We start from the raw sequence: 259316 nt of genomic DNA, 5'->3' as shown, positions 1-259316 counted from the left end.
CTGACAGCCAGCAGATTCCGTGAAATATGCCATGTTCGTGTGGGGAGTTGTCTGCCAAGGCTTTGGCAACCCCGCATTCTGAGAGGAACTCCTCAGACAGCTGCTATGAGAAGAGGGTTGGATCTGGAACCTGAGATACTGAGGCAATATTCTGATTTTTGTGATGTCTCTCTGAAACAATGCGGGGTCATCATCCACCCTGATTCACCTCACCTTGCAGCCAGCCCGGATGCTAAAGTCTTCTGCCCAACAGAAGCACCACCATTTGGTCTTGCTGAGGTTAAGAGTTGCGATGTTGAAAATGTTACCCAAGTTAAACACCTGATCACAGTTAAAGGCCAGGCCTGCCTTAAGAAGAGCCACAAATACTACTATCAGGTTCAAGGCCAACTCGCCTTAAGCGGACTTCAGTGGTGTGACTTCATTACAGATACCCGCACTGACTTCACAGTTGAGAGAATCTTTAGGGATGAGGAGATTATCCACTCAATGCGACAGAAGCTTGATCATTTCTATTATAACATCTACATGGATGTCTTCTTAAGTTATAAAACATAAGGCAGAATTTTATGTGTAAATAGTGTTAAGGTAAATGTGGAAGGTGAACCTTTGACATTTTTTTCTTTAACTGCAAATTAACTTGTCATATACTGTATATCTCCTATGTACTGAAACACACATTTTGAAAAGGATTGTGATGTAAATGTCGACATGTTTTTCTTTAACTGCAAATGAACTTAATTGTGTTATATACTGTATATCTATGTATTGAAATACAAATTTTGAAAAGGATTGCGATGTTGTAAATGCTCTTACCAAAATCAAAAAGGATTGGAAGCAGTTGCTTGCAAACATATATTTAATAGTTCCATCAGTGCCATGACACATAAGCACATAACATGGTTAATAGTTGGATATTTTTACAATATATCACATTAGGGTTCATTAATAGCTATGAAAAAGTTATTACCCTTAACAAAAACATACAGTATAACATTAGATCAATTAAATTACCAACAAAGTTAATTCATATTTACATTTTTTTGTACATACAATACAGTAATATAAAAGTACTTCTATTTACAGCCCATCTAGCTTACTCAGGAAATATACAACTTCCAGTTGACAAAAACATCAGACTGGTTTGTCTCCTTTAATGTCAAGAGGTCCCTGATAGTTCGACATGAGGCAGCAGATGGCCCACAGCTGATTCACTGAACCCACTGTGGAAAGAGGAACAAGCCCATCCCAGATATGGTACTCCTTCACCCTCCGTATGGCCCTCTCGACTAAAATCCTCAGCCGGGCGATGGCCTGGGTCTTAAGAGTGTCCTCCCTGCTGAGCTGAGGGAGATTTTACGGGAAGATACGGGAATTTCTGTTTGTTGTTTGAACAAAATGGTACACTGCAATAGCATCTTCTCGAAGATTGTGCCATGCTTCGGTGTTGGATGGGATACTGTTGCGATACAGACACCGGGAGAAAAGAAACAGCTAAATTAACATTCAGCTTTGACCAGGAATCAATATTTATCTAGCTATCATGCACAACAGTATTTGAATAGGTGAGTTACTATACATTCATGAATAAACTAACTGCCTAACAAAGGGTTAGATAGCTAGCTAAGTAAACTTGTTACATTACAGCCAGGCAGCAATGTAACGCTACCTTTTAACGTTATCGGTATCTGGTACTAAGTTGTTGTTAGCTAACGTTAGCCCACTTTTAAGTAACTAAGGCAGTGAACAATTATGAATTAACAATAACGTTAGCAAGTTACAAACCATTGCATATACGTAAACATTATTACTCTTAACTTTACTAATTTAACTTAAACGTACCTCAGAAGAGAAGTCTCAGGTTACGGGCGAACGGAAGTGAAGTTAACCTGCTACGCGGAAAGGCGGAAGTTACATGACGTCATCGTGAAAAGGGCCTATTGAGAGCATTGGAGCTATTTGGTATGTCTCTTGTAGTTCTTCAATATACCACACGAGGGTAATATATGCACATAGCACGTGTATTGGTGGGCAATGGATGAGTCCTGGAGCTGTTTTTCAAATGTCTCAGAGTAGGAGTGTTGATCTAGTATAAGGATCCCCCTGTCCATTTAATCTTATTCATAATGATCTGAAATCCAGAACTGATCCTAGATCAGCACTCCTGCTCTGAGATGTTTCATACAGTGGGGAGAACAAGTATTTGAAACACTGCCGATTTAGCAGGTTTCCCTACTTACAAAGCATGTAGAGGTCTGTAATTTTTATCATAGGTACACTTCAACTGTGAGAGATGGAATCTAAAACAAAAATCCAGAAAATCACATTGTATGATTTTTAAGTAATTAATTTGCATTTTATTGCATGACATAAGTATTTGATCACCTACCAACCAGTAAGAATTCTGTCTCTCACAGATCTGTTAGTTTTTCTTTAAGAAGCCCTCCTGTTCTCCACTCATTACCTGTATTAACTGCACCTGTTTGAACTCGTTACCTGTATAAAAGACACCTGTCCACACACTCAATCAAACAGACTCCAACCTCTCCACAATGGCTCCACAATAAAATTGTAGACCTGCACAAGGCTGGGATGGGCTACAGGACAATAGGCAAGCAGCTTGGTGAGAAGGCAACAACTGTTGGCGCAATTATTAGAAAATGGAAGAAGTTCAAGATGACGGTCAATCATCCTCGGTCTGGGGCTCCATGCAAGATCTCACCTCGTGGGGCATCAATGATCATGAGGAAGGTGAGGGATCAGCCCAGAACTACACGGCAGGACCTGGTTAATGACCTGAAGAGAGCTGGGACCACAGTCTCAAAGAAAACCATTAGTAACACATTACGCCGTCATGGATTAAAATCCTGCAGCGCACGCAAGGTCCCCCTGCTCAAGCCAGCGCATGTCCAGGCCCGTCTGAAGTTTGCCAATGACCATCTGGATGATCCAGAGGAGGAATGGGAGAAGGTCATGTGGTCTGATGAGACAAAAATATAGCTTTTTGGTCTAAACTCCACTCGCCGTGTTTGGAGGAAGAAGAAGGATGAGTACAACCCCAAGAACACCATCCCAACCGTGAAGTATGGAGGTGGAAACATCATTCTTTGGGGATGCTTTTCTGCAAAGGGGACAGGACGACTGCACCGTATTGAGGGGAGGATGGATGGGGCCATGTATCGCGAGATCTTGGCCAACAACCTCCTTCCCTCAGTAAGAGCATTGAAGATGGGTCGTGGCTGGGTCTTCCAGCATGACAACGACCCGAAACACACAGCCAGGGCAACTAAGGAGTGGCTCCATAAGAAGCATCTCAAGGTCCTGGAGTGGCCTAGCCAGTCTCCAGACCTGAACCCAATAGAAAATCTTTGGAGGAAGCTGAAAGTCCGTATTGCCCAGCGACAGCCCCGAAACCTGAAGGATCTGGAGAAGGTCTGTATGGAGGAGTGGGCCAAAATCCCTGCTGCAGTGTGTGGAAACCTGGTCAAGACCTACAGGAAACGTATGATCTCTGTAATTGCAAACAAAGGTTTCTGTACCAAATATTATGTTCTGCTTTTCTGATGTATCAAATACTTATGTCATGCAATAAAATGCAAATTAATTACTTAAAAATCATACAATGTGATTTTCTGGATTTTTGTTTTAGATTCCGTCTCTCGCAGTTGAAATGTACCTATGATAAAAATTACAGACCTCTACATGCTTTGTAAGTACGAAAACCTGCAAAATCGGCAGTGTATCAAATACTTGTTCTCCCCACTGTATATAGGCTGCAGTCTAAACCAGGGTTTCCAAAACTCGGTCCTGGGGCCCCACCCTGGGTGCATGTTTTGGTTTTTGACCTAGCACTACACAGCTGATTCAAATAACCAACTCATCATCAAGCTTAGATTATTTGAATCAGCTGTGTAGTGGGCAAAAACTAAAACGTGCACCCAGATGGGGCCCCACCACCGAGTTTGGGAGATCCTGGTCTAAATTGTAAAATAAACCCCATTGAACTTGATGAATAGGGTGATCATAAAACTAATAACACATCTTGATTTTACCATTCAAAATCCAAACACAATCCAGGCAAATTACTTCAGCACTGAGAAAGGAATCATCTTTAACTTTCAGTGTTCAGGGAGATGCTGTGTCTATTTACTGAGGGGTAACTATGGGCATCTGTCTCTGCCATTTGTCATAACTGTGTCCAACTCAACCAAGGCAAGCTCAAGGCAGCTGGGACCATAGTCACCAAGAAAACAATTGGTAACACACTACGCCGTGAAGGACTGAAATCCTGCAGCACCCGCAAGGTCCCCCTGCTCAAGAAAGCACATATACATGCCCGTCTGAAGTTTGCCAATGAACATCTGAATGATTCAGAGGAGAACTGGGTGAAAGTGTTGTGGTCAGATGAGACCAAAATGGAGCTCTTTGGCATCAACTCAACTCGCCGTGTTTGGAGGAGGAGGAATGCTGCCTATGACCCCAAGGACACCATCCCCACCGTCAAACATGGAGGTAGAAACATTATGCTTTGGGGGTGTTTTTCTGCTAAGGGGACAGGACAACTTCACCGCATCAAAGGGACGATGGACAGGGCCATGTACCGTCAAATCTTGGGTGAGAACCTCCTTCCCTCAGCCAGGGCATTGAAAATGGGTCGTGGATGGGTATTCCAGCATGACAATGACCCAAAGCACACGGCCAAGGCAACAAAGGAGTGGCTCAAGAAGAAGCACATTAAGGTCCTGGAGTGGCCTAGCCAGTCTCCAGACCTTAATCCCATAGAAAATCTGTGGAGGGAGCTGAAGGTTTGAGTTGCCAAACGTCAGCCTCGAAACCTTAATGATTTGGAGAAGATCTGCAAAGAGGAGTGGGACAAAATCCCTCCTGAGATGTGTGCAAACCTGGTGGCCAACTACAAGAAACATCTGACCTCTGTGATTGCCAACAAGGGTTTTGCCACCAAGTACTAAGTAATGTTTTGCAAATCAAAATACAAATCAATTTATAACATTTTTGACATGCATTTTTCTGGATTTTTTTGTTGTTATTCTGTCTGTCACTGTTCAAATAAACCTACCATTAAAATTATAGACTGATCATGTCTTTGTCAGTGGGCAAACGTACAAAATCAGCAGGGGATCAAATACTTTTTTCCCTCACTGTAGACCAAACTGACATAAATAGGCTATACAGACAGTTAAGACGTATTACTTAGGCTATAGACTGCGCAAACTGGAGACCTGGGGTAGATTATTGTGACGACAATGGAATAATTTGATTATCAGTTCAGTGCATGTGAGTTAACTCATAATGAATTGCCTTGATGAGGTGTGAATGTAGCTGATGTTATTCGTTCTGCTGTGGCTTGAATTAACAGACAGTGCGCAATATTGAAAACCAACAGAATCACCTAAAGGGCATACATACAGTTGAAGTCGGAAGTTTACATACACTTAGGTTGGAGTCATTAAAACTCGTTTTTCAACCACTCCACAAATTTCTTGTTAACAAACTATAGTTTTGGCAAGTCGGTTAGGACATCTACTTTGTGCATGACACAAGTAATTTTTCCAACAATTGTTTACAGACAGATTATTTCACTTATAATTCACACTATCACAATTCCAGTGGGTCAGAAGTTGACATACACTAAGTTGACTGTGCCTTTAAACAGCTTGGAAAATTCCAGAAAATTATTGTATGGCTTTAGAAGCTTCTGATAGGCTAATTGACATCATTTGAGTCAATTGGAGGTGTACATGTGGATGTACTTCAAGGCCTACCTTCAAACTCAGTGCCTCTTTGCTTGACATCATGGGAAAATCTAAAGAAATCAGCCAAGACCTCAGAAAAAAATGGTAGACCTCCACAAGTCTGGTTCATCCTTGGGAGCAATTTCCAAACGCCTGAAGGTACCACGTTCATCTGTACAAACAATAGTACGCAAGTATAAACACCATGGGACCACGCAGCCGTCATACTGCTCAGGAAGGAGATGCGTTCTGTCTCCTAGAGATGAACGTACTTTGGTGCGAAAAATGCAAATCAATCCCAGAACAACAGCAAAGGACCTTGTGAAGATGCTGGAGGAAACAGGTACAAAAGTATCTATATCCACAGTAAAACGAGTCCTATATCGACATAACCTGAAAGGCCGCTCAGCAAGGAAGAAGCCACTGCTCCAAAACCACCATAAAAAAGCCAGACTACGGTTTGCAACTGCACATGGGGATAAAGATCATACCTTTTGGAGAAATGTCCTCTGGTCTGATGAAACAAAAATAGAACTGTTTGGCCATAATGACCATCGTTATGTTTGGAGGAAAAAGGGGGTGGCTTGCAAGCCGAAGAACATCATCCCAACCGTGAAGCACGCGGGTGGCAGCATAAGGCCATGGTGGTGCTTTGCTGCAGGAGGGACTGGTGCACTTCACATCATGAGGAAGGAAAATGATGTGGATATATTGAAGCAACATCTCAAGACATCAGTCAGGAAGTTAAAGCTTGGTCGCAAATGGGTCTTGCAAATGGACAATGACCCCAAGCATACTTCCAAAGTTGTGGCAAAATGGCTTAAGGACAACAAAGTCAAGGTATTGGAGTGGCCATTACAAAGCCCTGACCTCAATCCTATAGAAAATGTGTGGACAGAACTGAAAAAGCATGTGCGAGCAAGGAGGCCTACAAACCTGACTCAGTTACACCAGCTCTGTCAGGAGGAATGGGCCAAAATTCACCCAACTTATTGTGGGAAGCTTGTGGAAGGCTACACAAAACGTTTGACCCAAGTTAAACAATTTAAAAGGCAATGCTACCAAATACTAATTGAGTGTATGTAAACTTCTGACCCACTGGGAATGTGATGAAATAAATAAAAGAAATAAATCATTCTCTCTACTATTATTCTGACATTTCACATTCTTAAAATAAAGTGGTGATCCTAACTGACCTAAGACAGGGGATTTTTACTAGGATTAAATGTTAGGAATTGTGAAAAATTGAGTTTAAATGTATTTGGCTAAGGTGTATGTAAACTTCTGACTTCAACTGTAAGTGTTAAACACGTGCCATATAATGCAATGTTGTGCAGGCGGTACAGACCGTTGTGAAAACAACCAACGGTCTCCAAAAGCTAATTCAATATTTTGCTGGCGAGTCAGTGACCCTTCAGACCCAGTGGCTTACCGAGACTCCCTCGAGAATACGCATAAATAGTGTGTGCCACTGCTAGTAGATAAACAGAACAAGCTTGAATGTTTTCTCCTTCACTGACTGGCCGACACCCCCTCCTCCCCGTTTCTCTCTCTCCAGACTCCGAGAACACCGCAGTCACGCTCTCGGCTCTGCTGGCCAGTCTGAATAGCTGCTGTAACCCGTGGATCTACATGATCTTCAGCGGCCAGCTCCTCTCTGACATGGTCCACTGTCTGCCGTGCTGTCGGAGGCATCAGGACTCGAACAGCAGCATCCGCCGCACCACACTCCTGACCCGGGTACCACCCCCGGCCCTACCCCGGCAGAGCTCTGAGCAAAGCTCTTGCAAAGATTACAACGACCACTCCCACAGGAACTGTCAATCAATCCCAGTGGTGTCTTAACCGAGCGCTGACACTGTCCATATGGTTCCTTTTACGCGCCACACCCCAGCGACGACAGCTATCGTAAGTTTAGGGGGAGGGTTAGTGGAAACAATGTGAACAGATTCAATGCGTCTTTCTCTCCTTGAGCTTGTGTTTCTGCTCAGAGAGGCATTCAACACACATCAATCAGTCAGTGGAAATGTGGTAGGCTATAATTCGGTTATCCTGTCTCTTCTTGCTAAATGTGAACTGACACATTCAGGAGGCATCTAAAACCCAGACAGTGCTAATATTTATGCCCTTACAGGCTCTTATGGGCCCAGACTCATGCAGTGATGTGCCAAAGGTTCCAGAATTGTTGCCATTGACGGTCATTCCAAATGAATCAAGAGGTCAGGCCTGTCAGTATGTGTTGTTCAATATCTCATCATATGCCTAATGAGTCAAATAAACTCAGCAAAAAAAGAAACGTCCTCTCACTGTCAACTGTGTTTATTTTCAGCAAACTTAACATGTGTAAATATTTGTATGAACATAAGATTCAACAACTGAGACATAAACTGAACAAGTTCCAGAGACATGTGACTAACAGAAATAGAATAATGTGTCCCTGAACAAAGGGTCGGTCAAAATCAAAAGTAACAGTCAGTATCTGGTGTGGCCACCAGCTGCATTAAGTACTGCAGTGCATCTCCTACTCATGGACTGCACCAGATTTGCCAGTTCTTGCTGTGAGATGTTACCCCACTCTTCCACCAAGGCATCTGCAAGTTCCCGGACATTTCTGGGGGAAATGGCCCTAGCCCTCACCCTCCGATCCAACAGGTCCCAGGTGTGCTCAATGGGATAGAGATCCGGGCTCTTCGCTGGCCATGGCAGAACACTGATGTCTGGTGAGGACCTGCCTTACAACAGGCCTACAAGCCCTCAGTCCAGCCTCTCTCAGCCTATTGCGGACAGTCTGAGCACTGATGGAGGGATTGTGCGTTCCTGGTGTAACTTGGGCAGTTGTTGTTGCCATCCTGTACCTGTCCCGTAGGTGTGATGTTCGGATGTACCGATCCTTTGCAGGTGTTGTTACACGTGGTCTGCCACTGCAAGGATGATCAGCTGTCGTCCTGTCTCCCTGTAGCGCTGTCTTAGGCGTCTCACAGTACGGACATTGCGATTTATTGCCCTGGCCACATCTACAGTCCTCATGCCTCCTTGTAGCATGCCTAAGGCACGTTCACACAGATGAGCAGGGACCCTGGGCATCTTTCTTTTGGTGTTTTTCAGTAGTCAGTAGAAAGGCCTCTTTAGTGTCCTAAATTTTCATAACTGTGACCTTAATTGCCTACCGTCTGTAAGCTGTTAGTGTCTTAACGACCGTTCCACAGGTGCATTTTCATTAATTGTTTATGGTTTATTGAACAAGCATGGGAAACAGTGTTTAAACCCTTTACAATTAAGATCTGTGAAGTTATTTAGATTTTTAAGAATTATCTTTGAAAGACAGGGTCCTGAAAAAGATACGTTTCTTTTTTTGCTGAGTTTATATGGTAAATGCACTTTTTATGCACTGTGACTTGATGATTGTTTGGTTATGTTTAGGTTTACAGTACATTGTCCCTTTTAAATGGTTATAAAATGTTTATAAAAGGTTTAATAAGAAAACAATGTATTGGCACACACCACTCTTCTCTCTCCCATCATCACTCTACCCCAGTGGACAGCTCTCTCCCCCTCTCCCCATCAAGCCCTTCACTCCATCTTTGTGAAGTATGGTGTTGTTTCCTTCATTGACTCTCCATCATCCCTTAGGGGTTTTCAGTCTGTGAGAGATGATAAGTCAGTTCATTGTTGAGTATTCTGTGGGGAGTGTCAAGGCGGGAGACTGGCCCCTGGTTTCCATTCCATTTGAAATACATTCCATTCTAAATACATTTCGATAAAAGCCATGCATCGACGTTTGATGTTGTTGTAAACATATATGACATATTTGAAATGCACAGTGTATACCAAAACAAATATCACTATTTGCCATCTCAATGTGACCTCTCATATGGTGTCTGAGATTGTAGGACATTATGCTGTAAATATATGGGATATATAATGCGATCCGGCATGGGACTGTATGTTTTCATATGTCACGAGCTCCACACCTAAACCTAGAGTTACACCAGTTATTCTAAACACGTACATACACAGAGAGTTTCCTTTCATAACGGATGTTCATATTATTAGACTTAGTTTACATATCAAGTACATATTTAACAGAGAGGGAGAGAGAGAGTGTGTGTGTATGCTTGTGTGACATTAGGAGAAGATACAAACCATACACAGCCATGTTATAGAACCAGGCTGACTATGTATTGATTTCAGATACAGTGCACTCTGCTTATAGTGAATGCAGTTGTAGTGATAGTGATGAAGTTGTCCTGCTCAGATGTCATCACTATAATGAGAGTGGACTATACTCTCTACCCTTATCTCTTGCGGAATGGAGGACAGGTCAGCTGGGGCTCAGCGGGCACCATTAAACCCAACCCAGTCCTTTCCTCATCCCAAGCCACAGCCACATGCGGTGTTACAACACGTTACTCCTCTCAGTTAACACTTGGATCACAAGGCTCCCCCACAGGATCCCTCCCATCTGGATGCAGTATGCTGGGTTTGGGATGCCATCCCTCTAATTTCCGGTGAGGAGTGAGAGATTTCCACAAGCTCATCCTGATCTGGCTGAAATGAGAGTTCGGATCAAACCGTAATCACAACCTAATAACAGATAAGATAAGATAGGCAGGGGAGGCGGGACTAGGGGTACGGTCATATAGCACAGCCTATCAGTGCTGAGGGTGGTGCTCTAAAAGTTCTAAAAGGCCCTGAAGTCATCTAGCACCGAGTAGTTCCCAAGGTGAAGGCCACACACACTCACAGTATGCAGGGGTTCCAAACTTTTTCACTGAGGGGAACATCCAGCGCCGTCTATTTCTTGGGTTAAAAGCACTGTTCATGAGACAAACCGTTCACACCCCTCTTATTGGTGGTTAAGGTTTTGCAGGTTTAAAGCTTCTTTCCTGCAATTTTACACATTTTGTCATGGGGTGCGGAGAACATTTAGCAGTTTTAAAGCTCATTTTCTTGCAATTCTATACATTATGCCATGTCTAATGTGTATTCATGTGATATTTGAGTGACTCATATTACAACAAAATCTATGGGCTAAAAACCTAGCTAAAAAACATTAGCTGACATGTGCTAGTTGATCTAGACAAGTTATAAATAGCTCTCTAAGGTATGCAATGACTAACATGACAAGAGGAACTGATGAGGCGCTACCCAATTTCAAAATTGCACCTTCTGCATTCTACTATTACAACTTTCAAGCGTAAGTTGAAAGCCGGACTGAGTTCCCCAAAAAATGAAATATAATAATAAAATAATCACCCCCCCATATCCAAATTCAGTCAGAAGTTGTGTGATGGGTGGGGTGTGGTAGGGTCGGGGGCAAGGATGCAGAGGGGGCTCTCATTTCCCCTGGGGTGATCTGATTAGTTTGGCCAGGGATGCACTATGCTTCACTGAGTTCTCCCTGTCCTTATGTTGCCCTGTGCCCTCAGGTGTGTGTGTGTGTAAGACTGTGTGTGTCTGCCTACTTCCTTTCTAGGGTCAAGTTCACATTCCCAAAATGTGCTGCTGTGTCTGTGTTTCCTAAAAACACACACACACGAGCCAGGGCTGCAGGTAGGCTAGCGGTTAGAGCATTGAGCCAGAAACCGAAAGGTTGCTTTTTTTTAATGTGAAAAATCTGTCTGTGCCCTTGAGCAAGACACCTAAACCTAATTTCTCCAGGGTTGCTGTTGATAATGGCAGACCCTGGCCGTGATCACACTGTACGAGGGTGTCTCAGGGAATTGGGATATCCAAAAACCACATTTCCAATTCACACATGCATATAATACACACTTGTGAAATAGGACCAATATAAGCACCAACCAAATTATTATTGTTATTGATGTTATCAGGATATGGGGACTGTAGGTGCCAAAGGGAGGAGGGGGTCTGTTCTTTGGTCTTGGGGAACTGCAGGGAGACTTGGGTGTATCTCAGGGACTGATGGGAAACAGCTGAGTGGGGTAAAGAAGAAGGGTATACTGACCTACTTTACCACAATGACACAACACTCCAATGATGATTATCATCACTTACATATCAAATTCTGTCCAGCATCTACATAAAGGCTATTCCATGCCCCCTGCCGTCTCTGAAGTTAAACATGACCCCCATTGCACTATATAGGCAACATGCACTGATACAAACTCTAGATCTGGCTGACACCAACAGAGCTATTGGTAATGCAGAGCCAGAGATTCCCAGTCAGAAAGGGCAATGCTGCAGGGGTCAGAGGTCAATAAACGGATACTTTAAAAATACTGAAGTCTTTCAGAGAGACAGGTTGAGCCAGTTATGAGACCACATGTAGAGAGAGATAGATAGAGAGGAGAGAAAGAGACAAAAATAGAGATAAGAAGAGAGCGACTGTGTAGTGTCCTGCATAGTGAATGGATAGGCATAGAATAAGAACTCTGTGTTTGACATTGATTGACCACTCTGATGACGTCATTATTATCTTGTATCTCTCGAGCTTGACTTTCACTAAACTTATTGAAACGGCACTCCTGTGTCCTGCTTGGTTATTTTGTGTTGTAAAAGTTAAATCAACAAACGAGAGAGAGAGAGAAGGGCAGAAGTCAGCTAAGCTGGCAGCTGGAGTTAGATAAACGGCATTAGCACTTGGATTGGAACCCGTGCTATGGTCAGACGACATGAAAATAGAGGCCTTTTGTCACGCACACCAGTGGTGGGTTTGACGTTGAAAAACAGAAGCATATGCAGAAAAGTGTCTCATACGTACTGTAAAATATGGTGTTTGATGTTATGGGGATTTTTTACTTCCACTGGTCCTGGGGCATCAACGGCATCATGAACTTGACCAAGTACCAGGACATTTTAGACAAAAAACCTAGTTGCCTCTGCCAGGAGGCTGACACTTGGCCTAAAGTGGATCTTCAAGCAAGACCATTACCCCAAGCACTAATAAAAATCCACAATGAAATGGTTAATTGACTTCAACCCCATTTGAAAACCTGTGGTTTGAATTGAAGAGGGCAGTCAATAAGAGCAGACAAAGGATATCAAGGATCTGGAAAGATTCTGTATGGAGGAAAGGTCTAAACATCCCTCCCAACGTGTTCTCCAATCTCATAAAACATTTTAGCAAAAGTCTCAGCGTCATTATCCTCACAAGGGGAGGGTACTAGAGTATTGAAAACAGGGGTGCCAATCATTATGACCTCTATCTTTTTTTTAGATTTTTTGGTATTACTTGTTAAACTAAATTTATTTCTCTGAGCAATTGTATTAGTATAAAATAATTATCAAAATTTGAGCTCAGTATTTGTTTTATTCATTTATACAGATTTTTTGCTTATCTTTATGAAGATTTTGTTGTGTTACAAAGTGGGATTGAAATGGATTTCATTGTCATTTTTGGTCAACGATCTACACAAAATACTCATGTCAAAGTGGAAGACAAATTCTAACATATAATATATTTTTTGATTAGATAAGTATTCATCCCCTGAGACAATACAAGCAGTGATTACAGCTATGAGTCTTTTTGGGTAAGTCTGTAAGAGCTTTGCACAGCTGGATTGTACAATATTTGCCCATTATTCTTTAAAAAAGTATTCAAGCGCTGTCAAGTTGGTTGTTGATCATTGCTAGAAAGCTATTTTAAAGTCTTGCCGTAGATTTCCAAGCCGATTTTAAGTCAAAACTGTAACTAGGCTACTCAGGAACATTCAGTGTCGTCTTGGTAAACAACTCCAGTGTAGATTTGGCCTTGTGTTTGAGGTCATTATTCTGCTGAAAGGTGAATTTGTCTCCCAGTGTCTGTTGGAATGAAGACTGAACCAAGTTTTCCTCTAGGATTTTGCCTGTGCTTAGCTCTATTCCGTTTCTTTTTATCCTAAAAAACTCCCTTGTCTTTGCCAATGACAAGCATACACATAACATGATGCAGCCACCACCATGCTTGAAAATATGAAGAGTGGTACTCAGTGATGTGTTGGATTTGCCCCAAACATAACACTTTATATTTCAGTTTTACTTAAGTGCCTTGTTGCAAACAGGATGCATGTTTTGGAATATTTTATTCTGTACAGGCTTCCCTCTTTTCACTCTGTCATTTACATTAGTATTGTGGAGTAACTACAATGTTGTTGATCCATCCACAGTTCTCTCATATCACGACCATTAAACTCTGTAATGGTTTTTAAAATTGAAATTCCTGTGCAGTTTCCTTCCTCTCCGGCAATTGAGTTAGGAAGCACACCTGTATCTTTTGTAGTGATTGGGTGTATTAATACACCATCTAAAGCCTAATTAATAACTTCACTTACAGCATACCCCAGGTACACCTTATCTAACTTACTAACCCTGTTAATATCACATCAGCCTCCTATAATAAGGGGAGAGCAAAGAGTAACAGTTATGCATGAAGATCTTTAACACAGACAAAGACGCAGTGGATCCGTTGCACAGACGCACGTGCGGCTTAGAGAGATCTAGATTAGTGATATTAGTGAGCTGTTATTACGGGGGTGTACTTGTTATTACAGGGCTATATATTACATATTAGTGATACGAGTTTAAAGGTAGTCTTATAGGGTATATGAAGGAAGGAAGATTTAGTGAAATCTTAGATAACAGAAATTACTTATGACGTATTTAGTAAAGTATTTTCTGCCTTATAAACATGGAGCTTTTGGCAGGAGAGCACACAGTATAGCGGAGATTGGGTAAGAGTCTCACGTGTGGTAGACATATTGCAGAGTGTAAGTGCGGCGCGAGCGAGACGTTTTCATCTATTCTCATCTTCAACAATAACTCAAGAAACCTATTCTGACAGATACCTCATAGAACATTGGATTATAGAGTTGAGATCAAACACATTCTCATCTTCAACAATAACCTATTTATCCTGTACCAAGGACATACATATCATCTAATTATTGAGAGCTGATAGAATTACCAACAACCTGTACAACCTATTACAATGGTACAAAGGACAGATGCTTTCTGATGGAGAGATGGAGAGATGTAATCTGATCAGACCAGTGACGAATCAGACTGATTGCTTCCTGTGTGGGTGTCAATCACCATCAGATGAGGCTGCCAATGAGGCATCATCATAGGGGTTTCCTCTCACCCGTTCACTAATGAACTTCAACTCAGAGGGTCCTGGAAGGATACAGGCCATCTCCGAAGAATTACATCATGTAAAATCCAAGAAGAGAACCTGTCACCCTGGGAGGGACTGTTGTCTTATTTCCCAGGGCAGGTGAAGTCAGTGGGACAACTTTCAGTCAGATACTAGCATGCCTGTCTCTGCTCCATGTAAAGTGAGAACACCTACAGCAATGTTATTTACCAGCACATACTGTACTGCAGGGTCCCCCAACTGGTAACCCCCAATGTAATTTCTATCTAGTTGATGATCCCTGCTGTACTGATCTTTTTGAAATATGATCTTTAAACCACCTCCAGAAGGTGGGGGGCGGTGGCTGATTGTTCTTAGCTCCCTCTGTCAGAGCAGAGGAAACCTGCTACTGCCTCGATAAGGGATGTACAGTGTCTTGCAAAAGTATTCATCCCCCTTGGCGTTTTTCCTATTTTGTTGCATTACAACCTGTAATTTAAATGGATTTTTATTTGGATTTCATGTAACGGACATCACAAAATACTCCAAATTGGTGAAGAGAAATGAAAAAAAATCTTTTAAAAAAATAACGGAAAAGTATTGCATATGTATTCACCCCCTTTGCTATGAAGCCCCTAAATAAGATCTGGTGCAACCAATTACCTTCAGAAGTCACATAATTAGTTAAATAAAGTCCACCTGTGTGCAGTCTAAGTGTCACATGATGTGTCACATGATCTCAGTATATATACACCTGTTCTGAAAGGCCTAACAGCAGCACAACAGTTTCACAGCACCCTCTGGTGGTTATTTAGAATGGACACAAAAGGTTGAATTGGAGATTCAGTAATCTTTTTCATAATATAGTTTTATTCACACAACACCCCTCCCCCAGAATTCCTTTAAACACATTCTAGACATAAAATACATATAAAGTTACATATAGAAAACGAAATAAAAAAAGTACCCAACATAATGGGAGATTCGGTTATATCGGACCTTACCAACTGCATGAAGCCAAAAGAGACAAACTTGCTCAGCTCTTGTATGCAAATAAATTGTCACCGACTATGTTATTAACGCTCCAATAAGTAGGCTAGGTTGTTACTATGAAATAGCAATGCTTTCAACTTTTGTCCTATTATGAATGGAAAAGAGATGTAATCCGAGTATAGACACCAAGGCCAATGGCCCACCTTAGAATACCTTGTGAATCCACGAGAGACCAGCGATCATGCAATCACCACTTCAGCCTCAAACTGAACTGTCAAACCAACGCATTCTCATCCCTTGGCATCTAAACCTGACAACTGGACATCGTTCCTTCCGCTTCAAACATCCGAAGCGGAATGTGCCTGTGCCCACAACCCCATTTTGATATTTAAAAAAATGTGCAACCCCACATGTAACACGTTTTATCTAATCAACGGCACAATGTTGACTTTTTAAATTTGGGCTATGACTGTCTATTACAAATCAGTCTGACAGTATTTTTGACAGTATTTCAATCCAAAGACAGTATGGTTTGAAGTGACTAAAATGAATCAGAAAGGTATTGGGAAATTCAGAAGATCATCAGGCAATAATGTTGTATGATCTTCTGTGTAGAAAAGAACATCATCATTGATGTTCTGTTTCCCCCAGTCTGATTTTGTGCCTGGTCTTGTCCACTCAGTTCTAACAGCTTGTGGTTATAGTAGAGGGAAACAGTATGTATTAGACTTACTGAACAAAAATATAAACTCAACATGGAAAGTGTTGGTCCTATGTTTCATGAGCTGAAATAAAAGATCCCAGAACTGTGCCATATGAACAAAAAGCGTATTTCTCTCAAATGTGTTTACATCCATGTTAGTGAGTATTTATCCTTTGCCAAGATGATTTGCCACAACCACGTGTAACTACGCCAGCCCAGGACCTCCACATCCAGCTTCTTTACCGGCAGGATCGTATGAGACCAGCCACCCGGACAGCTGATGAAACTGAGGAGTATTAATGTCAGTAATAAAGCCCTTTTGTGGGGGAAAAACTCATTCTGATTGGCTGGGCCTGGCTCCCCAGTGGGTAGGCCTGCACCCCTGCCCAGTCATGTGAAAACCGTAGATTAGGGCCTAATTTATTTATTTCAATTGACTTATTTCCTTATATGAACTCTAACGCAGTAGAATCGTTGAAATTGTTGCATTTACAATTGTATTCAGTATACATACGTTCCTGAGAGTTATCTTTCAGTGATGGGGGTCATAGTATTTCATAGGTTAAACCATTCAAAAGATTGAGACCAGGATGCAACATTTGGCTCTTAGACTAGACGTAATATAGTAAATGTAAATCCGGGACAATGAAATGAGTATGATATGTGACATTTGCTATGGTTACATAAGACATTCCGTGAAGGTCTCAAGCATTTGGTTGGTGTATGAATGAACCATCTATCTGTCTATACAGTACCAGTCAAAAGTTTGGACACCTACACATTCAAGGGTTTTTCTTTGTTTACTATTTTCTACATTGTAGAATAATAGTGAAGACATCAAAACGATGAAATAACACATAGCGAATCATGTTGTAAGCAAAAAAGTGTTAAAACAAATCTAAATATTGTGATGACCTGACTAGATCATAAAAGAACAACTGTCCAGACAGAGGAATGAGTTTACGAATGGACGGTTTATTAAACCAACTTTACACAGGCTACTGTTTGGCCGTAGCCCACGCCAAATAAATGAAAGATAACCCACAAGCCAATCGTGACCTTCTCTTGTGAAGCCCAGACGTAAAAAAGAGAGAGAACAAAGGCTAAACCTGGTCTTAACTTCCAATGCTCCATCCCCCTGCCCAACCCCCCTCCACGCCACTCCGCCAACCGCCAGGATGCCCGGCATCAGAACATTACAGGCATTCCCGTGATTGGCAGATAGCAGGTTGATTGACATGTCGGACCCCGCGAACACTGGGTACTGGTAGGTACAACACAACCATCTACTAGCCTAACACATAACACACAGCTGTCTGTGCGGGTCGCTACACAGCCCCCCACCACAAAGTCCCTCGTCCCCGAGGGAACAAACAAAGTCTCTGAAGCGACCCGGAGGTCTCCTTTGCCTGCGTGGCTGTGATGGCCGCAGAGTGCCCCTCTGGGAACCAGGGGATGAAGGCAAGGACATGGGGGACAAGGAAGCGGGAACGGGTAATACAGTCCGTGGCTCTGGGGAACCACGCGGTGACACAGGGGGAGTGGGCTGTCTGGAGCCTTGTCTGCGGCACCTGGGGGTGGGTGCCTGGAGAATGTCATTGCCAGAGAGGGGAATTGTGGGGGTTCCTGGGGTTTGGGGAGAAGAGGCCCCTCTATATGGGGCTAACCTGTCCCGGTGCAGTGTCACCTTTCTCCCCCTGGGAGGAAGCTGCACCCGGTAAACAACCTCCCCTACCCTCTCCAGGACACTGCAGGGTCCCACCCAGTGACTGTCCAACTTGGGGCATCTGCCTTTTTTCCTTAGCGGGCTGTAGACCCAGACCAGCTCCCCAGCCACAAAGTGCCTTCCCCGGGTGTGCACGTCATAGTTCCTCTTCTGCCTCACACCTGCATTCAGCAGCTGCTCTCTGGCGAAGGTGTGGGCTGTCTCCAGGCGGTCCTGGAGTCTCCGGGCATACTCCGGCCCCGGGGAAACATGAGGGCTATCCAGGGGCCGACCAAACGCCATCTCCGCAGGGGTACGGATCTCTCCCCCAGCATGAGGAGGGCAGGCGTGCAGGAGGTGGAGTCTTGGACAGCGGAGCGGCATGCCATGAGGACCATAGGCAGGTGCTTGTCCCAGTCACGCTGGTGTTTGGAAGAGACGATGGCCAGCTGCTGTCCAAGCGTTTTTGTTGAAGCGCTCCACAAGGCCATCACTTTGAGGATGGAGAGGAGTAGTGCGGGTCTTGTGCATACCCAGCCTCTCACACATGGTGGCGAACACACGGGACTCAAAGTTTCTGCCTTGGTCGCTGTGGATGGACTCTGCAGCTCCAAACCTGCTGAACATTCCCGCTGTCAGGCGTCGACGATGGTCTCTGCCTCCTGGTCAGGCAGAGCATAGGCCTCGGGCCATTTTGTGAAATAGTCCATGGCCGTGAGCACCCAGCGGTTTCCACTGTCTGTGGTGGGGAACGGCCCAACTACATCCACTCCCACCCTCTCCATGGGAGCCCCCACTGGGAACTGTTGGAGCTGAGCATGAGAGCGGCCTGGGGGCCCTTTCTCGCTGTGCAGTTGTCACAGCGGCGGCAAAAGTCTTCCACATCCCTCTTGTGCTGCCCCCCAGTAAAAGCCCTGACGGAGGCGGCGCAGTGTTTTTGTGACCCCAAAGTGTCCAGTCCCCACCCCCCCATGAGTACTCTGGAGCATAGCCTCCCGCAATGCTTTTGGGACCACCACCTGCCACCTCTCCTCCCCCGTAGCTGACTCCTTCCATGCCCGCTGTAACACGCCATCAGCCAGCCGCAGTCGCTCAAACTTTGACCACAACCCTTTGGTCGCGAGTGAGAGCGCTGTCACCTCTTCCCATGGTGGTCTCACCTGCGCCTCTACCCACTGTAGCACTGGCTGTAGGTCTGTGTCCCGTCCCTGCTGCTGCCCCCATTCAGCCACGTCGACAGTCTGCAGCTCACAGCAGACAGGCCCGCTCGCCCGACACACTGTGGCACAGACCCCCTCCTCTGCACACAGCTCTCTCTCCCGTCCCTCTCTCCGTTCACAGTGGCGGCAGCCGTCTGCAGTACAGGGCCGACGGGACATGGCGTCGGCGTTGGAGTGGCGTGCCCCTGCCCTGTGCACCACCGTGAAGTCATACGGCTGAAGCTCCTCCAACCAGCGTGCCACCTGCCCCTCTGGCTCTCTGAAAGACATGAGCCACTGGAGAGCAGAGTGGTCAGTCCTTACAGTAAAGGGCAGACCACCCAGGTAGTACTTGAAGTGTTTGACGGAAGCCACAACAGCCAAGAGCTCCCGCCGGGTGACACAGTAGCGGCGCTCATGTTTGTCAAATGTTTTGCTGAAGTACGCCACCGCTCTCTCCCCCTCTGGCCCCACCTGGGCCAGCACCCCACCCATGCCCACATTGCTCGCGTCTGTGTCCAGGATAAAGGGCAATGTGAGGTCAGGGGGGGCGAGCACGGGGGCCTCGATCAGTGCACATTTGAGGGTGTTGAACGCCTCCTCACACTCCACTGTCCAAGTGAAAGCCTTGTCCTTCGGCAGCAGGCGGTTCAGTGGAGCAGCAACGCTTGAGAAGCCCCGTACAAACCTCCTGTAGTACGAGGCCAGGCCCAGGAAGCTCTTCAGCTGACGCTGGTCGGTGGGGGTGGGCCAGTCTCTGACAGCCGCTACCTTGTCCTCCATGGTGCTGAGCCCCTCCTTCCCCACTCGGTGGCCCAAGAAGGACACCTCTCTCCTCATGAAGTGGCACTTCTCGGGGTGGAGCTTCAGACCTGCGGCAGCCACCCTCTCCAGCACACACCGTAGCGCCCCCAGGGCTGACTGGAAGGAGCTGCCATGGGCCAGGATGTCATCGAGGTATACCAAACACTGCTGTCGGGGGATGCCATCCAGCACCCTGTCCATCAAACGCTCAAAAGTAGCTGGAGCGTTGCACAGGCCAAAGCACAGGACCTTGAACAGCCAGTGTCCTCTGTTAGTGGAGAACGCAGTTTTGGCTCTGGCCTCTGGGGAGAGGGGCACCTGCCAGTAGCCACTGCGGAGGTCTAGTGAGGAGAACCAGGAGGACCCCCTAACCAGGTCCAGCGACTCATCGATACGTGGTATGAGTCCTTCCTGGTTACCTCATTCAGCCGCCTGTAGTCCGCACAGAACCTCAGCTTGCCACCCTTCTTCGGAACCATGACGACTGGCGCCGCCCAGGGGCTGTCTGAGGGCTCAATGAAGTCTGCCCGCTGCATCTCCAACACAGCCTTGTCTGCCGCCTCCTGGCGTGCCAGCGGGATACGGCGGGGACACATCTTGATAGGTCGAGCATCACCTGTGTCGATCTCATGCTGCACCAGATGAGTCTGACCCACCTCTTCCTCACTCAGTGCAAAGCTGTCTCTGAATTCAAACAGCAACTGCCTCAACCGTTCCTGCTGCTCGGGGTCAAGACCAACACAGTTCCTCCCCCATATCTCCCTCACTGCAGACAGTGTCCTCTCCCCTCCCATCTGGGGTAGCTGGGCTGGGGGGGCGCGGCCCGGGCTCACAGAGGACTGTGTCGTGGAGGTAGCTGGGGGAATGTAACGCAACGCCGTAGGTGACAGGGGGGCTGGGGAAAAGTCACACCCAGATGTGGGGGAGGGGGGCAGCCATGAGTCTCTGCTGCTTTAACTGTTGGAGTAAAGGGTTTGTTGGGTTGAGTGAATGTGACATTAGGGGGCCATGGTGACCTCCGGCCCTCCCTGGAAGCTCAGTGTGCCCCTATTTAGGTCTAACTGGCAGCCTGTGCTCCTAAGAAAGTCCAACCCCAGGATACAAGGGTCCTGCACAGCCGCCACCCACACAGGATGACGCACAGTCCTGCCCCCTACTGTCAGAGTCATTATTCCCTTCCCTTTCATGGGTGCCAGCTCACCTGTGACTGTGCGGAGCTGCACAGTTGTAGGCTCACACTGAGTCCAACCTGGCACAATATCTGGCCTCACCAGGGTTACTGTGGACCCAGTGTCCACCAGGGCGGAGCAGGGCACCCCCTCCACAGTGACAGGGACATGACAAAAGTCCCCAACACAGGTCCGGCCCACCACAACAACAGGCTCCATCCGCTTGCCCTCGTCTGCTTCTGGGGGAAGTGGAGCCTTGCTTCCCCGTCTGTGCCGGTGGGCTCCTCCTGAAGAAGATGGTGGTTGGGATAGAAAGCCAGGGGTCCGCACTACCCGGTCTATGCGGACCCCGAGCCGTTCCCCTGAGCTCTGGGGGACATGGGGCAATCTCGGCGCAGATGGCCTGGCTGGCCACAACCCCAGCAGACCCTGGGACCAGGGCGTGTGTTTCGTGCCGCCTGTAGCGACACAGCACGAATGAGTTCTGTCATTTCAGCCACCCATGCAGGCTTTTCCGGCTCCGGGCTGCTCTGCCCCCCAGCTCGCACAGAGGGTCTGTCTCCCTGCACCCCCACCAAAGCCCCAGCTGAAGCCCCAGCCCACACCAGCTCCCTCTCCAAAGCCATCTCCAAGGCTACCTGCAATGACTCAGGATGAGCCAGCTGGGTCTGTATGCGCAGCTCCGTAGGATAGCACGCTCTGCACAGAGGGGGGCATGTGAGCATATGCCCGCCGAGAGAGGCTCTCAATGTCATTAGCTAGCACCCGTAGAGGCTCTCCAGGCTGCCTGCGTCTATTACTCAGTTCGGAGCGCAGTAGCCCGGGCTGTACACACTGTCCATAGCGCCTCCTCAGTGCTCCCACTAAAGCACCATAATCACGTCTGTCCTCGGGGCTAATCAATATCAAACAGGCCAGAGCTTCATCCGTGAGGCATAAAGCCAACTGCAGTGCCCTATCTTCATCCGACCATCCCCTAAAATGAGCTAACAGTTCAAACTGAGCATGAAAAGCTTCCCAATCCGCCTTACCGGAATACTTCGGGGTTTTAACGGATACGGACGCAGCCGGGAACTGGGCGCCGCCATGTTTGTTTACATCCTGAGCCCCAGATTCCTCGTCCCGCCGCGTCGACGTCACCCCTTCGGTCCGCCCACCAGAATCCGCGCGAAACACAGTCGACGAAGCACTCATGCCCGCTTCAGCCGCCATCACTCTAACGTCCTCCCTCAAGCGGCCTCTGGGCTCCGATGCCCTGGCGATCTCCTCAGCCAGAACCCCCGACGTCCATGCACACGCACCTCCTTGGCCATAATCGTCCCCTACCTCCACCTTCACTTTCGGATTCCCTCGAAGCATCTTCAACCCCCCGTTCTCACCTACGGTAGCTAGCCACAGAAGTCAGCTAGCTAGCTGGCTAACTTTTATCAACGTTTTTACTTCTGACACCAATGTGATGACCTGACTAGATCATAAAAGAACAACTGTCCAGACAGAAGATTGAGTTTACGAATGGACGGTTTATTAAACCAACTTTACACAGGCTACTGTTTGGCCGTAGCCCACGCCAAATAAATGAAAGATAACCCACAAGCCAATCGTGACCTTCTCTTGTGAAGCCCAGACGTAAAAAAGAGAGAGAACAAAGGCTAAACCTGGTCTTAACTTCCAATGCTCCATCCCCCTGCCCAACCCCCCTCCACGCCACTCCGCCAACCGCCAGGATGCCCGGCATCAGAACATTCCAGGCATTCCCGTGATTGGCAGATAGCAGGTTGATTGACATGTCGGACCCCGCGAACACTGGGTACTGGTAGGTACAACACAACCATCTACTAGCCTAACACATAACACACAGCTGTCTGTGCGGGTCGCTACAATATATTTGATATTCTTCAAAGTAGCCACCCTTTGCCTTGATGACAGCTTTGCACACCCTGGAATGAGTTGGTGTGTCCAAACTTTTGACGGGTACTATATATATATATATATATATATATATATATATATATTAGTGCATTCGGAAAGTATTCAGACCCCTTGACTTTTCCCACATTTTGTTACGTTACAGCCTTTATTCTAAAATTGATTAAATATTTTTTTCTCATCAATCTACACACAATACCCCATAATGGCAAAGTGAAAACAGGTTTTTAGAAATTTTTGCAAATGTATTAAAAATAAAAAACCTTTACATTAGTATTCAGACCCATTGCTACGAGACTCGAAATTGAGCTCAGGTGCATCCTGTTTCCATTGATCATTCTTGAGATGTTTCTACAACTTGATTGGAGTCCACCTAAGGTAAATTCAAATGATCGAACATGATTTGGAAAGGCACACACCTGTCTATATAAGGTCCCACAGTTAACAGTGCATGTCAGAGCAAAAACCAAGCCATAAGGTTGAAGGAATTGTCTGTAGAGCTCCGAGACAGGATTGTGTCAAGGCACAGATCTGGGGAAAGGTACCAACATATTTCTGCAGCATTGAAGGTCCCCAAGAACACAGTGGCCTCCATCATTATTAAATGGAAGAACTTTGGAAGTACCAATATACTTTTCCTAGCGTTGGCCGCCTGGCCAAACTGAGCAATCGGGGGAGAAGGGCCTTGGTCAGGAAGGTGACCAAGAACCCAATGGTCACTCTGGCAGAGCTCCAGAGTTCCTCTATGGAGATGGAAGAACCTTCCAGAAGGACAACAATCTCTGCAGCACTCCACCAAGCAGGCCTTTATGGTAGAGTGGCCAGACGGAAGCCACTCCTCAGTAAAATACATGATAGCCCACTTGGAGTTTGCCAAAAGGCACCTAAAGGACTCTGACCATGACAAACAAGATTCTCTGGTCTGATGAAACCAACATTGAACTCTTTGGTCTGAATGCCAAGCGTCACTCCTGGAGGAAACCTGGCACCATCCCTACTGTGAAGCATTGTGGTGGAAGCATCATGCTGTGGGGATGTTTTTCAGCGGCAGGGACTGGGAGACTAGTCAGGCTGGAGGGAAAGATGAACGGAGCAAAGTACAGAGAGATCCTTGATGAAAACCTGCTCCAGAGCACTCAGAACCTCAGACTGGGGCGAAGGTTCACTTTCCAACAGGACAATGACCCTAAGCACACAGCCAAGACAACGCAGGAGTGGCTTCGGGGCAATTCTCTGAATGTCCCTGAGTGGCCCACCAGAGCCTGGACTTGAACCCGATCGAACATCTCTGGAGAGACCTGAAAATAGCTGTGCAGCAATGCTCCCTGTCCAACCTAACAGAGATTGAGAGGATCTGCAGAAAAGAATGGGAGAAACTCCAAATACAGGTGTGCCAACCTTGTAGCACCATACCCAAGAAGACTTGAGGCTGTAATTGCTGCCAAAGGTCCTTCAACAAAGTACTGAGCAAAGGGTCTGAAACTTATGTAAATGTGATATTGCAGTTGTTGGTTTTTTATATAAATTTGCTAACATTTCTAAAAACCTATTTTTGCTTTGTCATTATGGGGTATTGTGTGTAGATTGATGAGGGGGAAAAAACAATTGAATCCATTTTAAAATAAGGCTGTAACATAACAAAATGTGGAAAAAAGTCAAGGGGTCTGAATACTTTCTGAATGAACTGTATGGTTACATTTTACATTTTAGTAATTTAGCAGATGCTCTTATCCAGAGCGACTTACAGTTAGTGAGTGCATTATTTATTTTTTCATACTGGTCCCCCGTGGGAAACGAACCCACAACCCTGGTGTTGCAAACGCCATGCTCTACCAACTGAGCTACACGGGACAACTACTACTGTGGATGGGTGGGCATATAATTTGAATGTCTAGCAACCCAAAGGTTGTGAGTTTGAATATCATCACAGACAACTTAGCATTTTAGCAACTTTTCAACTACTTACTACTTTTTAGCTACTTTACAACTACTTAGCATGTTAGCTAATCCTTCCCCTAACCCTAACTCCTAACGTAACTCTAACCTAGCTAACATTAGCCAGCTAGCTAAGGTTAGCCACCTACAGTTGAAGTCGGAAGTTTACATACACCTTAGCCAAATACATTTAAACTCAGTTTTTCACAACTCCTGACATTTAATCCTAGTAAAAATTCCCTGTTTTAGGTCAGTTAGGATCACCACTTTATTTTAAGAATGTGAAATGTCAGAATAATAGTAGAGAGATTGATTTATTTAAGCTTTTATTTATTTCATCACATTCCTAGTGGGTCAGAAGTTTACATACACTTAATTAGTATTTAGTAGCATTGCCTTTAAATTGTTTAACTTGGGTCAAACGTTTCAGGTAGCCTTCCACAAGCTTCCCACAATAAGTTGGGTGAATTCTGGCCCATTCCTCCTGACAGAGCTGGTGTAACTGAGTCAGGTTTGTAGGCATCCTTGCTCGCACACACTTTTTCAGTTCGGCCCACAAATGTTCTATAGGATTGAGGTCAGGGCTTTGTGATGGCCACTCCAATACCTTGACTTTGTTGTCCTTAAGCCATTTTGCCACAACTTTGGAAGTATGCTTAGGGTCATTGTCCATTTGGAAGACCCATTTGCAACAAAGTTTTAACTTCCTAACTGATGTCTTGAGATGTTGCTTCAATATATCCACATAATTTTCCTTCCTCATGATGCCATCTATTTTGTGAAGTGCACCAGTCCCTCCTGCAGCAAAGCACCCCCACAGCATGATGCTGCCACCCCCATGCTTCACGGTTGGGATGGTGTTCTTTGGCTAGCAAGCCCCCCCTTTTTCCTCCTAACATAACGATGGTCATTATGGCCAAACAGTTCTATTTTTGTTTCATCAGACCAGAGGACATTTCTCCAAAAAGTATGATCTTTGTCCCTATGTGCAGTTGCAAACCGTAGTCTGGCTTTTCTATGGCGGTTTTGGAGCAATGGCTTCTTCCTTGCTGAGCGGCCTTTCAGGTTATGTCGATATAGGACTCGTGTTACTGTGGATATAGATACTTTGTAATTGTTTCCTCCAGCATCTTCACAAGGTCCTTTGCTGTTGTTCTGGGATTGATTTGCACTTTTCGCACCAAAATACGTTAATCTCTAGTAGACAGAACGCATCTATTTCCTGAGCGGTATGACGGCTGCGTGGTCCCATGGTGTTTATACTTGCGTATTATTGTTTGTACAGATGAACGTGGTACCTTCATGCGTTTTGAAATTGCTCCCAAGGTAGAACCAGACTCGTGGAGGTCTACAATTTTTCTTCTGAGGTCTTGGCTGATTTCTTTAGATTTTCCCATGATGTCAAGCAAAAGAGGCACTGAGTTTGAAGGTAGGCCTTGAAATACATCCACAGGTACACCTCCAATTGACTCAAATGATATCAATTAGCCTATCAGAAGCTTCTAAAGCCATACAATAATTTTCTGGAATTTTCCAAGCTGTTTAAAGGCACAGTCAACTTAGTGTATGTAAACTTCTGACCCACTGGAATTGTGATACAGTGAATTATAAACAATTGTAAACAATTGTAAACAATTGTTGGAAAAATGACTTGTATCATGCACAAAGTAGATGTCCTAACTGACTTGCCAAAACTATAGTTTGTTAACAAGAAATGTGTGGATTGGTTGAAAGACGAGTTTTAATGACTCCAACCTAAGCGTATGTAAACTTCCGACTTCAACTGTATCTAGAATTCATAACATATCATACATTTTGCAAATTCGTAACATATTGTATGTTTATTAACATATCATACTAAATGCAGTGTTTCGGATTTATGTACAGAATAATGCGAAATTCTCTGAGATATCAGCCAGCCCATCTAGCAGCTAACGGAGGTTACTGATGTAACCTTGGTTCTATGAACCAAGCGCAAATTCTCTCTCTGTCACGGTTCAGACAGACGACAAGAGGACCACAATTGCGTCACACCAGAAAGTTTATTAAAACTTAAGGGAGAAGGGAAGTAGGGAGTGAGTGAAGGCTCCAGGGGTTATCCCGTCCAATGTGCTGGGTCTGTGCCCCCCCCCAGTGGCAGCGGTGCGTCCGATGACGCCGGTGGTTGGTGGTCCAGAAGTCCTGGGGGGGGAGGAAACACAGACACAACGGGGCGGATGAAACAAGGCAGAAGTACAGTTCAAGGGAAATCCAAATACGTTGTAGCAAGGCAGAAGGCTGGTCAGAGTTACCGGGGTCGAAGAGTAGTCAGGAGTCGTAATGGCAGAAAGCAGGTCTGGTTTTCCTGGGGCAGAAGAGTATCCAAGAATCAGGCAGGTCCGGGGTCACAAAACAAGGGTGAGCCAGAAGCGTGAGCACACAGGTTCCGGGGTGTGAGCTTTGCAGACGATCTGACAAAGGAGAGCTGAGAGACGGGACTTTAAATACTGGGAGAGGTTAGTGGGTAATGCAGCGCAGCTGGCAGAGTAATTAGAGCCGAGCAGAGCAGGGACAGGTGGAGCTCGTTAGGCTGAGTAGAGAGAGAGAGATGAGCAGAGTGGAAGATAGTGGAAACACATTAAGGTGGTAACCCGGTGGAGTGAGAGGGCTCATGACAGAACCCCCCAAGGGACGGCCCCAGAAGTCCCAAGAGCAACACCACGCCGGGCGGGAGGAGGGGAGCCGGAGGAGGGCTAGAACTCCTCCGAACGGTCCGAGCGAACGCCCTCATCCTCGGAGGAAGCCGGAGGGCCGTGGTCGGGAGATGGGACAGGTCCCGAGACAGGATCAGGCACAGGACAGGAAGCCGAGCGGGCAGGACGGTTAGGGATCCCTCTGGGGCGGCCCCTACGGATTGCAGGTTGATCAGGATGCCGTTGGTGGAAGGCGGTGATGAGAGTCCTATCCACAATCCGACTAGCTGGCACCCAGGTCCTTTCCTCAGGTCCATAGCCCTCCCAGTCAATGAGGTACTGGAGACCCCCTACCCCCTCCGTCTGGACCGAAGCAGGCGGCGGACGGTGTAAACCAGACCACCATCGACGAGCCGTGGAGGAGGAGGACAAGGCGCAGCAGGGACCAGCGGACTCTCATGAATGGGCTTAATCTTAGACACATGGAAAGTGGGGTGCACCCTCATGGAATTAGGCAGTTGGAGCCGGACAGCAGTTGGGCTAATCACTCTTATGATAGGGAATGGGCCAATGAACCGAGGTGCCAACTTCTGCGACTCCACCCTGAGTGGCAGGTTCCTTGACGACAACCACACCCTTTGACCAACATGGTAGGTGGGAGCAGGGATTCTCCGACGGTTGGCCCCGGTAGTGTAGCTGGCAACGGATCTGAGAAGTGTGGCTCGGGCCTGTGACCAGGTGCGGCGACATCGACGGGCAAACGCAAGTGCAGATGGGCAAGTAACCTCCCCTTCCTGACTGGCAAATAGAGGAGGCTGGTATCCATAAACACATTGGAAAGGGGACATACCGATGGCAGAGCAGGTCAGAGAATTGTGTGCGTACTCCACCCATGTCAATTGCTGCGACCAGGAGTGGGGGTTGCGTGAAGTCATGCAACGCAGTGCCTTCTCGAGCTCCTGATTTGCCCGCTCTGACTGCCCATTGGATTGGGGATGGAATCCGGAAGTCAGACTGACTGTGGCTCCCAGCAGGTGACAGAACTCCTTCCAAAAAGCGGAGGAGAATTGTGGACCACGGTCAGAAACTACATCCTTTGGCAGTCCGTGGATCCGGAAGACGTGTTCCAGGACCACCTGGGCGGTCTCCTTGGCGGTTGGGAGCTTGGGGAGGGGAATGAAGTGTGCCATCTTGCTGAATCGGTCAACTATGGTGAGAATGACGGTCTTGCCCCTTGAAGGGGGCAGCCCCGTGACAAAGTCAAGGGCGATGTGAGACCAGGGACGTCTGGGCACAGGCAGGGGCTGCAGCAATCCGGCTGGGGGCTGGCAGGACGACTTGTGTTGGTTGCAGATGGGGCAGGCTTGGACGAATTCCCGTACATCCTTTCTCAGAGCGGGCCACCAGAACCTCTGGGCGAGCAGGTTGTAAGTGCGGGTGGAGCCAGGGTGACAAGCTAGGCGGGAGTCATGTCCCCACTGAACGACCTGGGACCTTAGGTTTTCGGGGACAAAAGGCGGTCAGCTGGGCAAGTGCTGGGACCGGGCTGGTTACGGAGAGCTTCCAGCACCTGTTCCTCAACAGCCCAGGTCAGAGCTGCTACGATGCAGGGACTTGGCAGAATCGACACAGGATCCTTGGAGGGGTTGTCATCCTTCTGGAATTGACGGGAGAGGGCGTCTGGCTTGGTGTTGCGTGATCCAGGCCGGTATGACAGAGTGAAATTAAACCTGGTGAAGAACAGGGCCCAGCGGGACTGCCTGGAGTTCAACCGTTTGGCCGTGCGGATGTACTCCAAGTTCTTATGATCGGTCCAAACGAGAAATGGAATGGTGGACCCCTCCAGCCAGTGACGCCACTCCTCCAAGGCAAGCTTCACAGCCAGCAGCTCTCGGTTCCCTATGTCGTAATTGCACTCAGAGGGGGGACAACCGACGTGAGAAAAAGGCACAGGGATGGAGCTTCCTATCCTCCGCAGCCCACTGAGAAATCACAGCACCAACTCCCACATCCGAGGCGTCCACCTCCACAATGAATTGCCGGTCCACGTCAGGCATCTGGAGGATGGGAGCGGAGGTGAACCTTACCTTGAGGGTACTGAAGGCCTTGTCGGCTGCTGGGGTCCAGGTGAAGGGTTGCTTGGTGCTGGTTAGAGCAGTGAGAGGGGCAGCAACGGTACTGTAGTTCCGGATAAACTTTCTATAGAAGTTAGCAAACCCCAGAAACTGTTGCAGCTTCTTTCTGTTCTCCGGAACTGGCCATGACGTGACTGCTGATACTTTGGCAGGATCCATTTGGATACTTCCCTCTGCCACTATGTACCCCAGGAAGGCCACTGTCTTGACGTGAAACTCACACTTCTCTGCCTTGGCGTAGAGGGAATTCTCCAGAAGACGATGAAGGACTTGCTGGACATGGCGGGTGTGTTCAGACAGGTTTCTGGAGTAGATTAAGATGTCATCCAGGTAAACGAAGACAAACTTGTTTAACATGTCCCGCAGTACATCATTCACTAGAGCCTGGAACACAGCAGGAGCATTGGTGAGGCCAAAAGGCATAACCAGATACTCGTAGTGGCCTGTTGGTGTATTGAATGCGGTCTTCCATTCATCTCCCCTCCCGGATCCGCACTAGGTGGTAAGCGTTTCTGAGATCCAACTTGGTAAAAACAGTGGCTCCCTGGAGCAACTCAAAAGCAGAGGTGAGCAGAGGGAGAGGGTAACGGTTTTTCACTGTGATGTCGTTGAGTCCCCTGTAGTCGATGCAGGGGCGAAGAGATCCGTCCCTCTTCCCCACAAAGAAGAAGCCAGCACCAGCCGGAGATGAAGATGAACGGATCAATCCTGTGGACAGAGAGTCATTGATGTAGTCCTCCATGGACCTTCTTTCAGGAGCAGACAACGAATAAAGACGGCCCCTTGGAGGAGCTGTTCCAGGGAGGAGGTCGATGGCACAGTCGTACGGTCGGTGAGGAGGCAGAGATGTGGCTCTTGCTTTGTTAAACACTTCTCTGAGACCATGGTAGCATTCTGGGACATGGGAGAGGTCAGGGGCGGAGTTAGTAGGTACTGGCCGAGGGGGTAGTGCGGCAGCAAGCAGGCAGGTTCGGTGGCAGTCCTCTCCCCACTCCCTGATCACCCCGGTCACCCAGTCGAGCTGAGGGTTGTGCCGGCGGAGCCATGGGTAACCCAGGATGAGGGGTTGGCCTGGAGAGGGGAGCAGGTGAAACTGGATAGTTTCTTGATGGTTTCCGGACAGACCCATCAAGACCGGGGCCGTGACATGAGTGACCGATCCGAGTAAGTGTCCGTCCAGTGCCCGGGCAGGAATAGGAGGTGTCAAACGGAGGTTCTCCAGTCCCAGTTGGCGTGCCAGCTTGATGTCCATTATGTTGGCTTCGGCGCCAGAATCCACCAGAGCAGCCAGGGTGTGAGTAGAGTCAGAGAGGCGGAGGTGAACTTGCAGCAAGGGTTTGCGGTCGGAGGACTGGATGGTCATTGAGCTCAACCGGACTCCCCCTATGCCCGGTGAGCTTCGGCTTTTAAAGGGCAGGTTACCACACGATGTCCATCACCTCCACAATAGAGGCAGAGGTTTGAGGTGAAGCGGCGCTGGCGCTCTGCAGGAGTGAGAGAGGCTCGCCCAATCTCCATAGGCTCCGACTGATCAAGCTGACTTGGGTGAGTGGCAGTAGCTGACAGGAGCCCAGTCGGATCTCTCCGAATGCCGGTAGTTGGTGGACCTTGGCGCCCCCTCTCACGACGACGGGTCTGTATCCTTCTGTCGATCCGGACAGTCAGTGCGATGGCTTCATCAAGAGTGGAAGGCAGTTCATGGGAGACCAACTCGTCCTTGATATAGTCAGCCAAGCTATGGAAGAACGCGTCCCACCAACGATGGTGTGTTCCAAGAACTTCGTCTTGCCAGGGTTCGGAAGTCGATGGAATGGTCTGCGACTGTACGTCTGCCTTGTCGAATACTGAACAGTTCACGAGACGCCTCTGCGGTTGGTGAATCCAGGTCAAACACCTTCAGCATCTCCTCAGCAAACAGGTCGAAGGTTGCACATGCGGGGGTTTGACGTTCGAACTCTGCTGTTCCCCAGAGTCGAGCTCGGCCCGTCAGGTGAGTGATGGCATACCCGACCCTAGCCCCCTCCGTGGCGAAGGTCCTTGGCTGCAAGGAGAACTGAAGTCGGCAGCTAGTCAGGAATGGCCGGACCTGGGTAGAATCGCCGTTGAACCGCTCGGGGTTTCCAATCTTGGGTTCCGGGGCAGCGGCTGAAATGACCGGGGCAGGTGACTCGGAGGCAGGGCTGGTGGGCAGACTGGCTGGGGTAAGGTTGGTGAGGAGTTGAATGATCCTGGCGAGTTGTTGTTGCTGCTGCTGGGACTGCTGCTGGTGCTGCTGGAACTGCTGATGCTGTTGGTGGCCGACCTGAAGCAGAGAGGTGATGTCGCCGCTCATGCGGCCTAGCTCTCTCTCAGTGTGTTCCAGGCGTAGCATGGCGGTGGGTTGCTCAGGTTCTTCGGTTTCCATGTCGGGGGAAGTGTGCGCTGAGTCCATGATGGTCAGATCGTACTGTCACGGTTCAGACAGACGACAAGAGGACCACAATTGCGTCACACCAGAAAGTTTATTAAAACTTAAGGGAGAAGGGAAGTAGGGAGTGAGTGAAGGCTCCAGGGGTTATCCCGTCCAATGTGCTGGGTCTGTGCCCCCCCAGTGGCAGCGGTGCGTCCGATGACGCCGGTGGTTGGTGGTCCAGAAGTCCTGGGGGAGGAAACACAGACACAACGGGGCGGATGAAACAAGGCAGAAGTACAGTTCAAGGGAAATCCAAATACGTTGTAGCAAGGCAGAAGGCTGGTCAGAGTTACCGGGGTCGAAGAGTAGTCAGGAGTCGTAATGGCAGAAAGCAGGTCTGGTTTTCCTGGGGCAGAAGAGTATCCAAGAATCAGGCAGGTCCGGGGTCACAAAACAAGGGTGAGCCAGAAGCGTGAGCACACAGGTTCCGGGTGTGAGCTTTGCAGACGATCTGACAAAGGAGAGCTGAGAGACGGGACTTTAAATACTGGGAGAGGTTAGTGGGTAATGCAGCGCAGCTGGCAGAGTAATTAGAGCCGAGCAGAGCAGGGACAGGTGGAGCTCGTTAGGCTGAGTAGAGAGAGAGAGATGAGCAGAGTGGAAGATAGTGGAAACACATTAAGGTGGTAACCCGGTGGAGTGAGAGGGCTCATGACACTCTCGGACCCCATTTTCAAATTAGGTGACCGCAACCCCTAGTTTGGGAAATGCTTTAAACAGAATGGTAAGGGCTCTAAACAAAGACCTGGGGACATGTTTTCCCACGCTGCACATCCAGATCCAGTGTCGATGAAACCAGTAGCCTGCTGACTCTTATAATAAGCTAGGAGATTGGTATATATACCAGCACATATATATGGTATATTTACATTTACATTTTAGTCATTTAGCAGATGCTCTAAATCATTTTTTCTTGATGTAGCTAGCACTAAATCATTACTTTTTCCATTACTGCCTTATCAGTGCATGACTTGAGTAGGAGCTCATCGGGGCCGTGTACCAGCACCTCAAATGTTCTAGGCCTATTGCTTGAGCTCCTGTTCCTTTTATAGAATATTCCTCAAAAGTATTGTGGAGTTCCTGCACCTAAATATAAACAGTACCGGCACCCAAAATTAGTACCGGAACCTATTTCAGTCCAAGTCAAGCACTGTGCCTTATTTAATAATATTTTGCATTTTCCAACTTACTGTATCTGTGTGGGCTTCCTATGAAAGATATTAAGCTAGCATAGCTAGATATAGGTAGGAGGAAACATTATCAAGCTAGCTAACGTTAGCTAGTTGAGCTAGTTGCATTGACTGTATTGAAATGAGCTAGCTAGGTAGCTAGCGAGCTATATCCAAATTACTTTAATAAGAGCATTATTTCCCTCCTATTCAATAGCTAACAGTTTGAGTGATTTGGAAGGGTTGGAGAAGGAATTGCAGAGACTGATGGGCTACTTGAGAGACTGTGGGCTGAATATGTTATGTAACTATTTTATCTCATTAAAGACAATCTGGTGTCTGGGAAATCTGTTTAATGGCCATTGCTATTCTTGATATACCCATTGATTCCTGAAGAATATAATTTATAAATAAATGCCTCATGAGCTTAGCACAACAGTCTTACCCTGTCATAACCCAAATATATGGTTTCCATTGTTTACAAACAATAATGCAAATGAACAATGTACAGCTTCCAAATGTGGATGTCAGACTGTCAATCCTTGCATTTTGCGTTAGAGCACTGTCATTACATTTCATCACCAGCCCCATCCCTTAGACTTGTTTTACAACTATTACTATGTAGTTTCTATAGTAGCAATGGAATTCGCTCCAGTACATGGCCTATCCCATTACTGAATTAGCAGCCAACCTTTCCAAACAGATATCACTACAGTGATGATATTATAGTGGCGATAATACTTTTTTAAATGTTTGCCTCATATGACTTACTTGACTTTTGATTAAGTGTTTAGAGAAAGAAGGACCAAAGGAGAAAAATCCCTCAATCTCCTGTCACAACTGTCCATTGGAAAAAGAGGGACAGCAAAGGCGAACTAGTCTGTATTTTTGTTGTTCATTGTATAAATAGTGATTGTTGAAAGACATATTGTGATTGTAAATGTATTTCAGCACTCACACCTGCCAGAGCCAGAAGCCATGACGGTGAAGATGACACCAAGATTTCAGCATGCATGTATTTGTATCTCTTTTGTATCTCTTTTGACACCCTTATCACACCCCATGACAGACTTTGGTTGCGTTCCAGGCTGACAACATTTCAGGGACTTTGCATTACATCAACCCATTTAAGCTTAATATCCTTGTCATCTATCGCCCTCCAGGTTCCCTTGGAGAGTTCATCAATGAGCTTGACGCCTTGATAAGTTCCTTCCCTGAGGATGGCTCACCCCTCACAGTTTTGGGGGATTTCAACCTCCCTATGTCCACATTTGACTCATTTCTCTCTGCCTCCTTCTTTCCACTCCTCTCCTCTTTTGACCTCACCCTCTCACCGTCCCCCCCTACTCACAAGGCAGGCAATACGCTTGACCTCATCTTCACTAGATGCTGCTCCTCTACTAATCTCACTGCAACTCCCCTCCATGTCTCCGACCACTACTTTGTTTCCTTTTCTCTCTCACTCTCCTCCCACACTACTCACTCTGCCCCTACACAGATGGTAATGCGCCGCCGCAACCTTCGCTCTCTCTCTCCCACTACTCTCTCCTCTTCCATCCTATCATCTCTTCCCTCTGCTCAATCCTTCTCCCTCCAATCTCCTGATTCTGCCTCCTCAACCCTCCTCTCCTCCCTTTCTGCATCCTTTGACTCTCTGTGTCCCCTATCCTCCCGGCCGGCTCGGTCCTCCCCTCCAGCTCCGTGGCTTGATGACTCATTGCGAGCTCACAGAACAGAGCTCCGGGCAGCGGAGCGGAAATGGAAGAAAACTAAACTCCCTGCCGACCTGGCATCTTTTCACTCCCTCCTCTCTACATTTTCTTCATCTGTTTCTGCTGCTAAGGCCACCTTCTACCACTCTAAATTCCAAGCATCTGCCTCTAACCCTAGGAAGCTCTTTGCCACATTTTCCTCCCTCCTGAATCCTCTCCCCCCCTCCTCTCTCTCTGTGGATGACTTCGTCAACCACTTTGAAAAGAAGGTTGACGACATCCGATCCTCGTTTGTTAAGTCTAATGACACTGCTGGTCCTGCTCACACTGCCCTACCCTATGCTTTGACTTCTTTCTCCCCTCTCTCTCCAGATAAAATCCTGCGACTTGTGACTGCAGGCCGCCCAACAACCTGCCCGCTTGACCCCATCCCCTCCTCCCTTCTCCAGACCATCTCCGGTGACCTTCTCCCCTACCTCACCTCGCTGATCAACTCATCCTTGACCGCTGGCCATGTCCCTTCCGTCTTCAAGAGAGCGAGAGTTACTCCCCTTCTCAAAAAACCAACACTCGACCCCACTGATGTCAACAACTACAGACCAGTATCCCTTCTTTCTTTTCTTTCCAAAACTATTGAGCGTGCCGTCTTTAGCCAACTCTCTTGCTATCTCTCTCAGAATGACCTTCTTGATCCAAACCAATCAGGTTTCAGGACTGGTCATTCAACTGAGACTGCTCTTCTCTGTGTCACGGAGACTCTCCGCACTGCTAAAGCTAACTCTCTCTCCTCTGCTCTTGTCCTTCTAGACCTGTCTGCTGCCTTTGATACTGTGAACCTTCAGACCCTCCTCTCCACCCTCTCCGAGATGGGCATCTCCGGCGCGGCTCACTCCTGGATTGCGTCCTACCTGACCGGTCGCTCCTACCAAGTGGCGTGGCGGGAAGCTGTCTCCGCACCACGTGCTCTCACCACTGGTGTCCCCCAGGGATCGGTTCTGGGCCCTCTCCTTTTCTCCCTATACACCAAGTCACTTGGCTCTGTCATATCCTCACATGGCCTTTCCTATCATTGCTACGCTGACGATACACAACTAATCTTCTCCTTTCCCCCTTCTGATAACCAGGTGGCGAATCGCATCTCTGCATGTCTGGCAGACATATCAGTATGGATGACGGATCACCACCTCAAGCTGAACCCTGGCAAGACGGAGCTGCTCTTCCTCCCGGGGAAGGACTGCCCGTTCCATGATCTCGCCATCACGGTTGACAACTCCGCTGTGTCCTCCTCCCAGAGTGCGAAGAGCCTAGGCGTGACCCTGGACAACACCCTGTCGTTCTCCGCCAACATCAAGGCAGTGACCCGCTCCTGCAGGTTCATGCTCTACAACATTCGGAGAGTGCGACCCTGCCTTACACAGGAAGCGGCGCAGGTCCTGGTCCAGGCACTTGTCATCTCCCGTCTGGACTACTGCAACTCGCTGTTGGCTGGGCTCCCTGCCTGTGCCATTAAACCCCTACAACTCATCCAGAATGCCGCAGCCCGTCTGGTGTTCAACCTTCCCAAGTTCTCTCACGTCACCCCCCTCCTCCGCACACTCCACTGGCTTCCAGTTGAAGCTCGCATCCGCTACAAGACCATGGTGCTTGCCTATGGAGCAGTGAGGGGAACGGCACCTCTGTACCTTCAGGCTCTGATCAGTCCCTACACCCAAACGAGGACATTGCGTTCATCCACCTCTGGCCTGCTGGCTCCCTTCCTCTGCAGAAGCATAGCTCCCGCTCAGCCCAGTCAAAACTGTTCGCTGCTCTGGCACCCCAATGGTGGAACAAGCTCCCCTCACGACGCCAGGACAGCGGAGTCACTCACCACCTTCCGGAGACATTTGAAACCCCACCTCTTTAAGGAATACCTGGGATAGGATAAAGTATTCCTTCTAACCCCCCAAATTGTAAAGTGGTTATCCCACTGGCTATAGGGTGAACGCACCAATTTGTGAGTCGCTCTGGCTAAGAGCGTCTGCTAAATGACGTTAATGTGCCCTTGAGCAAGGCACTTAACCCTAATTGCTCCTGTAAGTCGCTCTGGTTAAGAGCGTCTGCTAAATGACTAAAATGTAAAATGTAAATGTAAATCAACCAATGGACTTGTGTGCCACATCATCGACTGCAGTCAGGCATCAGACTACTAAATCATATGATGTGGTTAGCTGATATGTTAAATACCTATCCAGATGTTGTTGGATCCATAAGGTCATTTTAGAGGGAGTCCAGTAAGTTCTATTAATTATATTATACTGAACCATTTGTGTTTTAGACTCTCTGCACGTTTTAAAACAGTTTTTCCGCTCCTTCTTCCATTCAATTTCTTGCATATTCATCTTCAAATCTTTACCCCATTTCTCTCTTAAGGGAAGGTGTAGTCTCCTTGTCTTTTTGTTTAAGAATGTATACACCCTAGATGGTTTTTTGAATGGACATCCTTTATGAAACTTTCCAATTTGTTAAAATCATGTTTAAATGTAATAGTTCTATCTACTGACTTAACTGCCTGTACAATCTGAATTATTCTAAAATGGTTGGTAAAGCTGGTCTTATTCTTTAGTTCATTCAGTTCCATAATTGTACAATCTTTATACAAATCAAACATGGTCCAAACTCCCATCTGTAGCAAATCTCTCCACAATACCGGTCTGTGATTTATGTGGATTGCTCCAGATGGTTGCTTGAAAGGAGGTACATAAGGAGACTGCACGTTTTATTTCCAACAATTTTAAGAACATTCCAAGAAGCAGATATTGTGGGATGGTCTTTCAGATATTCAGGTAGTATTCCGTATGCTATCAATCTAAGTAGCATGGGGGTGGGACATTTCTTCTTCAATTGCTAAGCAAGAACCGAAGCAAGAGGTGGGTTCTAGAGCCGCCCCTTTTGTGACGAAAAAACGACATCGCAACACTGAACTACGCTCCGTCTGCCCTGTTTTCGTGTTCTGTGTAGACACCTAGAGATTAATTAAATTTTTCTATTATTACGTGGAGGACTTTTATTTTGAACATTACCAAAATTCAGAGACCCGGAAGTACTTTTTTTTGTGTTGCTATTGCTGATTGGACACTGATTAAGCGGGTCCTCTTACTAAACAGTGCAAAGCACCTTCATTGTGTGGATTTCATCGACTTTTGGACCGCTGCATCGTAGCCTACAGTCTGTTGCTGTTATTCATTTATGAACCGGTTAAGTAACTGTACTTTGACAATCTCAACACTATATATTGTGTTCAGTCTTGCCGCCGTTATGAAGGTCAATCATACATAGGCCTACAGTTCACCGCTGTGGGTTTCGAATTGCTGTAACTGAGCAGTGCCGCACGGACTTTGTACTTTCCTGCCCGAGTAAACTTGTCTGCTCGCACCTTGATCAGGTAGCTACCGAAAGTGGTAGGCTAAACGAAGCGGTAGCCTATGTCAGCATGTCTATGACAGAATTGTTGACACTGAATAACTCTGAGTAAGTAAATTGGATACGAAGTTTGAAGCGAATGTGACTATTAGCCTATTTGTTCTGTCGCACATTAAAGCCAGGACAAATGGAATGTCAATCCCACTATCTTTACCAATGTTCGGTTGTTTCTGTCATGTCTTTTTCTACAGGTCTTCGTCCACCATGGTTGGGACTTTCCCGCTTCTAGAAGTGCAGCCCACGCGGGGGCTCGTGGATGAGAAGATCCAGGTTGTTGTGAGGAACTTACCTCCGGCGCTCTCGGTGACACTACATTCCCTTCATTGCTCCGAGGATAAGGACTTTTGGGAGGCGTTCGGCCATTACATTAGCGACGGCCAAGGCACGGTGACGGGTAAGGTTTGTGACCGCTGACCGGGTTTATAGACGGGGTTCTTGAATGTAGCCTTGGCCTAACTTCTGTATGAAATCCCATAAGAACTCTGTGGAATTCAATTACACTTGTCCCGGTTGTCGCCATTAAGATCAGTGTCCCTGCGCTCTGAAACCTGAGATGCAGGCCAATGTTTTTGCCTGCTAGTTTGCCTTCTATTGCTATCAAGTTACAACAATATCGCTGTACAACACAGACAACTCATTCTTCAGTGGGGTTTATCAGCTGTTGGCATCCAACGTTATAACACAGACAACCTTGAGTAAATGAAACCAAAATAGATGTTGTTGAAACAAACATGGTTGTTGTAAAGGTCATGCAGTGGACATGTAGTTGCAAGCAGTGTTGCCAACTCCTCAGTAAGGAAAGTAGCTATTGGCTGTCCTAAAAATTTGCATAATTGGCCATGTGCATGTAATTGTGATGGATGCTGTAGGAAAGAGGAATAACGTCGTGGGAGAGACAAAAAAGTGAGTAAAAAAACACCCTACATTTGCATCCCGCCCTGAATGTAAGCCAGGGCGGGATCAGCCAGCTGCGGCTTCCCGTATGCGCGATTCATTTGCAGTCTGGACGTGGAGGGGTGAACATCTCCTGCTCTGACTGCAGCTGGGAGGGACTGCTACGTGAGGACTGGGCTGCCTGTGAGTGCTTTGGGACGTGGGTGGGGCCCACGGCAACACCCGTTGCTCGTTGAGAAGAGTAAGAACGATACGTGCTTTCACGTCAGAGTCTCCAATAACACCAGAAAAAGTCGCTAGATTTGTCAATGTCGCTTTTTTGAAAATGTCTCGCTAGAGGAGTCTGAAAACTCGCTAAATATAGCGACAAATTCGCTAAGTTGGCAACACTGGTCGCAAGAAGGTCAATTTTTATACCCATAATGCAACACACTTTGAAAGGCGTGACCAACGTTGGTCAACATCTTGACAAACTTGATCCACTCGAACATGCCCAAGCATATTAATGCCAAGTTCAAAACAACTGGGAAATTGGAAGTCTCCGACTTTCGACTTCAGTATGTTTAAGACAACTGGGACGAGCTCCGATTAGGAAAAATTGTTTTAAACGGTAATCTAACTCAGAATTCCAAGTCGGGAACTCTGGCCTCTTTCTAGAGCTCCGACTTTCCTACCTGAAAATCACTGACATCATGATTTGACCGCATTTTTTTCCAGAGGTCCCGGTTGTTTTGAAAGCACCATTCAGTGCGTTCAAGACAACTGAGAACTCTGAAAAAACGAGCTCTGACTAGGAAAAATATTTTTGAATGGTCATCCAACTGCGAAGTCCAAGTCAGGAACTCAGGCCTCTTTCTCTTTCTACTATTTTTGTTGTTTTTGCAGTTGCTAAGGATGCCAGTCTTGGAGGAACATATGAAGGCACGGAGCCCATGGGTCTACTATGGAGCATGCAGCCTGTTCCAGGGAGTCGGACAGGCCTCAGGTAACACACCTATGGAATTAAATATTGGCGGTCAATTTTACATAGGAAAAACACATAATTTAGGGTGACCAGGACCGGCTGGTCAAGTCAAATAAACTCTCTCTCTTTCTCAGGATAAGAAAGATGGATGTCCTCACTCCTAGTGTGGTACACATCTCTGTGTACAGTGGGCACATGACTGAGGGCTTCAGCAAGCAGTCTCCCCTAGCGACCGTTGTCACAGAACGATGGTACATGGCACCGGGTGTGTGCAGAATTGACATCAGGGAACATGGGGTTCGAGGGACCCTCTTTTTACCCCCAGGTCCTGGACCCTTCCCTGGGGTGTTGGATATGTGGGGAGGAGGTGGGGGGCTGGTGGAGTACCGCGCCAGCCTCCTTGCGTCACATGGTTTTGTTTCCATGGCGCTAGAGTACCTTTCCCATGACAAGAACAGAACCTCAGACATCGACTTAAAAACCTACTTTGAGGTGATTCTCATACTGTGTGTGCCCGTGCAACCTGCGTACGTGTGTGTGTGTGTGTGCCTACACGCTTGTGCATATCTTAATGTTCAGAAATGGCCCTGAGAGGGCAGACTCCTCTCCTGTGACCATTTATCCAGACTCACTGTTATATTACATCACATTGCATCCATATACCTCACATTGCATCCGCTACATTGCGTCCTACATTGTATTCTTATCACTTGAACTTGAGCTCTATCTCTGTTGTGTAGAAAGCATTCAGGATTGTGCAGGAGCACCCCCTGGTGATGAAGGACAGAGTTGCTCTATTTGGTCTCTCCTTCGGAGTGTCAGTCACCCTCACCTTGGCAGCCTACTCCAAAGTCATCAGCGTGAGTCTCCCTCACACTCTCCTCTTCTTCCTCCAGATTGGAGCTTTGTCTGTATAGTGTGAATTCAGATTCAGAAAGCTTTATTGTCCCAACACTGACCATGTGTATAAGCTTATGAGTTTGTTTAGTGTGTAAACAATAAATACTGTGTGTATTCCAGCCCAGATGCTGTGTGTGTATCAGCGGGAGTCACGTCCACCCGGTCAACAAGTCAATCCACGAAGTGTTTACGAAGATAAACGAGTGAGTGACAACCACCATGTGTGAATGAAAAATAAACCCAGATCTGTTCAAAGTGAAGCTGTAAAGTACTGTGATTATGAAGCTTGTGACATGCATTCCAAATGAAGAAATATAATAAAATATAATTATTTTATTGCCAGGGACGGATATAAGACCCAATTTGATGAAGAGGGCCGTGTGGTCTGGAGAGACATCATTCTGCCTATCCCAACCGACCCTGGAGAGAAAGTGGATGTAAGTCAACACACACACAAACACACACAGTGGGTTTGTTTACTCATTGCTGAGTCTTCTGACAGATTGGGAGGATAAAGTGTCCATTGCTGTTGGTCGTCGGGGAGGATGATCAGAACTGGGCGACAGTGGAATCTGCAGAGGACGTGAGTACAAACACGATTAAAATCTTCTTATGAAATCAATAATTGTCATTGATGCTGAATGTGACCTCTGACCTGCAGATGGCCCAGATGATGCGTGCAGCGGGTAATGAGCACCTACTGACCATTCTAAAATACCCTGATGCTGGACACCTCATTGAGCCGCCCTACACACCCCACTTCAGAGCCAGCAACTTCATAGTGCCTCAAACACGACAGAAAGGTACTGTACACACACACACGGCTCACACCTATAGTATACACATCTGAACTAAGATATATGTATAACCAATTCTTTACTCGCAAAGTAACTAATGATTGTGTGTGTGTGTTGCAGTGATCATGTTGTGGGGAGGGTACCCAAAGCCGCACGCCGTTGCTCAAGAAGACTCCTGGGAAAAGAGCCTTGGCTTTCTACGGCAACACCTGTACCCCAGCCATGACTCTGGCCCTAAGGCCAAGCTGTGATGTCACACCCGAGTAGCCTCCAGGACCGAGTATGATTGACTAAGCTATAACTTTATGTACTATTTTATATGTTAATGTATTTAATTTGTGACAAGACTGAATGCTTGAATGAGAAAGTCGTCCGACCAGTGGACACAGCTGTAGAATATAAATTGATGGCTGATGGTGAGTGTCCACAGTAGTGGGTCAGAGTCTCTCATTCACTGTACTGTAGGAGTTTCAAGCTGCCAATAGTATTAACACCTGTGCCTATAACCTAACTGCCATAGTACACAGATGACTGATTATATTTTTTGATTAATGAGGAAATAATAGGAAATGTATTGTCTATGATGTTTATAATAAATCAGGAAGAATATGAACAATATCTGTTGTTATTGAGAGCATTAGAGCTACTTGGTATGTCTCTTGTAGTTCTTCAATATACCACACGAGGGTGATGTATGCACATAGCACGTGTAGTGGTGGGCAATGGATGAGTCCTGGGGCTGTTTTTCAAATGTCTCAGAGTAGGAGTGTTAATCTAGTATAAGGATCCCCCTGTCCATTTAATCTTATTCATAATGATCTGAAATCCAGAACTGATCCTAGATCAGCACTCCTGGTCTGAGATGTTTCATACAGTGGGGAGAACAAGTATTTGATACACTGCCGATTTTGCAGGTTTCCCTACTTACAAAGCATGTAGAGGTCTGTAATTTTTATCATAGGTACACTTCAACTGTGAGAGACGGAATCTAAAACAAAAATCCAGAAAATCACATTGTATGATTTTTAAGTAATTAATTTGCATTTTATTGCATGACATAAGTATTTGATCACCTACCAACCAGTAAGAATTCCGTCTCTCACAGATCTGTTAGTTTTTCTTTAAGAAGCCCTCCTGTTCTCCACTCATTACCTGTATTAACTGCACCTGTTTGAACTCGTTACCTGTATAAAAGACACCTGTCCACACACTCCAACCTCTCCACAATGGCCAAGACCAGAGAGCCGTGTAAGGACATCGGGGATAAAATTGTAGACCTGCACAAGGCTGGGATGGGCTACAGGACAATAGGCAAGCAGCTTGGTGAGAAGGCAACAACTGTTTGCGCAATTATTAGAAAATGGAAGAAGTTCAAGATGACGGTCAATCACCCTCGGTCTGGGGCTCCATGCAAGATCTCACCTCGTGGGGCATCAATGATCATGAGGAAGGTGAGGGATCAGCCCAGAACTACACGGCAGGACCTGGTTAATAACCTGAAGAGAGCTGGGACCACAGTCTCAAAGAAAACCATTAGTAACACATTACGCCGTCATGGATTAAAATCCTGCAGCGCACGCAAGGTCCCCCTGCTCAAGCCAGCGCATGTCCAGGCCCGTCTGAAGTTTGCCAATGACCATCTGGATGATCCAGAGGAGGAATGGGAGAAGGTCATGTGGTCTGATGAGACAAAAATATAGCTTTTTGGTCTAAACTCCACTCGCTGTGTTTGGAGGAAGAAGAAGGATGAGTACAACCCCAAGAACACCATCCCAACCGTGAAGTATGGAGGTGGAAACATCATTCTTTGAGGATGCTTTTCTGCAAAGGCGACAGGACGACTGCACCGTATTGAGGGGAGGATGGATGGGGCCATGTATCGCGAGCTCTTGGCCAACAACCTCCTTCCCTCAGTAAGAGCATTGAAGATGGGTCGTGGCTGGGTCTTCCAGCATGACAACGACCCGAAACACACAGCCAGGGCAACTAAGGAGTGGCTCCATAAGAAGCATCTCAAGGTCCTGGAGTGGCCTAGCCAGTCTCCAGACCTGAACTCAATAGAAAATCTTTGGAGGAAGCTGAAAGTCCGTATTGCCCAGCGACAGCCCCGAAACCTGAAGGATCTGGAGAAGGTCTGTATGGAGGAGTGGGCCAAAATCCCTGCTGCAGTGTGTGCAAACCTGGTCAAGACCTACAGGAAACGTATGATCTCTGTAATTGCAAACAAAGGTTTCTGTACCAATTATTATGTTCTGCTTTTCTGATGTATCAAATACTAATGTCATGCAATAAAATGCAAATGAATTACTTAAAAATCATACAATGTGATTTTCTGGATTTTTGTTTTAGATTCCGTCTCTCACAGTTGAAGTGTACCTATGATAAAAATTACAGACCTCTACATGCTTTGTAAGTAGGAAAACCTGCAAATACTTGTTCTCCCCACTGTATATAGGCTGCAGTCTAAACCAGGGTTTCCAAAACTTGGTCCTGGGGCCCCACCCTGGGTGCATGTTTTGGTTTTTGACCTAGCACTACACAGCTGATTCAAATAACCAACTCATCATCAAGTTTAGATTATTTGAATCAGCTGTGTAGTGGGCAAAAACTAAAACGTGCACCCAGATGGGGCCCCACCACCGAGTTTGGGAGATCCTGGTCTAAATTGTAAAATAAACCCCATTGAACTTGATGAATAGGGTGATCATAAAACTAATAAACACATCTTGATATTACCATTCAAAATCCAAACACAATCCAGGCAAATTACTTCAGCACTGAGAAAGGAATCATCTTTAACTTTCAGTGTTCAGGGAGATGCTGTGTCTATTTACTGAGGGGTAACTATGGGCATCTGTCTCTGCCGTTTGTCATAACTGTGTCCAACTCAACCACAGGCATGTCCAGAGTTTAGCCCAATAAGGGATTGAATCTGCCAGAATATGATTTTTCACCCATCTCTCCATCTGTGCCCACCTGCTAAATAAACACTCCACTACAAGCACAGAAAATGACAGATGATGTGAAGTTCTATGTTTGACATTGTAAAGTACCCAACTCTGGTAATGTACCCAACTCTCCTTCTGAGGTCAGTCAGAAGAACAGGGAAGTTGACAGTGTAAAACATGGCAGGTTGTGTATGTGCAGCTGTGCATTCCAGAGCTACACATGTCTGTCTGACCTACAGACCGACTGACATGTTCTTATGATCTCAGTAGCCTAAGCATACTGACCACAACTTTGATTTGACAACACACCTAGAGCAGTCTATTGACTTTTAGCACTAGATTAAAAGTAAAGTAATTTACTTATATGATTTAATCAAAGAAAGGCTGAATCTGGTGCGCCAAGGGGGCGCGCTTATCTTCGTTAGCACGCTGCGCTGCATACCCAGCCAGGAGGGTTGGGACACGCTAGCAAGTGGGATGCATAGCTGGGGGTTCGCCACGACCTCCTAGAACAGAGTTAGAGACCACTCTTTCACACACACAGACACACTCACGCACACAACTGCTTCAGGACTTGCTGACAACAACCCGAGGGATAATTATCAATGTTTCACACTCGAAAATGTTGATATTACACATCGCATCACTTTTGAGTAAGTATTGTTTTTACATGGAACTGTTTCGTTTTATAGTGAATTTCCTACTGCGCATGTAGCTTTTCTCAATGCCTTTTGAGGAGTAGCATAAAGCAAAGTATTGACTTAAGAGGAAAAGAAAAACCTAAAGAGATCCAATAGAGGATTTTATTTTCGGTTGCCAACAAAGTTTCATTCCAGTGTTACTTTTCACTCTCACTTATCCAGGACCATGGGGACATTTAATGAGGAACATATGTAAGCCATTATTTAAAATGTGTTCAACAGCTTATACATGTCAGATGCTTCAGTCCACTATGCTTGTCTAAATATGTTTTGGGCACATTCTTTTCAACTAGCTATCGTTTACAGAAGCTGTTTTGTACAGTCAATAACTGTTTCCCACAGTCGATGTTGTTCCCAAACATAACAGCCTGTTTTCATAAACAGTCCCCCCACAGGGATCGATTGGAAAGCGAGTCCATGTGATTTCAATTAAATTAACCAGAGATAAGCCTATCTTGTGACCGTTATGTTTTTATACACTCCCGGGTGGCGCAGTGGTCTAAGGCACTGCATCTCAGTGCTTGAGGCGTCACTACAGACTCCCTGGTTCGATTCCAGGCTGTATCACAACCGGCCATGATTGAGAGTCCCATAGGGCGGCGCACAATTGGCCCAGAGTCGTCTGGGTTTGGCCTGGGTAGGCGTCATTATAAATAAGAATTTGATCTTAACTGACTTGCCTAGTTAAATAAAGGTTAAAAAAAAACAATACAAATACCCAGTGATGAATTAGACTAAAGGGAGACTGTGATAGCAATGGAGAGACACGCCTCATAAGTCGAAAATGTTTGTACAGATTTTTAACTGTGGGATAACGATTAGTTCTATTGCATAATACTTGCATGGGGAGTTATATTCCAGACATGTTTTGCGCGCCCGTGTGCCATGATACCCTAAACTCACCGCTGTTTCTGTCCCGCAGCCCTTGGGTGGCGCTCCTTTGCACAGCTGCCGGAGTTTGGGGATGTGTGCACTGAGGGGAGCTGCTACCCCGCCACCGGGGACCTTCTGATCGGCCGCGCGCACCAGCTCACCGCCTCTTCCACTTGCGGCATTGAGAAGCCTGAGCGCTTTTGCATCGTTGGTCACCTGGAGGTAAGACACCTCACACCTGGGGCACAGATAGGTGCACTACACCTAGACAGGGCCGGCTGTGGGCATAAGGCGAGATAAGCGGTCACTTAGGGCTCCCAGCCGCTAGGGGCCCCGACATAAGCAGTGTCTTATTTATGAACTCAGTCGGGGTCTCAATAGCTTTGTAAGGGTTGTAGAGTTGTATGGTTGTTTAAGGTTCCAAAAATATGTCATTTTCTTAACCCATCTAGTGACCATCTGACCACTTTTTTATTAACCGAGTCACTGGTATTCATCCCCTTTGCCGTTTTTCCTATTTTGTTGCATTACAACCTGTAATTTAAATGGATTTTTATTTGGATTTCATGTAATGGACATACACAAAATAGTCCAAATTGGTGAAGTAAAATGGAAAAAAATGGGGAAATAAATACAGGAAAAGTGGTGAGTACATATGTATTCACCCCCTTTGCTATGAAGCCCCTAAATAAGATCTGGTGCAACCAATTACCTTCAGAAGTCACATAATTAGTTAAATAGAGTCCACCTGTGTGCAATCTAAGTGTGACATGATCTGTCACATGTATATAAACACCTGTTCTGAAAGGCCCCAGAGTCTGCAACACCACTAAGCAAGGGGCACCACCAAGCAAGCGGCACCATGAAGACCAAGGAGCTCTTCAAACAGGTCAGGGACAAAGTTGTGGAGAAGTACAGATCAGTGATGGGTTATAAAAAAAAATCAGAAACTTTGAACATCCCACGGAGCACCATTAAATCCATTATTAAAAAATGGAAAGAATATGGCACCACAACAAACCTGCCAAGAGAGGGCCGCCCACCAAAACTCACGGACCAGGCAAGGAGGGAATTAATCAGAGAGGCAACAAAGATAACCATGAAGGAGCTGCAAGAGATTGGAGTATCTGTCCATAGGACCACTTTAAGCTGTACACTCCACAGAGCTGGGCTTTACAGAAGAGTGGCCAGAAAAAAGCCATTGCTTAAAGAAAAAAATAAGCAAACACGTTTGGTGTTCGCCAAAAAGGCATGTGGGAGACTCCCCAAACATATGGAAGAAGGTACTCTGGACAGATGAGACTAAAATTGAGCTTTTTGGCCATCAAGGAAAACACTATGTCTGGCACAAACCCAACACCTCTCATCACCCCGAGAACACCATCCCCAAATCAAATCAAATCAAATGTTATTGGCCACATGCGCCGAATACAATAGGTGCAGACATTACAGTGAAATGCTTACTTACAGCCCTTAACCAACAGTGCATTTATTTTTAATAAAAAAGTAAAATAAAACAACAACAAAAAAGTGTTGAGAAAAAAAGAGCAGAAGTAAAATAAAATAACAGTAGGGAGGCTATATATACAGGGGGTTACCGGTGCAGAGTCAATGTGCGGGGGCACCGGCTAGTTGAGGTAGTTGAAGTAATATGTACATGTGGGTAGAGTTAAATGACTATGCATAAATAATTAACAGAGTAGCAGCAGCGTAAAAAGATGGGGTGGGGGTGGGTGGGGGGGGGCAGTGCAAATAGTCCGGGTAGCCATGTTTAGCTGTTCAGGAGTCTTATGGCTTGGGGGTAGAAGCTGTTGAGAAGTCTTTTGGACCTAGACTTGGCACTCCGGTACCGCTTGCCGTGCGGTAGCAGAGAGAACAGTCTATGACTAGGGTGGCTGGAGTCTTTGACAATATTGAGGGCCTTCCTCTGACACCGCCTGGTATAGAGGTCCTGGATGGCAGGAAGCTTGGCCCCAGTGATGTACTGGGCCGTACGCACTACCCTCTGTAGTGCCTTGCGGTCGGAGGCCGAGCAGTTGCCATACCAGGCGGTGATGCAACCAGTCAGGATGCGCTCGATGGTGCAGCTGTAGAAGTTTTTGAGGATCTGAGGACCCATGCCAGATCTTTTCAGTCTCCTGAGGGGGAATAGGTTTTGTCGTGGCCTCTTCACGACTGTCTTGGTGTGTTTGGACCATGATAGTTCGTTGGTGATGTGGACACCAAGGAACTTGAAGCTCTCAACCTGTTCCACTACAGCACCGTCGATGAGAATGGGGGCGTGATCAGTCCTCTTTTTTTTCCTGTAGTCCACAATCATCTCCTTTGTCTTGGTCACGTTGAGGGAGAGGTTGTTATCCTGGCACCACAAGGCCAGGTCTCTGACCTCCTCCCTATAGGCTGTCTCATCGTTGTCGGTGATCAGGCCTACCACTGTTGTGTTGTCGGCAAACTTAATGATGGTGTTGGAGTCGTGCCTGGCCATGCAGTCATGGGTGAACAGGGAGTACAGGAGGGGACTGAGCACGCACCCCTGAGGGGCCACCGTGTTGAGGATCAGTGTGGCAGATGTGTTGTTACCTACCCTTACCACCTGGGGGTGGCCCGTCAGGAAGTCCAGGATCCAGTTGCAGAGGTGTTTAGTCCCAGGATCCTTAGCTTAGTGATGAGCTTTGAGGGCACAATGGTGTTGAATGCTGAGCTGTAGTCAATGAATAGCATTCTCACGTAGGTGTTTCTCTTGTCCAGGTGGGAAAGGGCAGTGTGGAATGCAATAGAGATTGCATCATCTGTGGATCTGTTGGGGCGGTATGCAAATTGGAGTGGGTCTAGGGTTTCTGGGATAATGGTGTTGATGTCAGCCATGACTAGCCTTTCAAAGCACTTCATGGCTACAGATGTCAGTGCTACGGGTCGGTAGTCATTTAGGCAGGTTATCTTAGTTTCCTTGGGCACGGGGTGGTCTGCTTGAAACATGTTGGTATTACAGACTCAGTCAGGGACATGTTGAAAATGTCAGTGAAGACACTTGCCAGCTGGTCAGCACAAGCTCGGAGTACACATCCTGGTAATCCATCTGGCCCTGCAGCCTTGTGAATGTTGACCTGCTTAAAAGTCTTACTCACATTGGCTACGGAGAGCGTGATCATATAGTCATCCGGAACAGCTGGTGCTCTCATGCATGCTTCAGTGTTGCTTGCCTCGAAGCGAGCATAGAAGTGGTTTAGCTCGTCTGGAAGTCTTGTGTCACTGGGCAGCTTGTGGCTGTGCTTCCCTTTGTAGTCTGTAATAGTTTTCAAGCCCTGCCACATCCGACGAGCGTCAGAGCCGGTGTAGTACGATTCAATCTTAGTCCTGTATTGACTCTTTGCCTGTTTGATGGTTCGTCAGAGGGCATAGCTGGATTTCTTATAAGCGTCCGGGTTAGAGTCCCGCTCCTTGAAAGCGGCAGCTCTACCCTTTAGCTCAGTGCGGATGTTGCCTGTAATCCATGGCTTCTGGTTGGGGTAGGTACGTACGGTCACTGTGGGGATGATATCATCGATGCACTTATTGATGAAGCCAGTGACTGATGTGGTGTACTCCTCAATGCTATCTGAAGAATCCCGGAACATGTTCCAGTCTGTGCTAGCAAAACAGTCCTGTAGCTTAGCATCTGCGTCATCTGACCACTTTTATATTAACCGAGTTACTGGTGCTTCCTGCTTTAGTTTTTGCTTATAAGCAGGAATCAGGAGGATAGAGTTATGGTCAGATTTGCCAAATGGAGAGCGAGGAAGAGCTTTGTATGCGTCTCTGTGTATGGAGTAAAGGTGGTCTAGAGTTTTTTTTCCTCTGGTTGCACATTTAACATGCTGGTAGAAATGAGGTAGAACGGATTTAAGTTTCCCTGCATTAAAGTCCCTGGCCACTAGGAGCGCTGCCTCTGGATGAGCGTTTTCCTGTTCACTTATGGTCTTATACAGCTCATTCAGTGCAATCTTATTGCCAGCATTGGTTTGTGGTGGAGACTTCCTTAGTATTTGATTTTGTGCACCAGCTGTTGTTTACAAATATACACAGACCGCCACCCCTTGTCTTACCGGAGTCAGTCGTTCTATCCTGCCGATGTAGCGTATAGCCCGCTAGCTGTATGTTGTCCATGTCGTCGTTCAGCCACGACTCGGTGAAACATAAGATATTACAGTTTTTAATGTCCCGTTGGTAGGATAACCGTAATCTTAGGTCATCCAATTTATTCTCAAATGATTGAACATTGGCTAATAGGATTGATGGAAGAGGCAGTTTACTCGCTCGCTGTCGGATCCTTACAAGGCACCACGACCTACGTCCACGATATCTCCGTCTCTTTCTCATGCGAATGACGGGGATTTGGGCCTTGTCGGGTGTCTGTAGGATATCCTTCGCGTCCAACTTGTTGAATAAAAATGATTTGTCCAATACGAGGTGAGTAATCACTGTCCTGATATCCAGAAGCTCTTTTTGGTTATAAGAGACGATGGCAGAAACATTATGTACAGAATAAATTACAAATAACGCGGAAAAACACACATAATAGTACAATTGGTTAGAAGGCTGTAAAACGGCAGCCATCTTCTCCGGCGCCATTTCTATGAATTGACAGTGAAGCATGGTGGTGGCAGCATCATGCTGTGGGGATGTTTTTCAACGGCAGGGACTGGGAAACTGGTCAGAATTGAAGGAATGATGGATGGCGCTAAATGCAGGGAAATTCTTGAGGGAAACCTGTTTCAGTCTTCCAAAGATTTGAGACTGGGACGGAGGTTTACCTTCCAGCAGGACAATGACCCTAAGCATACTGCTAAAGCAACAATTGAGTGGTTTAAGGGGAAACATTTAAATGTATTGGAATGGCCTGGTCAAAGCCCAGACCTCAATCCAATTGAGAATCTGTGGTATGACTTAAAGATTGCTGTACACCAGTGGAACCCATCCAACTTGAAGGAGCTGGAGTAGTTTTGCCTTGAAGAATGGGCAAAAATCACAGTGGGCCAAGCTTATAGAGACATACCCCAAGAGACTTGCAGCTGTAATTGCTGCAAAAGGTGGCTCTACAAAGTATTGACTTTGGGGGAGTGAATAGTTATGCACACTCAAGTTTTCTGTTTTTTTGTCTTATTTCTTGTTTGTTAAAAAAAATATATATATATATTTTGCATCTTCAAAGTGGTAGGCATGTTGTGCAAATCAAATGATACAAACCCCCAAAAAATCCATTTTAATTCCAAGTTGTAAGGCAACAAAATAGGAAAAATGCCAAGGGGGTGAATATTTTCGCAAGCCACTGTAACTACAGTGTTATTTATCCATCCTCAGTTTTCTCCTATTACAGCCATTAAACTCTGTAACTGTTTTAAAGTCACCATTGACCCCATGGTGAAATCCTTGAGCGGTCTCCATCCTCTCTGGCAACTGAGTTAGGAAGGACGTCTGTATCTTTGTAGTGACTGAGTGTATTGATACACCATCCAAAGTGTAATTAGTAACTTCACCATGCTCAAAGGGATATTCAGTGTTCGCTTTTTTATATTTTTACCCATCTACCAGTAGGTGCTCTTTTTTGCGGGGCATTGGAAAACCTCCCTGGTCTTTGTGGTTGAATCTGTATTTGAATTTCACTGCTCGACTGAGGGACCTTACAGATAATGAGGTAGTCATTCAAAAATCATGTTAAACACTATTATTGCAAACAGAGTCCATGCAACTTATTATGTGACTTGTTAAGCAAATGTTTACTCCTGAACTTATTTAGACTTGCCATAACAAAGGGGTTGATTACTTATTGATTTCAGACATTTCAGCTTTTAATTTTTCATTCATTTGTAAAAATGTATAAAAACATAATGTGAAAAGAGTCAAGGGGTGTGAATACTTTCTGAAGGTATATAAGTTGTTTGTCATAAAATATGGTGTCTCTAGCTCTATCGATCTTTGAGTAATAAAAAAAAAGAAAACAGTTTTACTTTCATCCCGGTTCTCCCCAAATCATGGGTGATTTTACCGACCACGCATGAAGGACCGTGCCCAATTGATTATGTTAGTCACTCTCACAGATATCATATTAACATGGCAAAATGTGTAGAATTTCTAGAAATTAGCTTTAAAACTGCTAAAATGTCTCCAATCCATGGCAAAATGGGTAAAATTGCATGAAATTTGTTATAGGATGTCACATTATTCTCTCTGCCCCCATGGCAAAATGTGTAGAATTGCAGAAAACTTGAGTTTAAAACTGCAACAATTTCTCTACGCCCCATGGCAAAATGTGTACTGCAGGAAATTAACTTTATTAAAACTTCAATTTTTTCTCCACGCCGTCAAGAGGGGGGGCCATTAAAATGTTTTGCCCAATTCTTGCTTAGGGGCCCCAAAAGGCCTTGCACCTAGAAGTAACACATGGGGCACAGATGGGTATTATACCCACCCTGGAGGCAAGCCCCAGGGGGTTCAGATAGATAATGGGACACGATATGACCATTAGATTTGCAGCTAATAGAGCTGGGCCACATATGATCGAAACACTCACTGGTCCACTGTAGTTCAGTTGGTAGAGCATGGCGCTTGCAACGCAAGGATGATGGGTTCGATTCCCTGGATAGGACCACCCATACGTAAAACTGTATGACTGTAAGTCACTTTGGATAAAAGCATCTGCTTAATGGTTTTTATTATTATTATTATTATTATTATTATTATTATTATTATATTACACCTGACCAGCAGGTATATGATATAACACTTCATTGTGTTGCAAAAAATAGTGTTGTAATGTAATGGTGTAGTACAGTACAGTGTAATGTTTGAGCAATTTGAGTGTATGAGAGAGACTATGGTATTGTGCTGTGTGGGAGTCTTGGCATTTCCCTCCACAATAAGTACTGTGTGCCACACAATCACCACCCTGTGTGCTTATCATGGGGTGGTGAGGAAGGGAGAGGGTGATCGGGGGTATTCCGTTATTCCAGAATCCCCTCGGGGGTGAACGGCTACAGAATGTGTCCATGTGAAGGGGGTGGTTATCTACCATTGGGCTGTGGGATGATTAACGAAACATTGGAACATTCTAGTCATCATAATGAGGAGGAGAACGGGGGATGAGGACAAGAGCCCCCCTGAGGGTCTAGTGCAAAGAATTCTGGGAGCAGACTTTGCCTACAGGGGAGGGGGAGTTGGACCACTTAGCGGTTACAACTGGTCACATTTCAACACAGTTAAAACTTGTGTGTGCAGATAGATTGGACAGCAACCGCTTGGATGAAATTAGAAGGTTGTGAAAGTCACACTGTGAGGTTGTGAAATCTTCACTCACACACTTGTTGGGAAGATACAGTGCAGAGAGTAGGGTGTGTGTGTGTGTGTGTAAGACTGAATTCAGAATCTGTGTGTGTACGCCAAACATCTGGAGAGCAGACAAACCTTCTGCTGCTAAGAGGGGCAGTGAACCTAAAGGGTAGAATAAACTATGATTTACACTACAGGATATACACACTCAGGCACAGACAGACACACACACACACACACACACAGACGGTGATGACATACTGAGTGGTAGCGTATGGACTCTTGCGCTATAATCAGAGGTGAATGATCATGTTCTTCACAGTACTGAGACATTCTCTCTCTCTCCTCCCTCTCTCTCTGTAGGAGGAGAAGAAGTGTTTTGTGTGTGACTCCAGGGAGATGTATGATGAGAGGATGAACCACACCACCAGCCACAGCATCGAAAACTTGGTCACCACCTTCGCCCCCAACCGCCTCAAGACCTGGTGGCAGTCTGAGAATGGTGAGAATGTGTGAGTGGGTGTCTGTTTTTGGTTTTAGTAGTAAAACAAGGAACATTCAGACAAGTGGGGACATTTCGCCGGAAAAACACAAGGAAAAAGGCTATTTTAGGCTTAGGGGTTAGGTTTAGGGTTAGGGTTACAATTAGGGTTAGGGTATGGACATCACATGTTGAACACGGAACGAGGGCGGAACGAGGGAGAGCTCGGTTTGTTGTTTTGAAAGTTTTGAAAGTCTCTGAAAAAGTGTTCTATTGAAAAAGTTTGGTTACTAGCTACCTTTTGAATTTGGATCCCGCGACGCTGGTAGCCTCAGTTGCTGGGACCACTATATCTGTCCAGGGATCCAGCCAACCAAAAGTTTGAAGAGCTGCTTGGCATAGCAAGATTTCCTTGACAGCTTGAACACAGCCTGCGATGCGGTTAGCCCTTGTGGCTAGGACTGAGGATTGTCCCGGGCCTGAGGCTGTCTAAATCCCTGGTGTTTGTTGCTGTTTAAATCTGCCCTGCGACCGGCCCTGTCTGAAACTGCATGGAGTACCAGCGTTTGCCTACATTACTATCATGGCATCCAAAGCCAAAGGTGGGAGTAATGGAGAGGACAGTGTTTCTCTATCACAGGTGAATGATATTTTAAATGAACAAAAATGATTTTACAAGCAGTTGTTACAACAACAGGAAAATAGCTTCAAGAGCTTTTTCCAGATACTGATGGACTCAACTAACGAAAGAATGGATGATCTGACCAGAGAGGTCCAGAACTGTAAGAACAATTTGCAGTTCTCCCAGGGAGAGGTGTATGTCCTGAAAGAGACTTGCAGCAAGATGACAACAAACTGTAAGTCCTCTCGAGATGAATCATTATTAACAATGACTGGGAAAACAGACTATTTATGGGGACAATCCAGGAGGAATACCATTGTTGTGGATGGCATACCAGAGTCTTCACAAGAGAACTGGATCGAGTCTGAGGAGAAAGTATGAAAAATTATCACTGAAAAGCTACAGATTTATCATACGGAGATTGAGGTGGAGTACGCCCACAGGTCTGGAAAACATGTAACTTTAAACGTTTGTAATCAGCCCAGGTGACAGACCCAGGCTGATAGTGGTCAAGTTCCTGAGGTTTAAGGACAAGATGGCTGTTCTGCAGAGAGCCAAGAACTTGAGAGGAACCAACATATTCCTCAAAGAGGACTTCTCTGAACCTGTGCGCCAGAGGCGGAAATAACTTATCCCAGCTATGAAAGCTGCCATACAGCATGGGAACATTGCTTACATCAACTACAACAGGCTCATTGTCCTCCCTCCCTCCCAAAAGCTTGGGAGGAATGAGAGAGCCAAGCTTCAGAGCCAGTAGCTTCAGCCCAACATCACACACACACATACAGTATCAGTCAAAAGTTTGGACACACCTACTCATTCCAGGTTTTTATTTGTACTATTTTCTACATTGTAGAATAATAGTGAAGACATCAAAACTATGAAATAACACATATGGAATCATGTAGTAACCAAGAAAGTGTTAAACAAATCTAAATATTTTATATTTGAGATTCTTCAAATAGCCACCCTTTGCCTTGATGACAGCTTTGCACGCTCTTGGCATTCTCTCAACCAGCTTCACCTGGAATGCTTTTCCAACAGTCTTAAAGGAGTTCCCACATATGCTGAGCACTTGTTGGCTGCTTTTCCTTCACTCTGCCGTCTGACTCATCCTGAACCATCTCAATTGGGTTGAGGTTGGGGGATTGTGGAGGCCAGGTCATCTGATGCAGCACTCCATCACTCTCCTTCTGTCAAGGCGTGCTGTAGGTGCAGTGGCGGAATCAAATGCAGGACGCAGACGGATAATCCAATAAACTTGTATTGAGCCGAAACACGGCAAACGGACAACACTTGCCCGAAGGCGAAATACGCACGAAGGCGAAATGGAAACAAACAGCGCACAAACATGTGCGAAACTCCAGCGCAGTGGAGAGAAGCTCAACCGAGCGAAAACACGTCTGACACAAAACAATAATACACAACACCTGACACACACAACGGGAACTAAATAGGACACTAATGACACTAACTGAAAACAGGTGTGACAACACTCAGACAAAAGCAAACGAACATGAAACATACAACGGTGGCAGCTAGTACTCCGGAGACAACGAACGCCGAAGCCTGCCCGAACAAGGGAGAGAGGCAGCCTCGGCCGAAACCGTGACAGTACCCCCCCCTTGACGCGCGGCTCCAGACGTGCGCTGACTCCGGCCTCGGGAGCGACCCGGAGGACGCGGAGCCGGGCGCGTCGGGTGCTCACGATGGAATTCCGTCAGGAGAGACGGGTCCAAAATGTCTCCCCTCGGCACCCAGCACCGCTCCTCCGGACCGTACCCCTCCCACTCCACTAGATACTGGAGACCCCCCATCCGACGTCTCGAATCCAAGATGGACCTCACGGAGTACGCCGGTGCCCCCTCGATGTCCAATGGGGGCGGAGGAGTCTCCCCTGATCTCACTGTCTTGGAGTGGGCCAGCTACCACCGGCCTGAGAAGGGACACATGGAACGAGGGGGTTAATACTTTTATATTCAACAGGTAGCTGTAATTTATAACACACCTCGTTCAACCTTCCCAGGACTTTAAATGGCCCTACAAACCGCCGACCCAGTTTCCGACAGGGCAGGCGGAGGGGCAGGTTCCTGGTAGAGAGCCAGACTCGATCACCAGGTGCGTACACCGGTCCCTCACTGCGGTGGAGATCAGCGCTCGCCTTATGACGTCGGAGGGCCCGCTGCAGGTGGACGTGTGCAGCGTTCCATGTCTCCTCCGAGCGCCTCGCCCACTCATCCACCGCAGGAGCCTCGATCTGGCTCTGCTGCCAGGGTGCCAGAACCGGCTGGTAACCTAACACACATTGGAAAGGGGTTAGGTTAGTGGAGGAATGGCGTAGGGGAATTCTGGGCCATTTCGGCCCAGGGAACGTACCTTGCCCACTCCTCCGGCCGGTCCTGGCAGTATGTTCTAAGAAACCTGCCCACATCCTGGTTTACACGTTCCACCTGCCCATTACTCTCCGGGTGGTAACCCGAGGTGAGGCTCACCGAGACCCCCAACCGCTCCATAAAGGCCCTCCAGACTCTGGAGGTAAATTGGGGACCCCGATCAGACACAATATCCTCGGGTACCCCGTAGTGCCGGAACACATGGGTGAATAGGGCTTCGGCAGTTTGCAGGGCGGTAGGAAGGCCCGGCATGGGGAGCAAACGACAGGCCTTAGAAAACCGGTCCACAACGACCAGTATAGTGGTATTCCCCTGTGACGGAGGAAGGTCAGTAAGGAAATCCACCGAGAGGTGGGACCATGGTCGTTGTGGCACGGGCAGGGGTAGTAACTTACCCCTAGGCAGATGTCTAGGCGCCTTACACTGGGCGCACACCGAGCAGGAGGAAACATAAACCCTCACATCCCTTGCCAACGTGGGCCACCAGTACTTGGCACTAAGACAGTGCACTGTCCGGCCGATACCCGGATGTCCAGAGGAGGGTGACGTGTGAGCCCAATAGATCAATCGATCCCCGAACCTCGAGCGGAACGTACTTCCGACCCTCCGGGCACTGTGGTGGACTAGGGTCGGTGCGTAACGCCCGCTCGAGTTCAGCATCGACCTCCCACACTACCGGTGCCACCAGACACGACTCCGGCAGTATGGGGAGTGGGCTCCACGGACCTCTCCTCCGTGTCATACCGCCGAGACAGCGCATCTGCCTTACCATTCTGTGACCCAGGGATGTACGTGATCTTAAAAGTAAACCTGGTCAAGAACATATTCCATCTTGCCTGGCGAGGGTTCAGCCTCCTCGCCGCCCGGATGTACTCCAGGTTACGGTGGTCCGTCAAAATGAGGAAAGGGTGTTGAGCCCCCTCAAGCCAGTGCCTCCACACCTTTAGAGCCTGTACCACGGCTAACAGCTCCCTGTCCCCTACGTCATAGTTACGCTCCGCCGGACTGAGCTTCTTAGAATAAAAAGCACAGGGGCGGAGTTTAGGTGGCGCGCCAGACCGTTGTGAAAGCACGGCTCCTAGACCGGCCTCTGACGCGTCCACCTCTACCTGGAACGGCAAAGAGGGATCCGGATGCGCCAGCACCGGGGCCGAGGTAAACAGGTCCTTCAGCCTCCCAAACGCCCTGTCCGCCTCGGCCGACCACTGCAGACGCACCGGACCCCTTCAAAAGAGACGTGATGGGAGCTGCCACCTGTCCAAAACCCCGGATAAACCTCCGGTAGTAATTCGCAAACCCCAAAAACTGCTGCACCTCCTTCACAGTGGTTGGTGTTTGCCAATTACGCACGGCCCGACACCCGGTCTACCTCCATCTTCACCCCTGACGCAGACAACTGATACCCCAAAAAGGGAGACCGACTCCTGGAAAAACAGACACTTCTCTGCCTTCACATACAGGTCGTGCTCCACCAGCCTCCGCAACACTCTACGCACCAGGGCCACATGCTCGACACGGGTAGGCGAGTACACGAGAATGTCATCAATGTACACAACCACCCCTGCCCCTGCATGTCCCTGAAGATCTCATCCACGAATGATTGGAAAACTGACGGAGCGTTCATCAACCCGTATGGCATGACCAGATACTCGTAATGGCCCGAGGTGGTACTAAAGGCTGTCTTCCATTCATCGCCCTCCCTGATGCGCACCAAGTTGTACGCGCTCCTGAGATCTAATTTAGTGAAGAAACGCGCCCCATGCAACGACTCAGTCATGGTCGCAATCAGCGGGAGTGGATAACTGTACTTCACCGTAATCTGATTGAGACCACGGTAATCGATGCACGGGCGCAAACCACCATCCTTTTTCTTCACAAAAAGAAACTCGAGGACGCAGGGGAAGTGGAAGGCCGTATGTATCCTTGTCTCAGAGATTCGTCTATGTAAGTCTCCATAGCTTTCTTCTCCTCTTGAGACAGAGGATACACATGGCTCCGTGGGAGCGCAGCTCCTGCCTGGAGGTCTATCGCACAATCTCCCTGCCTATGGGGCGGCAACTGCGTCGCCCTCGCCTTACTAAACGCAATAGCCAAATCCCCATACTCAGGGGGAACGTGCAATGCGGGCACCTGGTTTGGACTCTCCACCGAGGTAGCCCCTACGGAAACGCCCAAACATCTACCCACACACTGAGCAGACCACTCCATCAGAGCCCTCTCCTGCCACGAAATGGATGGGTTATGGGTACTCAACCAGGGCATGCCCAGCACCACCGGATACGCAGGAGAGTCAATCAGGAATAGCTGAATCATCTCCTGATGACCCCCCTGCGCACACATCCTAAGTGGCGCCGTGACCTCCCTGATCAAGCCCGTACCCAACGGACGGCTATCTAGGGCATGAACGGGAAAGGGACATCAACAGGAAGAAGGGGAATCCCTAACGCTAAACAAAACTTTTTATCAATAAAATTCCCAGCCGCGCCTGAATCTACCAGCGCCTTATGCTGGGAATGAGGTGCTACCTGTGGAAAACGCACAGGCATACAAAAATGTGCAACAGAGAGCTCTGGGTGAGTGGGGCGCCTACTCACCTGGAGGGAATCCCCAGTGCGGGACCTGTCGTCCTCTCCCCTAGGAGGCCATCCCCAGCACCTAGCCGCGGTGTGTCCTCCCCGACCACAGTTGGTGCAAGGGATGGACCCCCTAGTAAGCCGACCCCTCCTCTCTCTAGCGCCAGCGCCCCCGAGCTCCATGGGGCACGGCTCGGAAGCGCTGGAGGGTGGAATGGACGGCCCCCCTCGGAACGCCCGCGGGTAGCTAGCAGGTTATCCAGCCTGATGGACATGTCGACCAACTGGTCGAACGTGAGGCTGGTGTCCCTACAGGCCAGCTCCCGACGGACGTCCTCTCGTAGACTACACCTGTAGTGATCGACGAGGGCCCGATCATTCCACCCTGCATCTGCCGCTAGAGTACGGAATTCGAGGGCGAACTCCTGAGCACTCCTCCTCCCCTGCCGGAGAAATACCAGACGCTCCCCCGCCGCTTTCCCCTCCGGGGGATGGTCAAACACCGCCTTGAAGCGGCAGGAGAACTCGTTGTACGTGATGGTGTCCGCGTCGATCCTCCTCCACTCCGCGTTGGCCCATTCCAACGCCTTCCCGGACAGGCAGGAGATCAGGGCGGACACGCTCTCATGTCCCGAGGGCGCCGGATGCACGGTGGCCAGGTACAGCTCCACCTGGAGAAGGAAACCCTGGCACCCGGCCGCGGTCCCCTCGTAAGCCCTCGGGAGCGAGAGTCGGACTCCTCGGGGTTCTGGTGCGGGACTAGGCTGACTGGCCGATGGTGCTGGCACGGAGGGTGGCGGTGGAGGCGTCCCCCAGCCTCGGATGGTGGTGATCACCTCCTGCAGTGCGGTCCCCATCTGCAGGATCTGGTCCCCTTGCTCCCGGACCCTGTCCTCCAGAGTCGCCTGGGCTGCTGCGGCTCCTGCTGATTCCATAGGTGGTGTATTATTCTGTCAAGGCGTGCATTCTGTCAAGGCGTGCTGTAGGTGCAGTGGCGGAATCAAATGCAGGACGCAGACGGATAATCCAATAAACTTGTATTGAGCCGAAACACGGCAAACGGACAACACTTGCCCGAAGGCGAAATACGCACGAAGGCGAAATGGAAACAAACAGCGCACAAACATGTGCGAAACTCCAGCGCAGTGGAGAGAAGCTCAACCGAGCGAAAACACGTCTGACACAAAACAATAATACACAACACCTGACACACACAACGGGAACTAAATAGGACACTAATGACACTAACTGAAAACAGGTGTGACAACACTCAGACAAAAGCAAACGAACATGAAACATACAACGGTGGCAGCTAGTACTCCGGAGACAACGAACGCCGAAGCCTGCCCGAACAAGGGAGAGAGGCAGCCTCGGCCGAAACCGTGACACCTTCTTGGTAAAATAGCCCTTACACAGCCTGGAGATGTGTTGGGTCATTGTCCTGTTGAAAAACAAATGATAGTCCCACTAAGCCCAAACCATATGGGATGGCGTTGTCACGCCCTGGCTCTGGGGACTCTTGTATGTTGAGCCAGGGTGTTAGTTTCTTTGTGTAGTGTCTATGTTTCGTTTTCTATGTTCACGATCTAGTTTAAGTGTTTCTATGTTGGCCGGGGTGGTTCCCAATTAGAGACAGCTGTGTCTTGTTGTCTCTGATTGGGAACCATACTTAGGCAGCCTGTTGTGCACTTGTCTTTTGTGGGATCTTGTTCCGTGTTGGTTTGTGTTGTTAACCGAGGACTTCACGTTTCGTTTGGTTGTTTTGTATTTTGTATCGTGTTGCCAGTACACTATTAAAAAGATGTACGCATATCACGCTGCGCCTTGGTCCAATCATTATGACAAACGTGACAGGCGTATCGCTGCAGAATGCTGTGGTAGCCATGCTGGTTAAGTGTGCCTTGAATTCTAAATAAATCACAGAAACTGTTGAGCGTGAAAAACCCAGCAAGGCTTTAAAATCCTTCTTTAACCTGTCTCCAACCCTTCATCTACACTGATTGAAGTGGATTTAACAAGTGACATCAATAAGGGATCATAGCCTTCACCTGGATTCACATAGTCAGTCTATGTCATGGAAAGAGCTCGCAATGTTCCTAATGTTTTGTACACTCAGTGTATGTAGCCTTAGAAATAAGATTCATGCAATCAATAACTTGCTAACATCGGATAACATTCATATACTGGCCATCTCTGAAACTCACTTAGATAATTTCTTAGATGATACAGCAGTAGCAATATAGGCTTATACTGTAACTATGGAAAAGACGGAATGCCTATGGGGGAGGTGTTGCTGTATACTTTATGTTCAGAGCCATATTCCGGTAAAGCTTAGTGAAGATCTCATGTCAAATGTTCTGGAGTGTTGTGGTTGCATGTTCACCTGCCTCATCTAAAACCTCTTCTTTTGGGGTGCCGCTATAGGCCACTAAGTGCTAACAGTCAGTATTTGGATAATAGGTGTGTGTTATGCTTTATAATGTGTGTGATGTTAACAGAGAGGTCTCTTTTCTGGGTGACCAGAACATTGGCTGGTTAGCAACTAGCTGTCCTCTCAAGAGGAAGCTTCTAACTGTGACTAATGCCTGTAATATGACCCGGGTTATCGCTCAACCAACTGGAGTGCATACCAATAGTGTTGGATCTGTGACATCCAAAGCAATATCAGTTTCCATTGGCTGTAGTGATCATAACATTGTGGCAATAACAAGGAAAACCAACGTGCCAAAGGTTGGGCCTAAAGTAATTTATAAGAGATCATACAAAGTCGTTGACATACTGTAAATTGATAAATGTTGTGACTAAACTTCACAAAAAGAAGAAATGATATCACCAACCAAAGATAATTGACATAAAATTCAATGGAAAAATACTTTGGAGTACCTTAAATTATTTCATGGGCAGAAACCCAATACATCTCCATTGTTCATTGAAGTTGATGGGTAATTTATAACAAAACCTTTCGATATTGACAATCATTTCAATGACTATTTCACTAGTAAAGTGGAAAAACTCAGAAGTGAAATGACAACATTGAACAGTGAACCATCATATTTTTGTATAAAAGATCTAATAATGAAAGAGAAGGATTGCTTTTTTGAATTTGGTCAAGTTATTGTGGGAGAGGTGGAAAAACTGTTGTTATCCATCAATAATGATAAGCCACCAGGTATAGACAAGCTTGATGGGAAATGACTGAGAATGGTAGCAGACTATGTCTGCAAAAAAGCTTAGTTAAATTGTTTCCAGTAGCATAGTTACAGTCACCAACGCTCTGGATAACATGAAAATAGCCTAACCAGCTCTGCTAGGGCGAGTAAAATGGTCAGACTGAGGTGTTCTCTCATTTGTGTCTGGTAGTAGCTAGCAAGCTAGCCAACATTAACCAGTTAGCTTCGGTGCTTGACTGCCGTTGTGAGGTCAGAACGTTCGGCTCAACCCTACTCCTCGGCCAGTGTCCAGTGTGCGCTCTGAACGCTCCAAGAGCGAAACACTCAGAATTTACGAACGGACAATCTGACAACACTCTGAATTTACGAACGCCCAGAGCGCACTCTGAGCGCGCTTTGGCACTCCAGATTGAATTTACGAACACACTATATTGCCACCCCATTTGCTATATCTTTAACTAAAGACTAAAGGGAGTGTGTGTGTCAACAGGCGTGGAAGGAAGCTAAAGTAATTCCACTGCCTAAAAATAGTAAAGCACCTTTGCTGGCTCTAACAGCCTCCCAGTCAGTTTGCTGCCTGTTCTTAGTAAACTGATGGAGAGGATTTTGTTTGACGAAATACAATGCTATTTTTCAGAGAACAAGTTAACTACTAACTTTCAGCATGCATATAGAGAAGGGCACTCAACTTGCACTGCACTGACTCAGATGACTGATGATTGGTTAGTTGGAACTGTATTGTTAGATTTCAGTGCAGCCTTTGATGTTATTGATCATAAATAGTTACTGAAAAAACTTTACATCACCTGCCTTCACATTAATAACACAAGTTATTTATCCAATAGAACCCAGAGAGTGTTCTTCGATAGAATCTTCTCTAACATCAGATATGTACAGTGCAGTGCCCCTCAGGGCAGTTGCCTTGGGCCGTTACTCTTCTCTGTTTTTACAATTGATTTGCCACTGGTCTTACACGAAGCTAGAATGACTAAGTATGCGGATGATTCCACACTTTACATGACAGCACCCAAAGCCAGTGAGGTCACTGAAGCTCTAAATAAGGAGTTACAGTCAATATCAGAATGGGTGACTAATAATAAACTGGTCTTAAATACATCTAAAACTAAAAGCATTGTATTTGATTCAAAACATTCTCTAAGACCTAAACCTCAATTGGAGTTGTACATAAAGGCTGTGACTATTGAGCAAGTTGAGGAAGCTAAACTCCTAGGTATAACATTGGATGGTCAATTATCATGGTCAAGTCATATTGACAACGTTGTTGTGAAGATGGGGAGGGGTATGTCTGTTATAAAAAGATGTTCTGCGTTTTTGACACAAATCAACTGTACTAGTTGTTCAGGCTCTGGTCTTGTCCCGTCTTGATTACTGTCCAGTAATATGGTCAAGTGCAGCAAAGAAAGACCTAGCAAAGCTGCAGCTGGATCAAAACAAAGCAGCACACCTTGCCCTTAACTGAACATACAGAACTAACATCAACAACATGCATGGCAGTCTTTCCTGGTTCATGGTTGACGAGAGATTAACTGCTTCTCTTCTAGTTTTTATAAGAAATATTACTGTGACGAAAATGCCAGATTGTCTGCATAATCAAATAACATTCAGCTCAGACACCCATACATACCCTACAAGACATGCCACCAGGGGTCTCTTCACTGTCCCCAAGTCCAAAACAAATTGACGGCAATGCATAGTTTTATACAGAGCCATGATCGCATGGAACTCCCTTCCATCTCCAATTACTCAAGCAAACAGCAAAATGATCTTTAAAAAATTTATTAAACAACAACTCATGGAACTGCAGGGACTATGAGGGGACAAACACACACACACACACAGACACACTCTAACACACACATCATTTTTGTTGTATTGTTTGTATTATTTCTTTGTTGTTTTGTTTGTATATCATTGTGTGACTGTCCTCGTCTATCAGTGTATCAGTGTTTTGTTACTTGTCATGTTTTGTGTTTTTTGTGAACCCCAGGAAGAGTAACTGCTGCTTCTGCAAAAGCTAATGGGAATCAAAATAAACAAATAGGGTTAGGGTTAGGTTAAGGTTTAGGGTTATGTTTAGGGTTAGGAAAATAGGATTTTGAATGGGAATCAATTGTTTGGTCCCCACAAGGATAGTAAAACAAACATGTGTGCACATGTGTGTGTGTCATGGTGAAGTCCAGCTGTGCGAGAATGGTCAGTGTGTGAGAGTGTGCTAAATGTGTTCTCATGGGAACAGGGGGCGGTACGGTTAGTAGAGCAGATCACAGAGCAACACAGCTCAGCCAATCAGAGCAGGCTTCAGGGCAGAGGACATACAGGTATGCTCAAGTGAACAGGTGTTAGACACAGCTGTATATCAACACTGCCAACACGACATGACCGCATTGTTCCCTGTAATACACACACGCACACACATTCCCTCGCATACATACTTGCAACTGGACAACATAATAAGAGACTGAGGTATTCTTGTCTGAGAGCATGGGAACTGGACTGGCTTTCCCACATACACACACACACAATTGTAACACTATCACAGACTCACATAGCCCATGCACAGACGAACACACACACTCACACTCAGTGGGTTTGTTTATTAATGGGGAGGATAAAGTGTCCATTGTTGTTGAGTCATGGAAGGAACCGCAGCCAGATGCCCAGATGGTCCGGCAATACCAGGGAGGACGAAACACAGAAAAGCAGGGGTTGGGATTTCCTTATCCCACTGCATTAGTTCATATGAGGTCCCACTACGCACATGTTACCACGGCAACGGATCAATTAGTCACATGGATGTGGCTGAAAGACCAATTGACATGGTCAAATTGACACGGCCAATCATCCCATTTCCTGTGTGTGTGTGTTAGCAGAGATTTTGGCAGACTCACTAATGTGTAAAGCAGGATATGTCTATAATGGGATGTCTGTCTCAGTGTGTGTTGTGTGTTTGTTTCCCTGTGCTGCAGGTGTGGAGAATGTGACCATTCAACTGAACCTGGAAGCTGAGTTCCACTTCACACATCTCATCATGACCTTTAAGGTGGCCACACATACACACACACACACACACACACACACACTCACAGCTGTGTTCGAGGTATGTGGAAAATCGCCCTAGTCTCTTGAGATGGATGGGAGAGAGGGCTGCTGTAAAACACTATACTCAGTACTGCTGGCATCAGTATTGAGTCTCTCCAGCTGCCTTTAGAACCCTCAATGTATCTCTGTTTCTGTCTCTGGTCTGGACTCTCCTCTCTCTTTCATTCTTGTTCTCATTCTCTCTCTTTCTTTCTTTCTGTGTTATAATATTAGGACCCAGAGTTTTCCCTGGTCGGGTCACGTGGTCAAGAAACTATTCCTTTATATTTGTTGAATTTCTGTGTTACGAATTAGAATGATCTCTTTGATTGATAGACGTTCCGTCCGGCCACCATGGTGATCGAGCGTTCCATGGATTTTGGAAAGAAGTGGCAAGTGTACCGTTACTATAGCTACGACTGTGAGTCCGCCTTCCCTGGGATATCCGTGGGACCATTGGTCAAAGTGGACGACGTCATCTGTGACTCCCGCTACTCTGACATAGAGCCATCCACAGAGGGAGAGGTGTGCATCTGTGTGGCCTTTGAGCTTTTGCAATGGAGGGGGTAGAATATGTGGCTCCAGAATGCTTCAGAGTTAATCTCTCATTGGTTTATAACCTAGTTAACTTTTATTTTTACAATCCTTCTCTCCATCCCCCTCTCCCCCTCTCTATCAGGTGATATTCAGGGTGCTGGACCCAGCGTTTGAGATTGAAGACCCTTACAGTCCCAGGATACAGAGTAAGTGCTGTAACTACAGTACAACACCAGGCCAGAGGTGGCATATCTCATTAGCTAAATACGATCCAGTTAGTACTGCAACAAACCATTCTGACTAGTGGCAGTAGTCAAGGCAACACAGCAGGGCAGGGGTTAGAGGTCAGGTTATCCGGGTACCTCTTATGGAATTTCACATGTAGAAGCTACACACACACATACACACACACACACACACACACACACACACACACCCCTCAGCTTGTGGACTGAGACAGTAGCCAGACTCACACTCTCTCGCGCACACACACACACACACAAACTTTAGGGCCTCATTCATACCCAAACTCGCCCATACTCACACACACACACTTACACAGAGGGCCCCTCATGTTAAGTATGTAGTGAATGTGTGTGTAGGGTGTATGGAGCCTTCAGAAGGAGGATCCCACATCTTTAGGGTCAGAGGTCGTAGAGACGAGCTTGGAGAAGATCCAGAACCTAATATAAAGACACAGTAACCTATAGAAACATTCCTATAACGTACCACTGCTGTTTTAGATGGGCCATTACATTAGAATGGTAATACGTGTGCATTTATCCTGATTATTTGTGTATGTGTCTCCATATGTGTGTGTAGACATGCTGAAGATCACTAACCTGCGTGTCCAGTTTACTAAGCTCCACACACTGGGTGACAACCTGCTGGACTCCAGAGACGAGGTCACAGAGAAATACTACTACTCCCTCTTTGACATGGTCGTCCGCGGCAACTGCTTCTGCTACGGACATGCTTCTAAATGTGCCCCTGTAGATGGGATACATGTAAGCACAGAGGGCATGGTGAGTGAAACATAGACGCACACACACGCGATACATCATACACACACAACATACACACATTCTCCTAACAGGTTGTGTGACCGTTAAGAGGGAAATGGCTCAAGTAGTAGTTTTTCTCAAGTATTTGGTACTAGCGCCTCTAACACTAGTGTTTCTCTCTCTCGCTCTCTCTGTGTGTGTTTGTGTGTGTTTATGTGTGTTTGTTTGTGTGTGTGTATCCAGGTCCATGGTCACTGTATGTGTAACCACAACACAGAAGGTCTGAACTGTGAGCACTGTAAGGACTTCTACAATGACCTGCCCTGGAGGCCTGCAGAGGGACGCAACACCAATGCCTGCAAGAGTGAGATACTTACACACACACACACACACACTGATCACACTGTGCCAGATATATCAGACAATATGGGGGTGTTGTGGTGGTTGATGGAATCCATATATGTTGACACTCGTTGATTTTGATACATGTATTTGTGTAGTTTTACTTGAGCTAAAGCAACCACAAGGCTCCCACTCTCTCTCCGTTTGTGGGTGTTGTTTTGAGACTAACTTCAGGGCCTTATTCAAAGAACCTTGCAGAGGGATGTACAGAAGAGGATCTGTACAGTATGTTCTATACAGCATATTTCTATCAGGACCACGCCATGGTCATAGAAGGAGACATGCCACCCTGATCTGATAGAGGCAACATCCATAATAACTTTCAAATACAGTGCTTTTACTCCACCACAGTATTGAAAGCTGCAGCAGCTGCACTTTATATAGAATTTTCTTTTGAACTGCATTTATTTGTCTTGACACATGAACTACCATTTACCATTCTCTCTAATGGACATAAACATTCAGTAACCTTCATTGTAAATGTACATAATATCCTGGCCTGATACCCTGGCCTTCAGGCAGTTTTCCTTTCTATCTATTGCATCATATTTCATAGGCTGTTTGAAAATATGATGCAATAGATAAGCTGTTAGGCTATGGTTAAACCCAGCACTCAGAGAAACAAAACACGACTAAGGGAGTGGAAGAAACAAAAATGCTTTTAATAAAAGTTCAATTTGTCCTAGTCCAAAAAACAACTGAAGAAAAGGAACAGAGTGGGCTAGTCGGCTCCGGAGGAAGGAGAGGCTGAGGCAGGCAGGCAGGCAGGCAGGCAGGAAGGTTGGGAGGTATGTCTGAACTGAAGACAAAACAAACGACAGGTTAAGGAGAGTAAAGAGCCAGGCTGAAGACGAAGACAATTTAACTCTACTGGTGAGCCAAGTTACCGCTCTAGTAAGAACAACGATCTGGCGCCGGTGGAGAGCCATGCCCAGGAATTAGTAGTGCAGGTTGATGAGAGAATAGGATGCAGCTGCGTAGGCAGGAATCACTGGAAACAACCCGCAGCTGCACAGGAGAGGCAGATCCTGAGCACGCCCCCCGATCCACTCCAGACACACACCGGCAGACGCACCAACATAATGGGGACAAACACACATACAGATACAACAGACAAAGAGGGGACAAAACAAGGAGGAAGGGAAACAGAAAAGGGAGAGACAAGCTGCCCACATAACAGTACCCCCCCTCAATGGTCGCCACCTGGCGACCCACCAGGCCTGTCAGGGTTGTCGTGATGGAAGTCCGTGATCAGCTGAGGATCCAACACAAAACGCTTAGGGACCCAAGACCTCTCCTCAGGTCCATAACCTTCCCAATCGACTAGGTATTGGAGACCCCTACCCCGCCTCAGAGAGTCCAGGAGCCTACTGACGGTGTAGGCCGGATGGTCGTCAATGAGGCGAACAGGTGGAGGTGGATCTGCCGGCGGACACAAAAGGCTGGAGGACACAGGTTTCAGTTGGGAGACGTGGAAAGTAGGGTGTATCTTCATGGCTGAAGGCAACTTCAAACGAACCGCAGCGGGGTTAACGATGGACTCCCAGGGTGATCAGCAAAACGGGAGGTGTGAATCCACTGCAACACCTGAGACCGGACCGTCTCGGGAACAAAGAGTAGGTTGGGAGGTCCATCACCCGGTCCCGGGTCCGTGGCAAGTGCAGTCTTCACAAGAGACTCGATCTCCCACTGTACTGCCGCCACGACGCATGAGGAAGGTAGGACTGCCTCAGGCTCGCTGGTCTCCGAAGGGTCAGCAAACTGGCGGGACAAAGCATCTGGTTTAACATTTCTTGACCCCGGTCTGTATGTTAGAATAAAGTTAAACCTACTAAAAAACAGGGCCCATCTGGCTTGGCGTGAGTTGAGTCTCTTAGTGGCTTGGATGTAAGCCAAGTTTTTGTGGTCTGTCCAGACCACAAACGGCAGTTCAGCTCCATCCAGCCAGTGCCGCCATTCTTCCAGTGCTAGCTTGACTGCCAGCAGTTCCCGGTTTCCAACGTCGTAATTCCGTTCTGTGGGTGACAATTTTTGGAGAAAAAAGCACAGGGGTGAAGCTTTTGGTCAGTGGGGGAGCGCTGGGAGAGGACTGCTCCCACACCTGAGTCAGACGCGTCCACCTCCACAATAAACTGCAGAGAGGTATTGGGGTGTATCAACACGGGGGAGGTGGAAAACAGTTCCTTCAAAACCCCTACCGCCTGCTCCGCCTCAGGGGACCACAGAAAAGGGACTTTTGGGGATGTGAGTCTAGTAAGGGGTGCCACCACTTTACTAAAACCCTCAATGAATCTACGGTAGAAGTTAGCAAAGCCCAAAAATTGTTGAAGTTGCTTACGGGTGGTGGGTGTGGGCCATTCCGTCACTGCCCGGATCTTCTCGGGGTCCGCCTTCACCTGCCCGCTCTCAAAGATGAAACCAAGGAACGATGTAGACTGTTTGTGGAACTCACTTTTCTGCTTTGACGTACAGCTTATTCTCCAAGAGCCGTTGAAGGACTTGACGGACGTGTGACTCATGCTCCTCGGGTGACTTGGAAAAAACAATAATATCATCCAGGTATACAAAGACAAAACGGTTCAAAAAATCCCTAAGAACATCGTTCACCATGGCTTGGAATACAGCAGGGGCGTTTGAGAGCCCAAAGGGCATGACCAAATACTCAAAATGCCCCAGTGGAGTGTTGAAAGCGGTTTTCCACTCATCTCCCTTTCGGATTCTGACAAGGTGATAAGCGTTCCTGAGGTCGAGCTTGGAGAAAACTGTGGCGCCATGCAGAGGTTCAAAAGCTGAGTTGATGAGTGGAAGGGGATACTTGTTTTTAACAGTTATGTTGTTTAAACCCCTGAAATCGATACAGGGCGTAACGACTTGTCTTTCTTTTCAACAAAAAGAAACCAGCACCCAAAGGAGACGACGAGGGACGGATTATGCCCGAGGCCAGAGAATCACCAATATACTGCTCCATTGCCTCTCTTTCCGGTCGGGACAGATTGTATAAGCGACTAGAGGGCAAGGGAGCACCAGGAAGCAGTTCAATAGGGCAATCATAAGGCCTATGTGGTGGTAGAGACAGAGCCTTGTCCTTACTGAAAACCTCAGCTAAGTCATGGTATTCTTTGGGGACAGATGACAGATCGGGAGGAGCTGAGGGATGAGTTGGGTTACACTTAGTGGGGGGAACCGCTGACCTAAGGCACTCTGAATGGCAGTTAGTGCTCCAACTGAGAATGGTGTGACGTGTCCAATCAATTTGTGGGTTGTGAAGAGCCAACCAGGGGAAGCCAAGGATTAGGGGGGTAGCTGAGCCAGACCTAACTCTTAACTGAATGCTTTCACCATGATTGCCTGAAATCACTAGGGAAACGGGGGTGGTTTGATGAGTTATCTCCGCGAGGAGGCGCCCATCAAGGGCTGTGACTCGAATGGGGGTAGGTAGTGGCTCCACGGGGATACGAGCTTGTGTAACGAACTGGTGGCTAATAAAGTTGTCTTCTGCACCTGAGTCTATGAGAGCTGAGAGTGGCAGGGAATGACTCTGGAAACGTAAGGTTACAGGTACTTATAATCGGGGAATGATGGGTTCAGGATCGAACTCTCGGCTCGCAAGTAGACCCACCTTTACGAGCGAGCCTTGTCTTTTGGTCGCTTAGGGCATGTAGCCAGAATGTGTGTGGCGTCTCCACAGTCAGGCACTCACCCGCCTGGAGGCGCCGTTACCGCTCTGCTGGAGGTAGTCGAGCTCGACCCACTTGCATTGGTTCCTCCTCTGTGCTCGGGATGGGATCAGGAACAAGAAGCTGCCGGCTCCGGGGAGGCGAGACTCGAGTGGTTGAAGGCTGGGGAACTCGTCCTCCTAGATGTGGCCGACCGCCTCTCTCCCGACGCCTCTCCCGCAACCGGTTGTCTAGCTTAATGGACAGGGAAACGAGAGAAAGTAAATCATGTGGCTCGTCACGAGCAGCCAGTTCATCCTTAATGGCTTCATTCAAACCGTTTAGAAATGCTCCTTGAAGTGCCACATTGTTCCACTTGGAGTCCGCTGCCCAAGTCCAGAACTCAATAGAGTACTCAGCCACACTGTTAGAACCCTGCCTCAAATTAAAAAGTCTCTTGGAGGAATTACCCACATGGTCAGGATGGTCAAAAACAGTCTTCAATTTAGCAGAAAAATCAGCAAAAGTCAATCCAGTCAAAGTTTGATTTGAGCACACAGCCTCAGCCCAAACCAGAGCTCTCCCTCTTAACAGCCCCAGAACATAATGTACCTTAGAGGAATCAGTAGAAAACGACAGTGGTCTCTGCCGAAAAATCAAGTCACACTGAAGCAAAAATCCCAGGCACTTGTCCAATTCACCATTGAACGGTTCAGGCGACGTGACAGGGGGTTCCCGATGGAACGAAGCCTGCATAATGTCAGAGGAAACAACTTGGGGTGCATCAAACTGGGGGTCAGAGAGAGATGGAGAACTGATAACAGACAATTTAGAGACTTGTGTTGTTAACTGAGTCACCTGGTTCAGCAGTTGATGATTATTTTCCAAAAGAGTCCGAATCAATTGGTCATGCTGTCCTAGCAACGTTCCTTGAGCCTGGATAGCTTGTTGGAAGCTGTCTTTGTTTGCCCCGTGCTGTTTCTCTGTTGGGTCCAGGGCCAGATCGTTCTGTTAGGCTATGGTTAAACCCAGCACTCAGAGAAACAAAACACGACTAAGGGAGTGGAAGAAACAAAAATGCTTTTAATAAAAGTTCAATTTGTCCTAGTCCAAAAAACAACTGAAGAAAAGGAACAGAGTGGGCTAGTCGGCTCCGGAGGAAGGAGAGGCTGAGGCAGGCAGGCAGGCAGGCAGGCAGGAAGGAAGGTTGGGAGGTATGTCTGAACTGAAGACAAAACAAACGACAGGTTAAGGAGAGTAAAGAGCCAGGCTGAAGACAAAGACAATTTAACTCTACTGGTGAGCCAAGTTACCGCTCTAGTAAGAACAACGATCTGGCGCCGGTGGAGAGCCATGCCCAGGAATTAGTAGTGCAGGTTGATGAGAGAATAGGATGCAGCTGCGTAGGCAGGAATCACTGGAAACAACCCGCAGCTGCACAGGAGAGGCAGATCCTGAGCACGCCCCCTGATCCACTCCAGACACACACCGGCAGACGCACCAACATAATGGGGACAAACACACATACAGATACAACAGACAAAGAGGGGACAAAACAAGGAGGAAGGGAAACAGAAAAGGGAGAGACAAGCTGCCCACATAACATAAGCAGCAGGTGATGGCTTTATCAATGGGTCATCTAGAGCCGGGTTTCCCAAACTCAGGTTCATATTTTGGTTTCTGCCCTAGCACTACACAGCTCATCATAAAACAAATGAAAATTATAAATATACTCTAAAAATTAAGATTTAAAACATTAGAAAAAAATTAATTGTAAAGTGGTTGTCCCACTGGCTATCATAAGGTGAATGCACCAATTTGTAAGTCGCTCTGGATAAGAGCGTCTGCTAAATGACGTAAATGTAATGTAAATGTATATATACATAGTCTGGATCATTCTGTTCCAGATATATAAAAAATATTCAACATCATTCCGTCCTGTTGGTAGTCTTTTGAAGTGCAAAATATGTTTAAACAAAATATTCTCTATTTTTCTCTCTCTCTTTCGGCCCCCCTCGCCCTTCTCCATCTCTCTAACTCTCTCTCTGTCTCTCTCTCCTTCTCCCAGTGTGCGAGTGTAACTACCACTCCAGGTCATGTCACTTTGACATGGCTGTGTATCTGTCTACGGGGAACGTGAGTGGAGGAGTGTGTAATGAGTGTCAACACAACACCATGGGGCGTCAGTGTGAGCAGTGCAGACCCTTCTACTACCAGCACCCCGAAAGACACTTGAGAGACCCCAACATCTGTGAACGTACGTCAACATCTGTCTGTGACCTACGACAAGGGCCAGGAGTTTGCTGGCCTCACCGATGACCTCAGACCTGTCAAGTTTCAACTCTCAACTCTCCCTTTGATCTCTGTCTCTGAACTTAACAGTCTGAATTTACTGTTGGAGTCTCTGTTCTCTCTCGCTCCTTCACCTGTCTCCCTCTCCAATACCCTCCCCAAACTCTTTCTGTTTCTTTCTCCTTCAACTCCCTCTCACCCATCCTGTCCCCCTACATTCCTTCTATGTCTTTTTCTCTCACTCACCTCCCTCCCTCTCTCCCTCTGTCTGTAGCGTGTAGCTGTGACCCGGCGGGCTCCCTGCAGGGTGGGGTGTGTGACGGCAGGACAGACGTGTCTGCTGGTCTGATAGCAGGACAGTGTCGCTGTAAGGCCAGTGTGGAGGGAGAGCGCTGCGACCACTGTAGACAGGGACACTACGGCCTGGGACAGGGACCAAACGGCTGCCTGCGTGAGTCTAATACACACACTAACACACACACACGCACACACTCACACACTCCTATCTTCTTGTCTCTCATTGTTTATTTGATATGTGTGTGTGTTTTTGGCAGAGTGTACCTGTAACCCCCTGGGTACGCTGCCTGGGGGAAGCCCATGTGACATGGACACAGGAAACTGCTTCTGCAAACGCCTTGTCACCGGCAGGAACTGTGACCAGTGTCTGGTGAGGGACTTATCGACCACATCACTGTGTGTCTGCAGTGTGTGTGTGTGTTTATTTATAACTCTGTTCTTTCTTTCCTGCAGCCGCAACACTGGGGGCTGAGTAATGACATGGACGGCTGCAGACCATGTGACTGCGACCAGGGCGGAGCCGTTAACAATGAGTATGTTTTAACCAATCACATCATGTCTCTACTCATATGATCTAATCACAGCACAACTACTCTTCCTAATTCCACCCCGCCCAAAATGCATTGTTGCAGAATGTATTTGTAGGTATTGGATATTTACTAACAATCAGTTTTCCTCATTCTGTTGCTCTCCCTATTTATCTCTCTCCCCTCTATTGTCCCCCCTGTCTGTCCCTCTTCCTCCCCCTCTCTCGCCCTCCATCTCTAGTTGTTCTCCAATATCAGGCCAGTGTCAGTGTAGAGGACACATGTATGGGAGGCGTTGTGACCAGGTGGAGTCAGGATTCTACTTCATCGCCCTGGACCACTACACCTATGAGGCTGAGGACGCCAAGCACGGCCCTGTGAGTGTGTGTGTTGACCTCTCGCTTTCAATCTCTCTGTCTCTGTCTTTCTAAATCTGTCATATCTCTCTTTCTCTCTCCCTCCCTCCCTCTCAGGGTGTGACAGTGGTTCCCAGGCCCTATCCTCTGGACCGTAGTCCTACCTGGACAGGGGCAGGGTTTGTCAATGTACCTGAGGGAGCCCACCTGGAGTTCCACATCAACAACATACCTGACTCCATGGACTACGACATGCTGATCCGCTATGAACCACAGGTAAAACACACACACACACACACACACACACAAACACACACACACACACGGACATATACACACACACGTATATGAACATGCAAACACACACACATACACACATACTAACACACAGTTTTCTCTACTGTCTGCAACGTGTGATATTGTGTGTCTGATGTGTGGTGCATGTGTTGCTGTAGTTCCCGGAGCAGTGGGAGCAGGTGGAGATCAGAGTGATACGTCCTTACTCAAAGAGAGTGGGACAGCCAGTCAGTCCATGTGAAAACACGCTACCAGGAGGAGATCAGCAGTCGGTGTCTCTTCCTCCAGGATCCAGGTAGGTACCCAAGTGACACACATCTCCTAGTCCCTACAATACACCCCTACCTCCACCTTCATACACCAACTTTACACACACAAACACACACCCACACACCACCTCTACCGTTCCAACCATACACCTTACTCTCCTCTGTGTGTGTGTCAGACATGTGGTGCTCCCGAGGCCTGTGTGTCTGGAGAAGGGGCTGAACTACACAGTGCGTCTCAGTCTGCGTCTCTACTCCTCTCTCAGTGACGTCCAAAGCCCCTACACACTCATCGACTCCGTAAGTAACAGTTACAAACCACGCTCCATACATTCTGATAAACTGTAGTTTCCAGTAACAGACACAGACACACACGAGTCAGTATGGAAAACATCCCTACAGTAGTCATGATATTGTCAATGTAGTGTGGAATAACAGACTTGTAGTATCTCTAAGACAAGCCCTCTGTCTTTATATATCTCTTCCTTACTCCCCTCCTCCCCTCTCTCTCCCTCTAGTTGGTGCTGATTCCGCGGGTGCGTGAGCTAGAGTTGTTTGAGGGTTCTCAGGGTGAGGGGGCATGGGATACGTTCCAGAGGTACCGCTGTCTGGAGAGCAGCCAGAGCGTCATCAAGAGCCCCATGACAGACATCTGTAAAGACTACATCTTCAGCGTGTCTGCCCTGCTACACCAGGGGGCTATGGGTAGGAGATTGGGCTGGGGGGACTGTGTGTGTGTGTAGGGTTCGGTGGAGGGGGGGGAGGGGGTTGTCTGTATGTTTGTGTGTGTGTGAGTGCATGTTTATCATTAGTAAACAATCATTTTCTTCCTGAAGCATTCCTTGTACTCATACAGCAACAACAACAACAGCAACAATAACTCACATTGCTGCATTCCTCTCTCTCTCTCCCACATCTTCCCTCCTCCCTCTTCTCCTCTCCTCTCCCCCCTTTCTCCCTTCTTCTCTGTAGCGTGCCAGTGTGATTCCCAGGGCTCTCTCAGTGCGGTGTGCGACCCCAGTGGCGGGCAGTGCCAGTGTCGGCCCAATGTGGCGAGCAGGAACTGTGACCGCTGTGCCCCCGCCACCTTCCTGTTCAGCCCCTCAGGATGCAGGCGTGAGTGACAGACAAGCATGGGGTCAGGGGTTAGAGGTTAAAGATCAGGGGGAGAGTTATGTTAAGACTTGGGTTGAGATTCCGACTTCAAAAGTGTGGTATTTTAAATCCCTTTCTCACTATTTCTCCCCCCCTATCTTCTTCCTCTTTTTCCCCTCTCTTCCACCCCTCCTTCCCCTCTCCCTCTCCCTATTACTCCCTCCCACCCCTCCCTCCCCTCCCTCCCCTCCCTCCTCTCTCCCCAGCCTGTGAGTGTAGTCCTATGGGCTCTGTGAACGCTTTCTGCCACGAGGCCACAGGTCAGTGTGAGTGTGTACCAGGGGCGTCGGGGCGTCAGTGTGCCCACTGCCTGCCAGGCTACTGGGGCTTCCCTCAATGCCAGGCCTGCCAGTGCAACGGCAACAGCGACTACTGCCACCCTCAGACTGGGGAGTGCCAGGGCTGCCGAGCCTTCACCACCGGGCACATGTGTGAAAGGTACTGTGTGAAATTATACCATATACCATATTAAAATATTAGCTAGCTAATAAACAGTCATTAAAACTCGTTTTTCAACCACTCCACAAATTACTTGTTAACAAACTATAGTTTTGGCAAGTCGGTTAGGACATCTACTTTGTGCATGACACAAGTAATTATTCCAACAATTGTTTACAGACAGATTATTTCACTTATAATTCACTGTATCACAATTCCAGTGGGTCAGAAGTTTACATACACTAAGTTGACTGTGCCTTTAAACAGCTTAGAAGATTCCAGGAAATGATGTCATGGCTTTAGAAGACTCTGATAGGCTAATTGACATCATTTGAATCAATTGGAGGTGTACCTGTGGATGTATTTAAAGGCCTACCTTCAAACTCAGTGCCTCTTTGCAAAATAAATCAGCCAAGACCTCAGAAAAAAAATTGTAGACCTCCACAAGTCTGGTTCATCCTTGGGAGCAATTTCCAAACGCCTGAAGGTACCATGTTCATCTGTACAAACAATAGTACGCAACTATAAACACCATGGGACCGCGTAGCCATCATACCGCTCAGGAAGGAGACGCGTTCTGTCTCCTAGAGGTGACCGTACTTTGGTGCGAAAAGTGCAAATCAATCCCAGAACAACAGCAAAGGACCTTGTGAAGATGCTGGAGGAAACAGGTACAAAAGTATCTATATCCACAGTAAAACGAGACCTATATCGACATAACCTGAAAGGCCGCTCAGCAAGGAAGAAGCCACTGCTCCAAAACCGCGATAAAAAAGCCAGACTACGGTTTGCAACTGCACATGGGGACAAAGATCGTACTTTTTGGAGAAATGTCCTCTGGTCTGATTAAACAAAAATCTAACTGTTTGGCCATAATGACCATCGTTATGTTTGGAGGAAAAAGGGGATGCTTGCAAGCCGAAGAACACCATCCCAACTGTGAAGCACGGGGGTGGCAGCATCATGCTGTGGGGGTGTTGTCTCCTGAGTGGCGCAGTGGTCTAAGGCACTGCATCGCAGTGCTATCTGTGCCACTAGATCCTGGTTCGAATCCAGGCTCTGTCGCAGCCGGCCGTGACCGGGAGACTCATGGGCGGCGCACAATTGGCCCAGCGTCGTCCAGGGTAGGGGAGGGAATGGCCGGCAGGGATGTAGCTCAGTTGATAGAGCATGGCGTTTGCAACGCCAGGGTTGTGGGTTCGATTCCCACGGGGGGCCAGTATAAAAAAAATATGTATTCACTAACTGTAAGTCGCTCTGGATAAGAGCTTCTGCTAAATGACTAAAATGTAAATGTAAATGTAAAATGTGTTTTGCTGCAGAAGGGACTGGTGCACTTCACAAAATAGATGGCATCATGAGGAAGGAAAATTATGTGGATATATTGAAGCAACATCTCAAGGCCTACAAACCTGACTCAGTTACACCAGCTCTGTCAGGAGGAATGGGCCAAAATTCACCCAACTTATTGTGGGGAGCTTGTGGAAGGCTACCTAAAACGTTTGACCCAAGTTAAACAATTTAAAGGCAATGCTACCAAATACTAATTGAGTGTATGTAAACTTCTGACCCACTGGGAATGTGATGAAAGAAATAAAAGCTGAAATAAATAATTATTATTCTGACTATTATTCTGACATTTCACATTCTTAAAATAAAGTGGTGATCCTAACTGACCTAAGACAGGGAATTTTTACTAGGATTAAATGTCAGGAATTGTGAAAAACTGAGTTTAAATGTATTTGGTTAAGGTGTATGTAAACTTCTGACTTCAACTGTGCCACACACCAAACCACAGTGTAGGGCACAACTGCATATTTCACTCTTATCAGTACCAAGCGTGTTTGTGTGTGTGTATGGGAGTGTTTTCCGTACCTCTTGTCATGTCTTATCCCGTGCCTACAGGTGTCTGGATGGTTACCATGGCGACCCAGTGTTGGGTTTGGGGGGTCACTGCCGCCCCTGCATGTGTCCCGACGGGCCGGGGAGCGGACGCCAGTACGCAGACGGCTGCTACCAGTCCGCTAACAACTACCAGCTGGTCTGTATCTGCAGCCCCGGATACAGAGGTTAGATACACACATATGCACACTTACAGACATGCACACTTACACACTTACACCCACCCACACACACACACATACCGCACACACACACACACATATGCATGCGCACATGCACACACACACCACGTCACACATTGTTCTCCCAGTCCTAGTACACATTTCCACTGTAATTACAGCGCTAGCAGAATCCCCTCTGCTCTTGGTCATAATGGGCAGGTAGTAACTACAGGGACAGTGAGTGTGTGAGAAACCCCACAGATACCTCTCTCACTGGAACAGGAGGCCAGTCCACTGCCTGTAACTGTTTACGACTGTTTACGATTGTTCTACAACTGTTTTATGAGTGTTTACAACTATGCCATGACTGCTCTATACTAAACACTGCAGCCTATGGACAGTTCTACTTCCTTACAGATCTATAACTGTAGGTGTGTGTGTGTGTGTGTGTGTGTCTGTGTGTGTAAACAGTTCTGAATTCACCTTTCCTTCTCTTCCGTAGGAGCCAGGTGTGACGAGTGTGCCCCAGGTCACTATGGTAACCCCCAGGTGCCCAGCGGGCACTGTCTGCCCTGCCAGTGTAACGACAACATCGACCAGCTGGACCCGGGGTCCTGCGACGCTCGCACGGGCGTCTGCCTCAAATGCCTGCACAATACCGAGGGCTATGGCTGCCAGCGCTGCATGCTGGGTTACTACGGCAACGCCGCCACCCAGAGCTGCAGTAGTGAGTACAATTAGACAGTGTGTGTATATGTACAGTCGTGGTCAAAAGTTTTGAGAATGACACAAGTATTGGTCTTCATAAAGTTTGCTGCTTCAGTGTTTTTATATATTTTTGTCAGATGTTACTATGGTATACTGAAATATAATTACAAGCATTCCATAAGTGTCAAAGGCTTTTATTGACAATTACATTAAGTTTATGCAAAGAGTCAATATCCGCCCTGGCATGCTGTCAATTAAACTTCTGGGCCACATCCAGATGGCAGCCCATTCTTGCATAATCAATGCTTGGAGTTTGTCAGAATTTGTGGGTTTTTGTTTGTACACCCGCCTCTTGAGGATCGACCACAAGTTCTCAATGGGATTAAGGTCTGGGGAGTTTCCTGGCCATGGACCCAAAATGTTGATGTTTTGTTCCCCGAGCCACTTAGTTATCACTTTTGCCTTATGGCAAGGTGCTCCATCATGCTGGAAAAGACATTGTTCGTCACCAAACTGTTCTTGGATGGTTGGGAGAAGTTGCTCTCGGAGGATGTGTTGGTACCATTCTTTATTCATGGCTGTGTTCTTACGCAGATTTGTGAGTGAGCCCACTCCCTTGGCTGAGAAGCAACCCCACACATGAATGGTCTCAGGATGCTTTACTGTTGGCATGACACAGGACTGATGGTAGCGCTCACCTTTTCTTCTCCGGACAAGCTTTTTTCCAGATGCCCCAAACAATCGGAAAGGGGATTCATCAGAGAAAATGACTTTACCCCAGTCCTCAGCAGTCCAATCCCTGTACCTTTTGCAGAATATCAGTCTGTCCCTGATGTTTTTCCTGGAGAGAAGTGGCTTCCTCGCTGCCCTTCTTGACACCAGGCCATCCTCCAAAAGTATTCGCCTCACTGTGCGTGCAGATGCACTCACACCTGCCTGCTGCCATTCCTGAGCAAGCTCTGCACTGGTGGTGCCCCGATCCCGCAGCTGAATGAACTTTAGGAGACGGTCCTGGTGCTTGCTGGACTTTCTTGGGCGCCCTGAAGCCTTCTTCACAACAATTGAACCTCTCTCCTTGAAGTTCTTGATGATCCGATAAATGGTTGATTTAGGTGCAATCTTACTAGCAGCAATATCCTTGCCTGTGAAGCCCTTTTGTGCAAAGCAATGACGACGGCACATGTTTCCTTGCAGGTAACCATGGTTAACAGAGGAAAAACAATGATTTCAAGCACCATCCTCCTTTTAAAGCTTCCAGTCTGTTATTCTAACTCAATCAGCATGACAGAGTGATCTCCAGCCTTGTCCTCGTCAACACTCTCACCTGTGTTAACGAGAGAATCACTAACATGATGTCAGCTGGTCCTTTAGTGGCAGGGCTGAAATGCAGTGGAAATGTTTTTTGGGGATTAAGTTCATTTTCATGGCAAAGAGGGACAATTCATCTGATCACTCTTCCTAACATTCTGGAGTATATGCAAATTGCCATCATAAAAACTGAGGCAGCAGACTTTGTGAAAATTAATATTTGTGTCATTTTCCAAACTTTTGACCACGACTGTAGTGTGTGTGTGTTAGTGTGTGTGTGTGTGTAACTGTCTTTCTCTCTCTCTCTATAGGGTGTATGTGTTATTCAGTGGGCACGACGTCGGAGGCGTGTCCATCCCCGGGGGAGTGTCACTGTGACCTGCAGACTGGCCAGTGTCCCTGCCGGCCTAACGTGATTGGCCAGAATTGCGACCGCTGTGCCCCTGATACGTTCAACATAGGAAGCGGAAAGGGCTGCCAGACCTGTGACTGTGACCCAACCCACTCCTTTGGGACATCGTGCAACGAGGTGAGGGCCACAACTGACCACACCCTTACCCCATCCTTCCAAAACAAACCCCACACCCCATGTTGTCACCCAACCCATCTACACACAGAAAATTGGCCAGTGTTACCTAGTGTTGATTTTCAGTGTAATTCTTTTTTTGTTGATTCAGGAGTTAAATGAACTCTGTAAGTGTTAAATTAACACTCAGTGGTGTAAAAGAACCCCAGTGTTGGTGTAAGTAACCAGAGTTGAACCAAAACCACACCCATCATTATCATTGTGACGAGTTCTGAGTATACAAAGAGGCAGGACGCAGACGCAGGAATGAACAAGGTCAAGGTTTACTTAAACAAAGACAAAGACAAATAACAAAGATCGAGGACACGAAGCTAAACAATCACACACAACATAATAAGGAACAGTCCAGGGCTAAATAGGGGTGGTGATGAGATGATGAGGTGCAGGTGCGCTGGAAGTGATTAGGGTGCGTTTGGTTTCCATTCCGGTGTTGCCGAGGTGGTGCGCTCAGACCGGTGGCTCAGTAGACCGGCGAATCAGAGCGCCGGAGGGGAGCAACGGGAGGAGACGTGACAATCATGTTTCTCAGCATGCTCTATTGCAGGTTGATTTTTAGAATTGTTTGTTTCAATATCTATGTTTTTGCATGTGAATTGATTAATTAATATTATGCTACACAAATATAAAAAACATACATTTTTCTAACCTAATCCAATCTGTTACTTGGATTTATTGCACCCGTTACTGAAAAGGTCAGGGATCATCAACTACATTTAGCCGCGGGACGATTTTCTCTTAAGCGGATGGTCAAGGGGCCCGAACATAATTTGTAGACTGCAAGGTAGGTGCTGTGGGATTATTTAAGATACTCTTTGAAGATGTAGGGTTTCAGATGTTTTCAGAAGATGGGCAGGGACTCTGCTGTCCTATATTCAGGGGGAAGCTGGTTCCACCATTGGGATGCCAGGACAGAGAAGAGCTGGGCTGAGCGGGAGCTTCCCTCCCGTAGGGATGGGAGGGCCAAGAGACTAGAGGTGGCAGAATGGAGTACTCGGGTTGGGGTGTAGGGTTTGAGCATAGCCTGAAGGTAGGGAGGGGCAGTGTCACGGTTTCGGCCGAGGCGGCCCCTCCTCCTTGTTCGGGCAGGCTTCGGCGGTCGTCGTCTCCGGAGTACTAGCTGCCACCGTTCGCTGTTTCATGTTTGATTGGTTTTGTCTGTTTGTCACACCTGTTTAGTGTTTAGTCTCATTAGGCACCCTATTTAGTTCCTTGTGTTAGTTTAGGTGTTGTGTGTAATTGTTTGACTGTCGTGTGGTAGTTTTGGTCCGCTGTATTTTGTTCTCTCTTTATTTCGTTTGATTTAGAGAGTCCTGCACTTTGTGCACACTTACTTTGTTCAGTTTAGTGTGCGTTTATTTCGCCTGTGGCCTGTGGCCGTTGTTGGCGTGTTTCTACGGACTTCACTAAAGACCTTTGGATTTATATCTCTGTGTCCTGCGTGTGATTCCACATCCCACTACACTCCACTCTTGACAGAATTACACACCATCTCATGGAATCAGCAGGAGCACCCACACCCACCGACATCATGGAGGAGCGCTTTCGTGGTCAAGAAGATCGGATCAACCAAATCGGGCACGCCCTGGACCGGGTGATGAACATTCTCCATCGATGGGAGATCAGCGATGTACCCACACCTCCACCTACCGCACCATCACCATCGGTCAGCCCGCCCGTCCAACAACCGGAACCCAGTGGGATTCGGCTCTCGCTCCCGAGGGCGTACGACGGCACCGCTGCCGGGTGTCAGGGGTTCCTGTTACAAGTGGAACTCTACCTTGCCACCGTACACCCGGCGCCCTCGGGACACGAGAGTGTTTCCGCCCTCATCTCCTGTCTCACCGGCAAGGCGTTGGAGTGGGCCAACGCCGAATGGAGGAGAATAGACGCCGCCACTATCACCTATGCAGAGTTCTCCCGCCGCTTCCGTGCGGTCTTCGACCATCCACCGGAGGGAAGGCGGCGGGGAGCGTCTATTCTACCTCCGGCAGGGGATGAGGAGCGCTCAAGAGTTTGCGCTGGAGTTCCGGACTCTAGCGGCAGATGCAGGGTGGAATGAGCGGGCCCTCATAGACCACTTTCGTTGCAGCCTCCGGGAGGACGTCCGCAGAGAGTTGGCGTGCAGGGATACTACACTCTCATTTGACCAGTTGGTGGACATGGCCATTCGGCTGGACACCCTGCTCGCTACCCGCAGACATCCCAGGTGGGGGTCGCCCATTCCACCCTCCAGCGCCTCCGAGCCGAGCCCGATGGAGCTCGGAGGTGCTGGCGCTAGAGGGGGAAGAAGAAGGAGCCCGAGGAGCCCCCTGCACCAACTGTGGCCGTGGAGGGCACACCGCGGCTAGGTGCTGGGGAGGGTCCCCTGGTGGGGGAGACGGCAGGTCACACATTGGGGAGTCCTCCCAGGTGAGTAGGCGCCCCACTTACCCAGAGCTTTCTGTTGTACACATAACTATACCTGTTTGTTTTCCACAGGTTGCACCTCGTTCCCAGCATAAGGCACTAGTAGATTCAGGCGCAGCTGGGAATTTTGTAGATCGTAAATTCTGTGTTGAGTTAGGGATTCCCCTCCTTCCGGTTGATAATCCTTTCCCTGTACATGCCCTAGATAGTCGTCCGTTAGGATCTGGGTTGATTAGGGAGGTCACTGCGCCACTTAGGATGAAGACGCAGGGGGGTCATGAGGAGACGATTCAACTCTATCTGATCGACTCTCCTGCGTATCCGGTGGTGCTGGGGCTTCCCTGGTTGATTACCCATGATCCTACGATTTCGTGGCGAGAGAAGGCTCTTAAAGGGTGGTCTGCTCAGTGTGAGGGGCTATGTCTGGGTGTTTCCGTAGGGGCGACCTCGGTGGAGAGTCCGAACCAGATGCCAGCACTGCACATTCCACCTGAGTATGAGGATTTGGCACTCGTGTTTAGCAAGGCAAGAGCGGCACGGTTGCCGCCTCATAGACAGGGGGATTGTGCGATAGACCTCCAGGCAGGAGCTGCGCTCCCGCGAGCCATGTGTATCCTTTGTCACAGGAGGAGAAGAGGGCAATGGAGACGTACATTGCCGAGTCTCTGAGACAGGGATACATACGGCCCTCCACTTCTCCCCGCGTCCTCAAGCTTCTTTTTTGTGAAGAAAAAGGATGGAGGTTTGCGTCCGTGTATTGATTACCGCGGTCTCAATCAGGTGACTGTGAAATATAGTTATCCACTCCCGCTGATTGCGACCATGACGGAGTCCTTACACGGGCACGGTTCTTCACAAAATTGGACCTCAGGAGCGCATATAACTTGAGTGCGCATTAGAGAGGGCGATGAGTGGAAGACAGCATTTAGTACTACCTCCGGTCATTACGAGTATCTCGTCATGCCATACGGGTTAAGGAATGCTCCATCAGTCTTCCAATCTTTTGTAGATGAGATTTTCCGGGACATGCAGGCGCAGGGAGTGGTGGTGTACATAGACGATATTCTGGTGTACAGTTCTACTCGGGCCGAGCATGTAGCCCTGGTGCGCAGGGTATTGAGGAGATTGTTGGAGCATGACCTGTATGTCAAAGCCGAGAAATGTCTGTTCTTTCAGGAGTCAGTCTCTTTTTTGGGTTATCAGTTGTCTGCGTCAGGGGTGAGAATGGAGGTTGACCGTGTGTCGGCCGTGCGTAATTGGCAAACCCCAACTACGGTTAAAGAGGTGCAGCAGTTCTTGGGTTTTGCGAATTACTACCGAAGGTTTATCCGGGGTTTTGGACAGGTGGCAGCTCCCATAACGTCCCTTCTGAAGGGGGGTCCTGTGCGCTTGCGATGGTCAGCTGAGGCGGACAGGGCTTTTGGGAGACTGAAGGACCTGTTTACCTCGGCTCCAGTGCTGGCGCACCCGGATCCCACTTTACCATTCCAAGTAGAGGTAGACGCGTCTGAAGCCGGTATCGGGGCTGTTCTTTCACAACGGTCCGGCACACCACCTAAACTCCGCCCCTGTGCTTTTTATTCTAAGAAGCTCAGTCCGGCGGAGCGGAATTATGACGTAGGGGACAGGGAGCTGTTAGCCGTAGTACAGGCCCTAAAGGTGTGGAGGCATTGGCTTGAGGGGCTCAACACCCTTTTCTCATTCTGACTGACCACCGTAACCTGGAATACATTCGGGCAGCTATGAGACTGAATCCTCGCCAGGCTCGATGGACTATGTTTCTCGCCCGGTTTGTGTTTAAGATCACTTACATCCCTGGGTCCCAGAACGGGAAGGCAGATGCCCTGTCTCGGCGGTATGACACAGAGGAGAGGTGCGTGGAACCCACTCCCATACTACCTGAGTCTTGTCTGGTTGCACCGGTGGTATGGGAGGTCGATGCGGAGATCGAGCGGGCATTACGCACCGACCCTAGCCCTCCACAGTGTCCGGTGGGTCGGACGTACGTCCCGCTCGAGGTCCGGGGATCGGCTTATTTATTGGGCTCACACGTCACCCTCCTCTGGACATCCAGGTATTGGCCGGACAGTGCACTGCCTTAGTACAAAGTACTGGTGGCCAACGTTAGCCAGGGATGTGAGGATTTATGTCTCCTCCTGCTCAGTGTGTGCCCAGTGTAAGGCGCCCAGACACTTGCCCAGGGGTAAATTACAGCCCCTGCCCGTTCCACAACGACCCTGGTCTCACCTCTCGGTGGATTTTGTTACCGACCTTCCCTCCTCACAGGGGAATACCACCATCCTGGTCGTTGTGGATCGGTTCTCGAAGGCCTGTCGTCTCCTTCCCATGCCGGGTCTTCCTACTGCCCTACAGACCGCTGAGGCTCTATTTACTCACGTCTTCCGGCATTACGGGGTACCCGAGGATATAGTGTCTGATCGAGGCCCCCAGTTTACCTCCAGAGTCTGGAGAGCGTTTATGGAACGGTTGGGGGTTTCGGTGAGCCTTACCTCGGGTTACCACCCGGAGAGTAATGGGCAGGTCGAACGTGTCAACCAGGATGTGGGTAGGTTTCTGAGGTCATATTGTCAGGGCCGGCCGGAGGAGTGGGCGAGATGTGCCCTGGGCCGAGATGGCACAGAACTCTTTCCGCCACTCCTCCACTAAACTAACCCCTTTCCAGTGTGTGTTAGGGTACCAGCCGGTTCTGGCACCTTGGCATGAGAGCCAGATCGAGGCCCCTGCTGTGGATGAGTGGGTGCGGCGCTCGGAGGAGACGTGGAACGCTGCACACGTCCATCTGCAGCGAGCCATCCGTCGACAGAAGACGAGCGCCGACCTCCACCGCAGTGAGGGGCTAGTGTACGCACCTGGAGATCGAGTCTGGCTCTCAACCAGAAACCTGCCCCTCCGCCTGCCCTGCCGGAAGCTGGGTCGGCGGTTTGTGGGGCCTTTTAAAGTCCTGAGGAGATTGAACGAGGTGTGTTACAGGTTACAACTGCCCATTGATTACAAAAATATTAACCCCTCGTTCCATGTGTCTCTCCTCAGGCCGGTGGTAGCTGGTCCACTCCAGGACTTTGAGATAGAAGAGACTCCTCCGCCCCCGTTGGACATCGAGGGGGCTCCGGCGTACACTGTTCGGGCCATCCTGGATTCGAGACGCCGGATGGGGGGTCTCCAATATCTCGTGGAGTGGGAAGGGTACGGCCCGGAGGAGCGGTGCTGGGTGCCGAGGAGGGACATCCTGGACCCGTCCCTTCTGACCGAATTCCATCGTGGTCATCCTACGCGCCCTGCTCCGCGTCCTCCTGGTCGTCCCCGAGGCCGGGGGCGGCGCACGGCTGGAGCCGCGCGTCAAGGGGGGGGTACTGTCACGGTTTCGGCCGAGGCGGCCCCTCCTCCTTGTTCGGGCAGGCTTCGGCGGTCGTCGTCTCCGGAGTACTAGCTGCCACCGTTCGCTGTTTCATGTTTGATTGGTTTTGTCTGTTTGTCACACCTGTTTAGTGTTTAGTCTCATTAGGCACCCTATTTAGTTCCTTGTGTTAGTTTAGGTGTTGTGTGTAATTGTTTGACTGTCGTGTGGTAGTTTTGGTCCGCTGTATTTTGTTCTCTCTTTATTTCGTTTGATTTAGAGAGTCCTGCACTTTGTGCACACTTACTTTGTTCAGTTTAGTGTGCGTTTATTTCGCCTGTGGCCTGTGGCCGTTGTTGGCGTGTTTCTACGGACTTCACTAAAGACCTTTGGATTTATATCTCTGTATCCTGCGTGTGATTCCACATCCCACTACACTCCACTCTTGACAGGCAGTTCCTCTTGCTGCTCCGTAGGCAAGCACCATGGTCTTGTAGTGGATGCGAGCTTCGACTGGAAGCCAGTGGAGTGTGCAGAGGAGTGGGGTGACATGGGAGAACTTGGGAAGGTGTTCAATCAGGCGGGATGCGGCGTTCTGGATAAGTTGCAGCGGTTTGATGGCACATGTAACTAGGGCTTGGGCTGAGAGTTTTCCTGATTAGAAAACACACAATTTTCCTGGTTGGGAAAAACTAGCTGTCAGCAGGAGTGATGTGTTTACTGGCTGAGTTCCATAGAGGAAGGAAGGCTCAGAATACACTTTGGGGTTACTAAACACACATTCCACTCAGTGACAGAGAGAGAAACTCCATCAACCATTTATGGGCTAAGATCAGGAGAGAGCTAGACCCAATAGTAATTCATTATTATTTTGTAATACAGACATGTTTTTTTATTGTGCTGCAGACACCCTGGACCGTATTCACAAATCGTTTCAGAATAGGAGTGCTGATATAGGATCAGATTTACTTTTTAGATCATACTGAATAAGATTATATGAACAGAGGGATCTGATCCTAGATCAGCACTCCTACTCTGAGACTCTGTATACAATACAGGCCACTGTCCGTTGTACAGTGTGTAGCAAGGAGACCCTCCTCTAACCTAGAGATGGTACACTGAGTCTACAAAACATTATGAACACCTGCTCTTTCCAAGACATAGGCTGACCATGTGAATCCAGGTGAAAGCTATGATCCCTTATTGATGTCACTTGTTAAATCCACGTCAATCAGTGTAGATGAATGGGAGGAGACAGGTTAAAGAAGGATTTTTAAGCCTTGAGACAATTGAGACATGGATTGTGTATGTGTGCCATTCAGAGGGTGAATGGGCAAGACAAAAGATTTAAGTGCCTTTGAACAGGGTGTGGTAGTAGGTGCCAGGCGCTCCGGGTTTGTGCCAAGAACTGCAATGCTGCTGGGTTTTTCACACTCAACCGTTTCCTGTGTGTATCAAGAATGGTCCACCAAACAAAGGACATCCAGCCAACTTGACAAAACTGTGGGAAGAATTGGAGTCAACATGGGCCAGCATCCCTGTGGAACGCTTTCAATACCTTGTAGAGTCCATGCCCGACGATTTGAGGCTGTTCTGATATTAGGAAGGTGTTCTTAATGTTTTGTACACTCAGTGTATATTGCATGTTCATAATGCTGACGTGTTGTGTTGTCTTGTATTGTCCTGTGTTGTGTGTTTTCTAGCTGTCGGGGCAGTGCTCATGCAGGCCAGGTTTCGGGGGAAGAAAATGCAACGAGTGCCGAGATATGTTCTGGGGAGATCCTGAGGTCAAATGTCAAGGTAAGTAACTCTCTGGCTGGGATTATGAGTAGCAGCAGAAAGTACAAAGTACGTGTGTTGATTTGTTCCCATGACTGCCTTAACTTGTGTGCATCATGAAGCTGAAACATGTGCAACAGGGTATCTAAGTGCGTCATTGTTTCCTCTCCAAGTGGGTCTCTCTCTGAATTTACTGGGGTCTGGAGAAACACTCTTAGAGAGGGGTTCTGTGTGTTTTGTCTATGAGAGTTTGAGTAAACAGTCTCTCATGGTCTCGTTCTCATGACCGGTGGTTCCCCTGAGTGACTGGGCTGGAAGCTGGGTTATATATTGTTCTTAGCGTTACAGAGTTTTCTCACAGTTTGTGTGTGTGTGTGTGTGTGTGTGTGTGGATGTCTCTGGAGATGCTAAAGTGGCTTTCATGCTTCCGTGTTGTTTTAACATTGTGTGTTTGCATGTGTCTGTCTCTGTGTGTTTGTTTGTGTGTGTGTGTGTGTGTGTGTGTGTGTGTGCGTACATATGTCTGTCCTTGTGTCAGTGTGTGCATGTGTGTTAGTTGGCTCGAAGTTACTCCTTCCTGTCTACATCTCTACATGGTTTATTGTCTGCTGAACAACTGACTGACAAACAGGCAAGTTTCCATCAATCACTGCATCTGGAGAAATGTACACTACCGGTCAAAAGCTTTAGAACACCTACTCATTCAAGGGTTTTTCTTTATTTTTACTATTTTCTACATTGTAGAATAATAATGAAGATATCAAAACGATGAAATAACACATATGGAATCATGTAGTAACCAAAAAAGTGTTAAACAAATCAATATACAGTGGGGGGAAAAAGTATTTAGTCAGCCACCAATTGTGCAAGTTCTCCCACTTAAAAAGATGAGAGAGGCCTGTAATTTTCATCATAGATACACGTCAACTATGACAGACAAAATGAGAAGAAAAAAAATCCAGAAAATCACATTGTAGGATTTTTAATGAATTTATTTGCAAATTATGGTGGAAAATAAGTATTTGGTCAATAACAAAAGTTTCTCAATACTTTGTTATATACCCTTTGTTGGCAATGACACAGGTCAAACGTTTTCTGTAAGGCTTCACAAGGTTTTCACACACTGTTGCTGGTATTTTGGCCCATTCCTCCATGCAGATCTCCTCTAGAGCAGTGATGTTTTGGGGCTGTCGCTGGGCAACACGGACTTTCAACTCCCCTCCAAAGATTTTCTATGGGGTTGAGATCTGGAGACTGGCTAGGCCACTCCAGGACCTTGAAATGCTTCTTACGAAGCCACTCCTTCGTTGCCCGGGCGGTGTGTTTGGGATCATTGTCATGCTGAAAGACCCAGCCACGTTTCATCTTCAATGCCCTTGCTGATGGAAGGAGGTTTTCACTCAAAATCTCATGATACATGGCCCCATTCATTCTTTCCTTTACACGGATCAGTCGTCCTGGTCCCTTTGCAGAAAAAACAGCCCCAAAGCATGATGTTTCCACCCCCCATGCTTCACAGTAGGTATGGTGTTCTTTGGATGCAACTCAGCATTCTTTGTCCTCCAAACACGACGAGTTGAGTTTTTACCAAAAAGTTTCATCTGACCATATGACATTCTCCCAATCCTCTTCTGGATCATCCAAATGCACTCTAGCAAACTTCAGACGGGCCTGGACATGTACTGGCTTAAGCAGGGGGACACGTCTGGCACTGCAGGATTTGAGTCCCTGGCGGTGTAGTGTGTTACTGATGGTAGGCTTTGTTACTTTGGTCCCAGCTCTCTGCATGTCATTCACTAGGTCCCCCTGTGTGGTTCTGGGATTTTTGCTCACCGTTCTTGTGATCATTTTGACCCCACGGGGTGAGATCTTGCGTGGAGCCCCAGATCGAGGGAGATTATCAGTGGTTTTGTATGTCTTCCATTTCCTAATAATTGTTCCCACAGTTGATTTCTTCAAACCAAGCTGCTTACCTATTGCAGATTCAGTCTTCCCAGCCTGGTGCAGGTCTACAATTTGGTTTCTGGTGTCCTTTGACAGCTCTTTGGTCTTGGCCATAGTGGAGTTTGGAGTGTGACTGTTTGAGGTTGTGGACAGGTGTCTTTTATACTGATAACAAGTTCAAACAGGTGCCATTAATACAGGTAACGAGTGGAGGACAGAGGAGCCTCTTAAAGAAGAAGTTACAGGTCTGTGAGAGCCAGAAATCTTGCTTGTTTGTAGGTGACCAAATACTTATTTTCCACCATAATTTGCAAATAAATTCATTAAAAATCCTACAATGTGATTTTCTGGATTCTTTTTTCTCAATTTGTCTGTCAGAGTTGACGTGTACCTATGATGAAAACTACAGGCCTCTCTCATCTTTTTAAGTGGGAGAACTTGCACAATTGGTGGCTGACTAAATACTTTTTTCCCCCACTGTATATTTTATATTTGAGATTCTTCAAATAGCCACCCTTTGCCTTGATGACAGCTTTGCACACTCTTGGCATTCTCTCAACCAGCTTCATGAGGTAGTCACCTGGAATGCATTTCAATTAACAAGTGTGCCTTCTTAAAAGTTAATTTGTGGAATTTCTTTCCTTCTTAATGCGTTTGAGCCAATCAGTTGTGTTGTGACGAGGTAGGGGGGTATACAGAAGATAGCCCTATTTGGTAAAAGACCAAGTCCATATTATGGCAAGAACAGCAAAGAGAAACGTCATCAAGGCAAAGGGTGGCTATTTGACTTACTACATGATTCCATATGTGTTATTTCATAGTTTCGATGTCTTCGATTTATTCTACAATGTAGAAAATAGTAAAAATAAAGAAAATCCCTTGAATGAGTAGGTGTTCTACAACTTTTGACCGGTAGTGTATACCTCATGTATACGTGAAGTTTGCACACCCTCAGAGAGACAGTGAAAGAGAGAGAGAGAGGAGAGAGGAGAGAGGGAGGGGAGAGATTTTGAGAGTGAAATTCTGGAAATAACTCCTTGGTTCATGTGAGAAATAGGGCCAGATGTTCCAGAAATCAGAGGCATCCTGTCTTCGTCATGGTCTTATTCCTGTGGCTCAGGAATTCCTGCTGCATTCCCAAACTGCCTGTAAAGTTAGTCGCTGTCCTCACCCTATCAGCGCTCTGTGTGTATACTGTATGCATGTGTGTGTATGTGTATGAGCGTGTGTGTGTGTTGAAAGAGAGAGAGTAAGAGAGAGAGAAAGAGAGAAATTGTTGATGATTGACACCATGGCTGGGTTAAGAGGATCATGTCACGGTCTGATTTAAGAGGTATGAGGTTAAAGTGACAGGCTTGACAACAACGTATGTGTGTGTGTGGTATGAATTAAGATGTCACGGTCATTGGCACAAGCACAACCCGACCACATGTGTGTGTGATTGTGATTATGGTGTTACCTGTTCATGACCGCCTTTGTGTATAGTGGTGGGGTCACTCATCTTACTGTCAGCAGTTCATGTCATGTTTAGGTTCACTACCGTATCAGTAGTGTGTGGTTGTGTTGACAGTGTAACAGTAGGTATCAGTAGTGTGTGGTTGTGTTGACAGTGTAACAGTAGGTATCAGTAGTGTGTGGTTGTGTTGACAGTGTAACAGTAGGTATCAGTAGTGTGTGGTTGTGTTGACAGTGTAACAGTAGGTATCAGTAGTGTGTGGTTGTGTTGACAGTGTAACAGTAGGTATCAGTAGTGTGTGGTTGTGTTGACAGTGTAACAGTAGCGGTTGCAGTCCTAAGCCTGAGCACTCTGGGTTATGGTGACCATAAAAGCAGGGTGTTTGTGTGTTTGTGTGTGTGTGTGTGTGTTTTGTGTGTGTGTGTGTGTGTGAGCTGTTCTCAGATAAAAAGGACTAACTGAGAATGACTACCCTGGCAGCCGTTGCGGGTGATTAACTCCAATAGGAATTACACATCACTTTGCAAGCCAGCATAATGTGACTTGCAGGCTGTAAAACAAGAGCTTCAGACCACTGTGTTAGGGTGTAACTAGGCCCTCAAAGAAAGGCTTTACGATATATGTAATGTATTGTCATAAAGAGTTAATTTTACACTGGGAAATATGCAAATAAGGTAGAATAAATGTCAATTTGAATTGTATGTTCACTCAACCTAAAATTCTAAGTTGAGAGAACATACAAATCAACTTAAGAATGTATGTTTGTTCAGCTACACTCAGCTACATTGAGTGTACAAAACTCCAAACTTTTGCACTCAGAACAGCCTCAATTCGTCGGGACTTTACAAGGTGTTGGCTGGATGTCCTTTGGTTGGTGGACCATTCTTGATACAGACTGGAAACTGCTGAGTGTGAAAAACCCAGCAGCGTTGCAGTTCTTGGTACAAACCGGTGCGCCTGGCACCTTTTGTATTGCCCATTAACCGTAATGGCACACATACACAATCCATGTCTCAATTGTCTCAAGGCTTTAAAATCCTTCTTTAACCTGTCTCCTCCCCTTCATCTACACTGATTGAAGTGGATTTACAAAGTGACATCAATAAGGGATCATAGTCAATCTATATAATGGAAAGAGCAGGTGTTCATTTGTACACCAAATGTTGAGCAAAGTCACGATCCTATTGCAGCTGGTTGCCTTACAAATGTACATTGAATTAACTTTAATGGTATTTTGTTGAGCAAACTCACAATCCTATTGCAGCTGGTTGCTTTATAATTGTATGTTGAATCATTTTTCATTTTTTTTGCATCAATCACCCTCTTCAAAAGCTCAGGCAACACTAATGGGAGCTAACCACTTATATACACCCTTTCCTATTCTCCATTCCCCACATTCTTTCACTCTGACTTACTCCATCACTCCATTCCTCTCCTTCTCCTCTCCTCCACTCTAGAGGTAAGAGGGTTTGTCTCTGATGTGCTTCAGACTGGGGGGTCAAAAGGGGGATAGAGTTCAGAGGTCAAGGCTACCTGTGGGCCTATTTACTCGTATCGCAGGACTGTTGAGCCGTTAATAATATAGTTTTGCAATACCTCTGTTTCCGTAAGGGGGCTTTTAAAGGGCACAGACCTGTTCTCATATTACTAGGAGTTGATTTCCTTTCCATCATCACCACTGTTTTCACCTCAAGTCAACTCTAGGTATGTGTATGTGTTTAACCCTTTGCTCTCTTCTCCTCTTCCACTTTCTCTCTCTCTCCCTCCAGCGTGTAACTGTGACCTGCGTGGCATCGCCAGGGAGCATTGCCACCGTTCGTCCGGCCAGTGTGTGTGTGTGGAGGGTGTGTCTGGGCCCAGGTGTAACCAGTGTGCCAGGGGGTACCATGGGGAGTTCCCTGCCTGCGAACGATGCCACCGGTGCTTCGCCGAGTGGGACCGCGTGGTAGGGGAACTGACCAATCAGACGCAGCGTTTGAAAGATCATGTGACAGAGCTCCAGACCAATGGGGTGACGGCGCCATACAAAGACACCGTTAGCAGTCTGGAGATTAGTGCTAATGCTATCAGTGCGATAGTAGAGAACAACCCTGCTATACAGAGGATGGAAGATGTACAACGGATGATGCAGCAGGCCACGTATGTACACACAAACACGTGCACTTCCACACACACACACAAACACGCACATGCATACACACATTTACGCATTGACACACACAGCGCCAAGGGTTCTGTTTGTATGCTTGATGTTATGATCAGTCCATGTCAACTCTAATGAAAATACGATTGTGTGTGTTTGTGTCTGTAACAGTGAGCTGGTGGCAGACCTGAACGAGAGGCTGAACGTCTCAGAGGATTCCCTGTCACGTCTCGTTGTCAATGCCAACGACACTGAGGCCAGTATAGACACACTGAGAGAGCAAGCCCGAGAGCTGGAGAGAACAGTCAAAGACATGAGAGACCACATAAAGACTGTGAAGAACTCTAACATAGAGGGTGAGAGAGGGGTAGAGGGTGAGAGAGGGGGTACAGTATGCATGACATCATTACTAGTTCTGACACACCCCTGTGCCCTGTGTGTGTGTGTCTGTTTTATTTGTGTATATCAGGAGCGATGGACACCATCACCGAGGCACACTTGGAGTCTAAGAAGGCGGAGATCCGTGCCAATCAGACCACCAGTTACCCCGACAACACTTTGGAACAGTCGGCTACACTACGGCGCGAAGCGGAGGCCAGACTGAGCCAGAACCAGGCCGAGTTTGACCTGAGACAACAGAAACACACAGAGAGACTGGAGCGGCTCGCCACAGAGCTCGAAACTCTTGACCTATCAGAGCTCAGCAAGCAGGTAAGTCTGACCTATCAGTAGCCAATTATCATCGCACTTCTTCGCCATACTGCTTTTTTGATCGGTCCCTGGTTTTCCAGTGCTCTAACCCGATTGGTGTGTTTTCTCTCTGTGCAGACATGTGGAGCGGCTGGAGGGAAGGAGGGGTGTGCTGCGTCCCCCTGTGGAGGGGTGGGGTGTGTGTCTGTTGATGGCACCCATCGCTGTGGTGGAGAGGGGTGTGAGGGTCTGGTCACACAGACACAAAGCGCTCTGAAAACAGCCAAGGACTTCGACCAGGAAATCCTGTCCGCCATGCAGGAAGTGGACAAGCTCTCTAGGATGGTGGGAACTGTCGTTTTTTATTCTCTGGGACGAATCCTAACTTGAGATTCATGCATATAATAATAGAGCTGATGTTCAGTTATGATTCAGCCCTTCATGAATATAGTCAGGTCATCTTACCTTATCATCATAGTTACCAAAGAGCATAGAATATCTGCTTGCTCTGGCACAAGCGTTGATCTGTTGAGGAGTGTTTACCTTACTGTGTTTGAGTTAACATTTCCTGTGGCGCCCTCTAGGTGTCGGAGGTGAAGGTGCGTGCGGACAAGGCCAAGCTGAGTGCTCAGGAGGTGCTGCTGAAGTCCAACCAGAGCCGAGATAGAGTGGAGCACAGCAACGAGCAGCTCCGCAGCCTCATCAAGGAGATACGAGACCTACTCACTAGTGAGTATACACACATTTTTCCAAAGAGCAGGCCTCAATCTTTCAATGTACCTGACAGACTAACTAAATTATCACTGATTCATAGACAATCAGGGCTTCAGCTCTTCTTTCCCCATGTGAGTGATAGGTAATGATTGTGATTATAATTTATTATAATTGATTGTGATAGTTCACCTGTGTATGGCTCTCTGAGTCTAATTAGCTCTGTTTCCACGGTGACAGACGACCGTGCCAACGTGGAGGTTATCGAAGCAGTGTCGAACGAGGTGTTGGCCCTGGAAATGCCCACGTCGCCCGGGCAGCTGGAGGCCCTGACCCAGGAGATCAGAGACAGGGTGGGAACCCTCACCAGCGTGGAGGACATCCTCAGTCAGAGTGCCAACGACATACACACTGCAGAGAGGCTGCTGGAGCAGGCCCGCACCGCCAGGTAAGATGCACGCATGCATGAATGCATGCACACACACACGCACACAAACACATGCACACAAACACACACACACACAAACACACTAATAAATGCACACAGACTTGAACCACATTGATAAGACACACGCACACACATGCACACACAAAAACATACAATCTCCTCTCTCTCTGTCTCTCAGTCAGGAGGCGTCTGAGATGGAGACAGCTGCCCTGGTGAAGGAGGCTCTGGAAACAACTGAGCACGCTCAGAATGCTGCCATCGACACCGTCAAACAGGCCCACAACAACACCAGGGGAACACTTGACCTCATCACCTCTGTAAGTCACCTCTGACCTCTGACCAGGGCTTCAATTGTGTCTAAGCACACAGGGGCAATTCTCTCGATTGTGGTATAAGCTTTATTATAAACTGGGTGGTTTGAGCTCTGAATGCTGATTTGTCATACCACGGGTATGACACATTTATTTTTACTGCTCTAATTACGTTGATTACCAGTTTATAATAGCAATAAGGCACCTCAGGGGTGCGTCGTGCCTAAGAACAGCCCTTAGCCGTGGTATATTGGCCATATACCACATGTTTTTAGGGTTTTCAGCCTATGCATTGTAGAGAGAGCAATTTTGGAGATTTGTAGAAATGCACATCCCATACAAGGTCTCTAAAAGTGTGTATTGTGTGATGTGTGTGCTTGCATCTGTGTGTGCATGCTTAGATGTGTGTTTGCGTGTGTGTGTGTGTGTGGGGGGGGGGGGTTGGTTCTTCTATCCTTGTTGGGACGTAAAATCCCCAAAAGTCCCCACAAGGATAGTAAAACAAGGAAAATTCCCACGTCCCCATGAGGACAAAGGGTATTTTAAGCTTAAGGGTTAGGTTTAGGGTTAGGGTTAGGAGCTGGGTTTAGGTTAGGGTTACAGGTTAGGGTTAGGGGTAAGATTAGGGTTAGGCTTGTGGTAAGGGTTAGGGTTAGGTTTAGGGAAAATATGATTTTGAATGGAAATTCATTTTAGGTCCCCACGAGGATAGAAGAGCAATACATGTGTGTGTTTGCGTCTGTGTATGAATACATGCTAATATGTGTTTGTGTGTTTATAGGTGGAGTCGGAGACGGCGGAGTCGGAGCTGCGTCTGAGTAACGCCACACTGCGTCTGCTGCAGCTGGAAAGAGACGTAACTGTGCTGAGAGAGAGCAGCCAGGGCACCAGCAACCGCACACAGCACACTGAGAGACTGTCTGAGACCGCCAGGCAGGACGCAGAGCAGGCCCAGCAGGTACACACACGCACACACACGCACACACACAGCCCAGCATTCTAGCTGCCAATTAAATTGTTACCCATTCTCAATGTGTTTTCTGCTTTGTGTGTGTGTTTGTGTGTAGGAGTTTGACTCGGAGGTGAAGGTTAAGTACAGTGTTGTGGAGGGCTTGGTGGTGACGAAGGCAGAGGGCGTGTCCGACGCCAGGAAGAGGGCGGAGCTACTGCAGCAGGAGGCCAAGGAGCTGCTCATCCAGACCAGCGAAAAACTACAGAGACTCAGTGGTAACACACACATGCATGCTCACACACACACACACACACACACACAAACCAACGCGCTAACACACACAAGCATGCACGCACAAGCGCACATTCACGCATGCATGCATATGCACAAACAAACACACACACTCTCTCTAATGACACCACTGTGTGTTTCCAGAGTTGGAGAGGTCGTATGCGGCCAACCAGCGTACTCTGGAGGCCAAGGCAGGTCAGCTGGCCGGGCTGGAGAAAACGGCACGCCAGCTGCTCAATGACATCAGCCAGAAAGTCACGGTCTACAGCACCTGTTCTTAGGGTAACCATGATAACAGCATTCCTAGCAATGCCTACCCTGATGTCATACCAGAGATTATGACGATGCCTTCTTTAGTGCCAAAGAGAGAATATGACAACCACTCAGGAGACTCCAAAGACCAAAAGCAGTATTTTACCACTAAGAACCAAGTATTCCATAAAAAAAACTGTTTCTGTATGAAACGGTTTCTAAGCCATATAAGCTATTATCACAAGTAATACATGTTTTAACCATGACTGCACATAGATTTCATGATTTTATAATCTTGTCTGTAAAGATACTAAAATGTGTCAGGACCAAAGCAAAAGAGAGCCTATTCAACATTGCCTAGTTCACCTCTACCTAAAATTAGATGCTTTTAAACTTTACAGTCTTTGGTGTTTGCTTTCCCCTAGTGGCAATCTGAAAAAACTGTACCCTCTTTTTGCTGCATTATCATCACCACTAGGGAGTAGCAGCACATACCCAATTTCAGCTTAGTTTTCCCTTATGGAGTCCAATTCAATTACAGGCTAATGTACTTCTATCACTTTTAACTGTAATAAAATGCTGTTCAGTCTGCCAACTGAAACAGCCGTACTCATTCACTGTCATTGTAGGCTTAACTATCCATTTCCTACATTTTCAAATATACTGTAAAACAGCCTACCTTCTAATCAGTTTGTACAGTCAGTGTTCTGCTTTTCTTTATCCTGCCTTTTCTCTTACAGTCTCTCTCTCTCTCTCTCTCTCTCTCTCTCTCTCTCTCTCTCTCTCTCTCTCTCTCTCTCTCTCTCTCTCTCTCTCTCTCTCTCTCTCTCTGTCTCTGTCTCTGTCTCTGTCTCTCTCTCTCTGCCTGTCTATCTGTTTTCTCTCTCTCTCACTCTCTCTCTCTTGCTCTCTCGCAATATTGATGCGAGGTGATTTTGTAGATCAGTGATTCTGAACAGCTCTTTCCTCAGACTGATCCTGTTAAACACAATGAACATCTCTCTCATCCTCCCATGAATCCCTCCTTCCTATCCGGAGGGTTTCCTCCTCTGTGACCATCACACTGTGTCTCCACCCAGTGACTCAGATTTGCTCTGAGCAAATGAGAGACAAATGGCACCAGCAGTGTTCCTCCTGGACCTCTTCATCAAATGAGATAGGGCAGGAAGCAATCAATAATGGCAGCCTTCCCTCCCTCTGAAATGAGCTCTTTCCATTTAGTGCTGCAACTCAGTCAGGCGTCACTGTTTTCCCCCACATATTGACCCAAACCCCAGCATATCTGTGAGATAAATTGCTTTAGAAAGTGGTCCAGACGGTCCCTTCCCCTTTGTACAGTATGCATTGTACAGTGGTTTGACTGTGTGATGTGAATGCTTGTGCTGTGAGGTTTTATATTTATAACCAGCCACCTGAGGTCTCCAGCAGACCCTGCTGATCTTGACTAAAGATGGACCTGGTCAACAGTCTAGGTACCAGGAAGCGTGTTTATGTACATGTACAATTACAGTGGGGAAAAAAAGTATTTAGTCAGCCACCAATTGTGCAAGTTCTCCCAATTAAAAAGATAAGAGAGGCCTGTAATTTTCATCATAGGTACACGTCAACTATGACAGACAAAATGAGAAAAAAAAATCCAGAAAATCACATTGTAGGATTTTTTATGAATTTATTTGCAAATTATGGTGGAAAATAAGTATTTGGTCAATAACAAAAGTTTCTCAATACTTTGTTATATACCCTTTGTTGGCAATGACACAGGTCAAACGTTTTCTGTATGTCTTCACAAGGTTTTCACACACTGTTGCTGGTATTTTGGCCCAATCCTCCATGCAGATCTCCTCTAGAGCAGTGATGTTTTGGGGCTGTCGCTGGGCAACACAGACTTTCAACTCCCTCCAAAGATTTTCTATGGGGTTGAGATCTGGAGACTGGCTAGGCCACTCCAGGACCTTGAAATGCTTCTTACGAAGCCACTCCTTCGTTGCCCGGGCGGTGTGTTTGGGATCATTGTCATGCTGAAAGACCCAGCCACATTTCATCTTCAATGCCCTTGCTGATGGAAGGAGGTTTTCACTCAAAATCTCACGATACATGGCCCCATTCATTCTTTCCTTTACACGGATCAGTCGTCCTGGTCCCTTTGCAGAAAAACAGCCCCAAAGCATGATGTTTCCACCGCCATGCTTCACAGTAGGTATGGTGTTCTTTGGATGCAACTCAGCATTCTTTGTCCTCCAAACACGACGAGTTGAGTTTTTACCAAAAAGTTATATTTTGGTTTCATCTGACCATATGACATTCTCCCAATCCTCTTCTGGATCATCCAAATGCACTCTAGCAAACTTCAGACGCACCTGGACATGTACTGGCTTAAGCAGGGGGTCTGGCACTGCAGGATTTGAGTCCCTGGCAGCGTAGTGTGTTACTGATGGTAGGCTTTGTTACTTTGGTCCCAGCTCTCTGCAGGTCATTCACTAGGTCCCCCCGTGTGGTTCTGGGATTTTTGCTCACCGTTCTTGTGATCATTTTGACCCCACGGGGTGAGATCTTGCGTGGAGCCCCAGATCGAGGGAGATTATCAGTGGTCTTGTATGTCTTCCATTTCCTAATAATTGCTCCCACAGTTGATTTATTCAAACCAAGCTGCTTACCTATTGCAGATTCAGTCTTCCCAGCCTGGTGCAGGTCTACAATTTTGTTTCTGGTGTCCGTTGACAGCTCTTTGGACTTGGCCATAGTGGAGTTTGGAGTGTGACTGTTTGAGGTTGTGGACAGGTGTCTTTTATACTGATAACAAGTTCAAACAGGTGCCATTAATACAGGCAATGCGTGGAGGACAGAGGAGCCTCTTAAAGAAGAAGTTACAGGTCTGTGAGAGCCAGAAATCTTGCTTGTTTGTAGGTGACCAAATACTTATTTTCCACCATCATTTGCAAATAAATTCATTCAAAATCCTACAATGTGATTTTCTAAATTTTGTTTTCTCAATTTGTCTGTCATAGTTGACGTGTACCTATGATGAAAATTACAGGCCTCTCTCATCTTTTTAAGTGGGAGAACTTGCACAATTGGTGGCTGACTAAATACTTTTTTTCCCCACTGTATATCATTTTAATACATCACAAAAGTCATACTGCAGTGCAATGCCTCATTCTAGACACATCTTTTTTCATCAGCTTGCATGGATGCAACTCCGCAAACCTTATACCATGCCTAACCTCATCATCCATTTGCAGAACAGCTAAATAGAGCTGTCCTATAGAAAAACACAGCTGTGCCCTGCAGGCTAAGATCAGTCCATCCATCGTACGACAGTAAACAGCCATTGACCTTAACCGGCTCTAACATCCACTTCCTGTCTGGACCATTTCATTGGCAGCCACTGGGCCCTGAGATGGCTACAGCTGCCGGGCGGAAAGGAAAACGCTGTGGTTCCCATGGAGCTGGCCACGGGGCACTTCTCAATATCAGCATGTGTCTGCAAGTGTGGTAGAGTGTGGTTTTCCTGAATTGATATGAGATATTAATTAAATATGACTCCTCTCTCTCCTTGGCCCATTCCCACTGGGGTCTGAAATGCCAGTGTTTACCTTTCTTTGTGCCGAGTCATTGTGCTGCTGATGATGCTGCTCTGATCTCTCACACTTACAGCAGGAAGTTGGTGAGGAACCATTTTAGAGCAGCCGCCAGACCATAGAAGGGCTGCAGAGAGGAGAGAGCGAGCGAGAGAGTGAGAAGGAGAGCAAGATAGAGGGAGAGAGAGAGCGGGAGAGAGAATCAATCAATCAAATATATATATTTTTTAATTAGCACCTTTGAAAAAAACATTTGTCACAAAGTGCTTCACAGTAACCCAGTCTGCTCTATGACAAGGCAGGTTGTTACAAAGGAAAGTTAGAGAGGGATTGGAAGTGAGTCAGGTTTCTTTATGATTAATGGCAATGGAATGGATGTCACTTTCCTATGAGGATCCGCTGTAATTTCTCATGACATAGGTAGGTGTCTGCTGAATGAAACGTGAAATGGCATTGTTGATTAAAATCATTAGACACTGCGCAACACACCTTATTTTTATTTATTTTTTTAATCTGCTAGCCATCATACATCATTTGACTCATTACTGGAATGTACAAGGTGCTAAAACATTCAACTATCAAATATTGGATATAGAGAGACTCCTAAATATCATATCCAAATAAAAGAGAAAAAAGCGTATAGTAAGTCATGTCTGTGGTTTCCCTCTGTAGTGAATCATCTAAACTAATGTGTTCATTAAAGAGTCTCCTCTGCCAGAGGTCTATTATTGATTGATGTGGTAAATTTCAGTGGGCACAAATTTTTTTTAAATAAGTGGGCTGGGTGTCAAAAGTGCTTTGAAATCAAAAGCTGAATTTTGGCAGACGTTCCAACGTTGCAGGCTGGGTATAAAATCAAATAGTTGTTGCATTTGAAATATTCAGAATGAATTTAGTGTTTGTTGTTGTTGTCATTGAACTTCTGACAGCTCACTCACAATGAAATGACACCCCCGGGCTCAAGCTGTTTGAACAAAATACTGCATGACTTTGATAAAGGGAGTAAGTCACATTGTGCATCTTGCATGCATACTAATACTGTGATCTTGAAACGCTCCAAACCACTGACTTGCTATGAATCTCAAATACAATTGACATTGAACCTCAATGTTTACTAGTTACATTCTAATCCCTCTGTTATCAACCCAACAAGCAATTGATATTTGTATTAAGCCTGAAGTTAATTAGTCTGCTTATAGTGACAATGATATCTTTACTAAGGGAATCAATGGGAGTCAGCATCTGTGAATGTACTGTGTTTTTCCCTGGAAGGATGAACAAGGCCGGAACTACTCACTAAATTCGAATTAGCCTATAAACAATCAAAGATGTAGGCTTGAATTAATTCAGTCAACTTTGTTTGAATTAATTAAAAGTTTCCAATCCAGTCACCCTGGAAAGTTTCCAATATGAGGCAACCTCGTTTCATATAGCCTATCAGAAGAGGTGTTTCCCAATACAAATAAAAAATATAACTGTTTATAATCAAAATCATGAATTCATGTCATATATATTATTTGTTACACAGCACTGAGCAAGGGCATTACGTTTGAGAGTTAGAGCTTTGACTCATTCAATCCCGGAATGGTCATTCAAAGTTCCTATCATGGGAGTAGTGGTGAAGTGTTTTCTGGCCCTACACACTTAGAAAATAAGGTGCTATCTAAAACCAAAAAGGGTTCTTCGGCTGCCCCCATAGGAGAACCCTTTGAGGAATCCCTTTTGGTTCCAGGTAGAACCCTTTTGGTTTCCATGTATAACTCTTTCCACAGAGGGTTCTACATGGAACCCAAAAGAGTTCTACCTGGAACCAAAAAGGGTTATCCTATGGGGACAGCTGCAGAACCCTTTTGGAACCCTTTTTTATATGAGTGTATGGGATAGGGAGCATCGAGACAGTAAACAAGTATGTTATAATTGTGGAGGGCTTCATTTTGCAAAGGTAATTTAATGAATATTTGCCATAAAGAGATTGTGGTCTGACTCTGGATAGGCCAAAACACATTGGTGTCCCAAGAATATACATAACAGAAATTATGACTTCTGTCTGAAATCCAAATAATGATTAAGCCTACACAAGATATATGATTCCAAATGAATGTAATATAAATATTTTCTGTGGTTTTTCTGTGGTGTGTGTGTCTGTCTGTGTCTGTCTGTGTGTGTGTGTGTTTTCAAGGAAAGAGGGCTTCCCTGGAAATCAATAGCCCATAAAACACCTGTCTGGAGTCTCTCTTATCTCTCAGCACTGCATCTGTCTGAACTGAAAATGCAATGCTGCCACATCCTTGAAATATTAAATATTTGTGTTCCACAATTCAAACAAATTAAGAGGGATGCTATTAAATACCACAAACGAATCGACCAATGAGGTAAGAAGGGGATCTCAGGAATGGATGCATTTTGCAGCTCCCAGCATGCATTGTTGGAAACGGAGGAGACTGGTGGATGCTGAAGCTGAAGCGCGAGCTGCTGAGGATTGTGACACGAGCGCAAGGGGAGCATCATCCAAACACTTCGTGATACCAGATACCCAGGTAAAACATTACAGAAAAATGAATGAAAATGTTCACTGCAATTTCGATGCTGCCCGCATGTATTTTGTTTTTAAAAATTATCGCCACGTCATTCTCGGTCCACCGCTCTCAGTTGAAATGGATCATTCACCATAAAAACAAAACGGTTAGCCGCTGATATTATTATTTTGCGCAGGCTAATTAGCGCGTTGCAGTCAGGGCTGTTTGCTTGTTACATGGGGTAGTTGGTGACGGTAATGATCTGTTCATGAATATCTTATGATTTATGGATTGGTTTGGGGTGAAAGGGGAATTCCTGCATGCAGCCAGGACTCCATTGTCACACGCAGATGCGTTCCTAATTAGGCTTCTCAGTCAGTTTTGTTTGTATTTAGTGAATCCCAACCCTCTGTATCAACATATTTGGCATGTTTTATACAACAATTATATATACCAAAATGATATGATACACCAAATATACCAAAATGATGCTATTTTATGCAGAGCGAGTGAACACACTTGTTGAAAATGTAATTGTTCCTGTTTTCTTTTTCGTTGAAGTTGATAGGAACTAGGCGGTTTATCATCATGCCATTAAATAGTATGTCTATTAGGCTACTGAAGGCTGTATGATCATGCGTATATATTTTATCTATAGAATCATATCCATGTTAATTGTATAGCTGTCTAGGCTACTGAAGGCTGTATGATCATGCGTATATCTTTTATCTATAGAATCATATCCATGTTAATTGTATAGCTGTCTAGAGATGCTGTCATATCTGATTTAACTCAACGTTGTGCGAATGCTGTCAGTCTGTGACTGAGTAGAAAGCTAGTGAGCTGTAGCCTGTATCCTCTCCGGCCAGTGTTTCCCCTTGATTCTTTAGTCAGTCTGAGAATCCAAAATGTTCAATTGAAAGAATTGACTATGTAACACATAGACATAGTCAGTACTAGTGAGTCTTGCTTTAGGCTCTGATGATCTGGGATTCTTGATGATCTCAACAGGAAGCCATGATCTGGTGAATAAACGCCATTCGATATTTAATAGCTTCTCCTTGAGACAGCTGGAGTGTTCTCTGAGTGTTCAGTCTAATGAAAAGCTGTTAATGTTTCATTTGCTGATCTGGATATTTGCTCAATTTAGCAGTTTTTGCAGTAAACATAGAAATGCTGATGCCTAGTCCTTGTTGCAAATGATAATACAATAAGCCAAAACTGTTGGGACTTGCCCCATAGTGGCAGGCTGATGGGCCATCTGCAGTGAGAGGCGATCTGAGGTTGACACCCGTTATCTCTTTCTGTGGCTGAGAGGTGATGATGATGCCTCTGACTGACGCTCTTGTCCTCCTGAGCCACTGCCTCATTCACTGCTGCCAGGCCAAGGCTGCATGCAGGGAAAGGCCCAGTCCAGCCCATCCCAGCCCAAAACATGCTGTGTAAACACCTCATAGATAAGACAGAAGACATCGAGCAAGGAATATTAAGCTGTTAATGACGTCATCCATTTCTATGTCTCAGCTGTATTTTATACACACACACAGAAATCCCAGCCCATGGAAAAGCCTTTCGTCAAGGAGATAACTGTTGATATGGATTTAGGTTTAAAAATAGAAGTATCCTCTTCTGCCTCCTAACTCTGCAGGACTGGTTGCTAATGATGAAATGGTGAGGGATTGGTTAAGCGGTTTGTGCCCATGGTTGTGTAGCCCTGGCACCGTAGTGGCAGGCTGATAGGCCATCTAAGGTTGCCACCCTCTGGTCTCTCTGTGGCTGGAAGGTGATGATACAATGAGGGGATTTGATTAATGCCCCGGACCTGCCCTGGGTGAACCGGGTTAGCGTTGATTGCATTCATTTTGGAAACCGGGTTGCCTCGTGGGTGTGAGCCAGGTGCCCCGTTTTGGCTGATGGCGAAGTGATGTAGGTTAAGCACGTGGAGTATTGAGTAATGTTGTTCCACCTCAAAAAGCACACGAGGATTTTGACACCCACCATCTCAGATGGTTCTGAAATTGTTTCTGTAGTTAGAAACGGATAAATTATTTTGTTGAAAGATTATTTGAAGCTAATTGTTTATACCAGAATTGTCTATTTACATTTATAGGATTCATATAATATTCAATAAATATTGTACCCAACATCCGATTTGGACCAAACCTCTTTTTAGCAATGAAAGAATGAAAGAAATTAGCCATAGAACACAAGACACCAGCAAAATTGATAAAATGGTGTGGCAGTAACAGCAGGAATAGCGGCACCTAGTGGGCATAACCTGGTACCTTCACACTAATTTATGGGGGGGGGGGAATGCAAAAAAAAAATACATGTATGCATCCACTAACTGTAAGTTGCTCTGGATAAGAGCGTCTGCTAAATGACTTAAATGTAAAATGTGTCATGGCTTGCTGAAATGAAATGTAACGACTATTCTGTGTTTTCACATGCAAAAGTGATTGCTTTTGATAAAAAGCCTTTATCAGCCTTCCCAATGAGATGTTGTATGTTTCTGAACGATGCATCAAGTTTGCATTTCACCATCGTCTCATTTAACTTCTCAAAGTATTGCCATACAGGACTTCGATGCTGTCGCGTGCCTTTCTCTGCCATTTTCCCAACTGTTTAACGACGTTGACGTAGTGGTGTTGTCGACTCCAAAATAACAGATTCCTCGAGTTCTTGCACGTTGCCTCCCATTTATGTGTCAAGATTCGATTCCGCTAGCAAAGACAAAGCAGGCGAGGGAGAGCGAGGAGGGGGCAGGCAGAAAGAACCATGCGTATATGTCTTGGTAATCTGTATCTTGCAATGTCTTGTTTTGCATGTCTTATGTAAAAATAAAAAATAAATAAAACATTGTTTTTCAGTTAGGGATTTTTGCTTCACATCAACGATCCCAATTTCGTTCAAATGTTTTAACGTTTAAATGTTCACACCCCTACTGTGTGGACTATGATTTATGCTTAAGACTGCGTTTACAAAGGCAGCCCAATTCCTATCTTTTTCCGCTAATTGGTCTTTTGACCAATCAGATCAGCTCTTTTGTCAATAATTGGGCAAAATATCAGAATTGGGCTGCCTGTGTAAATGCAGTCTTAGTGCTAGCTACATTTTAAACACATAGTAATCCCAGTCCATTTAAAACATTTGTTTAAAGCTTTTAATCAAGAAGATACTCAAATGTCGGTATCAAAACAAAGGTACAGTGCATTTGGAAAGTATTCAGACCCCTTGACGTTTTCCACATTTTGTTACATTACAGCCTTATTCTAAAATGGATTCAATAGTTTTTTCCCCACTCATCAATCTACACACAATACCCCATAATGACAAAGCAAAAACAGGTTTTTAGAAATGTTTTCAAATGTGTGTGTGTGTGTGTATATATATATATATATATATATATATATATATAATTATTTTTGAAATATCACATTTACATAAGTATTCAGACCCTTTACTCAGTACTTTGGTGAAGCACCTTTGGCAGCGATTACAGCCTGGAGTCTTCATGGGGTTGACACTACAAGCTTGGCACACCTGTATTTGGGGAGTTTCTCCCATTCTTCTCTGCATATCCTCTAAAGCTCTGTCAGGTTGGATGGGGAGCATCGCTGCACAGCTATTTTCAGGTCTCTCCAGAGATGTTTAATCGGGTTCAAGTCCGGGCTGTGGCTGGGCCACTCAAAGACATTCAGACACTTGTCCCGAAGCCACTCCTGCGTTGTCTTGGCTGTGTGCTTAGGGTCATTGTCCTGTTGGAAGGTGAACCTTCGTTCCAGTCTGAGGTCCTGAGCGCTCTAGAGCAGGGTTTCATCAAGGATCTCTCTGTACTTTGCTGCGTTCATCTTTCCCTCGATCCTGACTAGTCTCCCAGTCCCAGCCGCTGAAAAACATCCCCACAGCATGATGCTGCCACCACCATGCTTCACAGTAGGGATGGTGCCAGGTTTCCTCCAGAAGTGACGCTTGGCATTCGGGCCAAAGAGTTCAACCTTGGTTTCATCAGACCAGAGAATCTTGTTTCTCATGGTCAGGGTCCTTTAGGTGCCTTTTGGCGAACTCCAAGCGGGCTGTCATGTGTCTTTTACTGAGGAGTGGCTTCCGTCTGGCCATTCTACCATAAAGGCCTGATTGGTGGAGTGCTGCAGAGATGGTTGTTCTTCTGGAAGGTTCTCCCATATCCACAGAGGAACTCTGGAGCTCTGTCAGAGTGACCATCGGGTTCTTGTTCACCTCCCTGACCAAGGCCCTTCTCCCCCGATTGCTCAGTTTGGCCGGGCGGCCAGCTCTAGGAAGAGTCTTGGTGGTTCCAAACTTTTTCCATTTAAGAATGATGGGAGGCCACTGTGTTCTTGGGGACCTTCAATGCTGCAGAAATGTTTTGGGACTCTTCCCCAGATCTGTGCTTCGACACAATCCTGTCTCTGAGCTCTACGCACAATTCCTTCGACCTCATGGCTTGGTTTTTGCTCTGACATGCACTGTTAACTGTGGGACCTTATATAGACAGGTGTGTGCCTTTCCAAATCATGTCTAATCAATTGAATTTACCACAGGTGGACTCCAATCAAGTTGTAGAAACATCTCAAGGATGATCAATGGAAACAGGATGCACTTGAGCTCAATTTCAAATCTCATAGCAAAGGGTCTGAATGCTTTTGTATATAAGGAATTTCTGTTTATTTATAAAAAACGGTTTTCACTTTGTCATTATGCGGTATTGTGTGTAGATTGATGAGGATTTGTATTTATTTAATACATTTCAGAAGAAGGCTGTAACGTAACAACGTGGAAAAAGTCAAGGGGTCTGAATACTTTCCGAATATCCTTATTTTCATGGTTACTAATGATGAGGAGGTAAGGGTATTAGTTGAGAAGATGTTCATGTGGTATGTGACAGCAGTCTGTGTAGATATAGAGATTTGATTATAACATTTTTGGCACTAGTGAGAATAAAATAGAGCTGACTCTTCGTTGGGAACCCAATGGCATGCCATGTGGTTGATGTATCGCGATGACTCACATATACTGTATGTCATCACACTCATCGGATACCGTGACAAGTTTCTTTTAGACTAGTAGTAAAAAAAGGAACTGGTTGCTAAGCGACTGCTGTGTCAGTTATCTCACTAAGTACTAGGGGACCAGAAACGTGTGCTACGTACAGGTCGGGTATGAGTGTGCGCATGTGTAATTTTTTTGATGTTGGATGAGCTATTAATATAAAGCGGAATTGTAGAGGGAGACCCAAACCCCATTGTATCGTTATGCTCTGCTTTTTAGATGGCTTTTAGATGTGCAACTGTTTTCGTTATTAATGGTGTTTTTCACATAGATTGTTACAGGCAATGCAATTCATATCAGGCAGAAATTCCCATACAACTGTTATCCTCCACAGTGCTTAGGCTCTTTCAAGTCCCAGTCAACTGTACTCCTACTCACCATTGTGACTTCCCCTCATTTAAGTAATGACCCTATATAACGCTCCATATCCCTGACCTCAGACACATTGACCGCCATTAATAATACAAACTCTGTAATGCTGCTAACATGCTAAATGCACGGAAGGGAGACACTCAAGCTCCCTCTGCTCACTGCATGTACTTTAATATGGAACATATTCTCTACCACCCACTTGAAAGCAAGATGATGGACTTTTCTAGGTTCAGTTAGCCGTTACATATCCACCTCCCTTCACATACAAACTCTGCCAGAACACCTCAGGGCTATTTCTATGAGTCATCATGATAATCACCTATATCTTGTGCTGAGGTTATGAGGGCACCATTCCTCTTCAGCAGTGCTACACATCATTCTTCTATGATACTCTCTCCCACAAGGTCACAGAGCTTCTAATCCACCCCTGATACTCCCTTTACCCATGGCCTGTGGTCCTCTTGGTCCGCCCCTCACCTGACCCTGGTGCCAGCAACCCTATTATCGTCACCATGCATCAACACAGCCACCCCACGGTCTTTAACATCGCCTTAGTCTAGCATTATCCTGCTGTATCCATTAATTACAGAGGAGAGACTACCATTACTGCCTTCCCTAGTGCAATGCAAACCATTTCTGCCTGCCTTGGTGCAGTACCAGTCAAGGCTCTATCTGTTGTTTACAGAGACGGCTAAGAGAGAGGTGATCAGTTGGGGCCCTGGGGGGTTGATTATTAGATATGTTGTCGGGACCTCTAAATGTGTGCCGCCTCTCCTTTCCCCTCGCCACTCTTACTGATAACCTCTTATTGCTAATGTCGGCTCATCAGATTGGGAGAGACGGGGGCAGGTTTTATAAGCCTCACTTCCTGCAGAGAGAGAGAAAGGGTTGGCCCCCAACTCTTTAATAGCATCAGATACTGTATTTGCAGAGGGATGAGGGGAAAGCTGCTTTAAGACTGGTTTAAGGATGGTGAGAAAGTGGGGGAATGCGCCAGTGGTGGTGTAAAGATAGTGATTTCCCTCTGCCTTTAGTGGCGATTGATGGATCTCTAAGGATGGGCTCTAACCGTTTCAGCACCACAGAGAGTGGACAGCTCCCTGAGTAATATCTGTGTTAACACTTTACAAGCAATTCCCAAATGTTAACTTTCACATATGTCCTTTGAGGGCCATGTTCTCTACAGTATTCTGCTACTGCAGCTATAGCAACATATTCTACATGTCGTGTGCAGGCAAGTTGCCATAGAACATTTCATAATTATTTTTTTGTTTCTTTTTTTATTTCACCTTTATTTAACCAGGTAAGCCAGTTGAGAACAAGTTCTCATTTACAACTGCGACCTGGCCAAGATAAAGCAAAGCAGTGCGATTAAAAACAACAACACAGAGTTACATATGGGGGTAAAACAAAACATAAAGTCAAAAAATACAACAGAAAATATATATACAGTGTGTGCAAATGTAGCAAGTTATGGAGGTAAGGCAATAAATAGGCTATAGTGCAAAATTATTACAATTAGTATTAACACTGGAATGATAGATGTGCAAGAGATAATGTGCAAATAGAGATACTGGGGTGCAAATGAGCAAAATAAAGAACAATATAGGGATGAGGTAGTTGGGTGGGCTAATTTCAGATGGGCTGTGTACAGGTGCAGTGATCGGTAAGGTGCTCTGACAACTGATGCTTAAAGTTAGTGAGGGAGATAAGAGTCTCCAGCTTCAGAGATTTTTCCAATTCGTTCCAGTCATTGGCAGCAGAGAACTGGAAGGAATGGCGGCCAAAGGAGGTGTTGGCTTTGGGGATGACCAGTGAGATATACCTGCTGGAGCGCATACTACGGGTGGGTGTTGCTATGGTGACCAATGAGCTAAGATAAGGCCGGGATTTGCCTAGCAGTGATTTATAGATGGCCTGGAGCCAGTGGATTTGACGACGAACATGTAATGAGGACCAGCCAACAAGAGCGTACAGGTCACAGTGGTGGGTAGTGTATGGGGCTTTGGAGACAAAATGGATGGCACTGTGATAGACTACATCCAATTTGCTGAGTAGAGTGTTGGAGGCTATTTTGTAAATGACATCGCCGAAGTCAAGGATCGGTAGGATAGTCAGTTTTACGAGGGCATGTTTGGCAGCATCAGTGAAGGAGGCTTTGTTGTGAAATAGGAAGCCGATTCTGGATTTAACTTTGGATTGGAGATTCTTAATGTGAGTCTGGAAGGAGAGTTTACAGTCTAACCAGACACCTAGGTATTTGTAGTTGTCCACATACTCTAGGTCAGACCCGTCGAGAGTAGTGATTCTAGTCGGGTGGGCAGGTGTCAGCAGCGTTCGATTGAAGAGCATGCATTTAGTTTTGCTAGTGTTTAAGAGCAGTTGGAGGCTACTGAAGGAGTGTTGTATGGCATTGAAGCTCGTTTGGAGGTTTGTTAACACAGTGTCCAATGAAGGGCCAGATGTATACAAAATGGTGTCGTCTGCGTAGAGGTGGATCTGAGAGTCACCAGCAGCAAGAGCGACATCATTGATATACACGGAGAAAAGAGTCGGCCCAAGAATTGAACCCTGTGGCACCCCCATAGAGACTGCCATAGGTCCAGACAACAGGCCCTCCGATTTGACACATTGAACTCTATCTGAGAAGTAGTTGGTGAACCAGGCGAGGCAGTCATTTGAGAAACCAAGGCTATTTAGTCTGCCAATAAGAATGCGGTGGTTGACAGAGTCGAAAGCCTTGGCCAGGTCGATGAAGACGGCTGCACAGTACTGTCTATTATCGATCGCGGTTATAATGTCGTTTAGGACCTTGAGCGTGGCTGAAGTGCACCCATGACCAGCTCGGAAACCGGATTGCATAGTGGAGAAGGTACGGTGGGATTCGAAGTGGTCGGTGATCTGTTTGTTAACTTGGCTTTCAAAAACTTTCGAAGGGCAGGATGGATATAGGTCTGTAACAGTTTGGATCTAGAGTGTCACCCCCTTTGAAGAGGGGGATGACCGCGGCAGCTTTCCAATCTCTGGGGATCTCAGACCTTACGAAAGAGAGGTTGAACATTCTAGTAATAGGGGTTGCGACAATTTCGGCGGCTAGTTTTAGAAAGAAAGGGTCCAGATTGTCTAGCCCAGCTGATTTGTAGGGGTCCAGATTGTGCAGCTCTTTCAGAACATCAGCTGTCTGAATTTGTGTGAAGGAGAAGCGGGGGGGGCATGGGCAAGTTGCAGCGGAGGGTGCAGAGCTGGTGGCCGGGGTAGTGGTAGCCAGGTGGAACGCATGGCCAGCCGTAGCAAAATGCTTGTTGAAATTCTCGATTATTGTAGATTTATCGGAGGTGATAGTGTTTTCTAGCCTCAGTGCAGTGGGCAGCTGGGAGGAAGTGCTCTTATTCTCCATGGACTTTACAGTGTCCCAAAACCTTTTGGAGTTAGTGCTACAGGATGCTTATTTCTGTTTGAAAAAGTTAGCCTTTGCTTTCCTAACTGCTTGTGTATATTGCTTCCTAACTTCCCTGAAAAGTTGCATATCGCGGGGGCTATTTGATGCTAATGCAGTACGCCACAGGATGTTTTTGTGCTGGTCAAGGGCAGTCAAGTCTGAGGAGAACCAGGGGCTATATCTGTTCTTAGTTCTGTATTTTGAATGGGGCATGTTTATTTAAGATTGAGAGGAAATTACTTTTAAAGAACAACCAGGCATCCTCTACTGACGGAATGAGATCTATATCCATCCAGGATACCTGGGCCAGGTCAATTAGGAAGGCCTGCTCGCTAAAGTGTTTTAGGGAGCGTTTGACAGTGATGAGGGGTGGTCGTTTGACCGCGGACCCGTTACGGACACAGGCAATAAGGCAGTGATCGCTGAGATCCTGGTTGAAGACAGCGGAGGTGTATTTAGAGGGTAAGTTAGTCAGTATGATATCTATGAGGGTACCCGTGTTTATGGATTTAGGGTTGTACCTGGTAGGTTCGTTGATAATTTGTGTGAGATTGAGGGCATCTAGTTTCGATTGTAGGATGGCCGGGGTGTTAAGCATATCCCAATTTAGGTCACCAAACAGTACGAACTCTGAGGATAAATGGGGGGCAATCAATTCACATATGGTGTCCAGGGCACAGCTGGGGGCTGAGGGGGGTCTGTAGCAAGCGGCAACAGTGAGAGACTTATTTCTGGAAAGGTGGATTTTTAGAAGTAGAAGCTCAAACTGTTTGGGCACAGACCTGGATAGTATGATAGAGCTCTGCAGGCTATCTCTACAGTAGATTGCAACTCCACCCCCTTTGGCAGTTCTATCTAGACGGAAAATGTTATAGTTGGGGATGGACATTTCAGAATTTTTGGTGGCCTTCCTAAACCAGGATTCAGACACTGCTAGAACATCAGGGTTGGCGGAGTGTGCTAACGCAGTGAATAACTCAAACTTAGGAAGGAGACTTCTGATATTAACATGCAAGAAACCAAGGCTTTTACGGTTACAGAAGTCAACAAATGATAGCGCCTGGGGAGTAGGAGTGATACTGGGGGCTGCAGGGCCTGGGTTAGCCTCTACATCACCAGAGGAACAGAGGAGGACTAGGATAAGGATACGGCTAAAGGCTTTAAGAACTGGTCTTCTAGTGCGTTGGGTACAGAGAATAAAGGGGGCAGATTTCCGGGCGTTGTAGAAAAGACTTAAAACTGTTTGTAATGGATTTTATGCCCCTGAGAGTGCTATGCAGTCTGGTAGGCTGTCTGTGGTCTGAGCTAGTGCCCTTTATAAAATGGATGTTTTGATTTCCCACAGTGCCTTGTCATATCCTTTTCCCGTAATCCTCACTCCTCTTATTCACCCACACAATCCAATTCTGTATCAATCAGCGTCTGATAGTCAGCAAACCCATCCCATAAAACGCCTTATCTCCCCCACACAGCCCCCTTCTTTCACTATAGATGAATATATTCATGAGGCTTATTCAAAGTGTCATAACTCAAGCTTTCACTCTAAGCAGCACGCCTCTACATCGTCCTTTTAGTCAGTGCAGCTGATCTGAGTGACATTCTTCTGGATCAAGCCCAGTCTCTCACTACCTCCACTCTGTATGCAAAGCAGATTGTTAGCACTTTGATGGTTAGAATCAAAATGCATTAAGGCAGCTACCGTCTCCTTAACCAGGTTTGAATTGTGAATCCCCCTCCCTACATCCTTCCTGACATGAGGCTACTCCCTATACTAGTACTGTACCAACTGTTTAATATGCAGATAGAGTCAATGGTTAGATTTAAAATGCATGAGGTGATCGAGTGACTCTAAGTAGGCTTGTATAAAGGCCCTCAAGTCCATCCCACCTAGAATCCCCCCTTAACATGAGCCTGTTAGTAGTACCTCTGTTCAATATGCAAAGCCATTGTTTAGATTCAGATTGAAAATGCATTAGGTGTCTTTGACTAGGTTTGTGAATGTGAATCCCCCTGCCTTCCCTCTACCTCCCCCACCCTGCCTCCCCCAGCCTGCCTCCTCCTGTGCCTAAGGCAATAGCTAATGTATATGTATGTGTCTGAGGCTGCCAGTATGAAAAATGTATGCACTCACTAACTGTAAGTCGCTCTGGATAAGAGCGTCTGCTAAATGACTAAAATGTTAAATACAGGGTTGCGCAATCCTACTTTCCTTCTTCATGAATGATTGGTGGCTGGCTGCGTTTTATAGCCCAGTGTGTTCCTATGCGAGCTAAGCTGACATCAATGCTGCATCAATGATGCAGCCGACTGCTTATACTCCTTTGGTTCCAAATGCATTTTATATGAGGAACATTGTTTTTTACATTAACAGTAGCATATAGAATTTGTGTGTTGTATTGTGCCCGAGGGAACACAAATTATTGTTGTTTATATTGTTACAAATGTATTATAATAATTATAATGATCTCTCTCTCCCTTCCTCTCTTCCTTTCTCTGTCTCTCTCGGATCCCACTGTCTACCCCCTAGTCCAGCTGGCCTGACCGACCGACCCACCAGTCACCATGAACTACCTACGCAGGCGTCTGTCCGACAGCAGCTTCGTGGCCAACCTCCCCAACGGCTACATGATGGACCTGCAGAGTGGGCCTCGCCCCACCCCACCCTCCTCCACCTCCAATCCTGCCTCCCCAGCCACGGAGAGGCGATCGCCTCCCAGCCTGCCACCACAGGCCCCGGCCTCAGGCTCGGCTTCAGGCCCGGCCCCGACCCCGACCCCTGGGGGTTTCCTCAGCTCCTTCTCCAGCGTGGTGAAGACCGCCCAGTTGGCACAGAACGCCGCAGCAGCAGCCAAGGCTTCAGCGGCGGTGGCAGAAGCTGCCCCAGCAGCACCCGCCAAACCTGTCATACGGAAGCCCAAGATTCTACTGGTCATCGACGACCTGCACACAGACTGGTATGTTTCTCTCCCTTGAAAGTGACCACTACATCAGTATATTACACAAGCCTAGGCTATATTGCAAGTATTACTTGATATCACAGCAAGTAAAAACAACCTATTTGAATTCGGATTAAATGCACTGTGCTTAAACAGTGTTTCACATACCCTCTGTCTACTTGGACAGCACATGGAATTTACCAGAAAATAGCTAAAGTCTATTCTTGTATGCAGCATTAGTCATACTAATAAAGCGAAGCCAGTTCAGAAAGGGAACAGCTGAGATGGCACCAATTCATTCGATGCTAGTAACAATCATACATTGCATTGGCGGTCTATTTAACCCCCTAGAGTCGATGTCCGCGCCCCCGCGGAAATCGAATGAGCATAAAAATCTGTCAGTTTAAGCTAGAGATATGTGTTTGGATGCGTCTAAATCCACAGCATTCCGCCGATGTCACACTTCCGCATCTGCGTTGAAAGGTGACAGAGCTAGAGCGGTGTTTGTCAGACCGTGAGACAATCCCGAAAATCGGTCTTCTCATAAAATCGTCTGTAGCGTCCGAACGGTTTGACCTGCAAACTATTATTATTTTGCTCTACGAACCCCACAAGCGTCTTGGGACTTGTCTGAAGTCGGTACAGCCGATCAGCCAACTTCTGTCTGTAGCTTCCAAACAGTTTGGTCTACACACTAATATTTTTGGGGGGGACTATCTGTTCCGTGTAGTGAATCTGTTATTCAATGCGTTTTTGTATTGGCTAATTGGCCAAAAACGTTTTCATAAATTATTTTTGGGTATTTTTTGGGGATACTTCAAGGGGTCTTAAAATTCTAAATCAAATAGTAAAATGATCCTTGGTATGACCTTTTTAACAATTCCATATAGCTTAGTAGATCCCTCCTCCGCTGGCTTAGACAGGGCTTAGACTCTTATGTGTTAAGTCTGACTAGAATATCTCTCCCTCTGAACTTGGCCGCTGCCATTAGCTCTCCATTAAGATTCTACAGGGAGGCCTGACTGGTCTTGGAATTATTACTAAGTCATGTCCCAGCAGACTATGCTGTCAGAAGTCAGTGTGCAGGACTTTTCTTAAATTCACTCCTTTTAAAGCCCATCTGGGATCCCAAAATGTCTCGTTCCCTTTCATCTTATCGTGTAGCTGTAATTAAGCTGTGCAGAAGAAGGCCTTCAGCGTCTACTGTAGATCCTCTAGGCTGAGTCAATCACTCTCAGTTCTCTAAGGAGCTCACTGCAGCTTTATACAGTACATTCCGCCTATGGCAACTCAGCAGTGTTTTTGGATATTTTGCCCACTGTATAATTATTTGTAGGAGATGGCCAGATGACCATGACACATGTTACTGAGGATGTATTATAGAGCTTTTTTTACATGTAGTTTGAGTTGCAACCAGACTGAAGAAAAAAAACAGTGCATTTGTTAATGAGGCATGTTCAGATTCAGTTTGACAGCATCTTTTTCATAACAGTATGAATGTTTCATAGGTCCTCTGTGCAGACATGGGCCAAATGTAAAAACAAACATACTGGATCCAATATCACAAGAAATGTGATTAAACATCTCAATGAAACTTGGCCTTGACCTTATTATACACAGTATAGCAGACGTCCCTTGTATGTACACTGTAGTGGACCTATTGCCCAGGCACCATATCCATTTTAAGGTTAGGTCTATAAGTGAACATACTAAGTGCATGTATTCAACTACAAGTGCTCAGCTGTCATTGAGAAGTTGAGTGAATCCTTTACCAAGCATACCGTTATGTTTGTGTGTATTGTATCAACCATGCAGTCTTCTCTCTATTGTTGGCGATGTGTGGCAATGGCTGGTAAAAGGCTGTAATAAATATACAGTACCAGTCAAAAGTTTGGACACACCTACTCACTCAAGGGTTTTTCTTAATTTTTCTTGAGATTTTCCGTATTGACTGACCTTCATGTCTTAAAGTAATGATGGACTGTTGTTTCTCTTTGCTTATTTGAGCTGTTCTTGCCATAATATGGACTTGGTCTTTTACCAAATAGGGCTATCTTCTGTATACCACCCCTACTTTGTCACAATACAACTGATTGGCTCAAACGCATTAAGAAGGAAAGAAATTCCACAAATTAACTTTTAACAAGGCACACCTGTTAATTGAAATGCATTCCAGGTGACTACCTCATGAAGCTGGTTGAGAGAATGCCAAAGAGTGTGCAAAGCTGTCATCAAGGCAAAGGGTGGCTACTTTGAAGAATCTCTTTGCTTACTACATGATTCCATGTGTGTTATTTCATAGTTTGGATGTCTTCACCATTTTTCTACAATGTAGAAAATAGTAAAAATAAATAAAAACCCTTGAATGAGTACAGTCGTGGTCAAAAGTTTTGAGAATGACACAAGTATTGGTCTTCACAAAGTTTGCTGCTTCAGTGTTTTTAGATATTTTTGTTACTATGGTATACTGAAGTATAATTACAAGCATTCCATAAGTGTCAAAGGCTTTTATTGACAATTACATTAAGTTTATGCAAAGAGTCAATATTTGCAGTGTTGACCCTTCTTTTTCAAGACCTCTGCAATCCGCCCTGGCATGCTGTCAATTAACTTCTGGGCCACATCCTGACTGATGGCAGCCCATTCTTGCATAATCAATGCTTGGAGTTTGTCAGAATTTGTGGGTTTTTGTTTGTCCACCCGCCTCTTGAGGATTGACCACAAGTTCTCAATGGGATTAAGGTCTGGGGAGTTTCCTGGCCATGTACCAAAAATGTCGATGTTTTGTTCCCCGAGCCACTTAGTTATCACTTTTGCCTTATGGCAAGGTGCTCCATCATGCTGGAAAAGGCATTGTTCGTCACCAAACTGTTCTTGGATGGTTGGCAGAAGTTGCTCTCGGAGGATGTCTTGGTACCATTCTTTATTCATGGCTGTGTTCTTAGGCAAAATTGTGAGTGAGCCCACTCCCTTGGCTGAGAAGCAACCCCACACATGAATGGTCTCAGGATGCTTTACTGTTGGCATGACACAGGACTGATGGTAGCGCTCACCTTGTCTTCTCCGGACAAGCTTTTTTCCAGATGCCCCAAACAATTGGAAAGGGGATTCAGCAGAGAAAATGACTTTACCTCTTCAAAACATTCTGGAGTATATGCAAATTGCCATCATAAAAACTGAGGCAGCAGACTTTGTGAAAGTTAATATTTGTGTCATTCTCAAACCTTTTGACCACGACTGTAGGTCTTAAAAAAGTGTTTTTATGCATATTGTTTGATATAAACAGCATTGGGATATTACCATTTGAAAACTGAGGTGTTTTTTTGGCCACTGAGGCACTGTAGTCCACCTGCCGCAAGATCACAACCTACTTGAGCGCTGATGTGTTTCTCTTCATTCACTGCATCTCTGTGTAGAGTAACACTGAGTTATGAACAGCAGGTGGCACTAGCTGATAACCTATTGGAAAACTGAGGGAATCTGTACCTGTGCTGAGCATTGCTCCCTGGGTTACCTCTAACCATTCAGTTCTACCTGTGAACACCTATATGGTCTGCCACCACAATACAGATCTGTTCGTACGTTGCCTTATTCTGTTATAATCGTTCCATTTCAAACACATGGGGATTCACTTGTTTACTCAGTATACAGTGAGCAGTGCACCATCAAAGATTGAGCTTTGTATTAGCACCGTGGACCTTTTCATGTAGGCCTACACACTTGGTGAAATTTGTCCCTTGAGGCTCTTCTCTTTTGATCATCATCTCTTTATATCACTGTAATTCAGTACAATAGAAGTGCCTTGCCAGATTGAGTCTACAGCCACTTCAATAGCCTGGTCCCAGATGTGGTTGTGCTGTCTTGCCAACTCACAGTAACCATATGAGTTGGCAAGACAGCACAAACACATCTGGGACCAGGCTACCATACAAAAGGTGGAGTTAGAGTGGAGAATAGCAGCAGCTCAACAGTTAACCATTGAGCAATACCCCTGAGAGAGTACAACTCGTAAAAGCCTTTAAATGCCAAATATTTGGCTGCTACTTTTGCAACGTGTCTGGATCATGGTGCCGATTCTTCCGCCTCTTCACTATTTGTTGAAGACAATGTGAAACGAACGTGCATTTAGGCATGGTAGTTTTCTCTCCTCAGCTTAATGTGTGGATGAATTGATGGCCGCGTAGCGCTACTAGAGATGTCAGTTCTCTGTGAACCCTGCTGCTACCGTCTGTCTGTCTCCATTCTATTCCATGCGCTTGGCTGGCGTTGTAGGGGAAACTTAAAGCTCCAGAAGTTTTTGAATGGGCCAAAACATTCGTTTTAGTGGAGGACACTTGCTAGAGATGCTATGGAAAACGTTATAAACCCTTAAGATATAGTTGTAGATCATTGTTTTAGGTGAAATATAGGGCTTTAAATCTGTGATTCCCATCTGAAAGTCTGCAAGGTACAGTAGTTCATGAAGTGCACTTTGTGCACTTTCAAGTGCACTTTGTGGCTGCCTAAGCTTTCCAATAGTCCTCAGATGCTTTGTGTTTTTACTGCATCTCCATAATTCAACATTGATGCTATCTCCCGGCACTTTTATTGTTGCTACGGTTGCCAACACAAGTATTTTATCTGGAGCAAAAACTATTATAGACAACACAAAAAGATAGTTTGGAGAAGGTTGCCCTGGACCGAGGGCGAACGGCCATGAGATAAATAACCACAATAAAATCTTATGATGACAGTCATCCATTCCCACCAGGCAACCAAAAAAGAGCTGTGTTTGGAATTCAGGATCAAAGTTTGTCTGATGGAGGCCAAAAATTGTTGCGCCATTTCGTTTAAACTCCCAGGTTTCATTTGTAGACAAAATGGGACTAGTGAAATTGGTCAATGTTTTCCCACTTTGTCTCTGTTGGTACCTCAGTGCATTAATCTGATTTTGATCAATGTGGATATGCTTTAATTAATTCCGTATCAACATGAGTTATTATATCATCATTTTACCTATATTCAAGCCTTGGGATCATATGGTGTAATGCAGACATTGAAACTTGAAAAGTGATCCATGATTACCCAAATATCTTAGCCAAATATTAGATTTATTTTATTTTTACGACGCATTGGTAGATGGTTTATTGATGGCTGATATGATCTCTTATCTGAAGTTGGTTTGATTTACACTATCAATATCTCATAAATATCAGTGTTACAACATGTGTGGTGGCTTTGCCACAGTCTTTCTGTATGTGCCCCGAATTGAACTTTCTCCATGTTAATATTTAATAGAATCTCATAGCTGACAGAACATGACTGTAATATTTATACCAGCATGTCTCCTCTTGGGAGGTGGTTGCACAGACCGCTGTATTATAACTAGTAGCTCATTAGTACTGTACTGTATATCCAAACTATTAGTATCTTTAGTTGTGGGTTAGTGTTGGTGAGGGTGTCCCATGTCCGTTCATCGTTGCCCTCTGCCTCGGGGCCACATTTCCTCCAGGGCATTCCAGAGGAGAGGCAGCTGGTCTCCGGGGAAACGCTGGGCTCCCCTGACAGGCCTGGCCTCCAGATCTGACTGGGGCACAATAGTGGTACACACACAGCAGCTTTCACCACCCACAACATCACCATCCACCATCCTCATCACTTTTTGTCTTTCTGTTTCTCTCACTCATCTCTCATTCCCTTTCCCTCTCTCTCTTTTTCTCTCTCCATTTCTCATTCTATCTTTCGCAAGCTCCCCATCTCTCATTCCTATTCTCACCTCTCTCTCTTTTTCTCTCACCGTCTTTCGGAATCTCTCATTCCCAGGATTCCCGCTCTCCTCCTGTCTCTTGCATGGCCGCCTTGTCCCTCTCTTTCTCACAATCTCGCCCTCCTTATCTGACTTGTCATTGGTTCCCTGTCATGCCAGGCCATACCCTCCTCAGAATGCTATGCCACATGACATTCTGCAAGCCAAGAAGCTGTCAGTTTGTTGTTCGAATCTGAACGATGTACCGGCTCTTGAATGATTCTATTTTAGATTACCCTATCCAACCGCTCTTTGGTAAATGCAATTAAATCACTGATTTCGTTATTGTCATATCTGCTGTCAAAGGGATGGTAATTGATGGCTGTGGGAAAGATCTGGCTGTGAGTTCTCATTGTCATATAGCCTAACACATGTTTTCACGTATAAGAAAGAATTGTAAATTCCAGATTATCATCTGTCAAAATACATGACTCACTTTGGCTTTATAGGAGACTAATGCAATGGAGGGGAAGTCTCATAGTAAAGATTCTGGATTCCTCTGCAGGATGTTTTTACAATGGGTGTGTGACTGTGTGTAAGGGTGAGCATTTGGGGAGAACATTGGCCAAATCCTGTCTGGGTGTTTACTCTTGGAACCATGCGAAGGGCTGCTCACCCCAGAACTTTTAAAGTCCAACTGACCCTACATTTTATTGATCATTTGAAGTGATGACAGGTTGTGCAATGAATGCCTTGGCTTGAAAACATACCAGTCATTTTTTGCCCATATGCAGGCCTCCTGGTCTTGCCTCATGGCTCATGCTCTACTATGGTCATGGTGAAGGTACGTTTGGCCCTGGGTGACAGCGCATTGGTCTTTACTGTATCTAGGTCAGACGTTTCAAAGGTTCACCGCTAACTAAATGACAGGGAAGGATAACAATGGATCTTGTAGTCAACAGCTCAACAGCTGGAAAACCTTGAGAGAAGATCGGTGATGAGATTAACCCCATTCAGTCACAGATACTGTAAAGCAGCATATGGAAAGCAGGGATGGAGGGAGACAAAGAGGTACAGCAAGAAGAGACGTAAGAAGAGAGCTAGTATGATCTTATACTACCAGAGAAGACAAGCACAGAAGACACATTTTCACTATTTATCAAGCACACTTGGCGCTTATAATGATGTTTAGGCTACTGATGTTTTCCTTATTTGACTGTGCGTCTTGGTGGTTGGGGTATTTTTTTAATGTAGTCGTTATAAAAAGAAGCTGTTACCACGTTCCAACACATATGCTTTCTGTTTCATAGTTGTAACAAATGCACTCTACGGATAAAATGTATTGAACACTTGAATTGAGATGTTTTTAGTGTTTAAATATATCCTACAGCAGGGGTCTCCCAACAGGTCGATCGCAAGCTACCAGTAGCTCGCAGCCCACATAATTTATGAGTAGCTCGCCAAATCATTCTGAAAACAATTTGTGATAATTTCAGCACCATTTTGGTCGGGACAGCGCCATCGCGCTGATTTGCGACTCATGAATTCATACCATTACACAGCATAGGAGTTGAGTCATTCATGCCTTTTTAAATACAATCAAGCATTTTATTATGTATAAGGCCGGGCGGTCCGGCCCGTTCGGGCTTTGAATGAGAACTCTACCGCAAACTGTCAAGTATCAGACACTTTAAGCTCCCGGTTACTATCCAATCAAATCCATTTTGACATTATTCCTAGTTAGTTACAATTGGCTTAAAAAACTGAATATAACACAATATCTGTCAATTCATTTCCAGCAATATTGCCCCTGTATGTCTGTGTGGTGTGGATGGTGTGCGTGTTTGTATATCATTCACTTAGCCAGTTAGCGGTGATGATGCAAAGTAGGCTTACCTGGCAGGACTATATCATGATTATTTGTATCAATCGGATGGGCTTTTGTTTTGCAAACTCTGTCATGACATATACAGCAACAAAAACATCACTAGACCAGCACATTCCTCTCTTGCAAAATGCACAATTAAAGGGGTATTACACAAAAATCCCAATTTGTTCGTTTTTTTTCCCGCCCTCAAAAATTGTCTTCTGATGCGATTTAAGCATTGACATGGACTCAGAACGTCAATTTTCATAGTTTCTCTATGAATAATTGTAATTTTGATAGTGAAAAACGGAAAAAAAGAAAACAAAAAATTTTGCAACATTTTAAAGTAGCTCTCATGCTAGAAAAGGTTGGAGACCCCTGTCCTACAGTAACATAAACTGTTTTATTCTAATGTAACCTAAGACAAGTGATAGCATATATAAAATGTATTAATTACACTGTTAGAATGTTGCAGTCATAATGGCTGCTCATTAGCTTGAAGAGGGGTCCCTCGAGGCCCAGCGGTTCTATATATATATATATATATATATATATATATATATATATATATATATATATATATATATATATATACAGCTCTGGAAAAAATTAAGAGACCACTGCAAAATTATCCGTTTCTCTGGTTTTACTATTTATAGGTATGTGTTTGGGTGAAATTAACATTTTTGTTTTATTCTATAAACTACAGACAACATTTCTCCCAAATTCCAAATACAAATATTGTCATTTAGAGCATTTAATTGCAGAAAATGATAACTGGTCAAAATAACAGAAAAGATGCAGTGTTGTCAGACCTCGAATAATGCAAAGAAAATAAGTTCATGTTCATTTTTAAACAACACAATACTAATGTTTTAACTTAGGAAGAGTTCAGAAATCAATATTTGGTGGAATAACCCTGATTTTCAATCACAGCTTTCATGCTTCTTGGCATGCTCTCCACCAGTCTTTCACATTGATGTTGGGTGACTTTATGCCACTCCTGGCGCAGAAATTCAAGCAGCTCGGCTTTGTTTGATGGCTTGTGACCATCCATCTTCCTCTTGATCACATTCCAGAAGTTTTCAATGGGGTTCAGGTCTGGAGATTGGGCTGGCCATGACAGGGTCTTGATCTGGTGGTCCTCCATCCACACCTTGATTGACCTGGCTGTGTGACATGGCACATTGTCCTGCAGGAAAAAACAATCCTCAGAGTTGGCGAACAATGTCAGAGCAAAAGGAAGCAAGTTTTCTTCCAGGACAACCTTGTACATGGCTTGATTCATGCGTCCTTCACGAAGACAAATCTGCCCTATTCCAGCCTTGCTGAAGCACCCCCAGATCATCACCGATCCTCCACCAGTGCAAGACACTGTGGCTTGTAGTCCTCTCCAGGTCTCCGTCTAACCATTAGACGACCAGGTGTTGGGCAAAGCTGAAAATTGGACTCATCAGAGAAGATGACCTTTCTCCAGTCCTCTACGGTCCAATCCTTATGGTCTTTTGCAAACCTCAGCCTGGCTCTTCTTTGCTTCTCATTGATGAAGGGCTTTTTTCTAGCTTTGCACGACTTCAACCCTGACCCTAGGAGCCTGTTTCGAAATGTCCTCGCCGTGCACTTCACCCCAGCTGCCGTTTGCCATTCTTTTTGTAGGTCACTTGATGTCATTCTACGATTATTGAGTGACATTCAAATGAGTTGGCGGTCATCCTGGTCAGTAGAGAGTTGTTTTTGCCCTCTGCCGGTCTGTAGCTTTGTTGTCCCCAATGTCTGCTGCTTGAACTTGTTCTTATGAACCGCCGTCATTGACATTTTAAGGATGGAAGCAACCTGATGCTCACTGTATCCCTCTGCCAGTAAAGCCAGAATTGAACCCTTCTTTTCCTCACTCAAAACTTACTTTCCTTTTCAACTCTTTTGGCATGGTCAATAGTTATTTTTTGATTAATATTACTTTTGAGGTACTATTAGCACTGTTTGCCATCCAGCTGGTCCTATTGCAAGAGGATAGTGATGACCATAGCAGTGGTTTTTATACTTTTCCTCGTTAAATAAGATTTGGTTCAGGTGATCACCTAATCAGTACCTAATTCAGTAGAATGAGGTGTGCCTGTGTTTGAATTCAACAGACACTGGAATGGAATGGCTGTCATACATTTAGAGATGCTGATTTAAGAAACATTTGCAGTGGTCTCTTAATTTTTTCCAGAGCTATATATATATATATATATATATATATATATATATATATATCTCACAAAAGTGAGTACACATTTTTGTAAATATTTGAGTATATCTTTTCATGTGACAACATTGAAGAAATGACACTTTGCTATAATGTAAAGTAGTGAGTGTACAGCTTCTATAACAGTGTAAATTTGCTGTTCCCTCAAAAAACTCAACACACAGCCATTAATGTCTAAACCTCTAGCAACAAAAGTGAGTACACCCCTAAGTGAAAATGTCCAAATTGGGCCCAATTAGCCATTTTCCCTCCCCAGTGTCATGTGACTTGTTAGTGTTACAAGGTCTCAGGTGTGAATGGGGAGCAGGTGTGTTAAATTTGGTGTCATCGCTCTCACACTCCCTCATACTGGTCACTGGAAGTTCAACATGGCACCTCATGGCAAAGAACTCTCTGAGGATCTGAAAAAAAGAATTGTTGCTCTACATAAAGATGGCCTGGGCTATAAGAAGATTGCCAAGACCCTGAAACTGAGCTGCAGCGCGGTGGCCAAGACCATACAGCGGTTTAACAGGACAGGTTCCACTCAGAACAGGCCTCGCCATGGTCGACCAAAGAAGTTGAGTGCACGTGCTCAGCGTCATATCCAGAGGTTGTCTTTGGGAAATAGACGTATGAGTGCTGCCAGCATTGCTGCAGAGGTTGAAGGGGTGGGGGGTCAGCCTGTCAGTGCTCTGGTGGAAGTCCCTCAACATGGAGGGATCTAGGATGTCCCTCCTAGGGACCCAGCACCGTTCCTCCGGACCGTACCCCTCCCACTCCACGAGATACTGCAGGCCCCCCATCCGACGCCTCGAATCCAAGATGGAATGGACTGAGTACGCCGGAGCCCCCTCGATGTCCAACGGGGGCGGAGGAGCCTCTCGTATCTCACTCTCCTGGAGTGGACCAGCCACCACCGGCCTGAGGAGACACACATGGAACGAGGGGTTAATGCGGTAATTAATGGGCAGTTGTAACCTATAGCATACCTCATTCAATCTCCTCAGGACTTTAAATGGCCACACAAACCGCCGACCCAGCTTCTGGCAGGGCAGGCGAAGGGGCAGGTTTTGGGTCGAGAGCCAGACCCGATCTCCCGGTGCATACACCGGAGCCTCACTGCAGTGGCGATCGGCGCTCGCCTTTTGCTGCCTGATATCCCGCTGCAGATGGACATGCGCAGCGTTCCAGGTTTCTTCCGAGCGCCGAAACCACTCGTCCACCGCAGGGGCTTCGATCTGGCTCTGATGCCAAGGTGCCAGGACCGGCTGATAACCTAGCACACACTGGAAAGGCGTAAGGTTAGTGGAGGAGTGGCGGAGTGAGTTTTGGGCTATCTCTGCCCAGGGAATATATCCTGACCACTCCTCCTGCCGGTCCTGGCAATAGGACCTCAGAAACCTACCCACATCCTGGTTCACTCTCTCCACCTGCCCGTTACTCTTGGGGTGAAAACCTGAGGTAAGGCTAATCGAGACCCCCAGACGTTCCATAAACGCCCTCCAGACTCTAGAGGTGAACTGGGGACCCCGATCAGACATTATATCCTCAGGCACCCCGTAGTGCCGGAAAACGTGTGTGAACAGGGCGTCAGCAGTTTGTAGGGCAGTAGGGAGACCAAGATCGTCGTGTTCCCCTGGGAGGGGGGAAGGTCTGTGACAAAATCCACAGATAGGTGAGACCACGGCCGTTGTGGAACGGGTAGGGGTTGTAACTTCCCTCTGGGCAGGTGTCTAGGCGCCTTACACTGGGCGCACACCGAGCAGGAGGAAACATAAACCCTCACGTCCTTAGCTAAAGTGGGCCACCAGTACTTCCCACTAAGGCAGTGCACTGTCCGACCAATACCAGGATGACCAGAGGAGGGTGACATGTGAGCCCAATATATCAATCGATCGCGAACCTCGAGCGGCACGTACCTCCGACCCTCTGGACACTGTGGGGGAGTAGGATCGGTACGTAACACCCGCTCGATGTCCACATCAACCTCCCACACCACCGGTGCCACCAGACAAGACTCCGGGAGTATGGGCGTGGGCACAATGGACCTCTCCTCTGTGTCATATAGTCGGGACAGGGCGTCTGCCTTAGCGTTCTGTGACCCTGGTCTATAGGTGAGCTTAAATACAAATCGGGAGAGAAACATAGACCACCTTGCCTGGCAAGGGTTCAGCCTCCTCGCTGCCCGGATGTACTCCAGGTTACGATGGTCAGTCAGAATGAGAAAAGGGTGTTTAGCCCCCTCAAGCCAATGCCTCCACACCTTCAAGGCTTGAACCACAGCTAACAGCTCCCTGTCCCCCACGTCATAATTGCGCTCCGCCGAACTGAGCTTCTTAGAATAGAAAGCACAGGGGCGGAGTTTTGGTGGCGTACCCGAGCGCTGAGACAGCAAAGCGCCGATCCCAGCCTCGGATGCATCCACCTCAAATTGGAACGCCAATGAGGGATCCGGATGTGCCAGCACCGGAGCCGAGGTAAACAGGTCCTTCAGATGTCTAAACGCCCTGTCCGCCTCAGCTGACCACTGCAGACGCACCGGACTCCCCTTTAGCAGGGAGGTAATGGGAGCTGCTACCTGTCAAAAGCCCCGGATAAACCTCCGGTAGTAATTGGCAAAAACCCAAGAACCGCTGCACTTCCTTCACCGTGGTGGGAGTCTGCCAATTACGCACGGCAGAAACGCGGTCAATCTCCATCTCCACCCCTGACGCGGACAACCGATGTCCCAGGAAGGAGATGGACTCCTGGAAGAACAGACATTTCTCCGCCTTCGCATACAGGTCATGCTCTAACAGTCTACCAAGCACTCGACGCACCAGGGACACATGCTCGGCTCGTGTAGCGGAGCATATTAGAATGTCATCAATATACACCACTACACCCTGTCCATGCAAGTCCCGGAAAATCTCGTCTACAAATGATTGGAAGACTGAAGGAGCATTCATTCAACCGTATGGCATGACGAGGTACTCATAGTGACCCCGAGGTGGTACTGAATGCTGTCTTCCACTCATCTCCCTCCCTAATGCGCACCAGGTTGTACGCGCTCCTGAGATCAATTTTGTGAAGAATCGCACCCCGTGTAATGACTCCGTCATACTAGCAATCAGAGTGAGAGGATAGCTGTATTTGATTGTGATCTGATTGAGACCACGGTAATTAATACACGGGCGTAAACCCCCATCCTTCTTCTTCACAAAAAAGAAACTCGAGGACGCAGGGGTAGTGGACGGCCGTATGTATCCCTGTCTCAGAGATTCAGTGACGTATGTCTCCATAGCCGCCGTCTCCTCCTGAGACAGAGGATACACATGACTACGCGGAAGCGCAGCGCCTACTTGGAGGTCTATCGCACAATCCCCCTGTCGATGAGGTGGTAATTGAGTCGCCAGAAGGCGAGTGCCAAATCGGCATACTCAGGTGGAATGTGCATGGTGGGAACTTGGTTCGGGCTTTCCACCGTCGTTGCCCCTACGGAAACACCTACACACCACCCGAAACACTGATCAGACCATCCCTTGAGAGCCCTCTGTTGCCATGAAATGTTGGGGTCATGAGATGTTAACCAGGGAATCCCCAACACCACGGGAAACGCAGGAGAATCAATCAAATACAAACGTAGTATCTCCTCATGGCCCTCCTGCGTTTTCATCCTGAGCGGCGCTGTGACTTCCCTAATCAATCCTGACCCAAAAGGGCGGCTATCTAGGGCATGGATGGGGAAGGGCACATCAACAGGTACAATAGGAATCCCTAACTTATTGGCGATCGATAAAATTCCCAGCTGCGCCTGAATCTACTAGCGCCTTATGCTGGGAGTGAGGAGAAACCTCGGGAAACACAACTTTAATACACATATGCGCAACAGAGAGCTCTGGGTGAGTTGGGTGCCTACTCACCTGGAATGACTCATCAGTGCGCTGCCTACCGCCTCGATTCCTAGGAGACCCTCCCCAGCACCGACCAGCAGGGTGTCCTCTGCGGCCACAGTTGGTGCAGGGGACGGCCTCCCTCCTGGTCTCTCTCCTGGTCTCCCTAGCACCAGCACCTCCGAGCTCCATAGGGGTCAGCTCAGAAGTGCTGGGGGATGGAATGGACGGCCCTGAATCCGGACGTCCGCGGGTAGCCAACAGGGTATCCAGGCGAATTGACATGTCCACCAGTTGGTCGAAGCTGAGGTTGGTGTCCCTGCAGGCCAATTCTCGACGTACGTCCTCCCTCAGGCTACATCTGTAGTGGTCAATGAGGGCCCTCTCATTCCATCCCGCGTTGGCAGCCAGCGTCCGGAAGTCCAGCGCGAACTCCTGTGCGCTCCTCCTCCCCTGTCTAAGGTGGAATAGATGCTCACCCGCCACTTTACTCTCTGGTGGATGATCGAATACTGCCCTGAAGTGGTGGGTGAACTCCGCATAGTTGACAGTAGTGGCGTCTATTCCCCCCCACTCGGCATTGGCCCACTCCAGTGCCTTGCCGGACAGACAGGAGATGAGGGCGGACACGCTCTTGTATCCCGAGGGCACCGGGTGGATGGTTGCTAGGTAGAGTTCAACCTGGAGCAGGAAACCCTGACACCCGGCTGCTGTGCCATCATAAGCCCTCGGGAGCGAGAGCCGAATCCCACTGGACCCCGGAGGTGAAGCGATGGGCATCGCCGATGGTGGTGGTATCGTTGGAGGAGGCGTAGGCAGACCCCCTCTTTCCCATCGCTCAATAGTGCTCACCACCCGTTCCATGGCGGTGCCGAGAGCCTGGATCATGGCCGCTTGGTGTTCGACGCGTTCCTCCATTGATCCAGCTGGCACCGCCACTCCTGCTGACTCCATGAATGGTGTGTGATTCTGTCAGGGCGACGTGTATGCGGTGAGTGAAGTCAAGCACAGGACACCGAGCTACTGGCAGACAAACTTTACTAGCACAGTAATCAAAATACAAACAAAACCTCCAAACAGGGAGGAAACAAAATACGCATACACCCGAACACTGCCGACCTCACGGAAAAACAATCACACACAATAACCAATGAGAGACAGTGGGTTATAAAGGGAATACAATATAACATAATGGGAAACAGGTGAAAACAATCAGGACAAACTAGACAAACACCGAAACATAGATCGGTGGCAGCTAGTACTCCGGGGACGACGAACGCCGAATCCTGCCCGAGCAAGGAGGAGGGGCAGCCTTGGCTGATTCCGTGACAGGGGCATCCTCAAACGGAAGGTGGAGGAGTGCAAGGTCTCTAACATCCACCAGCTCTGTGATGTTGTCATGGAGGAGTGGAAGAGGACTCCAGTGGCAACCTGTGAAGCTCTGGTGAACTCCATGCCAAAGAGGGTTAAGGCAGTGCTGGAAAATGATGGTGGCCACACAAAATATTGACACTTTGGGCCCAATTTGGACATTTTCACTTACGGGTGTACTCACTTTTGTTGCCAGCAGTTTAGACATTAATGGCTGTGTGTTGTGTTATTTTGAGGGGACAGCAAATTTACACGGTTATACAAGCTGTACACTCACTACTTTACATTGTAGCAAAGTGTCATTTCTTCAGTGTTGTCACATGAAAAGATATACTCAAATATTTACAAAAATGTGAGGGGTGTACTCACTTTTGTGAGATACTGTGTGTATGTATATATATATATATATATATATATATATATACACTGCCGATTTTGCAGGTTTTCCTACTTACAAAGCATGTAGAGGTCTGTAATTTTTATCATAGGTACCTTTCAACTGTGAGAGACGGAATCTAAAACAAAAATCCAGAAAATCACATTGTATGATTTTTAAGTAATTAATTTGCATTTTATTGCATGACATAAGTATTTCATCACCTACCGACCAGTAAGAATTCCGGCTCTCACAGACCTGTTAGTTTTTCTTTAAGAAGCCCTCCTGTTCTCCACTCATTACCTGTATTAACTGCACCTGTTTGAACTCGTTACCTGTATAAAAGACACCTGTCCACACACTCAATCAAACAGACTCCAACCTCTCCACAATGGCCAAGACCAGAGAGCTGTGTAAGGACATCAGGGATAAAATTGTAGACCTGCACAAGGCTGGGATGGGCTACAGGACAATAGGCAAGCAGCTTGGTGAGAAGGCAACAACTGTTGGCGCAATTATTAGAAAATGGAAGAAGTTCAAGATGACGGTCAATCACCCTCGGTCTGGGGCTCCATGCAAGATCTCACCTCGTGGGGCATCAATGATCATGAGGAAGGTGAGGGATCAGCCCAGAATTACACGGCAGGACCTGGTCAATGACCTGAAGAGAGCTGGGACCACAGTCTCAAAGAAAACCATTAGTAACACACTACGCCGTCATGGATTAAAATCCTGCAGCGCACGCAAGGTCCCCCTGCTCAAGCCAGCGCATGTCCAGGCCCGTCAGAAGTTTGCCAATGACCATCTGGATGATCCAGAGGAGGAATGGGAGAAGGTCATGTGGTCTGATGAGACAATAATAGAGCTTTTTGGTCTAAACTCCACTTGCCGTGTTTGGAGGAAGAAGAAGGATGAGTACAACCCCAAGAACACCATCCCAACCGTGAAGCATGGAGGTGGAAACATCATTCTTTGGGGATGCTTTTCTGCTAAGGGGACAGGACAACTGCACCGTATTGAGGGGAGGATGGATGGGGCCATGTATCGCGAGATCTTGGCCAACAACCTCCTTCCCTCAGTAAGAGCATTGAAGATGGGTCGTGGCTGGGTCTTCCAGCATGACAACGACCCGAAACACACAGCCAGGGCAACTAAGGAGTGGCTCCGTAAGAAGCATCTCAAGATCCTGGAGTGGCCTAGCCAGTCTCCAGACCTGAACCCAATAGAAAATCTTTGGAGGGAGCTGAAAGTCCGTATTGCCCAGCGACAGCCCCGAAACCTGAAGGATCTGGAGAAGGTTTGTATGGAGGAGTGGGCCAAAATCCCTGCTGCAGTGTGTGCAAACCTGGTCAAGACCTACAGGAAATGTATGATCTCTGTAATTGCAAACAAAGGTTTCTGTACCAAATATTAAGTTCTGCTTTTTTGATGTATCAAATACTAATGTCATGCAATAAAATGCTAATTAATTACTTAAATATCATACAATGTGATTTTCTGGATTTTTGTTTTAGATTCCGTCTCTCACAGTTGAAGTGTACCTATGATAAAAATTACAGACCTTTACATGCTTTGTAAGTAGGAAAACCTGCAAAATCGGCAGTGTATCAAATACTTGTTCTCCCCACTGTGTGTGTATATATATATATATATATTTTAAAAAATTGCAGCGTGTGCACACATAGGTGGTCCCATGATTTTTTTTGCCACCCTATGGAAATGAAATGTCCTTCCAACTAATTTGTTCTGGCGGCGGCCCTGCAAGGAGTGATAGTAGAAATGTGCAATTGCAAGAAGAGACATAGGAAAGAATGTGAGAAGCTTGGATGACTTTCTTCTGTCACAGAAAAGACAACAAGACAAAAATGTGTGATAACAGAAAATGTGCAAACCGAAAAGAGAAGAGATAGTGAGTTGAGTTTAGAGGCAGTTACTCTAAATCCCTAACAGCCTGTGCCCTACTGATCAGGAGCCTCCAGCATGTAGAGCACAGACACACACACACACACACACACACACACACACCAGCAGCTATCATGTAGCCCTTGACAGATTGATAACCGGCCCACGCCTGCTAGGGGTGAGAGTTCACCGGCTGGACCCACAGAGTGTTGGCAAAGACACAGACTCACAGGCTATAAACGTAGAGCTCTTATTGCCCAAGAGTGTGCACGAGAGGTAGTATATCTGAAATGTCCAGATTTATGGCAATGTCCACCCCTTTCCTCTTCTCTAAATATACACTCCCTCGCTTTTTAAAGCGACACCATCACCATCGGTTTCTGCCTCGTGCGTTTGTGTTTGTTCCTGTTTCTTGATGAGGTGCCTAACAGCCTAATAAGTGGGGGATATGATGTTATGACTGATTATGATGCTCAGCTGGTTTTTTTGTACTACAGAAGGACCACATAATGCTGTAATCATGGAAACAAATAATATTTGTCAATGGTCTCAAGCTATTTTGGAAAACTTGATGTTTCAGCCTTCCTCAATCAAATAAACAGATTATTTTGAGGTTGTTTTGACTGCATACTGTTGTTATGACTACATACTGTACTTCTCTCTGTTGGTGAAAAAACAGAAGTGTACTGGTATACACAGGTGGCTACTACAACAGATACCTTTTTATAATTATACAAAATTCAGGTGATACTGGAGAACCTCTTTTCTAGTCGTCTCGACACAGGTCATTTCAAGCCTGTAGACAATCTACTGTGTGAAAAAGTTTATAATCTCTGAAAGTTGATCGCATTTCATCTTGCCTCATTAGTCTCTTTCCCATTTCTTTTCTCACAGGGCCAAGTATTTCCGAGGGAAGAAGTTGAACGGGGAGTACGACATCCGGGTGGAGCAGGTTGGTGGTGTTCTATTCGTCCTCTGTTAGAGCTGGAGGGACTGATGACTTCTCCATGTGGCTGGGGATGGCTCAGATGAGGGATTTTTTTTTTATAGCTCAGCTGATGCCACTCCTGGGTGACTTGACCCACATCTTTCACAATTTTTTACCGCATCAACCACTAGGAATCCAAGCTGTTTTATTCAAGCACCATTAGGATAGCATGTGAGAGCTTTAACAGCTGGGTAGCAGCAGGTATTACATGCATATTGGACACTAAGTACGAGGCCATTTTACTCCCATGCCCCTGTTAGCCTGTTATCATGTTAGCATGCTGTATGTGTGTACAGTATGTGCTAGGTTTCCTGATGGAATGTACTTATTTGTATGTACTCGTCTTCTCAGCATTGGATTACATGCAGGGAGGATTTAAATATTTTCTGGACTCGTGTCAGAAGCAGTCCCTTACAGCTCTGAGTCTATGCTTTTTATTTTAATCAGAAGCTAGCAATGACAGTAGTTTGATTAATTCTGCATTGTGTTAACACATCCTAATGGTCTCTCTGACTCTCCCATCAGGTAGGTCTTTTACAAATGTTTTGTCAGACCAACTTTGCCCTGAAGTAACCAGTTCGTAACCCTGTAGCACAACACGGCAGTCTTAATGGGCATTTATGAATTTTTTATATGAAAAGATGCCGTCAGTGCCAATGTATATGCAAAGATACGCAACCGTCTAGACATACAGTATTTTCGGTGGGTAGATAACATCTGATTTCCCTCCTAAAAGCTTGGCCATACATCTGCAAGCAATTGGGCAGACCGGAGTCGTTGTCTTTGAAATGAAGTGGTGGGATTTATTTGGAGAACCACAAAAGACCAGACCAGGGACTTTATAGGCTGTCAGTTTGTTCAACTCTCTACTCTCTACTGTTGTGGTCACATCTCATTCTCAGTAATGTTGAGACTGGCGCTGGGCTGGTGGGGCTTGGAGTTTAGTTAAAATCCTGAATTCTTTAAGAAATATGAAGCTCTGCGTTCTTGTAGTAGTTCTCGGCGTTGCTGAGAGCGAACCCAAATAAAAACATGTGGCGGCTCTTAATTAGTTCCCTTAAATCAAGAGTGAAGGGACCGCTATGGGGGTCGCACCCTCAAGCCCCCCCAAACTCCCCAAACCCCCCTAGCCCCAACAACCCTTTTTCTTTTTGCCAGACCCTCCGCTGTTTCCCAGAAGTCCTCCTCTGCTCCTCGCAGGGTAACGAGTCAGATGCTAATTGCCCTCCGCCGCCAGCCTTCCCACCCCACACAGCCCAGCCGGACCCCTCGCCGGGTGTTAGTACATCTAACATAAAGCTCAAGGAGGAAGGAAACCCAATCCCTGTGTGAAAAGTCAGATCAACGCAATGGGATGATGACCCATTTTTTGAAAACGACTAAAAAAACAGAGCCCCCTTGCTCTCTCCCTCTCTTTCCCACCTCCTCAGCTTGCTGTCGTCCCTCACCCTACTCTGAACTCAACTGGTGCCCACGTGCCCAAAAGCCAACCTAGCTAGCTCTCTCCTGCTCTTCGCCCAGCTGCTGCCATATAAGGTGCCAGTCTGAGGCACAGGCAGTGCACAGGCCACCCATAGCAGCTTCTGATAGCTGGGAGAGGGAGAGAAAGAGAGGGAGGGAAAGAGGGAGAGACAGCCAGAAAGGCAGAGCAAATGAGAGAGAGAAAGAGAGGCCTATTGAGGTCTGGTACACTACATGACCAAAAGTATGTGGACACCTGCTAGTCGAACATGTCATTCCAAACTCATTGCCATTAATATGGAGTTGGTCTACCCTTTGCTGCTATAACAGCCTCCACTCTTCTGGGAAGGCTTTCCACTAGATGTTGGAACATTGCTGCGGGGACTTGCTTCCATTCAGCCACGAGCATTAGTGAGGTCGGGCACTGATTTTGGGCAATTAGGCCTGGCTCGCAGTCGACGTTCCAATTCATCCCAAAGGTGTTCGATGGGGTTGAGGTCAGGGCTCTGTGCAGGCCAGTCAAGTTCTTCCACACCGATCTTGACAAACCATTTCTGTATGGACCTCTCTTTGTGCACAAGGGCATTGTCATACTGAAACAGGAAAGGACCTTCCCCAAACTGTTGCCACAAAGTTGGAAGCACAGAATCGTCTAGAATGTCATTGTATGCTGTAACGTTAAGATTTCCCTTCACTGGAACTAAGGGGCCAAGCCGAACCATGAAAAACAGCCCCAGACCATTATTCTTCCTCCACTGAACTTTACAGTTGGCACTATGCATTGGGGCAGATAGCGTTCTCCTGGCATCCGCCAAACCCAGATTCGTCCGTCGGACTGCCAGATGGTGAAGCGTGATTCATCACTCCAGAGAACGCATTTCCACTACTCCAGAGTCCAATAGCGGCAAGCTTTACACCACTCCAGCCAACCCTTGGCATTGCGCATGGTGATCTTAGGCTTGTGTGCGGCTGCTCGGCCATGGAAACCCATTTCATTAAGCTCCCGACGAACAGTTCTTGTGCTGACGTTGCTTCCAGAGGCTGTTTGGAACTCGGTAGTGAGTTTTGCAACCGAAGACATACGATTTTTACGCACTTCAGCACTCAGTGGTCCCGTTCTGTGAGCTTGTGTGGCCTACCACTTTGCGGCTGATCCGTTGTTGCTTGCACTTCACAATAACAGCACTTACAGTTGACTGGGGCAGCTCTAGCAGGGCAGAAATTTGACGAACTGACTTGTTGGAAAGTTGGCATCCTATGACGGTGCCACGTTGAAAGTCACTGAGCTCTTCAGTAAGGCCATTCTGCTGCCAATGTTTGTTTATGGAGATTACATGGCTGTGTGCTCGATTTTATACCTGTCAGCAACAGGTGTGGCTGAAATAGCCGAATCCACACATTTGAAGGGGTGTGCACATACTTTTGTATATGTAGTGTATCTCTTGATATACCCCTCTCCCCCACATTTTTCAGTTGTGAGCATGCTGTCATAAATCCCTCCTCCACACGGACGAGGCCCTGCTTTGAAGGTTTACTTTCCCGACGCCTCGACATGTATAAAACCCTTAAGACTTAAACACAGAGTACAAAAGTTCTTCAACACACTCCATTGCACTGTGCAGATTACAAACAGATCTCTGAGCCTTTTTTATATTAAACTTATAGCTAAGCTCTATGTCAGTGTCACCTTGTGCCTGAATAGTATAGTTTCAGAGGGAACGTCATGCGTCCTTTAATATACTACTCACGCTCATATTTCACTGGGTTTGCATGAATAGAACGGAGAGCAGTGCATCAATTGAAAGTTAGGTCCCACCTAACATTCATCAATTGATTCATTGTGCTCCATACATTTCACGAGTTCCATAAGAATGAGCTTTATCATCTAGCGTGAAGTTAGCTTCTTCATGCTTGTCCAGTGACGGCTTCAGCAAAGTTTGAACGTTCTGTTGTGTGGTGCACATCTGCAAGTAGGTGTATACGATACATGAAAAGAGTGTGAAGAAATCCCATCACTGTCATAGTTTTTCAAGCTGCAAGTTCAAGTTCAACAAGTAAAAGAAGACGCTGTGCCTGATTTTCTAGACCTTCTTGAGGCCAGATGTTGCCCTAGGTACCACAGGTATCCTGCCTCATGCCAGGCACGTCCAACTGAACTCGTTCCCAGGGTTTTCCTTTGGCACAGATCAACCTTGGCTTGGCCTTGAGCTGCTGCCCAGATCCTCATTGACTTACCCTCTGGGAGTCTTATCAATCTCTCAATAAGTGCTCCAAGATAACCAGCGCCATTGACTGTGCCCACTCTTATCTCTACACACCTGTGCCAGGAGATCCTGTGTGTGTTCAGATTGTTGATGTGCTCTAAAGGGGCATACACGGGGCTTATGGGTTTTTTCACTATCTCCCACAATGCCTTTTGTGTCTCTTTTGAAGTCTCTTGGATGTGTGCTGCCCTTCTCTGCTCGGCGGTTAAGCAGTGCCAAGTGGTGGGTCTCGGTCATGACATCTAGTTTCTTTCCCATGTGAGTAATGTTTTTTTTCCAAGGCTGCTTGCTCGCCTCATCTGCATCAATGCGATACTAACGTCACAGACATGATTCAAATGGAATAATAGCCATCCACTGGGTATGTGTTGGTACTCGACAACCCTTGTTTATGAGTAGAGGAAAAAAAGTACTCAATTTCGCGCAATTGGACAAATTACGTGATTAGAACGTCCAGGAGGTTCAATCGTGATTGCAAATGTATAAAGGCCAGTTTCTCTGGGTTCCCATCCACCGTCCAACTAGTTCTAGACGGGTCAGCAGGGGCAACATCTGCTCACCAGGCCTATGACCTCAGTGAGGACAGAATGCCTGCTCTGCTCTGCTCCCCTCCACCTTGTCCTTCCACTGTTCCACGCTCCTCTCCTCTGCAGTAATGGAAATTCACAGCCAATTGGGTATGTGTAATCCGTACCCTTAGTAATCGCCTCACGTCTCCACTCCCAGAGGTTCAGGGCATCTGTGTTGACGTTGTTACAAGATTGATGTTCAGTTGGACATTTTTTGCAAGGGTTCAGCACTGGTAAACTGTACAAAGACTCCTGTTGCCCTTTCTTGACCAACTGGAGCAAGTGCAGCTCTGCCCTATATAGACGACAATAAGGTTGCTGTTATGGAAAGGTTGTTGCTCTTCTCAGACTCCACTGCCTTACAATGCAGCACACATTTGTTTGTTCAGATAAATGAGGTTAAGTGTATCTAGTCCAAGTAAACAGTCATTTCTGCTGTAGAAAAAACGGCTATGTTTGGACACAAAGGAAACCACAAGATAAGAGTCTACCCCACACCTACGTTTATCACCAGGAGCTATTTTAGGTTTCCCACTCAGACTGTTGCTTTTGTATATATCGAGAGGGATCTGGTCAGGGTGACTGTTTCTTTTACAGGAGATATAATGGGCCATTTAATGATTGAGGGGGAGGAGCAGGAGGTTTAGGCTAAATGCGTCTCACACATGAAGAGGTCAGCAGAGAATCCTTTCTGTGAAAGAGGGTTTGCCACAGTTCTAGGAGTTGAGCTCTTGTCATTGTTTATCAGTACCCTGTGTCCTAAGAGCATGACACCTCATACAGGATTGAATTGTTCTATAACTGTTGCAGATGTCAATATCGATCACATGCTTTTCGCCAGCAGAAGCCGGCATAGTTGGAGTAAAGTCACTTATCACATTATGGATAATGCTTTAAATTTGCATGTGGTTTTACTCCAGACCACCAAAGTTCTCGTTTACAAGTTTGTTACCTGACCATAACGAAAGGCACCTTGTGCACCTGAACCTCTGACACCCATTATCAGAATTCTAAAAATACTCCCAAAGATTTCAGATGAGCTTTGTGTTGTGTGATCCTAGCGAGGGCCAGAAGGGGAGGAGAGAGGGGAAGGAGGGAGAGGGGGAGGGGGGACCATATTTGGAGTCTATTGCTGTGTTTACTGTGCTGTCCACTTGTCCTGGGGCCCTGTCTGTGTGTCTGTGTGTGTTTGTGTGTGTGGTACAGTAGGGAAGAGTGCTTTCAGCATGCTCATTTATACTCTCCGCCGGCTGTTCAGAGGGCCTAATACAGACTTTAAAAACACTCTCATACACAAATTTGTGCACAAGTTTGAGTTATGCATGTGCACTCTATCTCAAGTCAAGATTTGGCCAAGACAGCTACAAGGATGGAACACTACAGAGCCCAGAGAGAGACTTTAATCAGTTAAATCATGGAACACTCTTCTTGAGGCCAGGGTAGGGTTTTAAAAACAATACATTTCGGACAGTTGGTACTTCAGATCCTGTTCCTTGAATATTAAGAGGTTGTGGAAGACAACTGTTGTCATTATTTGGTGTGAGTATCATTTAGGCACTCAGAAAGATGTCTCTCCAGCCAGACTGCTTGGTATGTTGGATACCAGCATCAAAGACTGTACTGCAGCCTCCTGGCACATTTAGAAATACTGCAACTGGTCTGGCAACACAGAGATCCACCGTTAAATGACATCAAGGCGATAGCAGTGGCGTTTATAGAGGAAAGGAGAATCGTGTGCTGGGGGCAGTTAAAGGGGAGAGAAGGCAGTTCTCATGTATCCTGTCCTGTTTTCCTTTCCCAGGGTGCGAGCTGCTCTAACACAAATCTGAATCTATTACCCTGATGGTAACCATGGCACTGTCAAACGGGCCCTGCGTCCAGGGCACTCGCCCCAGTCACACAAACGGCTCATCCATAACTGTCCAATGATAGGGGGCCTCACCGAGCGAGCCAACCAGCCAATAGCAGGAGTTGTGGAGAGTTTTTGGTTGTTGCCAGAAACTAGCCCACTCTTCTGGTTTTATCTGGTCACAGCAAATGTCAACGTAGGCCCCTGCTGAAAGATTGCAATTTGACAGGGGGATGAGTTGCAGATCTGTATACTGGAATGTGTGGTGTGTGTGTGTGTTTCTCTGTGCATTTGTGTGTGTGTGTGTGAGTGAGAGTGTGTGCGCCTCTGTGTGTGTCTGTTACGTCTTTAAGAGTTTCTTGGTGACGGCAAAGCATTGTGCCGAGCACACAGATGTTTTGTTGAGAGGCGGGTATCAATGGAGAGGAGCTGAGGAGAGGAAGGGAGCCAAGTTCCAGTGTGTTGTGTCTTTGAGACTCATTGAGAGTGAGTGGCGCCTCGCTGTCCCGTAAATGAGATTAGGGCATTTACTCGCCCCCTGCTCTCGTCTTCTCCACTGTGAGTGCAACCAGGGCCGGCCGTGGACGTTCTGCCGCCCTAGGTGAGACAAAAATCTGCACCCCCCATATTTCTCTATGTGAAACCAGTGTCTTGTTAGACATCCTTATGAATCTAAGCATGGCACTTTCAAAAGTTACCTTTCCACCCAGACAGAGGCTCTACCGACGCAGAAAAATGTAAGCTTCAACTGCTGGCTACTCGTCCGTTGTATAACCCAACAACAGAAGTGCTTCCCTAAAAGCTGCCTGGGTTTAAACAAACATCTTCTCTTTTCAGAAAGAGAAAGGCTCAATTAATAGGGACAGAATAGCAAAGTCCATTTTTTAAATCTCCTCGAATATTATAGGCTGCAGCTCAGCTTCAGAATGTCATAGAGAGGAATCAATATATCCCCACATGCATCGGAGTCACGTCTTTCACGGGCATTTTAGAGCATGTTTCTACCATAAGGCATCACAGAGTTAAGCATCCTTATAGAACACTTGATATAATTTGGATACGTTTTATGCATTTATTTCAAAATATAAAGAAAACAATAGATATCCTTTTTGCCCTTTTCTTTAACAAAGGGTATGTGATACCCTCACTCAAATAGAGCCCAAACACACCAAGCCCTTCCCAGACACGGAGGTATTTAAGGAGTGCATGCGACAGTATTGGAGTATTTGGCTATACCGACATCTATGGATAGCGTAATTGTGTCTGTCAAACAGGTAGGCTTACCACTTATTTTTTGGAATAGGAAGAAATAGGCTCCAATTATATATGTAATTCTATGATTATGCCCATAAAAAATGTTGGTGCACGCGTGCACATACTGTATAGGAGGTCCCTTACCAGGCAGAAGGGAATTTTACTTTAACCCCTGCATCGGAGAGTTACAATGTTGCTATCACTTTGCAGCCAACTACCCATAGTAGGAAACCGAGTTTCTTATTAATAATATGCCACCTGTTATCCCACATGGCATGATCCCATAATTGTTAGAATTACAATAAAAATAAGACTATTATATAACATATTTAACATATATTTTAATATTCCTGTAGAACTGTAAAAAAGAGTGAGATCATTTGAGCTTTAGAAACAAGTGCTTTCATAAATGCATGGCGGGCCTCGTTTCGCTGGAGCAGTGTAAAATAAGCTTTGTGTCAATGACCCAGCCTTAACGAATTTTGTTTATTTACATAGCGAGTTTGATTGTCCAACATCAGTTTCAGCATTTATTTGTTTAGTCTCCGCCTAGAGTGGCCTCTTTCCTCTGCAGTCAGCGATGTTTTATCTCGGTAGCTGTCCATGGTCCTGAAATCAAATCATCTGAGAGAGACAGAGAGAGGGGAGAGAGAGAGAGAGAGAAAGAGAGAAAGTGAGAGAGCGAGATTAGGATCTAGTCTATTTAAATAAAAAAAATACAAGGTAAACAGGTGATAGATAATTGAGTAATCTTACAAATTAATGCGAGTGTATGATCAACGCTTACCTTTTATTCAAAGACAAGTTGATTCACCTGGCCTTCCTGGCAGCAAAAGCATGCACTGCTTGTTGAAGGTTGATTTTGTAAGACAACTCGTGTTCAATTGATATGGTGGCGAGTCCATTGAGTCTCTCTTGACTCATAGTAGAGCGCAGGTAGTTTTTGATGAGTTTGAGCTTGGAGAATGTGCGCTCTCCACTTGCCACTGTCACCGGGAGCGTGAGAAGAACTCTCAGGGCAACAAAGGCATTGGGATACAAGGAGGCCATTTGGTGTCTGGATATGTATTTCAGTGCGTCGAGTGGTTTTGTCTCACTGTCCAGTCTCCTGCTCAAGACTTTGAGCTCATTACACAGATATTTTGCGTCGATGTCCCTGGAAATCCCCGTACGTAAGGGCCCTCGCCAGTGTTGCGCAGTCCCTGGTAAGTGCTGTGGTGTCCATATCCTTGATGGTGGGGATGTTGTACAGGCTGCTGAAAATACTGCTGTGCTCTTCGAGCTGCGTAAAGCGCTCGTTGACGGACTGGATAGCAGAATCAAGAATTTGATGAAAGAAATGTACTTTGAATTTTTACTGAGGGTCAGTCACAGTCTCATCCTCTCCCTCATAGCCAAACAGACTCCTCTTCTTCCTGGGACGGACCGTGGGCTGCACTGGGAAACAGGGCTCAATACCCATCTCCTCTGCCAACTCTTTTGCGCTTGCTAAAGCGCCAGCGAAAGCTGCATCATAGGAGCGGTAGTCTTGGAGGAATACCCTGGTTGAGTTCAGTTGAGCCACTGCTAGTGAAATGTTAAAACTCACTGCCTGCAAACTCTTACTGGTGATGTTCACTTCGAACAAGATGTCATGCCAAACGACCACTGCGCACATGAAGCCAAAGTTGTTCATCTTGGTGGCAATGCTGTTTGCCTCCAACCTTGTATAAATGTATAAATCTCTTGGATGGTGTTAAAAAACTCAGCCACCTCCAAGCAACACGATGCTGCATCAGAGAGAACCAGGTTCAGCGAGTGCGCTCTGCATGGCACAAAAAAGGCCCTCGGATTGATATCCTGCACTCTCTTTTGAACTCTGCTGTGCCTACTCCGAATATTCGCCCCATTGTCATACCCCTGCCCTCTCATGTCCATGATGGCGATGCCATGTTTCTGTAGTTTTGAGGTGAGCAATTCGGTCATGCCCGCCCCCATTGCGTCAAGCAGTTCACTAAACTCCAGGAAGTGCTCTCTCGTGCGCACTGACCCATCATCCTCGGTTGAAACAAAACGCACAACCATGGTCATCTGCTCTGTTTTGTTCTTGTCTGGTGTGCAGTCCAAAATTATAGAAAAATATTTGGCTGCTTTTAGATCACTGCACACTGTCCGCTGGATCTCTTGTGCCAGCATGTCAATGATTTCGTTCTTTGGACTGTACTCTCCTTACATGCTCCTTCATGATTCCATCAAAGATACCCAGCATTTCCACAAACTTCAGAAAGTTCCCATTATTTGGCTTGTTCAGCCTATCGGTGGTCCCACGTAACGCAATGTTCTGGGTGGCAATTACACGTATCAGGGCTATGAGCCTCTGCAGCACCTCCTGCCAGTGGAGAGTCTCTCTGTCAATAGCCCGTTGGACTTGGGCATCGATAGTTTGCTTGGACACCAGCCTGATCTCCAGCTCCTTCCACCATTGGAAACTATCTAGGTGGTCATGTAACTTCTCATGCGAGCTGAGGAGGTGGCACAGATTCTTCCAGTCCCTGGTTCTATCCCTGACCAGCGCAGATTTGCACTCGTGTGAAAAAAGTTTGCAAAAAAACAGAAGGCTGCATCGTTTTGCTCGGAATAGACAAGCCATGGTGTCTCCACTCTCTCCCTGTTCGCCATCCTCCTATTGTAGTGGGCCACCGAAAACTTTCGTTGCCCCTCATCTCTTGGGAAATTCCCCTCTTTATCCTGATGTGGCCCAGCCTGCACTAACATATCCCGTAAAGATCAATTCATATATTTTGCCCACTCACCGGGATCTTTTATGTTTTTTGTCTGGGAGTTGGATTTAGCAGCAGCACCACCACTGTCATCGGGGACGGGGAGCGACGAATCTGAGTCCGGGTCCAAGATAGTAGGGTCTTCACCAGCATTGATTGGAGGTGTGGCTAGGCCTGGCGCAACCACCTGTTCTTGTCCAGCCAGAGAGCTGTCATCATCAGTGGAAGTGCATGGCTCGGACTTCTCCGGTTTGCCCTCTTCGCTGCTAGAATCAGCGAACGGGGGCTCGTTGTTCTCGGCGAATGAATGGCCTGTCCTCGGAGGCTTGTCATTCTCCACACCGGCTGATGGACATTGCTGCACGCTGATACATTTCAGCAGCGATTGTCTTTGGTTTAGAGACTGTGCCTCTTTTCTCATTCATTTTTTAAAATATTCGCTTCCTGAAAGTTTTTGTCTCTTAGACATGGTAGCAAATTGTTTCAAATCTCTATAGCTTACTTTTAGCTACAATGATATCCACTAGTAGTAGCTAGCTAACATTAACAGGCTAGGTTAGGCTACTGCCTTAATCACTAATCGTCTTCGTCATACACAAACATAAAAAACAAAACAATTGTTCTGGAAATGAACGAATGAGGAAGACATACTCCCCCATACTTTTTGTTTGTGCTGGCCACAATTGAGCATTTTGATTAGGATTCTGGAGTATATTGGTTGCAACAAACTGTATAGAAGACACTGTTTTCTATTCAAATAAATGGAGGCCTTGGCCTGCATCCTTTCCTACAAAGTATACACTCTGCAGAGACACCGATAGATAGCTGAAGAGTAACACTGGTGCTTCACAAACAACAAACACTGGAAGTTAAGGAAAGTCATGGTCTCTTCAGGTTGTGGCCTTTTGAGATTGCCACATATCAGTGAGGTTTCAGAGTGCTTCTCAGGTTAGAGGACAAGCTCATGTTTCTCCATCATAACGTCAGAGGCTGAACTCACAATGCCTGGATGGGAACTTTAAGTCATCCATGTTCCAGGGGGTTTTAGTCATCCACATGCATCGGCCAAATACAAAGCTTACACAGATGGCTATTTTTCTTCAATTTTTATAGCAGATGTTCGAACGACGTTCTGTGGCTTTACTTTGACAAAGTTCGTATTAACACTAGAGCAGCTAAACAATGTCAGTCCCATCCTGTGTTTGTGACTCCACCACAATCTGAACATACACAGAGCGTACAAAACATTAAGAACACCTTTCTAATATTGACTTGCACCCCCTCTTTTGTCCTCAGAACAGACTCAATTCGTCGGGGCATGGACTCTACAAGGTGTCGAAAGCGTTCCACAGGGATGCTGGCCCATGTTGACGCCAAAGTTGGCTGGATGTACTTTGGGTGGTGGACCATTCTTGATACACACGGGAAACTGTTGAGCGTGATAAACCCAGCAGCGTTGCAGTTCTTGACACCAACCGGTTCGCCTGGCCCTTACTACCATACCCCGTTCAAAGGCACATAAATATTTTTGTCTTGCAAAATCCATGTCTCAATTGTCTCAAGGCTTTAAAATCCTTCTTTAACCTGTCTTCCTTCATTTACACTGATTGAAGTGGATTTAACAAGTGACATCAATAAGGGATCATAGCTTTCACCTGGTCAGTCTATATCATGGAAAGTTCATAATGTTTTGTATGCCTCAGTGTACCTTGTTTATTCAGATTAGTGTCTCATTGTTTAACTATGTAGCCTATAGGAAGAGTGAATTATTGAATTTGGCCCACTACGAGCCCATGTATGTTCCTCGTATGACAAATGATATCACCAATGTAATGTTGTGTTTGGGAGTTAACCAGATCCGCCAAATTTGAATTTTTCATAGTAGAAAAGTTGCAGGACTACACATTAAAGTGCCTGCATTAGTGTCACTCTACATACTTGAAAGTGATGTTAAGTCTGACAAATGTTACCACTAGAAGTCTGAGGTCAACATCTTGCTGGTCTCTGGGGCTTTTGGTTCCTAACCTCTAATGGGAGCACCTAGCTAGGACTTGGAGGGCTTGAGATAAGCTCTACTCTAACTCTGTAACATTGGCCTGTAACATCCCACACTGCAGTATACGGACTGAAACCAATCCTTCTTGACCTTTGACCCCTAACCCTCACCTCCACTTCCATCCTGAGTAGACTGGCCTCCTCAGTGACTGGTCTGCATGTTCACAGTAATGTAGGGCAGGAATGTTGTCTTTTCTTTAGGGTTCATTAGCTTTTTGGCCCTCAGTGAAGCTAAATCTGGTAGGGTACCAACACCCAAACAAGGTCACCAAGGCCAAAAACAAAGACATGAACCCAGCATATGATCAAATAAAATCCCAAACTGAAATGACTGCAGTGATTAGATTTGATTATGATCTGAAAAATATGTAAAATGTATTTTAAATGTAGCGTTTAATTCCTTACTGATTCCTGGCTTAGGACAGCATCATTCATTCTCATGTCTGTCTCTGTGGTTCTCTATCATAAATATGGCGTGTATTTAATCAGCCCTTTAGCAGACATGCCATACATAGAGGATGTCATGTGTTTGGATATTATGCTCTTGGGTTCGCCATGGATAGGAAAGTGGCTGTGTGTCTCAATACCAAGTTTCCCCAAGGGGCCACACCCATTGGGCATGTGCCTGAATGTACAGCATTTACCCTGCAACAAAATGTACTAATGGCTAATAATGTATGTGATCTGTGTCTGGGCTGAAGTGGATGTAGGTAGATTTGGAATCTGCTATGAATTTATTACATTTAGGTACAATATGCATTTAACACGTGTCCCCTTGCAAGGTACTGTGCTGAGAACACAGTCAGCCAGTGACAGACTAATAAAACCAGATTCATGGGAGCTAAATCTCTGGAGCAAATCTACAGTGCTATGAAAAAGTATTTGCCCCCTTTCAAATTTTCTCTACTTTTGCATATTTGTGATACTGAATGTTATCAGATCTTCAACCAAAACGTAATATTAGATAAAGGGAACATAAGTGAACAAATAACACAACAATTACATATTTATTTCATAATCAAAGTTATGCAACACCCAATTCCCCTGTGTGAAAAAGTAATTGCCCCCTTACACTCAATAACTGGTTGTGCCACCTTTAGCTGCAATGACTCCAACCAAATGCTTCCTGTAGTTGTTGATCAGTCTCTCACGTCGCTGTGGAGGAATTTTGGCCCACTCTTCCATGCAGAACTGCTTTAACTGAGTGACGTGTGGGTTTTCAAGCATGAACTGCTCGTTTCAAGTCCTGCCACAACATCTCAATTGGGATTAGGTCTGGACTTTGACTAGGCCATTCCAAAACTTCAAATGTGTTGCTTTTTAGCAACTTTCATGTAGACTTGATTGTGTGTTTTGGATCATTGTCTTGCTGCATGACCCAGCTGCGCTTCAGCTTCAGCTCATAGACGGATGGTCTGACATTCTCCTGTAGAATTCTCTGATACAGAGCAGAATTCATGGTTCCTTCTATTAAGGCAAGTCGTCCAGGTCCTGAGGCAGCAAAGCATCCCCAAACCATCACACCACCACTACCATGCTTGACCTTTGGTATGATGTTCTTACTGTGGAATGCAGTGTTTGGTTTTCGCCAGGCATAATGGGACCCATCTCGTCCAAAAAGTTGACTCAAGTTTTCCAAAAAGCACCTGGATGATCATCAAGACTTTTGGAAGAACGTTCTATGGACAACATGGTTCCAGTAATGCCTGGCGAAAACCAAACTCTGCATTCCACAGTAAGAACATCATACCAAAGGTCAAGCGTGGTGGTGGTGTGATGGTTTGGGGATTAGAAAGGGGGCAAATACTTTTTCATAGCACTGTATTTCTAACCTGTAATTACATGAGAGACAATGGAAGCACTTGGCCCCTAATGCCCCATTCTAGTCCCTCTGTTCCCAGAGCTCTCTCCCAGACAGGCCAAGCTGCAGTGTCCCTTCCCCTCCAGAGAGGATCTCTGCTCTGCCTGGGAGGTTGATGAAGTCATTAAGTAGCTGCCTGGGCTAAAGCCTCCCTCCCTGTCACAAGGCCTCTGCTGTCCTGTCCTCTCCGGGAGGCCAAAGACACAGACACTCTGGATAACTTGATTAGTCTCTCGCTCTCGCTCTTGCTCTCGCTCTCTTCAGGCCTATATACATCATATGGAAATTGTGTTTTACAGTAATGTGCTACTTCTATCCCCCAGTGAATAATGTGTATAATTCAGTGTGGTGTTTTACTCCTTGTTTCACAGGCTGAGTTCTCAGAGATCAACCTGGCATCCTACATGAACACCGGGTGTATGATCGATATGCAGGCCATAAGAGGAGGAACCAAAGTGGTCAGGTAAGGTAACAAAGAGAGAGAGAGAGATGGAGAGAGGTAGAGAGAGAGAGAGCAACCCCTGTATGTCCGTCAGTAGCTCTGCTCTGACGCATTTGCCCACGCATCTTCAGTCTGCCTCAGTGGGTCCGGACAATGGCTCCCGTTATTCCCTTTCAACAGCCATCAGCTACATTGTAGATGAGAAATGTGTGTGTGTGTATATATACATTTGCTTTCAGTTACAAAAAAGGGACGTCACCAAAGAGTATGGAGCCGGTGGGAAATTATATGAAAAGGACTGGCCATTACTGTCATGCAAAAAATGTCTGTGAATACTTCTGGAAAAAAAGTACAGCATCAAAAGCACCCAACCTTTTTACCTCTGTATCCTTCCTCCCAGCCCAAACACTACTTCTCAGAGTTCCAGAATTCCCTCCTCAATTTTGCTCTATGTTCCATACTGCAGCAAGGTTCCAAAATGAAACAGGCTTCATAAACATATACCTCACGAGTGGCGCAGTGGTCTAAGGCACTGCGCAACTTGAGATCCTGGTTCGAATCCAGGCTCTGTCGTAGCCGGCCGCGACCGGGAGACCCATGGGGCGGCGCACAATTGGCCCAGCATAGGGGAGGGAATGGCCGGCAGGGATGTAGCTCAGTTGGTAGAGCATGGCGTTTGCACATTCCAGGGTTGTGGGTTCGATTCCCATGGGGGGCCAGTATGAAAAATAAAAAAAATGTATGCACTCACTAACTGTAACGCAAATGTACATATAGCTTTTTTACATACCAACTTCTTCCTCTGTGGGCTGCAGCAGAGCTGTGTTTCTGGTAGTTTGGGAGTTGACGTCACCCCCTGCCTCTCTCTTCCTTCATGTAGCAGGGTTTCAGGCCCTGATTAGTAAATTAGATTAGCTAATGAGGTGCATGCTGCTGTGGAGCGTCAGCCCCCAGACCACTGCTTTTTTCACAGCCTTCTGGGGAATGCACTAGCTTGGTCCCATATCTGTTTGTGCTGTCTTGCCATCGGCATAACAATGACCATAGGAGTTGGAACAAACAGATTTTGGACCAGGCTAGTAATGTACTACTCAGCTCTATGCTGGCATCGCTGCGATACTTTATCACTGTAATGAACGTCGTGTTTTTCTTGTATCCACATAATCTGAAAAAACAACCTTCAGGGTTGGATCTGGCAGTCGTACAGGAAATGTTCAGGAAACATTCTGGCCGGGTGTAGTTTGAAGCAGTTTGAAGTTAAGTCAAGGATACACAGTGGCTAGAATAGACTGGTTGTGGTGTTGTGTATCATGGCATTCTGTTGTAGCTTGTTGTCTGGGAGGTGGATGCCTGTCTGCTTCCCATCACTGAGGTTATTGTATTGCTTGCCCATATTATGTAATCAATTCATATGGATTGACTGCAATAGAGAGTCAATGCCCACATGAAAAATACTACAGTTTACTATAGAATACTACAGTACTTAGTATAGAAATCTGTAGAATACTATACTACACACTAGGGCTGACCCCAATTAGTCGACTGATCGATTATTTGGTCGTTAGGCTGTTGGTCAACCGAGATTTGTTTTAGTAGAGCAGTAACAAATATATATATATTTGCGCCCATATCAGTGAACTAATCCATTGCAGAGGCCTAGACTAAAAGCCAATTTATGCTTGATCGGAAAATGTGGTTGGAGGCTCCATATGGAGGGTGTGACACTATTGCGGAGCCTCCAGAGGCATGCAGAGGCCAAATTGAGCTCCGTACCGCATCGCCATGCGCCTCCCAAATGTTTTAACAATGTGGCAGGCTCTGTATAGCTCCATATTGGCATGATTGGTTGATGGTAGGTGGGGACGGTACATCCTGTATGAACACAAACTCACTTCCTTGACAACAGCTCTGCACTGCTCCGCGAAGCGCAAGAAGTATGAATTCCCTAACTTCTGCTGAGGCCATATCACCGTAAATGCTGCATGGCCAATGCAGACGTCAGATTGACCATGCGCCCAGATGCACAATGCACTTCTCTCTCCCGCCAATTTGTGCACATTCATTGTTTCATAACTTCATTGTGTGAATTGTTTGCGTTTTATTGTTAGTGTATATCAATTCTCCATTACATATACAGTTGAAGTCGGAAGTTTACATACACCTTAGCCAAATACATTTGAACTCAGTTTTTCACAATTCCTGACATTTAATCCTAGTAAAAATTCCCTGTTTTAGGTCAGTTAGGATCACCACTTTATTTGAAGAATGTGAAATGTCAGAATAATAGTAGAGAGAATGATTTAGTAAGTGGCGCCGGAGAAGATGGCTGCCGTTTTACAGCCCTCTAACCAATTGTACTATTATGTGTGTTTTTTCACGTTATTTGTAATTGATTCTTTACATAATGTTTCTGCCACCGCCTCTTATGACCAAAAAGAGCTTCTGGATATCAGGACAGTGAAAGGATATCCTACAGACACCCGACAAGGCCCAAATCCCCGTCATTCGCATGAGAAAGAGACAGAGATATCATGGATGTAGGTCGGGGTGCCTTGTAAGGATCCGATAGCGAGCGAGTAAACTGCCTCTTCCATCAATCCTATTAGCCAATGTTCAATCATTTGAGAACAAATTGGACGACCTAAGATTACGGTTATCCTACCAACGGGACATTAAAAACTGTAATATATTATGTTTCACAGAGTCGTGGCTGAACGACAACATCGGCAGGATAGAACGGCTGACTCCGGTAAGACAAGGGGTGGCGGTCTGTGTATATTTGTAAACAACAGCTGGTGCACAAAATCTAATACTAAGGAAGTCTTGAGGTTTTTCTCGCCTGAGGTAGAGTATCTCACGATAAGCTGTAGACCACACTATTTACCAAGAGACTTTTCATCTATATTTTTCGTAGGTGTCTATCTACCACCACAAACAGATGCTGGCATTAAGATTGCACTCAATGAGCTGTATGAGGCCATAAGAAAACAAGAAAACTCTCATCCAGAGGCAGCGCTCCTAGTGGCCGGGGACTTTAATGCAGGGAAACTTAAATCTGTTCTACCTAATTTCTACCAGAATGTTAAATGTGCAACCAGAGGACAAAAAACTCTAGACCACCTTTACTCCACACACAGAGACGCATACAAAGCTCTCCCTCGCCCTCCATTTGGCAAATCTGACCATAACTCTATCCTCCTGATTCCTGCTTATAAGCAAAAACGAAAGGAGGAAGCACCAGTGACTCAGTTAATAAAAAATTGGTCAGATGATGCAGATGCTAAGCTACAGGACTGTTTTGCTAGCACAGACTGGAATATGTTCCGGGATTCTTCAGATAGCATTGAGCAGTACACCACATCAGTCACTGGCTTCATCAATAAGTGCATTGATGAAGTCGTCCCCACAGTGACCGTACATACCCCAACCAGAAGCCATGGATTACAGGCAACATCCGCACTGAGCTAAAGGGTAGAGCTGCCGCTTTCAAGGAGCGGGACTCTAACCCGGACGCTTATAAGAAATCCTGCTATGCCCTCCGACGAACCATCAAACAGGCAAAGAGTCAATACCGGACTAAGATTGAATCGTACTACACCGGCTCTGACACTCGTCGGATGTGGCAGGGCTTGAAAACAATTACAGACTACAAAAGTAAGCACAGCTGCGAGCTGCCCAGTGACACAAGCCTACCAGACGAGCTAAATCACTTCAATGCTCGCTCCGAGGCAAGCAACACTGAAGCATGCATGAGAGCACCAGCTGTTCCGGATGACTGTAATCACGCTCTCCGTGGCCGATGTGAGTAAGACTTTTAAGCAGGTCAACATTCACAAGCCCGCAGGGCCAGACAAATTACCGGACGTGTACTCCGAGCATGTGCTGACCAACTGGCAAGTGTCTTCACTGACATTTTCAACATGTCCCTGACTGAGTCTGTAATACCAACATGTTTCAAGCAGACCACCATAGTCCCTGTGCCCAAGGACACTAAGATAACCTGCCTAAATGACTACCGACCCGTAGCACTCACGTCTGTAGCCATGAAGTGCTTTGAAAGGCTGGTCATGGCTCACATCAACACCATTATCCCAGAAACCCTAGACCCACTCCAATTTGCATACCGCCCCAACAGATCCACAGATGATGCAATCTCTATTGCACTCCACACTGCCCTTTCCCTCCTGGACAAGAGGAACACATACGTGAGAATGCTGTTCATTGACTACAGCTCAGCGTTCAACACCATAGTGCCCTCAAAGCTCATCACTAAGCTAAGGATTAAACACCTCCCTCTGCAACTGGATCATGGACTTCCTGACGGGCCGCCCCCAGGTGGTATGGGTAGGTAACAACACATCTGCCACGCTGATCCTCAACACGGGGACCCCTCAGGTGTGCGTGCTTAGTCCCCTCCTGCACTCTCTGTTCACCCATGACTGCATGGCCAGGCACGACTCCAACACCATCATTAAGTTTGCTGACGACACAACAGTGGTAGGCCTGATCACCGACAACGATGAGACAGCCTATAGGGAGGAGGTCCGAGACCTGGCCGTGTGGTGCCAGGATAACAACCTCTCCCTCAACGTGATCAAGACAAAGGAGATGATTGTGGACTACAGGGGAAAAAAAGAGGACTGAGCAAGCCCCCATTCTCATCGACGGGGCTGTAGTGAAACAGGTTGAGAGCTTCAAGTTCCTTGGTGTCCACATCACCAACAAACTAACATGGTCCAAACACACCAAGACAGTCGTGAAGAGGGCACGACAAAGCCTATTCCCCCTCAGGAGACTGAAAAGATTTGGCATGGGTCCTCAGATCCTCAAAAGGTTATACAGCTGCACCATCGAGAGCATCCTGACTGGTTGCATCACCGCCTGGTATGGCAACTGCTCGGCCTCCGACCACAAGGCACTACAGAGGGTAGTGCGTACGGCCCAGTACATCACTGGGGCCAAGCTTCCTGCCATCCTGGACCTCTATACCAGGCGGTATCAGAGGAAGGCCCTCAAAATTGTCAAAGACTCCAGCCACCCTAGTCATAGACTGTTCTCTCTGCTACCACATGGCAAGCGGTACCGGAGCGCCAAGTGTAGGTCCAAAAGGCTTCTCAACAGCGTCTACCCCCAAGTCATAAGACTCCTGAACAGCTAATCATTGCTACCCTGACTATTTGCACTGCCCCCACACCCCCACCCCCCTCTTTTACGCTGCTGCTACTCTGTCTATTATTTATGCATAGTCACTTTAACTCTACCCACATGTACATATTACCTCAATTACCTCGACTAGCCGGTGCCCCCGCACATTGACTCTGCACCGGTACCCCCCTGAATATAGCCTCTCAACTCTTATTTTATTTTACTGCTGCTCTTTAGTTATTTGCTTTTATCATTTTTACTTAACAATTTTAAAAAATATATCTTTAAAAATATATTGTTGGTTAAGGGCTTGTAAGTAAGCATTTCACTGTAATGTCTACACCTGTTGTATTCGGCGCAAGTGGCAAATAAAATTGATTTGATTTATTTCAGCTTTTATTTATTTCATCTCATTCCCAGTGGGTCAGAAGTTTGAATACACTCAATTAGTATTTGGTAGCATTGCCTTTAAATTGTTTAACTTGGGTCAAACGTTTCGGGTAGCTTTCCACAAGCTTCCCACAATAATTTGGGTGAATTTTGGCCCATTCCTCCTGACAGAGCTGGTGTAACTGAGTCAGGTTTGTAGGCCTCCTTGCTCGCACACACTTTTTCAGTTCTGCCCACACATTTTCTATAGGATTGAGGTCAGGGATTTGTGATGGCTACTCCAATACCTTGACTTTGTTGTCCTTAAGCCATTTTGCCACAACTTTGGAAGTATGCTTGGGGTCATTGTCCATTTGGAAGACCCATTTGTGACCAAGCTTTAACTTCCTGACTGATGTCTTGAGATGCTTCTTCAATATATCCACATAATTTTCCTTCCTCATGATGCCATCTATTTTGTGAAGTGCACCAGTCCCTCCTGCAGCAAAGCACCCCCACAGCATGATGCTGCCACCCCCGTGCTTCACAGTTGCGATGGTGTTCTTCGGCTTGCAAGCGCCCCCCTTTTTCCTTCAAATATAACGATAGTCATTATGGCCAAACAGTTCTATTTTTGTTTCATCAGACCAGAGGACATTTCTACAAAAAGTATGATCTTTGTCCCCATGTGCAGTTGCAAACCGTAGTGTGGCTTTTTTATGGCGGTTTTGGAGCGGTGGCTTCTTCCTTGCCGAGCGGCCTTTCAGGTAATGTCGATATAAGACTCGTTTTACTCTGGATATAGATACTTTTGTACCTGTGTCCTCCAGCATCTTCACAAGGTCCTTTGCTGTTGTTCTGGGATTGATTTGCACTTTTCGCACCAAAGTACGTTCATCTCTAGGAGACAGAACGCGTCTCCTTCCTGAGCGGTATGACGGCTGCGTGGTCACATGGTGATTATACTTGCGTACTATTGTTTGTACAGATGAACGTGGTACCTTCAGGCAGTTGGAAATTGCTCCCAAGGATGAACCAGACTTGTGGAGGTCTACCATTTTTTTCCTGAGGTCTTGGCTGATTTCTTTTGATTTTCCCATGATGTCAAGCAAAGAGGCACTGAGTTTGAAGGTAGGCCTTGAAATACATCCACAGGTACACCTCCAATTGACTCATGATGTCAATTAGCCTATCAGAAGCTTCTAAAGCCATGACATCATTTTCTGGAATTTTCCAAGCTGTTTAAAGGTAAACTTCTGACCCACTCAAATTGTGATACAGTGAATTATAAGTGAAATAATCTGTCTGTAAACAATTGTTGGAAAAATTACTTGTGTCATGCACAAAGTAGATGTCCTAACCGACTTGCCAAAACTATAGTTTGTTAACAAGAAATTTGTGGAGTGGTTGAAAAACGAGTTTTAATGACTCCAACCTAAGTGTATGTAAACTTCAGACTTCAACTGTAGATATGGAGCCACCCCAGATTTGCCCCCTATAACAAAATAAACAAAAAAAATACATTCATATTTAGCTTCCAGTCAATGTATCTGTACCAAGTCGAGAGTCTCATCTTTCAGATGCAATTGGAACTGAGTTGAAAGCCCATAGCATTCCAAAGTTAGAGCAGAAGGTCTGATGGCACCGGTGTACATATTGCCTATATTACCCATATCAGTGGCCATCTGAGGTCGCACCGGTATATCAGATTAGTTCAATCGGCAATTTCTTAGTGGTTAGCAGTTAGCTTAGTGGTTAAGAGCGTAGTGCCAGTAACCGAAAGGTCGCTGGTTCTAATCCCTGAGCCGACTAGGTGAAAAATCTGTCGATGTGCCCTTGAGCAAGGCACTTAACCCTAATTGCTCTGGATAAGAGCGTCTGCTAAATGACTAAAATGTAAAAAAAAAAAAAAAAAGACTTGTGTCATGCACAAAGTGGATGTCCTAACCGACTTGCCAAAACTATAGTTTGTTAACAAGAGATTTGTGGAGTGGTTGAAAAATGAGTTTTAATGACACCAACCTAAGTGTATGTAAACTTACGACTTCAACTGTATATCACCAGTAGTACATATACCGTTAATTCCTATAATTTGTAATCTACAATGTTTGTTACTTTGGTTATGGTAATTTATTTTAAGGCATTCAATAATAATTATTCCAGTCTTCCCGTTCTCATTGTCAGAGTGGACACGTTGTTTGCAGAGTGCACAACCTATGCTACACTTATGAGAAACAAGTTTTGGTTTATTTCATTCAAATACAAGTTTTGTCAATTTAGTCATTGTCTTTTGTTTGGAGCGCTCTTGTCAATGTTGAGTAAGGATGTGCACGCATAGAAGTAGGCCTATAGGCTACCTGGCCTGCGCGCAAACGTAAGCATATAAATATGCCCATTTGGGGATCTGATAGTATTTCTGATTGGCTTACCGCACCACCATTAATGAGCTGTGGAGCTTCTCAAAGTAATGTTTTCTTCACATCAAACAGTCTATTTTTACATCCATTGAGAATGACAGTAGTTCTTCAATGTATTTGTTCAATCTTTCCAGCTCTCTCCCTTTCGATAACCACTCAGCGTGAATGTCACACCCTGGCTCTGGGGACTCTTATATGTTGAGCCAGGGTATGGATTTTCTATGTTTTGTTTTCTATGTTTTTGTTTCTAGATCGTGTTGATCTATGTTGGCCAGGGTGGTTCCCAATCAGAGACAGCTGTAGCTCGTTGTCTCTGATTGGGGACCATACTTAGGCAGCCTGTTTTGGACTAGTTATTTGTGGGATCTTGTTCCGTTAAGGTTTGTGCTATTAACCTAGGACTTCACGTATCGTTTGTTTATTGTTTTGGTTCGTGTTGTGTACTACTGAATAAAGAATGTACGCTTATCACGCTGCGCCTTGGTCCGCTTCATCTAATAACGATCGTGACAGTGAAAGGGTAAAATGTCATGCTCTGATTCAGTGGAAACATCATAAAATAGGACTGCCTGATTACTTCTTATCAGTGCTTGACTTGGACTGAAATAGGTTCTGGTACTCATTTTAGGTGCTGGTACTGTTTTATATTTAGGTGCAGGAGCTCCACAATACTTTTGAGCTAATATTCTATAAGAGGAACAGGCGCTCAAGTCCGGTGAGCTCCTGCCCAAGTCAAGCACTGATTGTTGTCCCTTGCGCAAATAGCCTACAGCTGTGTCTGTCCCGAGCTCACTGGAGCAGGAAACTCTGAGGGCCCAGAATATTTTATACAATGTTGCAAGTTCGCTAGTGCAAACTTTGGCTGACACAAGTTAATAGTTGATACAATGTTTCAAGTTCGTTGCAGACATGCCATGTGTAGCCAATGTGATTTATAGGATATTTATTTTTATCAGGATATTTTCTACCTGCAGGCTGCAATGTTTTTATTTGTTGGCTTTATGTAGGCTATTTTTACATGGTTGGCAATGGCAATAGAAGTTACTTTTTAGGTTTGTATCATTTTCATTTAGATTTGGATAGAATTTTGATTAACCACATGACAATGATTGTTATAATTTTTTTGGGTCGGGGACAGCCCTACTACAGACTGTAGTATCCCTCGATCATGTGTAGTACTTACTATAGAATGTTCTGGGTACTGTAGAATACTAAAGTAAATACTACAGTAATGTCCGCAAAAACACTACAGTCCGCAAAAACACGATTTCTTTAACTATAGTAAATACTACAGCATTTAATTTGCATATACCCTGCCCATCCCCTTCCCCCACATCCCATAAGAGAGAAACCTCCCTAGCCAAGTATAGATCATATATTGTGTTCCCTACAGGTTATAAAAAAGAGCAGAAGCTCTGAACTATCTGGACTACCCAGTCATACCTACCTACAGGTTATGGAAAATTTGCTCTTTTAGTATTTCTACAGTAGGTTTCCACAGGGAGAAAGCCTCCACTTCTATGTCAAAGATAATAAAACAAAAACACTATAGTAAATACTACAGTATACTACAGTCCAAAAACAATACAGTAAATACTACAGTATACTACAGTCCAAAAACAATACAGTAAATACTACAGTATACTACAGTCCAAAAACACTACAGTAAATACTACAGTATACTACAGTCCAAAAACACTACAGTAAATACTACAGAATGCTACAATCTGCAAACACACTACATTAATTACTATAGTATATACTACAGTTTTCTTTTACTACAGTAGTTACAGTGCATTCGGAAAGTGTTCAGACCCCATGACTATTTCCACATTTTGTTATGTTACAGCCTTATTTTATTCTAAAATGGATTACATTATTTCCCTCATCAATCTACACACAATACCCCATAATGACAAAGCGAAAACAGGTTTTTAGAAATGTTTGCAAATGTATTAAATATAAAAAACAGAAATACCTTATTTACATAAGTATTCAGACCCTTTGCTATGAGACTCGAAATTGAGCTCCGGTGTATCCTGTTTCCAATGAGATGTTTCTACTTCTTGATTGGAGTCCATTACCACCTGTGGTAAATTCAGTTGATTGGACATGATTTGGAAAGGCTCACACCTGTCTATATAAGGTCCCACCGTTTACAGTGCATGTCAGAGCAGAAACCAAGCCATGAGGTCAAAGGAATTGTCCGTAGAGCTCCGAGACAGGATTGTGTCGAGGCACAGATCTGGGGAAGGGTACCAAAAAATTTCTGCAGCATTGAAGGTCCCCAAGAACACGGTGGCCTCCATCATTCTTAAATACACTGCTCAAAAAAATAAAGGGAACACTTAAACAACACAGTGTAACTCCAAGTCAATCACACTTCTGTGAAATCAAACTGTCCACTTAGGAAGCAACACTGATTGACAATACATTTCACATATTGTTGTGCAAATGGAATAGACAACAGGTGGAAATTATAGGCAATTAGCAAGACACCCCCAATAAAGGACTGCTTTGCAGGTGGTGACCACAGACCACTTCTCAGTTCCTATGCTTCCTGGCTGATGTTTTGGTCACTTTTGAATGCTGGCGGTGCTTTCACTCTAGTGGTAGCATGAGACGGAGTCTACAACCCACACAAGTGGCTCAGGTAGTGCAGCTCATCCAGGATGGCACATCAATGCGAGCTGTGGCAAGAAGGTTTGCTGTGTCTGTCAGCGTAGTGTCCAGAGCATGGAGGCGCTACCAGGAGACAGGCCAGTACATCAGGAGACGTGGAGGAGGCCGTAGGAGGGCAACAACCCAGCAGCAGGACTGCTACCTCCACCTTTGTGCAAGGAGGAGCAGGAGGAGCACTGCCAGAGCCCTGCAAAATGACCTCCAGTAGGCGACAAATGTGCATGTGTCTGCTCAAACGGTCAGAAACAGACTCCATGAGGGTGGTATGAGGGCCCGACGTCCACAGGTGGGGGTTGTGCTTACAGCCCAAGACTGTGCAGGACGTTTGGCAGTTGCCAGAGAACACCAAGATCGGCAAATTCGCCACTGGCGCCCTGTGCTCTTCACAGATGAAAGCAGGTTCACACTGAGCACGTGACAGACGTGACAGAGTCTGGAGACGCCGTGGAGAACGTTCTGCTGCCTGCAACATCCTCCAGCATGACCGGTTTGGCGGTGGGTCAGTCATGGTGTGGGGTGGCATTTCTTTGGGGGGCCGCACAGCCCTCCATGTGCTCGCCAGAGGTAGCCTGACTGCCATTAGGTACCGAGATGAGATCCTCAGACCCCATGTGAGACCATATGCTGGTGTGGTTGGCCCTGGGTTCCTCCTAATGCAAGACAATGCTAGACCTCATGTGGCTGGAGTGTGTCAGCAGTTCCTGCAAGAGGAAGGCATTGATGCTATGGACTGGCACGCCCGTTCCCCAGACCTGAATCCAATTGAGCACATCTGGGACATCATGTCTCGCTCCATCCACCAACGCCACGTTGCACCACAGACTGTCCAGGAGTTGGCGGATGCATTAGTCCAGGTCTGGGAGGAGATCCCTCAGGAGACCATCCGCCACCTCATCAGGAGCATGCCCAGGCGTTGTAGGGAGGTCATACAGGTACGTGGAGGCCACACACACTACTGAGCCTCATTTTGACTTGTTTTAAGGACATTACATCAAAGTTGGATCAGCCTGTAGTGTGGTTTTCCACTTTTTAATTTTGAGGGTGACTCCAAATCCAGACCTCCATGGGTTGATAAATTTGATTTCCATTGATAATTTTTGTGTGATTTTGTTGTCAGCACATTCAACTATGTAAAGAAAAAAGTATTTAATAAGATTATTTCATTCATTCAGATCTAGGATGTGTTATTTTAGTGTTCCCTTAATTTTTTTGAGCAGTGTAGAAGACGTTTGGAACCACCAAGACTCTTCCTAAAGCTGGCCGCCCGGCCAAACTGAGCAATCGGGGGAGAAGGGCCTTGGTGAGGGAAGTGATCAAGAACCTGATGGTCACTCTGACAGAGTTCCAGAGTTCCTCTGTGGAGATGGGTGAACCTTCCAGAAGGACAACCATCTCTGCAGCATTCCACCAATCAGGCATTTATGGTAGAGTGGCCAGACAGAAGCCTCTCCTCAGTAAAAGGCACATGACAGCCCGCTTGGAGTTTGCCAAAAGGCACCTAAAGGACTCTCAGACCATGAGAAACAAGTTTTTCTGTTCTGATGAAACCAAGATTGAACTCTTTAGCCTGAATGCCAAGTGTCACGTCTGGAGCAAAGGTTTACCTTCCAACAGGACAACAACCCTAAGCACACAGCCAAAACAATGCAGGAGTGGCTTCGGGACAAGTCTCTGAATGTCCTTGAGTGGCGGAGCCAGAGCTCGGACTTGAACCCGATCTAACATCTCTGGAGAGACCTGAAAATAGCTGTGCAGCGATGCTCCCCATCCAACCTGACAGAGCTTGACAGGATCTGCAGAGAAGAATGGGAGAAACTCCCCAAATACAGGCTTGCCAAGCTTGTAGCGTCATACCCAAGAAGACTCAAGGCTGTAATCGCTGCCAAAGGTGCTTCAACAAAGTACTGAGTAAAGGGTCTGAATACTTATGTAAATATAATATTTCCGTTTGTTATTTTTAATACATTTGAAAAAATGTCTAAAAAACATTTAGCTTAGTCATTATGGGGTATTGTGTTTAGATTGATGAGGGGGAAAAAAACATTACATCCATTTTAGAATAAGGCTGTAACGTAACAAAATGTGGAAAAGGTCAAGTGGTCTGAATACTTTCCGAATACACTGTATACTATAGTTAACTGTAAATACTACAGTATACTACAGTGATTGCTACAGTATTTATACCATAGTATAGTATTTTTTCATGTGGGTGGTGAGAGTCAATGGTGGGAAAATGTAGATAACTTCACTAAGATACGGCTGTTGTCCTCTTTGCTTGACACACATTCCCCTATGCCATACAATAGTATAGCCTATCACTGCCTATACTCAGAAGATACTCAGGATTTACTATAGTCTATAAGATATATTCTGTTTTCGTGCCTAAGCTAGGCTAATAATGACTACTTATGAAAATGTTCCATTTTATTCTTAGCCTGAAGACTAAATGAAAACAAATCTTACAAATCCTATATGCTTTGAGACACATTCCTAAAGATAACTATATTGGATAAACAGCATGTCTCTTAAGGACCTCAGATTAAAGTCATTATGTTTTATAACATAAATTGTGTGTGTCTTGGTCTGTATGTGTGTGTGTGTACGTGACATGTGTACTCTACATGTGACTAGTTGGTTTGCACAGCTCTCAAACTGTTCTGTGTGTGTGTGTGTGCATGTGTGCGTGTGTGTGTGTGTGTGTGTGTGTGTGTGTGTCCTGGTCAGTTTATAGGGCTCCTGCTGTTCCGTCCGTGCAGGGCGCATAAAGAAGGGCCATGTTCCGTTCAGCATTCTGACCCTTGACATCTGGCTACGGGTGCGCTCCCTAAACACTTCCCCTCCCTTCTACTGGCCTATCAAGGCAGCACACTTTCTCACAGTTCTGTGGTTTCAGACTTGTTTATTCAAATGGGACTTCTTAGAAGTGCATGGTTTCACTTGTTTGTCATATATCAACTAAACTGTGGGTTTTGATGCGGCCGATGCATATGTAATTGCGTTGCGTAACTGCACATGCACTTGTATGGGAGCACAAACAACTTACATTTAGATTAAAATAATTATAATTAACATGAAGATACAAGCTTTTGTACATGACTTGATCCTCCTATGATGACATTAGCAGGACCTGCTGTTACTGGGTATAATAAGATTTCAAGTGGTTCTGCCCTTGTTATTTTTTGCCTTGGAGTAGAGGCAGGCAGGTTTTTGAGCATATATGGTGCTTTCTCGATCGTGCAAGAGTCGCGTTCAATACGTGCCATCACCCGTTTTGGTTTTCTTTTGCTATTTCTGTCAAACCCCTCCAGCCCAGCTGCTGAACTTAACTTAAAGCAGAAACACTGGTCTGGCAAAGTGTTTCACGATTATAGCAATGGGGCATGATTAGCCACAGCAAAAGGACTCAGATCAGCACAGCCAAAGGTTTCTTCTCCACAGTCCTGCTCCTCCTGTGATGAATAAACTTAAATCCAATCAGCGAGGTGATTAGGGTAATGGGAAACACAGCATCCTGCCCAGCCATGCTGGCAGCGATACACTGTGATGTGAATGAGTAACTGCCTGTCTGCCTGGACTGGGCTGGGCGATTCAATATGGCCGCTTGTTTACCTGTTATGTGCATACAATGTACAATGAAAAACACCCCCACTCACACTATAAGTGCTGGATTAGGCCAAGTGAAGGACAGTTAGAGGGCAGGATAGCTCATATTGTTTGACGGCTCCCGGAGACCTCCCTATGCCTATCTTATCTGGCTTGGGGTCCCTCAGGGTTGCGTAAGTACCCCGCTGTGTTTAGAGGGCAAAGTGATTTTATTCAGGCATGCCAAGGACAACTTTGGCAAGTTTTGGCAAAGCGATTGATTACTAGTGTATAAGAGGCTGGTTTTGTTAGGGAGCCAGATCATGTTGACCGTTGTGGTGTCGGTCATTCAGCCTTAGTTACCTTGATATCCATTCATGTTAAAAGATAACCTATTATAATAATCAATTACATATTTTGAAACGATGACAAGTAGAAGGACATGAATTGTTAACAATGTTCAGACAGAAGTAATGCCCATAAAATGGGGCTGAATGTTTGTTTTTTTTCAAAACGCTATATCCACAAATATTTCACATTTATGTTTTTTCCTCAGAAATGATTGCTTCTGGGCACTTTTCATGAGTGTGTAAAATATTACTGTTCATAGATTTTCGATGTTTCTGATTTTATTTGTATAATATTTTTTGCAAAGCGCTATATATCCATTGTTTAGCTGGAATGAGATGTTCGTATCCTGTATATTTGACTGTGATATGTGTTTATCTCACAATGAATCAAATCAAATCAAATTGTATTTGTCACATGCGCCGAATACAGCCTTACCGTGAAACGCTTACTTACAAGCCTTTAACCAACAATGCAGTTCAAGAAATAGTTACGAAAATATTTACTAAATAAACTAAAGTAAAAAATTAAATAAAAAGTAACACAATAAATTAACAATAACGAGGCTATATACAGGTGGTACCGGTACCGAGTCAATGTGCGGGGGTACAGGTTAGTCGAGGTAATTTGTACCACCTGTAAAGTGACTGAGGTGGTATACTCTTCAATGCCATTGGATGAATCCCGGAACATATTCCAGTCTGTGCTAGCAAAACAGTCCTGTAGCGTAGCATCCGCGTCATCTGACCACTTTGGTATTGAGCGAGTCACTGGTACTTCCTGCTTTAGTTTTTGCTTGTAAGCAGAAATCAGGAGGATAGAATTATGGTCAGATTTGCCAAATGGAGGGCGAGGGAGATTTTTGTATGTGTCTCTGTGTGTGGAGTAAAGGTGGTCTAGAGTTTTTTTTCCCCTCTGGTTGCACATGTGACATGCTGGTAGAAATGAGGTAAAACTGATGTAAATTTGCCTGCATTAAAGTCCCCGGCCACTAGGAGCGCCACTTCTGGATGAGCATTTTCTTGTTTGCTTATGGATTTATACAGCTTGTTGAGTGCGGTCTTAGTGCCAGCATCGGTTTGTGGTGGTAAATAGACTGCTACGAAAAATATAGATGGTCTACAGCTTATCATGAGGTACTCTACCTCATGCGAGCAATACCTTAAGACTTCCTTAATATTAGACATCGCGCACCAGATTTTATTTTTCCTATTTTGTTGCTTTACAACCTGGAATTAAAATGGATTTTTTGGGGGGTTTGTATCATTTGATTTACACAACTTGCCTACCACTTTGAAGATGCAAAATATTTGTTATTGTGAAACAAACAAGAAATAAGACAAAAAAACAGAACTTGAGCGTGCATAACTATTCACCCCCCCAGTCAATACTTTGTAGAGACACCTTTTGCAGCAATTACAGCTGCAAGTCTCTTGGGGTATGTCTCTATAAGCTTGGCACATCTAGCCACTGGGATTTTTGCCCGTTCTTCAAGGCAAAACTGCTCCAGCTCCTTCAAGTTGGATGGGTTCCGCTGGTGTACAGCAATCTTTAAGTCATACCACAGATTCTCAATTGGATTGAGGTCTAGGCTTTGACTAGGCCATTCCAAGACATTTAAATGTTTCCCCTTAAACCACTCAAGTCTTGCTTTAGCAGTATGCTTAGGGTCATTGTCCTGCTGGAAGGTGAACCTCAGTCCCAGTCTCAAATCTCTGGAAGTCTGAAACAGGTTTCCCTCAATAATTTCCCTGTATTTAGCGCCATCCATCATTCCTTCAATTCTGACCAGTTTCCCAATCCCTGCCGATGGAAAAACATCCCCACAGCATGATGCTGCCACCACCATGCTTCACTGTGGGGATGGTGTTCTCGGGGTGATGAGAGGTGTTGGGTTTGCGCCATCCATAGCGCTTTCCTTGATGAGACTAAAATTGAGCTTTTTGGCCATCTGACCAGAGTACCTTCTTCCATATGTTTTGGGAGTCTCCCACATGCCTTTTGGCGAACACCAAACGTGTTTGCTTATTTCTTTCTTTAAGCAATGGCTTTTTTCTGGCCACTCTTCCGTAAAGCCCAGCCATGTCTGCCTGGTGGCGTTGGGCCTGTAACCGTGACTGCTAGCAACAGTACAACCGCTCCCCTAGCTGCTCAGAATAGTCCAAGTGGTCCATAACACGTTCCTCTCCCAAATGCATCTTTTACTGTACTCATTCTCTCTCTCCCTTTCTCTGTCTCTCACTTCCCTCTTTTTCTTTGTAGTTATTAAAGACATTCTCTGGTACTTTGGTGACTAAGGAAGTATTTTTTAAACCTCCCGCTTTGGAAAGGAAAGGGGGATACCTAGTCAGTTGTACAACTGAATGCATTGAACTGAAATGTGTCTTCCACATTTAACCCAACCCCTCTGAATCAGAGAGGTGCGGAGGGCTGCCTTAATCGACATCTACGTCATCGGCGTCCGGGGAACATTTCCCCCCACGAGTTCTAGCCAATGAAGAGAGAGAGAGAGAGAGAGAGAGAGAGAGAGAGAGAGAGAGAGAGAGAGAGAGAGAGAGAGAGAGAGAGAGAGAGAGAGAGAGAGAGAGAGAGAGAGAGAGAGAGAGAGAGAGAGAGAGAGAGAGAGAGAGAGAGAGAGAGAGAGAGAGAGAGAGAGAGAGAGAGAGAGAGAGAGAGAGAGAGAGAGAGAGAGAGAGAGAGAGAGAGAGAGAGAGAGAGAGAGAGAGAGAGAGAGAGAGAGAGAGAGAGAGAGAGAGAGAGAGAGAGAGAGAGAGAGAGAGAGAGAGAGAGAGAGAGAGAGAGAGAGAGAGAGAGAGAGAGAGAGAGAGAGAGAGAGAGAGAGAGAGAGAGAGAGAGAGAGCTTATGCAGTGCTTGGGTTACATAAACACTCACAATTTGGTCATTTCTGACGTGGGGGCCCAGAGAGAGAGAATTTTACAACTACTGGCTAAAAACTATACAAAAGTAATGGAGCATCTCTTTAAATAAAATGTTTTCTTCAATATGTTTTTATTACTCCTCTCTCCCCTTTCCCATCCTTCTCCTCCCCCCTCTATCTTTCTCTTAATCTTTCACTCACTCTCCCTTTCCCATCATTCTCCATCCATTCTTCAAAGCTGGTCTGGGTTTGGTGTGTGGTGATAGCTGTCCCTTAGGTATACTCTCTGTAGACCAATCGGGTGCACAATGACACAATGTCCTCTTCTTCTGAGCAATGCGCTGCAGTCAACACGTGTGACCTTTGTGGCACACTTTGTGAGGTTGAGCCGTATTACCCTTATCAACCTGAGTCAGACAGATTGGATGGCGATTACTCTACCGGCGGACCTTTGAGACTGGCAAGAGGGCATTTCCAGGATAAATGTACATGAATTGCAATTCAGAATAAATCTCCCAGAGGAGTCAATGAAAAGGTCAAAGATGTGGAAGATACATTTACTTAGAGAATAGAATGGCAGGCGATTGTTGTGTTTGACTGGTTGTCAAGGTCTGATGAAAACAGCCATAGCCACAAATGTGATTGTTTATCACGATGATAATATCCTACCTCCCTGCCCCAGTTGCACTGACTGCACACATGGGGACAATCTGCTTCCTGATTCAACACAGCACCAATATAGAAACGGCATCTACACTGAAAACCCAATTACGGAAGTAAGGGGTAAAGCCAAGTTCATTAATGCAAATGTTCCAATAAATCCTGTCCCACAGTTTGCTGCAATTTAAAGCAGTTGCCATGGTTATCATCAAAGCCAACTGAACTCTAACACACTCCGAACATGCACCAGCAAGACGCCAAGTAGTAGTGACTATGGCGTGGACTAATGTGCAGGGTTGTGTGTAGGCATTATCTGTTGTGTTTATAGCTCCCACTCTGCTCACCCTCTCTCCCTAAGGAGCCAATTCCATTTGGCTATTACAAAGCAGAACCTTCAATTCCACATAAATACAGGACATCCCTACCTCACATCTCGGCATCATCATCTCCGTCCCCATTAAACATCCCTTTATTGCAACACTGATGAACAATTTAAAGGGTGCATTAGCATATTGGCTGTGAAGCGATCACCATTGGGCCTGAGCGATTGGGATCGTAAAGCACAAAATACATTTAATACACAGCTTTGATGTGATCCACAACCCACAGGGTGCATCACTTGGGCAGAAGGACTCCGATTTAGGAGACTGATAACAAAGTTAATGGCTGGAATAAGCGTGGTAATGCTGTAGCTTTATAGGGCAAGGCTGCTATTAGCTGTAGCCTGGCTAAAAACATCATCACAACTTGCACTTCTATGCTAATGATGAGCAGTAAATAGTATACGCCTTTGGCTGCTCACATAAGCCGCTATTAACGCTTTATAGTTCTTGTATACTTCAAAGTGAAGTTATATAAAAAAAAATAAACCTGGTGCGTCAGGTACCAGTGCATGTGATGTGGGCACTTCGACGTGGTATGAGCAAGGTTTGTATCAGTCTGTCCCTCAATAAACAGATGCAGAAATAGATTGGCCCTTGGTCCAGTGCCACTACTGTGGCTGAGCAGTGTACAGTGAGCCCTTGGTCCAGTGCCACCTTGGCTGAGCAGTGAGCACAACAACATTTGAAAGAGAGCAGCTGTAGTCTTCGCGTCGCCGTGACCACGACAGCTCTCACTAATCCGCTGAGTCCTGAGTTGTGCCTCAGGTCGGCTGTCTTACATAAGAAACACTTCCATGGCTCCAAGTGTGCGTGTGTGTGCGAGAGAGTGTGAGTCTGGCTACTGTCTCAGTCCACAAGCTGAGGTGTGTGTGTGTGTGTGTGTGTGTGTGTGAGAGAGAGAGGGTGAGTGATAGTATTGGAGACAATATGGTTATAGCCCGTGTGGCTCAGTTGGTAGAGCATGGCGCTTGCAACGACAGGGTTGTGGGTTCGATTCCCACGGGGGACCAGTACGAAAATGTATGCACTCATTCCTGTAAATCCAGAGCGTCTGCTAAATGACAAAAATGTAAATATACCAATATACTAAACTCAACCTAGTACCTTTGCCAGATTGATTCATTGAAAACGGCAAAAGTCCATTGGAAATAACTTTCAACAGCTCATAGCAATGAATTTAGACGAATGCATCAAAATGGTACCATTCACCAAACTGTAAATTACAATAATCAAGCATTCAGAACAGTTGACAGCCATCTGAAAGATAACTTAATTTACATCCCTCAGCCCAGCCAACACAGATCCATCCAAGATAGCCAACCTACCTGAATCTAAGCTGAATTAACCTTTCAAAAAAAATAAACATATCCCTGCATACCTGCCTTCGGTTAAAGAGTGGAATTTTCTCCCTCTTTATCTTAATCATAGCCAGATGTGATACAATCCTCCCGGGTCCCTGATGGGTTACTTGGCCCTGTTCCTAGAACAGTTTGTAATGAGAGGGATTAGGCTGCGTTAATTGGATAGATGGTCCAAAAAGATTAGCTTCTCTGACTCTGACCAGCATTCCTTTGTTCGCCCTCCTCCTACGGCCTTTGAATAATGGACCTTTTTTTCTCCTTGTAAATAGTGAGCTGCCTGTAATCTTAACGTGTTATACCGGTGACAGATACTATCGGTCTGGGCTCTGAGCAGTTGCAGCTACTGTGTTGGACTTCAAATCAAATCAAATCAAATTTTATTGGCCACATGCGCCGAATACAACAGGTGCAGACATTACAGTGAAATGCTTACTTACAGCCCTTAACCAACAGTGCATTTCTTTTTAACAAAATAAATAAATAAAACAACAACAAAAAAAGTGTTGAGAAAAAAAGAGCAGAAGTAAAATAAAATAACAGTAGGGAGGCTATATATACGGGGGGTACCGGTGCAGAGTCAATGTGCGGGGGCACCGGCTAGTTGAGGTAGTTGAAGTAATATGTACATGTGGGTAGAGTTAAAGTGACTATGCATAAATAATTAACAGAGTAGCGTAAAAGGATGGGGTGGGGGGGCAGTGCAAATAGTCCGGGTAGCCATGTTTAGCTGTTCAGGAGTCTTATGGCTTGGGGGTAGAAGCTGTTGAGAAGTCTTTTGGACCTAGACTTGGCACTCCGGTACCGCTTGCCGTGCGGTAGCAGAGAGAACAGTCTATGACTAGGGTGGCTGGAGTCTTTGACAATTTTGAGGGCCTTCCTCTGACACCGCCTGGTATAGAGGTCCTGGATGGCAGGAAGCTTGGCCCCAGTGATGTACTGGGCCGTACGCACTACCCTCTGTAGTGCCTTGCGGTCGGAGGCCAAGCAGTTGCCATACCAGGCGGTGATGCAACCAGTCAGGATGCTCTCGATGGTGCAGCTGTAGAATTTGGATCTGAGGACCCATGCCAAATCTTTTCAGTCTCCTGAGGGGGAATAGGCTTTGTCGTGCCCTCTTCACAACTGTCTTGGTGTGTTTGGACCATGATAGTTCGTTGGTGATGTGGACACCAAGGAACTTGAAGCTCTCAACCTGTTCCACTACAGCCCCGTCGATGAGAATGGGGGCGTGCTCAGTCCTCTTTTTTTTCCTGTAGTCCACAATCATCTCCTTTGTCTTGGTCACGTTGAGGGAGAGGTTGTTGTCCTGGCACCACACGGCCAGGTCTCTGACCTCCTCCCTATAGGCTGTCTCATCGTTGTCGGTGATCAGGCCTACCACTGTTGTGTCGTCGGCAAACTTAATGATGGTGTTGGAGTCGTGCCTGGCCATGCAGTCATGGGTGAACAGGGAGTACAGGAGGGGACTGAGCACACACCCCTGAGGGGCCCCCGTGTTGAGGATCAGTGTGGCAGATGTGTTGTTACCTACAGTTATTATTCACCCTGTTTTTGGAAAGGCTCTACGATGGCTACTGTCTGCTTGAGGTCTGGAACTTGAGTGACCAAGTCAGCAATGAAATACAGTGTGTATGCACCAATCTTTGTAATTTACTGTATATGCTAAAGCTAAATTCGTAACAAATATCCAGGTCTCTAAAATGCCCTACTGACAACAGGTCGGCTGGCTTCACAGTGTAATGCAGTGTCATCAGCAGTCCATGAGGCACAAGCCACAGGGCACAGACGTCAATTTAACATCTATTCCACGTAGGTTCAACGTAATTTCATTGAAATGACGTGGAAACAATGTTGATTCAACCAGTGTGCCCAGTGGGACAGATGTTAGCTGACATTGATGCATTCTTCCCGTTTGTATCCATGTTTTGTTCATCGGCTAAGCAGATCATGTGAAAGTCAGGATGGTAGAATGTGCCCTTACTTTTACTTTACCTTGACATCAGGAAAGAAGAATGTTGTTAGTGTCCGTTATCTCATGACCCACTTTGTTTTGTCTTTCTCCAGATCCTTCAAGCCAGACTTTGTCCTGATTCGCCAACATGCCTACAGCATGACTCCGGGCGAAGACTTCAGGAGCCTGGTGATTGGCCTTCAGTACGGGGGAGTCGCCAGCATCAACTCCCTGCTCTCCATCTACAACTTCTGCAGCAAACCCTGGGTGGTGCGTGATCCATAACTTGCCTCCTTACCTCCTTTCCTCCCTCCATCACCCCCTCCATCTTACCCCACATAAAGAGGCCCTTAGCGGCCGCCGCTGGCTGATTTATTTGGGCTATTAAAAGGAGCCATAACACCTGTCTCTGAAACAGTCAAACCAGGACTCCAGTAAGACCAGTTATTATTCACCCTGTTTTAACAGCACAGGGGTGGCTAGGCAAAGTGCACTGGAGCTGTACCGGGCCAAGTTACATTTGTACTATGGCTACAACCTTTAGAACCCAGACAAAACATGTTGGTGGTAGTAGACAAAACATTCCGGAACTTACCTTGAAGATAGAATTCTCACAATTGCTGGATGTTTTCCAGGTCAAAGTTTCTACCTAAAAACCTTTTTAATGGATAGGGCTGCATTCAGCTTTCAAGGTGTCTGTTTTTTATTATCTAGGACTGAAAGCAGTGCAAACATCCACTGATTGTGTTTTCTTTGGTGCTATAAATTCCAGATAACTACAGATGTAGTATAAGACACTTTCTACCCTGCGTTCTATATAACTACTATAGAATGGTGTCTCGTGTTTTGTTTCTGCTTGCAGTTTTCCCACATGATTAAGCTCTACCATTCCCTGGGCCCAGAGAAGTTCCCACTGAACGAACAGACCTTCTACCCCAACCACACACAGATGGTGAGCGCCTTCCTGACACACTGTTTGTTTATAACGTGTGTTCCTCTTTAATGCGTTACCATCTTCATATAGACATAGCACTCAGGGAATGAATGAACACTGTATGTTTTCAGAGAATCTTGATATTGCCCTTGTGACACTTGTCTAATTTGGGGTAGGAAAAGCGGGAAACAGTGAGAAAGTAAGGGGGTGAGGCAAAATATTTCCTGTGGCCTTACGTGTAAACCTTCAAGCTGATTAGTAAAATGTCTCAGCCAGAGTGCAGCTCCTATTGTTTGCATCATGCCCAACTTCATATTCTCTGGTTGTAGTTTCCAATCCCCGTCAGTTGAGGTTATGGTACTTCAGGCAGCAAAACACAGACCACTTAAAGAATGTTGTTCTCAAAGTAGTCATAACAAAATAATTGTTATGTCTCAGTGCAACACTATGGGCATCACACCACTAAAGCCCATGGATCTTAAATAGACAGTGCCAGGTAAGTAGGCTTAAGCTTGCTCCAAACTATCAAGTGTAGCAACTGGGATTTATACATATTTTCTAGGCCAATGCCAAATGGGTGGGATTGATTAGTGTCTTAGTGAGAGCCTTGTTGGAGCTTGCTACCATGTTATCAACAATTGTTATGGTATTTATAAAGCAAAGTGCAAAGTTGAATGTGCAAGTTGGAACAATTTTATCTAATTCCATTACGTATTGTAGCTCCTGACTAGACAGATTGTTTTATGATATCACAAAGATATTGCTATAAAGGTCAGGTCCAAATTTGCCTTGTGACCGTGATAAAATACTGAGCTTGAATCATGACCTGGTGTGCTACTTTCACTTCAAGAAAACAACAGCACAAGAATCCATGCAAACTCATATGGTCCATTTTTCATTAAATCTTTATTATAAAAATATAAAACACAGAAATTTAGTCAAACATTTCTGTAACCCCTACAAGGAAACGTTCGCTCACCCCCCTTTTTAGGAATCAGTGTATACACACACATGGTACACAGCCTTTTGCCAGCTTCCTTTTTAATGCACTCTGGATCGACATGACCAAGTGTTTCTGTGTTAAGCAGACAGTATATTTACACAAACATGAACCACAAAAAAATACAGATACAGAGATGCCAAGGCCGTAGAGAGAGAACCTTGCGAAACCAGGTGAGGGAGATTTGGTAGAGGGAAACAACTCAAGACTGACAACCAGAGTAGTGTGTCAATGAACGCTAAACATACAGAGGAACCTTCCCAGTATTCTTACTAAAGGATGGATCTACATGAAGACTACATACTATCTGGCTTCCTGGACCATCAGGCTACACTCACTGAGCCCACCATTCTCTCAACGCTAAACCAGCTCTACTTCTAACTGCCCGTGGAGAACAAGAACAGTGTTGCTGATGTGGAACGTTCAGGCTTTAGTGATATCTCTGTGGCGTAGTGGTCCTCTCAGACTACTGAGGAGCTACTGAGGATCTGCCTATGGATTGTGTTTCAAGCTCAGTGTCAACAGAAGCTCAGCAGTGGGGAAACACGATGAGACTGATGCACTTCCTCTACCTTCTCTCCTTTTGAAATGGCCGCAAATGTCGAATTCGGCATTGTTTGATGTTTTATCATTTTCTGTTCTACATTGTTGAATGATATAAAGAACGCTGACATGTTTGTTATTTCTATAAATATAGTGGCTGAAATAATTGCATTTCATGTAAGAAGTGCCTTGTGGAGGAGGCAAGATTTAGATTTCATGAGTTCCTCACATTATAATAGATTACATGAATAACAAATTGACTAAATAACTATATTTTTGTGGATTTCTTTCTAAAACTGTCACGTCAGGGCTGTTACTCTATTCTTTTCAACACCAACTTGGCATGGCCTTTTCTGAACATAATGGAAAAGTAGGCAGAGCTGAGAGACTGGGCAAAGACTTCTCACTCCTGCTGAGGCATCTCTGTTTCTAACGGAATGGACTGAAGATACTGAACTGGAAAACTCAACAAAAGTAGAAGAGTTTAGTGACAATAGTGTTATTTTCATCAGTTTCATCTGAAATAGTTAAATACTTTAAAAATGTAATATACATTTATGAAAACACTTTTTTGTCTGAAACCTCTGCTTTAAACTCTGATGCAGTGAAAAAAGTTACTTCCCTCGAGAGAACCAAAAGGGGAACTGTGATTGGGCAAAAGTACCATCTTTAAAAATCTGCTGAAGGCGGACCTAACACAGAACTAACATTTAAATCAATGCTTTACAAACACAATTTGGGATTCTGGTCCTTCATGACAGCCAAACAGGGTAGTAATGGTAATACAGTTTTGGCCAGATACATAGATATATATTTGGCTATTGTAGTAGGATAGTTTATTTTGTTTGTAGTATTTGCATGGATATTGTTTGATTCGACAAACACGGATAAATAAATGTACTACAGAGGTTTCAGTCGAGTCAACTGTTCATTGTTTTGTAGCTTATATCATATACAGCAAAAAAAATTAAATAAACTTGCATCAATTTCTCTGCGAAAGATTAAGAATTCCCTGTGCTTGAGCTGTAAGGGTCATTCTTAGTCGTGGTTACGGAGAAAATATAGCTATACTCAATCAATTCATTGTCCGATATTAGCAATGCATTCATATAGTGTGATCTGCTAAATGACTAAAATGTATATGCTATTTAATACAACCAAGAATGAACTTTACAGTGTAAGCAGTCAGGGAGGCAAAGATTGCATCATTCATATAAATAGACATGTTAACAGTATAAACTGTGAACATATACATATACACTTTCATGTGATTCAAAATCATTGTTAAATACCAATAAAATACCTTTGTGTGACTGGAGCAAGGGGTATTGCTTTTCAGAGGTCATACCTCGTGTTGGCATTGCCCTCGTACTGGTGACAATGTGTCTGGTTACTGTGCATAACTTGTGTTGAGGATAACATTATGCTGCAGGAGCTTTGTTGATACTGTCTGCACCCCACACTTAAAATTAGGGTAATTTTCAACCATTATGTATTGCTTGAAACTTCAGTTCTGAAAAGCCATCACACCCATATAAGCCTTACGATAGTTTGAAAAGGTCTCGTTTTTTAGAGGGCCATTGTTATTGCATTCTGAAGAAAGTTGACTCTGGGATCGGGTCTAATTTTTGCTCGTTGATAGCTAGGGAAATGTAGGAAAAGGAAGGTGGGAGAAACTGAAATATACAGCATGAAACAAAAAAGGTATTGTTTACATCAGAAGTGCTACTATTGTATATTTCGTCAGAGGGCGTGGGAGTGGTCGCTTGGGGCCAGTACTGTACGTTTGAAGAGTTCTGTAATACTCTATTGTTGACGAGGGGCGTGGTGGCGTTGTGGAGTTTGGGAAAGGTGTAGAAGAGTGAGAGGACGAGGAAAAGAAACTCAAGAAAGTTGCGATGGTTTGGGGGTTGGTTGTAGTTTACGCTCAGGGGTCGGTGGAGTTGATGGTGGTTTTGTCACGGCCGGCCATCCCCCGGTACCAGCTGCAGTAGCCCTCTTTCTGCTGGATACAGGCGTAGTGCCGTGACTGGTAGCCGGGGTAGCCAAAGTGGGACAGCATGTCCGTCCACAGGCACTCGTTCTTTGAGGTCACAAAGCAGGGCAGGTTGTGGCAGGGCTTAATCTACAGAGAGAAGAAGCGAAACTACAGATGTAGACGTAAAGCAGGAAAATAAAATGTAATAATGCTACAGCATACTGGTGAAGGCTCACTGTGTGTTTACAGTTCGACTTGAATAAAGTTCAATTGTATCCTTTTTGATTAACAAGAATTCTGATTTAGGATATGTGACAGATATACGAATTTCATTTTCTGTGAATTGTTTTTGAATATTGACCAATTCAAAACACAGTGAGTCTACATCCAGCAGTAAATGAACAAGGCCAAGACAGAATTAGCATTTCAGGACAGGCTGAAGCAATGCATAATCTTGTACAAAATACTTAATTTGTGGTGAATAAGATGTTGAATAGGAGAAAAGGGAAGTGATTTAAATCTAAATCCCTCCAGATAATTGGGTTGAATCAGCAAAGGGTGAGTGAGTCAAGTTCTTTTTGTAGTTTATGTAATTCATTACATTTACAATTTAGAAACTCGTTAATGCATTTTATACTCATTGCTCTACAGGATGAATGAATGAATGGTTTCAATTCAAATGTACTTTCCTGTAGATAAGCCAGTGGAGTTCAAAGATGAATCTAATTGCTAGCCTCTGAAATGAAAGTCCACTACCTAGTTTGTAGTTTTCCCATAGGGAATAGAGAAGAAAGCCAAAGGCACAGAAATCTGTATTGAACTGCAATGGCGTCAACATCCTTTAAACTTCTCATTTCCTTCTCACATACAGTGCCTTCGGAAAGTATTCAGACCCCTCGACTTTTTCCACATTTTGTTACGTTACAGCCGTAGTCTAAAATTTATTAAATAAATAAAAATCCTCATCAATCTACACACAATACCCCATATTGACAAAGCGAAAACAGGCCAAACTTAGCAATCGGGGGAGAAGGGCCTTGGTCAGGGAGGTGACCAAGAACCCAATGGTCATTCTGACAGAGCTCCAGAGTTCCTCTGTGGAGATGGGAGAACCTTCCAGAAGGACAGCCATCTTTGCAGCACTCCACCAATCAGACCTTTGTGGTAGAGTGGCCAGATGGAAGCCACTCCTCAGTTAAAAGCACATGACAGCCCGCTTGGAGTTTGCCAAAAGGCAAGAAACAAGATTCTCTGTTCTGATGAAACCAAGATTTTAACTCTTTGGCCTGAATGCCAAGCGTCATGTCTGGAGGAAACCTGGCACCATCCCTACGGTGAACCATGGTCAAATCAAATCAAATCATTCTATTTGCCACATGCGCCGAATACAACCGGTGTAGACCTTACAGTGAAATGCTTACTTACAAGCCCTTAACCAACAATGCAGTTTTTTAAGAATATGAAAAGTGTTAAGTAAAAAATAGGTAAGTAAAAAATAGCAAATAATTAAAGAGCAGCAGTAAAATCAAATGACAGTAGGGAGGCTATATTCAGGAGGTACCGGTACAGAGTCAATGTGCGGGGGCACCGGTTATTCGAGGTAATTGAGGTAATATGTACGTGGGTAGAGTTAAAGTGAATATGCATAAATAATAAACAGAGTAGCACCATCGTAAAAGAGGGGGTTGGGGTGGGGGGGGGGCAATGCAAATAGTCTGGGTAGCCATGATTAGCTGTTCAGGAGTCTTAGGACTTGGGGGTAGAAGCTGTTAAGAAGCCTTTTGGACCTAGACTTGGCGCTCCGGTACCGCTTGCCATGCGGTAGCAGAGAGAACAGTCTATGACTAGGGTGGCTGGAGTCTTTGACAATTTTTAGGGCCTTCCTCTGACACCGCCTGGTATAGAGGTCCTGAATGGCAGGAAGCTTGGACCCAGTGATGTACTGGGCCGTACGCACTACCCTCTGTAGTGCCTTGCGGTCGGAGGCCGAGCAGTTGCCATACCAGGCGGTGATGCAACCAGTCAGGATACTCTTTGGTGCAGCTGTAGAACTTTTTGAGGATCTGAAGACCCATGCCAAATCTTATCAATCTCCTGAGGGGGAATAGGCTTTGTCGTGCCCTCTTCACGACTGTCTTGGTGTGTTTGGACCATGATAGTTTGTTGGTGATGTGGACACCAAGGAACTTGAAGCTCTCAACCTGTTCCACTACAGCCCCGTCGATGAGAATGGGGGCGTGCTCAGTCCTCTTTTTTTTCCCTGTAGTCCACAATCATCTCCTATGTCTTGATCACGTTGAGGGAGAGGTTGTTATCCTGGCACCACACGGCCAGGTCTCTGACCTTCTCCCTATAGGCTTCTCATCGTTGTCGGTGATCAGGCCTACCACTGTTGTGTCATCTGCAAACTTAATGATGGTGTTGGAGTCATGCCTGGGTGAACAGGGAGTACAGGATGCAGTCATGGGCGAACAGGGAGTACAGGATGGGACTGAGCACGCACCCCTGAGGGGCCCCCATGTTGAGGATCAGCATGGCAGATGTGTTGTTACCTACCCTTACCACCTGGGGGCGGCCTGTCAGGAAGTCCAGGATCCAGAGGGAGGTGTTTAGTCCCAGGGTCCTTAGCTTAGTGATGCGCTTTGAGGGCACTATGGTGTTGAACGCTGAGCTGTAGTCAATGAATAGCATTCTCACGTAGGTGTTCCTCTTGTCCAGGTGGGAAAGGGCAGTGTGGAGTGCAATAGAGATTGCATCATCTGTGGATCTGTTGGGGCGGTATGCAAATTGGAGTGGGATAATGGTGTTGTGAGCCATGACCAGCCTTTCAAAGCACTTCATGGCTACAGACGTGAGTGCTACGGGTCGGTAGTCATTTAGGCAGGGTATCTTAGTGTTCTTAGGCACAGGGACTATGGTGGTCTGCTTGAAACATGTTGGTATTACAGACTCAGTCAGGGACATGTTGAAAATGTTAGTGAAGACACTTGCCAGTTGGTCACCGCATGCTCGGCGTACACGTCCTGGTATTCCGTCTGGCCCTGCGGCCTTGTGATTGTTGACCTGCTTAAAAGTCTTATTCACTTCGGCTACGGAGAGCGTGATCACATAGTCATCCGGAACAGCTGATGCTCTCATGCATGCTTCAGTGTTGCTTGCCTCGAAGCGAGCATAGAAGTGATTTAGCTCGTCTGGTAGGCTTGTCTCACTGGGCAGCTCGCGGCTGTGCTTCCCTTTGTAGTCTGTAATCGTTTTCGAGCCCTGCTACACATCCGACGAGCATCAGAGCAGGTGTAGTACGATACAATCTTAGTCCTGTATTGACTCTTTGCCTGTTTGATGGTTCGTCGGAGGGCATAGCGGGATTTCTTATAAGCGTCCGGGTTAGAGTCCCGCTCCTTGAAAGAGGCAGCTCTACCCTTTAGCTCAGTGCGGATGTTGCCTGTAATCCATGGCTTCTGGTTGGGGTATGTACGTACAGTCACTGTGGGGAAGACGTCATCGATGCACTTATTGATGAAGCCAGTAACTGATGTGGTGTACTCCTCAATGCTATCGGAAGAATCCCGGAACATATTCCAGTCTGTGCTAGCTAAACAGTCCTGTAGCTTAGCATCTGCGTCATCTGACCACTTCCTTATTAACCAAGTCACTGGTGCTTGTTGGTGGCAGCATCATGCTGTTGGGATGTTTTTCAGCGGCAGGGACTGGGAGACTAGTCAAGATCAAGGGAAAGATGAACGGAGCAAGTACAGCGAGATTCTTGATGAAAACCTGCTCAGGACCTCAGACTGGGGTGAAGGTTCACCTTCCAACAGGACAACGACCCTAAGCACACAGCCAAGACAATGCAGGAGTGTCTTCGGGACATCTCTGAATGTCCTTGAGTGGCCCAGCCAGAGCCTGGACTTGAACCCGATCTAACATCTCTGGAGAGACCTGAAAATAGCTGTGCTGCGACGCTCCCCATCCAACCTGACAGAGCTTGAGAGGATATGCAGAGAAGAATGGGAGAAACTCCCTAAATACAGTTGTACCAAACTTGTAGTGTCATACCCAAGAAGACTCGAGGCTGTAATCTGAGCTCCTGAGTGGCGCAGTGGTCTAAGGCACTGCATCGCAGTGCTAACTGTGCTACTAGAGATCCTGGTTCGAATCCAGGCTCTGTCGCAGCCGGCCGCGACCGGGAGACTCATGGGCGGCGCACAATTGGCCCAGCGTCGTCCAGGGTAGGGGAGGGAATGGCCGGCAGGGATGTAGCTCAGTTGATAGAGCATGGCGTTTGCAACGCCAGGGTTGTGGGTTCGTTTCCCATGGGGGGCCAGTATAAAAAAAAAAAAAATGTATTCACTAACTGTAAGTCGCTCTGGATAAGAGCGTCTGCTAAATGACTAAAATGTAAATGTAAAATGTAATCGCTGCCAAAGGTGCTTCAACAAAGTACTTAGTAAAGGGTCTAAATACTTATGTAAATGTAATATTTCAGTTTTTTGTTTTTAATACATTTGCAAAAATGTCTAAAAACCTGTTTTTTCTTTGTCATTATGGGGTATTGTGTGTAGATTGATGAGAGGAAAAAACTATGTAATCAATTTTAGAATAAGGCTGTAACGTAACAAAGTGGAAAAAGTCAAGGGGTCTGAATACTTTCTGAATGCACTGTATAGCTTGCCAAATGTATTTTTAAAGGTGAGAAATTAGAAACTGAGAAACTAACTGACAAATACTCTGTGTTTTAGAGAAATCCAAAGAGGTGTTTCAGTAAAAGCTGTGTGTACAGTAATGACAGAGCCAGAGGAATCAACAGCAGAGAGCTTGAGGAATTCTTTATGGTCCATATGGTGCAAGCATTTTCAACTAAGTTTAACTTGTTCTGGTGTTCATGGTGCTATGTAATGGACAGTTAGCTTTTTAATAATTTACTGATGCCAATGTTTTTTTTTGTGTCTTCACTGCCTCTGTCTGTTGACTTGTCTTCTCAGACAGTAAGCATGCTGCTCCATAGGGGTTCACACAATACGGTGTTGTGTAGCAGCAGCCTATTGCTGCAAACACATTTGTGTGTGTGAAATTTTTTCAGATTAAAGCATACATTTGAGCTGAAATGGGCAATAAACTAAAAGAAAAAGGCTACTACCATGGCGAGTTCTGTCCAAGTCTGTTTTTCATTCCTGATGCTGACTTGCCATGTTTGGTCACAGTCATACATTCACCTCCACTGTTCTGCGTTGGCCTCTAAGACTCACTGTATGCCTAATGTGTCTTAACATTACAACCCTATAAGCAGTTTGAAAGGCGTTGGCCAGCATTTGGACTGCGTAGCTACTCCTGTCTCCTGTCTGGCAATGCACTTATTGCTGTTGATGGTGCCGGTGATGGGCAGACCAGATGGTGTGTCTTGAGCCATGCAGTACAGTAGGATATTTATGAGCCTGGACTGGAGCTTCACGGGAGCAGGTCCCGCATAAAGGGGGTCCGACCGAGCGCGGAATTCAGGGTTTGGAATAACAGGGAAAGTGATTCCAGTGTAGTTAAATTATTTAATAACTCCCAAAGATCATTATAAATCTCTATTTTCTCTCCCCCCTCGTCTTTCCCTCTGTCTCTTCAGTTAAATTCATGGCTGTATATTATCCGTTATGATGCCTAAATGGAAAGGGGACACTTATATTCCTGACAGCTAAAACTATACATTATATTATTCAGCCACTATCAGGAATTTAAAAGTATGTCCCTACAAGCATAAAAGTTACAATTACATAATCACAATGATTTGGTATATATTTTGATTGTCGTTCTTTTATTGTGCTACACTTAAAAATAGAGGAAAAAGTTCTAAATGGTCTGGAAATGATTTCATAATTGGTTGCAGTTCATCAGCATAATCTAGTTGACCCAATATATGCAAGGCCACTAAAGTCATTATGGTCATAAAATGAACACATTATCCCCCCCTATTCTATAGGCAATATCCGATATCTAATAACATATGAAGTGCCTTGTGTCTTTGAAGAGGAGCAACCCCTTTTCTGTGGTAAAAAGAAGCAGAGAGATGGGAGATGCTCAGAGCAGGATGGTATGCTTTGCAGTAAGCAGGGTGTTCTGGTTCTGCCTGCCTTTGCCCTTCCCCTTGCCTCTGCCCCGGCCCCTGCCCCTCTTTCTGGCTCCTACTCCTCCATCTTGGCTCTGCTGCTGTTGGGTTGCTTTAGCTTCCTTATCCATATCCACTTTATCCATATTCTCCCCGGGAGCGCAGTTGTTGCCACTCACCCTGCAGTTGCAGCCCAGCTGGTAGCGGTGGTTGATGCCCTTCTTCTGGGCCAGCGAGAGGCGCTCCCATGGCTGGTTGAAATTGCACAGCCCGGTGTAGACCTTGCCGTCGAACACGCGGCCTGAAGGGGGAGAGAGGCTTGGTTACAGATCAGCTTTTGTTATGCATTACATATGGGCCCTGTGTAGCTCAGTTGGTAGAGCATGGCGCTTGCAACGCCAGGGTTGTGGGTTCGATATATATATGTATGCACTCACTAACTGTAAGTCGCTCTGGATAAGAGCGTCTGCTAAATGACTAAAATGTAATAATTCGTGAATTATTTCATGACTTACAAAACATTCATTACAATGGTTTGTTGGTTTCCCCAAAAAACTGAAGACTGAAAAACAATGGCATGTCATATTCCCAATGCCATGGGAAAGTGTCAGATGTCCAAAGAGTCAGATGTCATCCCTAGCATATTTTTGGCTAATTGTATAATTGCCATACCTCGCCTAGCATAAATACAACAGTCAAGCAAACGGTCCAAAGCTTTTTAACTATGGTAAGATAATATTGTACAGTAGGTCCCATATTAAACCAACACCCCTATTTCAGAATTTCCAAAAGGTTGTCTAACATCTATTTTTAGGTTGTTCACAGCTTACCAACGATGTCTGGATGACAACCTCTGCTGCAAACAGGTTCACCCTACACTGTAGCCCGCCAGCTAGCACTCAAACAACATGGTTGTTTGTAACAGTGCTACACTGTTCTGTCGTCATCACACACTGAGCTGAAAGCTCACAAACACACAACTCTTAGACCGACTTCCATATGGCTTATTGGCATCTCTGGCAAAGTTATTAGACAATGGTGAGAGCGGCATTAGCCTGTTCCTAATTTGTAGTTGGTATAGTAGTTGGTAAGACAGCACAAGCAGATCTGGGACCAGGCTAGTGCAGCACCCCTCTTCATAGCTAATCAGGCGGCCGTGCACTCACTCTGGGTTGATCAAAGCCCAACCTGTGGAGCTGATCTATCAGGCCTTGGCGTATTTAACATGCCTGTAATTGAGTCCTGATACAGTATGGCCCAGGGACCCAAGACCCAATTATAGACTCACTTTCCAAACCAGAGCTAGAGCTGTTGCCTGGCCTGGCCTGGATGACTGTGATGTCATCATCACCCAGCCACAATAAACACACACTTGTGTTGCCGGGGTGATTTCCTTCCTTATGTTTCATTGGCTTCGTAGGGCATGTTTACAGGTTTGGGACGTAGTGGTGGGAACATACAACACACAGCTAAAAAGTATGACGGCCTTATGTCTCACTAAACTGCTCTCCGACTTAGCAACTCATTGGCTCAGAGACAGTTTCTATCTACAAGCCATCACTGCCAAACACTTGAATTGGGCTGACCACTTGCGCTGACTCTGCACCTTAGCACACATGCGCTCACGCACACACCCACACTGACATACACTCATCCACACACACGTATACATTTATACTACACACACATCACAAATATGTGTGTGTAGCATGCAAGGAAGCATTTCGTTGGACGGTGTATGCCATGTGTATCCTGTACATACAACTAATAAATAGAAGTTGAACTTGCCTGCCTGCACTGGAAACGCCAGAACTTCTCGCTAGAACTGTTAATTATAAGAGACGAGGAGGGAAACGTTTTCTGCTGAGAAGGAAATGCTTCAAAAAAGAAGTGCCCCCCTGCCTCTCTTTCGTCTCTCACAGACAGGAGGTTATAAATAGTGGGAAAGTTTGTGTCACAGAGCAGTCAAGAAGTCTTCAGGGAGGAGGGAAGGGGGAGGAGGGGGTTGCATTTAAACAAAACTAAAACTGGGGCTGCCGTTAGCAACGCCGCCATTGTGGTGGGAAGTGTTGCAGAGGGGGAGTTAGGGAAACAGGCCTGGGAGAACAAGCTGGAGTCAACGCCACTGATGTGCTTGCTTGCCTCGCTAATTTGTTTTTGGTCATGTGCTTCTGAGGCAGCTCCTGAGGCTGTTTTTATTGCTTATTAATAGCTCTGAATGGAAAGACATATTGTTTCTGGCACCACCATGACAACTGTGCAGCCCGCCAAGTACATTAGATAGCCGCTTTTCAGATCAGTGGTACTGTATGGTAGACTAGTGACTCACCTGTGATCAGGTACTGGTACTTGTTTATGTCGAACTTGACTCCACACAAACTCTCAGAGGCATCTGTGTAGATGTGCTGAACGTGCTGCATCTGCATTTTGTTGAATCCTTTGTACATCTGCAAAACAGACCACGACAAACGGTGTGTTAAACCGATTATAATCTGGAACGAATATCACACACCTCTGACACTTGTTCTTGCTTTTGACGCTTTTGACGCAACTGGAATTATTGAGTTGTTCTCGAAGTTGTCAGGAATCCACAACAATAAACAAACACAGTATAACGAGATGATATCGCTTCCAAGAATTCAGTGTAGTAGAGGAAAAGGCCACTGATGCTATCATTAACCACATGAAAACTAACATAATTACAGGACATAATGAAGATGTGACTTTGGGGTTGAACCGTGGGTCCGCCCATTGAGTTCAGGTGCGCGGAACACAAACGCTGCCGGACAAAGTAAATGTTTGCCCTGGGATTTGTTGTTTATTCCGTTGTGATTTATTTGTCTAGGAACAACAGGAAATCCCTGTTTAGACGCGGCTATTCTTGGAAATAACAGGACAAACTGTGAAAGAGGCGAGCCACTGGGACCTAAAACGGGGGATTTCTGGAAAATGTTTCTAGGGGGTTTTCCAGAGTGCGGTTATTCTCTTCAAGGTATGGGCCAGATTACGTAAGACTCGGGCTGAATGATGCGATGATGGCTTACCTTCATCTGTTTGACCGTGTAGCGCATGGTTCCAAAAGGCCCATCCTTCAGTAACTTCTTGCCCACCACTTTGGCACGGATCACTGTAGACAGAGGACACAAGCACAGAATTCATCAATTATGCGATGGACAAAGATTGTAGAGCCTCTAGCTGACAAATCCAGCATATTGGATGATTCCGAATTCAGGTCACATCAGAGCAAGTCATGTCCCCATCTCCGTCCCTGACGTCTGGAGCCAGGCTGACGTGTTTGTGTGAGCATCAAAAGAGAAGCCTAAATAGTAGGTCCAATATGTGTTCAACATCCCAACACATCACCCTAACAGATGCTTTAGCTAGAAGTATGGTGATATCAACTCCCGATTTAAGACCCTAGAATGCATTGGGCTGTGCATTGCTTTTCCAAAGGATCATTAAAATCCCAGCCCCTAGAGGAGAGACCCAGTTTATAATCTATTTATTTGTTTTTCTGGATTGCTTCTGCTTGCCAAACAAGTCCAATGGAAGACTAGAAGCTAGCATTTGAATTTGACTCAGAGGCCAAAGCAGTTCTTCAGACCTTTTTTACTACCTCCCTCCAGCCTTATCCCTGTATCATAAAACCATTTATCTCCACTGTTTAAACAACCTCCTTTCTTTAAATTCAGCACAGGGTGAAAAAAGATCTTATCAGTGCTGCTCACCCTCATGTAAACAGCGGCTAGGTGAAACAGTTCAGCTGTGGAATCGCCTTTTTTGCTTTCACTCCTTTTAAAGTAAGTGGGTCCATTGTGTGGGGGATCGGCTTATGAGCTAAGCCTAATTTAGGCCTGTGAATAGGGTCCCCAGAGTACCTGTATCAGAGCTCTGGGCCCCCCCGGGGGAGAAGGGGTAGTCGACATGCAGGCGCAGTCGACTCGAGTCAAATTCACCTGCTACCCGCAGCCTGACAGCCACAGACATAACTAACGGTGGGGATGTTTGTCTTTCCTCTCCGGAATTTCCTTCCCACATTCCTTTGAGGCTCACATTCTCCAGCCGGGGGGGAAATAAAGGGAAGCGCGTCTCACTCCTCTAGACAGAGTGAAGAAGGGATGTACTGTAACATCTCCTCTTATAGCGTCATAGTCTGTATTTAAGTCCCAGACACACATAAATGGGCAGCAAAGGGAGTCTAAAGGAAAAGCAGTAATCATGTTGGCTTATGAATAGAAAAGACTCACATGCTCACATTTTCACCTTCCAGTTTAGAATGACATGACTCTCTAATAGAGTATCTGCCATCCAATTGATAGAGAATCACACATCCATCTATAAAGGACATCTGCTCTATTAATCTGTCAATTCGCATATTATGAGCCTCAAAGCATTGTTACCTAACCAGTCTCTGCTATGCAGAATCAAATGAATGCTACTTTCACTGATGTAATTGTATGGAGCATAGGCACTATTACTGTGGCATGTGAAGATATGAAACATATGATACTCTGATCCCTCCTTATGTAATGTGATGCACTGCTCCCTCATAATGCTCTGATCCCTCAAACTATTTTCAGAAGCCAGTAGCCCAAAACCTGCCTTCCCCTTAAAACCTAAACTCCATTGCAAAGACAGCTTTCCCCACCCAAAATGATAAGACTCCAATTCCAAAGAGCTTTGCATTGAACCTTCAAAATGTTATTAGGCGTAGGAGTCATATCGCTGAACAAGAGCGCAACAGTAACACCAAATGCCCTTTGAGGCGGGATACGCTCGCCACTGGGCGGGCAGCCACTAATTTGATGGTGCCGATGTCATTGCCTGGCGGAATGTGTGAAAGGCCGCAGCTGCTGGTGAGACAGAGGATTTGTGTTATTCCCTACAGCGACCCTTTGACCTCCAAGGGAAGGGCCCTAAGTAGAACTCAGAATGATAGCTATATTTACCACTGACCACAGTTCTCTTTCAATATGCCTCTTCAGGCTAGGTCTGGGCCCCCGCGTCAGAAATGACCAAATTGTCTCCTCTCTCTCTCTCTCTCTCTCTCTCTCTCTCTCTCTCTCTCTCTCTCTCTCTCTCTCTCTCTCTCTCTCTCTCTCTCTCTCTCTCTCTCTCTCTCTCTCTCTCTCTCTCTCTCTCTCTCTCTCTCTCTCTCTCTCTCTCTCTCTCTCTCTCTCTCTCTCTCTCTCTCTCTCTCTCTCTCTCTCTCTCTCTCTCTCTCTCTCTCTCTCTCTCTCTCTCTCTCTCTCTCTCTCTCTCTCTCTCTCTCTCTCTCTCTCTCTCTCTCTCTCTCTCTCTCTCTCTCTCTCTCTCTCTCTCTCTCTCCTCTCTCTCTCTCTCTCTCTCTCTCTCTCTCTCTCTCTCAACACACAACACACACACACACACACACACACACACACACATATAAGTAGCAATTACAGGCGAGTGCTATTCTCCTGTTTCTGCCACATACATATTCATGTTTTGCAGTGGATTTGACATACACTCCCATTGGAAAGTAGGTGGATTGGGTATGACAGAGAAAGTAATTGAATTCATTTAGCACAGTATCTCTTCTCCTGAAGCATGGGATTACTAATCTATGCATTCAAATGCTAGTCGCAACACAAGTGAGAATGTAATTCAATCAAGCATTTTAAACCTCCTGCTTTACATTTTGCCTGTGAATCTTGTGAGGCACCTCAGGCTAAATTGTGATTACAGCAAACCGAGTGCATGATTAGGAGAAAGTCACCATGACAAGGTTGACATAGACGGAAGAAGAAGGGAAGGATAGGGGAAAAGTAATGTGGTGGTGTATAACCAGTGTTGTCAACTATATGTGTGTATGATGGTAAGAGAGGGAGAGTGAGACTGATTCTGAACATGATCTGACGTTAGTGGAAAACGATGCCACTTAGTATGACACACTCACTGGGTACTCCACTCAAAAAAGAAACTACTCTCTCTATAAGTACTCTTCCTCTTTTCGAGGTGCCAGAGCTGACCTCGCCTGTAGTGGGATTACACTTGACCTGAATAGAAAAGGAATTTCCCACCAGTTCGCCGAAGACATAGAAGCAATTTAGCCAACATGGGATGTGTAGTTCTGATTTAAAAAGTAATGCACTATATAGGGAAGAGGGTACTATTTCAGGACTGCACTGGTGGTTTGAAGTTGCGTGGTCTGGAGAAAAGGGATGGCTTAGATACTCGATATGCCTGTCTCACAGGGTGTACATGTCAAACATGCAGGGAATCTTGCCCCTTTTGACCTATTTTAACAGGAAGAAACACTGACCTTATGGAATGAAGCTGCTTTGATTGCACCGAGCTGATCCCAGATGACATAAAGTTCCTCATAATAGGGGCCCATCTCCCTCTGCCAGTTGGGAAGAGGATTGGGTAGCATAGTAGAGAATAGGATTGGGTTTTGTATGATTGCAACCTATAGTAACTTAGTTAGCAATAGCTCAAAACTACATGTTTCTCCAAGGTTCTTATCCCAGGCCAAGCCACACTTACCCACAGCAGTAATCTTCTATACTGAATCGGTGCATGGTACAAGAATGTGAAGGTCTGCTCCTGACACCTCAGCTCCTTGGGAACGAGGGCCTTGGCCTTGAAGGGATATTAAACTCCAGGGCCAAAGTGTAGCTAGGGCCGACCGAAACGCTGCATAAAAAGCTTTAGAAAAACAGACTTCCCCTCTCTTCCAATGTGAATGGGCTGTTTCAGTCACCAAGTAAATTGCAGCCCAGTAGGTCTGCTGTGCACAAAAACTCTCTCTCTCTCGCTCGCTCTCTCTCGCTCTCTCAATTCAATTTCAATTTCAATTTATCAAATTCAATTCAATTTAAGAGCTTTATTGGCATGGGAAACATATGTTTACATTGCCAAAGCAAGTGAAATAGATAATAAACAAAAGTGAAATAAACAATTTAAAAAATGAACAGTAAACATTACACTCACAAAAGTTCCAAAAGAATAAAGGCATTTCAAAAGTCATGTTATGTTCAAATAGTTAAAGTACAAAAGGAAGAAAAAAATTAACATAAATATGGGTTGTATTTACAATGGTGTTTGTTCTTCACTGGTCGCCCTTTTCTTGTGGCAACAGGTCACAAATCTTGCTGCTGTGATGGCACACTGTGATATTTCACCCAATAGATATGGGAGTTTATCAAAATTGGGTTTGTTTTCTAATTCTTTGTGGGTCTGTGTAATCTGAGGAAAATCTCTTCTCTTTCTCTCGTAGCCTACGTATGCAGCAAGAAAAAAATGACAGGAAATGGCTATCCGACTGTTGTCTAGAAATGCAAGGAAGGGTTCATTGAGAGAACGTATATCAGCCGACCTAGTTTAACTCCTTACGCTGCCAGCCAAATGCTATATCATAGCCAGCCGCTGCACTGTTTGCTGATTGCAAAGTTACCCTCAGGTTATTTGGAGTTGGTATTTAACATGTTTTTTCCTCTTTGTTGTATTTTTTTGATATGTATCCTCATTTCCTCAATTCAAGATGTCTGTCTGATTCATCTATTAGGGCGGGTGCTGCTGGTGATTACAGAACAGGGCCTATGAAACAACAGGAGCAGGCTTTGAACTCGCCTCTGGCTCTTAAATTAGGATGATTCATGTTCTACCGTGTCGCCTTTGAAGTTGACAGTGGAAATTAGCCTCTCTCCTCACTCAGCGTTACACCTGAGGGGAGCTTAAGGTCACCATTTGCATTTTAATCCACATATAGATATTCACACTGTGTGTAAACCATAGCCATTTGACCATAGTCCTCAAATAAGAGTCAGCCCTAGGGTTCAATGCAATGTTCATTTTAGCAGCTATTTTAGATTTAGTTTTAGTCCTTAAAATACCTTTTAGTCTTAGTCACATTTTTGTCATTTCATCCTTCGTTAGTTTTAGTTATTATCAGTAGACTAAAACTCTGGACAATTTTAGTCTACTTTTAGTCACAGCCCTTTTAGTCACATAATAGTCAGTGCATTTGTTTCTATTAAATAATTAATATTTACGCTACCTCTAACTTCCATCATGTGCACATTCAGATATCCTTGTCCAACTAGGCCTACTATTCCTTCGTATACCTTAGCTGCCAACATTGCGTGGAGGATTGTATCCAATGCCAGCCATAATTATAGGCTGTCAAGGGGGTAAATAAAAGTGGTTTCCTTGATAAGGGGAGAATTTGAGCTTTACAAAAATGCCAGAAATATTACTGTACTCCTAATATTCAACAAATAGCATTTGTTTTTACCATAGGAAAAAAGCAACCGCAACTCGCATTTGCAGACCACAGCGCGAGAGCGGCAACACCGATGAATGAATAACAGCGCACATGGGAAAATAGAGCTTCTGAAATGATCAAAGCAAAAATAGCCTATATGAAAGTAAGAGAGCGAGAGTAAACATTGAGTACGTGTACATGCACACTAATAATTCGATATTAAACTGATTATAGCAGAAGGCTGAGTATGGCATTAGTCATGTAAACACCTTACTCTGTTTATCCTAATCGGCATAAAGTCATAATCGAAGTAGGCATACGCCGATTAAAACACCTGGTTTTCTGAGTAATCTTTCAAATTATTAGGACAGCAAACAGCTTAATCGGCGTTCCAACGGTGTATTTGATCTGCGCATGTGCCAGCACGAGGTAGCGCAAGCTTCCCTCTTATGCGCGAGTGAAGTGAGTTTGGAAAAACGAAGTATGCATCTTATAAATAGTTTTCACGTACAAACGTTATATGTTTGAACTCCGAATCAAATAGTATTCTCAAAAATAACATGGTCACTGTGGTAGAACGTTTATTTTGATTGCCTATTTTCTGCATTTATCGAAAGTTCCATCAGTAGCCTGATTTCAGATGTGTCCATGTAAACAGGATTATTAGGTAAATGGTTCTTCTTGCAAAGCATGTAAACGTTTTAAATTAACTATTATATTAACCTGACTATCCACAATAATCACAATATTGTGTTCATGTAACCGTGGTCAGTGTTTCTAGTTGAGGTTAGTTATAAGTCAAGTGTCCTGGCTTCGCATCAGTTCAAAAAGATTGACGAGTGACTGAAGTGATCGCCTGGAGCTGTGTGGGACAACTCAATCAGACCGTGCAACTGAAAGATATCAATTCTGCCAATGAAAGGATTGCATTAAATATTCTGCATGCATGCATGCATGTTTAGGATTGGACAAAACAGACAGATGAAAATGAGCTTCACGTCAAATGAAATGTCCATTAGTCTCACGGGGGAAGTCTCGTCACATTTCTGTCAACTAAAATGAAAAGTAATTTGTAATAGTTATAGTTTTTTTCCACAGGGCATCTCGTCTCATTATTGTCATAGTTTTAGTCAGGAAAAATAGGTTGTTGACAAGTATTTTTCGTCATAGTTATTGTTGAGGAAATAAACAGACCATTGAAAGTACTGTTCAAATGAAATGGGGGGAAAAAGATGGGGATAAAGTCCTTCATAGTGAATATTTTGTAAGGTATAGATCTGCATACAGTACGTTTTAGGGGTATCTTGACACTAAGGTTTATCAAAGGTGACATTTTCTTTAAACATTCATCAAACGCCAGTGAAGTGATGCATTGCAAGGCCATGTAAAGCTTTTGGACCTGTGTTTCGTCCCAGAAAATGGACTTGCGCTGTTTTGACAAGACTGCAGCACATGTTTGTTTGAACATGCCCAGGGGACACAAATCAGAATATCCATCATAACTCTAGGTGTTGCCAGGAGATAACTGTTATCCTCCACCGTCCAAATACATCATGTTCATGCCAAACTCCATTTACAGTTGGCTTACAACATGAGCTATCGGAATTTAACATGGGAAATCTTGCCCAAAAATGTCATCAGTTGCATAATAATTATGCAATAAAGTCATCATAAGTTTGCATGTTCATGATAACTGCACTAGATTCCTATCATAACAGAAGCCCAACACTATCTTCATTCACTGTCTCTAACTGAAAGCAATAGCCTTCATTATTGCTCAATGAGCAGAAGATGGATATATGGTCAAATTAATTTGGAAAAAGTGTGCATGTTACTCCAATATAATTTTCTCAAGCTTTGTCCATGGCCAATTGTTCCACTGGGAAAAATAACTCTACAGTTGTGTTATCTACATGATGAAATGTGATCCTGGCATGTTTACAGTGTTGTGTTTTATCAGGACTATAGTTCTGTACACGCTACAGGCATTCGTGACGCACTTCTGGCTGAGCCAAGACCTTGGAAATGGAATTTTGTGGAGCTCACAAGTGCTAACTTGCAGCCAGTGAAGCCAGCCCTAGATTCTGGCCCACTAGATTCTGGCCCCTTGCCAATGGGATGAGCCAACTTAGGGGACATGAAAGGCAGGGTGCCACCTGACTGCTTGCGACACTAACATTTGTACATCTTCAACACAATGGAACCAGGTCACCAACTAGCATAAGCATTGCCCCAGTAATTATAGTTAAATAACATGCAATGCTCATCAATGCTGTTAGAAGCTGAGGAAATGTGTGCATAAATACGTTGGTGTTTGACATGAATGGTCAACCTGCCACTTGCATGAGAGAGTATTATTTTTGAACAGTTGCCATATGTTGAAAAGTCAACATCGCTTTCTCTCCTCTGACCTTGTCAGGCTTCAATCATAGACTTGGGATCACTGCAGAAAAAACATGACATCTTAGTAGTGTCCTCAACAAGAGCCCGCCCATGGGGCGGAACAGCTCTGCTGTCCTCTTCTCCTCCTCTCCGGGGCATTGGACCACTCTATGCTACCCTAATGGATGTTTGATGTCTGTTTCTGACAAAGCTATCTGTGTGCGTGTGTGTGTGTAGGGATGACTGGTCGAACACACACACACACACACACACTCTGCCTGCTGCCAGCAGTTCCGTTCCACAATACAAAAGAGCTGCACACAGTTCTCCTAATACTGTATATCCCAGTGGACTCTCTCTTTCACTCTACCTTTTCCCTCCTGCTTTAGACCCCGCAACACTTATTAATGCTCAGGCTTATCAAATAATCCCTTACTCCTTTTCAGGAATGAGTCTCCTGCAGCAACAGCGGCGAGCCAGGACCCACCTGGTCTTAACAAGTGTTATCCAATAACACTGCTCAGGTTGGACTGGCATTCCTCGATAAGAACAGCTGACTTCATGTTATTCTGGCATAGTCTGTGAAGGCACGACCCAGTGGTACAACAAGCTTTACAAAGCCACCCTCCTCAGAGCAGGAGACCAAGGAAATCTCAGCTACAAGTGGGTCCGAGGATCAGCTCCACAAGAAAATATATCTAGAATCAACACAGAAAATACCAGTGCACCTAAGTCAATAACCAAGGCTTTATTATACCAATGCTGACTTCATTTCTCTATATCAAATGCCTGAATGGAATGAATCTGCCCCCTATTGGAAAGTAAAGGTGCTTTCGTAGAAGAGCACAAACACTTTGAAGGGCAATGCTATACCAATAGGAGTAGAATTCACAAATTGATTGCAAGAGCACTTGCTTAACATTCCTAGCCAAGTCCTGGCTCTTACATGTTATGGGAAGCCAGACAGAACAGAAGAGCATCCAAGAGCATTCGGTCAGCAGTAAAACCCTTGGCTGGCTACTGTCTGCCTGTTCTGTTCTGGTTTATTGCTCAGCAAGTGGTAATTTAGCTCTGAAAAACATAATGATCAGTGGGACCTGTTTCCATGGATACCGTTCCCGTTAACTCTTCCCTCTCATCAGAGCAAGGGGAAATAAAGTAAAGCTTCCTCTCTCTTGACTCACTAATTTGAGAGATGACGAATTTATTTAGACTACTCAGAAAGCGTGCTGTTGTAGTAAACCGTTAGCCTACGAGCCATCTGATACTTGCAAACTGGTATATTCTGACATTTTTAAACATTCTGTCTGTTTTAAATGGCGTTTTAGGTGATGGTTACATTTTACGCATAACTTTGTTTGGCAGAGATTTACCCATTACGCATAGGTCCCAGACTGAAAGTTGCATCGCTTTGTATTAACAACAGTTTCTTATTCTATTCTATGTATGCAGAATATCACAAAACCACTGCAAAAATACATTTAAATAGAGAAAATATTTTTGTTGGCATAACATATAGTCTATGTGGCCACAAACCATGCGACTTACCTATGTCAGAGTTGCAGTAAGCATCTTGCGGGTGCGACAGAGCACACGAGCAAGCCTCTGTGAGTTCATGAATCTGAAGGCTGCTGAAAACGAACAGCAAGCTGAGCAGTTGGTGACAGAGGGACTGCATTTTCTAGTGCGTGAAATCTCCCTTGTCTGTTTACTTTACAACAAAAAGTTATGTCGCCGAATAGTTATTCAAAGTCTGTCCCGAGTTGAGCTCTTGTCTGCTTCAGTGCGTATGTCCAGCTCTACTCTCACCGTCAGGGTATTGCCTGTCAATGCGCCTCAGAGCGCGAGACACAAATTACATATAGTGCGGGAGACGCTGGAACGCCACACACTTCGCCAGATTTCGCGGCATAACAGCCAATCACGACTCGAGCCGTCGATGATGTCATCAAGAATAACAGCTGCATGACATATTGGAATTGATTTTACAATGCTTTTCTCTTTTTATTCAAAATATTATTTCCCCCCCCCCCCCCGTTTCACTTTTGTCATCCCTAAAACATTCCAGTCTGAGTCAAAACCGCTGGAAATAGCTAATTGAATGGAAAACCATATGAGCCTGATGTAATGATTCATACATACAAGGAGCATTTATTTATTATAATTCATGGGAAACTTGGCACTTAATTGTTGTTAGTCCTTATTACCAAGTTTATAACAGTGAAACAGCAACATGTACAATTAGGTTTCCTTTGAGTGTATCAGAAAGACATGGTTTGGTGTTTTTTCCAGGCTCACCACTATAATGTCCGTTTATGTTCTGTGAACTTCTGTAGCATTTTCTGGTCAGTGATCAAGGCTAAATTCCAGGTAATGGACTCCATTTGTTTACACCTTACCTTTTCATTTAGTCAAAAAAACTTGGCCTCTAGACTGTTTTGCACCTGTTGTATTAAACAGCGTATGCTTATGAATACACCTCTAATGTGAGAACCACAGAACCCTTTTATACCTTTGAAAATACATTCCAAATGACCTCTGAGTATTGGCATTAGTCTCACAACCAGCCTCATTTTCAAAAGCTTCTTATGCTGAAGTTGAGAGAGAGAGAGAACAGTGTTTCTCAAGTGACCCAGTGTGAGCGATGGTAAAATCCTTCACGCTGGCTACAATCTCTAGAATTAGACAAATTAATCAGTTTTCTCTCCCCTCTGTTTTTATTTACACTACCAGTCAAAAGTTTGGACACACCTACTCATTCAAGGGTTTTTCTTTATGTTTTACCATTTTTTACATTGTAGAATAATAGTGAAGACATCAACACTATGAAATAACACATATGGAATCATGTAGTAACCAAAAAAGTGTTAAACAAATCTAAATATATTTAATATTTGAGATTCTTCAAATAGCCACCCTTTGCCTTGATGACAGCTTTGCACACTCTTGACATTCTCTCAACCAGCTTCATGAGGTAGTCACTTGGAATGCATTTCAATTAACAGGTGTGCCTTCTTAAAAGTTAATTTGTGGAATTTCTTTATTTCTTAATGCATTTGAGCCAATCAGTTGTGTTGTGACAAGGTAGGGGGGGTATACAGAAGATAGCCCTATTTGGTAAAAGACCAAGTCCATATGATGGCAAATAATAAGCAAGAGAAACGACAGTATATCATTACTTTAAGACATGAAGGTCAGTCAATACGGAAAATGTCAAGAACTTTGAAAGTTTCTTTAAGTGCAGTCGCAAAAACCATCAAGCGCTATGATGAAACTGGCTCTCATGAGTTACCAGCCTCAGAAATTGCAGTCCAAATAAAGGCTTCACAGAGTTCAAGTAACAGACACATCTCAACATCAACTGTTCAGAGGAGACTGTGTGAATCAGGACTTCATGGTCGAATTGCTGCAAAGAAACTACTACTAAAGGACACCAATAAGAAAAAGAGACTTGTTTGGGCCAAGAAACATGATCAATGGACATTAGACCGGTGGAAATGTGTCCTTTGGTCTGGAGTACAATTTGGAGATTTTTGGTTCCAACTGCTGTGTCTTTGTGAGACGCGGTGTAGGTGAACGGATGATCTCCACATGTGTATTTCCCACCGTAAAGCATGGAGGAGGAGGTGTTATGGTGTGGGTGTGCTTTGCTGGTGACACTGTCTGTGATTTATTTAGAATTCAAGGCACACTTAACCAGCATGGCTACCACAGCATTCTGCAGCGATACGCCATCACATCTGGTTTGGGCTTAGTGGGACTATCATTTGTTTTTCAACAGGACAATGACCCAACACACTTCCAGGCTGTGTAAGGGCTATTTTACCAAGAAGGAGAGTGATAGAGTGCTGCATCAGATGACCTGGCCTCCACAATCCCCCGACCTCAACACAATTGAGATGGTTTGGGATGAGTCGGACCGCAGAGTGAAGGAAAGGCAGCCAACAAGTGCTCAGCATATGTGGGAACTCCTTCAAGACTGTTGGAAAAGCATTCCAGGTGAAGCTGGTTGAGAGAATGCCAAGAGTGTGCAAAGCTGTCATCAAGGCAATGTAACGATCCCGGCTGTCTAAGTCGGGTCCTGTCTGGTGACTAGTGTTTCTGTTCGTGATCTCCAGTTTCCCGAGGGTTCGGGAACGCTCCGGGGAGCGCTCTTGATTTCCGCACCTGCATCCCATCAGCAATCTGCACACCTGGTCCTGATCATCACCCTTCTTAGGCTCTGGCCTAACATCCAGTTCCTGCCGGATCGTTAGCCATGAACAGTATGTTTGTCAGCGTATCAGCCTCGGAGCTACTAGTGTTAGTTTTGTTGTTTTGCACCTTGTTGGCTTGCCGTGTACTTACCTCCGTTTGTTTCTATCTGCAGTCTCTCACCCGGAACCTTCTCCCAACCTCTGCCTGATGGTCGGCGGCTGCCGAGCCATTACCGGACCAACCACTGCACCCTCAACAACCCATCCACGCCACCCGCTCTGTTCCCTGGATTATTCAGCCTCACTCGGGAATCTATTAAATAAACACTCACCTTTGTCTCAACGTACCTTGTCCTGGTCTGCTTCTGGGTTCTGGCTTAGTAAACCGTGACAGGCAAAGGCTGGCTATTTTAAGAATCTCAAATATAAAATATATTTTGATTTGTTTAAAACTTTTTTGGTTACTACATGATTATTTCATAGTTTTGATGTCTTTACTATTATTCTACAATGTAGAAAATAGTAAAAAATAAAGAAAAACCCTTGAATGAGTAGGTGTGTCCAAACTTTTGACTGGTACTGTAAGTGTTCAGAAACCTGAGTGGAGATATCGCTGTGTGTGGAGGCTGATCTGTGGAAGGGATAGGGAGCCACATTAGGGGTTAGGGTTGAGAGTTATATAACAAAGCCAGTGTAATCCCAGGCTAATGAACTATGACCCTTTAGCCCCTCTCATTAACACCCTTTTAGAACGCTTTCCATTAACCTCAATAGGAACAGGCCCAGCAGGCAAGGCTGTTGGAAATGACGTCATTACAATCAGTTAACAACCCAGAACTGGTCAAGTATGTTTTATCATGTGTCAAATGTTCATTGGTGCAGTTTCACCTTGTGTTGTGTTATCAGAGGTTTATTCATTTAGCTTATATGGCCCATAAAGACATACAAGTTGTGTGTGCTGCAGTGTATCGCATGCAGTAGGCGTTTGTCCATCTATTTCATTTAACAACAGAAAAACACAAATTTGTTGGCAAACTGTGTCTGTCATACGCAGATCATGTTATGACTGTACAATAAGGGGCACACTGCAAATAAATATTATATTAATGTATTATTTCAGAATTATACCGTTGTTTCCTGATCACAGTTTGCTATATAATCAGCCTGTGTTTGTTCAGGGGTGCATGTACACTACGTATATCCTGTAAATTCTTGGTATCCTTCCTTTAGACATAAATAAACAAGCCGGCTATGTCTAACTTTGGAATGGAATAGAATCAGATGACCACAGCTAAAGTCCAGTTTTATCAGATAGGATTGCACGTCAGAACTTCATGGTGAGCATCCAAAGAAAACAACAGGAGATATGCAAGGCCATTGTTAACCATTAATAACATAACCTCTGTTGAGCCATTGTGTCAGGTTGGAACATGACGGCGTCATCATATTTGTTGCATTACCTTGGTGGGTCAGAGATTGGAGACTTATTAGGTTTCTCTGGGGGGAGGGCAGTTAGCAGTGATGTTTATAATTGTATTTTTAACTGAGCTTCTCAGCTGGATCAGGGTGGTGTCCAACATTTCCGTCTGATGTCCCTGAGGATTCCTCTAACAAATACTCCAATAACCAGATTACGTCACCATGGCCTCGATTTAAGCCACATGACCTCTGTCAATGTAACCTTTTATAGTTATTATCTAACATTTCTGAAGTCACTTTATATAAAAAGATTGTGACAAAAGAGAATGGCATGGGGAGGGAGGCGCAGCCTTGGATGCTCTTTGTGATATCCCTCATGACGTTTCCTTATGACCCCATCTGCCCTTTACACAAAAAACGCCATAGGACCTTCTGGAAATGTTGTTGTCCTAAGTAGGCCAACATACTGTAAGCATAATGCAGGCGCAAAGTGCATAATTTCATCTCTAAAAATAGTGCGCTGAGAGGTGTTTGAAGGCATTGTGTGGTTCTGTAATGACAAAAAGGAGCAGGCGGTGACTCAGAGGAAATACTTTTCATGCGACTGACAAGCCGTTAAATAGACACCGGAAGAGGTTAAAGTTGAAAAGATAGGCTCAAGTTTACATTCCACCCCCCTAACCAAACAAAATGGCCTGAGTGAATTCACTTTGGCTAACTCACCCACATATACAGTGGCTTTAGACATTGGTAAACATTTCCCCTGCGTGCCAAACAGGCCTGTGAGACTAATAGAGGGTGAGAGATTATTTAATTGAAACTTCCTGGACGTCTGGTCCTGCAGGTCAAACAAACACCCCATTCAGTCAACTGGGGTCAGACTTCATTTGTGAGTGAAGATATTAGGTGTTGGGCATCAATCTTTAATCTTGGCACCCAGAACAAAATGTCATGCTGGCAGCCTACTCGATATGCCACGAGAGACTACATAATCTTAAATGATGTAGTCGTTGTCCGTTTTTCGCAGTATAAAAGGAAGCCACTTCTTGTGCGATAAAGTCAAGCATTCTATCTCTGATCTGTCAGCACATTGTGATACCCATTGTTTAGATGATTGTGAAGCTGCTCTAGGATCTACGTCCTATCTTCTAGGAGGTCAACTAGGAAACCTGGAAGCATTATCGTGACCCGGAAACGTTTTCATCTCCGTATTTATCAGCAGCTCATTCATCTACACCGCTCTTTAAAACATTTCATCTTCAAAGCAAGATGTCACAGACAGCTCCTTATCTTTTGATGGTTATACCCATTATATCGCTATGGTGAAACCACTGTCAGTTCACTGTTCCCATTAACTAACAGTGAGATTATGGCTATCAGTTCACGTTCAATGGAGACCTCTGACTACTAGGAAAGGGAAACATCCCTGACCCTGACCTGTGCTCTCCATCTCACTCACAATGGGACTCCCGCTCCCAGCAGTTAAAGTATGATGAATGGTCAGTGACTTCCGACACGCTAGGGCCAAGTTACAACCACACCGCTTCACTGCTCTGTGCCAGAATCCCTCTTCCCTCCCTTGCATACTGTACAGTAAATATTTGGTGTGCTGTCAAACCGTCAGAGTCAGAGAAACCCCAAAAATTACTATGTAGCATTACTCCATGAGACAATGAGACACCGCACAGCAGTTGGGATACACAGGACGCATGACAGCATGGAAATAGCTCTGTAGAATTCCAAGAGGCTGAGGGAATGCCGGGTAGTTGCGGTAGCAGGCAGTCCTAATGAGAGCACAGTAAAAATGACGTTTCTATTTACTTTGGTCATATAAGGCTGTCTCATTGACTGACCAGTGAAAGGCCTGGGATGTTAGAAATGATTTAGGTTTACCATTCCAATGATCTATGTGCTGTCAAGCTAGAAGATAAACCCGGTAACCGTACACTGTTTTATGAGTTACTGGAATCGCTGTCATTGGCTGTTTATATTGTTTCCTTCCTTCTCATCCTTGCAACATGCCAGGGACACTAAAGCGGAAGGGAAGGTAAAGGGGATACCTAGTCAGTTGCACAACTGAATACAGTCAACCGAAATGTGTCTTCCGCATTTAACCCAACCCCTTCGGGTGCTTATAAGAAATCCCGCTATACCCTCAGACGAACCATCAAACAGGCAAAGCGTCAATACAGGACTAAGATTGAATCCTACTACACCGGCTCTGATGCTCGTCGGATGTGGCAGGGCTTGCAAACTACAAAGGGAAACCCAGCCGCAAGCTGCCCAGTGACGGGAGCCTACCAGACGAACTAAATGCCTTTTATGCTCACTTCGAGGCAAGCAACACTGAAGCATGCAAGAGAGCACCAGCTGTTCTGGACGACTGTGTGATCACGCTCACCGTAGCCGATGTGAGCAAGACCTTTAAACAGGTCAACATTCACAAGGCCGCGGGGCCAGACGGATTACCAGGGCGTGTACTCGGAGCATGCGCGGACCAACTGGCAAGTGTCTTCACTTACATTTTCAACCTCTCCCTGACCGAGTCTGTAATACCCACATGTTTCAAGCAGACCACCATAGTCCCTGTGCCCAAGAATGCGAAGGTAACCTGCCTAAATGACTACCGCCCGTAGCACTCACGTCGGTAGCCATGAAGTGCTTTGAAAGGCTGGTCATGGCTCACATCAACACCATCATCTCGGAAACCCTAGACCCACTCCAATTCGCATACCGCCCCAACAGCTCCACAGATGACGCAATCTCAATCGCACTCCACACTGCCCTTTCCCAACTGGACAAAAGGAACACCTATGTGAGAATGCTGTTCATTGACTACAGCTCAGCGTTCAACACCATAGTGCCCACAAAGCTCATCACTAAGCTGAGGACCCTGGGACTAAACACCTCCCTCTGCAACTGGATCCTGGACTTCCTGACGGGCCGCCCCCAGGTGGTAAGGGTAGGCAACAACACATCTGCCACGCTGATCCTCAACACTGGGGCCCCTCAGGGTTGCATGCTTAGTCCCCTCCTGTACTCCCTGTTCACCCACGACTGCGTGGCCAAGCACGTCTCCAACACCATCATTAAGTTTGCTGATGACACAACAGTGGTAGGCCTGATCACCAACAATGATAAGACAGCCTATAGGGAGGAGGTCAGAGACATGGCAGTGTGGTGCCAGGACAACAACCTCTCCCTCAACGTGAGCAAGACAAAGGAGATGATCGTGGACTACAGGAAAAGGAGGGCCAAACAGGCCACCATTAACATAGACAGGGCTGTAGTGGAGCGGGTCGAGAGTTTCAAGTTCATTGGTGTCCACATCACCAGCAAACTGTCATGGTCCAAACACACCAAGACAGTCGTGAAGAGGACATGCCAACACCTCCCCCCCTTTGTTTTTACACTGCTGCTACTCGCTGTTTATTATCTATGCATAGCCACTTTACCCCAACCTACATGTACAAACTACCTCGACTAACATGTACCCCCGCACATTGACACGGTACCGGTACCCCCTATATATAGCCTCGTTATTGTTATGTAATTTTATTGTGTTACTAATTTTTACTTTAGTTTATTTAGTAAATATTTTCTTAACTCTATTTCTTGAACTGCATTGTTGGTTAAGGACTTGTAAGTAAGCATTTCACGGTAAGGTCTACACCTGTTGTATTCGGCGCATGTGACAAATAAAATGTGATTTGATTTGAATCAGAGAAGTGTGGGGGGCTGCCTTAATCGACGTCCATGTCATCGGCACCCGGGGAGCAGTTGTTGTTGGGGGTTAACTGCTTTGCTCAAGGGCAGAACAGCAGATTCTTCCACCTTGCCGGCATGGGATTCGAACCAGCGACCTTTCGGTTACTGGCTCAACACTCTTAATCGCTAGGCTACCTGCTAGCTCCAACCAGTGTTTTATTGTACTTTAATGCACTGTGCTCCGATGCATTCATTGGCATCTAGTTCTATTAGGATTCCACTGGCAGTTTAAAATAGTACGTGTTTCCTCTTGCTTAACCAGCAGCCCTTCCCAGAAACAGTTGAGGAAGGAAGGTGAGTGGGAGGAGGAGGGGGCTTAGCTAATCAGTGAAGGATGGTGGATGGACTGGAGACCAGTGATTCATGGGTATGGAGGTTGGAGGGCCGTGGGTTCACTGGATGTAGACGTCACACTGCGTGGAGACAACCATATGTCTCTGAGGGAATTGTGGGAACCTAAATATCGACATGATTTCACAGGAATACCCCAATTAGTTGTTGTTTTCCCTACACACATACCATAGCATGTGGACACTATGATATCATATGACTTAATGGTATTAATATCTGCCCACTACTATAAATACACTGAATGTGTTCACTACATAATGTTGCATAGTTAGAGGATATTGTAGCTCTATGTATTGCATTTACAAGGATCCATGGCTTACATGCAGCAACCCTAATACAAGGACTTCATTTTTGTGGTAGCGATTGAACCATTGTCAATGGTGATCTAAGAGGGTGTGGTGCTTACTGTGGCCTGTGAGTTATGGAGTATTGTCCTTTATCCATCAGCATGCTGTCATTGTGCTTGGCTCATCCTCTGCTCCCCCTCTGGTGGTGGCAAACCAGGCCAGACCATGGCCCATAGGGTGTGTGGACTAGGTGGACCAGGAGTGACTGTGGTTGACCGCGGTGTTACCGGACAAACTGCTGTGTGAGGTACCGCAGCTCATCCCAAGTCCAGATTTACTGCTGCCTGGAATCTCCCCTCAGCACCACAGGAGAAACTGCACAAACATTTATCCACAGTATCATGGGAACATTGTGCTGTTTCACAATAATGTTTCTAACTGTCCTCAAATTGATAATGATGTTTGGGCAACTGAGGATGGCCTTTTTTGAGAAATAATGTGTTTCTGATGTCATAGTCCTTTAGAGAGTTTCGATAAATGTTTAGTCTCACTATTACAATGGAATGGTGTTTTTGTCTTATTCCTTCAACTGGTCATAAAGTGGCTGTAAGTGTTGTATACATTGGGGGAATTGAGGGCTGTTAATTCAGTTTTAAAGCAACATATTAGACTCGGTTGTGTATAAAGGACAGTATACAAAGTGCAGATTGTGAGAAAGCAGCTTGAGAGTGCTTTTGCGTCACCCAGTAATGATAAATGTTGTCTTTAGAGAGAGGGCCTATAGGCACACTGGGAAGACTCCCTCAATGTATTGCTTAACTGGACATGAAGCAATGCTCAAACCACACTCAAAACCCTCACACCACACTTGCAATTCCTTGTAGCTCCCCATTGTCCCTGAGTGACTCCCTGTCACTCCTTACACAGTATGCCCTATCCAGCCCATCCTGGGTAAAAAGAGGTTAGGCCAGGCGAACCCTACCACTCTTCTACTCAGATGTTGTTCTCTAGACAAACCGTTTACTTCGCCATGCTAAACGGAGCCCTTTTCCAGGTGAGGAAGTGGAGCAGCCCTGGGCTATGAGGATGGAGCTGCCAGGCCAGGGTTTGGACTGAGAGAGACATCAAAAGCGAGGCGGCCAGCTGCCCGGGACTGGTTCTACGGCAGAGGTTGGCTCTCTCACTTCCTTCTGCCGGTATAAATTGAGCCGGGGTGTGCCGCATCCAGCTGTTCCAAAATATCTTCCCCCTTGATGTTCCCTTCTCCTTCCCTCGCTCTTTCTTCCTCTGTACCGGGGCCACATTGAAAGCAGTGGCTGTGCTGACATTTGGGCTCTGGCTTTGTGTAGTCTGCAGAAGGTTCCCCTCCCTTTTTTGGCAAAACTGTTTTCCTCAGGTGTGCCGTAGAGTAAGAGCCAACATCTACATGCATGCACTCCCTTGTGTATGATCACATGTACTTGCCAATAAATCTTGTGAAATACAGTATAGGTCAGAGGGTAGAGGTAATATTGCACGAAAGACCATCAACTTTTGATGGCTTATGTATATCCAATCATATTTTCACGCTTGTTCAAGCTCTAAATCTTGCCCCACGCTTCCTAAAGTGAGCATTAGCACGAATGGTAACAACAACGTCATCAATTCAGGAGAGTGCTCTCAAGCATTCCCTTAGGCTTATCTCACACCACTGAGGTGCTAATAATCTTGTGATGGGCCTTGCATGTTATCAGGCTATATCATGCTGTGTATGTTATTCACACAGTAATGTAGGTTAAACATGAAGTGATAATCAATAGCGCATGTACAGTACGACTTAAAGCTCAGTGAATCTATGGCAGTTGAACGATGCCATGAATCACCCAATTGGTTCAATGTTTATTTTTCGATTCAGTCTTACATTATCTAGACATTAATTCAGCCCAACACCATTTATACTGTAGTTGTATGCACGCAAATACAGTCTTTACTGAATTATAGTAAGTTAAAGACCTACAGTGGAGGACCTACAGGCAGAGTCCCAACCTGGAAACTGTCTTTCTCCAGCCCTCGGCTTTCCCATTTAACTCTGAGTGGCGGACTGTTACATCTGAGTGGCCACTCAGTGGTTGATTTTCCCAACAGCCCTTCTCTTCCTGATGGATAAATCTCCCGGGGCAACACCCTCTACTACAACCACTGTGTGTCCCGGGACTCCTGGCCATGTCAGAACAACTCTCTCGTTTACCTTCTAGCTGGGGGATTCTTGACTCTATAGTGTGTACTTCCTCATCTGGACAGATGTTAATTGAGAAGGAACCCGTCACTCTCCAGTATTAGCACCTGTTCTATGTCCCGGCCTTGTTTCATTTGCTTAGCCCACTTTCTTTCTTCTCTCCTCATTTGTTAATCCATTGGGCCACTTTAGGGCTTTGGCTCTGAATATGGATTTGGCTTTTACAGTGTATTAGTCCTAGAGGGAATGGTGCTTTTAAGGGCTGGGTGTGGGGGGGTTAAAAACCATTTGCTCCTAATTTAGGCCTTCACTATGAAACATTTCCCAGTTCCCTCACGCGCCACTAGAACTAAATGGTTTTGTTGTTGTGTGCCTGTAGAGTACCCTCATTGATCAGTGTTTTGGAGGGATACTTGAGTATTACGTTTTGGCTGTCCTGTCACATCTTAACCCTGTTTGCAAAAGTGGATAATTTACTGTTACCAGCTGTTTAAGGCCTACCTCACTGACTTTCAATTAAACTTTCTAAACCCTCTCAATGCAAATTGCCTGTTGAACCCCATTTAAATTGAGTAAACAAAGTTTGTGATGCCAGTCGTCTGTTCTATCAACACCAGGACCTCGACCATCTGCTCCAAACTCCCAATGCCAAATTGACTTTTGGAATGTTTTATTTGTCCGTTGTGACATTAGCATATTGTAAAAATGAAAAACCCATCAGAGCTGTGCAAAGACAAACGCCCAGCAATCTGTCATGGAATGTGTTTATGGGCTTGCACGAAATGGGGAAAGTCGTTCAAATTGTTCAACTTCTGGACAAAGCTCATAAAAAAACATTTTACTTTTACTTTCCAAAAACTTTTACTGCAATTTCTAAACATCATAAATCAATCAAGACATGAGAAATCAGCAACTGCATCATAAGAAAAGGTATGAGTAATTACATAAACTGGCATCATGTTGCATCATGTTGTTAACATGAAACTGATGGGAGGTATCATGAAACTGATGCGAAAACTGGTTGTATGCCAATGCCTCCTCCAAACTATCCGTTGAAGACCTTTCAGGCAGAAACATAATGTTTTGAACGAGAACTCAATAAAAGTGAAATTTTCTCTATGTATGCCTCCTCTAAGAGGCCAATGACGAGAGGTTCACAGCTTTCCCGATCCCAGGATCGAGTGACTTTGCTGGGTGTAATTGCATACATTGCCTCCTTACTTCCGCAGCCGCTTTTCCAAAGACCCAGTGCACTGTAGCCTAACCCTGGAAAATGGGAATGTGACATCTCTTTCCCTCTTAGACAGAAAGGAATGCCCTGCGGCGCGGATCGTTTCTGCAGGACTGGCTCTGCCAAAGGCCCTGTCTGTCCCATTGATGTTGGTTCTCACTTTTTTCAAATGTAGAAGCCAGCTGAAACGTAGCTATGTTAGTGAATTGATTAGCACTAATAGCCCTGGTGCATGACGCACCACCACAGCAAAGCTGGATTGAAATAGCAACTGTTTTGGTAGTGGTAGTGTTTATTCTTCTACTTTGGCTATGCATTGGGGGGTAAGACATAGCCTACACGCATATCTGTGTTTACCTAAAATAGATGAACTCGGAATGAAGTAGTGGCCGTGTTCTGTTATTAAATCATATTGGTTAACCACCTGCTCGATCATCACTTGAAGGGAAACTGGAGTAGGAGGCATGAAGAGTACCCTTTCATTAATTCTGATTCCTCGATTAGAGCACCAGTTAGAACTAAAGGTGTTCACACAGTAAGACATAGTATGAATCATATCCTTATGCACAGTATTTTCTCAACATCTCTTAGAACACTGTGCAGATGTCCGAAGATGACTTTGAAATATCTCTGAACGACCAGCGATTGCCTCAATGAGAAGTGCCACGGACATTGCTTACTTCTAACTCCTTCCTTGCCTCACTTCGGAACCCATGAACCATTGGCAGGTGCCTTGGCCAAAGTGTTCAGACTCTTCACCATCAAATACATCTCCATCACAAACCTGGTGTTCAATATTCTCAGGAAACGTCCACTCTGAATATAGTCTGCCTGTCTGTCTGTTTTCCAGACAGATGTTTCCCTCATGGAAACACACTCGGATCAGGATGGATCCTAATGGAAGCCAGATGACCCTGAATTACATGACAATAATTATCATGCCCCTTTAGCAGTCTGTAATGGCTTACGATGTGATACACTGAGCATCCGATGCATAGTTTGCGGTGGCTGGTCGGTAGCACAAGGCTTACCATTACTGTAAAAACAACTTAAACGGTGTGTCGTCTGGTCTCTCTCTCTTCTAGGAACAGTGTGTCATGCCGGTATCACGTTGGGAGAGGTGTGTTATGTCTACGACTTAATTCAATTATTTTCTGGAAGTGCAACTTCAAAGGCCGTGGCATGTTTATCTTGTGTAGAGACTTGGCTATGATAAAGTGTAGTGGTTTACTTACAAAGAAGATCACAAACCCCTAGGATCTAGTGTACATGTAAGTGTGGGTTTAAAGATGGCAATGATAGATGGTTGGCTGTAGATTAAGAGTGTTTTCTTGATGCCCAAACACTTGTGCATTTACCACACCAAGCACAATTAAAGACCTCAGAGAAACCACTGAATAACCTCTATAACCATCATGATGAACAAGAGGATGTTCTGACAGTCTTGTTTCTAATATGTAGTTATTCATCCATTCACTTACCTGTTAAAATTTAAATGGAAAATATTAATCAACTTTCAGGTTTGATCTTGATCTTGTTTCATCAAGCCGCAGAACACTGATTCTAGTTACTACAGCACATACACACATAGTATGGGAATAGTTCTGAGGTTTTGCAATGCTGATTTCAAAGGGGCAGATCAAATCCACTCAGGCCAGGTGTGTGATTACAGTCAGTAATTTGTGTGTGCTTCGTTCGTCTCTCAAGGCCAAGTTCATCTTTGGGCAGGGTTTTATGTGGACAGGCTGTCTTTGGTTTCGATGCCTTTTTAAACAGCGGCCTGGATCAGGGTCCCCCTGCTCTCCTCCTCTCCTCATCTGCGTAAGTCTTTTCGCTGCTGTCCGCTTCCTTGATGTGGCAGCTTTGAACGGCCATCATAAAAATTAGAACATCATAAATATGCGGGAATGGATGCACCATGTGTTGCATCGGATAATTGATGAGCCCCCTTAGAATGACTTTACCCCCTCGAATCAGAGCTTGATAAGTACCTATTTACAATGTACATCTAAGTACTGTCTGGCCACTTTCCTGGCTAATGGGCTAATGTTGTTGTCGAGAATGTGTTTTGTTTGACCTCTCTTAGATCGCCTTTTTGTCTAGCCGCTCATTGTTTTATTAATTGCCAACTAACATCTGAAGTTTTACGATGAATGTTCTACAGTACCACTGTAACATTGTACATTATATTAGACCCAGGCCCCTACTTCACAATGATCCTTGGGCAATTATAACAGTCAAATAACTTTTTAGGTCCCTCTATTATAACTGTGGTGATTCACTCAGGATTGCTATTTGGGCACAGATGTTACGTGACAATTAGCTTTAGTTTGTGGAAAATTCCAAGGGTCCAATAGACTGGTGAAAAAAAGTATTCTATGTTTGATCTATTTGTCTGCATGCCAACGACCCAACATCCAACGGAACTCAACTTTATAATTTAGTGAGGCGAGGGGAGTGGGGGAATTTAAGAATGTCACACAGAGGTGTTTGGAGGTTAGGGAAGTGTGATTCACGACAGCCTTCGGCCCTAAATGATCCACTTGTCTGACTTTCACACGCAAAATATACAGTACCAGTCAAGTTTGGACACACCTACTCATTCAAGGGTTTTTCTCTGCATGTGTAGTTCCCACCGTAAAGCATGGAGGAGGAGGTGTTATGGTGTGGGGGTACTTTGCTGGTGACACTGTCTGTGATTGTTTTAGAATTCAAGGCACACTTAACCAGCATGGCTACCACAGCATTCTGCAGCGATACGCCATCCCATATGGTTTGGGCTTAGTGAGACTATCATTTGTTTTTCAACAGGACAATGACCCAACACACCTCCAGGCTGTGTAATGGCTATTTTACCAAAAAGGAGAGTGATGGAGTGATGCATCAGATGTCCTGGCCTCCACAATCCCCCGACCTCAACCCAATTGAGATGGTTTGGGATGAGTCGGACCGCAGAGTGAAGGAAAAGCAGCCAGCAAGTGCTCAGCATATGTGGGAACTCCTTCAAGACTGTTGGAAAAGCATTCCAGGTGAAGCTGGTTGAGAGAATGCCAAGAGTGTGCAAAGCTGTCATCAAGGCAAAGGGTGGCTATTTGAAGAATCTCAAATATAAAATATATTTCGATTTGTTTAACACTTTTTTGGTTACTACATGATTCCATATGTGTTATTTCATTGTTTTGATGTCTTCACTATTATTCTACAATGTAAAAATAAAGAAAAACCCTGGAATGAGTAGGTGTGTCCAAACTTTTGACTGGTACTGTATATATATATATATATATAAACCGAGTGTTTTAGGCCGAAGGATGGGCTTCCCTGAAGCATGTCCATTATGTGCCAGACCTGGTCGTCTGGTGCGTTACTGTAAATGACGGCAACCTCATGTTGTGAAACCAAACCTAGACTGGTGAAATCACTGGCTATATAATTAGATTTTGTGTGTGTGTTTTCTCAATTACTTTACCATACTGAACACATTGTTAATGGTTTTTGGGTAAGAACAAGAAAGGCAAATACAGTAATTCATGCAGTTGTGAGAAAACAAAAGCTGAGACAAATCAAAATGTACATGTCTGAAAGCGCATAAGCACTAAAGGCCCACGAAGGATAGGAACCTTTTTGTGGATGTTTTGCTGAAAAACCTATAAAGGATATATCAATCACCACTGTAATACAGTCTGGACTAATACAATTGTTTCCATAGTGTGTGAAAAAACAACTCCCCATCCTATGTCAGTGACATAGAGTCTGTAATAATAGAATAATATGTAATAATTGTCTTTGGCCTGTTTTAACAAATGTCATATTTGTACAGTACATGTTTCCTGTCCCCCCCACGAGCGGTTGAAAGTGTACTTAAGTCATCAGTGAATCAATACAAAACAGTGAGCACGTCTCAGCCTGAGATGGTGTTATGCCAGGTTTAGTGCCCAGACTTATTTGTTCCTCCTTCTGATGTTCTGCAAGTCACTAGATAGGACGTGGACTCTTCCCTACACAGTGTCTCCCGTCATCGCCACATTGATGGGAATGACTGGGAGATGCGCAGATTACACATCCAGACAGAGTTGGCTGCCACAAATCTGCCCGCCCAAAACCTCCTCTGCATAGCTCACATGTACCGAATACAAAGTGACTCAGCTTGCGTCTGCGGTTCAGTGAATGTGCTTTTCTCTGGCACTGATGGAGATTTCCATTTAAAAAATGGAACTACCTACCACAAAGGGAGCTACCTACCATAAATTGGCAGTGACTGTTGATCGGTATATAGCTATTTATTCAGAATTTAAATAATGAATTGAGAGATCCATTGAGGAGTCAATTTCTCTTTCTATGAGCCAATGTGTTTCACCTAAACAGAGGATACTTATTATCTGGGTTCTGAAGCTCTTTGTACTATTTTTAGGGATTTCAAGTGGTTGACTCACTAGTATAAATGGATTGTGTAGTCATGATTATATTTGTTTGAAAGTGGATTATAAATTCACAATTACACTTCCAACTCACACACCAACTAAAGTTGATTTCAGCCTATGATGGATGCAAGTTAGATTGTGTTATCTTGCCAGTACAGCTTGGGGCTGTGGTTTCAAGATCTCTCAACACAGTTGGCACTGATGTCCTAGCAACCTCGCATCTGTCGAAGAGTAGAGCGCTGTGTAGATAAATACTAACAAGACAACATCCAGACAGGGGTCTTCTCTGTTCTGTTCAGTCCTGTCCACTGACAGCCAGACGAGGGGTGGATAAAACGATAGCAGCAGCTGCCTTTGCCCTAGCAGGTCTGTCAGGCCTGAGCTCATGGCTGTGTGCATACTCTGGCTGTGTGCCCTCTGCTCTGACTGAACATCTCTCTGCTTATCTAAATGTTTTCTCTCAGTGTGTGTCAGGAAGAGTCTCTGTTTTTATACCCAGGCCCACCTTATAACGCTGATGTTATGTTATATTGTACCGCAACAACTGCAATAAAAATTTACGTGATGTTACACACAAAACCCATTCATGTTGTTCAGGTAATGTACTCCTCAGAAGAATACTTTATAGACAAATTAACCGTTTTTACCATACCATATCACGACTTGACATGCCATATTATATTATTAATACCACCATAACACTGTTAACTGACCAAGTTTCTCTAGTGTCTGCCTAGTGTAATATACATTTATGTGTCAGAATGCATGTAACTGATGTGATGGCTTTGATACTGTCTAGTCTAACTAAAGGGGGCTGTTAAATAGAGAACGATGACGCAAACTCTCCAGTGAGTCTATATCTCATCTCCGTGTGCCATTTCAAACAAGTGGGGAAAAAAATAGGAGATTTAGAAAGGGGTTTCAAACTGGATAAGCCCTCTCTTTAGATTACATTCCCCATCTAACAATGGTATCAGGGGATTGATCAGTGGCAAGAATGTTTTTAAAGAACAAGTTTGAAGTAATCTGTTGACGTTTCATCCTCCTCTCACGTTGCACACCACGCTATGAGAAAGCCCTGATGTCTGCGGTGGGGCTGGGTTGTCTAAACTCATCCCAAGAAGCTGTGGTCTCGTCCTTTCTCGTTTTCCAGAACTTCTCTTCTGTGTAATAAACCAACATTCTTCAGAAAATACCTCATGCTTCCCTAAATTGTGTGGCTTTAAGTTCAATGTGGTAGTTCCATAATGGTCTTTGAGAAGTCTTTCTCTTTTCAATGAGGTTTTGATTCTATACCATACGTCAGGTCTGAGCTATGCCTCGCAATTAAGTTTGGGGAGGAACTTGTGTTTTCCTTTTATTAGTCAGTCACTCGCATGCACAGTGCAGTTAAATCATAGCCTAGTCATTGGAGCCCTTGTCAATCATATTAGGTATAGATAGATACTGGTTTTTATTATAGGGACCTCAGTGTAGCGCTAAAACGTTTCCCTGCTTCACAGTCCTAACACGCTACCATTACGATATCAAGGTTGCTCTTCAGAGAAACCCTCCATCCATTTAGTTGTTATTAGGACCTCTGCCGGTGGTTTTCCAGACTGTGGTAACACTCTACTTTGTTCTTTCCCAGGTGTTAACACCAACATTCCCCGTGGTAGTCAAGATGGGCCATGCCCACGCCGGCATTGGCAAGGTAAGCTTCCCTGCGATGTTGATCCCCCCCCCACACACACACACACACACACACACACACACACCACACACACCACACACACACACACACACACACACACACACACACACACACACACACACACACACACACACACACACACACACACACACACACACACACACACACACACACACACACCACTAAGGTCTGGGCACTCCCTGGCTGCTCATCTCTCCACCCCACCATTGCATGTCTAGTCTTGATTTGTTTGTGTTTGTTATGCTAACCTATTACATACTGTGCAGTTAGGAGTTGAGCTGTACATAACAGACCAGGCTCCTTATCTCTTCTGTGTGTATCTCTGAGCTTGCCAGAGTGATGATGGCATGACATCCCTTCCATAAGCAGACCATCAGTCTCAGAGAGGAGGTGGAGAAGGGTGTGAAGCTGAGCTAGATCTGGTCCTTGTCGAAACCCATGATCTCACAGCCTGTCTGATAGGAAGGGACTTTGGGGGCTTTTTCAGGGGGTTTACATGTTCATAAGGAGTTAGGGAGGAGATATGGGAGTGACATGGGCATCGGCAAGCTGATCAGTGTCAGGATCTGAAGACCTCTCTTCTAGTTACCTCATTAAGGCCTGGATATGCTACTGTAAGTGTGAGTCTGCAGCAGTGTAAAGCAGCAGTGCAAAATATATACAAAGCTTGAACATGCATATATCTTAATTTTTCCTTATATCTTATTCCTGTTCTTTGTTTCACCATTTTGTTCTACAGTCCATGTTTGATAAAATTCCATCCTCCATTGAATACAAAATGTTAAACTCTGGAGAGAAGCCGTCTCATGCCTCATAACCCCAATACTATTTTTCTCATAAGACCATTGTAAATAACAACAAGGATTAAAACAAGCATGTGACTGTTCGCCTCGGTGCACCCAGGCACCGGGCAGGCAGCATAACAACTAGCTAAGTGGGTCATTAGCAAGTGGCACCACCACAGCGTGCACGCAAACACACAGGGAAGCAAAAAAAACACACACACACACACACACTTTCAACAGCATGCAGTTCAGTAAACAGCCAACCAAAGCGAGTGATTACTAGCCCCAAATGGAGCCCTCCTCACATATAATACAGGACCTCCCGGGCCGAGTCTGTGCGTTCACACAGTACACAGGGGGAAGCACTTCCTATAAGTTTATCCCCCCTTTTCATCTGAAGGGCTGGGTTGGGTTTCCTCCTTTACAGGAACCTGGAGTGCTATAGAGTTCCCACATGCCCTCTGGATCACTTAGCATAGGCCCATTGTAGACCAGGACCTCATTTAACCCCCCTGACCTCACAGTGGACTGAGAACTGGGGGAGAGAAGAGGGTCTGGATGTAGGCCATTCAAGTGCTTCACATGGCTTTTAAGTTGAGCTGAGAGACTCTTGACAAAAGACATTGGTTAAAATGAATGTATCTGGAGTTGTGGAATTGGGACTAGGACTATGGCCAGTGTTACGATTTTCAGTTGTTTTAACACTACGTTTGCTTAACCTAATTTGATGACATGTAATTTACATTTTACATTTACGTCATAAAGTGCAGAGTGTTTTCACTTCAACGGTTCTTTATGATTTGTAGCCATGATTTGTAGCCGAAATGCAATGTTACGGCCAAATCTTTTAGGATGACAAGGTGAGTACTGTAAAAAAAAGTTAATGATTGGTTACTTCTATCTCCCCATCCTAGTCTAACGTCAATCCATTTTTTTTTTTTTTTTTATGATATCAGATATCAGAAAGAGACCTATACAGCCTGTCCATCACATGGAGGAGTTAATCCTGGTTGGGGGAGTTGAGAATGGCTCACTAAAGGGTAGACAGACTTAGCAGACACTGGAGAATATTTCTCAACCATTGAAACTGGGCAGTGTCCAGAATCACATTGCTTTCCACCTCACCCAGCTCTTGATCTAACTACCAGTACATACCCTCTTAATTACCTTATGGTTTCTGCTTCCAGTATTATGGTTTACTTTATTTACTCAATGGTTCACCTTATTCTCTGCAAGGCTTCTCGTATTTACACCATGGTTTGGCTCCTTTTTCTCTGGCTCTCCAGAGGTATTGGGTTATACCTTTGGAACCACAGTGGGTAGCCAAGTACACAAATACTTTCCTCATATGAACAGAGGAAAACCATTTCCCCCTTGTCTAGCTACCTCCACCTCTGTCAAACATACTCAAGATGCTAAGTAAGAATCTTAGAGTAGTTACGACAAACAGAGAATGAAATGCCTGATCCAAAAAGTGGGCAAACTCCTCCCCTATATCTTTACCATAGTAGACCTCTCCATCTCACTTGTGAATTGGGCCACTGGAGAGAAGAAGCGATGAGCTGAAAGGAGAGAGGAGTGTGGGTGGGAAAGTGAGAGCATCAGTCCAGTCCGTCCCTGTCCACGACAGCCCCTCACTGTTCCCACCGACTCCCACCGCATGGTGAATGAATCATAGTGCCAACGATAACAGCCAGAGAGATAATAATGAGAGTCAATGGAGGGAATATGAAGGGAATGTCCAGGACTCTGGCTGCTATCATCATACATCATATGGATTTATGGCTGTCTACTACTACTTTGCCCCTTTTCCCATGGTCTAAGGGAGTTTCCCTCTTTCAACAGCTATCAATACAGACAGATCTGGTTGGTAATTGGGTGTCTTAGGCTTAGTGTGCCTGTCAGTTATTATATTTAATCAAACATGTTTACATTAAAAAGACAAAAGATACTGTAGATTAGCGTTTACTGTACTGTATGAAAAAGGAATCTACAGAATTGTACTGTTTGTTCTCTTTGGATAAGTTGTGGATCAATTGAATTTAGCTACTGTTTGTCATTTCCATCAAAATGTTGTCTAGCATATTAGTGGTGGAAGAGTTGAGTTTACTCCCTTACTATGTAAAGCACATTTGAGCACCTACTGTAAGTGGAAACGTGCTATATACAGTGCATTCAGAAAGTATTCAGACCCCTTGACCTTTACAACATTTTGTTATGTTACAACCTTATTCTAAAATAGATTAAATAAATAAAAATCCTCATCAATCGACACACAATACCCCATAATGACAAAGCGAAAACAGGTTTTTAGACATTTTTGCAAATGTATATAAAACAAAAACCGGAAATACCTTATTTACATAAGTATACAGACCATTTGCTATGAGACTCGAAATTGAGCTCAGGTGCATCCTGTTTCAATTGATTATCCTTGAAATGTTTCTACAACTTGATTGGAGTCCACCTGTGGTAAATTCAATTGACTGGACATGATTTGTAAAGGCACACACCTGTCTATAGAAGGTCCCACAGTTGACAGTGCATGTCAGAGCAAAAACCATGAGGTCGAAGGAATTGTCCGTGGAGCTCCGAGACAGGATTGTGTCGAGGCACAGATCTGGGGAAGAGTACCAAAACATTTCTGCAGCATTGAAGGTCCCCAAGAACACAGTGGCCTCCCATCATTCTTAAATGGAAAATGTTTGCAACCACCAAGACTCTTCCTAGGGCTGGCCGCCAGGCCAAACTGAGCAATCGGGGGAGAAGGGCCTTTGTCAGGGAGGTGATGGTCACTCTGACAGAGCTCTAGAGTTCTTCTGTGGAGATGGGAGAACCTTTCAGAAGGACAACCATCTCTGCAGCACTCCACCAATCAGGCCTTTATGGTAGAGTGGTCAGACGGAAGCCATTCCTCAGTAAAAGGCACATGACAGCCCGCTTGGAGTTTCTCAGACCATGAGAAACAAGATTCTCTGGTCTGATGAAACCAAGATTGAACTCTTTGGCCTGAATGCCAAGCGTCACGTCTGGAGGAAACCTGGCACCATCCCTAAGGTGAAGCATGGTGGTGGCAGCATCATGCTGTGGGGATGTTTTTCAGCTGGGAGACTAGTCAGGATCGAGGAAAAGATGAACGGAGCAAAGTACAGAGAGGTTCACCTTCCAACAGGACAGCGAACCTAAGCAAGACAACGCAGGAGTGGCTTCGGGACAAGTCTCTGAATGTCCTTGAGTGACCCAACCAGAGCCCGGACTTGAACCCGATCGAACATCTCTGGAGAGACCTGAAAATAGCTGTGCAGCAACGCTCCCCATCCAACCTGACAGAGCTTGAGAGGATCTGCAGATAGGATTAGAAATTGTTTCTAAAAACCTGTTTTTGCTTTGTCATTATGGGGTATTGTGTGTAGATTTATGAAAGATATTTTTTTAAATCAATTTTAGAATAAGGCTGTAACGTAACAAAATGTGGAAAAATTCAAGGGGTTTGAATACTTTCCGAATGCGCTGTAAATGCAATCAATTATTACTGTAATGTCTGTATATGAAGTCACTGTGTACCTGATGGTCTCATGGGTGTGAGAAACGTGCAGCTCCTAAAATCCTAAAATTTTCCAGAGAGGAAGCTTTTCATTATCCTGTCTGTGTTGGATTTACATTCCTGTGGGATTCTAACAGTCTACTTCAGCTCCTGTCTCATTGCTTTTATAGCATGCTTGGTAATTAACCATCAAAAAGCACCAATTAGGCATATCTTCCTGCCGATTAACTAATTAGTGGCCTGTTTCAGATCAAAGTGGAGAACGAACTTGACTTCCAGGATATTACCAGTGTGGTGGCGCTGGCCAGAACCTATGCCACCTCTGAGCCCTACGTCCTGTCCAAGTACGACATCAGGATCCAGAAAATCGGCAACAACTACAAGGCCTACATGTAAGTATGATGTAGTCTCTATGCTGTGTACACTGGGTTTTGTCTGTGACTTGGACATGTCAGGAATGAATGTGACTAGAATGAAACTATATGGCTTGCATGTGAATGACTTTACCAGAGAGAGGGAGGGGGAGAGATAGACATGGAAACAGAGACAGATGAAGGGAAACAAAAAGAGACGGAGAGAAAGAGAGAGATGGATAGAGAGACAGAGACAGACCTTAGAATAGTCCAGCTTTCATACCAATGTGAGTGTGGGAAGAGGCCCATAGTAGGTAGCTTAGTGGGGGCGGCAGGTAGCTTAGTGGTTAAGAGCGTTGTGCCAGTAACCGAAAGGTCGCTGGTTCTAATCCCCGAGCCGACTAGGTGAAAAATCTGTCGGTGTGCCCTTGAGCAAGGCACTTAACCTTAATTGCTCCTGTAAGTCGCTCTGGATAAGAGCATCTGCTAAATGACTAAAATGTAAATGTACACCCTTCCCACTCAGTGGAGCCGTGCAGGGCTCACCCACACCACAGCACTTCCTTCTCTACCCCGGGACAACAACCAGTGTTGCACCCTGCACTGGCATTCCATTCTCTCTCCCAGAGGGAAGTGACAGCATCAGCCAACGTGACTGTGACCACTGGGCAACTTCAGCCTTATAGGCTCAATCTCAGCTTGAACTGATGTTATCTTCTCTGAGTAACCAGCCACTTCAATTTCAAATGCTGAAAGCACCCTCTTGAATACAACAGACCTTGTGCAGTAAATTTAAAACAACATGTACAGTTACAATGAAAGTGTGGATCTACGCCCTTTCTACTTTCATGTCTCTCAATCCAAACAATTATTGCTTGAATGAGAGGAGTCGAATTTACTTCCTTATCTCAACTTATTTCCTCGGCGTACATTGCAATCATCATCAATGTAGAATTCAACTATAACATTTCCCCCCCAGGGTCTTCTGTTGAACTACAAAAACAAACACAATGACTAAGCTAGCTGACCATTGCTTTCCATTCCGGTCCAGAGGATAGCTGAATGCCTGATTAATTTCCTTGATTTTCTCTTTGATTTGATTTCACCTTTTCTAGGAGGACGTCCATCTCAGGCAACTGGAAGGCTAACACAGGCTCAGCCATGTTGGAACAGATCGCTATGACAGACAGGTAAGCCTATAGACACTTTGTTAGACATAACATATAAGCCTTATTATAAGAAATTATGAAAGCTTATAGATGTTTTTTTATTTATTATTGTGTTTTTTTATATAGCATTATAGCTGTAGGCTTTAAGTAAAGTGTTACCAAAAGTTGTTTTTCACTGAAAAAGTATGTTTTGTAATTGACAATGACTTATCAATTGTGGATTTCACTGTGTTCTAGATATCGTCTGTGGGTGGACTCCTGTGCCGAGATGTTTGGGGGCCTTGATATCTGTGCTGTGAAAGCCGTCCACGGAAAAGATGGTAACGACTACATTATCGAGGTCAGTTCATTCTTAGCAAGTACTGTATAAGCAAATGGAACAGTATCTCTAGGCCTTCTCCTTCAGGGTAAAAAAAACAAGACATCTCAAACAAACAGACAGACCATATCATGATCAGTGTATGTGTGCCTAAAAAATATTAGCCAACATACATTGTAGTTGTCAAATATTCTGAAGAACATTCAGACAACATGTGGTGTTCAACGTGGATGCTAACCCAGTTGAATTGCACAAGTTATAATAAACTCTTTAAATAGAGTAACAATGGATGATGATGAAAGATCATGTCAATTCCAGAAATATGTTGATTAAATCAGATATCTCTGGTGGGCGATATCATTTTCAAAGTCATCATGAAGTAATCGATTGCATTGACAGACGAGTTGGCGGGCGATGGTGGAGGAAGAGGGCGCAGCCAGGATAGATCAGGCATGATCAGTCTGAGTCTGAGCAATGAAACACAACAATCTGAATTCAAACAAAGGCATGGCTAGCAGGCTGCCCACGCTGTCCGTCTGTCCGTCTGTCTGTCTGTCTAGCTCTGTCTGTTTGTATGTTTGTCTGAAGTCATAGATACCTGAGGAACACAGCTTTTCTGAAGTTCATTCGTTTTCCTCAGTTGGTTCAAATAGCAGAACGGAGGAAAGGATATAGGGAGGACCGTAGAGATGAAATATAGTGTTCAATTCTGTGGGGAGGACCATCTGTGTTCAAACCTGTAAAACTCAAGGGTCAGATAGACAGACAGACAGACCGACATGGTGAGAAACAGAGATCTTATCATTGGAATGAGTTGTGGTACACTTACAGTACCTATAGAAAGTCTACACCCCCCTTGGATTTCTTCACATTTTATTATGTTACAAAGTGTGATTAAAATTGATTTAATTTTTATTTTTCGTCAACGATCTACACAAAACACTTGAATGTCAAAGTGGAAGATTTTTTTAAAATAATTTTTAAGATGAATGGAAAATAAAACACTAAGATATCTTGATTAGATAAGTATTCACCCCCTGAGACAATACATGTTAGAAACACCTTTTCCCAGCGATTACAGCTGTGAGTCTTCTTGGGTAAGTCTAATAAGAGCTTTGCACACCTGTATTGTGCAATATTCGCCCATTATTCTTTTCAAAATTCTTCAAGCTCTGTCAAGGTGTTTGGGGATCATGGCTAGACAGCAATTTTCAAGTCTTGCCATTGATTTTCAAGCAGATTTCAATCAAAACTGTAACTTGACCACTCAAACTTTAACGGTCTTCTTGGTAAGCAACTCCAGTGTAGATTTGGCTTTGTGTTGTAGGTTATTGTCCAGCTGAAAGGTGAATTCCTCTCCAAGTGTCTGGTGTAAAGCATACTGAAGCAGATTTTCCTCTAGGATTTTGCCTGTGCTTAGCTCCATCCCATTTCTTTTCATCCTGAAAACTCCCCAGTCTTTGCCAATGTCAAGCACACCCATATCATGATGCAGCAACCACCATATTTGAAAGTAAGGAGGCAGTTACCAAGTGATGTGTTGTGTTGGATTAGCCCCAAACATAAGGCTTTGCATTTAGGCCAAAAAGTGTATTCTTTCGCTGTGTTTTTCTACAGTATTACTTTAGTGCCCTTTTCAAATCAAATCAAATTTTATTGGTCACATACACGTGTTTAGCAGATGTTATTGTGGGTGTAGCGAAATGCTTGTGTATCAGACAAGTAATATCGAACAATTTCACAACATATACCCAATACACACAAATCTAAGTAAAGAAATTGAATTAAGAATATATAAATGAATATATGGATGAGCAATGTCAGAGCGGCATAGACTAAGATACAGTAGAATAGTATAGAATACAGTATATACATATGAGATGAGTAATGCAATATATGTAAACATTATTAAAGTGACTAGTGTTCCATTTATTAAAGTGGCCAGTGATTTCTAATCTATGTATATAGGCAGCAGCCTCTAATGTGCTAGTGAAGGCTATTTAACACTCTGATGGCCTTGAGATAGAAGCTGTTTTTCAGCCTCTCGGTCCCAGCTTTGATGCACCTGTACTGACCTCCCCTTCTGGATGATAGTGGGGTGAACAGGCAGTGGCTCGGGTGGTTGTGGTCCTTGATTATCTTTTTGGCCTTCCTGTGACATCGGGTGCTGTAGGTGTCCTGGAGGGCGGGTAGTTTGCCCCCGGTGATGCGTTGGGCAGACTGCACCACCCTCTGGAGAGCCCTGCGGTTGCAGGCAGTGCAGTTGCCGTACCAGGCGGTGATACAGCCCGACAGGATGCTCTCAATTGTGCATCTGTAAAAGTTTGTGAGGGTTTTAGGTGCCAAGACAAATTTCTTCAGCCTCCTGAGGTTTAAGAGGCGCTGTTGCCCCTTCTTCACCACACTGTCTGTGTGGGTGGACCATTTCAGTTTGTCATCTCCTTTGTTTAGTTGACGTTGAGTGAGAGGTTATTTTCCTGGCACCACACTCCCAGAGCCCTCACCTCCTCCCTGTAGGCTGTCTCGTCATTGTTGGTAATCAAGCCTTCTACTGTTGTGTTGTCTGATGATTGAGTTGGAGGCGTGCTTGGCCACACAGTCATGGGTAAACAGGGAGTACAGGAGGGGGCTGAGCGTGCACCTTCGTGTTGAGGATCAGCGAAGTGGAGGTGTTGTTTCCTACCTTCACCACCTGGGGAGCGGCCCGTCAGGAAGTCCAGGACCCAGTTGCACAGGGCGGGGTTCAGACCCAGGGCCTCGAGCTTAATGATGAGCTTGGAGGGTACTATGGTGTTGAATGCTGAGCTATAGTCAATGAACAGCATTCTTACATACAGTGGGGAGAACAAGTATTTGATACACTGCCGATTTTGCAGGTTTTCCTACTTACAAAGCATGTAGAGGTCTGTAATTTTTATCATAAGTATACTTCAACTGTGAGAGACAGAATCTAAAACAAAAATCCAGAAAATCACATTGTATGATTTTAAAGTAATTAATTTGCATTTTATTGCATGACATAAGTATTTGATACATCAGAAAAGCAGAACTTAATATTTGGTACAGAAACCTTTGTTTGCAATTACAGAGATCATACGTTTTTTAAAATTACAGACCTCTACATGCTTTGTAAGTAGGAAAACCTGCAAAATCGGCAGTGTATTAAATACTTGTTCTCCCCACTGTAGGTATTCCTCTTGTCCAGATGGGATAGGGCAGTGTGATGGTGATTGCATCATCTGTGGATCTATTGGGGCAGTAAGCAAATTGAAGTGGGTCTAGGGTGGCACATAAGGTAGAGGTGATATGATCCTTGACTAGTCTCTCAAAGCACTTCATGATGACAGAAGTGAGTGCTACAGGGCGATAGTCATTTAGTTCAGTTACCTTTGCTTTCTTGGGTACAGGAACAATGGTGGCCATCTTGAAGCATGTGGGGACAGCAGACTGGGATAGGGAGAGATTATTATGTCCGTAAACACACCAGCCAGCTGGTCTGCACATGCTCTGAGGATGCGGCTAGGGATGCCATCTGGGCCGGCAGCCTTGCGAGGGTTAACACGCTTAAATGTCTTACTCACGTTGGCCACAGAGAAGAAGAGCCCACAGTCCAAAGTTTCCTAAGAGCTAAAAGCAAGGCAGCCCTCTCTGTCGGTTCCATTTTCTGTTACCTGCATACATATGCATATTTTTATTCAGTATATTTGTATTCTTCTTTTCACTCTGTAATTTAGGTCATTATTGTGGAGTCACTACAATGTTGTTGATCCATCCTCAGTTTTCTCCCATCACTGCCATTGAACTCTGTAGCTGTTTTAAAATCACCAATGGCCTCATGGTGACATCCCTAAGCAGTTTTCTTCCTGCAGCTCAGTTCAGAAGGATGACTGCATCTTTGATGTCTGTGTATGCTTAAAAATATATTCAATGTCTGATTTGTTATTGTTACCCATCTACCAATCACTGCCCTTCTTTAGGAGGCTTTCGAAAAGCTCCCTGGTCTTTGTAGTTGAATCTGTGCTTGAAATTCAATACTTGACTGAGTGACCTTACAGATGTTGTATGTATGGAGGACAGAGGAAGGGGTAGTCCTTAAAAAATAATTTCACATAGTTTGAGTCCAAATAACTTATGTGATTTGTTATGCCAAATTGTACTTCTGCACTAATTTAGGCTTGCTTGAATAAATACTTATGCAACAACTATTTTAGTTATTGAATTTTTATTAATTTGTATAAATGTGTCTAATTTTAATTTCACTTTTCCATTACAACATTTACAATTAAAATCTATTTCTATTCTACTTTGTAACGCAACAAAATGGAAAAAGTTCAAAGGGTTGTAGACTTTCTATAGGCACTGTATTTAACTGATAAATGTGACCGACCGGCTCGATTTTTTTTTTTTACATTGGATAAAAGTGGAGACTCAGAGGTAGAAAATGGTATATCATACACTACAGTTGAGGAACAATGGGAAAGTAATTCTGCTTTGAAAGTTGATAAACTTGTAACCCCATTTTTGAGAAAATGGCTCTTGAATGTTTTGGTACACCTACTGGAGAGCTCTTCTTTGTTTACACCCATTCAGCATCGTTCACACCCTCTTAAGCCCCACCCATCTCTTTAAGGATTCACGTGTGAGGCCATGTGCAAAACAGAGTAAGTAGGGTAGTATACTAAACAAAGATTTTAAGACTAAAGGCTGGTTTATACTAAGTCTATTGACATGTATGTAGACAGTTGTCGCAGTGACATCATGAACATTTTATTGTTGTCCGACATCAAACTTGTGATTGTCGTTATGAAAAAGTATAAACACAAAAACGACAGGCTGCATGACATCAGCATTCTGGTGGTCCAAAATAGCATAACAGGTGTATTTTAACACCAATAAACCCGTCCGTTTAAAAATGAATTTAGTATATGTCAATCTAGCAAACCAGGCAACTAAAAGCAACTTTCTAAACAATGTTTTGGTTCGTTTATAGCTTGTTAGCTAGCTAGCTAACATTAAGTTAGCTGGCTAGCTAGTTCAAATAATGACCATATCATATAGCTGACAACGTCTTAACTTTAGCTAATTTGTATTCATTATTACAGGAAAATAAACTCACAACAGTCATTATTTACAAGTTAATGGTGAGCTAATTACAGAAAATAACTTTCGTTTGTAAGTGTGACGAAATAAAAGCAGGGCATTCTACCGGAGAATTCTAGAACTTGGACACTGTCTCGTTGGCCTAATGTTATATCCTAATTTGACTTTTGTGCAGGTCATATTGTTCTTCACATTACCGTCTCTGGTAAACACACACTATATCAAATAAAATCAAAGTTTATTTGTCACATGCACAGGATACAGAAGGTGTAAACGGTACAGTGAAATGGGTACTTGCATAGGAGTCTTTTGTTTAGACATGTAGCAGGCTAGCTAAACAATGAACCATAATCCCAACTCATAACGTTAATACCGTGCATGAATCTGCAGGTAGCTAACCAACTAGGTTCAATGTTAGCTAGCTAGCTAACATTTGGCTATAACTAGCAATGCAAATGGCTCTGCGATATGAATAATATTACTACACAGATCATACACGTAATGTTAGCTAGCGAGCCAGCCAGCTAACGTTAGCTAGCTAGCTAACAGTACGCTATAACTTGCAATGAAAACGACTTTTTTTAAAATTAGAAATGTGTAATATCTGAAAATGTAGCTAGCTAGACTATTTTACCCGTGTACATGGATGAACACTTCTCCCCCTCTGTCTCGGATGCCATAGTTGCCCTTAGTTTGAAGATGTAATCTGGACACAGGTGTTCTATACAAAAAGCCTTCTGTGTGTTCTCTTTTCGACTCCCTCTGCATATTTGCAATCAAACAGCATCATTTTCTCCATCTCCTTAGCTATCATACTCTGCTTCCACCAGGCATTCTACTGATTTAAAAACTTGTCCCTCCAGAAAGTGGAGAGCAACACTTTTGCAGTTCTTCATGATATATTTCAAGAAAGCAACGCTAGAAAGGATTACCTACACACACTGAGCAGCTCATGTTATAGACAGAAGTGTGATACATGGCAGACCAATCCGAACTCATCTCTTGGCATGTCCAGCCTATCCATTATCTCAGCCAATCATGGCTAGCGGTAGGTTCCTGTCTTTTTCCGTAGCTAAACCAACTTGGCTCGTAATTTAACAATTGTATTCCTATTTACAGATGGCATACAAGTTTGTTATTAAAGCACATTAAAGTTCACATGTTCCAGAAGGCATTTCTGCCCAAAAACGCATTTTGATAAAAAATTAATGTTTACCTTAAAATGCCTCTCCTGTGAAGTAGTGACGCGCGACATACACCTAGTTTCCTTAAACGAGTCACAAATGATCATCGCATTCCCAGTGGTCTTTGTGTCTTCTAGTTAAAAATGTGTTTGGAGAAGAGGAATGCTAGGTTGATGTAATGTCTTAATAGATGAATAGATCATATTAAGATTCAGCCCGTTTGAGGCATTTGTGTTTTGGAACTAGTAGAACTATGTTGTACTGTAACCTTTTACACTTGATTGTAGAGAAACAAAAACCCTTGCCCAATTTCAAGGGTTAAAGCACCTGCAGTTAGATCACTACCAAGCCACTGACTTGGGAGAACCACCCAATGAGTAGTACAATAAGTGCCTCTGTGCGACAGACATTATCACAGCCTATCACCCCATAACAACCTCTGGCTGGGTTTATTTTGGGCTGCTGGGCAGCACGGTACGGTGAGCACTTGTTGCTGTAGAACACATCTGTTTAAAAGGAGCAGATACACCGTTACACCGACCAGGCACTTCCTGTTGTTCCACTTAGCTCACATCGACTCCAGATGAGGCCTATAGCTACACACATGCACAATACACATGCAACACATACATAGACACAGAGATAACTGCATTGCCCTAACCTGACGTTATTGGACAAGTGATGAAACGCAGGCACACACATTCACAGTGTAAAAAGAAGCTTCGGCAGACAGAGATATGTGCATGGTCGTGACCTGACGTACTGTATTGGGACTGGTAAAAACACGACGTAGTGTAGCTGTCTCAGTGCTTAGGTAGCCCCATCTCTCACAACCAGCCCAGCCTCTCGTTTCCTCCAGACAAGCCTGGTTTATCTCCTCTCACAGGGCAGCTTATGGACCGACCAGTGGGAAGAGGAAGGGGTGGGATGGGAGGAAGAGGAAAGAGCTGGTTGTGTCAGAGTGTGTGTCCATATGGTATGTGTTTATGTGTGTGTCTGTGCTATGGATTGGACAATAGAGACAATTCAGAGGGGTGCATGTGTGTGTGCACGCGCATGTGTGTGTGCTCGCACGCACGTGTCTGCATATGCATCCATATGTGTGCTCGCTCGCACCTGTGTGTGTGTGGTGCACACCTGCACAGTTGATTTACAGTGCAACTGGCAGCTGTTGTGAGTAACTTCCCCTGGTGCGGCAGGCCAAGCTGAACTCATTTGTAAGCCACTGTGTTTGATGAATAGTTCTGTTCCCAGTGTTAATTTATTTCATATAGCAGGGGTTACCTATACTTTTGATCTTATGGAAAACACAACAGAATTGATTTACTATGCCAATTTAACCTACTTTTCTTGGTTGCATTCCATAAATCCTTAGACTTTTCCAGTTGCAGAGGGTGATTAGACATAATTTCAGTGCTAACCTGTTTGTGATATGGTGAACTATAGGCTATTGTATTTATGTATCTACCACAGTATAACTTTGTCCAAAACACATTTTCTGGCATTCTTCAACGGTCCTTATTAAATATAAGTCATTAAACTCACTGTACCAATGAAAGGAGGACGTTAAGGACAAGCATACAATGGACTCCTCTGTGCTTTTCCTCTAAACACATTACCATGTACTAATACAGCAATGGAAGTTAGGGAACACTCATGAATGTTAGTTAAAATGAGATAAACACTTCAGAATGGGTTTATATTAAAACCGGTAAAACAACAGGAATGTTCTCATACAGGAACCGAAACCAGTTTTGCTTTCAATGACCTTTAACCTTGAGAGATTACTAATGTGACCCCAAAATGTTTTAGCTTTTACTTATTCACATAAACCGTTTTCAAAATGGTTGAGAAGAAGGGTATTTACGATCTGCATCGTCATCACAGATCACACACACATCACTCTCCAATGTGGTTTGTTTATGTGCAATCCCCTCGTGGGCAGATAGATGTGAAATTACCTCTGATCCCATTGTCTTTGATCCATACTGACGCATACGGCCTAGTGCTCTGAGATGTCCATATTTAGCCTGCTCTCAAACATACATCAACATTCTCTCTTCTTCCCATTGTAGGAAGGGCTTATAACCAATGTGGCTATTGCAGGAAATCTCCACATGCTCTCCTGAGACACTGTGTGAAACACTGCATTCTTATTTGAACGGCCCACGCGGTCTTAGAGGTCTGAGACAGACAGGGACCGCAGCAGTTACACAGTCACGTAACAATGTTCCGTGACAAGAAGAGTTCTACACACACACACACACACTGTGGCGGCAGGTAGCCTAGCGGTTAGAGCGTTTTGCCAGTAACTGAAAAGTCGCTAGTTTGAATCCCAGAGGCGACGAGGTGAAACATCTGTCTGTGCTCTTGAGCAAGGCACTTAACCCTAATTGCTCCAGGGTCACTGTTGATAATGGCAGACCTTGACCGTGATCCGACTCTCTGAGGGTGTCTCGGGGGAGTTGGAATATGCAAAAAGCACATGTTTTATAAGCGCACACCAAATTACACACACCCATCCACTTGGTGGAATTTAATTAGTGTGAATGGGAACATAGCAATATTGCACGTCCCTGGCAGTGGGAACCTGTTTGTGTTCCAGACAGCCATTACACATGGTGACACCTCCCATTAATGAAAAGTAATGGCTGTTTACATTCAATTCCTATAGAATTCACTGCCTTTTGAGAAGTGTAACTTCGTCAATAATTTTTTTGATTTCACCAAATTTGTAAATTTTCTCACAAAGAGCAAGAAGCATTTCATAACATGTTTTCAGATCTCGAGGTTAAATACAAAAATGACTATAGTAAGTGCCTATTAAGTGCCAAATAAAGTCACAGGGTTGACGATTTAATCTTAAATCAGACATAAATCCCCTTGTGACAGGGGAATGGAAGCTTGTTGTGTGCAACAGGGGTGGCAATTTAATGCAAGCTTCACAAAAAAATGTCAATTGTTAAAACATTTCTAGTCTGTATCTATGGGTATTCCGGGAAGCCTGGGGAAGTTCCATGGCAGAAATCAGCTAAAGAGGGGTCGGAACCCAGTGTAAATCAGTGATGCCTCGCAACACATCAAACCAATCAAATGCCTTGCTTGGGCGGAGCTCCAAAAGTGCTCTCCAGATTAGTGCCGTAGGAGCAACAGTGCGTGAGGACAAAAAAATTCAACAAAACTAGCACTGGTGACAAAACATTTTAGAACATTTGTGGCACGCTGCTTTTCACAGCATTTCTCTGTTATTTTGAGATGAGCTAAAGCTGCAGCAAGAGGGGAGAAATTGTCTACAATGCTGGCCATATCAATATTTTACATTTTGACGTTTCTGAAGTGTTATTTGGCTGTAAAGGCTAGCATGAGGGACAAGAAGTACATAGCCACAATGAGGTTTGTTTTGAGAAAAGTAAACTAACCTTGTAAGCTACCTAGGTATAACTAACTAGCTAGCTACTAGCTAGATCACTTTCTCTTACGATTATAAAGCCAACAAAATGTTAATAACAACAGCATATTATTGACCTAAAAGGTTAGGCTGTGTTGGCCCAGTCGCTAGCTTATCCAGGGTCAGTGATACATAGAGCTATGGGAACAACTGCAATAATTTTGCAAGCAACATTGCTAAAATGAATAAAATAAACCTGTAATGCTCATCTCCTGTAACCTAATTGTCATCTCCTTATTTTCATACTGTACCTAAATTACAAGGGTTGGATTTACACTAAACAATTGTACATGTCAGCACTTATAAAATCTGGTATATGGTTTGCCTCATATACATTGTCTACTGGTATCATTTTAAATTTAAGAACATATCTCAACATGTAAACAATGTGTGAGTTTAGCTGCTTCAGATGACCGATGCCCATAAGGCCAGTAATGCCATCATACTGTAGGCCTATGGCTGCATTGGCGATGCATGACATGATAAGCTGCAAAATGGATTCACATAGCTGATATACTGAGAGAGAGTGACAATCAAATAAAACCGATTGGAGATCTTACAACTAGACAAAAAGGAAATGTTCATTTGAGAGTACAACACAGAAACACAGACAGGATTGTGATATGTGATTAATCAACATTGACACTAGTTCATTTTGAATGATAGTTTAACAATTAAAACAAGTTTAAACACTACACTGTGGCAGGTAGGCTAGCGGTTAAAAGTGTTGTGCCAGTAACCCAAAGGTTGCTTGTTTGAATCCCTGAGCCGAGTATGTGAAAAATCTGTCGATGTGCCCTTGAGCAAGGTACTTAACCCTTTTTGCTCTTGTAAGTCGCTCTGGATAAGAGTGTCTGCTAAATTGCTAAAATGTAAGAATCAACACTTCATGACTTCAAAATGTACAAATAAGCTAACTCGTATGTAAAGATAAGTCAAAAAAACAATAGATAATTGAGTAGTAACAAGTAGGCTATTATTACTAAAGCATCATTTCAGGTAAACAAAAAAAACTCCATACCATCGGTGGCCAACCTTGCTCCACTGATCCCTGATATACTGGGTGAGCAGACTTCTATTCCAGCCCAGCAATAGCACACTTGATTATCAACTCATTAGATTTGATAAGTTTAATCGAGTGTGTTATTGCTGGACTGAAACAGAACCCTGCACACCCAGCAGACCTCCAGCAGGGTTGGCCTGATCCAATTGTAATAGGTTTATACACTGTGTGATGTTTAACTGTATTTTTTGTATACAACATTTGCTAACGTACAGTGCATTCGGAAAGTATTCAAACAGACTTTTTCCACATTTTGTTACGTTACAGCCTTATTCAATCTCATCAATCTATACACTATATCCCATAATGACAAAAAAAAAGCATTTTTATGCAAATGTCTTTAAAAAAGAAAAACATTTACATACAGTACCAGTCAAAAGTTTGGACACCTTCTCATTCAAGGGTTTTTCATTCTCTCAACCAGCTTCACCTGGAATGCTTTTTCAACAGTCTTGAAGGAGTTCCCACATATGCTGAGCACTTGTTGGCTGCTTTTCCTTCACTCTGCCGTCCGACACATCCCAAACCATCTCAATTGGGTTGAGATCGGGGGATTGTGGAGGCCAGGTCATCTGATGCAGCACTCCATCACTCTCCATCTTGGTAAAATAGCCCTTACACAGCCTGGAGTGTGTTGGGTCATTGTCCTGTTGAAAAACAAATGATAGTCCCACTAAGCCCAAACCAGATGGGATGGCGTATCGCTGCAGAATGCTGTGGTAGCCATGCTGGTTAAGTGTGCCTTGAATTTTAAATAAATCACAGACAGTGTCACCAGCAAAGCACCACAACACCTCCTCCACCATGCTTTACGGTGGGAACTACACATGCAGAGATCATCCGTTCACCCATCATCCGTTCACTCACAAAGACACGGCGGTTGGAACCAAATATCTCATATTTGGCCTCCAGACCAAAGGACACATTTCCACCGGTCTAATGTCCATTGCTCATGTTTCTTGGCCCAAGCAGGTCTCTTCTTCTTATTGGTGTCCTTTAGTAGTGGTTTCTTGCAGCAATTTGACCATGAAGGCCTGATTCACACAGTCCCCTCTGAACAGCTGCTGTTGAGATGTGTCTGTGACTTGAACTCTGTGAAGCATTTATTTGGGCTGCAATTTCTGAGGCTGGGAACTCTAATGAACTTATCCTCTGCAGCAGAGGTAAATCTGGGTCTTCCATTCCTGTGGTGGTCCTCATGAGAGCCTGTTTCATCATAGCGCTTCATGTTTTTTTTGCGACTGCACTTGAAGAAACGTTCAAAGTTCTTGAAATGTTCCGTATTGACTGACCTTCATGTCTTAAAGTAATGATGGACTGTAGTTTCTCTTTGCTTATTTGAGCTGTTCTTGCCATAATATGGACTTGGTCTTTTACCAAATAGGGCTATCTTCTGTATACTCCCCCTACCTTGTCACAACAACTGATTGGTTCAAACGCATTAAGAAGGAAAGAAATACCACAAATTAACTTTTAAGAAGGCACACCTGTTAATTGAAATGATTTCCAGGTGACTACCTCATGAAGCTGGCTGAGAGAATGCCAAGAGTGTGCAAAGCTGTCATCAAGGCAAAGGGTGGCTATTTGAAGAATCTCAAATATAAAAATATATTTTGATTTGTTTAACACTTTTTTGGTTACTACATGATTCCATGTGTTATTTCATAGTTTTGATGTCTTCACTATTATTCTACAATGTAAAAAATATGAGTAGGTGTGTCCAAACTTTTGACTGGTAGTGTAATTATTCAGACCCTTTATTCAGTACTTTGTTGAAACACCTTTGTCAGCGTTTACAGCCTCGAGTCTTCTTGGGTATGACGCTACAAGCTTGGCACACCTGTATTTGGGGACTTTCTCCCATTCTTCTCTGCAGATCCTCTCAAGCTCTGTCAGGTTGGATGGGGAGCATAGCTGCACACCTATTTTCAGGTCTCTCCAGAGATATTTACATTTACATTTGATCGGGTTCAAGTCTGGGCTCTGGCTGGGCCACTCAAGGACATTCAGAGACTTGTCCCGAAGCCACTCCTGAGTTGTCTTGGCTGTGTGCTTAGGGTCGTTGTCCTGTTGGAAGGTGAACCTTCACCCCAGTCTGAGCGCTCTGGAGCAGGTTTTCATCAAGGATCTCTCTGTACTTTGCTCCGTTCATCTTTCCCTCGATCTTGACTAGTCTCCCAGTCCATGCCGCTGAAAAACATCCCCACAGCATGATGCTGCCACCACCATGCTTCACCGTAGGGATGGTGCCTGGTTTCCTCCAGACGTGATTCTTGGCATTCAGGCCAAAGAGTTGCATCTTGGTTTCATCAGACCAGAGAATCTTGTTTCTCATGGTCTGAGAGTCTTTAGGTGCCTTTTGGCAAACTCCAAGCGGGCTGTCATGTGCCTTTTACTGAGGAGTGGCTTCCATCTGGCCACTCTACCATAAAGGCCTGATTGGTGGAGTGCTGCAGAGATGGTTGTCCTTCTGGAAGGTTCTCCCATCTCCACAGAGGAACTCTGGAGCTCTGTCAGAGTGATCATCGGGTCATCTCCCTGACCAAGACCCTTCTCCCCCGATTGCTCAGTTTTGCCAGCGGCCAGGTCTAGGAAGAGTCTTGGTGGTTCCAAACTTCTTCCATTTAAGAATGATGGAGGCCACTGTGTTATTGGCGACCTTCAATGCTGCAGAAATGTTTTGGTACCCTTCCCCAGATCTGTGTCTTGACACAATCCTGTCTCAGAGCTCTACGGACAATTCCTTCGACCTAGTTGGCTTGGTTTTTGCTCTGACATGCACTGTCAACTGTGGGACCTTATATAGACAGGTGTGTGCCTTTCCAAATCATGTCCAAACAATTGAATTTACCACAGGTGGATTCCAATCAAGTTGTAGAAACATCTCAAGGATGATCAATGGAAACAGGATGCACCTGAGCTCAATTTCGAGTCTCATAGCAAAGGGTCTGAATACTTATGTAAATAAGGTATTTCTGTTTTATTTTTAATACATTTGCAAAACATTCTAAATAACTGTTTTCACTTTGTCATTATGGGGTATTGTGTGTAGATTGATGAGGGAAATAAATTATTTAATCTATTTTAGAATAAGGCTGTAACGTTAAAAAAAGTCAAAGGGTCTGAATACTTTCCGAATGCACTGTAGGTAGGCGTACACATATAACGCATGGCATATAGGATATAACCTTAATCTTTTGGGACATTCATTGGGACCTCTCTCTCCATCTGCAACAGGCTTTCATAGCTTTCCATATCTGAGGACAGAAAAAAATCACAACGAAACAGGCTTCATTATACTCAAATTAGACCGCAATGAATATTACGTTGCTATTATTTCCCCTCTAGGGACTGGAACTGGATAATATTTTTTATAATGTCCTCCTACAAAATGACCTGCCCTATCCAGTAGCCTACACTGACTCTCACTTTACTGAAAGCTGGAGCTGCAATTTCACGCTCTTCCATGGCTGTTTTCTACAAATGCATTTGTAGACTGTGTTTTTAATTTACAATGATTACGTCAAGATAGCTAGCTAATAGGAAGTTAGCTAGCTGATGACATTTAGTTCACTTAGCTAAACCGTGTGTAAAGTTAGCTAGCAGCTCAGTTTAGTTAGCTTACAAAGTGGCCAACTGTAGCCAGCCAGCTAGCTAGCTAGCTAATAATACATAGTTTACATGTAAAAAATGTATTTACTTACTTAAATAGGTTCTCCCACTGCCTCTGATTTTTGGGTCCTTCCCAAAACAAAATAATGGGTAATCTTCACGATATTGTCGGTGATAGCAAAGCGCAGCCATGTGGACGAATGGAGACAAGGAAAAACGTGTGTTTATCACCAGAGTGGTTTAGAACGTGTTGTGACGTTTGACTTTACCAGCGTAATCCACTTTCAATTTCAATAAATATAAACCACACTTGGTAACTTCAAAACTAGCACTTAAAACTAGCATAGGCAACAACTAACCGGACGGAAAACAGTGACTGACGCACATAACACACAGCACCCCTTCTACGGGCGTGTGGGGGAGGGTTATTGAAACCCTCCCCCAATACAAAATACTCCAGACCTCCAAGGGAGGTGTGACAATGACGTGGAGGTAAGGCAACGTGAGACTAATCTATGGGTAATAATAGAGTTGACGGGTTATGCTCGATCCACACAGTTTTCCACCACAAAACACCAGAAATGGCCAAAAAGAGTAGAACCAGCTCACCTGCTTTTACAGTATGATTTGACTATTAGATGTTAAATGTTTCTTTTGAAAAATATATAAAAAGGAATAGTTTCACCATATTCAAATGAGAGTTTAGTTCACGTAACAGGGTTCACCTTAAAATAAGGGACGGACGTAAATTAATCACTAATCACATTCAATTAATAATCTTCAGAAATGACTTTGTCAAAACAACACAATAATAAAGGCTTTACAATGATGGTGAAAACTTTGGGGTTAAGTGGGTTAAAAATATTCCTAGAATCACAGAGGATGTAATTGTAAAGCAACTTTGGGTCCTTGAAAAGCGCTATAAAAGTCCCATATATTATTATTATTATTATTATTATTATTGTTATTGTTATTATTATCATCTAGCAGTATTCAACTGAAATCGTTTGCATGGATAGTTCAACAACATCTGTATGATAATTTTGGCACACATACTTAGGCATACATCTGGCACTTGCCATTTCACATGAAAAAACATTGCACACTATCATAAAAATCACTTAGCTAAAGTAAACAAACAAGAATAGCCTCTTTGGAGTTTCTGTATTGCCCATCCGAGTACAGAGTGCACAATTTCCAACCCTTAATCTTTACATTCCAGAAGTATCCAGACCAGCAGCAGAAAAGAACACTGTGCAGCCCAATAAAAGATGGGGAAAACAACACCTCCTCTATGTTCTAATACTAAAGGGCATCTAACTGCTGCCTTGTCATCTGCTAGATGAGTCTATATCCCAATAAATCACCAGGGTGTAACCGGTACTCTGGCTGCCACTGCACCACGTTTGAAGTGGCTCCTGGCTTGCAGTGGGTCCCGGCTGGAGCTGCCAGTCCTCCAGGGCTCAGTCAGTCTCAGTCCCTTATGGTTATGACTAAGGGGCCACACTGCCCGGCACATCGCCCGCCCAGTTCTCTTCCTTCTACCCAGCTCCCCTCACCTGGGCTAGGAGGGCTTTCCCCTCTCTCAGCGCTCTGCTGTACACACATACATACAGACACTTGTAGACACACACACACAGATGTTTCTAGACACAGAACCACACACACACAAACACACACAGCCTCTCGCCTGTAGACACTGGGGCACATGGATGAAAGGAGTTCTGTCTGTTTACAGTGTGTTCTGGCCACAATGCGTGCAGCGGCCTGATACCGCTCTGGGGACACGACACATGCCCGACACATGCATCCTGCTGGCAGAGTGTTCCCTCCGTTCTCTCCCTGAGCCTGTGAGACACACTTTCCTCTGTTTGTTTTGGTTCTCATTTGGCGTGGCATTGGCACGACCCTCTCATGCAGAGGAAAGCATGGCTGGTGGACCGGTGGAGAGCCACATGCTTTGTGGAGATGGTTTCAAACAAAGCACATGTGTTGTGAGTTGAAATGCTACCGTGGGAAAAGTTTGTTGAGTCAATTATCTATGTGGCCGTGCCATTTCCTGACAGCCAGTGTCCACCCATAAGTTATGAAATAAGTACTAAATGTACTGAAATGCCTAATATTTTTCACATCTCATGTTTATGCCTATAGTACTGTATACACATATCAGCGGTCAATAGACCCCTTTAATCACTGTGCTCTAACATAAAAACTGCAGTGATTTCACCCCCTCACCATCATCTTCATCACGCCTAGCTGATCAAATAAGATGTCCAATACTGCTCTCTAGTGGCAAGAATAAAGTAAATCATGTTGAAAGGATTTACAGTGAATTTCCCATTTACTTGCATTGACTCTGTCTAGAATCCCTGCCTATACTGTCCGTATTGTTGTTCTTCACTCTGATTGGTGTACCTCTCCTGTGTCATCTAGGTGATGGACAGTTCTATGCCTCTGATTGGTGAGCATGTGGAGGAGGACAGGCAGTTGATCACTGATCTAGTGATCAATAAGATGTGCAGTGTGCTGCTCGGTATCAACACACCACAGCCCAGCGCTGTGAAGGTAAATCTCTCTCACCTCCTCTCCAGAGTGTAACACTATTATGGATTTGAATTGATGTAGATTAGATCTCAAAAGTAATGAAGAATTGCTTCAAATAAGCCCTTGTGTAGGGAGTATATCAAACCAACCATGCACTATTACTGTCCATGTTCAATGCTTTTCATTTCACAGCCACAGACAACCCAGCCAAGAAGGGCCCAAGGTAAAGAGACCTCATCGACATCTTATCACCAGTTTGATTGCGGTTGTGGCGAATATGAATATTATGATAGTGTGGAGAAATACACATAGTAGTGCCTTGAGTCTGAGACGAAACATGAGTGTGTTGGCTCTGCAGGTGGGCATCGCTCTGTTTCTCCCTCCCAGTCAGCCCAGGGTTCTCCTCAGCGAGCCCGCTCAGCTAACACCTCTCCCAGCCAGGCCTTTCAGCCCGGACCCATCCCACCTCCCGCCGCCACCGGCCCCGGCTCCCAGAAACAACCTCCACAACTGAAGTAAGTCAACGCATCAAATCTGATGTTAACATGGGTGTGTAATACTAATACTAACTCAACAGAATAATATAATTAAGGCATGAGGGGGTTGTGGTATATGGCCAATATACCATGGCTGAGGGCTGTTCTTATGCATGACTCAACGCGGAGTCCCTGAATACAGCCCTTAGCCGTGGTATATTGGCCATATACCACAAACCCCCAAGGTGCCTTATTGCTATTATAAACTGGTTACCAACGTAATTAGAACAGTAAAAATAAATAATGTCATAGCCGTGGTATACGATCTGATGTACCACGGCTTTCAGCCAATCAGCATTCAGGGCTTGAACCACCCAGTTTATAATGTCATACAGTACCGTATATTGGCCATATACCACACCTCGGGCCTTATTGCTTAATTAGAATTGTAAAGAAATCTGTGCTAAGTACAAGATCTCTAGTGTCACGAACCGGCTCGTAAGAAATAGGGAAACAACGTGGAGATAAGGATTAACAAAATATGTTTATTAACTAAAGCAAACTATATACAATTAACAATGGTGTGTGTAGTCAGTAATCAGTAGTGTAAGTGAGTGGATGCGTGTGATAAGAGGAGTGTTGAAAGGTGCCAAAGCAAATAAACAATACAGCCACAAAAATGCCACAACCAAAACCTATAAAACCGGGGACCACCAAGGACCCCGGAACACCACACCAACCAGACATACATAAACACAAACAAAATACTGCCCTGGTTAGCCCTATCCCACTGCCCCAGCCAACCTCGTCCTCCCCAGACCTCAGCAACCTTTGCGCACAGGAAGCAACTTTTAAGAGGAAAGAAGAAACGTGAACAGCAGGAAACAGAAAACAGGAGCAACAGAACACAAAATATACAAAATAAACAGTCAGTCACGTGGACGATATGCATACGCTCAGGGACCACGCGTATGAGAAAACGCGTGTCCACCGATCAATAGGACCAGATTCGTTCAGGACCAGGGCGCATGAGAGAGCGGATCAGCAACAACATTATCAGTCCCTCTGATGTGCCGCACATCGAGATGGAAGGCCTGTAAAAACAAACACCATCTCATTATCCTCTGGTTGGGACACATCACAGACCTCAAGAAGGTGAGAGGGTTATGGTCGGTGTAGACCACAATAGGTACTACACCCGACCTACACCTCAAAGTGTTGTAGCGCCCATATGAGTGCTAGCGCTTATTTTTCCGCCACAGAGTAGTTCAACTGATAACGGTTACATTTCTTGGAAAATAAACTAACAGGCCTCTCAACACCGGACACATCTGCTTGCAGCAGGACTGCACCTGCCCCCACGTGACTCGCATCCACCTGCAAGGAGAATGACAAATCCATGCAAGGAGCAGCCAGCACCGGAGTTGAGGCAAGCAACCTCTTTGCAGCCTCAAAAGCCTGTTGACAGAGAGGAGACCAGATGTATACCGCTTTCAGGGGAGCGACTACGGTAGAGAAGTTCCTACAGAAACTACGGTAATAACCAATCATTCCCAAGAAAAGCATCAATTCCTTTTTAGTAGTTGGCGGTGGAAAAGCATCAATAGCGATCACTTTAGCCCGAACAGGACACACTTCACCCTGCCCAACCACCTTACCAAGGTACGTAACGGTCGCCTGAGCAAATTCGCACTAAGCCAGATTGATAGTGAGGCAACCTGCCGCCAAGCGGTCGAACAAGGCTTGAATACAGGACAGATGCTCCTCCCAAGTATCTGCATAAACCAATACATCGTCCAGATAAACAGCGCACCAGACCAGACCGGAGACAACCCTATTCATAAGGTGTAGAAAAGTGGCAGGTGCGTTACGCAAGCCGAAACTCATAACCAAATACGAGTACTGACCAGAGGGTGTAATAAAGGCAGAGATTTCACATGCCCTACTGGTCAGTGGCACCTGCCAATAGCCCTTTAACAGGTCAAACTTGCTCACAAACATAGCTGGTCCGACCTGATCAACGCAGTCATCCATCCGAGGAAATGAATCTGTCTTAGTGGCACTGTTTACCTTACGGTAGTCCGTACAAAATCTGTTTGTCCCATCCGATTTACTGACCAAGATACAGGGAGAAGCCCAGCTAGAGAAAGGTTCTGCAATATCGCTCTCCAGAATGTACCTTCTCAGCACCCAGACAACGCCGTTTCTCTGAAGAAACTCTATAGAACCGCTGACGGATGGGGTCAGCATCCCCAACGTCAATATCACGTTCTATTAAGTTTGTACGAGTAGGTGTATCAGAAAACAAAACTGGAAAACTCTGAATCAGACCAACCAACTCGTCTCGCCTATCAACAGGTAGATGAGTGAGAAGGCTATCCAAAACATCCAGTGTCTCTGAATTTTGAAATCTACCCTGCAGTACGCAATCATCAGGACCAGGGACATCATCCTCACCATGCATGGACCTAGCATGACAAAAAGAAGAACCAAGCGATGTAACAGTACAGGCCAAAATAACAGGTTTACTGTCCTCTGCGGACACACTCTTCGGCCCCAGAGGAACGTGCGTAATGGGGTTTTAACAGATTTACATGGCACAGTTGGTGCGCTTTCCTTCGTTCCCAGAGTGGCAACTAGATAGTTTGCTCAGTGCACTGGCGCACAACCATATATGGACCTTGAAGCTTGGCGTGAAAAGGAGACCCAACAATTGGCAGCAGAGCAAGAACCTGGTCATCTGGACTAAAGTGACGAGACTCAGCTCGTTGATCAAATATGCCCTTCATCCTCCCTTGTGAAGATGATAGCTTCTCTTCAGCAGCGTACAGGTGTCGCCGGAAATCACATACATAAGATAAGACTGAGGTGGTTCAGGAGACTTCCAGTCATCCTGGAGCACCGCTAGAAGTCCACGAACACTATGTCCGAACACTAGGTCATTTGGACTGAAACCCGTGCTCTCCTGTGAAACCTCCCTGGCGGCTAACAGTAACCAAGGCAACCCCTCCTCCCAATCCTTACCCAGCTCCATACAATAAGCTAACAAAGACATAAGTGTTTTGTTAGACAAAGACAAATTATGTTTAATATGGAGCTGTTGGAGAACCTGACCAAACAGATTAGAGGTGAAATTAGAACCTTGATCACTGAATGACCTTAGGGATTCCAAACAGTGAGAAACTGAGTCAAAGCCTTTAGCACAGACTTAGTCGGGATCGAGAGGATATGCAGCAGGATACCTAGTGGTCTGACACGTCACAGTGAACAGGTAACTACTACCATTCTTAGAGCGAGGCAGAGGGCCAACACAGTCAATCAGATACTCAAAAGGTTGGCTGAGTACGGGAATAGGAAACAGCGGTACCGGATTAATAGCTTGAATAGGTTTATCCGTTAATTGACAGGTGTGACAGGTTTTGATGAACGCAGAAACATCCCTCTTTAACCTAGGCCAAAATAAATGTCTCAGTATGCGATTGTAGGTTGTCACGCCCAGATGTCCAGCAACATCATCGTGGGAAGTTTTCAGCACCAACTCATGAAGCTTAACTGGTACCACAACCGGATTAATTACCTCCCCCACAAAACTACTACCATGAGGCACCCATTTTCTCATCAGGACATCATCCTGGAGAAAATAGCCATGGGCGACAATGTGGGGTCAGCCCGTTGCTCTTTGATTAGATCAGAACGGGGCACAGATAATGGGATAACAGGGAAAATAGTGACATTTCTTTGTACCATCATCATTAACCGGCGCTGTGACCAGGTCGCCACGGCTCATGGAATGCGTCACCGCGCATGCAGAGAACACCTCTGGGAAACTCTGCGCGCTGGCGGATTCCACCCAAGCCATGAATGTGCCCCCGAGACAACTGCTCCGTCCACCACACAAAAAGAACAAACAAAATAACCATGCCCAACATATTACAAAGTGGAACACGTCGCTAAGCCTAATAGGGGAAAAGAAAGGCTATAACTCCGGGTAGCAAATAGCACTACCCTACCCAAATCTCCCACTGAGGTACACAGCCGATTGTACTAACCTCTTCGGACCGATGTCCCAACAGCGAGTAGAGCAAGAGTTTCCAGCCTGGGCAGGGGCCTGGAAACTAACCAGTGTCCTCTCTCCAACGCAGCACACAAATATCCACCGCAGTGGCTAGTTTAACAAAAAAAAGGCAACCAACACTGGGCCTACCAAACATCACAACTTTAAAAAACTGTACCAAAAGATGCAAACTAAGCACCTAAAGAATTTATCGAACACTAACTCCACGTTTTCTCCCAAACAAAATACTCATACCAGTTAGCCAAACACTAGTATTAGGCCTACTGCATATTTTACCAGGCAACGCACCGTTTGATAATGTCACTGGACAACCAAAATCACTGATACGTCTCTAAGGCACTATACCAAACAATTATAAGACTATGCAGGGAATACCAACCAAAGCGCATCCCGTAACATTAACCCATCATAATGCAACAAAATACTATACGCCAAAATGTCTAGGAACCAACCTTATGACGATGATCCCGGACAAGCCCCCACTTGTCACGAACCGGCTCATAGCCGGTGGAGATAAGGAATAACAAAATATATTTATTAACTAAAGCAAACTGTATACAATTAACAGAAATACTCTATTATAATATCTGACACGCCCACTTTTGTTCCTGTTTAACAGCTGTTAATAAATGGCCTGCATTTACAGGATGCTCAGCTCCAGCCACCTCTTCAGATATTAATATGTGATAAAAGTGAAACTACCTCTTGAGTTTTGATTCTCTCGTAACTCCTCCCTAGTTCAACGTGGATTGGCTGTACATGGCAAAGGGGTTGTCGGTTGGGCAATTTGCAACAAGATTTCTCCACAACCTTTGCCCAGTTTACCTCCTGACTCAGATACATTTCTAAGGTTTGACTGTATTTCTGTCCAAGCAGACAGTCATTGGCTTGGCTACAATAAACATTAACAAGTATCTTCTAAGATTAAGCTCCTTTGTTAAAATCTTGTTGGGCTTAGAGAGCAACGTGCACTAGTTTATTCCCTGTTGTGTGTGCTGTTGGCCAGCCTCTTTTGATCAAACTGTGCAGTAGCAAAGTTGGCAGAATATGATCCCCTCGGCCCTCTTCACACATGCACACGCAAGCATGCATGAATGCACACAAACAGACACACACATACATCCACCATCTCCATGTTGCATGCCCCTCAGGCCTCAGCCTCACTCTCACATTCACTCTCACGCCCCTTGCAGCAAATCCCAGTCGCTCACCAACACCTTCACTGAGACCCTGAAAGGGAACACCACGGACGACGAGGCCAAGGCAGAGACCATCCGCAGCCTCCGGCAGTCCTTCGCCAGTCTCTTCTCCGACTAACTTCAACAGACTCCTCATATCCATCAGCCTACTGTCAGCCATTAGCCATCGGCCTCCAGGAGAGCTCCAAGGTACTAATCTGTTACAGAGCGCGCTCAGTCAACCCACAGAGCGGAAGCTTCTTGTCCACCACTTCCTACTTCCTGTTCTTATTCATAAATGGCAGGTCCACCTCTCAGAATCATCTGTCAAATAAAAAAAATACTAAATTAGGCTATAGTTCATGTTGTACTGCGTGGTTGGTGTAGTTGAGATGTCGGTTTGCATTCTATTTGTTATTTCATCAAATGTTCATTTGATTCATTATTTCGTTTTGGTCATATTTGTGTTTATCATCTTCAAGGATGTTGATATACTTTGGGAGATAAAGGCAATATTACAGTATTTAGAAATGACCAATAATAGTGTATGGGCTAGGTTCACCAGCAATGCTTAGCATCTTGCCAGTCTCATTTCATAGAAATACTATTGCCATGTCTTGTAGACCCATACATGTTGATTGGCTGATATAGTAACTATATAATGATTTGTAATTTTGGCCTTTGATTACAGAAGTATTTTTGATTAAAATTAATTGTATTAGGTCAAGATAGTTTAGGCTATATACTGTGCCTGTCAATTTGCAATTTTACAAGGCGGAAATATTATTCTAAGTCTTCCATCACAGACAATTCTCCCCTACATTCTAAGCATTTATGAACTATCCAATGTAAATAGCACTGACTTTTTTTATTTTATATTGGGCATTTGATTTACTACTACTCCCTTGCTGTGTGTTGAAAATATGTACATAACACAGAGAAGAAGTGCTGACATCTTTGCTTCAATGGTTATAAGATCAGTTACCTTTAATTCTGTACATACTGTAAGGTTGAAAATACTCCTGGGAGAATTACATTTACTTTTGATCCTTGGGTTTTGAATTTTGAAGCATTGTCGACCTAAGAATAGACATGATTTGCAGTGTTTATCTGTCTATAGCTTACATCCACTTCAGGAAATGACAAAGTTGTCTTGTAACCTAATACTCAGCTACCACATATGCACAGATTCTATCTACGGTAACGATACTATCTGATGTTAGCTTAGTGTCCATATTATTCCCCCCCCGTACGGTTATCTCATTATAATAGAGAAGGACAGACTAATCACATGACTGGCTAGTTTGTTCTTTTGACTTAAGTGCAAACATTTTAAGTCTCTGCGCCCAAATGGATTTTCTGTTTAGGGTTACATTTTTGACTGGTATGAAAAATGGCAATTCTATTTCATGGATTGAATATTGTCCCCATACTTTCTTTTTAGTAATTGCACTTCAAGTCGCACTATCAGCAATATGGGTGAAATTAAACTTGCTCTCCAACTTGATTTAAATACATTTTTAAATAGTTATTAAGTTTGTCTTTTCACTTTCAAACTGTATTTATTGTCCTGAACATATATGCCAATCATAGTAAGGTATTATTATCAAAATGGACCAAATTATGTGTTTGTATGGTAAAACCTCTATGTTTGAATTATTTTCTCTGTTGTTGATGTGAAATGTTTCTACAATTCAAAGTACCGAATACTATGAAAAGCCATAACAAAACCATGATTTACTGAAAATGTTTTTTTGTTTTTACAATATGGTCATGATGTTATTGATAAATCAAAATGTTTACTCATTATCACTGTGAATGTTAGTTATGCTCTAAGGATTCAATCATTTTGCTTCTACTAGTGTTGATTTATAGTGTACATGGGTATAATGCTGTAAGCTAGTGAATGCCACACCTCCATATTTGGATGGCACACATCCATAGTAATTTATTTACTCATTTGTTAATTGACAATTTCAGTAAGCAAATAATGTTAATGTACTGAAGAAATGCAGAATTGAGTGGTGATGAGGTCATCTGGTAACTACCTCAGTTCCAGCAAGCTGTGCTGCTAGTAGTAGTTACCACTAATACTCTGAAGTGGGTGGAATTAAGACAAAAAAATGGAATGGCTTTCATTTGACCTAATCTGTATGTCTGCATGTATTCCTACAATTGTAATCCTAACATTCATACAGTAAATTGGATGTACTGTACTGTCTCTCAAGTAGTTATTCCCTGTGAGTAAAAGGCAATACACCCATAGATGAGTATATTATCTACGGTCAATAACTAAATGAATATGACATGGTTTTCATATCATGATCCCCATTTACATGTCATTGCGATGGAGAATTAACGGCAATAGCCCTTAAAAATATGTATGTTTATTAAAGTGTGCACTATGCCATTCAACAGATGCTCAGAAGCCATCTACACTTCCGTTGAATAGCCACCCTCCTCTCTTATTTTCCCAATCTAACAGAACCTGCTGTCATATGTCCTCTTATGATGAGCATCTGCTGGAAGGCATTGTGTGCCCTCATGTGTATTAATGATATAAGTGTGGCATGAAAACTGACCCCTGGTGTGCCTCTGGTGTAACGATATTGTCATGTAAATAATTGTTATTGTCTGGCTGCTTATAATGTATGAAGTGTGTGATGCATAATGTGTGTTACTGTTATTAATGCAAGTCATTTTAACATTGTTTTGTTCTTTTGTTCAGTTTTTATTAAAAGTGACATATTTTATTACACTTAATGGTAAGTATTAAATTTTTCTAGGTAGCGATGATTATAAACCCCCATTATACAACCATGTAATATCCCATTCTTCATCTCAGGTACTGTAGAATGCATATCATCATGTCCCCATTGTCTTTGTCATAAGAAATACCCTGACACGGGATCTTTAGGATGTGAAACTCATAGAACACAGAGGATTTACAAGGTGAGTGGCCACAAACCAATTTACGACAACATTGGAATTATTGGCACTTTCCGTTGTCTCTGACTGTCACTTTCTATTTAAAGCATACAACTTTATTAACTACCACCAACCCTCTTTCTGTTACTGAAGTCCCATTTGAAGCAGTTTCAAAGATTTCAGTGCGGGTGTCTGATCACAGACAAGTCTTCTTCATTTAAGGCTGTTACAGTGAGTCCTCTGACTTCCCTTCAAAGCACACAACTCTCAGGAGATTTATTAATAATCCCCAAATTCCTTCAACTCAGTTTAGTAATTTATTTGAGTTGGCGTGAGGTCTGGGTCTAGGAGTAGGGCATGGTTAGGAAACTCTGTTCCTGGTGCCGGAGGTACTGCAGGATTTTATCCCAACTAGGCACCACACTGAGCTACTTAGTTAATTGATCAGGGCCCAATTTCCCAAAAGTATCTTGAGGCTAAATTCATATTAGAACCATAGGATACTCTGGTTCTAACGATAGCCTTAAGCTGCTTTTGGGAAACCGGGCCCAGTTCAGTGATTGCCTAAATTAAAACCCACCTGGTCTTCCAGGTCGGTTAAATAAATAAAAAATGAAGTGCCTGCGGCACTCCAGGACCAGGGTTGCCTATCCCTGGAGTAGGGGATTGGCAACAGCCTGGGCCCATTCCAGAACAAATAGTTTTCTGGATTCCTTACTTTCCTATGATCTGGATGGTTAAGAGGTGAGTAAGTGAGTGATAAAGTTAATGTCTCTCAGGCGAGTATTCCGTGACAGATCTAAAGCTCTTGATCCACAGGTTAATTTAAGATGAGGATTAAAAACAGGCTTAAAAACCTGCATACCTGTACATATCAGCTGAGTAACATTAGACATTAACTATAAGGAGTTTTGTTTTTAGTCAAAGCACTCGTTTCAGTGCACTCCATATAATGAAAATGACCTCTTGCCCCTCAGGTGCAGGTGACTAGTGTGAGGTGGCATATATGAATATAGGTGCTGAAAGAACCCATACCATTGTTTCACCCTCATAGCTGTGGGATGTGTAGAAATTATAACTGCATCCTCACTGTCCAATTCTGAGTTTTAGGGTGCCAGGGTGTAGACAAAGGGACTGCCTGTGTATGTCACTCATAAGTAAATTGTCATTAGAGGTGATGACATAAGGCCACAGAGTTATTTGACTGGCCTCTGCAAGTCATATTTAAAGGTGTATATGGTATTCTTTATAAAAAGACCTCTGATGGAATGTTGATCTTTGCATTCACCCATAATGAAAAAAAGTGCAAGGGGACAACAAAAAAAAAGAAAGTGTAGGAAAATCTTGTAAAATTCACAAAGGCAAGACAAATTAGGTATTTTCCAGGTTTGTTACATAATGCTTGTAATTATTTATTCACCAGCAACATTAAACAAACATTTCAGTTTCACCATTGTGTAAAAGCAGTGGTGGAAAAAGTACTCAATTGTCATACTTGAGTAACAGTAAAGATACTTTACTTATATTAATAGAAAATGAATCAAATAAAAGTGAAAGTCACACCGTAAAACACTACTTGAGTAAAAGTCAAAGTATCTGGTTTTAAATGTACTTAAGTACAGTGGTCGAAAAAGTACTCAACTCTCATCTTGATTAAAAGTAAATGCTATATATCAAATTCCTTATATTAAGCAAAGCAGACCGCACAATTTTCATGTTTTTTTAATTTACGGACAGCCAGGGGCAAACTCCAACATTCAGACAGTTTACAAACACAGTATTTGTGTTTAGTGAGCCCGCCAGATCAGAGGCAGTAGGGATGACAACGTGTTACATTGATAGGTGTGTGCAGGGTTCTACACTTTTTCCACTGGTGGCACTGGTGCTGCTACCAACTTTTTCAGTTGGTGGCACCAGCACATGATTTGGTCAAACCAAATGTTTTATATATTTGTTTTAATAATTGATAATGACCTGGCCTGTGTCCCCTAATGTACCTGCATTCCATACAGAACCAGTCTAATAATAACTAGCCATCTCTTAAATTATCATGCCCTTGTGTTCTTACATTGATTTGGATAAATGTACTGTAACAGCAAAGAAAAGAGTCTTAAAATAAAGTGCAAAATGTATTTATTGCAGATTTCGAAGTGCCATGTGTTCTATTTTGCAAAAATCCTCTAGAGGGCAGAATTTGAAAAAACTATACTTGATACCAACATGATACCACAGCAACAACTAAAATAAAGAGGGGAGACGGACTTGTCAGGTTTTTGCACTCAAAACAAACTTTTTTAAATAGAAAACAACTAAATTGGATGTTCCAAATCCACAACAATGCTTAAACCACATCAGGGGAATTTATTTTGTGTACCCTTTCATTCAGGTGTGCACCAGCCAGACAGTTGTGTATGGCTAGTTGTGTTTCTACAGCCCACTTGTGATGGAGTTTTCAAAACAAATGGCCACTGGATTGATGCAAATAATAATGATTCTGCCAGGTTGGCATAGGCTACTTTGTAGTTACCTTTAATTGGCCTTTCCATCTACCTGAAAACGGTAAGGCCGTCATTAGCATCGCTAACGGCTACACAAAGTGGTAGGCTACACACAGAGCCTAGCACACAGCAGGTACATTCAAGGACTTTTTCAAGCACTTAATTGTAATTTTCAAGGACCTACATTTTATATGTAATCGTTGTAATGGCCTATAGGGGGGAAAAAACTCCCACCAAAATGTATGCAAAAAAGTAAGTCTATGCATTACTACTTTAAGAATAATGCATGTTTTAATAGACCTACCCAATGGCATTATGCATTGACATTCACGTTATTTTTACATTCTAAAATATGTCCGAATAATGTGGGCATTGCCTGACTAAATACACAAAATGCTCCCGACAAAAACACACTAATGAAGTCTGTCCAGGTGGTAGCTAGTCAGTGTCGACATTTGAGATGTTGAAGAGTTATTGAGGGGTTACTGTATCATGTTTTAAAACTAGAAAGCGACCAAAAACCGGGTTCCCTTTGTAATGGGACGCATTCAATGGAAAACCAAGTTAAAGCCGACATTCGATGTTGTCTTGCTCATAATAACCGAACATGGTTTTACCACAACAGGCGCAACAGAAGCGGCAGGAAACAAACGAAAGCGCTTACATCTCTCATAAAAACTGATCAGAAATTAAATCACAGATAATTATATTGGAGCAGTAGAATTTATAAATCGGCTACCATATCTTCAAGGACTTTACAAGGACCAAAGACCCTAGAGGAAATATCTGATTTTCAAGGTAGGCTTTCCATGATGACTGAATTGCGCATTGCAAATACTCAACCAAAACTTTGAACTTTTTAAATACCTGGTTTGCATACCCATTCTTGCCTAAGCATTTACTGATAAATATCATAACTTGGAACATCTTTCTTACATTTTAGTCATTTAGCAGATGCTCTTATCCAGAGCGACTTACAGTTACAGCCTTATTCTAAAATTGATTAAATTGTTTTTTTTTCTTCATCAATCTACACACAATACCCCATAATGACAAAGCGATAACAGGTTTTTAGAACAGAAATACGTAAGTATTCAGACCCTTTGCTATGAGACTCGAAATTGAGCGCAAGTGCATCCTGTTTCCATTGATCATCCTTGAGATGTTTCTACAACATTATTGGAGTCCACCTGTGGTAAAAACAATTGATTGGTCATGATTTGGAAAGGCACACACCTGTCTATAGAAGGTCCCAGAGTTGACAGTGCATGTCAGAGCAAAAACCAAGCCATGAGGTCGAAGGAATTGTCCGTAGAGCTCCGAGACAGGATTGTGTCAAGGCACAGATCTGGGGAAGGGTACCAAAACATTTCTGCAGCATTGAAGGTCCCCAAGAACACAGTGGCCTCCATCATTCTTAAATGGAAGAAGTTTCGAACCACCAAGACTCTTCCTAGAGCTGGCCGCCCGGCCAAACTGAGCAATCGGGGGAGAAGGGCCTTGGTTGAAGTCTTAAACATTGATGGTTGAACTGGTTGTGATGGAAGTGTTTTTAGGGTTTCACTGGTTCCTCTCACCGCCCGGACCCAGGGGTCATTGTTGGGGCTGGATCAGTGAAGAGGCGACTCCGGGATGCTGACCTTCTAGGCAGAGTTGCAAAGAAAAAGCCATATCTCAGACTGGCCAATAAAAAGAAAAGATTAAGATGGGCAAAAGAACACAAACACTGGACTTTTTCTTTGCAACTCTGCCTAGAAGGTCAGCATCCCAGAGTCGCCTCTTCACTGTTGACGTTGAGACTGGTGTTTTGCGGGTACCATTTAATGAAGCTGCCAGTTGAGGACCTGTGAGGCGTCTGTTTCTCAAACTAGACACTCTAATGTATTTGTCCTCTTGCTCAGTTGTGCACCGGGGCCTCCCACTCCTCTTTCTATTCTGGTTAGAGCCAGTTTGTGCTGTTCTTTGAAGGGAGTAGTACACAGCGTTGTACGAGATCTTCAGTGTCTTGGCAATTTCTCGCATGGAATAGCCTTCATTTCTCAGAACAAGAATAGACTGACGAGTATCAGAAGAAAGTTATTTGTTTCTGGCCATTTTGATTCTGTAATCAAACCCACAATTGCTGATGCTCCAGACACTCAACTAGTCTCAAGAAGGCCAGATTTATTGCTTCTTTAATCAGCACAACAGTTTTCAGCTGTGCTAACATAATTGCAAAAGGGTTTTCTAATGATCAATTAGCCTTTTAAAATGATCAACTTGGATTAGCAAACACAACGTGCCATTGGAACACAGGACTGATGGTTGCTGATAATGGGCCTCTGTACGCTTATGTAGATATTCCATTACAAATCAGCTGTTTCCAGCTACAATACCCATTTACAACATTAACAATGTCTACACTGTATTTCTGATCCATTTTATGTTATTTTAATAGACAAAAAAATTGCTTTTCTTTCGAAAACAATGACATTTCTAAGTGACCCCAAACGTTTGAACGGTAGTGTACCTTTTTTAAAATGTATTTATTCCCAGTCATGTAAATTCATAGATTAGGGACTAATCAATTTATTTAAATTGACTGATTTCCTTATATGAACTATAAAATCTTTGAAATTGTTGCATGTTGCGTTTATATTTTTGTTGCACACAAACACATGCACAGCTTGAATATCAGTTTGCAAAACAGCTTGCAAGTAAGTATTTTATTGTACTGGTTACACTACTGTGTCCTGTTTATATGACAATAAACTTTGAATTGATGTGAAACAAACAACAAATGATTAATTATTGTTTCATATTGATTGTTTAATTGATTAAAATTATGATTCGATATCAATTCTGGAATTATGACAATCTTGTTAATCTTTGATCGTTTCAAATAGTTCAGTCAAAGTCTTCCTTTTGCTCACTCAACCAGGGATTGTACATTTCTCTCCAACAACCTATGTCTAGAACCCCAAGGGCTACAACCAGAACTTGGAGGTGGGGAGTTGGACTTCATTGATCAAGTACTGCACCTAGATCTTGATCTTGACTTGATTGAGCCGTATCTAGATGTTCGCAGAGACCATGTGTCAGAACTGTTCTCTCCACTCACTGTGAAACAAGATGATTTACTCACATATTTCATACTGTATTGAAATTAACTTTCTGCTCTAACTAATTGTTATTTTTGCATCATGACAAATAGGTATTCTTCCTATGAAAATGTTTTGTATACAAATATTTATTTAACTACAAAATACAGTATATTGCAATGTTTTCATTGATATATCTTTGAATCTTGGCATCAAATTTATGTTATGTAAAATGTTCCCTCTAATCTTTTAGGCACTGAGCAAATTCCAGGTCTGCTGAGCGCAAACTTGAATGTTGTGAACATTCTGTGCAACTTCCGGCGCGCGTTTACTGTGAATTGCTGTACCCGCTTTAAGTTACAGTTTTAACAGTGGCTACTGTGGCTATTTTATCATAATGTATACCTACCAGAGTGACCTACCACCAAAAACAATGGAGAAAAATGCATCCCATAACATTTTTACATGGAAATAGCTGTTCTATTATTCAGCCTACAGTAGCAGCAAATATGTTGTTCAATGTAGGTCTACATTCCATGAGACTTTACAAAATAACATTAATTATTATTCCCATACCATTATTACAGAGAATCAGACAAATTATCCTACCCTCTGCCTATTGTATTGGCTACTCAGTTTACTCAAGACCACTCAAAATACAACACTGCCCCTTTAATAAACGTAGGAACAGCTACAGTGAGGGAAAAAAGTATTTGATCCCCTGCTGATTTTGTACGTTTGCCCACTGACAAATAAATGATCAGTCTATAATTTTAATGGTAGGTTTATTTGAACAGTGAGAGACAGAATAACAACAAAAAAATCCAGAAAAACGCATGTCACAATTGTTATAAATTGATTTGCATTTTAATGAGGGAAATAAGTATTTGACCCCCTCTCAATCAGAAAGATTTCTGGCTCCCAGGTGTCTTTTATACAGGTAACGAGCTGAGATTAGGAGAACACTCTTAAAGGGAGTGCTCCTAATCTCAGCTTGTTACCTGTATAAAAGACACCTGTCCACAGAAGCAATCAATCAATCAGATTCCAAACTCTCCACCATGGCCAAGACCAAAGAGCTCTCCAAGGATGTCAGGGACAAGATTGTAGATCTACACAAGGCTGGAATGGGCTACAAGACCATCGCCAAGCAGCTTGGTGAGAAGGTGACAACAGTTGGTGCGATTATTCGCAAATGGAAGAAACACAAAAGAACTGTCAATCTCCCTCGGCCTGGGGCTCCATGCAAGATCTCACCTCGTGGAGTTGCAATGATCATGAGAACGGTGAGGAACCAGCCCAGAACTACACGGGAGGATCTTGTCAATGATCTCAAGGCAGCTGGGACCATAGTCACCAAGAAAACAATTGGTAACACACTACGCCGTGAAGGACTGAAATCCTGCAGCGCCGGCAAGGTCCCCCTGCTCAAGAAAGCACATATACAGGGCAGTCTGAAGTTTGCAAATGAACATCTGAATGATTCAGAGGAGAACTGGGTGAAAGTGTTGTGGTCAGATGAGACCAAAATCGAGCTCTTTGGCATCAACTCAACTCCCCGTGTTTGGAGGAGGAGGAATGCTGCCTATGACCCCAAGAACACCATCACCACCGTCAAACGTGGAGATGGAAACATTATGCTTTGGGGGTGTTTTTCTGCTAAGGGGACAAGACAACTTCACCGCATCAAAGGGACGATGGACGGGGCCATATACTGTCAAATGTTGGGTGAGAACCTCCTTCCCTTAGCCAGGGCATTGAAAATGGGTCGTGGATGGGTATTCCAGCATGACAATGACCCAAAACACACGGCCAAGGCAACAAAGGAGTGGCTCAAGAAGAAGCACATTAAGGTCCTGGAGTGGCCTAGCCAGTCTCCAGACCTTAATCCCATAGAAAATCTGTGGAGGGAGCTGAAGGTTCGAGTTGCCAAACGTCAGCCTCGAAACCTTAATGACTTGGAGAATATCTGCAAAGAGGAGTGGGACAAAATTCCTCCTGAGATGTGTGCAAACCTGGTGGCTAACTACAAGAAACGTCTGACCTCTGTGATTGCCAACAAGGGTTTTGTCACCAAGTACTAAGTCATGTTTTGCAGAGGGGTCAAATACTTATTTCCCTCATTAAAATGCAAATCAATTTATAACATTTTTGACATGCGTTTTTCTGGATTTTTTTGTTGTTATTCTGTCTCTCACTGTTCAAATAAACCTACCATTAAAATTATAGACTGATCATGTCTTTGTCAGTGGGCAAACGTACAAAATCAGCAGGGGATCAAATACTTTTTTCCCTCACTGTACGTGAGAATGCTATTCATTGACTACAGCTCAGCATTCAACACCATAGTGCCCTCTAAGCTCATCACTAAGCTAAGGATCCTGGGACTAAACACCTCCCTCTGCAACTGGATCCTGGACTTCCTGACGGGCCGCCCCCAGGTGGTAAGGGTAGGTAACAACACATCTGCCACACTGATCCTCAACACGGGGGCCCCTCAGGGGTGCGTGCTCAGTCCCCTCCTGTACTCTCTGTTCACCCATGACTGCATGGCCAGGCACGACTCCAACACCATCATTAAGTTTGCCGACGACACAACAGTGGTAGGCCTGATCATCGACAACGATGAGATAGCCTATAGGGAGGAGGTCAGAGACCTGGCCGTGTGGTGCCAGGACAACAACCTCTCCCTCAACGTGACCAAGACAAAGGAGATGATTGTGGACTACAGGAAAAAAAAGAGGACTGAGCACGCCCCCATTCTCATCGACGGGGCTGTAGTGGAACAAGTTGAGAGCTTCAAGTTCCTTGGTGTCCACATCACCAACGAACTATCATGGTCCAAACACACCAAGACAGTCGTGAAGAGGGCACGACAAATCCTATTCCCCCTCAGGAGACTGAAAAGATTTGGCATGGGTCCTCAGATCCTCAAAAAATTCTACAGCTGCACCATCGAGAGCATCCTGACTGGTTGCATCACCGCCTGGTATGGCAACTGCTTGGCCTCCGACCGCAAGGCACTACAGAGGGTAGTGCGTACGGCCCAGTACATCACTGGGGCCAAGCTTCCTGCCATCCAGGACCTCTATACCAGGCGGTGTCAGAGGAAGGTCCTCAAAATTGTCAAAGACTCCAGCCACCCTAGTCATAGACTGTTCTCTCTGCTACCGCACGGCAAGCGGTACCGGAGTGCCAAGTCTAGGTCCAAAATACTTCTCAACAGCTTCTACCCCCAAGCCATAAGACTCCTGAACAGCTAATCATGGCTACCCGGACTTTTGCACTGCCCCCCCCACCCCATCCTTTTTACGCTGCTGCTACTCTGTTAATTATTTATGCATAGTCACTTTAACTCTACCCACATGTACATATTACTTCAACTACCTCAACTAGCCGGTGCCCCCGCACATTGACTCTGCACCGGTACCCCCCTGTATATATAGCCTCCCTACTGTTATTTTATTTTACTTCTGCTCTTTTTTTTCTCAACACTTTTTATTTTTTTGTTAAAAATAAATGCACTGTTGGTTAAGGGCTGTAAGTAAGCATTTCACTGTAATGTCTGCACCTGTTGTATTCGGCGCATGTGACCAATAAAATTTGATTTGATTTGATTTAAAAGCTCTTTACCTGACTTGCTTTTTTCAAAGATGGCTAGAAATGCACACATTTTGTGCTCTTGTAGGAAGCAACCACGCCCCCATTGTTGACTAGAAATTAGTTATAACTGGGCTAATAACTCACTAACTAGCAAAGAATATGCACAGATGGCTACATGCAACTCTTGCTTTGGTCTCAAAACAAGCGCATCTACTCACGACCGCTCATGCAGTAAACAGAATGGCACAGATCCATATATGGCAATGCTATTTGCATATAGGCCTACTGTAGCTCTGATTGGTTATGGCGCACCGGTCTGTGTAGAGTAAGGGCCTGAGTTGTGCTTGTCAATGCAAAAGAATCCTACTGCGATTTGCTCTGCCTACAAGACAATCTCTTGCATAGTTCGTTTTGTTTCGGTATGTTACATTGGAAGTGGCTAATATTGGGTTGATTCGAGCACAATTCCCACAGTAGAGTGAAACGTTGGTAGTGTTAACTAAAGGGGAAAACTCTAGAAAGTTGAGTGAAGTTCAATCTCGTGCTTCTCTGCTCTGATATTTGTTCTGCATGGCAGTCCAAGGGGAGCTGCGCATCCGCGCTCAGTTTAGAGGGAATATTGGTTATGTGTTATTATTATATTCTGCAATTCATACTATGCTGTTTACTCTCCTCGGTGTAATAGATTGTGCCCATCAATTCCAGAAGAAACTCCAGTCATCTTCTTCCACCTCATTTATTGCCTCCATGCCCTCATCCGCCCATCTTTCATGCTGTAATGGTTCTCCTCCATTTTCCATCCCCAGCTCTACAAATCAAATGTATTCATAAATCCCTTTTTACATCAGCAGATGTTACAAAGTGCTTATATAGAAACCCAGCCTAAAACCCCAAACTGTTAGGCCTACTGCTGCTAGGTAGCTCTCTCTCTGCTCTCTCCCTCCCCTCTGTCTGTCCTTGATTGCAGGAGTGAAGTCTGGTGTGCGGGAGTCAGGGTTCCAGCTGCAGCTCATTCACCATAATCACCTCAGCCTTTAAGACCCGGTCAAACTTACCACTCATCGTCAGATCATAGTCAAGACGACCATGTTAGTCTCGCTGCCGACTCAACCTGTTTATTTTTGCTCTTTGTGTTTTGGCCTGTTCTATTTACTTTTTCTCCTGTGCCACAGATATTTGGAACCTGCCTCCGCTTCACTCCTGCCACCACCATCCTGCTCTCCACTACCGGACCTCTCTTTTGGACTCACCACGGACACTAGGACATTACGGTACCACACCTGCCCTGACCTGGATCTGTTACCCTCCCTGTAACCTGGACTTGCTCTTCCCCTATTATTGGAAACCTGGACTATTGAACATTTTAAATAAACCTGTTAAACCTTCTCTGGCTTGGTGTACTTGTCTGCATTTGGGTTCTAATACTGGTAAATCATAACACAAACAGCAAGCAATGCAGATGTAGAAGCAAGGTGGCTAGGAAACCGTCCTAGAAAGGCAGGAACCTAGGAAGAAAGCTAGAGAGGAACCAGGCTCATACTGGACAGAGAGACATAATAACTGTATCCACGAGTTCATCTGACTCTGGGGAAGTAGATAAAGTCCTGTGTAGCTCAGTTGGTAGAGCATGGCATTTGCAACGCCAGGGTTGTGGGTTCGATTCCCACGGGGGGCCAGTATGGAGAAGAAGAAAAAATAATGTATGCACTCACTAACTTTAAGTTGCTCTGGATAAGAGCGTCTGCTAAATGACTAAAATGTAAAAATAAAGTGTCTCGTTGCCAAAATCCCGAAGTATCCCTTTAAGGCATGGATTTTGACAGCTGAAGCGCCGCCTATCGAGCCGTGATGCATTGCCCATATGCGCATGGAACAAAAGAGATGTGGTTTTTGTGCCCCAAAACCTCATATTTAGAAACATAAAAAACGAAATGTTTTTTTTTCCAGTTTGTTTCATTTGATTAAAAACCAAGCATCCCCCCTCTTAATTAAGGCTGTTTTTTTTTGTCCTGCCTAATTTATTCATCATGTAGTTAAGGCTATCGATAAAGGGTTTGGCACGTGAAACCGCTTTGAAATAAATCTTAATTACCAAAGCTGTATTAAAATATGTTTGGGAGTAGCAAAAATGTGAGCAGACATCCCTTTAAAAAAAATCTGTATCTACATTATTTTAGCCAGCTCCTGTTATTATATTTGGATCTGCGTAACACCCCTCATGTAGGCTACATGTCCATATGCCCACCATGGAATGAGAGATGAGCTGATGCCAGTGCCCATATTTAGAAACATTTAAGTTATTTTCCTTTAACAATTGCTTGTTTTCCGTTTCAGGTGATTAAAAAAAACAAGCCCTCAGTGGGATAACTAAATTTGTTTCGACAGCAATGCATCAGGTGTATTTATTATCCTGGCCATTTGTTAGCCAAGGAGCCTATCCATAAAATGGTCTACTCGTGAGGCTTTTGCCGTCATGCTTTTGCATTATTCACATAGGCCTACCTGCAGTGCAAACTCCGTTCGGCTTGTATCCATCCCCATTTCGAAAGATTGCCTCTTGTCGGGTTACCAAAGACGCGCTCCACCAAGCATATTCAAATTATTCGGTCCTGTAGCGCCATATCAATGGTAGGCCTAAGCGCCTAGGCCAGGGGTGTCAAACGTCCGGCCCGCGGGCCGGATCAGGCCCGCAAACGGGTTTAATCCGGCCCGCGAGATGATTTTGTAAAGTATAAAAATGAGCTGCAATTTTTCAATAAAATAAACTGCTGTTCCAATTGTGTCCACTGGATGGCGCAATAGCAATTGTGTTAAGCAAGCAAACTGTTTATACCGGGGCAGAGCAAATAGGTCAAGCAAGTGCAGCCAGTCCGGAGCTACTTTGTTTTGCCCGCGATATTTATTACGGCTTCTACTTTTAACATTATGTGCTTTGGCACCCTCATTGCCCCAATATGTCTCTGTCAAAAAAGAGAAAAGTGGACGCAGAGTGCAGAGTGTTCCAAGAAAAATTGTCATCCTTCTATTTATTCACGGAATTGAATGGGAAAGCTGTATGTTTGGTGCGTTCACAGCATGTTGCAGTGCTGAAAGAATATAACCTTCGGTCGCCACTATGTGAGTCTTCATGCCGACAAATATGACAACTTTCAAGGACAGCGGAGAAGAGAGAAGGTGAATGAACTGTTGGTGGGTCTGAAGAAACAGCAGTCTGTGTTTACTCACAGCCGAGACATCAGTGACGCTGCAGTGAAAGCTAGCTACCTCATTGCTAATGAAATCGCAGTGGCTTCAAAACCATTTAGTGAGGGTGAATTTGTAAAAACATGCATGATGAAGGCAGCAGAGATTGTGTGCCCTGAAAAGCACCAGGCTTTTGCAAATATCAGCCTGACAAGAAACACAGTTGCAGACAGGATTTCTGATCTTTCAGTGGATTTGGACAGCCAGTTGAAGCAAAAAGTAAAGTCATTTATTGCGTTTTCGGTTGCAATTGATGAAAGCACGGACATTACAGATGTTGCACAACTGGCCATTTTCATCCGCGGAGTTGATGACACATTGACCGTCACCGAGGAGTTCGTGGAGTTGGTGCCGATGACAGATACAACGACAGCAGCTGATATTTTCACTGCACTCGTCGGCGCGCTGGACAGGGTCGGAGTGGACTGGTCCCGCGCTGTCAGCCTGGCTACAGATGGTGCGCCCTCAATGATCGGGAAAAAAGCAGGCGTTGTGACAAAGTTCAGAGAGAAAGTGCAATCTGCAAATGGAGGACGTGATTTTTGGACTTTTCACTGTATTTTGCACCAGGAGGCTTTGTGTTGCAAGTCATTAAAGATGGATAACGTCATGAAGGTGGTCATCCAAACTGTTAATTTCATCCGATCCAGAAGCCTGAATCACCGTCAGTTTGACAGCCTTCTCAGAGAGAAAGACCACATCTATGGCCTGCCATACCACACTGAGGTAAGATGGTTAAGCCGAGGTGCTGTGCTGAGGCGTTTCTTTGATTTACGAGAAGAAATTGAACAGTTCATGGAAGAAAAGGGCAAACCAGTGTTAGAATTTCATTCCGCAGAATGGATGCAGGACCTTGCATTTATGGTGGATGTTACAGAGCACCTGAATAACTTGAACAAACAGCTGCAAGGGTGCAACAAAGTTGCCACACAGTATTATGACAGCATACGTTCTTTCAAGTTGAAGCTGTCATTGTGGGAGACGCAACTCGCCGGTGGTGATGCAGCTCACTTCCCCTGTCTGAAAAATGTGTGCGCGACCCAACATGTGGCAGACATGAAGCGGTTCAAAGATAAAATAACGGGACTGTTAAGGGAGTTTGAGCAACGCTTTCAGATTTTTGGTGAACTGGAGAAAGACTTCAACGTTTTTTGTTCGCCATTCACCGTGAATCCCTCTGATCTGCCCGTCAGCATCCAACTTGAAATAATAGACTTGCAGTGTGACTCGGATTTGAAGGGCAAATTTGCCGCAGCTGGCTTGGACACATTTTATCAGAATCTCTTGCCAGGTTACCCCAACTTGACAGCCCTCGCTGCAAAACTGTTGTGCATGTTTGGAACCACATATCTTTGTGAGCAAGTTCTCTGTAATGAGCATAAATAAAACAAAGCTGCGCTCAAGGCTCACGCACAAGCACTTGAATCACATCCTGAAGTTGGCTGCCACTCAGGATGTGACGCCTGATATTGATGCGCTGGTGAAAGCTAAAAGATGCCAGGTATCAGGAGTCAAATAAACTATGCAACCCCACTTAAAGTGCTGCATGAGACACCCTGATATAGTTCTGTGATCTGTGATATATTTCTGTGAATCACTGAGGCATTGTGTGTTGTTTGTCCTCAGAATTTCAAATAACTTGAGGTGTTTTATGATTAATAGTGATGTTGTGCTTTTGGACACACTGTCCTCAGGCTCCAGCTTTATGTTTATATGTTTTTATGTTGATGTGCTATTGTTTTTAATTGATTTTATTTGTATATTTAACCTATTCTTGACTCTGTGGTTCTTGCACTTGTTTGGGGAACAGGATTTCATTATTTGTATCTACATTTCTGCCTGAGAAATGACACCCTGATATAGTTCTGTGATCTGTGAAACAGTTATGTGAATCACTGAGGCATTGTGTGTTTGTGTGTTCTTTTTCTTTAGAATTTTCAAATAAACTTGAGGTGTTTTATGATTAATAGTGATGTTGTGCTTGTACTATTTTGGACACACTGTCCTCAGGCTCCAGTTTTATGTTGATAGTATTAAAACAATCTGAAGTTGTTGTTTTTAAGTTATATATACCATGATTTTACCGGTCCGGCCCACTTGGGAATAGATTTTCCTCCATGTGGCCCCTGAGCTAAAATGAGTTTGACACCCCTGGCCTAGGCTATATCTTGCTTATTGAGAACATACAATACAATTTACTGGAGCCTAGTGTTTTTATTTGAGGTGCAATGATGCATAAAGACATGTAGTCCTATACTCTTTGAAGCCAATTTCAACAATGTTGACTTCAACACTTTTTTTTTATTTTTTTACTGTTGTCATTACTGTAGTCTACGCAGTTTAATAAACTAATATTGTTACGTTCTCCCCTCGGGTGTAGTTCGTCAGAGGAGAAGTAAATGCCCGTGCCTGCGCACACAAGGTAAACTAGATGGATGGGGAAATGTGGGGTGTAATGAACTGAAATAACCAGACAACAACCAGAACTCAATATTAGCCCTCGGGGGACGTTTAGTACGGTAATTAAGCAAAACATAAATATACAACGCCTATTAAGAAACAGTAATAAAACAAAAACCAATCAAACAAACCAAGGTAGGTAAGAGAAGGGAATGTTT

At 44.9% G+C, this 259316-nt stretch overlaps 4 protein-coding genes across 8 annotated transcripts; 3 read left to right on the top strand and 1 right to left on the bottom strand.

The window, feature by feature from the left end:
* Positions 1 to 38339: 38339 nt before the first annotated feature.
* Positions 38340 to 43032, top strand: LOC121546270 (acyl-coenzyme A thioesterase 5). 3 transcript variants are annotated; one of them, XM_041857439.2, is made up of 10 exons: positions 38340 to 38633; positions 39051 to 39253; positions 40639 to 40738; positions 40852 to 41209; positions 41458 to 41577; positions 41738 to 41820; positions 41961 to 42054; positions 42120 to 42200; positions 42279 to 42420; positions 42535 to 43032. In XM_041857439.2, the coding sequence occupies exons 1-10, from the start codon at positions 38626 to 38628 to the stop codon at positions 42663 to 42665; spliced, it is 1320 nt and encodes a 439-aa protein (XP_041713373.1). In that variant the 5' UTR covers positions 38340 to 38625; the 3' UTR covers positions 42666 to 43032. The 3 variants fall into 3 exon arrangements, with proteins under 3 accessions (XP_041713373.1, XP_041713374.1, XP_041713372.1); XM_041857440.2 differs by having other exon boundaries at positions 38340 to 38821; XM_041857438.2 differs by having other exon boundaries at positions 38340 to 38907.
* A 2771-nt stretch (positions 43033 to 45803) lies between these two features.
* Positions 45804 to 99823, top strand: LOC121546268 (laminin subunit beta-1-like). The gene is made up of 33 exons (XM_041857437.1): positions 45804 to 46015; positions 46986 to 47158; positions 54602 to 54740; positions 66465 to 66538; positions 66913 to 67101; positions 67256 to 67319; positions 67936 to 68138; positions 68361 to 68481; positions 74244 to 74432; positions 74742 to 74918; positions 75022 to 75134; positions 75218 to 75297; positions 75533 to 75668; positions 75765 to 75923; positions 76103 to 76239; positions 76390 to 76510; positions 76729 to 76915; positions 77183 to 77326; positions 77572 to 77803; positions 79709 to 79872; positions 80369 to 80593; positions 82194 to 82411; positions 89933 to 90029; positions 95178 to 95547; positions 95723 to 95907; positions 96021 to 96262; positions 96380 to 96586; positions 96826 to 96970; positions 97193 to 97400; positions 97579 to 97717; positions 98493 to 98669; positions 98779 to 98938; positions 99099 to 99823. The coding sequence occupies exons 1-33, from the start codon at positions 45985 to 45987 to the stop codon at positions 99233 to 99235; spliced, it is 5343 nt and encodes a 1780-aa protein (XP_041713371.1). The 5' UTR covers positions 45804 to 45984; the 3' UTR covers positions 99236 to 99823.
* Positions 99824 to 104967: 5144 nt separating this feature from the next.
* On the top strand, positions 104968 to 244104 carry LOC121546266 (synapsin-3). Of its 2 annotated transcripts, XM_041857433.2 has the most exons (14): positions 104970 to 105321; positions 116709 to 117135; positions 135355 to 135412; positions 149892 to 149983; positions 171853 to 172009; positions 172602 to 172691; positions 212413 to 212475; positions 217075 to 217217; positions 218294 to 218368; positions 218585 to 218687; positions 235507 to 235638; positions 235810 to 235840; positions 235976 to 236132; positions 241362 to 244104. In XM_041857433.2, the coding sequence occupies exons 2-14, from the start codon at positions 116744 to 116746 to the stop codon at positions 241483 to 241485; spliced, it is 1617 nt and encodes a 538-aa protein (XP_041713367.1). In that variant the 5' UTR covers positions 104970 to 105321; positions 116709 to 116743; the 3' UTR covers positions 241486 to 244104. The 2 variants fall into 2 exon arrangements, with proteins under 2 accessions (XP_041713368.1, XP_041713367.1); XM_041857434.2 differs by lacking the exon at positions 235810 to 235840 and having other exon boundaries at positions 104968 to 105321; positions 241362 to 241450.
* Positions 173561 to 194733, bottom strand: LOC121546267 (metalloproteinase inhibitor 3). 2 transcript variants are annotated; one of them, XM_041857436.1, is made up of 5 exons: positions 194446 to 194733; positions 185330 to 185412; positions 184615 to 184732; positions 182465 to 182586; positions 173561 to 176341 (listed from the first exon to the last, which is right to left on the bottom strand). In XM_041857436.1, the coding sequence occupies exons 1-5, from the start codon at positions 194573 to 194575 to the stop codon at positions 176144 to 176146; spliced, it is 651 nt and encodes a 216-aa protein (XP_041713370.1). In that variant the 5' UTR covers positions 194576 to 194733; the 3' UTR covers positions 173561 to 176143. The 2 variants fall into 2 exon arrangements, with proteins under 2 accessions (XP_041713370.1, XP_041713369.1); XM_041857435.1 differs by lacking the exon at positions 173561 to 176341 and having other exon boundaries at positions 182149 to 182586.
* Positions 244105 to 259316: the final 15212 nt, after the last annotated feature.

This window comes from Coregonus clupeaformis, unplaced genomic scaffold (genome assembly GCF_020615455.1).
Source record: "Coregonus clupeaformis isolate EN_2021a unplaced genomic scaffold, ASM2061545v1 scaf0013, whole genome shotgun sequence".
Lineage (NCBI taxonomy): Eukaryota > Metazoa > Chordata > Actinopteri > Salmoniformes > Salmonidae > Coregonus > Coregonus clupeaformis.
Note: the sequence above shows the minus strand (reverse complement) of the source record. Positions and strands in the feature narration are given on the sequence as shown.

Bases quoted from the DNA above. Each gene is read 5' to 3' on its own strand.
- LOC121546270 (XM_041857438.2), top strand. From the start codon at position 38,870: ATGTCTATGACAGAATTGTTGACACTGAATAACTCTGA. The intron at 38,908-39,050 runs GTAAGTAAATTG...CTTTTTCTACAG, and splicing joins TTGACACTGAATAACTCTGA to GTCTTCGTCCACCATGGTTG. The intron at 40,739-40,851 runs GTAACACACCTA...TCTCTTTCTCAG, and splicing joins GGGAGTCGGACAGGCCTCAG to GATAAGAAAGATGGATGTCC.
- LOC121546266 (XM_041857433.2), top strand. From the start codon at position 116,744: ATGAACTACCTACGCAGGCGTCTGTCCGACAGCAGCTTCGTGGCCAAC. The intron at 135,413-149,891 runs GTTGGTGGTGTT...CTTGTTTCACAG, and splicing joins ACGACATCCGGGTGGAGCAG to GCTGAGTTCTCAGAGATCAA. The intron at 217,218-218,293 runs GTAAGTATGATG...CACCTTTTCTAG, and splicing joins AACAACTACAAGGCCTACAT to GAGGACGTCCATCTCAGGCA.
- LOC121546268 (XM_041857437.1), top strand. From the start codon at position 45,985: ATGTTGATATTACACATCGCATCACTTTTGA. The intron at 77,327-77,571 runs GTGAGTGACAGA...CTCTCTCCCCAG, and splicing joins CAGCCCCTCAGGATGCAGGC to CCTGTGAGTGTAGTCCTATG. The intron at 95,548-95,722 runs GTATGTACACAC...TGTCTGTAACAG, and splicing joins CGGATGATGCAGCAGGCCAC to TGAGCTGGTGGCAGACCTGA.
- LOC121546267 (XM_041857435.1), bottom strand. From the start codon at position 194,575: ATGCAGTCCCTCTGTCACCAACTGCTCAGCTTGCTGTTCGTTTTCAGC. The intron at 185,413-194,445 runs GTAAGTCGCATG...CTCTGTCTACAG, and splicing joins TTACTGCAACTCTGACATAG to TGATCCGTGCCAAAGTGGTG. The intron at 182,587-184,614 runs GTGAGTCACTAG...CTCCCCCTTCAG, and splicing joins GTACCAGTACCTGATCACAG to GCCGCGTGTTCGACGGCAAG.